Source organism: Muntiacus reevesi, chromosome 3 (assembly GCF_963930625.1).
Source record: "Muntiacus reevesi chromosome 3, mMunRee1.1, whole genome shotgun sequence".
NCBI classification, from domain to species: domain Eukaryota; kingdom Metazoa; phylum Chordata; class Mammalia; order Artiodactyla; family Cervidae; genus Muntiacus; species Muntiacus reevesi.
The window spans coordinates 106,712,720-106,977,277 of NC_089251.1; the positions used below are offsets into that span (position 1 = coordinate 106,712,720).

The 264,558-nt window shown below is 50.4% G+C and overlaps 3 protein-coding genes and 1 non-coding gene across 14 annotated transcripts; 1 reads left to right on the forward strand and 3 right to left on the reverse strand.

Moving 5' to 3' along the window:
• The first annotated feature begins 15,035 nt into the window (after positions 1–15,035).
• ALPL (alkaline phosphatase, biomineralization associated) lies at positions 15,036–78,198 on the forward strand. 3 transcript variants are annotated; one of them, XM_065929994.1, is made up of 12 exons: positions 15,036–15,178; positions 57,445–57,608; positions 62,734–62,853; positions 63,149–63,264; positions 64,708–64,882; positions 65,661–65,836; positions 69,225–69,368; positions 71,217–71,286; positions 73,183–73,317; positions 75,620–75,811; positions 76,226–76,345; positions 77,208–78,198. In XM_065929994.1, exons 2-12 carry the CDS (start codon positions 57,548–57,550, stop codon positions 77,471–77,473), a joined length of 1,575 nt encoding a protein of 524 aa, XP_065786066.1. In that variant the 5' UTR covers positions 15,036–15,178; positions 57,445–57,547; the 3' UTR covers positions 77,474–78,198. The 3 variants fall into 3 exon arrangements, with proteins under 3 accessions (XP_065786066.1, XP_065786065.1, XP_065786067.1); XM_065929993.1 differs by lacking the exon at positions 15,036–15,178 and adding an exon at positions 48,146–48,306; XM_065929995.1 differs by lacking the exon at positions 15,036–15,178 and adding an exon at positions 53,814–53,951.
• Positions 78,199–93,807: 15,609 nt separating this feature from the next.
• On the reverse strand, positions 93,808–160,885 carry RAP1GAP (RAP1 GTPase activating protein). Of its 7 annotated transcripts, none has more exons than XR_010662388.1 (26): positions 143,619–143,856; positions 141,910–141,945; positions 123,662–123,755; positions 116,785–116,820; positions 115,740–115,787; positions 114,514–114,552; positions 113,772–113,957; positions 110,334–110,437; positions 109,983–110,061; positions 109,548–109,601; positions 108,081–108,164; positions 107,774–107,874; positions 107,511–107,640; positions 106,343–106,498; positions 105,840–105,911; positions 105,178–105,264; positions 104,636–104,773; positions 102,501–102,632; positions 100,640–100,717; positions 99,579–99,688; positions 98,398–98,511; positions 96,163–96,286; positions 95,118–95,220; positions 94,631–94,765; positions 94,302–94,343; positions 93,808–93,904 (listed from the first exon to the last, which is right to left on the reverse strand). XR_010662388.1 is itself a non-coding variant. In XM_065929998.1 (25 exons), the coding sequence occupies exons 3-24, from the start codon at positions 116,800–116,802 to the stop codon at positions 94,335–94,337; spliced, it is 2,070 nt and encodes a 689-aa protein (XP_065786070.1). In that variant the 5' UTR covers positions 116,803–116,820; positions 123,662–123,755; positions 141,910–141,945; the 3' UTR covers positions 93,808–93,904; positions 94,302–94,334. The 7 variants fall into 7 exon arrangements, 2 of the variants coding, with proteins under 2 accessions (XP_065786070.1, XP_065786071.1); XR_010662391.1 differs by having other exon boundaries at positions 143,529–143,646; XR_010662392.1 differs by lacking the exons at positions 141,910–141,945; positions 143,619–143,856 and adding an exon at positions 160,842–160,885.
• A 9,700-nt stretch (positions 160,886–170,585) lies between these two features.
• Positions 170,586–241,189, reverse strand: USP48 (ubiquitin specific peptidase 48). 3 transcript variants are annotated; one of them, XM_065930001.1, is made up of 27 exons: positions 240,830–241,189; positions 221,204–221,324; positions 219,906–220,062; positions 216,476–216,603; positions 216,005–216,129; positions 215,409–215,517; positions 212,873–213,006; positions 212,173–212,255; positions 207,320–207,499; positions 204,298–204,423; positions 203,204–203,353; positions 199,637–199,834; positions 198,742–198,856; positions 198,025–198,155; positions 194,643–194,714; positions 188,364–188,488; positions 188,076–188,198; positions 187,718–187,779; positions 187,335–187,445; positions 186,592–186,722; positions 186,127–186,233; positions 182,496–182,600; positions 179,311–179,466; positions 175,731–175,856; positions 174,264–174,312; positions 172,144–172,170; positions 170,586–171,137 (listed from the first exon to the last, which is right to left on the reverse strand). In XM_065930001.1, exons 1-27 carry the CDS (start codon positions 240,961–240,963, stop codon positions 171,115–171,117), a joined length of 3,108 nt encoding a protein of 1,035 aa, XP_065786073.1. In that variant the 5' UTR covers positions 240,964–241,189; the 3' UTR covers positions 170,586–171,114. The 3 variants fall into 3 exon arrangements, with proteins under 3 accessions (XP_065786073.1, XP_065786072.1, XP_065786074.1); XM_065930000.1 differs by having other exon boundaries at positions 204,298–204,426; positions 240,830–241,188; XM_065930002.1 differs by lacking the exon at positions 207,320–207,499 and having other exon boundaries at positions 204,298–204,426; positions 240,830–241,188.
• On the reverse strand, positions 207,030–207,134 carry LOC136165884 (small nucleolar RNA U13). The gene has a single exon (XR_010662847.1). It is a non-coding gene; the product is annotated as a small nucleolar RNA U13 (small nucleolar RNA).
• Positions 241,190–264,558: the final 23,369 nt, after the last annotated feature.

Here is a 264,558-nt window from a genome sequence, read left to right on the forward strand (position 1 = left end):
ATTAAAAAAAAGAAAAAGCTGGCTTAAAACTCAACATTCAAAAAAAGAAGATCATGGCATCCAATCCCATCACTTCATGGCAAATAGATGGGGAAAAAGCAGGAACAGTGTTGGATTTCATTTTCTTGAGCTCCAAAATCACTGCAGATGGTGACTGTAGCTATGAAATTGAAAGATGCTTGCTCCTTGGAAGAAAAGCTATGACAAACCTAGATAGCGTATTAGAAAGCAGAGACATTACTTTGCTGACAAAGCTCCATATAGTAGAAGTTATGGTTTTTCTAGTAGTCATGTACAGATGTGAGAGTTGGACCATCAAGAAGGATGAATGCCGAATTGTTGCTTTCAAACTGCGGCGCTGGAGAAGACTCTTGAGAGTCCCTTGGACAGCTAGGAGATCAAACCAGTCAATCCTAAAGGAAATAAACCCTGGATATTCATTGGAAGGACTGATGCGGAAGCTCCAATACTTTGGCCACCTGAAGGGAAGAGCTGACTCATTGGAAAAGACTCTGATGCTGGGAAAGATTGAAGGCAGAAGGAGAAGGGGACGACAGAAGATGACATGGTTGGATGGCATCGCCGACTCAATGGACATGAGTTTGAGCAAACTCAAGGAGATAGTGAAGGAGTGGGAAGCCTGGCATACTGCAGTTCAAGGAGCTGCAAAGAATCGGACACAACTTGGCGACTGAACAACAAATCTCACAAGATAAAAGAAACAGCATTGTAAGAGTGTTAAAGTAAACCCAGAGCTGCATCTTTGCACACAGACTGATGCTGATCTCAGTTTACAGCCTGGGGTGTTAAGTGGGAACCCCCAAAACTGCGATCTGAAGTCTTACCTGTGGAGTGGACGCACTGCCTGGGACCTTTTCCCAACCGGGACTCCAAATCGCTGTGACTCGGGACTTCCCATCACTCTCTTTAATTCTGGATGTTGGTCGACCCACTTTGGTGATGTATGTGCTGTTCCTCTTCTCTACGGTTTCTATTTCCCTTTTCTTTTCATGACTGTATGTTGAAATTAAGCTAAATAATTCTTTATTAAATATTAAAGTTGTTTATCTGTGTGTAACGAGTGTTCTTTTGTTAACAAATCCTTTGAACCTGAAATGAAAGTGAAACTTTCAGCAAAACAGATACAAGCACCTAATGTTTATAGCAGCATTGTTTACAATAGCCAGGACATGGAAGGAACCTAAGTGTCCATCAACAGATGACTGGATAAAGATGTGGTGTGTATGTACAATGGAATACCACTCAGCCATAAAAAAATAATGATATTTTACCCCTTGCAACAACGTGGGTGGATTTGGAGGGTATTAAGCTTAGAGAAACAAGTCAGACAGAGAAATAAAAATACTGTTTGATATCTCTTAGGTGTAGAAACTTAAAAATAAATTAGTGAATATAACAAAAGAGAAACTGACTCACAGATATATAGAGAAAACTAGTGGTTCCCAGAGGGGAGAGGGAAGCAGGAAGGAGCAAGATAGGGGAGTGAATTAAAAGGTGCAAACAACTATATATAAAACATAAGGATATATTGTGCAGCACAAGGACTATAACCAATATTTTACAATAACTATAAATGTAGTAAAACCTTTAAAAACTGTGACTCACTTTATTGTACATCTGAGGCTTATATTGTGCAGCAGCTCTATTTCTATTTCGGTAGGAATACAAAGGCTTTTGAACATCTTCCCCGGGGGGAAGAAAAATTCTCTCCTTCCAGTCGCTTCTGGAACACTGACTGCCTCCCTGCCCTTGGCTGTCATGGACAAACTTCCCTTTAATAAATGCCTCTTTTCTGTTTGTCCAGCAGGAGTGGTTTTCTATTACCAGCAAGTAGAACACTCATTAATACATGTATAATAAAACAATAATTATAGCTGATACTTATTGAGTGCCACTCTCCCCAGGGCTTTATATGAATTTTAAACCCCTCAACAGCTCTGTGTGTGGGGGGGATAAGTATTATTATTCCCATTTCACAGTCAAAGAAACTGAGGCACAGATAGGTTCACTTGCTCAAGGTTGAACACAGCTAGTGGAGCAAGATTTTTTTTTTTTTATCACTTGATATTTATTTTTACATTATTTTGAGAATCTATACCTGGGACCACTTAAAAATTTTTTATTGGAGTACAGTTGATTTACAATACTTTCAGTACGGCAAAGTGAATCAGTCATACATATATCCACTCTTTTTTTTTAGATTATTTCCCCATATAGGCCATTATAGTGTATTAAGTAGAGTTCCCTATTCTATACAGTAGGTCATTATTAGTTATCTATTTTATATATAGGCTTGGCCAGAAGGTTCATTTGGATTTCTCTATAATATCTAATGGAAACTCCCAAATGAATGTTTTGGCCAAGCCAATATAAAGTACTGTGTATATGTCAATCCCAGTCTCCCAATTTATCCCTCCCCCCACCTTACCTCCTGGAAATCATAAGTCTGTTTTCTTTTATTTTTAAAAAATTAATTAGTTTATTTTAATCGGAGGCTAATTACTCTAATATTGTAGTGCGTTTTGCCATGCACTGACATGAATCAGCCTGGAGCAAGATTTTGTTTTGGCTGTTGTTGGTCTTCATTGCTTCGTGGGTTTCTCTCTGGTTGCAGCGAGCGGGGCTGCTCTCCAGGTGCGGGGCCCAGGCTCCTCCTCTGGGCCTGCGGCAGGGGCCCGAGGACACGGGCTCCCGGGCTTTAGAGCGCGGGCTCAACAGATGCGAGGCAGGGGGCTCGTTGCTCCCAGATCGGGGGTCAAGCCCGAGTCTCCTGCCTTGGCAGGCGGATTCTTTACCACGGAGCCAACCAGGCAAGCCCGTGGAGCGGCTTCAGAGCCTCGGCCACTGTGCATTACAACAGAGTTTTCAGCTGAGGCCGCTGGAAGGTGGGAGCTTGTCTGGGCGCCTTCTGAGCACACCCCTCCAATCGCATGCTCACTCCAGCCCTGCATCCGCACAGAAAACTCGGGCGGGAGGAGCTGGCATCTGAGGTGGAGGCGCTGCCCTCTGACCCCTTGCCCTGCCCACCCCCACGCCCAGAAGTAGAGGGAAAGTCCGGAGTCCCCGGGTTTCCATGACACCGCACTTCGGGGCGGGTAAACATTAAACCCACTGGTCTTCCTTCCTCCGAGTGCTCAGAGGTCTCTGGAACCTCGGAAGAGGCTGGAAAGGGGACAAGACTGCTGGGGAGGTGCAGCATGTGGTCACTTCCCTTCCAGAATCGCTTTGGGGCGCTTCCTTAAGGCCCAGCGGCGCATCCCGTCTCCCACTCGGAGGCTGTGAGCCGCCGGCGAGGGGCCTGGGCTGGGAGCTGCACACTGGCCACCTGCTCCGGACGTGGCCGCCAAGCCTCTGATTTTCTTTCTGTAAAGTGGGGCTCATAATAACGCCACCCAGAGGAGAAAATGGGACGATACATCCAGAGGGCTGCAAAACCTGGACGGGATTGTGAAAATGTGAATGTATTAAGCCAGAAAAGCAGGGTCTCTGTTTTTCTCCATAAGGGAGAGAAACCATGCCCTGAATACATCATTGAAAGTGAAGTCGCTCAGTCGTGTCCGACTCTTTGCGACCCCGTGGACTGTAGCCCATCAGGCTCCTCTGTCCATGGGATTCTCCAGGCAAGAATACTGGAGTGGGCTGCCATTTCCTTCTCCAGGGCATCTTCCCGACCCAGGGATCAAATTCAGGTCTCCTGCATTGGAGGCAGACGCTTTGAGCCACTGGGAAAAATCTTACCTGAATGTAGGCTGTTTCATGCATCTCCTGTGATCCTCTTCTTTGAGTTTTTATTTTGTTTTGCTATTTTTTTAAAAAATAGTGGTTTATTGAGTCTATTTATTTTTGGTTGCACGGGGTCTTTGTTGCTGCCACGGGCTTTCTCTAGCTGCAGAGGGTGGAGGCTGCTCTTCCTCGTGGCTCGAGGCTTTCTCACTGCGGCGGCTCCTCTTGCTGTGGAGTACGGGTCTGGCTGCCCTGCGGCAGGTGGGATCTTCCCAGACCAGGGATCAAACGTGTCCCCTGCCTTGGCAGGTGGATTCTTACCACTGGACCACCAGGGAAGCCCTGTTTTGCTGTTAAGTTGGGGAGGATAGTCTCCTGGTAGCCTAGCGGTTAGGATTCTGGACTTTCACTGCCAGGACCTAGTATATTTCTTATTTGGTACAAATTTGGCCCAGGTTCGCCCCCTGGTTAGGGAGCTGGGACCCCCACATGCCTCAACTAAAGATCTTATGTGCCAACACTAAGACCTGGAGAAGTCAACTAAAACAAATAATTTTTTAAAAAATAAGTAAATTGTGAAAGAGAAATACCAAGGTATTAAATGGATTCACTCTGTGTGATGAGACTACAGGTTATTTTAATTTACTTTTTCTTTTTTGGATTCAGACTTTCTAACGTGAACCGAGATGATTTATATCTTTAAAAACATACCTTACTATACCCATATAAAATATTTTTATTATTATTTATTTCAAAGTGCTTTGGCAAGTATAGAGCCCATAAAGGTGAGCGTGTGAGTACTTGCCTAAGTCCTAGAGCCACGTGGGGAGACATCTGTGACTTACCTCCCCGTCACCCACCCCCCTCCTGGCCTTTCCAAACAGGGTGGGTAGGCTGGGACCTTATCCTGTCTCTACGGGTGGGCCTGGACTCTCTTATATCAACCACTGGGGTGGTTGGTTTAGGGAGCCCATGAAGGAGGTTTGCCTTTTCAAACTATACAAGGGTTTCTCCATGCAAAAATATTGTAGTACATTGCCACTTCCTTCTCCAGCGGACCTCATCTTGTCAGACCTCTTCACTATGACCCATCCATCTTGGGTGGACCAGCACTGCATCGCTCTCCCTGCATTGAGTTACGCAAACCTCTTTGCCATGACATGGAGAAGGGGGTGGCAGAGGATGAGATGGTCAGATAGCATCACCGGCTCAAGGGACATGAAATTGGGCAAACTCTGGGAGATGGTGGAGGATGGAGGAGCCTGACGAACTCTGTCCATGGGGTCACAAAGAGTCAGACATGACTTAGGGACTCAACAACAACAATGGAGGTTTGGCCCATGAGATAATTCCAAGACTTTTGTTTGTTTGGGGAAACAGATTTCCACATTTTTGATATATTACAGGTGATATGTCATCTGGGAACCTCCACCTGGATGCAAACAGGGCCAAAAGGAGCTGAGAAATGAAGAGAGAGAGAAATCAGGTCCTAGTACATCACTGAGCCACTGAGGAAAAAAGCTTCTCCCATGTGTAGACTTGCCTGTTTCATGAGCCAATAAATTTCCTTTAGTTTCAAAACCGGTTTGAGGACTTCCCTGGCAGTCCAGTGGTTAAGAATCCACCTGCCAGTGCAGAGGACAGGGGTTTGATCCCTGGTCCAGAAAGATTTCACGTGCCGCGGGGCAACTAAGCCGGTATGCCAGAACTACTGAAGCCCACAGCTCTAGAGAAGCCACTACAAAGAGAAGTCGTATCACAACTAGATACATCATAACTACAGAGTATCGCAACCATGCATTGCAACTCAAGAGTAGCCCCTGCTAGACACAGCTAGAAGAGAAGCCTGCAAACAGCAGTGAAGACCCAGTACAGTCAAAAATAGTTATAAATAAATTAAAAATATGTTTTTTAAGTTTGACAAATTAGATTTTGTTATTTGTGTGTGTGTATATGCTAAGTCACTACAGTCATGTCTGATTCTGTGCAACCCTATGGACTGTAGCCCACCAGGCTCCTCTGTCCATGGGATTCTCTAGGCAAGAACACTGAAGTGGGTTGCCATGCCCTCCTTCAGGGGAGTCTTCCTGACCCAGGGATCGAACCCATGCCTCTTAGGTCTCCTGCATTGGCAGGCAGGTTCTTTACCATTAACACCACTTGGAAAGCCCAGATTTCGATATTTACAACCTCTTAACTGATGAGCAAACGGGAACCTGAAGTAGGATACTGCAAATCACAGACCCTGCAGTGCAGAACTTGTGGGGCAGAGGGGGGCAATACAGTACAGGTGGAACAGGGATTTTTGGCTGGGAGGTTGGCTATTCTAAAATAGCTGGTGGTGAAGGAGTCAGTGTGGTCGGAGTCTGTTGAAACTTGGAATTCAAACCAGGGACCTCCAAGGCTGCTCTTTTATAAAACTCGTGGGAAAATCTCAGGATTTTGGAGGCTGCTCATTTCTTGCAGTCATTAATAAATTCCTACAAGAAAGAGACATGCGTGACTCCTTTGAAATTGGACAGGTTGAAAGGAGAGAAAGAAAAACTAGGCAATTTAGACCTGAGGCCTGTGGTCCAAGTTGAGAGTAAGCCCAGGATTCCAGCCAAAAACTGGAATTCTCCACGCTCAGCTATACTTAGGGTAAGCAGAGGCCAGCAGGTGGGGGACTTAGCAGGAGATGAAACTGAGGCCTCCTCAGGTCCCTCCTAAGCACATTCCACAAAGCAATCTTTGTCTGAGATGATTTTGGGGGGAACTATGCCACATGACTTGCAGAGTCTTAGTTCCCCGACCAGAGATTTAACCCAGGCCATGGTTGAAAGCACCAAGTCCTAACCACTGGACCACCAGGGAAATCCTGAGCATTCTTTGTCTGACAATGACAGCCAACTCCTCCTCTTTTTTTTTTTTGCATTTTTTTATAACTTTTTTTTTCATTTGTTTTTATTAGTTGGAGGCTAATTACTTTACAATATTGTAGTGGTTTTTGCCATCCATTGACATGAATCAGCCATGAATTTACATGTGCTCCCCATCCCGATCCCCCCTCCCACCTCCCTCCCCATCCCATCCCTCTGGGTCTTCCCAGTGCACCAGCCCTGAGCACCCGTCTCATGCATCCAACCTGGGTTGGTGATCTGTTTCACCCTTGATAGTATACTTGTTTCAATGCTGTTCTCTCTGAACATCCCACCCTCGCCTTCTCCCACAAAGTCCAAAAGTCTGTTCTGTATATCTGTGTCTCTTTTTTTGTTTTGCATATAGGGTTATCGTTACCATCTTTCTAAAATCCATATATATGCGTTAGTATACTGTATTGGTCTTTATCTTTCTGGCTTACTTCACTCTGTATAATGGGCTCCAGTTTTATCCATCTCATTAGAACCGATTCAAATGAATTCTTTTTAACGACTGAGTAATATTCCATGGTATATATGTACCACAGCTTCCTTATCCATTCGTCTGCTGATGGGCATCTAGGTTGCTTCCATGTCCTGGCTATTATAAACAGTGCTGCGATGAACATTGGGGTGCACGTGTCTCTCTCAGTTCTGGTTTCCTCGGTGTGTATGCCCAGGAGTGGGATTGCTGGGGTGTATGGCAGTTCTATTTCCAGTTTTTTAAGGAATCTCCACACCGTTCTCCATAGTGGCTGTACTAGTTTGCATTCCCACCAACAGTGTAAGAGGGTTCCCTTTTCTGCACACCCTCTCCAGCATTTATTGCTTGTAGACTTTTGGATAGCAGCCATCCTGACTGGTGTGTAATGGTGCCTCGTTGTGATTTTGATATGCATTTCTCTGATAATGAGTGATGTTGCCAACTCCTCCTCTTATGCTTCTGCAAACTGTAGACACGAGGCCAGCTAGAAATATCTCTCCATACTGGCGATGACACGAAAAGGAAGAAGCCATCCGATAAAGGGAAGCCAGGAGGCTGCACTGAGCCCAAGGCCAGTTGTCAAGAGACGAATAGCCACAGGACGCTGTAAACACAAAAGTGTGGCAAAGTTGCCATGCATTTGTTGTTGTTCAGTCGCTCAGTCATGTCTGACTCTTTGGCACTCCATGGACTGCAGCACCCCAGGCTTCCCTGTCCTTCACCATCTCCTGGAGCTTGCTCAAACTCATGTCCATTGAGTCAGTGATGTCATCCAACCATCTCATCCTCTGTCGTCCCCTTCTCCTCCTGCCTTCAATCTTTCCCAGCATCAGGGTCTTCTCTAATGAGGTGGCTCCTCGCATCAGGTAGCCAAAATATTGGAGCTTCAGCTTCAGCATCAGTCCTTCTAATGAATATTCAGGAGTGATTTCCTTTAGGATTGACTGGTTGGATCTCCTTGCAGTCCAAGGGAGTCTCAAGAGTCTTCTCCAACATCACAGTTCAAAAGCATCAATTCTTTGGCACTCAGCTCTCTTTATAGTCCAACTCTTACAACCATACATGACTGATGGAAAAAATCGTAGCTTTGACTAGATGGACCTTTGTTGGAAAAGTATTGTCTCTGCTTTTTTAATACACTGTCTAGGTTTGTCATAGTTTTTCTTCCAAGGATCAAGTGTCTTTTAATTTCATGGCTGCAGTCGCCATCTGCAGTGATTTTGGAGCCCAAGAAGAGAAAGTCTGTCACTGTTTCCACTGTTTCCCCATCTATTTGCCATGAAGTGATGGGACCAGATGCCACGCTCTTCATTTTTCGAATGTTGAGTTTTAAGTCAGCTTTTTCACTCTCCTCTTTCACTTTCATCAAGAGGCTCTTTAATTCTTCACTTTTGCCATAAGGGTGGTGTCATCTGCATATCTGAGGTTATTGATATTTCTCCTGGCAATCTTGATTCCAGCTGAGCTTCATTCAGCTTGGCATTTCACATGATGTACTGTGCATATAAGTTAAATAAGCAGAGTGACAATATACAGCCTTGACTACTCCTTTCCCAGTTTGGAACCAGTCCGTTGTTCCATGTCCAGTTCTAACTGTTGCTTCTTGACCTGCATACAGGTTTCAGAGGAGGCGGGTGAGATGATCTTGTATTTCCAACTCTTGAAGAATTTTCCACAGTTTGTTGTGGTCTACACAGTCAAAGGCTTTAACGTAGTTAATGAAGCAGAAGTATATGTTTTTCTGGAATTCTCTAGCTTTTTCTATGGTTCAATGGATGTTGGCAATTTGGTCTCCGGTTCCTCTGCCTTTTCTAAATTCAGCTTGTACATCTGGAAGTTCTCAGTTCACATACTGCTGAAGCCTAGCTTGAAGGATTTTGAGCATTACTTTGCTAGCATGTGAGATGAGTGCAATTGTGCGGTAGTTTGAACATTCTTTGGCATTGCCCTTCTTTGGGATTGGAATGAAAACTGACCTTTTCCAGTTCTGTGGCCACTGCTGAGTTTTCCAAATTTGCTGGCATGCTGAGTGCACCATTTTAACAGCATCATCTTTTAGGATTTGAAATAGCTCAGTTGGAATTCCATCACCTCCGCTAACTGTTTATAGTGAAGTTTCCTAAGGCCCACTTGACTTTGCACTCTAGGATGTCTGGCTCTAGGTGAGTGATCACACCATCGTGGTTATCTGGGTCATTAAGATCTTTTTTGTATAGCTTTTCTATGTATTCTAGCCACCTCTTCTTAATATCTTCTGCTTCCGTTAGGTCCCTATCATTTCTGTCCTTTATTGAGCCCATCTTTGCATGAGATTTTCCCTTAGTATCTCCAATTTTCTTGAAGAGATCTCTAATTTTTTCCATTCTATTGTTTTCCTCTACTTGTTTGTATTGTTCACTTAGGAAGGCTTTCTTATCTCTCCTTGCTATTCTTTGGAACTCTGCATTCAGATGGATATATCTTTCCTTTTCTCCTTTGCCTTTAGCTTCTCTTCTTTTCTCAGCTATTTGGAAGGTCTCCTCAAACAGCCATTTTGCCTTTTTGCATTTCTTTTTCTTGGGGATGGTTTTGTAGGCTTAGTAGGTATCTGACCTATTTGCCATAAGAGCCATAAATCTTTCAGAACATTGCTAAAGAAATCCCCACGCTGCCAAATATCAGCCTACCATCGTCCAAGCCCTAAAGTATTCTTGGGCCCTCAAGTTTGCATCTAACAGGAAGTAGAAGGCAAAAGTGATACAGCCCCCCGGGGAGGCATCTCCAAGGCCCATCTCAGACGTGTCTATTGAAAACAGGGAGGTGGATGGACAGCCAGGAGGACGGATGAATCTTCAGGAAGACTTTATCAGAGATGATCAAAGTCCTGTAAGTATGTGGTCAGGGGAGGCGGGGGAGGGAGGAGATCTCTCCGCCACCCTGGGTACAAACTCTCTTCCTACTTATTTGGGATGCCTTCCTTCCTGTCTCCATTCTGGAAATGCCGCGGGACTGCTATGGCTGGGCCTGCCGGAATCCGCTCTGATCTCTGGAATCCAGCCCCCAGCGGACAGCCTTGACCCTTCCTTTTGGCCTGCAGCCTTCTCCAGGGCTGAGAATAGGAAGCAACACTCTCCCTCTAGGAGCTTGGAGCCGGCTCACAAGTCCCTTTAGAAATAGAGGACAAAATAGAGACATTGTTCCTCAGACAATGGGGTTTTCTCACAGGGCAGGCGGGGCCTTTGTGAGGAAGGCTTCCTTAAGTCCAGCGGGGGCTGGGAGACACTCTGGTCATTTCTTAGGGTACTGAGCACAGGGCTGACTGCGGGGGTGGCCGCGGGGCTGGGCCTGCAGGCGAGCTGGAAGCTGGGGTTAGCACTGCCTAGGAGACCTGCCTGAGACCCAGACGAGGAGGGCTGAGCCAGGATGAGGCTCAAGGTGGGATGGCGGGCGGCAGGCAGAACTGGGGAGGGGGAAGCCTGGGACCAGGGCTGAAGCTAGCGCTGGCCCTGGGAAGGGCTGTCGAGCCCTGCGCAGAAGCTCAGGTGAGGGCTCCTTGGTGGCTTAGTGGTAAGAATCTGCCTGCCTGCCGATACTGGAGATTCGGGGTCAATCCTAAACCAGCAAGATCCCACACGCTGCGGAGCAACTAAGCCCATGAAGCCACAGCTATGGAGCCGGGGCTCTGGAACTCGGGAGCCGCAAGGAGAGAAGCCGGCGCAGAGAGAGCACACACGGCAACAAAGAGAAGGCCCCACTTGCCGCCACGGGAGAAAAGTTCTCGCAGCAACAAGAGACCCAGCAAGCCAAGAATAAATACTTGCATAAAATTATTTTTTAAAAAACCCAGCAACTGTAGCAGCAAATGATTTAAAAAAACAAAAAGCTCAGGCCTTCCTTACAGCTGAAACAGTAAAGAACCTGCCTGCAACGCAGGAGCCCCAGGTTCGATCCCTGGGTCGGGAAGATGCCCTGGAGAAGGGCATGGTGACCCACTCCAATGTTCTTGCCTAGAGAATTCCACGGACAGAGGAGCCTAGCGGGCTGCCGTCCACGGGGTCACAGAGAGTCGGGCACGAGTGAGCGGCTAACACTTCTACTCACCACAGGCAGCCTGGCTTCGCCCTGCCTGCCTGGGCGGCCTCAAGAAGGCTTTCTCCTGGCTTCCGTCTTCTCTATCTGGCCTTGGGCTCAGAGCACGCCCCTGCCCTCGGTTTAATGGTTGGCTTCTTCCTTGACGTGTCACAGCAGGGACAGAGCGTGTGCGCGTGCTAAGTCGTTTCAAGTCGCCTCCGACTCTTTGCGACCGCATGGACTGTATCCCGCCAGGCTCCTCTGTCCACGGGATTCTCCGGGGAAGTATAGTGGAGTGGGTCACCAGGCTCTTCTTCAGGGGATCTTCCCGACTCAGGGATGGAAGCTTCGTCTCTTGTGTCTCCTGCATTGGCAGGTGGTTTTTTTTTTTTTTTTTTTTTTAACCACTAGCACCACCTGGGAAGCCCAGCAGACAGAGAGAGATATTGCTAGCTGGCCTCTTGTCCACAATCCGCTTCCCAGCAGACGCACCCCAGAGAGGAGTTGGGTCTCCTTGTCAAAGAATGCTTGGGAATTTCCTCGTCTTCTCTCCCCTGAACACTCTTATGCACAATCTGCCGCCCTCCCAGCACGCCTCCTCTCCCTAATCTCTGCTCTAGCTCTTTCTTCTTTCCCTTATCCTCTTCTAATATACTATATAACTTACTTAATTATAATACTGACTGTTTATTATCTGTCTTCCTTAACTGGAATGTCAGTTCCAGGAGGCCAGAAATCTGTCTCGTTCACTTGTGTCGCCAGATCCTAGCACAGTGCCTGTGCTGAGCAGGCACCCAATAAATATTCTTGAAAGAATAAGTTGTTAAGCCTCTCTGAGCCAAGGGCTTCCTCATTTGAAAAGCGAGGGTGACATTAATGACCCTGCTTCGGTCTTACAGAGAAAAGCCAACGAGATGTCAACTGTAAAGAGCTTTACACTAGCCTGCTGGGCACTTCTGCAAGTGACAGCTCGTATATGCCTCAGTTTTCTCATCTGTAAAGTGGAAATAAAAGTCCCTACTTAGTATGGTTGTTGTGAGCATTAGGTGGGTTAATAGGTGCAAAGCCTCATATCAGACCAGAGCCTCACACGAAGTCAGCATCGGGTAATGCTGGGCGGTACCACCTTTGGTTTAATGATACTGCCTCAGTTTTCTATTTGTTTTTGACTGTGCTGGGTCCTCGTTGCTGTGAGTGGGCTTTCTCTAGTTGCGATGAGCGGGGGTTCCTCTCTAGTTGCAGTGCAAGGGCTTCTCATTTCGGTGGCTTCTCTTGTGGGGCACAGGCTCTAGGGTGTGCAGGCTTCGGGAGCTGCCGCCCGTGGGCTCTCGAGCACAGGCTCAGGAGTTGCGGTGCGCAGGTTCAGCTGCTCTGAGGCACGTGGGCTCTTCCTGGCTCAGGGATCGAACCTGTGTCCCTTGCATTGGCAGGTGGATTACTAACCACTGGACCCACCAGGCAAGCTCCTGTTTCCGTTTTCTTAGTTCCTTCCCTCTCAGCGCGCCAGGCTCCTCTGTCCTCTCCTGTCTCCCAATTTGCTCAAATTCATGTCCATTGAGTCGGTGATGCTGTCTAACCATCTCATTCTCGGCCGTCCCCTTCTCCTTTTGCCTTCAATCTTTCCCAGCATCAGGGTCTTTTCCAATGAGTCGGCTATTTGCATTAGGTGGAGCTTCAGTTTCCGCGTCGGGTCTTCCATCGAATATTCAGGGTTGATTTCCTTTAGGATGGACTGGTGTGATCTCCTTGCTGTCCAAGAGACTCTCAAGAGTCTTCTCCAGCACAGATTCGAAGGCATCAATTCTTAGGCGCTCAGCCAGTGGTACCTGGGGAAAAATCACCCAGACACAGGGGGCCCAATGCTGGCCATGTAATGCAACTAGAAGTGTCCATCCCCAAAAGTTTTGGGGAGATCAGAAGTCAAGGGCAGGCATGGGGGCCCATAATTGGTGAAACGGGGTCCATTCAAGTCGCTATTGCCTCAGCCCCCAGCCTCTGCTCAGGCTGGGACAGGCAGACTTCTCATTCCTGGGAAGATGCCCCTGGCTCACTGACAGTGACATTGTCTCAAGCCTCTTTGGATCCCTAACCCCTTCCCTGGGGTTACTGAGCAATTACAGAACCTCCAAGGTTTGAGACTCCGTTCTGGATGCCTTCACTCACAATTTCTTATGCAAGAGTGTTGTTTCCCAAACGTGATTCATCTATCACCTCCATGATTTTTGCCATAATAATCTAACTCATTGAATACATAAATAAAATATTTAATCAATGCTTTGATTCACTTTCTAAAAACAAACTTATGTCAGGAAGGACACTCCATACCACTCATAAATAAAGAAGCAATATCAGTTGCTAAAAATACAAGAAAAAAGAAAAATAAATACAAAGACACTCTGTTTTTGGTGCTAGTTCCAAGTTCTGGTTCCAGTCATACTGACAAGCTGTCCTCATACTGTGTCTGGGCCTCTGGTTTCTCGTCTCTAAAATGGAGTTGTTGGGAGATAATGTATGCAAATGCCTGGTCCAAGGTCAGCATCCTAGGTAAGACAGAGAATTCTGGGCCGGGACTTTCCTGGTGCCTCAGATGGTAAAGAATCCGCCTGCCAATGCAAGAGACATGGGTTCGATTCCTGGGTCAGGAAGATCCCCTGGAGAAGAAAGGGCAATTCACTCCAGTATTCCTGCCTGGAAAATCCCATGGACAGAGGAGCCTGGTGTGCTGCAGACCATGGGGTCTCAGTGACTCCAGCACGACTCAGCCACTAAACAACAACCGGTCCTGCTGGTACTGACAGCTTCTCTGCTCAGGCCTCAGTCTCCTCCAGCCCTGCACCGCCTCCTTTTATCCTTTAGAACTTTTAGCGCTTTTAGAGTTTCCTGTGCACTTCTCAACCACTGTCTCACATTAATCTGCCTCTCAGCAGAGGACAGAGGAGCCTGGTGTCCCACAGCCCACCGGCTCCCAAAGAGTTGGACACTGCTTAGCAACTGAACAGCAACAACAAGGGCCTGTGATAAGGGCAGCTGGGGGAGCTGACCCCTGCGGGTTCAGGGGACCCCCCGCCACAGGGCTCAAGTGATCTGTTATCAGGGTGGAGTCTTGAACCTGGGCTGTCTGATTCCACCAGGTGGAAAGTGTGGGCTTCCTCCTCTGGTTACCAGGGAGGCAAGTCCTCACCTCTGGATGGGATGCAGTCAGCAGGAACCCTGGCTGGCTCTAAGGAGAAAGAGGGAACAGTCCCCGTCCAGGAGAGGAGGATCCCCTCCCTAAGCCACCCTCTCCGGGGTATCCCTCGGCTTCCTCGGCCCGAGCAGAGGAGAGAACCCAAGACCAGTGGAGAGGGGGCCGAGCCAGTGGGCTGGTTGGAGGGGGAAGCCGGGAAGGGACAGGGAGGAGAGTCACACACACGGGTGGACTGCGGCGGAGAGACACGTGCACAGAGATGGGGAGAGACAGAGGTCCCAACAGAGACAGGTGGGTTGTCAGACAGAGAGGCAGACAAGTTGGAGGGCGCGAGAAACACAGCCACAAAGAGACACAGCAGGAAGTTGGAGCCAAGGATAAGTTCAACCCCAAAGAGACGGAATCAGAGCCGGCGCTCTCGGAGAAAAAGGACAGAGCGTGGCCTCGCTGGGAAGCGCCCGCCCCAACCCCGCGCAAGGGCGGGAGCCGAGCCAGAGCTCAGGAAGACGGAGGGCGCCCGGCTCCCCGGCAGGCGGCGCGCTGGCCGCGCGGCCGGACCCGCCAGCAGGGCCCGGGCCGGGGGCGGGCCGGGGGCGGGGAGGGCCGGGGCCCGGGCCGGGGGCGGAGGCGGGGGCGGGGGCGGGGGCCCGGGAGGGCTGCCCAGGCCGCGCGCGAGCCCCGCGATCGCCTTTATAAGCCCGCGGGGGACTTGGCCGGGGCAGCGTCGCGCGCCCGCCCCTCCGCGTCCGAGCTCCCAGCGCACCGACCCCGCGTCCCTTGCGCCAGGACAGACCTTCGCCCACGAACTCCGCGCAGGTAAAGACTCGACGCTGGTTCCTGGCTCTCCGGGACCCCTGGGATGTGGAGCGTCCCAGGCCCCCTTTCCGCATCCTCCCCTCGCCGGGAGAGGGCGGCGAGGCTGGACATCAGGGGTCGGGCCGGGACCTCCGCGCCCCCCACACCGCTCAAGGCAGCCCATTCGGAACCTCCAGCCACCTGTCCCGCTCCCGCGCTCGCGCGCATCTGCGGCTCCCTGCGGGCGCGCTGGGCCGCCCCAGAAAGTGGATGTGGCCCCAGTGGAGCCGGCGAGGCGGGCTGACTGCGCTCGAGTCGGCCGCTGCAGCCCTGGGGTCTCCCGGCGGCTGCCTGAGACCCCCGTCTTCGGCCCCTGCACCGTCTCCGGGTGCCCGGTGGCTGAGCGGCTTCTACGGCGCCCCCTTGGTCCGCGATCAAGAGACTCGGGTTGCCTACCCCAGAACTGCCAGCCATCTAGCAGCCTCTAGATCTTGGCACAGTCGCCAGGGGAGGGGGCTGGCCTGCCTGGGTGGGCTCCAAAAGTAGTTTGGACCGGAGCTGGGAACAGTAGAGAGAGGGAGGCACTTGGGTCCGGGAGCCGCAGGGGGGCGGGGAGGGGGGCGGACATCCGGCGTGTTGGAGTCTGTTTGGAAGTCGTGGGGGTAGGGGGGCGCACAGCGGCCTGGGGCCGAGCTCTGGAGCCCCCCGAAGCTGGGGAAGTTTGCTGCGATCCATCTCAGGGCGTAGGCAGGTGAGCGGATGGCCCGGGGTGGGTTCCGGCGCCTGGTCTTGATAAGAAAGGGTTAAAAGACTGGTCACAATGGGCGGGCGGGTAGCTGAGCGGAGCTCCAACCTTCCCCCGCACTGTCTCTTCAGACCCTTTTTCAATGCAAAATGGGGCTGGGGGAGGGGTCTTTACAGCGGCCAGTGGGTGGAGGAGGTCTCTGGAGGGTGCAGTTCTCTGGCCGGAAAGGGCCTCTGGGCTCTGGGGAAAAAAAAAAGACTTCCAGGTGGGCCCGAGTTCCCTGGTAGGCAAGCGGTGGGCTTCCACACCAGCAAAGTTGACAGCAGCCGTTTGTTGAACACCTGCTCGTGCCAGGCTCCAGCGCTTGACATGCATCATCTCCTTTACAAACAGGGAAACTGAGGCCTGAAGAAGTTAAGCAAGTCTGAGGCCCAGATTTGAAGCCAGACTCTAAACCCTACAGCCTTATCCCCCTGCTAAGATGAGGGGCTGATCTTGGTTCCTCCTTCTGGCTCTTCTGGTGTTCAGTCTTGCCTCCCCCCACGCCCCAGACCTGTCCTTTTCAAATCTTCCGACCTCCCCAGGGTGTCCTCCCCACCCTACCCTCCACTCCCTGCCCCTGCCTTTCTTGTCTCTGTCTCCTTGTCTCTTCCTGGACTTCATACATCCAACCTCCATAAGCAGAACAGGTTCTTGGACACGGCTTCCCAACTTCCCAGCCCCTGGAGTCAGATATAGGCTTCAGGGATGGCCCCTGTCTGTATCCGTGACCCCACCTGAAGATAAGGGAGTGTACCTCTCTCATAAGACTGCTGTGAGCAATAAAACTGAACTGAGGGCAGAAACAAAACGCCGTCTCCATTCAAAAAACATTTTAATACCCCAAACCCTGTCCTAGGTGCTGGGAAGGCAGCGATAAATTACACAGACATCTGCACACTTGTATAACAAAACTTTTTCAGGCGCTGAAACTGACACTTTAGAAAAAGAGTCAAGCAATTCACAAGGAAGGAGATTAACACACAGTAACATGGGTAAAAGGGGTCAGCCAACCTTTGGTTTTCACTAACAGAAAAAGGCAACCTAGCCGTGTGACCTGGGACAAATTCTGTTGCTTGTCATGCCCCAGTCTCCTCCTTTTAGCTGAGATTAGTAAATAGTGTGATTAACCTATGCAAAGTGTTGAGCTGGTGCCTGTGCTTAAGAAAATTTTGGCTCTCATCAGCTCTAATCTCAGCGGAGAATGCAAACTTGAGATGGGGTGTAGGGTCTTTGTCTCGGCCGCGAACCCTGGAAACCTGTCACCCACCGCCTAGGCCCTGCCCATTCCCCGATGGGTTGTGTTGTTGAGTGGCACGGTGTCCTCCTTGCTCACAGTCAAGTGCCGCCTCCCATCATCCTAGACTCAGCCTTGGCCAGGAGCCTGGAGCTCGGTGCTGGGAACAGGCCTGGGACTGTTAACCTCCACCGTCCCTTCTGCCTGGATGTGTCCCAGCTTTGAAATGAGGTGAAATCAAACTCAAGCCCTACCGGTCCTTACATACCCGACCTGCCCTGCAAACTGGATGCAGTCCTACAGATGAAGAAGCTGGTCCTGGAGAAGGGAGGTGACTTGTTCAACAACAAGAGATGCTCCCTGGGGAGCTGGACTTGGAGCCCTGGTGACCAGCTCCAGTGATCTTGGTATTGTACCCACCTTTGGGGATGAGGCCTCCGAATCCAGGGGGAGGATCCAGTGGCATAGCTCAGACTGCTCACTTTGAATAGGTCCAGCTGGAGTTACTAATACAAAACTCAGAGTTGAAGAGAACATTACGGGGAGAGTGAGCAAGCTGGGCTGAGGACCAGCACTCAGAATCTCCGCGTGGCCACAGGAATGCAAACTCAGCTTTCCAGTGCTACGTCGTGGTCCTCGTCCTCTGCAGGCTGGAGCTAGGCTGTGCAGTGTGTATTTTTGGTGTGTTTTTTTTTTTTTAGAGATGTCCTTCCTTTTTTGAGAGCTTCCCAGGTGGCGCTAGTGGTAAAGAACCCGCCTGCCAATGCAGGAGACATCAGAAACGTGGGCTCCATCCCTGGGCCAAGAAGATCCCCTGGAGGAGGGCATGGCAACCCACTCCAGTATTCTTGCCTGGAGAATCCCATGGACAGAGGAGCCTGGCAGGCTACAGTCCACAGGATTGCTTTTAGAGGGCAGCTGTGGGCAGTAGATTGGAGGTTTATTTCCAGCACTGCCGTATGACTCTAGACAAGTTTCTTTCCCTCTTTGAGCCTCAGGTGAGGAAATCATCCGTCATATGGGTTAATAATATATAGTTTGCAGAGTTGTGAAGGGTTGGCAAGATTATAATGGTTTTTCACCATTGAATGGCTCAGCTGAAAATGACCACTGTTGGGAATTGTTGTTGAGAAGTTAATATTCTCTGTGAGACATTTTTTGGCCACTACCAGGTGATCCATGAGGGCCAGAGGGAAGGCCCTGTGTAGGTTACAAAGGCCTCGACAGGAGGGAAGAGAATGGCTTTGGGATCAGCACCTTGGGTTCCAACCCTAGCTGTGTGACCTGCAGCAACTCGCTTGGCCTCTCTCAGTGCTGGGTTCCTGGTAGGCATCTGGCAACTCTGCTTTGATGCTCAGTGTCCAGAGAACAGTCAAGAATAGCCTTCCTATTTTTCCACCCCCTCATGCCATCCCCCAACATTTCCTAATTGCTCCCAGAAAAACATCATGCTTAAAGTTTTCCATGCTGAAATTCTCAACCTCACTGTGGCATGAAATCAATTGTTTGCATTTAATTTGACTTCTCAAATTGAGGGGTAAAATTTGAGATGAGGGTAGGGGGTGCAGGGGCGGGGGAGGAGTTGAGGAAAATGAAGTTAAACCAGATGTGTTTTTGTTTAACTGTCGGATGGTGGTTAAACTGCCTGGGTATTTACATCGTTCTTTCTGAATTCCAGTAACTAAGAGTCAAGTTTCACTAAAAATTGTAGTGTTCCTTCCTGGCTACCGTGGACTTGTCCTCCCCATTATTATTATTATTACTATTTTATGTTCATCTGAGGCCACAAAGTACTGGGTGCAGAAGAGACCTCATGGATGCCTAGAATTTCAGAGTCGGAAGGCATTTAAAGACTGCTTCTGTCAACTGGCTACTTTGCAGACCAGGGAGACTGACATTCAGAGAGAGTAAACGCTTACCCAGGGGCTCCCGTGACCTTTCTGAAAAGTATCCACTGTCTGGATTTTGGTGTGTATCATTTCCATGGCATATCTTCAATATACATCTATTTTTTTAAAGAAAGAATTGCTGGTAAAATGAGGGGCAGCGAGACAGTTTAGAGGAAAGCAATGAATATGATTGATGGGTAGATGGTAGGTGATACAGAAAAGATACTAAAAAATATTACCACTAAAAATGTCTCTGGTCTGGGAGACAAAAAATAAGGGGATCTTAAGAGTCTTCAAGTATATAAAATTTTTAAGCAAATTTTGTTAATACGGTTTTACATTTTAATAATGGATTAAATATGTGGAATTTCAACATAAAGAATCTTCAAAAAATATGACAGATATTTGGAATATAAAATCATTGAAATATTAAAAAACAAAAAAAGAATTGTTGAGGAAGGATACAGATGGTGTGAGTTGGTGGGAAAAGTCTGCAACTCAGGACAGAGGTTAAGCCCTTGAACTGGTACCCTCCCTGTGTGACCTTGGGCAAGTCACTTCCCCTCTCTGAGCCTCAGTGTCCGTATCTGTATCCAAGGATGCCTGAAGGGCATGAGCTTGGGATTTGGGACACCCCTAAGACTTGGCGTGGGTCTGATTTAGTTTGAGTTGTTCCTCAGACATCTGTGGCTGAAGTTACAGTAGGTCAGTCGCAAACTGCCCTCCTGAGGCAGCAGGGGATGGGGGCAGGGGAATTGTTGACTCCTGTAGTGATTTAAAACTTGGATTTAGTTGTTGGTGTTGTGAAAACAGGCAATTTCGTTTTACATAAAAATAAGGGTTCTGGTTTCTCTGGGAAGATCAAAAGATGTGGCCACACTGGGCTGCATCCCGGCCTGGCCGCCGTGGCTGGAGCCCATCAGCAGCCGGTCCATCCTCTTGACCACAGTCCCCTCTGCGCCCTGCTCTCACACCCAGCCCGTTCGTCTCGTTGCCATTCCCGGCCTGCCTTCTGAGTCTGCAGTTTCTGAGCTAGGTGCATGTGGCTCGGGCTGGCCGTCACGAGGCTCGGGGGCGGAATGTGGGGCATAACGGACCCCAGCCCCTCTTCCGGGGCCTGGCAGCATCTCTGGAACATGTCAGCCAGGACGAGGATGCTCTCTTCCTGCTTTGCTGGTCCCGGGAAGGGGCTAAGGGCTCGGGAATTTGGGGGCTGACCCAGCATCAGCCTGTCAGTCCTTAGGGAGCTGGGCTTGGGGTCCACCCCCTTGGGGACAGGCAACCCTGGGTGCTTCAGACTAGAGATTGCGCAGCCCCCTCAGGGAAGGGACTCCCTTGACATCTACCACCTTACCTGGTCTCCCGACAGGCCTGTTCACAGACAGGAAGCACCATCCTGCACTCTGAACCCACAGCGGTCTGTTTTTTCCCCTTTTCTGGGGGCCTAAAGTGAAGGGAAGTTGCTCAGTTGTATCTGACTCCTTGCGACCCCATGGACTATCGCCTACCAGCCTCCTCTGTCCATGGGATTTTCTAGGCAAGAGTACTGCATCGGGTTGCCATTCCCTTCTCCAGGGGTCTAGGCCCACGGGGAACAGGCAGCATAACAGCTGCAGCACAAATCTCCAAATCGCCGTATCTGAGCTTGAGGACAGTGAGGAAAGCCATGAAGCCTCGTGGTTAAAGCTCGTGGTAAACGCTCTGGAGGGCTTCCCTGGTGGCTCAGTGATAAAGAACCCGCCTGCCAATGCAGGAGATGTGGGTTCGATCCCTGGGTCGGGAAGATCCCCTGGAGAAGGAGATGGCAATCCATGCCAGTATTCTTGCCTGGGAAAATCCCATGGACAGAGGAGCCTGGGGTAGCAAGGAGTTGGACACAGCTTAGCGACTGAGCATCAAAGACTCTGGAGGCAGCTGCCAGCGTGAGATTCTAGAAGGTCTCCGCAAGCAAACTGCTCTGGGGTGAACTGGGAGAGCCCTGATTCCCGATAGCAGCCACTGGTCCTTGCACCCGCAGAGGAGTTCAGGAATGAGCTTGTGTGGGAAGTAGCGTTTTTGTGAGCGCCCGCTGGGTACCAGGCAATTTCCACATCATCCTTGAACCTCCCCGTCCCTCACACCCTGCTGTTTTGCAGTTGAGGCTCCAAAAGGATATCTTGGGTCCAGATCGCTCCCCTTGGCGCCTCGGTCACCCTGCCCTGACCTGGGAAGGGAGAGAGGGGAGGGGCGGCTGAGGCTGTTTCCTTAGCGACCCTGTGGTGAGGTACTGACCCCAGGCTCGTTCCAGAGAAGCATTCTCATCCTTCCGGATCTCAGTCTGTGATTCAAGCGGATGCATTTCACCTAGCCAGGTCTGCAAGCTGCCAGGCACAGCCCAGGAAACATTTGATGTTCTTTTAAAAAAAGTGTTTAGATGGCTTTTATCTGAAAAAAGCATAAATCCCACCTTTAGAAGGATCTGCGATGTGACTTTCTGTTACGTTCTTGCCTCCTCTGAGTGACCTTTTACTTTACAGAACAGCAGTGTGGCCACTCTGGCAGATGTCAGGTCACCGTCCTGGAGTCCTCTAGGCTGGCTGTCACTCACTGTGTCAGGCGTGGCCTCTCCGAGTCACCGGTCTCTTAACATACAGGAGTTAATAACTTTCTCATCTGCCACCATTTTGGCTAGAAAGTGTGTCGCCTGACTCTGAGGGCCCGCTCCCTTCACTCCTTCTTAGCACCACTATAGTTGCCCTGTCTTTTCTGCCTAGTTAAGCCAGCTCCCCTCTTGCCACCCATATAGGCAGATGTGCTCAGCGCCTCTCCTGGAACTGCTCTTTTAGTCTCAACAGCACCCCTGTGTGGCAGGTGCAATTATTCCCACTTTACAGATGAGGAAGCTGAGGCACAGAATTACCCCGCGGGGAAGTGGGAAATACACATATTCATCCCCTGCCATTGCCAGTCCACCCACTCAAGGCTGCTTCCTTCTTTGTGGTATGAACGACACAATCTATCTTCCTAGAAGAGTTTGGTTCCTTATTTTGAAATCATCAAATCGAGTAATTCATATTTCAGCTTTAGTCAGCCTATCAAGATAATCAGCGATAAATAGATTCCTCTTAACAGCTTATCTGAGCTCTCGCCTTCATCATTTGAGTTCACTTTTGTGAAAATGCTGTGTGTTTTAATTTTTCCCCTTGACCTCATCCTTCCAACTAACATTTAAGGCAGTGGTTCCCAACATTTTTGGCACCAGGGACTGGTTTCGTGGAAGACAATTTTTCCACGGATGGCAGGGTGGGAGGGGTGGTGGTGATCGTTTCCAGATGATTCATGTGCATTACATATATTGTGCACTTTATTTCTATTATTGTTACATCAGCTGCCTCTCAGATCATCAGGCATTAGATCCTGGAGGTTGAGGACCTCCTATTTAAGGTCTTAACTCTGTCAGGAACTGAGCAAATCACTTTTAGTGACCTTATTTAACTTGTTATCCTCTCTGTTTTATAGAGGCAAAAACTTAAGCTCAGACAAGCCAAGTAACTTTCTCAAGGTCATACAGCTAGAAAGTGGGGATGAGATCCAAATTTAGGTCTCATACCTTCCATCAGATTAGTGTCTGGATTCAGATTTTTGTCTGGATACAAGCCCTTGCTGTGTATATGTGTTTTCAGTAGAACCATCTGTCTCTGGGGTTTGCAGTCATTTGGGGTGGGCAGTGTCAGGGAGGGGACCAAGCGTAGGCACCCTCCTGGTTGGACAGTGGCTTCTGCTCTCCCAGACAATGGGCTTTGGCCTGGACACCCCCTCTTGTAGTCAACAGGAAGGAAACGATGATTGTAGTAGGCAGCATCCTCAGAGAACCAGAGGGGCCTGGGTTCGAATCCCAGTCCTGCCATTTCAAGCTATGTGACCTTGGGCAAGTCCTTTCCCCCTTGGCTTTTGGTTGTCCTGCCTGACAACTGTGGCTTGATCCAGGGAGTCAGTGTTAGGACATTTCTAGTTCATGTGTGGCCTAAGTTGGCCTGCATACTCCCCTCTCCTGTGTTATACATGTCAGACATCACTAATCAACCGCTGTTCTCTTGCCTCTCTGGGCCTGTACATGTCAGACATGACTAATCAAGCACTGCACTCTTTCCTTCTAAACCTCAGGTCCCTTCTAACCGCAGTCCTCCACGCAGCCATCATTCACTCAATAGAGTTGGCACGCAGCTAATGGAAAGACGTCCTGAACCAAATTCGACTTAGGCATTGTGTGAACAGCAACGAGAAGGGACAGGCCCAGGGTGGCGCCCTGGTCGCTATGCTCTTTAATCTTTATTTCCTGGTCTGGGGAAGCTGGAGGAACCCTGAGCTAGACCGCCCCAGAGCTCACCTCGGGTGTGGGGCGGAGGCCTGCCAAGGAGCACCCAGCTGCGTCCCTGTCCACTCCTCAGAGGAGGGTGGGGAGGCGGGGTGGGCTTCTGGGGCTGGTCACAACCCAGGCTTGTGAAGACTGAGAAGAAAGAGGCTGGTTTCGGATCCCTCTTGGAAAGAGTTCCACTCACCCCTTCCCCCACCCTCCAGAATAATATCCGTTTTAGTAGTAATAGTAATGGTGAGTTATTAACATTTCCTGAGTATCGGTTAGGCACCAAGCCACTCAGCTAAATGCTTTCTATCCATTCGTGCTTTTAATCCTTCTAACAGCCCACTTTTCAAGTGAGGGAAGTGACTCAAAGGTGAAACAATGTGCCCGTGTTTCCTCAGCTGCTGAACCAGCGGAGGTGCTGAGATTGGGGTTCGCCCATGCGTGCAGCCCTGCGGCGGTCTCCCCTCCCTGCTAGGTCTCCTGCTGACTCCTCCTTGCTCACCACCACCATCTGTCCTTTGTGACTGTGACATTCCTTCACCTGTGGAAAGGGCTCTTCTACCTGCAGGGCCATCCACGTCCACAAGGATGGGTGTACACACGAAGAGCGCGGCAAGCGGCATCTCCATGTTTGGGTTAGAAAATTGGGTCTGGGGTCACATGGTGCGGAAACGGTAATCGCTGGGTCCTGGGGTGGCCCAGAGGAGCCTGGGGTGGGAGGGTGGGAACATGGGCGTGTTGCAGCTGAGGTGGGGCTGAGTTACCCACTCTGTATCCTAGATGGACCAAAATGAGTTCCTGTTTTAATTCGCCTTCGGACCATGAATGAGTCACTTTGATTCTCCCCCACCTCAGGATCCAGGCTCTTAGACGTTTTCATTTTTTAAAACTCTTTCTTATTCATGAAACCAGTGAATCCTGGAAACAGCCCGATAAAGTATTATCTTCATCTGCAGAAGGGAAACAGGCTGAGGTCAAGCGGATGGCAGAACCAGCCCTCAGACTCAGGTCGGGATCCCAGGCTCGTGATGTCTCCCCAGGTGTGTCCCCCGACCTGTCACGTCTTCGCTTTTAACCCTGCTGTCCCCGCCTCTGTGGTGTCTTCCCTGCCTGCATCACCAGTTGGCATCATCACTGCTTTTCTAGATCTTGCTTAGTAATCTTCAGCCCTTTGTCATCTGATCATCCTCGTAGTGTCTGGCCCTGCGTGAGTTCCTGGAGGTCAGGAACCCCATCTGAGTCATTCGTGAATCCCAGTGTCTCACAAGGTGCCTGCCTCCAGCAAGTGTCCGGGGACGTTCCCTTAGTGAAAGGCTGCCCCGCCTGGCAGGGTTCCCACAGCCCAGGCGGGCTTGGTTCCCCCGGGGCAAGGGGGAAAGCCAGGAGCGCTGTCCTGCTGGGCGTGACGCCTGAGCTACTCCAGGCTGAGCCTGGCTGCCCTTCCCATATCTGCATCTTCTATTTTTACCAATGACATCAGCTCATAATCGTCACTGATTGGTCAGTGATTGGCAGCAGGACGGGCCAGTTTCCCTATTGGTGGCTCAGACCTTAGTCAGGTGTGAGTTTCCCCAGCGTCATACCTCTGACCAATCAATCCTCTTGTCCAACTTGTTCGCAGATGTACCCTCAGTGCCAAATAACCTCAAGCCAGGAACAGCCATCATTTGCTGAATCTATTATATGTACACAATGTACTATAATATATGTACCAAGCATCCTGTATGCACTTAATACATATATGGTGAATGAATGAGTGAATTCTTACAGAGAATAACATCCCTTAGGAGCAAAGACCTTATAATGCCTCTGTGCCTCAGTTTTCCCACATGTCCATGAGAGGTATTTGGAGGAGTGATTGACACATATATCAATAGATGTTTGCTTTAAACAAGGCATGAATCAGGCTCTGTTTTAAGTGCTTTACTTATATATATTCACTTATCCTCACAGCCGAGCTCCAAAAAATGTAACTAATGTCTCCTAGGTCCCATAGTCGGTACCAAGTGCAAATATTTTCATACCTTCCGGGACACATGTATTCCGATTTATGGAACACGGTGACCACTTTCCCCAAAGCTCTTTCCATAGCACAGAATGCCCTGCCCCAGAGCCAATGGTCTGTGAGTCCAGGGGTCATTCTGCCCCCTGATTAAGAAACATCTCCATGAATATAAAATGCTTAACATGGGACTTCCCTGGTGGCGCAGTGGATAAGAATCCACCTGCCAATGCAGGGACACAGGTTCGATCCCTGGTCCGGGAAGATTCCACTTGTGGCAGAACAGCAAAGCCCATGCACCACAACTGCTGAAGCCCGCTTGCCTCGAGTCCTGTGTTCTGCGGCAGGAGAAGCCTCGGCAACGAGAAGGCCACGCACTGCAACAAACAGTAGCCCTCGCTCACCACAGCCCGAGAAAGCCCGTGGGCAGCAATGAAGACCCAGCACAGTTGAAATAAAAAAACTAAAAAAAACAAACAAAAAACTGCTTAATCGGGTGCCGAGCACATGGTAGGTCTTGTGATCCTCATCTGTGTAACAGGAGCGGATCCTGCCCTGTGCTGAAGCCCCCAGGAGGAGCCTGAGTCTGCTGGGGAGGCTGAGAAAGCCTTCCTGGAAGAAAGGAATGCAGTCATGAATGACTGTAACAGCAGCAGTTCGTGCTTCCTGAGGGGCAGACTCTGCCTCAAGTGCGTTAGGTGTAGGAACGCCTTTAATCCTCCCAGCAGGTGAGTATTGTGATGACCCCCACCCCACGGAAGAGGAAGCAGAGAAATGAGCTCGTTTGTCCGGGTGATGGCAGCTGGGTGTGTGGATCCTGGCCGCCTCTTCTCGTAAGGAAGGGCTCATGGAAGCTTCCTGCTGGTCAGTACGCTTCCGCCTGTGTTCAGAGCTGCCTGTTGGCCGGCAGGCCTGTGTCAGGGTCCGCGCTGGTATTACATGGCCCCCGGAGCAGGCTATTTCCTGGGGAGGCTTCCCCACATCACATCTGAAAGCTGGGCCCGGACGGAAGTTTCCAGAAAAGGAAGCCAGTCGATGACCTCACCCCTGCCTGGGGCAGCCCGGGCACGTGCCAGCTCCGTGATTCCCCGGGCACTGCTCACAGTGGACAGCAGCAGGGCCTAGCATCCTTCCTGATGGGGAAGGTTCGTGACAGTTCTGAGGGAGGTGCTGCTCTGGTTTACAGTACATAGATCCAGAAACCACGTTCAGTGTGGTTAAGTAACTTGCCCAGGGTTGCAGAGCTGATGAGTGGTGGGGCTGGGGTTTCGAGCCAGAGCCGGGGGCCTTTCCCCTCTGCCTGTCAGTCTGCTCTGGGCCGACTGGTTTTGGCTCTGGTGAGGGAAGAAGGGTCAGTCCTGAGGATGTGTGCTGCAGAGACTCAGGCCAGCCTCCAAACAATCTTAATTTGTTTAGTAATACTAAGAGCTGTCATTTGCCGAATGCCCCGTGTATAGCCTGCTAAGTAAGTATTTTACATACCCTTTTTCATTTGGTCCTCTTAAAAAAAAAAAAGACAATATTTATTTATTTGATTGCAGCTTGTGGGGTCTTTGTTATGTGGCATGTGAACTCTTAGTTGTAGCATGTGGGATCTAGTTCCCTGACTAGGAATCGAACTTGCACCTCCTGCGTTGGGAGCATGGGGTCTTAGCCTCTGGACTGCCAGGGAAGTTTCTTACTTGATCCTCTTAAACTTCTCACAGAGTAGGCACTCCGATCCCTGTTTTTACAGGTGAAAAAGCATGGGAGAGGAAAGGGACTTGCCCACGGTCAGGCAGCTCAGACATGGTTAAGCCAAAATTTGAACCTGGGCAGCTTGGCTCTGGAGTGTGGGCGCCTAATCACATAATAAATGTTAGATAAAACTCTGCAGGCCAGATGCATAAACTCTTCTTGAACCTGATGGTTCTTCCGGAGCCCAACTCAGGGAAGGGGGTGCAAGGCAAGAAGTGAGCAAAAACCAGGAATAGACCGCAGGATACTCGCCGGCCCCCTGAGCTGAGGATATGGAGTTTATCTACCCTTGTGTGATTCCTGGGTGAAGGCAGGAACAAATAGGGGTGGGGGGACACCGCAGGGCGGTCCTGCTGTCTCCAGAACCAGGGTCAGGAGGAGGGCAGGCAATCAGCCTGGCCAAAGCTACTGCTAATTGCGAATCCTCAGTGGGGGACTGGCCCCAGCCTCTGCCCAGGGCTCAGGCCTGACCCTCCTGAGTCTCCATCTCGGGTTTCCAGAGTCTGCCTGGGGTGGGAAATCTCAGCGCGCTGGTTTGTGCAAGAACTTTGCAATTTCCCCCTTCGGCACCCAAGTCCCTGGGCTGGTCTGCCTGCCCCACTTCGTGCTTTTGGAGGAAGCAGATCGTTTCCTCTTGAGTGGCTACATGATTTGAATAATCAAGTATTTCCCCGCTGGCCCACGGCCAGTCGGAGCTCGATGTGCAAGGCCTCCCGTTCGGGCTCCGGGGCAGGCCTGCCAGGCTCCTGGTCCCACGGCTTGCTGTCCTTTGTGAGGCTGAGATGGACAGAAAGCCCCCGTCCGTTGGCTTTGCTGGGCAGGCCCCAGACGGTTTCTGTGCAGAGGCAGGGCTGCGCTCGCGCTTTGTCACCTCGCTTTCTGGAGCGACTCCTTTTGGAGGAAGGGGGGACTGTCCTCCAGGAAATTCACGCTGGGGTGGCCTTTATTGTCAGCTGGGTGTGACTTCTTGGCGCCTGTCGGTCTGTACAAAGGAGGAAGCAGAGTCAGGAAGCGGGAAGATGGGTGCAGAACATTCGTTCATTCACTCAATGACTATTTCCTTAGCCCACCTGCCTGCTCAGCCCAAGACTGGATGCTGGAATTCACTCATGTGTCTGGTCTAGCCTTTCCTTCAAAGATCACCCAGTGTGAGGAGATGGTCATGTAAACAAGAGTCCCGAGTGGCACAGGATGAAGGAAAGTTTAAGAGCTGTGGGACCAGGGGAGTCTACCTAACCAATCCCTGGGCGGAATGACCACAAATTCCGCAGGAGACGGCATCATTCTTTTTTTTCCTCCTTCCAGCAAATACTGAGCATCTTTTTTTTTTTTTAAGCATCTTCTGTAGGCATGCAGAGTTCTAGGAGGAGATACAGGAGTGAACCACACTCTCCTCCCTCCTGGAGCTTTAAAGACAGACAGTGAAACTAGGTTTTATATACAGCAGTATGTATATGCCAATCCCAGCCTTCCAATTTATCCCTCACCCCCCTTACCCTCTGGTAACCATAAATTTGTTCTACATCTGTGACTTCATTTCTGTTTTATAAAGAAGTTCATCTGTGCCATTTTTTTTAGACTTCACATATAAATGAATGATATATGATATTTATCTTTCTTTGACTTCACTCAGTATGATAATCTCTAGGTCCATCCATGTACACACTATTATATATAAAATAGATGACTAATAAAGACCTACTATATAGTACAGGAAACTATTCAATATTCTGTAATGACCTATGTGGGAAAGGAATCTAAAAAAGAGTAGATACATGTGTCTGTATGACTGATATTTGTATATGCATATGTGGGAAAAGAATCTAAAAGAGTAGATATCCGTGTGTGTATAACTGACGTGTAAGTGTTGTGTTGCTGTACGTCTGAAACTAACACAACATTGTAAATCAACTGTGTGTGTGTGTGGTCAATCGCTAAGTCACGTCCGACTCCGACTGTGTGCCACGGATTGGAGCCCGCCAGGGTCCTCTGTCCAGGGGATTTTCTAGGTAAGAATATTGGAATGGATTGCCATTTCCTCCTCCAGGGGATCTTCCTGAGCCAGGGATTAAACCCACATCTCCTGCATCGGCGGGCAGATTCTTTAGCACTTAGCCACCTGAGACTCTACTCCAATAAAAATTTAAATGAAATAAAAATTCAAAAGTAAATAATAAATAAATATTAGGTTAATTTCAGCCAACGACGAGCACTGTGAAGAGAAGAAATAGGATTGTGAAATAGCGAGGGACTGGGTTCAGAGGTGGTGACCTTTGACCTGAAGAAGGAGGCGCGAGCCAGCCGAAGACCTGGGGGTCGGGGGGATGCAGGAGGTGCAAAATCCCTGGGGGAAGAGAGCAGAGCACAGAAGGTCAGAGTGGTGAGGGGAGGGGGCCAGGAGATGACCTCAGAAGCTGGGCTTAGACCCAGAGCTTGCAGACCTCTGACCCTACTCTGGGAGAGTCAGCAGCGCCTGGCAGGGCGCGTAGGTGGTGGGTGACCTGTTTATTGGATGGCCCCTTGAAAACTTTTAAAGCAGGAACCTTTGGTGTTCGCCCGTATCAGTCCTCTCCAGGCACAGAGCGGGCAGCTGAGGCCCAGAGAGGGAAGGGGACCCTCCCAGATCTCAGAGGGAGATGGTGGGATTCTATCTGGGTCCCCTAGCTTCCCACCAGTTTCCCTCCAACATGCCCACGCAGCCCCTCTCAATTAAGGCAAACACTTATTAAACACTTCCTCTTTGCCAAGGAAGTCATCTATCTTGCCTCCTTTGACAGGAGGAAGGCGAGGCTCAGGGAAGTGACCTGGGTCCCATGTGATTGACCCTGGGCAAGTGACCGAACCTCGGTTCACTCATAAGATGGGGACAGTAGTGATCTCCCACTCACAAAACTGTTGAGCAGTCAGTGAGATACAACAGGTGTTGAGCTCTCTGTAGTGCTTGTCAAAATGTGAATATTTACCTAGCATTCTTCTTTTAAGTTATTTTACGGACTCTGGGATCTCTCAGTGGCGTCATCATGACCCTTGTTCAAGCACATGTGTCACTGGTTTGTAATGGCGCTCTTGTCTGTTTTTTAAAATTAATTATTTTTGGCTGCTCTGGGTCTTCGTTGCTACTCATGGTCTTTATTTAGTTGCAGCAAGCGGGGGCTGCTCCTTGTTGAAGTACGCGGGCTTCTCCTTTCAGTGGCTTCTCTTGTTGCAGAGCGTGGGCTCTAGGGTGTGCGGTCTCAATAGTTGTGATTTATGGGCTCAGTTGGGCTTCTGAGGTGGCGCAGTGGTAAAGATCTGCCTGCCAGTGAGTGCAGGAGACACAGGAGACTTAGGGTTCGATCCCTGGGTGGGGAAGATCCTTTGGAGAAGGAAATGGCCATCCACTCCAATATTCTTGCCTGGAAAGTTCCATGGACAGAGGAGCCTGGAGGGCTGCAGTTCATGGGGTCACAGAGTCGGACAAAAATAAGTACGTGTATGGGACACACACACACACACACACACACACACACACACGCGCGCGCGTGCGGGTTCAGTTGCCCAGTGGCATGTGGAATCTTCCCAGACCAGGAATCAAACCAGTTTCCCTTGCCTTGGCAGGCAGGTTAGCAACTACTGAACCACCAGGTATGTCCCCTCTAGTCTATTTTATTATTAAAAATAGATTTAAAATGTCTATCAGCCATCATCCAATACCTTACATCTTCCTCTGGGCTCTTCCATCCTTCTCCAACCCTCCTTTCTTCAAGTGGAATAACCACTCTCCTGAGTCTGGGCTTTCTCATTCTTTTGCTTTTTACAAGTATTATTTTAAAATTTTGATTAATACCTTATTAGTAATTTTATTAGTATTGTCACATTTAGATATATGTATCATATATAAAGTTTCTCATTCTCTTTGTCTTTTTTTATTAGTATTTAAAATCATAGATGTATATGTTATATATGCCATATAAAAATATATTTTTTACTTTATGAAAGTGTATCATGCTTTACATAATCTCCTTGGACTTGCTTTTCTCACTCAGTCTTATTGCCAAGGTTGATCCAATGTTGCATATAGCTATAATTCTTTTTTTTTTTAAACTACTATGTAACATTCTACTGGGTAACTATTCCACAATTTTTAAAAGTTTTTATTTTATTGTTGGCTCCACCTTGCTGCTTGCAGCTCTTAGTTTCCCACTAGGAATTGAACCCAGGGCCTTGGCAGTAAAAGTGCCAAGTCCTAACCACTGGATTGCCTGGGAATTCCTGCCACAATTTTCTTTTTAGTCAATTTCCTGTTGATCACATGTGGGTCGTTTTCAGGTTTTGCTAGTGTAGGAAAAGCACCGACTATTGGTATACCTGCTTTCCTTTTATGTATGTATTGTAGGCGGGGTCTCCGATGCTCCGCCCGACCTCGGGCTCTATGGGCAGGCGCTTCAGTCGCTGCAGCGCTCGGGCTCAGCAGCTGGGCCTTGAGGACTCCAGAGCCGGGACTCTAGCTGCTCTATGATGTGTGGGATCTTCCAGGGCCAGGGATCGAACCAGTGTCCCTTGACCTGCAAGGCGATTCCTTTTTTTTTTTTTTTTTTTGTTTAATCAAACTAATGCATGTCTACTTATTTGTTTTTCCGACACTTTATGGTAAAAAATTTCAAACATGCACAACAGTTGAGAGAACTCTGCAGTGAAAGTCCTGGGCGCTGAGGGGCTTCACTCTGCTGAGCCGGCTTCTGTTCTCCACGGAGCTGTGTGTCTGTCAGCGATGCTTGGAGCTCGGGCAAACGAGAAAGGGTGTGTAAGAGCTGGTAGCTGCTGTAGTTCCTCACGTCTGTGCTTCGAAGCCTTAGCTTTTATCTCCCTGCTCCGTTTTGTGGTGATGTGTGTCACTGTGCGGCGAGGCATCTTCTTAACCACTGGACCACCGGGGAAGCCCTGCTGTTGCCATTTTTAAATGTAGTCTTCTTATTTCTTGAGTCAGTTTTGGTATGTTATAAATATATGGACTTCTCTGGTGGCTCAGACAGTAAAGAATCTGCCTACAATGTGGGAGACCTGGGTTTGATCCCTGACTTGGGAAGATCCCCTGGAGGAAGGCTTGGCAACCCACTCCAGTATTCTTGCCTGGAGAGTCCCATGGACAGAGGAGCCTGGCAGGCTGTAGTCCACGGGGTTGCACATATTTATATATTTTTAGAAACGTATGCATTTAATCTACATTTTTATACTTATTGGCAAAGGTTGCTTATAGCATTTTCTTTTTTTTTTTTTTTTTAATTTTTATTTTTTTTTATTTTTTATTTTTTTAGCATTTTCTTAATTGTATTTCTCTTTTCTGTAATAGCTATGTATTATCTCTTTCTCCCTCTCTTTATTTTTTAAAATTAATCTTGCCTCAAGTTTATCATCTTTTTTAAAGGACCAATTTGTGGCTTTGTTCTTCTCAACTTAATCTTTTTTTTTTCCTGTTTTGTTGATTTTGCTCTTTATAATCTCCTTTCATTTTGTTTGAGTTTCTGTTTTTTCTAATTTCCTTAATTGGAAACTTAGTTTATTAATCTTTAGCCTTTCTTCTCTGCGTTGCACAATTTTTGATTTATCGTGTTTTATCATCAATTGGTGCTAAGTGGTGTTTAATTTCTGCTGTGGCATTTCTCTGATGTATGAGTTACTTAGGAATTCTTTTTTAAATCTCCAAATATAGGGGGAATTGTTTGTTCTTTTAAAAACTGACCTCTAAGTTAATGGAGAATGTGGACTGTGTGAAGACCTGCTGTTTAAGATGTGAGACTTGTTTTGTGGCCTGGTGTGTGATGAATTTTTTGTTTGCGTGTTCCTGAAAAGAATGTGTGTGTACTTTGTTTCTGCTACCCTACTTTTTCATTGCAACTTATTTTTCTTTTAATAGCTTATTACTTTAAAAAATTATTAGCTGTAGCTTTGCCTACATAGACAAGATGAGCATTTTCTCATATCCCTTGGTCTCTCTCTTCCCTCTCAGCCCTTAAGCTCTTCAGCAACTTGCCTTTGAGCGCCCATGACAGCACTTTAAAGTTGTCTAGACTTTTCAGTTCTGAGGTGTGTGTGTGTGTGTCTATGCACGTGCTAAGTCACTTCAGTCATGTCTGACTCTGTGATCCTGTGGACTGTAGCTATATATATATATATCTTACTCTTTTCTTTGATCTGGGATTTTTTTTTAAACACCAAACTTTACTAAGTTATTTGCTCAGCTTTCATATACCTTTAGTATCATCTGAGGAATTTGTTTCTATTACTGAAGTATTAATAATTACTTCAGAAAAATTTGGGGGGGTGTACAAACCTTTAACATTTGAATGCCAATTTAGCTGGATATGAAATTCTCAGTTCAGATTCTTTTTCTTTGGTGCTTTGGTCAATTCAATTTGACACTTACTCCTTTGTAAGTGATCTGTTTTTCTCTGGACTTTGAGAATGTTTTTAAATTCTGATATTCACTGTAATATTTCTTAGTGTGCATGTTTCATTATTCATCCTGTTTGCTATATTTGGGGCCCTTTCTAATTGAGATCTATCATCTTTCTTCAGTTCCAAGGTTATCTTCATTATTTCTTCCAATATCTCCTCCTTTGATTTATTTTCCTCTCCTGAGACTCTTAATATCTAGATGTTGTCAATTATATTTCATCTCTCTTTTTTTGTTGTTGATATATAATTTCATTCAATAAAATGTACAGATCTTAAGTGTTCAGTGTAGTGGGGTTTTTTTTAACTTTATATTTTGTATTGGAGTATAGCATAATAACTATAAAACTCACAGAACTGGACATGACTGAGTGACTGAACTGAACTGATAGCCAAATAGCAATGTTGTGGTCATTCCAGGTAAGCAGCAAAGGGACTCAGCCATATGTATGCAGGTATCCGTTATTGTTGTGAGTTGCTCAGTTATGTCCAATTCTTTGCAATCCCATGGACAGCACCATGCCAACATCTCCTGTCCTTCACCGTCTCCCAGAGTTTGCTCAAACTCACATCCACTGAGTCAGTGATGCCATTCAACCGTCTCATTCTCTGTCATCCCCTTCTCCTGCCTTCAATCTTTCCCAGCATCAGGGTCTTTTCCAATGACTTCGTTCTTCTCCTCTGGCGGCCAAGTATTGGAGCTTTAGCTTCAGCATCAGTCCTTCTAATTTTAGTATATGTGCTGCCAAAGCGAGCACATGCATCAACCCTTCTAATGAATATTCAGGACTGATTTCCTTTAGGATGAACTGATTTGATCTCCTTGCAAACCAATGAACTCTCAAGAGTCTTCTCCAGCACCACAGTTCAAAATCATCAATTCTTTGGTGCTCAGCTTTCTTTATGGTCCAACTCTCACATCCATACATGACTACTGGAAAAACCATAGCTTTGACTGTACAGACCTTTCTTGGCAAAGTAATGTCTCTGCTTTTTAATATGCTGTCTAGGTTTATCGTTGCTTTTCTTCTAAGGAGCAAGCATCTTTTAATTTCATGGCTGCAGTCACCATCTGCATTGATTTTGGAGCCCAAGAAAATAAAGTCTGTCACTGTTTCCATTGTTTCCCCATCTATTTTGCCATGAACTCATGGGACAGGATGCCATGATCTTCATTTTCTGAATGTTGAGTCTTAAGCTAGCTTTTTCACTCTCTTTCACCTTCATCAAGAGGCTCGTTAGTTCCTCCTTGCTTTCTGCCATAAGGGTGGTGTCATCTGCATATCTGAAGTTACTGATAATTCTCCCTGAAATTTTGATTCCAGTTTGTGCTTTATCCAGCCTGGCATTTTGCATGGTGTACTCTGCATATAAGTTAAATAAGCAGGGTGACAATATGTAGCCTTGATGAACTCCTTTCCCAATTTAGAACCAGTAGTCCATTGTTCCATGTCCGGCTCTAACTGTTGCTTCTTGACCTGCATGCAGATTTCACAGAATGTAGGTCAGGTGGTCTGGTATTCCCATGTCTTTAAGAATTTTCCACAGTTTGTTGTGGTCTACACAGTCAAAGGCTTTAGCGTAGTCAATGAAGCAGAAGTAGATGTTTTTCCAGAATTCTCTAGCTTTTTTTTATGATCAGTGGATGTTGGCGATTTGATCTCTGGTTCTTCTGCCTTTTTCTAAATCCAGCTTGTACATCTGGAAGTTCTTGGTTCAAATACTGTTGAAGCCTAGCTTGAAGGATTTTGAGCGTTTCTTTGCTAGCGTGTGAAATGAGTGCAATAGTGTGGTAGTTTGAACATTCTTTGGCATTGCCCGTCTTTGGAATTGGAATGAAAATGGACTTTCCCCCCCAAGTCAATGTAGTATTTTGACCCATCACATTACCTTATAAACAGAACCCCAAAATAAGATTTAAAAAAATTTTCTATCGAGTTCCCTCATACCCCTTTACAGTCTATTTTTCCTCCCAAATTGCAATCATTTTTCCCATTCCTTTTACCATAGATAAGATTGGTCCTCTTCTAGAATTTCACATAAATGAAATCATACAGCAGGTACTCTCTATGTCCAGCTTCTATCACTTAGCATAATGCTTTTGATATTTATCTGTGTTTGTTGCCTTGGTAGCTCTCTTTTTTTTAATCAAGTGATTTTCCATTGTATTGCTATACCATACCGCCATTGTTTATTCATTCTTCAGTTACTCAATATTTGAACTATTTCCATTTTGGGGATATTATGAATAAAGTTCCTTTGAATGCTTTATAATCTTTGAGTGTAAATACTTAGGAGTGAAATTGCTGGATCATGTTATAAGTATATGTTTGTTTGACAAACTGTTTTTCAAAAGATTATTACACAATCATGAGTTTTTCTACGTTTTTGTCATGTTGACTTGGTGTTAGTCATTCTGGTGGATGTGAGAGGTGTTTTTTTCATTTTTACTTACCTGATAATGATGTGAAGTACCTAGAGCTATTGGTCACTTGTATGTTTTCTTTTTTTTGCAATGGTTAATTCTCTGGCCCTTTGCGTGGCGTGGAGAGGAAGAGTTAATCATTTTCTTGTGAGCTTCGTGTGCGTGTGCTCATTCATGTCTGACTCTTTGTCACTCCATGGACTGTCGCCTGCTAGGCTCCTCTGTCCATGGGATTCTCCAAGCAAGGATACTGAAGCGGGCTGCCATTTCCTCCTCCAGAGAATCTTCCCGACCCAGGGATCGAACCTGCGTCTCCTGCATTGGGAAGTGGATTCTTTACCACTGAGCCACCTGGGAAGCCCTGTCAACTTCAGGAGTTCTTTATTTCCTGGGTGCAAGTCTTTTGTAAGCTATGTGTATTGTACAGATTCTTTTCTAGAATATGTCTTATCTGTTCAGTTTCTTAATGATGTCTTTTTTTTTTAAGATTTATTTGTTTTTTGGCCGTGGTGGGTCTCTGTTGCTGCACTCGGGGGCCATTCTTTGTTATGGAGCACAGCCTCTGGGCACGGAGGCTTCAATAATTACGGCTGTGGGCTTAGTTGCCCTGTGGCATGTGGGATCTTCCTGAACCAGGGATGGAACTGGTGTCCCTTGCATTGCAAATTGGATTATTAACCACTGGACTACCAGGGCAGCCCAATGCTATCTTCTGATGAGTAGAAATTTTAAATGTTGAATGAAGTCCAACTTATCAATTTTTTAAATGAAGTTAAGACTCCTTGTCTTACCCAGAGTCACAGAGATCTCTGCTTATATTATCTTCTAGAAGCTTTATGGTTCTGGCTTTACTTATTTTTTTTAATTGAAGGATAATTGCTTTATAGTTCTGACTTTTATAATTAGGTTTATGATCCATTTCAAATTGATAGAGTAAGATGGGGGTTGGTGTTTAACTTTTAACCAATCTTTTACCATTTCTTTCATATTTTCTATTTCTTCATCCTTCCTGGCTTCTTCCTAGAGATAGTCCTCCATCTGATATCCCAGTTCCGTATTTCATTGCTCAGATGCTGTATCTGTTCTATAATTCATTCTACCTATTATATTTGTTGTTTCAACTGGTTTTTCATACGGAATATTTCCACCTGGATCCTTTAACAATTTCTTATTCTCTTTTATTTCACTAATATTGTATTTCTTTCACATGTTTCTAATGCTTGTTTTAGAATTCTTGCTTTAAAATCCGTCTGTTGAACCTGGCCAGCTCCAGTGGTATCTCTAATCAGTTTGTTTTTCTTTGGAAGGCAGTGTGCTCCCCGGATTCCCTGTTCTTTAACCCGTGATCTCATTCCTCAGGGGAAGGGAACGTTCAGCTCGCCTGTCTGGTGCTGCATATTGGGATAAAAATCCAAGCCTGACCCTGGTCTCTGTCAGCATGGTTGAGCCCAAGGAGAGGCCGGTCCCAGAGTGGAGACCCCCAGGTGCCAGAATTGCATAGTTCCTCCTCGGGTTTAGCATCACAACTTCCCCCACCCCCACCAAGTAACTAACTCTACGGGACTGAGCCTCACTTTCTTCTTTTTTTTAAAACTTTGTTTATTTCTGGCTGTGCTGAGTCTTCATCGCTGTGCACAGGTTTTTTCCTAGTTGTGGCGCGTGGGGGCTCGGTAGTCGTGGCACATGGGTTTAGCTGCGCCCTGGTGTGTGGAATCTTCCCAGACCAGGAGCCGAACCCACGTCCCTTGCATTGGCAGGCAGATTTTTACCCAGTGGGTTACCAGGGAAGTCCTGAGCCTCACTTTCTGAGTGCTAGGAAGGGGAGGGGCCTGTCTGCCTAGGTCAGAGTCCACCAACCTCCAGGTCTGGAAGAGAAGGGCTGGCGGAGTGGCTCTCAGCCTGTTAGTTCGCTCTTGGTTTCTGCAGTTCCTTAGTGCCTGCTCCGTGGCCCTGATGTTACTCTAGCAGACAGACACTTGGGCTGTCTGCCTGGGCCCTGCCTGTTCCAGTGAGAACGCTGGCCTTCATTTCTCGAGGGCAAGTGGGCATGTTTTGGGGCCGGGGGCCGGGGTGGGGGATGGAGGAGTTGTGCTGGGGAAGTCTTGATGCAAAGAGGCAAGAGCAGAGCCCACACTCTGTTTTCTGTTCCATGGCGTTCTCCACGCCGGCTCCAGGCCCTACCCCTTCTCCTGGCGGCGGCGGCCCCACCCCCCACCCCCTTCCACCTCCCCAGGAGGCTCCGCTTCCCTCCACAAGTTCCTAGGCATAGTGACGTTTTGCTCTATTGTTACTCTGGTGTTGATTTGCGGGAAAGGGGCCCAGAGCCATATGTCTTCCCTCACTGTTTCAAGGGAACGTACGTGCAGCACCCCCAACTGCATCGCCAGCCGGAGCACAAAACTTCAAAAGAAAAACAGCGAACTGACTCAGGATAGCACTGGAGTCAGCCACATTGGGACAGAAAGACCCAGAATTTTTAATTAGCATCAGAAGCATACAAAATAGATAAGGAAAGATATTGGCAATGTAAAACAGTGTAAGAAACTGCATTAGAAAAGCATTACACAGTAGAAGGACCATGTGGAAATATAAAATTTGGTTTAATATGAAAAGTCAGCTTTATCATCTGTTCCTGCCCCAACGTTTGCATGCAGCTAGCAACTCACTGTTCCCTAAAAAAAGGACTTTGACCTCCAGACCTTCACTCTAATTAGTCTGTCTTCCCTGCACTTCTGCTGGAAAAAGTCTGGTACATCCTCAAGATTCTTTCCCTGAAGGCCTCTCGTGGGCAGTGTGATATTCATTAGGAGCATGGGGTTCTAGCGTTAGGAAACCAGGTACCCATCCTATTCAAGTAACTAACGGTGTGACTTTGGGAAAGTCTCACTACCTCTCTGGACCTTTAGGCCCCTGCTGGGAAAAAATGAGAGTATTGAGTTAGATTATTTTAGAGCCCCTTTTAGCTCTGACAAGCTGGTACAGTTGTTCCAGGAAGCGGGGGACCCCATTCAGGGTCTGGAAGTGGGCTCTTGTCTAACACTCAGAAATGAATTGAGGAGACACACGGGCTGAGCAGGCAAGAGGCTTTGTTGGGAACCCAGGAGGCCTGCTCCGCTCCATGGCTTGCAGTCTTGGGTTTATGGTGGTGGGATGCGTTTCCAGGTTGTCTCTGACCAACCATTTTGACTCAGTCTTTCCTGATGGTACTCGCATTGCTCAGGCCACGATGGACTCCAACACGGAGGGCTCTGGTGGGCTAGTAGGGCACGTGACATCTCCTCTCGACCTTTCCCAAATTCTTCCGGGTGGTAGTAGCTTGTTAGTTCCGTGTTCCTTACCAGGACCTCCTGTCATAAAGTAGCTTTTGCAAATGGTCACTATGGTGCCTGGCCAGGGTGGGCAGTTCTTGTGTTTCCCCTCACAATCCCTGCTGAGAGACTTCAGCTCCTACTCAGGATACTTCTTGGGAACCGGAGCAGCGATCTCTTTCTTCTGTAACTGCTTCCAGCTGAGATGGCTGTTGTCCTGCCTCGTAGATAGAAGTCTCTCTCCACATGATCTGCATATAGGTATTCTGTGTCCCAAACCAACACTCAACCTCGTGGTGACAATTTAGCCTGAAACTATTTGACCCTGTCGGAGATGAAAGGAGATGAAACGGAGAACATAACAGGAGGCCTAACAGGATGGTCATCACCGGGCCCCAGGAAGGGAAGGCAAAAGGGGCTTCAGGGTGTGATTTTCTTCTGATTTGTTGATGGTGAAGTAACAGGGCAGTGCTCCAGGCGTCTAACATTCATCTGGGTGGGGGCCCCAGTTCTCAAAGATGTTGTTATGCGTGTTTGTTGAGGGGGCACTGGGATGCTGCCCCAAGGTCTGCCGCCACTTGAATGCTCTTCCCCTGTTTCTGTATCTCCTCCCTTCCCTTATCAGCAGCTGTTTGCATCTGAGTTCCAGAGAACTCAGGAAAGGTCAAGGAGGCCGAAGGAAGCCTATATCCTACAAGGATATAAAGAAATAGAGGACCCAGAAGGGATCTGTACTGCAAAGGCCCACAGAGTCCTGCTCAGTTTTAATTCAGGGACCTGGGTCACTACGGCTCTGGCAATTTCCTGTCAAAATTTGGCATGGTGCTGCCTCAAATTGAAGAATCGACTCTGAACTGTAAGTTTTTCTGAGTTGCAAGTCTTGGATCTGTGTCTTATATGATTAAAACCTCAATCCCTTGGTCTGCCATGTTGGTGTAACTGACCCAATTAAAGGTAGTTGGAGGAGTGACAAGTGGAATTTTAATAGAGTAAATCTCATTTCTTTTCAGGAGAGTAAGCCTGAAACCCAGTCTGGACCTGGTATTTTGGGGAAACTCATCTACGTAGGTTTTAACTTTAAATGTAATATTAACATATAGATAAAAGGTGCTATTGGTCATCATATATGTCTCTTTTTTTTGTTACTATATGATCTAAAGCAATTTCCTTGTCTCAAAATGTAATAGTTACAAGAGAAGACCTTTAAAAAGTAAGATTGCAGTTACTAGCGGCCAGAAGACATTGTTTTGAGAACATCTGGTGGCATCCAAGTCTGACACAGCTCAGCAGACAGTTTCTTAGCAACACAAGGACTAGCCTTAACTTACAACCATAACGTCATCTAGTTATTTCTTTGGATGTCTGAGTCACAATTACTCCATTTTTACTTTTAATTGTAATAGTCTCCTTAATAGCCAAAGCAAATACCACCATTAATGATGTTAGTATTTCTCTAGGTATTAGAAGATGCCAGAATTGGGATGCATAAAGTCTTCTCCTGGAAATAACTATTTGAAGGCCTCTTCTTACAGTTTTTCCCAGAGTACCAAGTGCCTCATTCCTGATCTCCACCCTGAACTGCTTTCAAGAGGGTGTTGAAGGTCAGCAGCTGCAGTAATTTAATCTTTGCAGAGGTAGATGACAAGTGCCGATTTCCAGTCAGCAGACTCCATTCATGGTCATAAATTTGACCATGGCTTGGGGGCACATTTCATGACCATTTATATCCCACGGTGCCAGGAATGCTTATTCCTAGGTCTGGCAAAGATTTTGTTGACAGGCTACTCAATGTACTATTGGACTAGGCCTCATTAACAGTGCCCAAGAGCTCCAGACCACCTGTCTTTACTAGCCTCTTATGATACAGGAAGATATTCCCTCTTGTCGCTTCTTCTCATATCTAGAGTTAGACACTGTTACAGTCATTGATCTCATATGGATCTACATGTCATCATTTTATCAGAGGCTCAGTCAAACATTTGATTATGTAGGAAATAGCAATTTTGTAAAAGATAAAGTACAAATAACGTAGCTAGCAGTATTAGTAAAGTCATAAGTAAAAATTGAGCCAAAACTTCCATTAGGTGCAGCCCAATATATTCCAGGTCATCTAATTTAGTCTATTCTGTACCAGTCCTTATCTTTCAAGGAAATTATGTATTGGCATTGTCCATAAGGAAGATCCCCTGGAGGAGGGCATGGCAACCCACTCTAGTATTCTTGCCTGGAGAATCCCCATGGACAGAGGAGCCTGGTGGGTTACAGTCCATGGGGCCCCAAAGAGCTGGACATGACTGAAGTGACTGAGTGTGCATTGTCCATAAGGAACACAGTCCAGTTCCTAGTGTTACTAGACTGATTATCCTTAGGATGATTTAATTGTTCCCAACATAGAGGCAACTTTAAACTTAAATTACCATTGCCTGGTGTTTTCTACATAAATCCATCCCATAATTGGGGGAGATCTTATTCCTTGGCTGAAACTTCGCTTGTTGGTCTGATTGAGCTTGAATCACAGAAGAAAACTCGTATTTATGGCCAGAGTCAGAGTAGGCATTATTAGCTGACCCGGTGAGGGCATTCTACCTGGTAATATCAGTAATGACCTGAACCTGACGGGTGGTGCACACACTGCCCAGCCAAAACGGATTCCAACGAGGAGGATTCTGAGAGGTGGGTAGGACACGTGGCGTCTCCTCTTGACCTTTCCCGAATGCTTCTGGTTGGTGGTGACTTGTTAGTTCCGTGCTGCTTACCAGGACGTGTTGTAATATAGCTCAGGTAAGCGGTTACTGCGGTGCCTGGCTGGGGTGAGCAGTTTCAGCCAGCGTTTCCCCTAATACAGTGGTTAAGAATGAAGGTTCTGGACTTTCTTAATCTCTGTGTTTCAATGAGTAGCTAGTTCAGCTCATGGAACCTCATTTGCTAACCTAGCATAGTGGTTAAGAGCTTACACTTCGGGCTTGGGCGATTTGGGTTCATAATCCCAACTCTGCCACTTGTCCGCTCTGTGACCATAGGCAAGTTACTTGGTCTCTATGCTTCCCCCCCCAACTTCTGTCTAATAAGGTTGATCCTAAGGGTACCTCCCTCAGGGTATAGGAGCCGAATGAATGCAGCTGTCACTGTGCTAATGGTGGTGGTTCACCATCACACGGACCTTTCTTCATTCCAGTCCATGAAATCTTGATGTTTGTCTGCCAGGCTCTATCTAAATTTTTAAAAAATACTACCCAATATTATTGTCTAACAGATAACTCTCCATTGCATTTCATCTTTAAAACAGCCTTGCAAAATCAGGATGTTTTAACAACCTTGCAAAATGAGAATATGTAACCCTGTCTTACAGATAAGGAAACTGCAGCCTCAGACATAAACTCACTTTCAAAGCCGTACCGCAGGATTTAACCTTGTATCCAGCTTCTCCAAGGCCAAGGCCTTTCCCACTCTGCCTCATATTCAGAAAGATTAGTCTGAGGTTTGGGAGATTACTGAACAAATCCAGATGGGAAAACTCGGTGAGAATGCCCCCTCCCCGTTCCACACGTATGCCAGCTGTCTGCCTGCCCTAGGCCTTCCACAAGATGTTTTTTGTAGGTTTCATGCAAATACAGGTTTCGTGATGGGCCAGAAGTTAATTGAGGAGACAGAACGAGGGTGGGTTGGACAATTAGTGGCTCAAGTGACCTGAGAGAGAGAGCCAGAGGGTCTCTGGGAAGGAGAGCAATAGTCTTAGAGGACACGGAGTCAGCAAAGAGGAGAACTGAGAGTCAACAAGCCTGGAGCTGACGCTGGAGAGCGAGGCCTGCGGAAGCAGTTGTAGGTCTTGCTAAAAGGCGGTTCCAGACTGTGGCACTGGGGCTGACCCCAGCCCTGCCGTTTACTCTTGCAGGTTTGAACATGTGGCTGCAAAAGGGCTGCTAGTAACCTTTGGTGAGGGAGAAGTATCAGTGCACCAGAATCTCAGCTCCACGGCTGCTTAGATCGGCGTATGTGGACTTTTTAGTCCTGAAGTCTCAGTTTCCTTATTTGCAGTTCTCAACTGTGTGGGATTATTGCAAAGTTCCAGTGAGATGTTTTCCTGGTGAGACCTTCTCTGATCTCTCTATTTAAAACTGCAAAAAAAAAAAAAAACCCACCAAAAACCCACCCCAAAACAACAACAAAAACTCCCCTGCAAACACCACCTCTCCTCCCTGCCTTCTGTTTCTCCATCTTGCTTACCATTACCTACTGATTTTACTTATTTTCCTGCATTATCCTACTGATTTTACTTATTTTCTTGCTGTCTGCTCACCCCCCCAGCAGGGATTTGCCCCTGGTATATAATAGGTGCTCAGTAAGCAGTGGTCAAATGACGAATGTTGAGGCCGTGTTAGTTGGATCTTAAAGATACTGGACAGAGGCAATAGGACAGCTCACTTGGGATGCCACGGGCTGCCCATGAAAGCATTTGGAGCCTGGATTTTAGGGTGGTGGCTGAACCCTCTCTGGCCACAGCCTGCAGGAAGTGAGCCCTGTAGGAGAGCCCTGTAAAGCCGGATGGGCCTGAGTACTGGGGCTTCTCACGGAGCCAAGGCCCTCAGGACAAACAGGAAGCCCATGATACTAGGCTTCCCTGCTTTCTTTAGCTTTTTAAACCACTCTGATTGCCCTGTGCAGGCATGCTCAGTTGCACAGTCATGATCTTCTCTTTGTGGCCCCATGTACTGCATCCTGCCAGTCACTCTGTCCATGGAATTTTCTAGGCAAGAATACTGGAGTGGATTGCCATTGCCTCCTCCAGGGGATCCTCCCAACTCAGGGATCAAGCCTGCATCTCCTGCATCTTTGCCACTGGGCCACCAGCGAAGCCCTCTGATTGCCCCTAAGTGGAACAAGCTACCTCAAAGAAATGTCAGTCCCAGCACCATCCTTACCATCCAAAAGGCTGGGAGAAAAGGCACTGGGTTTGGGGTCAGATAGATCCAGCGGCTTGGCCTTGCCCTGCCCCTCTTTAGCAGTTGGGCAAGTCCCTACACCCCTCTGAGTCTCTATTTCCTTCTCTGTGAAATGGGTGCAGCAGTTTCCCCCTTGTAGGCCAGCCTCCTAGGGCTTTGTGTAAAATATAGTGAAAATGTGTTTGGTGACCTAGCATCATTAGACCGAAGGGCCTGGAAGGCTGATTGTACCTGTGGCCCTCAGCATAGGACCAGGCACATAGCAGACACTTGGGACCAGGTGGTCAAAGAGTTGTCAAACTCAACTGACAACAACCTGTTGGAAGCGGACGGTCTGAGTCTTGCATGTAGTAGGGTTTTTAGGCAAATCCTCCCCATGGACTTTCTAGGATTCTACAAGTTAATAGATTCCACAAAGACCTAACTTGTATCAGTTGGCCTCATTTTATCATCCACTTGAAACTTACTGATCCATCCTTAACTCATTTGCAAGATTTTTTCCTTTGATAGAGACAACTAGCTGAGTGACATGATGTGGTTGTTTACAATGTAAGCAGCTGAGAAAAATGGGCTAAACTGGAGTTCTGAGCTCAGGTTCTATGTTCCAAATAACAGAAAATCCAAGGTAAGCAATACAGGGAGGTAATTAGCTCATGTAACTTGGATGTTCAGAGGTAGGCTTCAGGCATGGCTGTTTCCAGGGGCTCAAGCAGTGTCATCAAAGAGTCAGATTCTCTGCATCTCTCTATTCCACCTGCTGAGAGCTTGCTTTATCTTCTGGCTCCACACAGCACACCTCCCCATTGCCCCCCACCCTCATGTCACACCATCCAGGTGGTTCTCAGTTCTCAGAAGGGGAAACAGCAGAAAGCCATAGAAACAGAAACCTGCATAGCTCTTGACAGTCTGTAGAGCGCCTTCCCTCTCAAGAAGCCATTACTGGAAGTGGAGAGGCATTTATTGTCCCTGCTTGACAGGTGCGAGAACAGCCCTTGAGTAACCGGCCAGGACTCTGACTTGTAACTCTGAGCAATCACCACGCGTCTCAGCCCCTTTGTGTAAACTTACAAACCCAAGGGGCTGACCCCGGAGGGAGGGGACCGGTGTGGCTGAAAGCCCCCCCTTAAGTGCCTCTTCCAGGCGGGAGAGGTCCTGAGGAGGCTGCAGTCACGTGGAGGCCCAGGAGGAGCCGGTCTGGGGACAGAGGCAGCAGCCTGACGTGAGGAGCGGTCACGGGGCTGGACGCACGCACAATGGGAGCCCTGCTTTGCGCGCTTTCAGGACGCTGCTGCACGCACGTGTGCACACACACACACACACACACACACACGTCACAGGACACGCTGACGCAGGGCCCCCTGTCCTGGGGGTGGCTGAGGCCTCGGGATCTGCTGTCCGTGATGGTGGCTCTGGTGGAAGTTGTCCTGCATGTGACTGAGCTGGGAGGGCCAGTGCCCTGGATTCGGAGCCAGACATGCCTGGCCTGCATCCCAGCTCTCCCACGTGGTTGTGGTATGACCCTGCACCCCCTGCCTTAGTTCTCTGAGCCTTAGTTTTCTCTTCTGACCCGAGCTGGTAATTCCCACCTGGCCGGGTTCTTGGAAGGCTGAGCAAAAAGCCCCTGGCACGTGCTTCATGCACTGAGCTTCCCTTCCCTCTTCAGAGTGGCCCTCCTGTTGACAGCTGGGTGACCCTGGCCGAGCCACTGAACTTCTCCGTGCAGCGGGAGCGACAATCACCCGTAGTGTGTGGTGTCGGGAGGGTTAGACGAGGGGAGGCCCGGGAAGCACTCAGTGCCCGGCACGCTTGTTCTTGCTTCTCCTACTAGCTAACATTTACTTTGAGTGTTTAATGTGGGCCAAGCCCTGGGTCTTTGTCTTACTGTTTGTTGTGAAATTCGTTCTGATGATTAACCCAGTGATACAGGTACGCACTGTGATGGTTGCCTTTGGACCTGTGAGAAAACTGAGGCCCAGAAACGGCAAGTGACGTGCCCAAGGTCACAAAGCCAGCAGGCGATGGGGGCTCTGCTCCGCCGTGCTCACCTTGGTTGGGACCCTCACCTCTGCAGGCCCATATTTTCTGCCCAGGTGCAGGGTGCATTCCCGCCCTCCCAGAGTCAGCAGGGATATCAAGTGCAGGAGTGCCCGGAGCCACCAGCCGCTGGAAGGTTCCCTGGGAATGTGAGGAGCGCTGTTACTGTGGGCCCGGGGCAGTGAGACCTGTCTCTGGAACATCCGTGCCCTTCCTGTTCCGATGGGAGCCGGGCATTGGAGAAACCAGACACCGGCCACCCGGGGATACTGCTTGTGTTGGCTGCCACCCAGAAGGTTACAAGTTCACGGTCCATTTCTCTGAAGTTCAGAGCCGCCTCAGCGCCCCCACTTTCAGGGCCTGTGTGGGGCCGTCTGTGGAATGGAGGTTTCTTCTCCTTGGGGAAGGCTGCCAGGGCATGTGGGGCGGCGGGGGGCAGGCAGGGAGAGCAGCCACGGTGGTGCAGGGTCCTGCAGGAGGGCCAGCCGAGGTGGGGGAGGAGGGGTGTGTCCAGGGGTGGAGCCAGGCTTCCAACCGAGGTCCACCCCTCCCCCCCCACCCCGCACGCCCTGGGTGGTCCCCTCTGCCTGACAGGCCTCCTGTGATCAAAGACGTGGACTCAGTGTGACCTGGGGCAAGTCATCTCACCTGTCTTTCATGAAGTCCAGGTAAGAAGCCCTCCCGCAGGGGCTGAGGTGCACATTCAGGAAGAGCGTATCGTGAATATGAGTCAGGTGGTAGCTGTGTGTCTTCCATTCACCCACACACGTATCACGTACACATTGCAGGTAGAAAAGACGCGGTTTGTTTCTAACCTCCCTGATTGCTTCAGGAGTTTACACTTGGCCCTGGGAGGCAGGAACATCCACAAGCGATGCTGAGTTCTTGACTTGTTCGCCTTCTGGCTGTGTGATCTTGGATCAAGTGCTTAAGCTCTCTGTGCTTCCGTTTTGTTACCTGGAAGTTGGGGTGTATGGCGTCAATGCACGTGAGTTTGAGTAAACTCCGGGAGTTAGTGATGGCGTGCTGCAGTCCATGGGGTCACAAAGTGTTGGACACGACTGAGCGACTGAACTGAACAAGCTGGGTGTAATCATAGTGCCTACCTATTAAGCTATTGTGGAGACTGAATGAATTAATATAGGTGAAGTGTTTAGAACAATGTCTGGCACACAGTAAGAGCTATGAAAAGATATGCTATTTTTATCACAAATGTAATGACCAAGTATGTAAAATAAAGATTTTTCTAGAATAGGCTCAATTTGAAATGTTCTTTTCAGTTGACAGGAATCACTAATGTTTGGAATTCCAAGACACTGGCATCCATGCTGTGCATCACAGACTGCCCTTTGCTTCCCATAATAGCCCCAGAAATCTTAGCTGGTTGGTGGGGAGACCTGTTCCTTCTGTTGATCGCTGTGTGACCCTCGGGAGGTTGAACACCTTCTCTGTGGCTTTCGTTTCTTGTCCGCTGTTAGAGTAAGCGTGGCCAGCTCATCTTCTGGTACCAGAGGCGCTCCCGCTGTGAGTGCTGAGTGGGGTGCCCGAGGGCAAGAGACGGTGGACACCTCGGGTATAAAACACATCTCCCATCCCCATGCCGCTCAGCTCCCAGGCTTGGCCCTGAGCAAGGTGGCCTGGGAACACGTCCTTCCCGTGGGAGGGTGGGAGCCCGTGTGGGAGCGTCCCGGACCCTCCTCTGCCCAGGTGCTCTGGCCTCCCTGGGCACGGCGTCCCCAGGCCTCCTCCTCTGGGCCCTGCCCTCTCCCTCCCCCACCTCCCTGCTGCCAGCTCTCCTCCCTCTGGTTGAACCTTGACTGGCTTCAGTCCTTTGCCCACGGAGCCAGTGTGTGGCACCCAGACTCGACCAGGCGCCCCAGAGAGCCGCAGAAAAACCGACAGCTCTAGAACTCAGACCCTTGAGGCTTTCGGTTCCAGCTCTGCTGTGTGGCCTTGGGCGAGCGGCGGACCATCTGAGCTTCAGAGTCCTCATCTGTGAAATGGGTCAACAAGAGGCATGTAAGTCAGGTGGGGCCTGCTGAGCGCCTGCCCTTGACCCCGCCGACCTCGGGGAGCAAAGCGCTCTGTGGTCTGTCCTGGCTGACTCTGTCCTCTGTCACCAATGGTCCCCTGCCTTCCGCCCCCAGCCCGACCTCTAGATGCCACATTGCTGCCTCCTTGCCTTTGCGTTTTCGGGTTCCCTGTATGGAGCGCTCGCTCTCTCTGTTCATTTTAACCCTGCCATCCTTCCAGCCTGGCTCTCCTCCTCCCCGCTCCATGGAAGCTTCCCCGCTGACCCAGAGTGGCCTCTTTCTTCTTCAAGAGGGAAAGAAAGCGGCAGGTCCCCAGCTGGGTGGTTTGTCTGTGAGAGAGAGACGGACAGGCGGATCTGGTCCTCAGGACACGCGGCACCCCTTGACTCTAGGAACTGGAACCTCCACGTCTTAACTAACCCCTCCCCCGGCTGGAGGTGCCCAGTAGCCAGACAGGCTTTTCGGTTTCTGGAGTCTTAGAGCGAGAAAGAGCTCCCGGACCTCCCGGGTGGGCAGGTCTGTGGTGCGCCCGGGGGGAAGTGGCTGAGTGGGCAGGGGAGGGTCTGTGTTCTCAGCGCCAGCCTCTCGCCTGCCCACTCGCCTCCGAGTCCGTCCCCACGCTGCCCAGCGGCCGTGGCTGCCAGGCGACACTCACTGCCTGCTTGCCACGTCCTGTGTATCAACTCATACAATCCTTACAACGACCCTGTGGCTTCAGTCTCCCACTTTGCCGATGAGACGCCTGAGGCTCCAGGGGTAGGCTCACTGGCCCTGAGCCCACCCCCCTTCCCTGGGCTTGAGGGGCGGAGCGGGCTCTGAACCTGGAGCCCTGGCTCCAGGGCTTGCTTCCTGCTGCCGAGCCGCCTCCTCAGTCCTCAGCATTGACCTGCCACCCTTCCACCGGCCTACCCACATTCCTGCCCGGCCGGCCAGCTGTGCACTGGGGCTCTGCCAGCCGCGGGGCGGCTGCCATCCACAGAGCAAGATCACTGCTCGCTAGGAGCTCACCCCGTGGTGAGGAGCGATCACCCGTGGATCTCTAAGACTCTGATAAACGTGCTCCAGGTCTTGAGCACCCAGCTTCTAGGGGAGGAGCTGTAACTCCCGCCAGGTCCCAGGCGGGGGGTGCTGGGCGGCTCAGCAGAGCTGAGGTCAAGGGGGAAGGGTGATGGGAGGACTTCATCGGGTGGACAGCAGGGAACATTCAAGACCTGTTCCACGCCAGGGAACGCAGTGTGCAGAGGGGCTGAGGCTGGAGGTGCCTGGGCGTGGGGGTGGGGGGTGGAGGTGGTGGTGGAGAGAAAGCTGGCATCTTATTACAGCTCTGAAGATGCCACGGCTTGGCAGCAGGCAGGGCTGACACCACGCCTCCCCAGGCACTCCCGTGTCTTTTTCTGCCAAGATGGGGTGCTGTCAGCAGTGGCTAGAGGTCTCACTCTATCCCAGCACCTGGCCCGCCGCCCTCCCAAGGAAGTCTGTCCTTGGGTCTGACCTGCAGCCCACTCTGACCACCACACATTCCTTCCAGAGCCCTTCACCCAGAGGCTGCTTTATGGCAGCAACCGTAAATAACTTCCGTCCTGAATGAATAAACTCCCAGCCAGCAAGGCTTGCCAGGGACGCTGGGCTTGGCTGCGAGAGCGATTCCGTGTCCCCTCTCTCTGACCCTGCAGCTGAAGTGTTCCTGGGCTGATCTTCGGCGGCTCCCTCTCCCCAGGCAGCTGCTGCAGCCCGGTCTGGTGGTGCCGGACCCCCTCCAGCTCCCATCCCATTCCCCACGCCCCCCATCGGAAGCACTGGGAACATTTAGCCCTTCTGTTCAGTCACAGTTCCTTGAAAAAGCCAAGCGGGCCCAGCTCACAGCCCAGAGGCACTGGCTCCGGGCTGGTTCTGATTATTCTGGTGCACGTCTATGGGGAGGAGCAGCCGGGAGACCCGGGGTAAGTCTGTCCTCTTCTTTAGGCCTTAATCTTCCCATCTGGGCAATGGGATCATCTCCAAGGCAGTGTTTCTCAAACTAATCTGCTCGTGGGATGACTTGCCAGGCCCTGCCCTGGGAGATTCTGAGTAGGTTTGAGGTGGGGGTGGGGGCTAAGAATTAATTAGGCGGGTGGAGGTTGTTATGTCTCTTTAATTTCTTTTAAAATTTGAATGCAGCCATCCCCAGGACACGTTTTCTTTCCCAAAGTTTCCTAAACTCAAATATCGGCAGACCTTTCTCACCTAACAATTCACAATTCCGGCAAAGTGAAGTCAAAGTCACTCAGTCGCGTCTGATTCTTTGCGACCCCATGGACTATAGTCCATGGAATTCTCCAGGCCAGGATACTGGAGTGGGTAGCCCTTCCCTTCTCCAGGGGATCTTCCCGACCCCGGGACTGAACCCAGGTCCCCCACACTGCAGGCGGATTCTTTACCAGCTGAGCCACAAGGGAAGCCCACAATTCAGGCAAGGTGGGGGTTATTAGCCCCTGGATGAATTTTTACGTATTTATACACTTTACCTCCCAGATCATTGTAAAGAATGCTTCCATCACCCCATAACGTTCCCTCATACACTTGCCAGGCTCTACACCTCCTTGGGTACCCTTTGGGAACAGGACTTTTCTGCAATCACCCAAAGTGATTTTTGTGGTCTGGGACATTTGGGAAGAGCTGGTCAAAGAACCCTTCCCAGCCCAGACATTGTTGAACTGTGACCTCTAGACTGGGGGCTCCCGGAGGACGAATAAATGCTCCCACGGTGTACTGCTCGGGAGTCCAAGGCAACACTGCTGCGGCCTCGTATCGATTCGTTAGGTCGGTGAGTAGGGAGCTATAGAGGGCATCTCGGGCCTGAGAGCTGAGTGGGGGCGGGGAGGGCTCCTGGGTGAGCTGTGGTGGGGAGAGTCTGGAATGGGGGTGACCCCCGGGTAGGCCCCACGTGGAGCCCTGTGAGGGCCTGGCTCTGCATCTCCCATCGGTGTAACCCTGGATCATCGTCACCGCGGCCCCCTGGGCCTTTTCCCCTCACCTGGAAAGGGGGAGAATTGTATCTAGCTCTCAGTTGGTTAATAAGGATGAAAGTAAGACCAGGTACGGGCTTCCCAGGTGGCACAGAGGTAAAGAATCCTCCTGCCAATGCAGGAGACAGAAGAGATGCGGGTTCATTCCCTGAGTTGGGAAGCTAACCTGGACTAGGAAACGGCAAGCTACTCCAGTATTCTTGGCTTCCCTGGTGGCTCAGATGGTGAGGAATCTGCCTGCCATGCAGGAGACCTAGGTTTGATTCCTGGGTTGGAAAGATGCCCTGGAGAAGGAAATGGCAACCCACTCCAACATTCTTGCCTGGAGAATTCCATGGACAGAGGAGCCTGGCGGGCTACAGTCCGTGTGGTCATTAAGAGTCGGACACGACTGCATATGCACATGCAAGAGGAGGGACGTCACATTTCAGTGCCTGGCCTGCCTCTGGGGTCTCCTAAATGGGAGAGAGATGTTAGGAGGAGAAGGCAGCAGGCTCTCTGATGCAGGGACTGAGCAGCATCACAGAGCCGGGAAGTGATGAAGCTGGGACTTGGACCAGACTTGCTGGCTGTGACAGCTCAGGACGGCTCTCCTGATAAGCCTTGTTCCCCCCCATCTACCCTGCCTATGTCATTAGGATGTGGTGAGGATCTGATGCAAAGAGAGAAGGAAAAATTTTAAGGGAGTAATGCGATGAGTTTCCTGTTTTCTTTCTTAGCTCAGTGGGCTTTCTGGTGCCAGGAACAAGGTCCTCCCTTGGCACCAAGAGGGTAAAAGCATCTCCGCCTACAGAGCCCATGGTGCTCTGTACCATGGGATCCGAGGTGTCCCAGGAGGCTGGACATATAATCGGAAAAGGCCTGGTGTCTTTGGCACCCAGGCCCCGTGGGTACCCAGTGGCTTCCCCTCTCTGAACCTCAGCTTCTGAATCTATAAGCTGGGAACTATAATCACCATCCTGACTTGAGAGGTTGTTGGAAGTCAAAGAAAAATGAAGGGCTTCCATTGTAGCTTAGTTGGTAAAGAATCTGCCTACAATGCAGGAGACCAGGGTTCGATTCCTGGGTTGAGAAGAAGATCCCCTGGAGAAGGAAATAGCAACCTACTCCATTGCCTGGAGAATCCCATGGACTGTAGCCTGCCAGCCTCCTCTGTCCATGGGATCACAAGAGTCAGACATGACTTAACAACTAAACCATTACCACCAAAGAAAAATGGAAAGGGGGTTGGGGACACTTCGGAAGCAGGAAGGGCCCCTCTAGGCAGCGGGCGGTTCAGCTCCCTCCAGCCTGTGTGGGCTGCCTCTCTGGTGATGGCTGGGTTTGCACACCTGCCTGAGACTTGACTGAAGCCTCCTTGCCGCCCTGCAGGGCTGGTACAGTCCCAGACCTGAAGCAGTGCTGGGGTTGGGGTTACAGCTGTGATGGCCAGCAGATCCGGGTTCAAATTCCAACTCCATCACTGCACCTCTGAGCATCTGTTTTTCCTTCATCTGGAAGTGGGGCCTGGCACACCGTTGGTGCTAAGTAAGAACAGTTGCTCTTATGCTGGACAAGGGTTCACCTCTCTGGCTGATTCAGTGCAGACACAGGTTCCTGGGCGTGGAAATGGTTGGAGCAGCTCCTGGTGCTGGGAAAAAAACAATTGTGCAATTTGTCCCTCCCCCGTGGCCTGGAAAAGGCGTCATTGGGTTTGCTTTCTGGGTCAATGAATCTGTCTCTCTTTTGTGGGCGGGTTCATTTGGATCATTGTTTTTGGATTTCATGTGTAGGCAGTGTGGTTTGATGTTCGTCTTTATCTGACTTGCTTCACTTGGTATGATGGTCTCTGGGTCCATCTGTGTTGTTGTGAATGGCATGGTTTCATTTTTATGGCTGAGTAATATTCCTCTGTGTGTGTGTGTGTGTGTGTGTGTGTGTGTACCACATTTTCTTTATCCATTCATCTGTTGATGGACATTTGGGTTGCTTCCATGTCTTGGCTATACCTTTTTTTTTAAGCTTCTAGGAATTCTCTTTTGGCAAAGCAGCATCATCCGTTAGTGTTGTAAAGAAAATAAAAAGACGATGACCCTGGGTAGGGGTTCCTTTCCTTCTGTGCTTTTTTCCCACAAGGTGCCCAGCACGATGCCTGACACGTAGTAGGTGCTTTTTCCTCTCCGGGCTGGTCAAGAATCTCCAGGAAAACAGAAACTGTGTCTGTCCTGTTCCCCACTGAGTCCTTAGTCCATTGAGCGGAGTCGGGTACATAGGATGTGCTCAGTAAATGTTTGGGCAGGCAGGGGGAACGGCCAAGCCTCCAGTGGGGATGGACCGGCCTGGAGGAGGAGAACCTCAGGGATTGTCCCCCCTCCCATTTCACGCCTCCTGGGCTAATCCCCAAAGATTAACCCCAAGGAACAAAGCCAGGTCAGGGCCACTGACCCAGGGCTTTGGAGCAGGCATCCAGGGCGCGTGTGACCGAGTGTTCCGGGGTGTGCTGGCGGCTCCTTGGGGCCTTCTTGGCTCCAATGGCCCTCCTGTCCCCCACCCTGGACCTGGTCCTCACAGCAGCTCTCAGCCTCCTCCTCCTGGTGCTGACCTTGGCCTTGGTCTGCTTCTTCACCCGTCTGGCCCAGCCCCTCAGGTAGGGCTCGCCCCAGGCTGACTCCTGCCCAGCCAGAGATCCTGCCCTAGATTCATGTGGCTTCTGTTTGCTCTTGTGGGAGGGGGAAGTGTGGACGCTGGTCTTTCTCCCTCTCCGTGGTGGGGAAACTGAGGCCCCAAGAGGTTGAGTCCGCTGGAGATTGAATCGCGCTTGGTCGCGGACTAGCTGAGAGCCTTTGCTCAGTTTCCTGACCGTGAACCGGGATCTGAAGTGGGATCACAGATACTCACTGTCGTTAGCACAGGGCTGGATCTGAGTGCCCGAGAAGTGGCAGTGATTTCTATCAGTCATGTTACTCTGTCGTGTGTCCTGGACCTTCTGAGGCCCAATCCAGGGCTGGCTTTCTGCCCAGTTTCAAGGGGCTCCTGGGCCCTCTGTCCCAGGATGCTGAGTCAGTCCTCAGGGCCAAAGCCCAGCCTCCGCTTCCTCCGCTAACCTACCAAGTAGCCGTTCCTCCTGCAGGGCCGGAGCCCAGCCAGAACTTCTGCACGCTTGCTGTGCATAATCAGGGCCCGGAGCTGTGAGCCTGGCAGAGACGGTCTGGCTGGGAGGTGGGGGTGGTGGTGGTGGGGAGGCTGGCACACACCCGGAGGCTCCCTTCTGAACTGGTTGAGTGCTGGCAGAGTGGTGGGCAGCCGGGGTCCCTGCAGCCCCAGACGGAACCCCACGAGCCCATCGTCCAGGGCCACCCACCCAGAAGCGGACTTGGAGCCTCCGAGTCCGGGTGGGGGCTGAGAGGAGGAGCCAATGAGGGCAACTGGCCCCGGAGTTTCCTAGGAGACCCTGGTTTCCTAGATTCTTGCCTCCTCTCCTTTCCAGGCAGAGGCAATGGGGAAAAGGCACCTATTTGTCTTCAGAACAGACGTTTCTCAAAGCCACAGCCCTGGGGCCAAAATTCAGAGCATTCCATCCTGAATCATGGGACTTTTCACTGTTAACTTTTACGGAGCCAATTCTGCGTGCCCTGGGTTGGGAGTCAGTGATGGGGAAGAGATGGTCTTCACTCTCACGGAGCGTCAGGCTAGCAGAGGAGGGAGACAAGAATAGCCAGGCAGGGCCGGGAGGGCCTTGGAGGGCTCCTGGGGCCAGCTTCACTTTCATTTTTCCTTATTGATGTGTCTGTCGTGGATCTGTGGTGCAGACAGTTGAGTAAGTCCTATTCCTCAATGTATGGGCTTGTATCATGAGCCCCCCAGCACCAGTCCCAACCGTTCTCCAAATGTCTTCCTGCCCATATGCTTTAAACTTTAGAGTTGGACTTGACTTATCGACTAAACAGCAACAACCATCGTTAGAGTCACGATATATCCTCCCGGGTCGGCTTCCTTCACTCAAGCTCACCTTTACAGGAGGCATCCTTGTTGATGTATATTCTCCTCAATTATTCATTCTCATTGTTGTGTAGATTTCCTTCTCGTGAACCCATACAATGCGTTTGTCCATCTTGCCGAAGATGGACAGTTTTGAGGCCATTATGAACAGGGCTGATGTGAATATTCTTACCTACGTCTTTTGGTGAACACACGTGCATTTTTGTTGCAGCTAATGGGTCAGAGGGCATATGCATGGTGTCCCCTTGATAGATACCACTGGTTTACCACAGTGGTTGCACCACTCTCTGCCTACCAGCAGTGAACAGATCCTCTGGTAATCCCAATTCCTCGCCAACGCTTGGACTTTTCCGCACACAAAAACGGAGGATTTGGGGGTGACTCCTCCCGACCTCCAGCTCTTGGACCACTGACTTTCAACTGATGTAAATGTATACTATACCAAGCACTGGCGTACAAACAAATAGGCAAGGTCCCCGCTTTTAGAAGCGCTCCGTGTGCTGGGTGAAATAGACCAGGAAGGAATTGCTTTCAAAGCAGAAAGTACATCTAACGCAGCTTTGTAAAGCGACTATACTCCTATAAAAATTAAAAACAAAACAGAAAAAAGCAGAGAAGCACGTGCAATGATTGTCTTCATTTTGTATATCAATTTAATAACTTTTTTTTTTCTGATGTTAGAATAGACAGTAGTAATGTTTGGAAACTAAAGTAGACTTAAAGCATTAAAAGTCATCCGAAATCCCACCACTCAGAGTGAAGTGCTGTTAGATGGAGGCCACTTCCATTCAACTCCTGAGCTTCCCTTCCTGCACGGCCGCCCCCTGCTCCGCCCCAGCACGGGGCTATCCAGCTGGGCGCCGTGTTTGATGCACGCTGGGTGTTCTGTGGGATGGAGTGCTGGCGAGCCCTGTCTGTGGGTACCGGAATGCCCCAGGCATCTTTTATTGATTCATTTAATTTGGCCGCATTGAGGGATGTGGGATTGAGATCAAACCCATGCCCCCTGTAGTGGAAGCGCAGAGTCCTGACCCCTGGACTGTCAGGGAATTACCCCCGGGCACCGTTTTAGGGTTGAATCAAGAATCAAGGCCCTTTTCCAGGTGTAGACTGGTTTCTTATCTCACATGCCACTGTTGTGGGTAGAATGTTGTGTCATTTCCCATAACAAATGAAATAATCATTCTTATCTTGGTTTTGGTGAAAATACTAACAGTGCAACTCTTGCCGTTTTAAATTCCTCATCTTCCAGTAACATTTGTACGCAACAGGGTCAGTACATTTCTCAACAGAGTTAGTACACTGCTCAGAAATAGTCATTCACAGTCCTACTACCCATGGGAAACCACAGTGAACATTCTGGTGTGTTTCCTTTCAGTCCTTTTTAAGAAATAACATTTAAAAAAATTATAAAGGTAACATCTCAACACAGAAGGAAAATTTGGAAAAACAGCAATGAAAACGTAATCAGTCATCTAAAATGTCACTATTCAGAAATGGTCACACTTGTAAGAAAATCTTGTCCTGTATGTTGCCTGTATGGTTTTTATATCTCTTGCCATAAATGACAAGCTGTAGAAGAGATCATAGCAAATACCACTGTCCTATAAGAGCACATGTAGGTGTGCCCTACGAGAAAAGGTGGACTCTTTGTTTTGTAATTCAAGGCTGAAGACGAATGTTCCAGAGCAGAGCTTCTCACAGTAGGGCCTGTAAACCAACAGCAGCAGAAGCACCTGGGAGCTTGTTAGAAATGCAAACGGGGTCTCTGGGCCAGGGTTGGGGGTACTGGAATCTGTTTCAACAAGCCCTCTGGAAAATTCTGATGCACCCTGCAGTTTGAGAATCACTACACAGAAAAGCTGAACTCTGATGGGCTCTGGGCTTCAGGTGGGTGGAAAGTGGGCCTTCAGTTGAGGAATGAGAAGGAGTCAGTTGGCAGCATAGAACTCATTTATGCCTCCACAGCTCTTTGTGTGGTTAAGCTTCCTGAGGGAGGGACCACTTAGATTTGGCATCCTAATGCCTAGCCTCCTGTAATAAGTGGAAAATGAATGAATCAACAAACAAATAAGTGAATGAACAGATGACCTCTGGAGTTGTGACTTTCATGTCTTTTTTTTTTTTTTTTAAATTTCTAGGATTGGGACATCAATTAACTGCTGACCACAGGCAGCCCACCTCTCCCACCCACATCCATCACACCTCTGGGCTCCAGAGAGAAAGCAGGTCTTGGAGTACGCCATGATCTCACCGTTCTTAGTGCTGGCCGTTGGTACCTGTCTTACCAGCTGCTTAGTGCCAGGTAGGACTGGGGGCAAGGGTGGATGGAGGGGGAGACCTGGGATGGGTGGGATAGGATGAAGGCAGTGTCTGTGGCCAGGGTCATAGACTCATCCGCAGGATTTAAGAGCTGGAAACAAACGTTCAGAGCAGGAAATCCCAGCTACTACATGTGCTTGTGTTGGAAAAGTCAGTCTTTTTCCTTTTATATTATTCTTTAATTGCTGTTTCTAGTCTCTCTTATCGCTAGGAATCTGAAATAGAACTTACTCTATAAACGCTTCTATAAACCGCTGATAGAACATTTCTTTATATTTGGTAATTCTTGCTTTAAAATTCACCTTCAAGGAGTTTTATTTATTTTTTTCTTTTTGTAATTTATGTTTCCTATCAGAAAGTGTTTTTACAGTGTTTGATTCTGCAATCAGTTCTGTAAGAGTGTTTATGTTAGTTTCTCAGTTTGGGGCTCTTACACTTTCAATTCAGGCTCAGATTTGGAGTATTTTATAATCTGATTTATTTTTGACTGTGCTGGGTCTTCGTTGCTTTGCACGGGATTCTCTAGTTGTAGAGTTGTGACCCACGGGCTTAGTTGCCCCACAGCACGTGGAACTTTCCTGGACCAGGGATCGAACACGTGTCCCCTGCACTGGCAGATGGATTCTTATCCACTGCGGCACCAGGAAAGTCCTTCAGGTTTGGAATTGAGTTCACATTTTATGCCTGGCTTTCTCTCCCCAACCCTTCCATAGCTCCCAGGCAAAACATGTACCTGAAAACAGTCTCAACTCTTCTGTATCTGATTGGGGACCCCAAGGGTCCCTCAACATCAACTCCTATTTGCCTTCATGGTTTTGAATTCCGACTTAATTTCTGCCTCCTGGGAATTTCCCTTCTGCCCCCCTTTTCTGCCTTCTGCTTTTTCTGCCTTTCCCCCTTCTGCCTTCCTTTTCCAAGCTATATACTCTTCTCAGTTGCTTTTTTCTTGAGCATTTCAGTGTCTGTTGTAGAAGGGGAGTCTTCCTTGGCTTTCTTCATGTGACTAGGAGTCCCCCAACTTGCCCTCCCTGAGCCTTAATTTCTCCATCTGCTCAGAGGAGATACTGGTCTCTCCTCCTTAGGGCTGTTGTGGGAATTACAGGGGACAGTCACAGTGTCAGGCAGGGAGCAGGTGCTCATGGGCAGAATATATTTCAATGGATGAGGAAACTGGGGTGCAGAGCAGGGACTGGCCTCCCAGGTCACACAGCGCATCCGCAGCCGGCCTGGGGCCTGAACCTGGCTGCCCGGCTCCCAGCACTGCTCCGGCCGTGCTCACGTGATGCCGCTCAGCGTGACTCCCTGCGGGCCTGAGGTCGCTCTGGGACTGCGTTCCTGCTTGCTCAGCACTCACAGCCTTTTTGGGTGAAAGATGGATGAAATGAGAGAAGATGAAAAAGTGACAAAATGAGAAATCTTCAAATATTCAGCTCTTTAATTTTTCGTGTCTGTTTCATTTTAGCCACTTTGATGGGTGTGTAGTAGTGTTACATCGTGGCCTTTTCCTTTTTTAAAAAAATAGGGGACTTGCCTGGTGTTCCAGTGGTTAAAATTTCACCTTCCAGTGCAAAAGGGGTATGAGTTTGATCCCTGGTCAGGGAGCTAAGATGGCCAAGAACTCCAAGCTTTAAAACAAATGATAAATTGTAACAAATTCAATAAGGAAGTTAAAAATGGCCCACATCAAAAAAATCTTTTAAAAAGTAATTAGATATATAACTTGAAGCAAAGTGCACAGATCTTAAATATACAGCTTGATGAGTTTTGACATATTTTGGGACCCATGTAACCATCACCCAGATCAAGAAAGGATATTTCCAGTCATGAGACGCCAAGAACTTTCCTGTGCCGCCCCCCGCCCGGCCCCAAGCGGGGACAAGGAAGTGTCTAGGCTTCCTCTTGCTATCTTAGACGAGTTTTGCCTGTTTGAGGGCCTCGTATAGATGGACTCACACGTACGTACTGGTAAGTACTCTTCGTGTAGCGTTCGTTACGGCACAAGGATTTCCGAGTGTCTTTTAATGGTCTCCAAAAACAATAGCTTCCCGATGCTCAATAGCTTCCTGAGCATCAAAGCCACCATTGCCTAAACCACTCCTCAGACCATGAAGTCCGTTTGACACCCACCAGACCCTTCTTGGACCCTGGCATGGCGCTGGTGAGAGAGACAAGGCTGCACCTTCACCAGACTCCCGGCTGCCCACGGAGCAGGCAGAGCAGGCAACCGGCAAACAGGTACAGGGCTCACCCGGAGAAGAGGCAACGGGAACAGGGAGGCTGACGGCAGCCTGGCCCCCGGGCGTGTGCCAGCTGCCGGGGGAGGGCAGGAGAGGCAGAAGGTCATCACCGCCCAGACGGCACCCAAATGGCCAGAGAAGCTCCTTGACCAAAGCCTCGGCACTGTGTTCATTGAAACCTGCCCACAGCTAGTAGGTCCCTGATCAAAACCACTCGCCCGTGGAGCTGGGAGTCAGTAGATGGAGACTCTCACATATAAAATGGATAAACAGCAAGGTCCTACTGTACGGCACAGGGAACTATATTCAAAATCCTGGAATAAACCGTAATGGAGAAGAATATGGGGGAAAGAGATTTGTGAATAACTGAGGTCCATCTAGTCAAAGCTGTGGTTTGTCCAGTGGTCATGTATGGATGTGAGAGTTGGACTATAAAGAAAACTGAGCACTGAAGAATTGATACTTTTGAACTGTGGTGTTGGAGAAGAGTCTTAAGAGTCCCTTGGACTGCAAGCAGATCCAACCAGTGCATCCTAAAGGAAATCAGCCCTGAATATTCATTGGAAGGACTGATGTTGAAGCTGAAACTCCAATCCTCTGGCCACCTGATGCGAAGAGCTGACTCATTGGAAAAGACCCTGATGCTGGGAAAGATTGAGGGCAGGAGGAGAAGGGGACGCCAGAGGATGAGATGGCTGGATGGCATCACTGACTCAATGGACATGAGTTTGAGTAAACTCCGGGAGCTGGCGATGGACAGGGAGGCCTGGCGTGCTGCAGTCCACGGGGTTGCAAAGAGTCAGACACGGCTGAGCGCCTGGACTGGGCTGAACTGGGTCACTTTACTGTACAGCAGAAATGGACACAACGTGGTAAATCAGCTGTACTTCAATTTAAAAAAAGCTTCTATTTGAAAACCCAAGTTTAAAAAAACAAAACCACTGGCCAAGGGCACTTGCTCAGGCTTTACGTCTTTCAATCCTAGAGCTGCTTGTGAGTAGCTCCGTCCCCTCGTTTTCCTGGAACAGAAACTCGAGTGGCAGGAACTTGCATAAAGGCGTTCAGCTGGATGGAAGGACCACGGTTCTCTGGGCTCCAGCAGGAGCCTCTGGCCGGGAGGTCTAAACTTGGGGAGCTTTGGAAGAGAGGGGTTTTGCTGGGGGCTGCCGGCATGAAGGTGGTGGGCTGAGGGGTCGGGGTGAGGATGGGGCCGCTGCGGGCTGGGTGGGGCACGGACGGCTCCCAGGCTTGAGCTGAGAACGGCCTCCTTTCGTGTCCTTGCCCGCACTGCCTGCCCCACGCAAGAGGAGCGTGCGTTTCCTGGTTCCTCTGCGGCTCAAATCTCAGGGTGTTCAGTTTCCCCATTCCGTAATGTGGAGGAAGCCACTCCGTCAGGCTGCCGGGGAGGGGAAGGCTCTTGGCACAGCCTGGGCACCGTGCCTAAGAAGGGAGCGCTGTGGGGACGTCCCTGGTGGTCCAGTGGTTGAGAACCCTGCCAGTGCGGGGGTCGTGGGTTCGGTCCCATGCAGGAGGATTCCACATGCTTCCCTTCCAACGAGAAGCGCTCTGCAACTAGAGGAAGCCCGCGTGCAGCAGCAGAGACCCAGCACGGCCGTACAACAGGAAAGCTGCGCTCCTCACCCGCCCTGCGGGCCTGGGCCTGGGCCGGGCCACGGGATGAGGCCTGTGTCTTCAGTCGTGAATGTGTAACATGACCTTGGACACGACCCTCCCACCTCTCCTGGCCTCCGCCGTCCTTCCGGGCAATGGGGGCCATTGAGAGAGAGTGTCCCGAGGAGGGCCCTTCTCGAGGCTTCTGTGCCGTGATGGGCAGGTTTGGAGGGGCCTGAGCACAGAGGAGAAAGCAGCAGGTGGTGGGAGGGCCCTGACCCCCGTGGACGGGGATCTGGGGCCTCTGCTTGGAGGGAAAGGGGAATCCGGGTCTGGCGTGGAGATGTTGGGAGTGGGGTGTTGGTCCTCTCCTGTAGGGCCGTGTGCTGCCTTATCTAATCCTGTCCTCGTGAGACCCTGAAGGTGCAAACACCCGCATCTGACGGGGAGGAGAGTGAGGACCCGGGAGCTCAGCTGCTCCTCACAGCAGCTGTTCTGCGAGGACTGTCAAGCCCTAGAGTGTTCTTTCCACTGGGAAATTGGTGACTCAAGCCATGGACATGGTGGGGGTGGTGGGGGTGGAGAGAGACAGACAGAGAAGCAGGCATTCCTGGTTTTCCCAGGAATTAGGGACACAGAGCACCTTCTTGGCCAATTTGCACTCACAGGAGTGAGGTACGTGACTCCTTTAAGTTTGAAACGGTAAACAAAAAGGCAAGCCTTGCTTTCCAGCCCTGCTAAATAGCTGTTGCTGAGTCAGGGTCCTGCTGAGCCTGCTTTAATGAATAAGCCAAGCAGAGTTTATAATTGATGGCCGGGATACATCTGGGGGTTCCTGCCGTTGGAAGTAGCTTGTTCTCTTGTTAAACATTGCCCTCCTGATTGTGCTCGCACTGTTCATTTGCTGCCTGAGCACAGCGTCTCTCCACTGGGTGGAAGGAAAGAGCAGGAGCTTTGGAGTGAAGCCCAGCTCTGCCAGTGTCTGCCAGAGCTGTGTGGCCTTGGGCGAGTCGCTTGGTGTCTCTGAGCCTTGGTTCCTCCGCTCTCGGGTGTGGGGAGAAGACCCAGAGTCCTCAGGCTGGTTTGGCCTGGCAGAGGCGGGCAGACCTCAGGATGGCTGTCCGGGATAGGGCAACGACTGCTTGCTCTGCTGACTGCAGGCAGCCTTGCCATCATGATGAGAAGTTGAGGTCTGTGTTGGCTGGGGCTGGGGGAGCTGCCCCGCTCCTGCTGAGTAGCTCTGCCTCTCTGTCTCTGCAGAGAAAGAGAAAGATCCCAAGTACTGGCGAGAACAAGCTCAGCAGACCCTGAAAAATGCCCTGAGGCTTCAGACTCTCAACACCAACGTGGCTAAGAATGTCATCATGTTCCTGGGAGATGGTGAGGCCTGGGGTGGGGGCCCAGGGGGCCAGGCAGAGGTAAAGGGGGCTGTGTTATAGAGGCTTGGCCTCTGGGGGCATGTTGCCGAGGATGGGGGTGGGGCCAGGCTGTGGACCCTGAGGGTCTAGGGAGGGAAGGAGGAAGTGCCCCCTGCCCAACCAGGGAAGGTCTTGTGCCCCCTGCTGAACCTGCCTCGGCCCCAGGCTGGGGAGCTGTGGGGGCCTGAGAGGCCTGATTGAAGAGGCTGGGAGCCCAAAAACCTGAGCTCCCCACCGCCCCCCGACCTCCACCACAGGCATGGGTGTCTCCACGGTGACAGCCGCCCGCATCCTCAAGGGTCAGCTCCACCACAACCCCGGAGAGGAGACCAGGCTGGAGATGGACAAGTTTCCCTATGTGGCCCTCTCCAAGGTAAGCTCCCGCCCCGAGCCTCCCCCTCCCAGGAGGAAGTGAAGGGAAGTCGCCCAGTCGTGTCCGACTCTTTGCAACCCCGTGGACTGTAGCCCACTAGGCTCCTCGGTCCATGGGATTCTCCAGGCAAGAGTACTGGAGTGGGTTGCCCTTTCCTTCTCCAGGGGATCTTACCCACCCAGGGATCGAACCCTGATCTCCCACATTGGAGGCAGACGCTTTAACCTCTGAGCCACCAGGGAGGAAAGGGCAGGGTCGTGGCTCCCGCTGGACCCCTCAAGCCCACTGATAAGGCGGTCAGCCCTCCCGGGGACTCCGGGCCCCACCATGAAGAAAGGACAGTGGTAGCTGCTTCCTAAGATTTTGAGGATTTCAGCTCACTGGTTTTAAAATCTACTGATGCACAACAAGCGTAGAGAGAAGGGCACACATGTGCGGGGTGAATTTTTCACCAACTTTCCACGTGTCTGTGTGGCTGGCACTGGGGTTGAGAAACTGAACGTGATGGCAGCCGGGGCTCCCGCCCCGCAGTCCCCTCCAGTTCTTGCTTCCTGACTTTTGATGCCATAAATTAGCTGTTCCTGCTTTTGTACTTGATGAGAATGGAATCAGGCAGTGTGTACTCTTTGCACGGGGCTCTGTGATATTCATTTCTCCCAAGGTGGCTCAGAAGGAAGCTGGTAGCTCTGTCACGGGGGTTGTTGTTGGTAGTGGTGGTGGTCCTCAAGACGCTGTGGGCAGGTAGTTTCAGGGTCCCCACCAGTGGTCTGAATAAAAGGAAAGGAAAGTGAAGTCGCTCAGTCATGTCTGACTCCTTGCGGCCCCGTGGACTGTAGCCTTCCAGGCTCCTCCGTCCATGGGATTCTCCTGGCAAGAACACTGGAGTGGGTTGCCATTTCCTTCTCCAGGAGATCTTCCCGACCCCGGGGTTGAACCCGGGTCTCCTGCATTGCAGGCAGATGCTTTACCGTCTGAGCCACCAGGGAAGTCTGAATAAGGGGGTCCCCATTTCCTCCTCATAGATCCTGCCCTGCTCTCATTTTCCCTCCCCTTCCCCAGCCTCCCTGCCTCCCTCAAGAACCCACTCCCTTCTCCACACTCACCTGCCTCCTCCACCCTTTGCTGGCTCCCGGAACTCCAGACCTAGGGAGAGCTGACCCAGGTCTCACCCCTCTGCCCGACGAGTCTCCAGGTGCTGGAACACTGCGTTCCTGCCCCTTCCTGCTACCCTGGCTGCCAGGGCACGGGGGTGGGCAGGAGGCAGGCAGCTAGGGGATCCGGAGGCTCTAGGGGCGGGGGACCTCGGTGGGCAGCAGGGCTCAGCCAAGACCGCAGGAGGCCTCTGTCTCCCTCATGTCCAGGCCCCGGGCTGTGAGTGGGGGTGGGGGGCAGCAGGGTGGGCCAAGGCCGGGCCGTCTCCTGACCCTCCTTTTCCACCCGCAGACGTACAACACCAACGCCCAGGTTCCCGATAGCGCAGGCACCGCCACCGCCTACTTGTGCGGGGTGAAGGCCAATGAGGGCACCGTGGGGGTGAGCGCAGCGACCCAGCGCTCCCAGTGCAACACCACGCAGGGCAACGAGGTCACCTCCATCCTGCGCTGGGCCAAGGACGCAGGTGAGCGGGGCGAGCCGTGCGGAACGGGGCCCGGCTCTGTGGCCTGTCTGGGCCTCAGTCTTCCCAACTGTACAATGGGGAGAGAGCAGAAAAAGAGGCTTGCCAGGGCCCTTCCAGCTCTGATGTTCCGGGACTCTGTGAACTCTTCCTTTCCTCCTTGGAACTGGGAGGCACCGGGATGTTTCCCCGACATCCCTGGAGTCATGGTGTGAGTCCGGCTGATGTTGGTGACAGAGCCACACTCCATCTGAGAGCCCTTCGGAGGGACCCCTGAGTTCTTGCAGGGCAGCCGTGGACTTCCTCCGGGGTGGGGCGTGGTGGGGTCCTCAGTGGAGAGCAGGGCTCCCGCCTAGGTGCTTATGTTTCCAGGGCCCTCGGGAGTGGGGAGGGTCACAGAGGCAGAGGGTCTGAGCTGTCTGGCTCTTTGGAAGCCACCTACCCTGCCTTTCCAGGTGGCTCAGCGCAGAACATGCAGGAGACTTGGGTTCGATCCTTGGGTCGGGAAGATCGCCTGGAGGAGGGCACGGCAACCTGCTCCAGTATTCTTCCCTGGGAAGTCCCATGGACAGAGGGGCCTGGTGGGCTACAGTCCATGAGGTCAGAAAGAGTCGAGTGACTGAGCACACACATAAGCCTGCCTTTGGTACCGATGGGGAGCCTGGGGCCCAGGCTGGCAGTGGAACTGGCCCGTCTTTAGCTGAGAGAGGGAAAGAGAAGAGAGCTGGCTTGGACAGCCCGAAGTCCAGATGAACCCGACCCCTCCTCCCCCACTCCTCAGGGAAATCCGTGGGCATCGTGACCACCACGAGAGTGAACCACGCCACCCCCAGCGCCTCCTACGCCCACTCCGCTGACCGGGACTGGTACTCGGACAACGAGATGCCCCCAGAGGCCCTGAGCCAGGGCTGCAAGGACATCGCCTACCAGCTCATGCACAACGTCAAGGACATCGAGGCAAGTGCAGGGCAGGGTACGGCCGGGGCCGGGCAGGCGAGGCGGGGCCCCTGGTGGCCTGAGGCCTCAGGCCCGGACTGGCCCGGAAGAAGCGGCCTGAGCGGGCTCTGCACTCACCTGGGAGGGCTCCCGGCCCATTAGGGGATTTGCGGTTGGGGCAGGGAGGCACTGTGGGATTTCACCGCGGTGGGCCTGAGGGATGAACCCTGATGTGGCCGCCACCGCGCCCCGAGAGTCAGGCGCCCAGGGATTATTCTGTCCATTGGGAACTGGCGCTGCCCTGGAGCGTGGGGGTGACCCGGTACCCGCCCCGTACGTTCCCACATGCAAGGACAGCCGTGAGTCCCGTGCACTCAGGCAGCGTGCCCAGAGAAAAGGCGATGTGCAAGCCGTGGTTGGCACAGGCTCTTACTTTAGAACCTGGGGTCACGTTCTTGGCCTGCTGTTTGCTAGCTGTGTGACCTTAGGTCAGTTACTTAACCTCTCTGACCTTCCCTTCTACAGCCCTTTTGTGAAATGTACCTACCTTATAAGCCCATTGCCAGATCTAGATAAAATAATCCCTGTAAGAGTTTAGCACCGGGCCTGATGCCTCGTGAGTGTTCAGAAGGGGGTAGCATTTACGCAGGAGCGGTTAGGTGTCCCTGTCCTGAAACACAAGCTCTGACGTACGGAGCACTTCGCACACACGCGCCCCAGTATCATCCGCCTGACACTGAGATGGGTCCCCACCTTCTGTTTCTTAAATGAGACCCTCTGGCTTGTTCCCTTTTCAAGGTCTTATTACCTCCCGTAGGGGTGCTGGTGAGGAGGCGAGGGGGCCGAGGCCCCTGAGCTTAGAATGGGGATTCAGGGAGGCTCAGAGAGAGCCCCCAGGCCCCTCCCACTCCGTCTGATTCTACCCCCACCAGACTAACTCCCTGGCTCCCAGACCCCCCATGCCATGCCCCCAGTTTCCAAGTTCCACCTGCCCCTCTTCCAACCTCTCGTTTCTCTTTTCCGAGCCGTGGATTAAGCTGCCCTTCTCGGGACGTGTAGTCCTGGTGACCAGCTCCTAGCTGGCTAGTATCTCAGGCAAAGCGCCCTTCCGACTTGGCGGGTACCCGACAGGTTGCTTCCCCCCCGCCCCGAGCCTCAGTGTCCCCACCTGTGCAGCAAGAGCAGAGTGCCCCGTCCCCTCCCCGCCTCCCCGGGGCTGCTGGAGGCCGAGATGAGGTCATGGATGTGAGAACATTTGTTGTACAAGTGCAGGGTGTAATTACGGGACTGCCCTTGAGAGAGATTTGGCGGCAACTGCCTGAGAAGGGGACAGGAGCTTAAAGGAAGGCTTTGCTGGTAGAGGAGGGGGGGATTGCAGGGGCGGGGGGTTGCACCCCAGCCTGAGTGAGGGGGTGTGGCCGCTGGGAGGCCTGCCCTGCCCCCCATCTCCTCCCTCAGCCCCCCTGTCCTTCTCTGCTCCTCAATCGCCACCCCACCGCAGAGCACCCCACCACAAAGCCCCCCAGGCTGCACATGAAACAAAAATGCTGGTGTCCGCCCTGAAAATAAATATCTTTTACTAAAAAAAAAAAAAAAAAAGAAAGAAAAAGAAAAATGAAAGACACAAACCCAAACCCCAAAGCCAAACAGCAAGTCTGTTATTTGGGAGTTTAATGAGTGTGTGAAGTCCCTGTTGGGGCTGGAAATGACGAGGCTCCAGGCAAGAAGATTGGGGGCTTCATTTTCCATTCTGAAAATGCTAAGGGGTCAGGTTCTGTGGGAATGGTTTGGAGGGGGGCAGGGAGCCAGTGACCCGGGGTCCCCTTCTCCTTTCTGTCACAAGCCTGCCCCGCCCCGCAGAGCACCCGGCTGGAGCTGGCTGTGAGGAGCTTGCCTTCACGGAGCCACGCTGAGCTCCACTGCTGATGGCCGTGAGAACGCCTTGCAGGGGAAGCCAGCCCCCGGGGGGCGGCCCGGACTGGACTGCTCCTCACTGCGTTTCCTCCTGGGACAGTCCTGTGCGTGGGCTGTCCATTCCATTTAATAGATGGACACCCGGAGCCACAGAGAGCTTAAGCGCCTGGACCTTGGTCAAGATACAGCAGAGTCAGGATTCCAACCCCAGTCTGACTTCAGAGGCCTTTCTCGTTCCCCGGGGTCCGGGATGGCCCTGTATCCACCACCTGTACCACCAGCCGGGACTCCTAGCTCCCTGTCCACCCGGCAGAACCTGGGTTCTGAGGAGGGCGCCTGTGAAATGCCATCCCCAGGGACGGCGAGTCTAAGGCCGGCTGTCACTGGACTCTGCACTCCCGAGGTGTCAGCCAGGGGCAGTGGCCTGGGCTGACGCCCGCGGTAACAGGAGGACACCAGGGTGGTGGTCACTGCGGGCGGCGGCTGTTATGCCCTTGGCCCCCATTTTAAAAATAGTCAGGACTTCAAACATGGTCTCCCAAGGAAAACAAACAGCCCCGCGTCCGTCTGCCCGCGTGGGTCAGCGCGGTGGGTAAAATTAGCCTGGCGGTGACTACACAGACGTGGGCGCTGGCCCGCTCTTTGCCAGGCTCCCAGCTGGGCTGCCCCAAGACCTCCCTGGCAGAGCCCTCTTGCCTCCGGGGGGAGCGGGTGGGGGGCGAGGAGGCAGCTCTCGGTCGGAGTCCCCATCCTCTGCTCCATGGACACAGCAGGAGCTGGAGGCACCTTGGGTTCACATCCCGGCTCTGTACCCTCGCTGGCTGTGTGGTCTTAGGGGAAAGAAATCATATTTCTGCACCCATTTGTTTGGAAAAGAGGTGACGTGGGTAGCCTTGCAGCCTTGTATGACGATGAACAAGATCAGGTATCTCGAGTCCTTTAGGGCTTCCCAGGTGGCTCAGGGGTAAAGAATCCGCCTGCCAATGCCGCAGACTCAAGTTCGATCCCTGGGTAGGGAAGATCCCCTGGAGAAGGAAATGAGCAACCCACTCCAGTATTCTTACCTGGAGAATCCCATGGACAGAGGAGCCTGGCGGGCTACAGTCCATGGGGTCACACGTGTGGGACACGACTAAGCGACTAAACAACAGCAGTCTCAAGGCCTTAGTCCCCAACACACACGCTGTAAGATGCTGCTGCTCTCACACCAGCGGAAGTTGGTATTGGGCTTCTGGAAAGCCAGGTAAGGGAGGTTAGCGCCAGTATTGCACTCCGAAGCCCAAACCACAATCCCAGTAGACTCGTGATTTCATTCCTGGCCGAGCCGATGGAGCAGAGGCTCAGGGAAGGTGGCGCGCACTGGAGCCAGGACTCACCACGCTGGAGTGGCGTCCACTCCATCTGTCCCCCGCGGAGCCCGGCTCTCCAGCTGGGCCTCTGGGAACCTCCAGACGGCATGGCGCCCCTGGGGTACTGATGGCTGTGTCCCCTTTAGGTGATCATGGGGGGCGGCCGGAAGTACATGTTCCCCAAGAACAGAACCGACGTGGAGTATGAGCTGGACGAGAAGGCCAGAGGCACGAGGCTGGACGGCCTGAACCTCATTGACATCTGGAAGAGCTTCAAACCGAAACACAAGGTAGCCTGTCCAGATGCCTAACGACGGGGCGGGGAGGTGCTGGGGGAACCCTTTTCTGCATCTGTTCATTTCTGTAGAATGGGTTTGTAATTCTTAGCTCAGGCCCAAAGGATCTTACCAAAGGACCTCAGAGTCAAAGGTATCTGAACGTCACATGAAAAAGTGAAAGTGAAGTCGCTCAGTCGTGTCTGACTCTTTGCGACCCCATGGATTGTAGCCTACCAGGTTCCTCCATCCATGGGATTTTCCAGGCAAGATTACTGGAGTGGGTTGCCATTTCCTTCTCCAGGGGATCTTTCTGACCCAGGGATCGAACCTGGGTCTCCAGCACTGCAGGCAGACACTTTACTGTCTGAGCAGGGAACTTCACATAGTAGGTGCCCATTGATTCCTTCCGTCAGGCAGTGAGGAAGAGGGTGGGCCAAGGAGTGACCTGCATGGCCATGCAGCCCACCGTACCCCTACTGCGTGCGGGGCCCCTGGCGAGGCCTGAGGTCCAAAGGATGAATCAGATGGTCAAGGAAACGTGGAACACTGCTTGGATGGCGAGATGCCCAGCACCTACGGGAACCCAGAGGGGCAAGACCACAGGGAGGGGCTGAGAAGCCCCGAAAGGGGGGGAGGAGGAGGAGGCCATGGCTGGGGGAATCTCACAGGCCGCGGTGGCAGGGAGGGGCCGGGGTCAGGGCACGTGCTGGCCGGGGAAGGGAGGCCGAAGCGTGGGAAGACCTGGGCGCTGGCTCCCGGGAGCAGCTCCGGCCCGTGAAATCCGTCTGCCGGCCCCGGGGCCTGGGGCAGCTGGGGTCTGGAAATGACTGTGGTCGGAGCTGAAGACAGTGGGGAGCAGCCTGGCAGCCGCTTTGATGTCACTCTGGGGTTGGGTTTCGGAGGCTTCCAGGCCTGGCCCCTGGGGAGGCCTTGTGGGATGGGGCTAGGCCAAGACTGAGGTGGGGGCAGGGACGGGGAACGGCCCCCCGGGGCGGGTGGGGGCAGGGCCTAGCTGCTTTGAACTCTTCCCGTGCCTTCTGAGTCAGCTCTGGCTAGACCAGAGCCCCTCCCCGGCCCAAGCCGGAGAGGCACCGCCATTCCCAGCCTCGGCTTCTCTACCTGGAACATGGGACCAGAGCTTGGCCCCCCAGGCATGAAGTGAGGGATAGCAGGGGAACCCTACTTTCTTAGCCTTCCCACCTTCCTCCCCAGAGCAGCCCCGGAGGTTTGAGAAACCTCTGATCCCAACGCCATCACCCAGAGAAGGTGAGGAGCTCTCCTAAGAACAAACAGATGGTTCCTGGTAGTTCAGGGCCCCACCCCCCAGTCCAGGCCTGAAAGGCACCCTCTCCAGGCAAGCTGGCCAGTCCCTTCCCGTGGCCTCTGCCCTGGGAAAGCTGTCCTTCCTTCATTTCCCCCCTTAGCTGGGGTCCCCAGGGCAGACTTCCTTCCTTCCTGACTCTGAGAACACACATAGCCCATACCTCTCAGTGAGTGCTCAAGGCCCTTGGTGATCTGTGCCTTCCTCTTCTTTGCCCCACAGCACCTCCCCCTGCTCGGAACGCTGTTCCCTGACTCCAGGTTGTTCAGTTCTTGCTTTGTCTTCCAAGTCCCCATGAGGACCTCACCTCCACCAGGAAGCCCTCCCTGATGTCGTCTCTAGGTTCACAGTGCCCCTGGTCTCAGAATTCTCATCACCTTGCATTAAACTTACCTGTTTACTTACCATTTCTGGAAGGCAGGGATGGTAGGTCCTCAGAGAGGGACTGTTAAGTGACTGAAGGACACACACGTGCCCCAGACGCTGAGGCCAGCTGACTCCCCCGTCCCAGCGTGACTGACCCTGGCCCTTCCTTCTAGCACTCTCACTACGTCTGGAACCGCACTGATCTCCTGGCCCTTGACCCCCACGCCGTGGACTACCTCTTGGGTAAGTGGAGGGGGTGGAGCGCATATCCCGCTGGGCGCCCTGGGGCCAGGGCTGGTGACCCAGTGCTGGGAGACGAGGCCCAGGCCGCCCCCACCCCAACTTAGGGACCTTTGTCCCCAGGCTCCAGGACCTGGGAGGGGAGAGGGAGGGGTTCTGGTTCATAGAACTAGACCTGAAACTTGCTGGCCGTGCGGGGCGAACAGCTCCATTGAGCACAAAGGGAAACAAAGCTCAGAGAAGGGAGACGACCTCTGGCGGGTCACATGGCCCAGGTGAATCTGAACCCTGGCTGGTGCTGGGACTTAAACACATCCATGGCTGTGGAGCCAGGGGACCCAGAGCCAGCCCTGCGGAGCTGCCAGGGCAGAAGCCAGCTAGATTGTCTCCACTGATCTTGACTGGGGGGGGAGGGGTTGCCCCCACCTCCCCAGGGACTGGGTAACAGGTGTGGGACCCAAGGCGGCTCCAGGTGAGGTGGAATGAGACCTTGAGTACCACTGCAGACATCTGAGTCCCCTTTCCCTCCTGGCTGTTGGGCCAAGCAGGTGGTGGCAAAGCCCCCTGCAAGCCTTTCTCAAGGAACACAGCCCCTGGGTCCTGGGCATGGCCTCGGAGATTCTGGGCTTACAGCAGGGCACCTGGAGGATCGCTCAGACGCACACAGCTCTCTGCTTGCCTGGGCCACGCAGCGCACACCCCATGCCCCACACTGCCTGTAGAGAATCATGCCTATACCCATGTAGCATGAACATTCCATTTACGGGTCTAGAGCCAGGTTGCTGGGTTCAAATCCAGCTCCTACCACTCATGAGCTGTGCAATCCTGGGCAAGTGATTTCTCTTTTCTGTGCCTCCATTTTCTATAAAATGAGGATAATGAATCCTCTATACAGTGGGTACAGTGATCGGGCCTGCCTCAGGTGACATGAGGATTAAATGAGCTAATGTATAAGTTATCTCTGTGGCTGCATAACAGATGATCCCAAAACTTTACAGTTTAAAACGAGAGCGAACATTTACTCTTCCACAGTTTTTTTGGGTCAGGAATCCGGGAGTGGTTTAGCTGGGTCTCTCAGGAGGTTGCGGTCCTCTGAAGGCTTGACTGGGGCTGGGACTTCCAGGGAGGCTCATTCACATGGCTAAGGAGTCAGTGCGGGCTGTTGGCCGGAGGCCTCAGTGAGCGTGAATTCCAGGAGGAAGGGCTGCTAGGCGACACCTCAGAGGCTGGGCCCAGCTGCTTCCAAAGCACACAGGACAACATGTGGCCCAGAGTAAGCAGTCTGTTCCTTGGAGCTCCTGTTAGGCTGCGCCCACTCATAGAAGGGCAAGGAGGTGTTCTGGGAGCACATCCAGGACTGGAAAACAGCAATCCAGGACATGTGGAATCTTGTGATATGAGCAAGGAATGGATCTCTCTCCTTGTTTCACGAGGGAAAAAACCACACTCAGGGAACAGCAGAGACAGTGACCCCAAACCGTCTTTTGTTTCACTGTATAAGCACTGAGCCCTTCAAACCTGACATGTAAACACACACCCAGGCTGTCTCGTTGAGGCTGGGACACAGTCCTCTGGCTTGTCCAGGGCCCTCTGGGCTAGGAGTGGGCTGTTGGAGTGGAATCCCAGGTCTCCCATTAGCAGCTGAAAGTAGCGAGTTATAGAACACCTGGCCTCAGTCTCCTGCTCTGTGAAATGGACACAGTGCCCCCCCCCCCCCCCCACCAAGACGAGGCTGAGAAGATGAACGGAGGCAGCCCTCCCGGAGCACCTGGCACAAGTCAGCCTGCAAGAGACCCCCAGAGCTGCTTCCGCCCCCCCCCCCACTGCCCTTTACCCCCAAGTTGTGCGTGAGAAGCCTCTGCTCCCCGAGACACACACACCCCCCTGGCTCCTTCTCAGGTCTCTTTGAGCCGGGGGACATGCAGTATGAACTCAACAGAAACAACGTGACTGACCCTTCACTCTCCGAGATGGTAGAGATGGCCATCAAGATCCTGAACAAGAACCCCAGAGGCTTCTTCCTGCTGGTGGAAGGTAAGGGGCCCAAGCCTAGCTGCAAGGCCGCTTCCCTGGGAGCTTCTAGGTGGGCTTAGGGGTCGGGTGGTCAGCTCTCAGAGAGGACTGTCCCATTTGGGGATGATCAGAGAGATTCCTCTGGGGAGGATGGATCATAAATGAGAGAGTTGGAGAGAAAGGGCGGTGCTAAAGCTCCCAGCCCAACAAGTTCTTCTTTGGATGTGGAGATGGCTCATCTGGCTTACCAGTCCAGGAAGGCTTCCTGAGAGAGGAGGCAGTTTTCTTCCTTTTGGAAATGCCTCCCCAAAGCCTGTCTCTGGAGGGGTGTGCAGCCCCCACAGCTTCGCTCCTCCCCAAAGACAAGTCTGCAAGCCCCCGTCGTCAGAGGTGCCCTGACCAGCTGCCTGGCTGGGCCCAAGGACACCGGCCCAGGGTCGACCAGATGCCCACTGGTCTGTGGATGCCCACGCAGCTGGACAGTGGGCCTCTGCTGTTATTAGGCCCATAAGGCCAGAGAGGAGAAGGCCCAGGGCAGCCCCTGGGTACATCCTGGGGTCCCTAGGCCTGGGAGAGCCAGACCCTTCGGGAGGCAGCTGTGCTGTCTGCCGAGACTCCTGGGGTTTCCCAGCGCTGTCGTGAGGCCCGGGACTCATTGTCCGAGTCCTGCCACCCATTGACTCTTGTGACTTTTACCTGTGCATTGCTGTAAAAATGAGGCTCAAAATAGTCCTCTTCTCCAAGAAGGACTATTAGCATCCATTGTGTTCAGAGACATAATGTACTTGGAAGGGGGCCCAGCAGAGAATAAAACCTCAATGCATCTATTATTATCATTATTATGATTGCCCAATAGCTAAGGCGATCACAATAGAAAGTAAGAGGAAATGATAAAGTCTCTGGAATCCTCCAAAGTTCTAACAACTGTTCATGTTCTGCCTGGACACACACATGCACACACGGACATACTTGCACACGTCCTCCCACCGCACATACACACACGCTCGCGCCCGTCCCCCCTCCAGAGGCCAGCGGCCGCCAGCCCAGCTCGGCTGCTTTCCTGCCAAACCCCGGGGTTCCCACTCAAGCACGGCGGCCTCGGCCTGGCCCCGGACGGGCCTCTGACGCTGAGGAAGCAGCCAGGAACCAGTGGTGGCTAGCACGGGCTCCCCCGGGAGCGGTCCTCCTTGTGAGCAGGGCCAGGACCGGGCCGGCCAGGCCAGCTGCTCCCAGAGCCACAACAAAGGAAGGACCCGCCCTGCCAGCCGGCCAGGCCTGCGTGGTGAGGCCCAGGCCAGCAGGAAGGCAGGGTGGCCCGGCGCCCAGGCTCCGACCCTCAGAGTTGGGAGAGTCCACCCAGGCATCGTCGTCCTCTTAGAGACGGGAGGCGCTCCCTACAGTCACACCATCTCAGCTGCAATCTTCAAGCCAGGCTTAACCGAGCCAGGCCTGCTCTGCTCACCTGGGGGGAGGTGGCATGGGGTGCAGGCTTCTCCAGGCCTTTATGGAAGCCTGCTGTGGGCACCGCCCAGGCCCCGAGGGCTTCTCCCCTCTAAGAGTGTGCTTCACACTCGGTCATTTGGAGTAATTTCCTGAGAGCTCAGTTGGTGAAGAATCCACCTGCAATGCAGGAGACCCTGGTTCAAATCCTGGGTCGGGAAGATCCCCTGGAGAAGGGAAAGGCTAGCCACGCCAGTATTCTGGCCTGGAGAATTCCATGGACTGTATAGTCCACGGGGTTGCAAAGAGTCAGACACGACCGAGAGACTTTCACTTCCACTTTATACTCAGAGGGGACGTATTCAAAGATGGAAAAACGGCTTTAGAGTGGGTCATGTGAATTCAAAGCCCAGTAGATCTCACCTTGGACATGTCAGTTCCCCAGTCTCGGCCTCAGTTGCTCCATCTGTAAACTGGGCTGATTGTACCCATCTCTGCCCAGTTGTTGGGAATGGGGAACAAGACGTCGGCTTGTTCTGTCTGGCACCTAGTAGGTATTCAGGCATGTTAGGTCTTCTCCCTAACTCTCCGAGGTCTTCAGGGACTCTGAGCAGCTAAAGAAGCAGCTCAGAGAGCAGCGTGGGGTGGTGGATCTGCCTTAAACCTGACTTTGCACTGTCCACACGTAGGCCTGTGGCCCAGCGACTCACCGTCTGAGCTGCTGGGAAGTTGGACAGCTGTATTAAATGCCCAGCATGGTGCCCGGCCCAGGGGAGCTCCCATCGAGGAGGTTAACCTGGCGGTTAACCCAGGGGGATGGGAATCGGGGATTACACCTCGTTCCCCGCCCCCTGACCAGAGGCCTCTGCCTTGGTGTCCCAAGGGGGCAGGATTGACCACGGGCACCACGAGGGCAAAGCCAAGCAGGCGCTGCACGAGGCGGTGGAGATGGACCAGGCCATCGGCCAGGCGGGCGCTATGACCTCCGTAGAAGACACGCTGACCGTTGTCACCGCTGACCACTCCCACGTCTTTACCTTTGGCGGGTACACCCCCCGTGGCAACTCTATCTTTGGTAGGTAGGCTTCCGCTGGGGAGCGGGGGTAGGGTAGGAGAGCTGGCAAGCCCAGTGCCTGGCACATGTGGGACTCGGAATTGGGGAGGGAAGAGAAGTTACTGGCAGGTGGGGGAATAGAGGGTGGGGGGCGTGGAGGGAAATGATGCCTGGGTGGCCACCGGGATGATGGATAGGTAGAAGAATGAGAGGCAGGCTGGATTAATGGACAGGGGAGAGAAGAGGATGGAGGGATGGACGGAAGGATGGACCAACAGGTGGGAGGACACAGGCACAATGAAAACTGAGGGATGGTTGGTTGGAAATAAACTGGGCTTGGAAGGTGGCTTCCTTGGGCAGGGACCCAGGGACCCTAGCTGAGGGTTAGGGACTGGTGCTCCAGCATGACCCCTGGACCAATGCCTTCTTGTGCAGGTCTGGCCCCCATGGTGAGCGACACAGACAAGAAGCCTTTCACCGCCATTCTGTATGGCAATGGGCCTGGCTACAAGGTGGTGGGTGGTGAGCGAGAGAATGTCTCCATGGTGGACTACGGTGAGGACGCAAGGCCCAGGGCTGGGAGGGGACAGGGCACCCCCTCGGGGACGAGCTCGGAAACAGTGTGGCCCTCTGGTTAAGGCTGGGAGCGAGGTGTTCCGGAATAGACAGGACTTGAGTCAGAACAATGTCAGTTTGAATCCCCTCCTCAAATCTAGTAACTCTGTGACCTTGGGCACATAACTTCACTTTCCTCATTTTCAGTTTCCTTCAGAAGAATGGTCTACCTCCCAAGGTTGTCTGAAGGGCTAGCTGGATCTGATGAGCTTAGCGTGGTACCTAGTACGTGCAGGTGCTTGCTGTTTTGTACTGTCATTTTTACTGGCTGTATAGTATTCCAGTGTGTGCGCGCCTTCCCAGTTTGCTTATCTGATTCCATATTGTTGAATATTTGTTCATGATGTCCCCAGCACCCCCTTGGGGGTCTAATGGCACAGCCAAGGATCAGAGGCTTTTCCTGGGTTGGCTCTTCCCTTCTAATCCAGACAGCCCAGATGAGATCTGCAGGTTGAGAGAGCAGACTTCTGTGACAGAACAGACTCAGGCTTGAGTCCTGTGGCCTAGAGTAGGAAATGACTTTCCCTCACTGAGCCTCAGCTTCCTCTTCTATAAAATGGGAGCATTCGGGACTTCCCGAGTGGTCCAGTGGTTAAAGACTCCACGCTCCCAATGCAGGCGGCACGGGTTTGATCCCTGGTTGGGGAACTAGGATCCCATGTGCTGCACAGAGTGGCCCCCCACCTCGAAAAAAAATGGGGGAGGAGGGCACTCGAGCCAGTCCGGAAGTGGGCGCGGAAAAGCTGCTGCGCCGCGCCATGCCCCCGGCAGGCGCTCAGTAAGCGCTTCTTCTGGCCCACAGCTCACAACAACTATCAGGCGCAGTCCGCTGTGCCCCTGCGCCACGAGACCCACGGCGGGGAGGACGTAGCCGTCTTTGCCAAGGGCCCCATGGCGCACCTGCTGCACGGCGTCCACGAGCAGAACTACATCCCCCACGTGATGGCCTACGCAGCCTGCATTGGTGCCAACCGCGACCACTGTGTCTCAGCCAGCTCGTCCAGCAGCCCCTCCCCCGGCCCCCTGCTGCTCCTGCTGGCCCTGCTGCCCCTGGGCAGCCTGTTCTGAGGGCCCGGGGCCCGGGCACCCACCAGCCCGTGACCGATGGCCGGTGCTGCCCACGGCCTGGCAGCCCACACCTCAAAGAGGCGGGAGGCAGAGACCCCCACCGCCTCTGCCGCTGCCGGCAAGGGGACCCAGGAAACCAAAGTCTGCCTGCCGCCCGCCTGGCTCCCCTCTGGAATCCTCCACTGCGGCCAGATCAGTTGCTGGCCTCCAGCCTCCCCCGCCACCCGCAGCCCCCTTTTGGCCGACAGGGTAGGTTTCTCTTGGGCAGGCAGAGAGCATAGACTGCAGAGCTTCTCAAAGCCTCTTATTTTTCTAGCAACTCTATTTCTCCAGACCCAGAGGCCCTAGAGCTTCTACGGAACATTCTGGATCTGACCCTCCCCCACCCCCTTCCCCATCCCTCTGGAACCCACCAGTCTCATGGGCCCGTTCCCCAAGTCCGTCCCTAACTGCAGGGGAGACCAGGTCCTCCTCAGGAGGGAGGTTTGCTCACTCACTCCAAGGTCGCCCCAGGGCTCCCAGGAAGTCGGCTCCGAGGACTGGCCGTCCAGCCCCGGGTGACCCAGGCTGGGAAGAGGAGTCTGGCAAAGCGGATGCTTCCCGGCTCTAAACACACACGCCAGCTCCTCTCTGAAGGGACGCTCCTGTTCCAAACAGCCAAAAAATTTTCTCTTTTTGGTGTTGGTTAAAAGGGAACACAAAACATTTAAATAAAACTTTCCAAATATTTCTGAGGACAGGACTGAGTCTTTGTGGTCACTGAGGAAGAGACTGAAATAAGCTCACTTCTCTGGGGAGAGCTGGACTCGGGGCCCAGGGCCTCCTCCTCCTGGGGAGGAGGAGGGGTCGGCCGCTGACCTGGGGTCTTCACCACTCATTACCCGGGTGACTGTGGACAAAGTCCTTTGCGTCTCTGCCTCTCCGGGAGGCAGCCCACTGCGGGACTGCCGTGAGGATTAAAGAAGAGTGCCTCTGGGCCCCGAAGCCCACAGCAGGAAGGCTTTCAAGTGCCCCGGGATACCCTGGCTGTGGGTACCCTCAAAGAGCTGCCCGCCACGGCCGATCGTAGCCACTCCCTTATCCGCTCCCTTATCCGTGCGTTCAGCAAGTATTGAGTGTGCGCCAGGCACCATACCCTGTCCTGAGAGGCTAGTGGTTGCCCTCACAGAGCCTCGGCCTAGACAGTAATGGTTATCTTTCCATTCCTGATTGTCAAGGCCGGGTACAGACTCAAGGTTATACCTGATATTGGGGGTAGAGTCCCCCAGGTACCAGAATGAAAAACTCAATCATGATGATAATGATGACAGTCCTAACAGTTAACGCTGATTATTTACTATCTGCCAGTCTCTGAGCTTGGTGCTTATGTGGATTCATTTCATTTAATCTTTGAGAGGCAGGCCTCCTTCATCCATCCACATTTATAGATGATGAAACCAAGGGTATACGAAGTGACATGAGTACCCAAGTTCCCCCCAAGCTGTGGAGCTGGGGTCTGATTCCAAAGTTCCCACACTTAATGACATCCTTTATTTATAATGCATTTCCAACCTCCTGCCAACCAGGTCTGAGGCAGCTGGTACTAATGACTCATAACACACACTAGTTAAAAATGAACTCGGCAAGAAATTGTATGTTAGAAGCAAGGCATCCTTCAAGAATGAAAATACCAGAAAAAAGAAACTAAAAATGCAGCTGAAAAAGAGTTCTCTTTAAGTTTCCCAGCAGTCCTGGCAGAAAGGGCACAGCCAAGCTGATGCTGGGATAGTAAACTACATGCCTACATTCTGGCCAGGACGGACACCTCACCTTTAACTCTACAGTGCAGCATTGTCATTTGTTGTTATCATACCGTCTTCATAATTTTTGCCGTATCTCTACTGTCATTTTGTAAACACTTCTTTAAATTCACATTTAAGCAGTCTGTCTTTAAAAGTTCACCAGTACCACCCAAAGTCAATGTACAAGCCTCACTGGGGTGTGCAAACCACACTTTGTGTCTTAGGTTGGGTTCTCCAGAGGCAAGGATTTGAGTACAGTTTGTGAAGGGGCTTTCCGGGTGGCGCAGTGGTAAAGAAACCGCCTGCCAATGCAGGAGACGCAAGAGATGCGGGTTCAATCCCTGGGTTAGGAAAAGGAACCCAGGACGCACCAGACAGAGTGGGGAAGTGAGCCGGGAAAGGAAGCATGTGTGTTAAGCAGGTCACCATCATGGGCAACCAGGGCTCAGTCCCACTGTGGGCCTCCAGGATGCAAGGGAGATGCATCTCAGGGTTATCTCACTGTGGAGTGAGGGAGCTGGGGTATTTATTCTTTAATTCTCCTTTCTCACTGGCTAAGAGCTGTTCCTGAAAAAATGAACACCCTGGCCCTTCCTACACACCCCAGGAAGGGCTGAGAGCAAGCCCCAAAGCCTGAGCAGGGACAGTAAATGCTCAAAGGATACAAGCAAAGCACCAACATCGTTGATTAAACTTTGGGATGGGATTCAAAAGCATGGGCTGCCGCTGGTCTGGGAGGTAGGGGTTCCCATCTCTGTTTCATCGCTTTCTCGTTTCCATGCACTCAGGAGAGTTCTTTAACCTCGCCGATGTTCCATTCCTGACATCTGAATGTACTGTCCCGGCACTGAGCTGAACGCGTTGAGCTCTCAGGATCCCACGAGGGACCAGGAGCTCCTGCACCAGTCCAGGCTGTGGCTCATGCGTGTGTGCTTCGAGAAGACTCAAGGGTGCTCAGGCTGCTCCAGGGCCTCCCTTACCCAGGCTGGACCCCGCACACACCGTCAGGTCACTCATCGCCCCAATAGTCTAACTGTTGGTGGCTCTGAGTCCTAATCCAGGCCAGGGGTCCAGGCAGAAGTCCCAGCTCCACCCATCCCCCCGTGGAATTAGAGGCTAAGGGTGACGGTAAGACATTTTCTCAGCGAGGCAGAACAAATCTAAGCTGACAAATCCTCTTCTAGTCATCCAGATAACCCTGTCTTCTGTTAAAGAGAAATCCGGAATTTAACACAATGAGTTCATTTCTATCTCAAACACCTGGGGGTGCCTCTGGTCAGGTGCCTGGGACCCAGGCTCTTTCCACCATGTGGCTCTGCCCTCCTCTAAATTCAAGAGGTTCTATCTTAACCAGAATGTCTATCTAAATTCCATCTGGCCACCACACTGAGGGACGAAGTGGAGGGGGAGGGGGGCTCATGGCTCACGTTTTAACCTCTTCTTTCTGGAAGTGACACTCATCACTCCTACTCACAGTCCATTGGTGAGAACTAGTCACATGATTCTACCTGGATGCAAAGGAGGCTGGGAAATGTAGTCTTTGAGCAGACCCTTCCCTCCAACAGTTCTTCAGTTCAGTTAAGTAGCTCAGTCATGTCCGACTCTTTGCGACCCCATGGACTGCAGCACACCAGGCCTCCTTGTCCATCAACAACTCCCGGAGTTTACTCAAACTCACATCCATCCAGTCAGTGATGATGCCATCCAACCATCTCATCCTCTGTCGTCCACTTCTCCTCCCGCCTTCAATCTTTTCCAGCATCAGGGTCTTTTCAAATGAGTCAGTTCTTCACATCAGGTGGCGTAAGTATTGGCATTTCAGCTTCAGCATCAGTCCTTCCAATGAACACCCAGGACTGATCTCCTTCAGGATGGACTGGTTGGATCTGCTTGCAGTCCAAGGGACTCTCAAGAGTCTTTTCCAACACCACAGTTCAAAAGCATCAATTCTTCAGCTCTCAGCTTTCTTTACAGTTCAACTCTCACATCCATACATGACCACTGGAAAAACCATAGCTTTGACTAGACGGACCTTTGTTTGCAAAGTAATGTCTCTGCTTTTTAATCTGCTGTCTATGTTGGTCATAACTTTTCTTCCAAGGAGCAAGCATCTTTTAATTTAATGGCTGCAATCACCATCTGCAGTGATTTTGGAGCCCCCCCAAATAAAAATCTGTCACTATTTCCATTATTTCCCCATCTATTTGCCATGAAGTGATGGGACCGGATGCCACGGTCTTAGTTTTCTGGTTCTCAGCCTGGGCACTCTTGGCACTTGGGGCCGGATGTCTCTCTGTTGTAGGAGGGTTAGCAGCATCCCCAGAACCTCCTCCCAAGATGTCTATCGCTGCCCCTCCCCCCACCGTTGAGACCTTTCCTCCACAGTAAGGAAGGGGTGTGAAAGTCTGGGTTGTCTTGTCTTAGCTTCACGTGTGTTCAGGGCACCTTCCACTCATGTGCTCCCCAGATGTCACTGATTATCCTCACAGTGTTTTAAAACACTGGGAACTTGCACAAAAGATTTGGAGTTCTGGCTTGGTTGAACAATTGGAAGGTCTGCTCGCCTTGCCCCACATTTCTGCAGGGCCGAGGTCAGTCAGAGCTGAGAGACGGCTGCCCGTCACGGGTGTACGGCTCCTGCCCGCCACAGTCCCCAGCATTCCTGTCTGCCCTCCTACAAGAAGCCCCTGTGGACTGATGTCCCCTGTCTGGCCATGGTGGAAACTGGGCTTGTGGCCTCTGCCTTATTCTGGGCCACACCTGGGAGATGACTGTGAACGGGCTTCCTGTCCTCAGGAAGCTCATGTCTCACGGAAGATAATGCCAGAGGGAATCCCAGCGCAACGGGGAGGCAGGAAATGTGGGGGAACAGTTGTCATTTGTTGTTCAGTCGCTCAGTCGTGTCTGATTCTTTGCAACCCCATGGACTGCAGCACGCCAGGCCTCCCTGTCCACTGTCTCCCAGAGTTTACTCAAACTCATGTCCATTGAGTCAGTGATGCCATCCAACTGTCTCCTCCTCTGTCGTCCCCTTCTCCTCCCGCCTTCAATCTTCCCCAGCATCAGGGTCTTTTCCAATGAGTCAGTTCTTTGTATCAAGTGGCCAAAGTAGTGGAACTTCAGCTTCAACATCAGTCCTTCCAATGAATATTCAGGGTTGATTTCCTTTAGGATGGACTGGTTGGATCTCCTTGCTGTCCAAGGGAATCTCAACAGGCTTCTCCAGGACTTCTCCACTGGGGGCATAGAGGGGCACCTCTCCAGCTGGGGGCACAGGTGGGATGGGTACAGAGATAAGGCAATGAACAAGCTGGGGCTTGACGAGGAGAGGACTGGGGCAGGGCTTGAGGCCACAGAGGGGAACTTCGAGGGAACCCTGTGGGGAGACCCGAGCGGGAGGACCTACGACTCCATTCCAAGAAGCGAGGGGTGACCTTGGAGCCCCTGGGGAGCCACGGAAGGTTCTGGAACTGGACGTGTGCATCGCTTTCGAAAGACCATCTTGGCTGCCAGCTTGGAGGGCAGCTTTGAGCAGAGCTAGAGGCTGAGAGGTCAGCAAGAAATCTGCTACAGGAGGCCAGGCAGGGGATGCTGGGGCCATGGAGACAGGCAGGGAGAAGCAGGCCCCAAATCTGCGCCTGCGAGTCTCAGTCCTGCTTATGAAGAAGGAAACCAGACCAGCGTGTGAGTGGGTGGGTGGTTAGCAGACCAACTGAGAGGCACGTCAAGAGGGAGCAGGAGACCTACAATGCACCTCACACCTACTAAGCATCCAAGACACGCAGTGAAGTTGCTGCCTCGGGGCAGGGAGTGGGGGTGTACATTGGACACATCCACACACCCCACCACCATCCCATGACCATCCTGTGACCCGGGCACTGTCATCCCCATTTTACAGATGAGAAAGCTGAGGCTTCGCAGGGCGCAGTGACCTGTTCCGTGTTTCTTAAGTGACAGCTGCAAGTTGAACCCTTGACCCCCGTGTCCACCTCCCCCAACCCGCTCCGAGGCACTCATCTCTCAAAGGAAAACAACCCAGACCCCATTGGCCGCAGAAGCCCTTCGATGGGGTGGTGAGAGCCCCAAACCAGCGGCGTTTATAATTAGCCCTGGTGGCTCACCCCCAAGACCTCCCACCAAGATCTAGCCCCAGCCGATCCGGGGGTGGGGTGAGGGGATTAAGTTCTCAGAAGAGGATTTGGGCTCCTGTGTGGCTTCCCAGGGTCTCCTTGTGAGGCTGCCTTGGTCACGGCGCCAGGCTCCTTTCTGACCCCTCAGTCATCTGCCCCAACCTCAGGATGGGGGGCACACACGTGACCCACCAGCCCAGCAAGGGCAGGCCGGGCCAGTTGGCCAGTACCTCGTCCCCCTCCCTGCCCACGAGAACCAAGGTTTAGAGTCGCTGAGGCGGTGGAAACACGCTGCAAGCAGAGTCCAGACCTTTCCACGGGGCTCCCTGAGTGCCCGGGACCCTTCCGAGTGCCTCACAGGGTACCTAACCCGTTCACCCTCCCAACCACTCTCAGAGGGCAGGGACCGCTGCTGTCTCTGGTCTACGGATGAGGAGATGGATGCAGAGAGAAATCTGATGACTTGTGTGAAGCCGCACAACTCACAGGATATGGAGGAGGACATAAAGGCAAAATTGGGCTTCCCTGCTGGCTCAGGCGGTGAAGCATCTGCCTGCAATGCAGGAGACCTGGGTTCAGTCCCTGGGTTGAGAAGATCCCCTGGAGAAGGAAACGGCAACCCACTCCAGTACTCTTGCCTAGAAAACCCCATGAACGGAGGAGCCTCATAGGCTACAGTCCACGGGGTCGCAAAGAGTCGGACACGACTGAGTGACTTCACGGTAAAGGCAAACGGTGCGGCTGCAGGGTGTGAGGTTTAACCATGCGCCGGGCAGGGTGAGGGGCAAAATCGGGGTCAGGATTGTAACCCTGCAAAGATTCAAGGCGGTGGGCTGCCGGCATCAGTCAGGAGATCCTGACCCCCTGGTCCTGGGCCCTTGTCCTGGCGGGAAGCCCCCAGCAGCCTTGGGCAGAACCGTTGCCTCCCCCTGCCCAGGCCAGGCCAAGTGGCCCCAGGCTCTCCGAGGTCAGCCTGGGCTTGACCACTGGCTGAAGGGCCCTGTCATCAGGCCTCCTGGCCCTCAGGTGACCTGGTTGGGGAACAGCGGCAGCTAAGAGGCTGTGTCCTGATGCCACGGGACTGGGCTGGGATGAGAAAGGGCTCTGGGGCAGGGTGTGGACAGGTTTTTGGTTTCGTTTTTTCCTGTTTGTTTATTTGGCGGCCCTGAGCCTTAGCTGCGGCATGCGGGGTCGCGTGGAGTCTTAGCCACTGGACCCCCAGGGAAGTCCCTGGCCAGGGACTTGGAGGTGTGGTCATTCCCTCTTCTCCCAGAGCCCTTGCAGGGCCTGGGCCTGAGTAGCTGCTGTCTGTTCTCAAGGCATGAGGGTACCGTCCCCACCCTCGGGGCAGGAGTCAGTGCTGGAGGGGTCTTCGGCCCTGAGCCCTCTACTCCTGGGGGTCTCCTGGGGGCAGACCTCCTCCTACCATCCCCAGACAAACTCAGGGCTGGAGTCGGCTTTTGCACCAGAGAGGAAGGCAACCAAGAGAGGGTCAGACACCAGGCTGAAGTCACACAGTAAAATGGGCAGAAGACCCCAGCCAAGGGCAAACCCCCGGCAAAGGGTCCTCACCATCCCCTGACCCCTGGACATTGCGGGTGCCAGGGAGAGCGGAGGGAGGACTCACAGGGGCCCAGCGCCTTCCTCAGGCTGGCGTTTCAGTACCCACCCCCCTCCCTGACCACCTCTTCCCGCTCTCTTAAGTAGGGCACATTCATTGACTCTCCTTTTCAGTTCAGTTCAGTTCAGTCGCTCAGTCGTGTCCGACTCTTTGCGACCCCATGAATCGCAGCACACCAGGCCTCCCTGTCCATCACCAACTCCCGGAGTTTACTCAAACTCATGTCCATCAAGTCGGCGATGCCATCCACCCATCTCATCCTCTGTCGTCCCCTTCTCCTCCTGCCCTCAATCTTTCCCAGCAGCAGGGTCTTTTCTAACGAGTCAGCTCTTAAATGAAGGTCCAGAGAGTGACTGGGGCCCTGCTGCGGCTGGTGGTCAGCGAAGACCAGAGGAGGTTGGGCTGTGACCGAATCGGTAAGATGATAGCTTTGCAAGGAGCTGGAGGAAAGATTATTCCAAGTGGGGTAAAGCAAGTGCAAAGGCCCAGGGACAGGAATAAGCTTCACATGCTTGAGCGACAGACATAACCAAAGTGGCTGGAGCCCAGAGAAGGGGGAGACAGTAGGTGGGTTAAGGTGGGAGGGGTGGACGGAACTGTGTCCCACGGGGAACGACAGGAAGTGCCTGCATCTTCTGTCTCAGGGAAAGTCAGACGCGCGAGTGACACGATCCAGCTTATGCTTTGGAAAGATCGCTCTGGCTGCCAGGTAGCGACCAAGAATGCCAGGAGCTGATGCCGGAGGGCAGTCCAGAGGCCTTTCCGTTGCCGCGGCTGGAGGTGGTGGTGGCTTGGGCCAGCTAAGGATGGTGGTGGCGGGAAGGAGCTGGATCTCAGACACGTTTGGGAATTGAAGCCAGCCAGGTTTGCTTATGGACTGAACCCTGGGGGGCAGAGGAAACAGCGGAAGCAGGGATGCGCCTGGAGTTTAGCATCTGAGCACCTAGGCGAAATGTCATTTGAGCATATGATGGAGCAGATTTGGGGAGAAAATAGTTGGTTTGGATCACGTTAGCTTGGAGATGCCCGTTGGACTTTAGACACGCTGGTAGGAAGTCAGAAAAATTCTGGAGTTCAGGCAAGGAGCCCAGGAGCTGGAGGCAGAAGGACAAGGACCACCATGGCACTTAAAGCGACGGGGCAGGGAGAGGGGGAACGTGCCCAAGGTCACGGGGAGCCGGTGGCCAGGATTGGAGCTGGGATCTGTCAGACTCCACAACCCATGGGGGCTCTTTCCACTCCATCAGGCAGTCACCGCTGTGAACAGAGGTGTAGGGGTAGAGGGGGGTGGGCTACAAGATTCCGTGGGGGCAAGAAGGAGCCCCTGGAAATGAATTTGGGAACAGTTGAAATCCTTCCAGCCTGGGCTGCCCACCCCACCACTACAGCCTGGTGGAGCTCCTGCCGAGCATGGAGTCCTGACCTCTGCCCATTGTACAGATGGAGAAACTGAGGCTCACAGGAAAACAGGACTGAATGCGAGGTCTTCTGCCTGGCAACCCTGGCGTCTCCACCCACCACTAAGGAGGGTTCCTGTCTGAATCAACTCAATGGTTGAGTTGAAACCACCCAAAAATGATAATCCTGAAGGGGGTGGATGTTTCTCTTGAGCCCTCAGGGGGACCCAGGGCCTGGGGCCTTTCCCTCCTGGGCTCCCCCCAAGGCCGTGTCTCTACCCTGCCCTACCCAGGCCTGTGTCTACGCAGTCCAGCCACCTCCGGCCTTTAGGATCCCTCCAGTCCCTCGCAGGGCAGCCTCAAGTCTAGCACCAGGCATGGCTCCTGCCCCATGGCCAGGATTGAGGGCCCCCCTGGCCCCTGCCCAGACCACCCAGCGCCAGGGCCTGGCGGAGCCCAGCGGGGCCAGTGGGCAGTCTTCCCAGGCTGGCCAGTCGCGGTCTGGCTCCGCCCGAGGGGGGCTGCGGCCTGGGAACCACTAGCTGTCTCCTTGGGGAAGCAGCTGGGATCTCCAGAACAAACAGGGAAACCACAGGCCCGCGCCCCACCCGAGGAGGGGAGCTGCCTCTGGCTTCATCTGCAAACGCCAGTGGGAAGGAGCATGTGGACAGGGAAGGCTGGGGGGCCAGGAGCTCAAAGCCCCTGGGAGTGGGGTGGGCTGGGGGGCGTTGCTTGGCTGAGCTGGGGTGGGGCGTCTCCTGGGCCTCAGGCCAGGAACCAAGCCTGGGAATCAGACTGTTCTAGGTTCGCATCTGGACTTGGCCGGTGATTTCGCGGTTCTGTGCCTCAGTTTCCCCTTCTGCAACAACGGCCGTGGTCGCCCCGGTCTCCCAGAGCCGTGGTGACGTGACCTGGAGTTGGCTCCGTGCAAAGTGCCCAGGCTCAGCGCCTCAGGCACAGTAGGCCTGGAAGGACTTCAGTCCCTGAAACCATCTGGTTCACCAGGAGCCAGAACAATCCTGGGGGATTCCTACGTCTGGCAGGGCAGGCCGGGACAACCTCGCTGATTCAGAGCTGCGGGGAGGGGGGCCGGGGGAGCAGCTGACTCCACCGAAAGCCGCAATTAGAGCTCAATTTACAGGGACGCTGTTAGTTCTTCCCAGGCCCGGAGTGATTACAGGCTCAGAGCTAACCCGTTACTGATGGGGTGAGGATGCAGAGGGTCCCGTCCAGGCCAAGGCGGGGTGTCCAGCCCCTCCCCCTCACTGTACGCCTGGGGAAACCGAGGCCCGAGCAGGTGGGACCAGCTCCAGGTCACACCGCAGGCTGGGGGGGCGGGGGGCCTCGCTGTTGGCCAACGGCCAATCTAAGCTCCAGCCCCAACTCTCACTTCTGTCCGAAGGATGGATGCCTTGCTGATCTGGAAGCCAGAGGCACCTTGCGGGAGCTGAACTTCCTTGAAAAGGAGAGATGGGGCCAAGAGGGCTGAAGCCCCGAGAGGAGATGGGGGCTGTCGGGATGGCTCAGGGAGGCTCGGGTCCCGGGGCCTGGACTTTGGGGCCAGCCACTCCCCGCCCAGCCCACAGGGGCCTCAACATGCTACCAATAATAACAGCAGTAATCATGACAGTTCCCCCTTCTGAAGCTCTCATCGAAGGCTGGCCTCATCTCACACCTTCATCGTGGCATAGGAGGGAGCTGCTAGCCTTATCCCCATTGTAGAGATGGGGAAACTGAGGTCCCAGCTGGTCAGTGACTGGCCCAGGCTCACACGGGGAGCCAGCAGCAGCGCTAGCCCTGGAACAGGTATGTTCCGACTGAGGTTGGGTGAGATGCCACAGTCCTTTTTCCCTGGGCACAGAGCCAGGCTGTCCTAGTGAATGGTAACAGTGAGGGGGGAATTAGCAAGTGAAAAAACGAATGAATGAGCAAAAAGGCTGTTCAAGGGACTCCCCCGTGGGGGAGGTGTGGGAGAACCACAAGCCTCTCCTTTGTTGCCCACTCCAGGAAGACCCCTGAGATTACTGGGTTAAAGGAAAAGGCCCAAATCTTACCTCCCCAGAAACAAGTGTCCTCAAGTTTCTGGGTCCCAGGAATCCCCCAACTTATTCAAACGTCCCCCTAAGGAGCCCTGAGCAGCCACCTCTTTGGGCTGCCCTCTGCCTTAGTCCCCACCAGTCCCTGGGGCCAGAGGTCACCCTCCCCCAGTTCCCACACCTGACCTGTACCCTTGCCCAGGCTGGACTCTGAGTAGGGGTTGGGGTCTACGGGGAGAGCGGGGTAGGCAAAAAGCTGGCATCATCTCTCCATGCCTTCTCCGCACTTTCTCCTCCTCTGCAGCTCACTTTGGGCATCCCCTGGGGTGGGGGCAGAACACACTCCAGGTGGATCCAAGCAGCTTGGGAGGTCGGCGTTGCAGCCTCTGCTGGCCAGGCACCCTCCCACTCCCGTGGGCATGGGCTGGGAGAATTCTTCACTCATTTGACAAATAATTATGAAGCCCCTACTATGTGCCAGGCCCTGGGTGAGGCTCAGGGGCTCAGGAGAGACCCTCCCTTCTGCTGGTTCCACTGAAGAGGTAGCTGGTGTCGTGTGAGCTCCATCCACCAAGGCCCCGAGGACTGCCCCCACCCCATGCCTGGAAGACTGAAAGCTGCCCCCATCAGACCGGGATTTCCCCGGGGTCTTGCTACCACATCCTTGCCAGGCGGGGGCGCCCTCAGTCTCTAAAACCTGCTGTTGCTAAAAAATTTCCCACTCTTAAAGCCTCCCAGGAGAGGGCTGCCAGATAAAATATAGGATGCCTAGTCAAACTCAAATTTCAGATAAACAAGGGAGGATTTTTAGTCTGTGTCCCAAACATTGCATGAGGTATACTTAAACTAAAAAATCCTCCCTTGTTTATCTGAAATGCAACTTTACCTGGGCTCGTGGGTTTCTACTTGCTAAATCTGGCAACCTTACCCCCGGAGTTCATTCCTTCTGCTCGTGCCCGGCCGGGCCGGGCCAGATGGCCCAGGTCATGCCTGGACACGGCCCCTGCCTGCCCGGGGACAGCTCCTGCTGGCTCCCGGGACGGCGCTCCTTCCCTCGGCGGGCCCCACCTGCAGCCCCAGCTCCCAGGGGGACACCTGCCCCCTACCTTGCACGCACAGTCCAGCCGACAGGCTGTCAGGAAGGCTGCCGGGGCCTCTTGCGTGAGGGACCCAGAGAGAGGGGAACAGAGGCATTGCCGCAGAGACTCCAGCGTCAGAGACAGAGAGGCAGAGACCCAGAGAGGAAGGAGCAGGGCGAGGAGGCAGAAGGAGACGTGGAAGGTGGCTAAGACAGACCGACAGAGAGCTTCCGGTCCAGGAAGCTGCAGCAGGCGGAGGGTCCGGAGAGCCCACCAGGGTTCCTTCGGAGTGGCTCAGGGCAGAGGCTGGGCCCCTGCAGCCCAGTTTGGGGCCAGGGCTCTGGGCTCTGGATGGGCCGGCCTTGGGCCGCAGCCTGGGGTCTCCGGCGCCGGCTGTCAGGGGTGGGGGTCCTCGGGGCCCCTCTGCCCTCTCTGCCCTTGCCCTGCCTCCCAGGCGCCAAACACAGGGACATTGACAGCTTCCCAGAAGGGCCTCTGGGGCAGCCAGAGTGGCGTTTAAAATTAGCCTTGCTAACCAGATCTGGTTATTTCAGGAGGCTCCGTCCCTGGCTGTCCCCTCGGCAGGGCGGGACCTCCACATTCCAGGGTCCCTGGTTAAGTACCCCCTGTGGCCTGAACAGCAGAGAACGTCCAGGTCGCAGTCCCCTGGCGCTGGGCGGGCCTGGGCCTGTGGCCGGCTCTTTGGCAAAGCTGCCCCAGGGCAAGACATGGGCGTCCAAGGACACCCCAGCGGCTGGGAGATGGGGGGAGGACCCCTCCTACTGGGCATGGGGTCCAGACCAGGTCCCTTAGAGGCTACAGAGCCTCTTCATGGTGACAGGTAGGACTCTGCCCCCATTTTACAGGTGGGGAGGCTGACGCCTGGGGAGACAGGTCCCCACTCTGAGGCAGGGAGATGAGGCTGCGGGTCAGCCGGGCAGCCAAGCCCCTCCGCAGGGGTCTCTTGCCTCCTGTGTCTGGAGCAACCTCTGACAGCTGTTCGCAGCACCAGAGTCATCTCTAAGCCAAGCCCAGGGCTTCCCGAGGCCCGGAGCCTCTCACCCAGGCCCTAATTCCAGCCTCGGGTCCGTGTCCCAGCTCGCCCTGCCCACCTCCAAACCCAGGACGAGCACGGAGCTGGCGCGGGCACAAGAGAAACAGCACTGGACACTTTGATCACAGAGGCCGGTCTGGTACTTGGCCTCCCCGGGCCCCACCCTGGAGCCTGGAAGGGTGGGGTGGGGTGGGGGCCCCGGCTGGAGCCCAGCCCTAAAGCTGGTCGTTTCCACTGATGGGGGCGCAGGCACACCCAGGCAGGCCAAGGGGGCCAAAGCGGGCGCTGCTCGCCCAGCTGGGCTCCAGCTTCTGCGCTAGGTCGCCAGGGGTCCAGAGCGGGGGTGGGTGGGGGGGCGGCGGGCACCCAGTAACGGGACACAGCGGGATACACCCAGTTCTTTTCTGGAAGGATCATCAAGCCCAGGGGAGCCCTGGAGGCTGGGGTTCAGGGATGCAATTGATCATCGCACATTCCTGACACCCGTCCCGGGCCAGCCACCTCATCGCCCATGCAGAGAGCTGGCCCCATGGCCTGCGATGTGGGTGACGGAGATGTCCTCATTCGTGGCTAAGTGCAAGCCCCCCACAACGCACCGCATGCTGGGGCTGCACCGAGAACTTCATGAGGCATCACCTCACTGAATCCTCCCACCCGGACACTGAAGGCGGGGCTGTTAGCATTGCCCGAGGTCCATGCGCCCAAAGTTACTGAGCTTATAGGAGGTAAATAAACTCAGAGCTAGGCTCTTGATCTTGGGGCTGGACTGTGGCTACTGGCCCTTGGTGGGATGGGAGGAGGCAGGGCCCAAGGGGGTGGGAGGGGGGTTAGAGAAGAGTGGTTAGGCAGAGGAGGGAGTTGGGGGGTGAGCTGGGGACCCGTTGAGTCTACCCTGGTGGATGGAGCTGGAGAGTCAGTCACCACCCCTGGGGGGGCCCCAGACATCCGAGGGTCACAGCAGGGCCCCGTCAGGAAGGCCCTAGGGTGCCCCCAGCATCCTCCGGGGAGGGCGTGGGGGCTGGTGGTGGGGAGGGCGTGAGGCCAAGGCATCGTGAGCCCCCCGGGGGCCCACTTCCAGGCCCCAAATGCCCCAACCTGCCCTGCTCCCTGCGTTCCTACCTCAGAGCAGAACCCCCCACACCCCGTTCACCAACCTTCGGGCGGACCCCTGAGCGCCTCCCAGCTCCTCCCTCAGCCCCTTCCTCCAGACGCTGGACTCCCAGCACCTTGCAGACGCCCCGTGTCCTTGGCAAAGGGCTCCTGGACCGACGCTGCCCGGCCGGCCGCTGCCAGCCACCCCCTGCTCCCGGTGTTGCGTGCTCCACGGCTTCCCCACTGACCTCGGCACATCCAAGGCCATGGGGCCTCTGGCCTGGTCCCTGCCCTTGCCTGCCCCCTCCACCATCACCATCACCTTCCCTTCTAGCTGCAAGCGGTACACTCAGGCCTGCCTGCGCACCGGCGGCTCCCTCCCCACGGACACTACGCTAAGCCTTTCCGGGGGTGCTCAGGCACCACAGGGTCTTCCCCAATCCCCCCTCAGCCAGACTGGATCCCCGGGCTCCTCCCACGTCTCCCCCACCCCACCCTCCCCCGAGGCCCTCATCGCCCCTTTATCGCCCCAATTGCTCTGCACCGGGGGAGCGCTTTCCGGCCGCTGGGCAGGTTCAGCCTGTCCCCGCCCCCCATCAGAGCAGGTACGCGATCCCTTGGCGCCCCCTGGTGGCCACACAGGGAACACACGTGACCTTCGCCCACCGGGCGCCCGACTCTCTGCTGGGTGTTCCACCTGCACCCGCTGGAGGAATCCTCCGGACGGACCCCCGGGAGAAGTACTACCACTCCCGCGTTACAGAAGTGGAAGCAGGCTCGGAGAAGCTTCTAAGTTTCCAGCACCACCAGCGAGTAGCAGGACTCCAGCTGGTGGGCGTGAGTTTGAGCAGGCTCCGGGAGTTGGTGACGGACAGGGAGGCCTGGCGTGCTGCAGTCCATGGGGTCGCCAAGAGTCGGACACGACTGAGCGACTGAACTGAACTGAGCTGACTTCAAAGCCAGGTTCTCCCCGCTGGGGAGAGGGAACAAGGTGGGAAACGGGCAGAGGGGAAAGCCACAGCTGGTGATCAAAGAGCCCATCGCTTGGCCTCGGAGGTGTCTGCAGACCCAGCAGCTCTGCTTTGGTGGGGATGGCGGGGTGGGGAGGTTGGGGGGTGGGGAGTGGTGGGGGTTCGTGAATAGGCTCTTGGTCTTGACCACAGCACCCCTAAGATCTGTCTGGGGTTGATCTGAGAGGAGGGAGAGGGTCACACGAAGTCAGGTCCACCTCGGGGTACAATAGCGATAAATAGAATTTATTTTGTACAACTGTTACCGACACACACACGCGGCCACAGGGGCTTCCGAAACGGGTGTTGGGGCCGGAAGGCTGCCCTTTGGCGTGGTGCCTAAAAAGTGTGGACACACACAAGGATGTGGACTCACAGCAGCTGTGCCTGACTGCCCGCTCTGTGCGGGGTGGGGTGGTGCAAAGGTGAGCCAGCTGAGACCCCTCGGCCTGGAGTGCCAGGAGCAGGAGGTGCTGGGGGTGGAGCCGGGGGCTGGCGGAAGAGCCACGTGGGCCCCCCGACACCCACAATGGGGTCACTCGTCTGTCACGTAGAGGCGGTGGGCAGGGCCTCCGCAGGTCTGCGGCACACCGCCTGAGGGTCTAGGAGGTGCCATGGGCACAGCCAGCCCCCTGCCCCTCAGCCGACCTGGGGCCCCAGGAACCCCAAGGAGCAGGAGAGGGTGACGGGAGGCCCCCGGGAGGGCAATCCTCCATTCTGGGGCACTGCACGGAGTCTTCAGTGATCTCTGAAAGGATCTCGTCCATTTAGAGCCGAGGCACCCAGAGAGGGAGCGTGAGGGGCCGAGAGTTGCACAGCGGATCCCAAATCACAGGCCAGGACTCAGGACTCCCAGCCCAGGGCTCCTCCTCGCCACCGCCTCCATGGCAGGCTCTGTGTGCACTGAGATGTCTCAGTTCTCCTTTCCAGCTCACTCCCTCGAATCCAGAGCGGCACCCAAGGGTGATGGATGAGCCAGGCCTGGAGTCCCGTTCCAGCTGACCTCTCCCCGCCCCAGCCAGCCCCCCAGCCCAGGGGGTGGGGACGGTGCCAGCAGCTTCCCCGCTCCCAGGGCTGGACGGCTCCGCTCTGCAGAGACAGCCCGGACATGGGCCAGGAGGAGGGCTGGGGAGGCGAGGGGCGGGCCCCAGGCTGGTGCCGGCCTCGGGGGCAGAGGTCCCGTCCGCCTGGATCTGCCGGAGCATCTCGCCTCGTGCTTCTGCAGCCTTGTCTGCAGGGTGAAGGGAGACGGACGCGCCATGAAACAGGGAGACAGCAGTGGAGGGGTCCCACCCTTGGGACGGCAGGCTCTGGATCTTTCCATCCCAAGGGGAACCCCCGAGACCCCTCCCTCCCAATGATTCCCAAGTCCCTTTTAGGCTCTCGTCAGATCCTCTTAGCAACTCACAGGCAGAGGTGAGGCAGAATTTATTGACCCACTGTACAGATAAGGAAACTGAAGCCCAGGGTCACCTAGCATCTGAGCGGCAGAGGATTCAAACCTAAATATGTAACTCTCACCCCGCAGAGGTGATGGAGAAAGAAACAAATCGGCCCAGCCCTGCCTTCCTCTGCCCTTTCTCCCCCGCCGGCCCCCAACCAAACAGGAGCTGAGGGCTGGTACTGACCTGCTCGGGGTCACCTTCAGAGCGGCAGAGTGGCTAACAGCCCTGTGGTCAGAACAGCGGCAATACAGGCGCCGGGACAGGGGACATGGCAGACACGGGCGAGCAGAAGTCAGCGGTTGTGCCCAGACTGGACAAGCCCAACCCCTCCAGGCTTGGGGCAGGGGGGGTGCAGTGCGCCTTGGTCCAGCGCCATCCCTGGGGACCCCTGGCCTCCTGAGGCCTCTCCCCAACAGCCGATCCCCCTCCCGGGGGCAGGGGGTGCTCTCCACAGGCCCAGCCCCCAGGCCATCCATTCCACCCCCACCCAGGCCCCTGGCAGCTGCGCGTACCAGCTGGGGCGTGTGCTGTTCAGATGCTTCCAGCTGGATCTTGATCTCGGGACACGCAGGGTCCCCCAACTTGCCGGCGTCGGGGTGGGGTGACCGAGAGGGGCCTGGGGAGGGAGGCAGGAGGGAGCCACCTCACTGGCCGCGGGGAGGCACCAGGGAGATGGGGGCATGGATGGGCGGTCGGCAGCAGCGGCCCCCAACCCCAGCAAGCCCCTCCCTTGGGGACCCCCACGCTTAACTCCCATCTTTACCCCCTTTAAAGCCCCATCAACCTCCAAGGCCCTTCTAGAAGCCACCAGTCCTCCGAGCCACTAACTACCATAATAGATGGGATAAGGACCAGCCCACGGAGCCCAGGTCAGCGGCAGGCCCATCACACCCACCACCTGAGGCCTGAAAACGGGTCTCCGTGCCCTCCGTGCCCAGCCCTGGGCCCCGCCCATCACAGGAGTGGCCGCGCCCGCTGGGGGGCTGGCCCTGCTGGTACCTGGGGAGCTGCCTCCGCTCGTGGTACTGATGCTGTCCTCCAGCCACGTGCTGTAGATGAAGGAGTCCCGCTTGTGGGGCGTCCCGGAGGAGGAAACGCTCTCCTGGGACGGGGAGGAGAGCAGGAGGGAAGTTAAGTCCTTGCCCGTGGCACTGGCTGGCTCCCCCTCCCCTCCTCACCCCTCCTCTGCTATAATCCACAACCCCCCCCCCCGACCCTGGCCCCTCTACAGAGAGGGTGAGGGCCCAGCCATGTCTGCCCCAGGGGACCCCAGGAGGGCAGAGTGGGAAGAGAAGCGGACACAGACACACACACACTCTCCACTCATCCGTGCGTCCAAACCCTGATGTTCTCATAAGCCAAGCCACCGAGAAAAATCGAGAGGGGTCCTGGCCCTCCAAGAGCTCCAGGTCAAGAGGAGAGACAGGCTGGGAAGAGACCAGCGCAGTTCCAGATCCCAAGCCCCACGGGGTGGGGGCTCGGCGGTCTGCACGTGCAGCATCTGACATGGAGCCTGGCAGGGAACTGAAGGGTTGCGGGACGACACGTGATGGAGCGAAGGACAGAGCCCAGGGTGAGAGTGTACAGGGGCTCCTAACCCACCCTGGGACCGGAGAGGCAGGCTTCCCAGAGGAGGCGCTGTGAGGCTGAGCTGAGGAGGAATAGGAGCCAGTCGGACAATGGGGGAAGGGGGAAGCAGGTAGTGTTCCAGACAGCGGGCCGGCATGTGCAAAGGCCCAGGGGTAGAGTAGTAAGCCTGACTGGTTCGGGGGACTGGCTGAAGGAGCAGGGCAGACTGGCCAAAGGGTAAGAGGCGGGGCTGGGGAGGGAAGGGCTAGACCTTCAGTGGCCTCACAGACTGGGGAACTGGGGAGCCATGGGAGGCTTCGGAGTAAGGGAAGGTCAGCCTGCACTACTCCTTGGGACTGGGTCTCCTGGTCACAACTCAGTCACAGTCGGGCTCACGCTTCACCCCTGGGCATCATCTCCAGAGAGCACCCCTTTCATGCCGCCATGGGGCACCTCTCCCCCCTGGGCCTCTCACCAGGCCTGTGTCGTCCGCGTCCACGCCCTCTGCTTCCTCCACGACGCTGGCGAAGCTGCTGGCACTGGACGAGGAGCGGGAGAAGTCCTTCAGCACTTCTGCTCTCTGGGCCGCTGTCTCCGCTCTGCCACAGAACACGTCCCATCAGCCAGCATCCGCGCTGGGCACCTCCTGAGCCAAGACCCCCGGTCCCTGCCCTCTCTGCCCAGGCAGGCCCAGCCTGCAGCCAGCCAAGCTCCTCCGTGGCCTCTGAGCCTCCCTGATGCCACCATCCTTCCTAACACAGAGATCCTGTCGGGCCCCAGTCCTGCTCCTACCCTGGCTCCCCACTGCCCCCGATGAAGCCCAGTTCTCTTGGCTGTATGTTCAGTCAGAACTATTTATTTATACACCATTGGTTAATAGTTACACCATCGGTTAATAGTTACACCATCGGCACCATCATTGAGTGCAGATTTGCTCTGTGCCAGACACTGATCTAAGTGTGTTGACCCCAGTTATCTCATTGCTATCATTATTTGACCCATTTTACAGATGAGACACCCAGGCGCAGAGAAGGTGGGCACCCAGCCTGAGGTCACACAGCCCGAGGCCACCCAGCCAGAGGTGGGAGAACAGGCAGGATCCAGGCCTTCCACCTCCACAGTCTGCTCCCTTAGCTCTCTCTCAGTTTGGTCCCATGTCCAAGGTCATTTCTCCCCACGATCTCCACCGTATCACATTGATTATCCCAATGTCACCGGTACAGCCGGAGGAGCTCACGTCACACTGCACAGGATCTCCTGCCTTCTTGCTCCTGCTCAGAGAGAAACATCTACCCTTGTTCCTTCCTCCCCCCTTTTGGAGGAAAATCCACTGCGGGCCAAACCGTGTCTCCTGCCTGGCGCTCCACGCCTTCCCTCAAGTCCTAAAAAGTAAATTCACTTTTCAAACACCGGCCAGGGTGAGGGGGGACACCGCCTCAAGGAGGCCCTCCCTGATTCCTCCGCGCGGGGTGGGGAACGACCCTCTCTGCTCGGCTGTCTCGTCCTGTCCCTGCCGCATTTTCCTGCTTCCCTGTTCACCTGCCTGACTCTTCAGCCCAGGACGTGCCCTCTCCCCAGCCCTCTCACCCCGGGGCTCAGCTGACCAGCAATGAATGGAGGGCGGCCTCCAGGCTGGCCCCTCTGCTCCTGGGCCTACCCTCACATGGTGACCACGGTCAGCTTGTGAAAGCATCACTCCTCTTACACAAAACCCTCCAGAGCCTCCCTGCTACACCTGGGATAAAATCCAAAGTAAGTTCTCAGGCTTCCCTGGGGGCTCCGTGGGAAAGAGTCCGCCTGCCGAAGCAGAGAAGATACAGGTGTGATCCCCGATCCGGGAAGATCCCACGGGCTGTCGGGAAACTAAGCCCGAGCACCACGAGTACTGAGCCCGTGCTGGGAGCCCGGGAGCCGCAACCCCTGAGCGCTGCAACCACTGAGCCTGCGTGCCCAAACTACTGAAGCCCCTACGGCCCAGGCCCCACGACGTGAGAGGCCTGCGCCCCACCGCTGGAGAGGAGCCCCCACTCTCCACAGCTAGAGAAAAGCCCGCGCAGCAGTGAAGACCCAGCACGACCAAAAATAAATACATTTTTTAAAAAAATTCAAAGTTCTCACATAGCCTTCAAAGCCATGATCCAGCCCCTGCCCAACTCTTCAATTCCTCCCATCTACCGTCAAGGACCACCCAGGCTCAGCCTCACTCACTCAGCTCCAACGATACCACCCTTCTGCCGAGCCTTCAGGCATGCCTCAGGGCCTTTGCACGGCACCCTCCTCCCGCTGCCACGTTGCTGCCAGTCCGTCCTAACAGGGCCGACTCCTCACTCAGCTCTCAATTCCAACCTTACTCCTTACAACCTTACTCCTTACAACCTTCCCTGAGACCCCATCTAAGCCCCTGCCCCCACCCGGCCACTCTTCATTGCAACCTCTGCTTTATTTTCCTTCCGTCCTCGCTACCTGGAAGTAGCTTGCTAGATTCTGTTACTCCGGGCTGTCAGCCCCTGACTGCCGTCTTGCAGAGCGCGGCATGCACAAAGCGCTCAGCGGGTGTGTCAGAGGAGGACCCAGGAGAGCGCCCGGGCCCCCTGCTGCCCTGGGGTGGCCGTGTCCACGTTCCCAGGCAGCCCGGGACCCAGACAGAGGGGGAGAAAGAATGGGCCCGCCACTCCCAAGCCCCCCGGCTCAGCATGCCCCGAGCCCCAACCTGTTTTTGGTCGTGGGCATCTCTGGGGAGCTCTGAGTGGATGAGTTCTCCGACTTGGGCTCCTGGGAGACGTGCCCGCTGTCTGGGGTCTTCTGGCCGGCTGGGGGGCTCTCCCTACGGGGCACATGGGGGCAGCGGAGGGGATTCAGCACCAGGCCTGGTCTCAGGAGTAGAAGGAGCCCCAGGTGGGGAGAGGAGGTCCCGGGCGCTCCTGCCTCGTACCCACACCCCGCATCCTCAGGGGCCAGCCCCGGAGCGGTCCCCGCGGCCCCTGGGCTGACCAGGAGGGAGCAGGCACTGCGGGAGCACCTACGCAGAACATCCTTGGGAATTCCCCTGCGGTCCAGGGGTTAGGCCTTGGCATTTTCAGTGCCACGGACTCAGGCTCAATCTCTGATCTCAGAACTAAGATCCCACAAGCCTCACAAAGAGGCTAAAAAAAAAAAAAGTAAAAAAAGAGACAGGACATCCCCCATGGGTGGGGGTATAAGTGTCCCCTGGTATGGATAAGGAGACTGGAGTCCAGAGATGGGAAGGGGTCTGCCCGGGGATGTGCAGCCAGGACGTGGCAAAGCCAAGGCTTGAACCCTGGATTCGTGGGATTCCGGGCCCTCCTGCCCGTGAAGGGAGGGCCAGCTCACTCCTGAGACCTCAGGGCCCCTGGCGCCCGGCTTCACACGCACGGCGCCAGCGCCGTGCCGCTGCTTGTGTCCTCATCCCCGTTTTTTCTCAGCTTAGGACAATGAAGCTCAGAGAGGTACAGTGACTTTCCCGAGATCACACAGCCGCAGCGTGGTGAAGACCGGATTCACAGCCCAGGAACTATGCTCTGCTTCCCCGAGGGCTCCCTGCTTCTCATGCGGCGGGTGCGGGGCACACCCCACTCACACTGGTGTGCTTAGAGAGCTCCGCAGACCCCAGCTGTGCCCCTCACCCGCCGCGTGACCCGGGCCAGGCCCTCCCCTGACCTACGGCTCCCGGGAGCCAGCGGAGCCGGGACTGAGATGACGAGCTGGCGCACAGCAGGTCCTCGAGGGTGCGGGGGGGTGTCACCGGTGGGGACAGAAGGGGAGAAGGCTGGGAGTGCCCTGTTGTCCGCTTTCCTTCGCCGCTGAATGGGGGTCGGTGCAGGGGTGCGAGGCGGGGAGAAGGATGCCATCCCGCCCCGCCGCTCCACCCACCTCTTCTCCTGCACCTCCTGGATGTTCTCGATGCCGATGGCGCTGCTGCGGCGCGAGCCGAACGGACCCGACTTCTTCCTCGTGGGGCTCTTGCCAGGGACGATCAGCGACTGCGGGCAGAGGCCCAACTCAGTGCCCACCTGCCCCCGGAGTCCAGGGACCCCCACCCACCCACCCCACAGGCCACCCCTAAGGGCCCCTGCTGCCCAGGCCCCAAAGCAGAGGACCGTCCACTTCCCAAGAGAGCCAACCTAGTTTACAGATAAAGGAAAACAGGCCCAGAGACGGCAAAGGGCTCCCCTGAGGTCACACAGCAGGTCTGGACCCGGGACCTTAGGCAAAGGGGGCAGAGGCCTGAGCAGGGGGCTGGACAGCCCCTCCGGGCTGGGGCCGGTGGGGAGGCCAGGTCCTCAGAGTGGCAGCCCCCCGGGCATTACAGGACCTGCAGCCGGAGGGCAGCGGGGAGAAAGCAGGCACAGCCACCCAGGCCCTGCCCCACTCCAGCCCTGCCGGGGGAGGCTCTAGCCCGGCAGATGAAATACCCCCGCTTCAGTTTCCACGCACGCTACTGTGGGTCACCCCAGGCGCCAGAAGCAGGCCCCCCGCCCCCCGCTTCTCTGGGGCAGGCAGGCAGGACGGGGGGCCCCAGGGAGGCACAGTGGGGCAGGAGCCCCCAGGCCAGTTCACAGCCGGGACCGGGAGGTGGGCAGAGGAGGGTAAGGCGCTCCATGCAGGCCCGGCGATATTGGGGGACGTGCAGCTGGGGGCGGGGTCTTCAGGTAGCAGATCCCGGGGGGGTCTGAGCCAGAGCCCCAGGGGCCAGGGCAGGGCCAGAGCCCCTGGTGGGGGTTGGGAAGGGCTGGCTCTGGCAGAGGTGCCAGGCCCCAAAGCAGGTCGCTGAGTGCCGTCAGAGCTGCTGGCCCTCGGGCCTGTCCTGGGGGCTGGGGGGACGGGGGCGGGGGGCGGGGGGCAACGTCCCCAATATGGCCTCCATCCTGAGAGCGAGCAGAGAACAGCGCGTGCAGACAGCCTCCAGAGCCGGCGGCCCCGCGGACGACAACCTCTTCCACGGTTCCTATGCCTATGGCACTGCCTCGGCGTCCGAATCTACTGGCACTTTTCCCGGGAATAAGCAATGACTGGCAAGCGGCAGAGGGCGGGGGGCAGAGAGAGACAGACAGACAGACAGAGAATCAGAGAAGTAGGGATGGCAGGTCAGGGAGAGAGAAGTGAGACAAGGAGAGGAGGGAAAGACAGACAGACAAGGACAGGGAAGAAGAGTTGGGCAGGGGGCGAAGAGAGACAGGCCCGGGAAGGAAGCAGGATGAAACAGACAGACAGACAGAGACGGACCCGGGGATGGGACGGGCAAGAAGAGATGGAGAGGGGAGGCACAAAGGGAAGAGTCAGGGAGAAAAGCGGAGGAAAAGGAGCAAGAAAGGTGCAAGAGGGGAGAATGCACAGAGCAAGAAAGTTGGGGGTGGCGGGAGAGGGGGAGAGGAGAGAAAGGGAAGGAAAAGGAGGCCACGTGAAGAGAGGGGAGAGTTGTGCAAAAACAAAAACAGAAATGGCTCTGGTTACTGCCGTGGCGGGCCCGCTGGCCTGGCCCTGTCCCCGGGGCCCCTGTGCAGCCGCCCGCGGGAGGCCGGGCCCCACTGTGGGGAGGAAGAGAGTGGCCGGGGCATCGGGCTTGGAGGAGGGCGGGCTGCGGCTCCCGTGGCGGTGGGCTTGCTGACGGCTGGGAAACGAAGACTCGCCTTGCTCCCCCGGCCAGGCCAGACCCCGGGGCCAGGGTGGGGGTGGAGATGGGGGGGGTCCCTCCTGCCACAGGACACAGCCTCACAGCACTGAGCACAGGGCTTGCGTGGCATGCAGCTGACAGTCAATAAATAATGGATGGGAGGATGGGAGGACGGATGGATGGAAGGACGGATGGATGGAAGGATGGAAGGATGGATGGAAGGATGGATGGATGGGTGACAGAAGGAAAGACGGATGGGGAGGGGACAGCAAAGCAGCAGGCGCAGAGCTCAGGGCTGGCCGCTGGGCAGTAGCAAGCAGATAGGCCCCCCGCTGAAGGCCTTTTTCATCCTGCGCCCAGCACACCCTCTGTGTGTTAGTGGCAGAGTCCCACAGAGCCTGGCAGACAGGAAGTAATCACTCAGGAGAGGTCCACACGGAAGCCCAGTCCCTGACACACGCAGGCAGCCACAACCACAAAGGCCTCCGGGAGCACACGGCGGGCACTCCCAGAGCTCGTTCCCCGATAGGTAACGGGTGACCACTGATACCCAGGGCTCATCACAGCAGGCGGTTTCCTGACACATAGTAGGTCCTCATACAGCAGCTCAGGGCCTGGGCACACGGCAGACACTTACAGACGCAGGTCCACACGGGAGCCCAGGGTCTGACACACAACAGGGGCTCGCAGACACGCAGGGCTGGGCCCACGGGAGACGCTCACATGTCCACACAGCGACCGGGTCCTAATACACAGCTCACACGGCAGCCCAGGTCTGGACACACAGTGGGGCCCATCAGCATCTCAGAGCCAGACACGCAGCAGATGCTCACGCAGAGACCCAGGTCCTGACACACAGTGCGTGCCCACAGCCTGACACACAGTAGGTGCTCCCGGAAACTCGAGGCGCGGGAAGGGGTGTCTGCACAGCAGCCCCACTCCCAGCAAACGACAAGACAGGAGGTGCTCCCCAAGGAACGTGCGAGGGGGCTGACACGCTGCAGAAAGTCCCGGCTGGATAAGGGGTCCAGAGGAGGGGGGGGGTGCGCCAAAGGGCTGGAGAGGGGGCCGCAGGATCTCAGGGTCACAGCCTGGGCGCCTGACCCCCTGGACAGCAGTGGCGGGTCCTAGCCTAGAGTCCAGGGTGGGCCCTGGGACGGCAGGGCTGGGGGGACACTCACTATTCCAGCCGCCTTGGCCAGGTCGGGGTTGCTGGGCGCGAAGCTCCCGCTGTGGCTCGTGGACACGGTGTGGGGCTTCTTGTTGCTCAGGCCCATGGCGTCCATGGACTGGCTGCGGCTCCGGATGACCCGCTGCGGAGGTGGGGCAGGGGTTTCGTAAGGCCCCCCGCTCCCTTGGGGAAACCCAGGAGCCACCCACCGGTGTGACCCTCGGTGACCCCGGTAAGGCCCCTCCCGTGAGCCCACAGAGGAGTCAGCTCCACGTGTGCAGAGGGCTGTGTAGGCCCCAGCTCTGCCCCTAGCTTGCTGGGTGACCTTAGGAAAATCACTCCACCGCTGAGCCTTGGAGCCTCCCGACCTGTCGTGCGGCTGTGGTAAGGACCACAGGAGACGCGGAGTGACCCAAAGCGTGTGCAGAGAACGCCCCAGAAACGCCCGTTTCCTCCTTTTAAGGGTCTCTTTGAGCTTGCTTTCCTGCATGCTTTTCTTTCCTCCTCCCTCCCCTCCTTGCTTTTTTCAGACAACCTGCGCGGAAAGCTCATGCCGGGCCGGGGTTCTCTACCTTTGCTCTCACTCAACCCGCCCCAGGAGGCAGGCGCTGCTACCAGGCCCACTCTCCATGAGATGAAACCAAAGCAGAGGTGAGTCTGGGACCCAGATGCCAAACCCAAAGCCTAGGCCGTGGGCTCTGCTGTCCGAGAAAGGCTGTGACTTAATCCAGCGCCCACCAGACGCGGGCCCTGGGCCCTCCCTCAGAGAAGACAGCCCGGGCCCACGTCCACCGCGTGCACTTGCTGTCCCCTCGGCTCCCCTCAAGCCTCTTTCTCAAAGGCGGTCTGTTCACCTCAGCCCAGGGCAGAACTTGGGCGGCTTGGGCTAATCCTCTTATGCAAACCCACGTCTCCAGCTCTGTAGCCTGCCCTGGGGTAAAGGTGAGGCCCCGCCAGCCTGGCTGGGCACGTGGAGGATGGGCAGTCCGCCTCCTGTGGGTGGAGGGCACAGTGGCCAAGAGGTCACTGCCTGGGGACCTGCAGCCTGGGGGTTCCAGGCCCTGCGGGGGTCGGAGGGTGGGGAGGGAACTTTCTTTCTCCTCTGTCTCTCAGGCTGATGGTAGTCGCCGAGGTAAATGGGCACAGCTTTGCATTTTGTTTCTTAACTTACATTACACTGATCAAATTGCTTTACAAATAATTCTCAACAGCTGTATGAGGTAAGAAGCCATTACCCTAAACAACAGCTTAAAAAAAACCTGAGGCTCAGAGAATGCTCAAGGGGGTAAGCGGAAAGGCTGCAACCTGAATCCAGGGTGTCTGTCCTTTCAACACTAAGCTGATCATTCATCGGAAGGACTGATGCTGAAGCTGAAACTCCAATACTTTGGCCACCTCATGTGAGGAACTGACTCACTGGAAAAGACCCTGATGCTGGGAAAGACTGAAGGTGGGAGGAGAAGGGGACGTTACAGAGGATGAGATGGCTGGACATGATTTTGAGTAAACTCCGGGAGTTGGTGATGGACAGGGAGGCCTGGCATGCTGCAGACCATGGGGTGGTAAAGAGTCAGACACTAACTGAACTGAACCAGAGGCAGCCTAAGCGGGCCACACGGCCTAAGGCCATGCAGACCAGTCCCTCTCCTATGGCCCCTTGTTCACGTTCCTTCCTGGACCTCTGGTTTCTTTCCCTGGGTCAGGACTCGGGGGTCCTCGCTTCTCTGCCCTGACCTGGCAGACACCACCATTGGCACGGGAGCGCTCCAACTTTCTACCCTCCAGGCAGACTCCGCCCCCAGGCTTAGGCCCCGCCTCCAGTCATCAGCTCCTCCCCCAGCCAGAGCGCATCTGACAGCTCCCAACCGCGGCTCTGCCCGGGGCCCACGCTACGCGAAAGCCTGGGTCCACCCCGAGGCTCACCGTCCTCCCGGCTCTACCCGAAGTACGCGCCCACCTGGCCCGAGCTCGCGCCTATTCGCTCCACCCCGGCCCCACCCCCCGAGCCACGCCCCCCACGCGACCGCGCCTCTAGCCACACCCCCACCTGGTCCCGCCCCGCATCCCGGCACCTCATCCCCACGCATCCCCGCTCCATCCCCACCGCGTCCCCGCCCCATCCCCACCCTGACCCCCGCCCTTCACCTTAAAGGACTCGAAGAAGCCGCCGCCCCCACCGCCGTTCTCCATCCTGTCCTCGTCGCCCCCCAGACCCATCATGGACTGGCTGTGGATGTGCAGCTCCTCATAGAGCGTCTCCAGGAGGGCGGCCCGCGTCCGCTCCTGTCTCAGGACAGACCCCAGGGATCAGCCCTTCTTCCCGCACGTGGAATCCCGGCCGCCTTCTCTGAGCGGGAAGCGGGCCTGGGCCCCGGAAGCCTATGCCGGTTTCTCTCTGCGCAGCTCGCCCCACCCCGGGGGGCTCACCACGCCTCCTCTGAGCTCTTGCTTCCCCACGCGCCCCCTTCACTGCGCCAAGTGTGCCTCAGCCTACCTCCGAGCCCCTCCTGGGCATTCCTTAGGGACCCCTGCTTCCTCTCCCTGGATTCTGGCCCTGCTCACCTGTCGGTCCTTCCCCCAGGCAGCCCTCCCTAAGGCCGAGGTCTGAACATGGCTTTCCCCTTCCCAGGAGGCTCGGCTGAAATTCTAGGGGGTGGTGGGACCCAGCCGCAAGAGCCCATCCTCACCTCCAGTTTGGCAAACTTCTCTGCCTTGTAGCAAGCATATTCGGCATTGATCAGCTTTGTCAGCAGAAATTCCTGGAACTCAGGCCCCTGGGAGCCCCCAGCGTGGAGAAGAGAAAGGCGGGAGGTCAGGGGCACACAAGAGACCAGGGGCTGGGACCCAACGAGTCAGGGGCTGGGGCTCTGCTGGGTTCTGTCCTCTTCACTCCCGGTGCCCCAGCCCAGGCGCCTGTGAGAGCCCCCCTATGCCCTTCACGGCTGCCCACCCCTCAGGACAGCTGCACTGGGAGTCTCCCACCGCCTCGGTCTGGGGGATCTGTTGGGGGACTGGAGCCAAGGCTCCTTCTGAGAGGTGAGAGACGTGTGCCCCCATCCCCAAACACTGTAGAAGACTGAAATCGTCAAAAAGACAAGACTGGAGGGAAGGCCAGAGTCTGCTATGCGGAATGGAAAGCCATGATACAGTCTGCTCCGTGACTTTGTGAAACAGTCACAGTTCTTACCAAGATGGACAGAAAAGCTGGGCCCCAGCCCGTCGGTTAGGGGGGCCTGGCTGCCCTGGCACACAGGGGTTCCACGACCTAGTACAGCGCACTGTGCACCCCCAAGGCCCCCACCCACTCAGTCCTGCTCCGCCCGTGGTGGGGCTGGGGGCTGCCCCTCACCTTCCGAAACACAGCGGGGTCCGGGAGGGGTGGTCCAAAGAAGGGGACGTCATCTCTCGCCGTGACGGACACCTGGAAGGGAGGGCGGGTGTCCCTGGGGGGTGCCGACACCAGCCAGAGGCCCCTGATTCGTCTCCCTAGTCCGGTGCTGGGACATTGGGTGACTGCAGATGGGGTGGGCGGGCCCCAGGTTTTCAGCGGCTCCATCCTTAGTCCTGAATTTGAGTGATGAGGAGGGGTGGAGGGTCTCCGGCTCAAGAGGGCCGAGAGAAGGAGAAGACTAAAGGGCGGAGGAGGGTAAGCAGCCTCTTTGAGGGGACGGACTTCAGGCAGCAGAGAGGGCGGGATGGGAATCCTCCGCCATCATCCGGGCAGCAGCCGGGCTCAGAGCCCTCCGGAGAGCGCCCCTATTTAAACCTGGGAAAACCGAGGCCCAGAGAGGCCTTGCAGCGAGTGAGGAGGGGGCTAGGAGGGTGCCCTCGGGAAGCTCCGAGATCACCCACCTTGTAGAGGGGCCCGTCGGGGCCCCCGCCCTCGGCCTGCACCACCACGTATGCGTGCAGGAAGTTGGACGCAATCATGTCCGGCACAAAAGGCGTGTTCTCATCTTGGAAGACCACAGCCACGATGTCGTTGCCAATGTGTCGCTTCCGCTGCAACTGAACACAGGGCCACAGCCTTTCAGCGCCTGGCAGGGGGCCCAGGGGGCTGGGGAGGGTGCCTGCTGGGGTGGAGGGGGGCTGGGGGTAGGCAGAGGGCACATCTAGGGAGCTTCCCCCCAGAAAAATGTGGCGAGAAACTGGTCTTAAAATTTTGTTTTCTTGGAATTCCGTGACAGAGGAGAACGCTGAGGCTGAGAGAGCAGGGTCTTCCAGTGACCTAGGGGACTTGAACCCAGGGCCACCTCTCTGCCCTCCTCCTGTCTAAACACCCCACACATGGCCCCTCCTGAACAAGTTAAGTTCCGCTCGGTATATATGACTTGCTAAAATGAACAGAGAATCTTATTCAAAGAAAATGAAAAGACATTAAGGGTAAGGAAGAAACGCTTCCATTTTTCTCCCATGACGCCCTCATCCGCCTGGGGTGGAGGCGTGGGGGTCACAGTAAGAAGGGAGGCAGCTCCCAGGAAGCTTAGGGAAAGGTGACAGATCTCTGAGTTCAGCTCGGGGAACGTGCCTTGGGCTTCCTCATCACCAGGCCTCTGCAGAAGGTGGGAGCCATTATTCTCCCCAGGAACATTCTGCCTCCCTCTCCCACCTCCTCTGCAGCCTAAAAGTCACTTGCTCTTGAACGCTTTGCCTGACTCCCACCTCTGCCAAGTCTAAGTGCCCCCACGTGACCTGACAAAACCCTTCACTCCCGGTAAAAATCCTCACACTTACTGATCTCCTGCTCCATCAGTATCAGATACTGTGCTAGCCACTCTGTGCATCCTCTCACTTGGGCTCACCTGTGAGGTAGGTGCCATTATCATCCCCATTTCACAGATGTGGAAACTGAGGCTTCCACGGCATCATAGCCACTTTTCACCCTGCCCCTAACCAGAGGAGGCCACAAGTCGGGGGACTGGATCGCTTCCCTCTCCCTATACCAGGCCCCCCTGTGTCTGGTGTGGCGGATGCTGAAGGGGCAGGTAGATGGGGCACAGGAGGACAGGCGGGAGGCTACCTGCTGGGCGTCCCCTTCTGTGTAGGGCAGCTTGGTGGACACGTGAAACATGATCTCCTTGTTGCGGAAGTTGCAGTACACAGACTCGGTCCCCGTCTGCCCGTGGGTCACGTCCAGGCCTCCTCGGAACCTGCCCCAGGCACCGCCCCCAGGCCACGGCTCAGTCTCCAGCCCCAGCCCCAGGCGGAGCCAGGATGGGGGCTCTGTCCCTGCCCAGAGGCATGGGTCAGCTTCTCCTCTGCTTATCCCAACCCGGGGCTCACCCCTTGAAGTCCTGCAGTTTGACCTTCTGGCCCAGAAACTCGAGGAACTCCACAAAGGCGGGGCTCTCCTCATTGGTGCTGAAGAGTTCTTCCTCGGAGGTCTGGGGGAGGGGCAGCACGCAGAGGGCAGAGGTCATCGAGCTCGGGTGCCATCCCCCACTCACCCAGGAAGGCTGGAAGGGGGACCTGTGGCAGCCCCGGGGTTCCTGGGCTCGAGTCCCCAGGTAGGTGCTCTCCATGGCCAAGGTCTGAGGCCCCGGGTACGCGGGCAGATGGGCGGGGGGCGGGGAGGAGGAGGCCAGCACACCTGCCCGAGCTTCTGATAAATGACTCCGAACTTGAAGTTATTGCTGATAACATGCTCGTCGAAGGTGACAATGAGGCGGGAGGCCTGCAGGGAAAGGGTGATGCATGAAACACACTGCTTTTATTTTTCTTCCTTTTTTTACTTTGTTATTTATATGGGCATACAGCCGATTAACAATGTTGTGATGGTTTCGGGTACGCAGCGAAGCACCTCAGCCGTACATATCCATGTATCCGTTCTCCCCCAGACTCCCCTCCCATCCCGGCTGCCACGTAACACGTGCAGGGTTCCCTATGCCGTACAGTAGGCCCTTGTCGTTTATCCATTTTAGATATAGCAGTGTGTACATGTCCTTCCCAGACTCCCTAACTATCCCTTCCCTCCATCCTTCCCCACTGGGAACCATAAGTTCATTCCCTTAAAGTCTGACACAGTGCTTTTTCAAGTTGCTGTTTATGGCTCTATGGGCCAAGCACTGTGCCAGGCCCTCCACACGCATCATCCCATCTTCTTGGAAGGGGTCCATGAGGGACTCCTGCTACCCTCATTTCACAGATGAAGATGCTGAGGTTCCAAGAGCTCAAGGAACCAACTTAAGGTCAACAGTTGGCAGATGGCAGAGCTGGGGCTTGAACTCAGTTGGATTCCAAAGCCTAAGCTCATTGCTCCTGAGTTTTGCCCACGAGCTCCCGCCCCAACTCTGCTCTAACACCGGCCTGAAGTCCGGCTTTCTGTGAAGCCATCTCATCGTTCTGGAACAGACCGAGTCCCTCCACTGTGCTGTGGAGCCTTGGGCAAGTTCCCCTCCTCACCTTGTCCTCTTCTGTACCTGGGAGGTGGGACCTGATCACTGAGACCCCTTCCTTCAGGGGACCTTTCCTGGACCACTCACTTCTCAGGGACCTCACCTTGCTGGGGAATTCAGTCAGAGCCACAGGCTGTACCTGTCTTTCAGGGTCCAGCTCTTTTGAGAAGCCCCCTGGCTTACTGAAGATGAAGCCCCTCTCCTTCATCCCACACTTTCACTGTGTCTTCAGCACCCAGCAACAGAGCCGCAAGCGCAGCTGCCATCTGCTGGCTGGTACCTACGGAGCCGCCTGTGTTATCCTCTCCCCAGGTCCCCTCCGGAGTCAGAAGGCAAGGCCAGTGGAGCCTTGGCTCGGGAGCACAGATGACCCTTAGAAGGGTCCCCAAATGGCACTTGTGAGTTTCCAGAGGTAACTGGAAGGCAGTTAGCTTCCAGGCAGACAGCACTGGGTTCAAATGTGGACTTCCTTATCTGCTGGGCATCCCTAGATAAGGCACCAAGCCTTTCTGGGCCTCTAGTTCCTCTTCTACAAACTGCGGACTCTGCAGGCTTGTTGTGAGGATTAAATGAGAGAACTTAGGAAAAGTGCCCTGCACACTGCAGATGCCCAATCCATGCCTGACCCCCTTGTTACCCGCCCGCCCCAGGTCCAGCCATACCTTGGGGTACAGCACAGGATAGAATCGATCCACATTCACGTCTTCACACACCAACTGCAGGAGGAGAGAAGGGGAGGTCTGAGGATGGGCCCTCTGGACCTCCCGGGCCAAAGTCGGGTGGCGGGGGACAGCCGGACAACAGAGAGGCGTGCAGTCAAGGCTGAAGCCGGCCTCGGGGCTCACTGTCACTCAGAATAGGCTAGGGAGAACTGGGGGCCCCTGTCTCCAAAAGGTGCCCTAAAGAGTGCCCCAAACACACAGCTAGCGTGCGGGCATCAGGGGAACACGGAAGGGGCAGGACTCCAGAGACAGGTCGCAGCACCCAGGCCAGAATCTGGGGCTAAAGCCGAGGGTCTGCAGGGGCCAGGGCGCAGCCCAGCTCTGGGCCCGCTGGGGTTGCCCGCAGGGCTCCACCTGATGGAGCAGAGGCCTCACCTTTGCCATCTGGACCACGTTGGGGAACTCAGTGAGACAGGAGATGGGGATGACGTCATGGTATGTCCGGCACTTGGTCCTGGGAGAAGAAAACCCACACTGAGGGGTGAGGAAGGGGGAAAGGGAGACGGGAGCCCCGCCCCAGCCAGTAAGACCAGGAGGGGCAGACCTCCGGGAGGTCCAGGGGGGAGGAGGGGCCAGGCCTGTCTCAGGCGCAGACTTGCTGTGCAGCTTCAGGAAAATCACTGGCCCTCTCTGGGCCTCCGTGAGGGGGGCAGGTAAACTGAGGCGGGCTCGCAGACCCCGAGTCCGCGGCCCTCAGCTGCCGCAGGCCCCCCGCCGCGCCCTCACCTGAGCAGCAGCCGCAGATGTTCCTGGTCCCCGATGACGTCGTACTTGAGCGAGAAGACAAGGTGGCCCAGGGCGCTGTCCAGCGAGTAGTAGTTAAAGTGCTCCTGGGAGGACGGGGGCCAAGGGGGCGAGCGGGGCTGAGCCTGAGGCTTCCAAACCCGGCCAGAAGGCCAGCTCACCCCCGGGCGGGCGCCCCTCCCCAGGCAGCAGGTGCCGGGCTGATGGCACACGCTGCCTCAGACAGTGCGTGTGCGTGTCGCTCAGCGTGTCCGACTCTGCAAACCCCGTGGACTGTAGCCCGCCAGGCTCCTCTGTCCATGGGATTCTCCAGGCAAGAGTACTGGAGTGGGTTATCATTCCCTTCTCCAAGGGATCTTCCCGACCCCAGGATCAAACCTGGGTCTCCTGCATTGCACGCAGACTCTTTACCTTCTCAGCCACCAGAGAAGCTCTCAAAGAGACCTGCATTTAAATCCCAGCTTTGCTGCTGGCCAGCAGGGCAACCTGAGAAGGTCACCGTCCCTTCTGTGCCTCCGTTTCCTAGTCTATAAAATGGGAGTGAGGCCAGCTATCTTGTGGGAAGGCGGCAGGGGCTGGAAGAGACAGGGCCCGAAGCAGAGAAGGGGTTCCTGAATGTCTGGAGTCAGCTCGGCTCTCTGAGTCCTCAGCAAAGTCAGGACCACGTCTGCACACACAGGGCATCTCCCAGCCCCTGCCCTTCTCCGAGGTGGGCACACAGTGTCTGTGTGTGCGTGTGTCTGTGTGCCTGTGTGTGTGCACACACATGCGCTCAGGCGTGTCTGACTCTTTTGCGACCCCTGGACTGTAGGCTGCCAGTCTCCACTGTCCCTGGGATTTCCCAGGCAAGAATACTGGAGTGGGTTGCCATTTCCTACGCCATGGGATCTTCCAGACCCAGGGATCGAACCCGTGTCTCTTTCGTCTCCTGCACTAGCAGGTGGGTTCTTTACCACGGCACCATCTGGGAAGCCCACACAGTAGGTGCTCAATAAAAACATGCTGACTAACTGACTGTTCAACCCGTGGCTCTGTGGCCCCGAAGCCAGGACCCATCAGAATCAGGAAATGAAACATCATGAACACACTGGGTGGCTGACCCGGCCGGTTCCTACCCTCCCGCCGCCGTACCTGGGAAGCCAGGAGGTCGGGAAGAAATACTCCCCAGGGCCCAGGGGAAACTGCGGCAGGGCTGGCACCCCCGGAGTGCAGGGCAGGGCTGGCACCTCCAGGTTGGGAGGCCCCAAGGCCACGGGCCGGGGTGCCAGATTTTACCCCACGTGACCCTGAGTTCTCCTGCCAGCTTGGCTCCTCAGCCACGCCCGCCCCAGGAGTCATCATTGAGGAAGGAAGTCCTATTTAAATATAAACAGCTGCACTCAAAGGGCAGGAGGAAAAACATGCAAGGGCCAGGGGATGGACCCTACACATCCACAGCTCAGGGGCAGTCTGTGGGGACCTGGGGCAGAGACCTCCCAGTCCTGCTGGGGCACAGAGTAATGGAGACCCCCCAATGCATGGCACCATCTGCAAAAAGGGAGAGGCAGGCACTTGGCAAGGAGGGCTACATCGAAGTCCTCAGGATGGGGAGAATCCCCCAGATCGCCCCTCCCCCGGCCAGGGCCCGAGAAGCCCAAGGAGAGTGGGCTCAGGGTCCCAGGGGGTCAAGGCCAAAGTCACCCTAACCTCTGCCAGGACGGGGCCCACCTGTCATCATAGCTCCTCCAGGAACCCCCAACCTGTACCCCTTCCAATCCTCTGGTGCTCACGACTCCACCTTCATGGTGAGTGGTCACTCACTGCTGTCACTCATCACTCCGTCAGCAAACTCCTCTGAGTGCCAACTGTATGCTCGGTCCACACAGCCCCCCAGGTCCCACCAGCTAAGAGCCTCTGGACAGTGGGCTCCTGGAGTGCAGGTCGCCCTCCACTCATGGGTGGAATCCCCTGCCCGGTTCTGGGTTTGTCCCCAGAATAGCCTGCTGGTTTGGTTCCGGTCACCCTTTCCCCCCACTTTAGCACCCATACCCACCACATCAGGCCAACGCCCTGGACCCAGACTCAGTACACGCAGCCCCTCAGCACCTCAGAGAGTTGTGCCTCCTTCCCGCATGTGCACAAACACACACACACACACACACGCATGTATGCGAGTGCTAGGAACATGCCGGTGTGTGTGCTAAGTCGCTTTAATTGTGTCTGACTCTTTGCAAAGCTATAGACTGTGGCCTGCCAGGCTCCTCTGTCCATGGGATTCTCCAGGCAAGAATACTGGAGTGGGTTGCCATGCCCTTCTCCAGGGATCTTCCCGACCCAGGGATCGAACCTGCGTCTCTAGTGTCTCCTATATCGGCAGGCAGGCTCTTTACCACTAGCGCCACCTGGGAAGCCAGACTCTTCCCACAGCACGGCTTAATGGAAGGTCAGCCAGAGCTAGGTCCAGCTCCGAGCTCAGTAATTGTGTGACCTGAACCGATTCACTTTACCTCTGAGCCTCTTGTTTCCTCTTCTGGAAAAATCAGGACAGTCCTGATATCACAGAGTTAATCATGAAGACGTAATAACAGTTAACATTTTACCAAGTACCTACTATGGGCCAAGCATGGTTCTCGATGTTTCCCATGTGCTTTTATCATCCTTATTTTTATAGATGAGAAAACAGGCTCAGGAAGGATAAACAACTTGCCCAAGGTCACGCCATGAGTCGAGAAGCGCCCCCGGGATCACGAGACTGCAGAGCCCACGCAACATTCCGCCACCTCACTTGTAACTGATGGGACCTGGAATGTGGTCCCGGCCTGTGACCTCCTCCCCAGCTCCCGCTGCCTCATCCAGCAGCGTCCCCTAGGAGCTGGGCGATACTAGCATAGCACACACTGTCCGGGGCAGCGTCCCGGATCTGGGGAGGGTGGTGGCGTAGAGGTTGCCCCCGTCTGGGTCACCCCACGGCATTACCATCTCCCCACCTCAAGCTGCCTGAGCGCACGGCCTGGGTCTGCTTTGCCCACTGCTGTATCGCTGGTGCCCAGAACCGGACCGGGCACCCAGCTGGTGCTCATCACTTGCTCACGGAGCACTTGCTTGGCGCCAGAGGCCTTTCTATACGCCTCACAAATATCATCGCGTTGAAGGCATGAGGTGGGAATCACCACCCTCTCTGTTTGTACAGATGAAGAAACCAAGGCACACAGAGGGGAAAGCGCCTTGCCCAGGGCCCCACGTACTTAGAGGCAGACTCTGCTAACCAGACGCCATCACACTGCCTTGGTGACATCCGTGTTTGCTGACTGAATGAGTGAATCCATGACGCATGCTCCCTGGACTCCTGGGATGGCTGGCCGGCCCAGCCTCCACCCCCAGGGCTGGGCTCTGACCCCTCCCCACCCAGCCCAGCACCCCCAGGCCAGCGGGCCACCCCACCTTGCCGAGAAAGTGCTTCCGGTAGAGGCGGGCGGTGTGGTTGCACTCCAGCTTCACCTTGGTCGTGGGCGACTGCAGCGGCTCCGTCTCTGGGATGCTGGTGATTTCGTGATTGGTGCCTTCAATCCAGTAGCCCCCAAACTGGGGCAGCAGGATCAGGGGGAAGGGCCCTTCTCGGCCCAGGACCTGAAGGAGCACTCAGCTGAGGGCCACTCACCCGGCACCTCGGTGGAGGCCCTTAGGACACCCCCCCAACTCGGACCCGGAGCCACTTCTGCCACGGCTGAGGGATACCAGGGGACAGCCCGGAGCCTCCGAGGGTCCCAGGGCTCACACCCAGGGCCCCCTCCCACCTATCTGGATGGCTAGAAAGTTTGTTCAGGTTTTTACAGACAATGGGATGGAAAAAACCCAAAGGAACTTTTTGGCCAAACCAAACCAATTTTTTCCTGCAACCCTTTTCCTCCCCCTGCAGGCCCAGACCCAGACACACACAGCCTCGGAGGATGGGGGCATGGGGACAGGTAGAGCTGGGGGCCGAGAGGCTGGCGTGTGGGCTCAGACGCCTAAGGGTTCGAATGGGCTCTGAAGTCTTGGGCCTGTAAACAGAGGCTCCGGCACCCACAGCAAGGCCTGCGGTCAGGCTCGTGACGAGGAGGAGGACCCGGGTGTCCGGACTCCTTGCGAGAGCGTCTCCCAGGCTGAGGGTGGAGGCGGGCCTGTGGGGTCCCTGGCTGCTTACCTCGTGGACGCTCGGGTACGGAATGTAATCCTCCTCCGTCTGCAAAACAGGGCAGGGCAGAGGTCACCCTTTTCCTCCAGCCTCCCCAGGACGCCCGTGGTTCCGCCAGCACCACCCACCCCGGCCCCCAGGCGGGAGGAGTGGATGGGGCTGTATTCCTACCTCCGCATCCCACGGTGCGGGGCTGGGGGGTGGCCCCACGAGGCAGGGGCTGGGGCAGATTGAGCTCACTCAGTGCTGGCAGGAGCTTCTGGGCCCCCCTCTGCCTGGGGAAAAGGAGGCTCACTGCCTCCCCAGAAGACACACCTCTGGGCCGGTGGGCCTTAGTGCATGGGAATGGCTTGGAGGGCTGGTTACACAGACCGCTGTGCCCCACCCCCAGAGTTTCCAAGGCTGTGGGTCTGGGTGGAGCCCAAGAATTTACATGCCAACCTGCCCTCCTGGTGACGCTGATACTGCTGGTCTGAGGACCACACCTTGAGCAGCCTGGCTCTGGACAAAGCATGAGCCTTGTGCCCAGGAAAGCCCTCATCCCGGAAGCCCCGGGCCCACTCCTGCAGGAGCCACCGGTCTTCTTGGAGGGCAGGGGTCCCCAGTCACCCACCACAGAGCTCGACACCTACCAGGAGGCCTGCAGCCCCCACGCCAAGAAACTTCTGAGTCTAAAGAAACTCCACACGTGCCTTTCAGTCCTGAGTGTCCTGGCAGTCTCCTCTGGAGGGGCCACCCCCTCCCCATCTCTTGCCCCCCACTCCCCCAGCCTGGGCGTGCATCTTCCTGCAACTGCTCATCGTAGCTGGCTTCAAGGAAAACCTCTTACAGCAGGCTGCCGTGAGGGATGGGGCTTCAGTTCTGGGAAGGGGGAAGCCTGGAGAGGCAGGGTGAGTTTACAGCGGAGTAGAGGGGGTGAGGAGGAGTGGAATCAGGGCCCCAGGTCTATAGCAAGCAAGGATTTCTCTGCATCTCGGCCTCCCAGAGCACAGGGACTAGGTGTGCCCGGCTTCCCCCTTGGCCTTAGCACCTGGCCAGCAGTGAGACCGCTCCAGGAAAGGATGCTGGGTTCTCTTGGGCTGGCTGCTCCACTGGGCCATCACTTCTCCCACTCCTAGAAAGGGGGCCTGCCTCCCCCGTCCCCATCCCCTTCCATCCCCAAGCCCTTGGGAGCGCGCTGCTCAGGAAGCCGACCGCCCCCAGAAAGGTGGAGTGGGACCAGCATCCAGACCTACTTTGAGGGGTGGTGGGAAGGAGCATCGCTGTTCATCCATCCTGCTTCCCTGCAAAGAGAAGGCAGCACAGCCCATCACGGCCCTGCTGTGCCCAGCGCAGGGCCGCTCCCCGCTGCAGGCAGCACCCCCTCCAGGTAGATGGTGATGTGGGGGCGGGGTAGGGGTGGGTGCTCCCAGGGCAGGGTGCTGGGTACCCAGGCTTCCGGCTGGCCTCGGAAGAGCAGGCCCTCCTAGAAGGCCCTGGGGCTGAGGGAGGCGGGCAGCAGCTGGGGGCGCTGGCCGCTGCTGGGAGTGGGGGCAGGGCTGATGCAGGAGCTGGGGAGGGAGGCGCCGTGTCTACACAGATGCATGCTGAGAAGGAGCAAAAGAGGAAGGAGAGCAGGGAGGGAGGGAGAGGAGGAGGGGGAGAGGTGGGAACGGAAAGACGAGAAAACTCAGAGGCAGAGAAACGGAAAGATGGCGGGGGACAGGGTCTGAAGGGCGAACCAAGCTCAGGCAAGCTCCCGAGCTTTGTTCAAGTCCCCTGCCCACACCTCCCAACACCGACCCGAGCCAAACAGCAGGCAAGGGGCCTGGAAGACCAGAGCGGAGGAGCGGAGAGGGCAGGCAGAGGGGGTGGGGGCTGCCCTCCCCGGAACCTGCAGCCCAGCCTCTGGTTGGCCCGTGCCCTCTTCCCGCTCCACATGGGGGTCCTACAGAGCCTGCGATGCTCTTGGGAGACAGGCGATGCTCTATGTAGGTGGGGGTGGGTTGAGGGGCTGACTCCAGCCGCCTCCACAGGAATAGGAGCTGGGGAGACCCAAGTGGGGCCTGGGCCCGGGGTCAGCCAGGAAGCCGGGCGTTATCAGTGCCTGGCCTCTCTTCTGACCCCGACGGGGAGCTCTGGACGCCGCACTGTCACCGTCTCCCTCCAGCACAGTCAGCAAGAGCTCCCAGGCCAGTCCTCAGAGAGATGTCGGGCTGAAGATATAGCAAGGACCGACCCCCCAGCCCCAGCCCAGCCCCCTCTGTGGCTCCCCAGAACAGGCTTCAGAGCCCACCTCACCTGCATCTTTTCAATCATCTCAAACAGATCTGTGTTCTGCAAGAGATGGGGAGAGCAGGTCAGGGCTGGGGTGGCCCGGCAGACCCCGCAAGTCCCCAAGGCGTCTCCACCCACGCCAGCCCTCCTGGTCCTCCAACTCTGACCAATCCTGGGGACCTGTCCGAGCAGCAAGAGGGACCCAAAGGGACACGGTTTAGGCTGGGGCTCTGCGCCACGGACTGGCGGAGTCTGACCAGCTGCCCAGGGTCATCCACCCAGAGCCCAGGACCCTCACCAGGCAGCCCCCCAACTGATGCTCTGCCCCAAAGGAGGGCCTCAGACAAGAGTGTTGTGACCTTTAGGGAGAGACACACTGCAAGAGTGGCAGTGCTAGGATCGGCCCACGAGCCGCTCAGAGGAGCCCCAGGTTGCAGCTCCAGAGATGAACCCAGCTGGGATCCTGGGGAGGGCTGGCGGTTCCACCCACCTCTGGAAGGAGGACCCCACTCTCCCCACGAAGCAGTGTGGGCCTGGGGGCTGTCGGGGGGCAGGGGGCCGAAAGAGGATGCTGAGCAGTCCGACTGGCCCGATACCTGCGTGTGAGTGCACACATACCCTCCCCTACCTGTGTGTGAGTGCACACACACTCTCCCCTACCTGCATGTGCGTGCACACACACCCCCTCCTCCCTCTCACACGGCCGCCGGGCTCTCTCGAGGCCAGTCTGGGCACACACGGGGTTAATCCAGCCATCTGCCAGCTGTGCTTGGCAGCTTCGGCCTCTCCAGCGCCAACTCCCTACGAGCCTTCCTGGAAGGCGGCATCCTTGCTGGCTGGTGGGGCTGGGGGCTGGGCCTGGGAAGCCCCCGGAGTCTCTAGGAGGGCGCCCCTCCCCCAGCACCTTCAAGGCCTCAATTCAGTCGGCTCCTGCTGCCCAGTGGGGGCACCCGGGAGCTCACACACACGTGTGCCGTGGGGTTGTGCACCAGGAAGCACATACGCCCTCTTTCTCTCTCTCTCCGGATCAAACACACACAGGCCTGCACACCAATATTTAAACACAGTCTCACTGTACCAAAGAAAGCAAACACACAGAAACCCACATGCACAAATCCACCAGGTCTGTGTACAGTGCTTCTCAGACTCAGAGCACACATGAACATACACACACGCATATCAGTGTCCTATGTTGCACAACGGCACGCTCCCTCACACACAGAGGCCCATGTCCCCCAGGAGCCACACGCACAGAGGCAAACCCACTCCTGTGATTTGCTGTGCTTGCTTTTAGTCACTCGGTCCTGTCCAACTCTTTGCAGACCCATGGACTATAGCCCACCAGGCTCCTCTGTCCATGGGATTTCTCAGGCAAGAATACTGGAGCGGGTTGGGTTGCCATGTCTGTCTCCAGGGGATCTTCCCGACCCAGGGATCGAACTCGAGTGGCCTCCTGCAGTGGCAGGTGGGTTCTTTACCACTGAGCCCCCTGGGAAGCCCTACCCACATGAAAATCTGTGCAACGGCACCAGTAATTGACATAAAACTACACAGACACCACACGACCGCTCTCAAGACTGTGTGTTTGTTGAGAGACACATAACACGCACTTGCAGACACAGGCAGGTATGTTCATGGACGTGGAGCCACAGAGCCCCACCCCCACCCACAAGCTCGCCCTGCCAAACAGTCACACACCCCGTGTAACAGACACGACAGACTTGATGCCACAGCACTCTGAGAAAAAGGAAAAAAAAGCATGCAAAAACTAGGGGAGTGCTTAATTGCCAAGGATGAGGGGCTTGGGTCTGAACCCCCCTCCCACCCACACATAGAGCTCTGTGAAAGATCATGAAACACGGACACCCCACGTGCACCCCACTGTGAGGCCTGCCCACAGAAATGCCCACCCTGGAAAATGCACAATAGGTGTCCCTAGGAGATGGGTGACCCACGGCCCTCGAGGCCACACCCGACACTTGGGAGCTTGGGAGAGACAACTGCACAGGCAGTGACGGAGGAGACCACAGACACACAGTCCCGGCAGACAAACACGCCTGTCGACCGTCAGACAAACACGCCTGTCGACCGTCAGACAAACACGCCTGTCGACCAACACCTTGTACAACAAGCAGCATGTGCTGCACCTTGGAAAACAACAGCAGTTGTGTGCCCGAACGAGCCACACAGCCTCAACACACAGCCTCAACCCAGCGCTGGCCATTCCGGGGCACCTGTGTCCTCCAGGACACCCCACTTGGGGTGACCTCACCAGGAGCAGGCGCCGGGAGTCTCACCACCTAACACCTAACACATGTCACCTGTCACCCAGAGCGAGTAGCAACAAGTGACACCACGGATACAGCCTCACTCATGGACCAGGCGCCCTGACACCGGGAAGGCTGGGAGCCAAGCGGCCTAGGGACAGCAAGCAGTTACACGGGGACATTCAGACCCCTCGCTAAGGCGGGGAGGGGACGGATGAAGTGGTCCCAGGGCTAGCGCGTGCACACACACACACACACACACACACACACACACGGAGGGCCCCTCCTGCCCAGAGCCACGGCACCACCACGGGCACTCTGTTGCTTAGGCAGCTGCAGAAAGAGCCCAGGGCCTGGGACCCCAGGGCAGGGGTGTGCCCCGTGGCCGCGGTGGCCGGGTGTCAGCCCAGAAGCGAACACACCCTCCATGACGGAGCCTCGCACACCCGCCCTGCCCGGGACAGAGCCCGCCGGGCTCCGAAGAAGTTGGGCCGAACCGTCTCTCGAGGGACACCCCTCGGCCTTCGCCCCGGTCCTCACCTGCCAGCCGGCCCCTGCAGGCAACGATCCCCTCCGGGGACGGCCGGGGGGCGCCAGGGGCCGCGGCTGCGCCATCCCGAGCCCGGCCCGGCCCCGGCCCCCCGACCCCGGCGTCGCTCCCCCTGGCCCGGCCGGCTCCGGCCCGCGCGAGCCGCGCCTGAGTCCCCGCAGCGCCGAGCTCCGCGCTCGCGGCTTCGGGCTCCGGCGGCGCGCTGCCTGCGCTGGGCTCGCTCGGCGGCCCGGCCCTGAGGGGGCGGGGCGCCAGGTACGGGCGGCGCGGGGACGGGGCGGGGCTTCGGGCATCCGGGGCGGGGACACGGGAGGCCCCGCCCCGCACGGGCCCGGGACACTGCGCCTGCGCGCTCTTGCCGGCGCCAGAGCGGACACCGGAGCACCCGGTCTGTCCGGTGCGTCCCTACTTGGCCTCCTCTAACGTCCTTCTTCTAACCCCTCTTAACCCAGTCCATCCTAAAGGAAATCAGTCCTGAATATTCATTGGAAGGACTCATGCTGAAGCTGAAACTCCAATACTTTGGCCACCTCATGCAAAGAACTGAGTCACTAGAAAAGACCCTGATGCAGGGAAGGATTGAAGGCGGGAGGAGAAGGGGACGACAGGGGATGAGATGGTTGGATGGCATCACCGACTCCATGGACACGACTTTGAGTAAATTCTGGGAGGTGGTGATGGACAGGGAGGCCTGGCGTGCTGCAGTCCATGGGGTTGCAAAGAGTCGGACACGACTGAGCGACTGAACTGAACCTCCTCTGGGTACTGTGCCTCGGGGCCTCAGAGATGGGCTTCTTGGGCTGGGCTTTGGAGTCGGGAAGGAAGCGGTGGGGATGGGAGGCTTCGCTTGGAGACAGAGGGGTTTTCTTGAGCATCTGCTTAATGTTGGACCCTTTGCAAGTCTGATCCTCTCCCCACAACCAAGAGGTAGGAGTGTCACCCCCATTTTATAGAAGAGAGAACTGATTCCATGAGATAACGTTTGCTTAAGGTCACACAGCTAGGAAAAGGCAGAACTAGGAATCTACCTCCCTCCCCACCAATACCTGACAGAGGCAAACTGGTACTGTGGCTTCCCCAGGCCCCAGGCCCATACCTGTCCTTTAGTGCCCCTGACCCTGGGAGAGGGCAGGAACAGGAGCTGCCAAGGCCCCATGCATGGAGGGGACTTCAGGATCTGTGGGCTCTAGCTCTTCCCTTGCTACAACTTGCCAGGTTGCCTTGAGTGAGTCCCTGCCACCTCTGTAGGCCTCAGCTTCCCCATCTGCAAAATACAAGGCCTCCGCAGGCCGTTCCAGCTGACCCTGCACTGTGTCTGCCACCCTGAGTGGGGGCAGGGCCGCAGCACCCCCTCCCCACGCAGATGCCGGGAAAGCAGTAATTGCTTCCTGAGTTGTGGCCAAGTCAACACCAGCTGCTTCGGATCCTACAGGGCAGGGCTGCCCACCAGCTCAGTACCCCACCTCTCTTCAGCTTCCTGAAGGAGTTGTTGGCAGCTACCCACCACTCTCCATCTCAGGGCCCAGGGCTCCTGGAAGGAAGGTGCTGCACCTTCCTTTCCCCTAGACCTGGCTATGGGTCAGGCTGGAGCCCAGGAAGCCGGCGGGAACCCTGGAGATGTGTGCTCCAGACACGCTGTAGCTTTGTTTTTAATAATTAACAGCAGCAAATATTGATTTATGCAGGCACTTTCAGGCCTGAGCACTTCCGGGCACCCATCAAAATGCAGCCAGAGAAACATTCATTCCCACGCGGGGAGGAGGCAAGAGCTACCTGCATCAGTGGAGATGTGTGTGTGCCAGGAGTGGGGACTGCGTATGTGTGTGCCTGCAACTGTGTGTGTATGTGACTCTGAGAGCAGATGTGACTGTGTGTTCGTGGACATCCTAGGTGTGTCTGTACACGTGTGTCTGTATATACATGCATGTGCACACGTGCAAGTCTGAATGCATCTGCAGACGTGCGGATGTGCCCATGTATGCAGCGTGGGTAGGCTGTATATGTAAACAGGTGCAGAGTTCTAAATCCTTGAGCAGAAAAACCCCTACAAGGAAACAGGGTAGGGGTGCCTTGGGTAGCTCTGTGTCTATACCAATGCGGCTTCCCAGTGAGAGAGAGGTGTCCCTTCTGGGTGTTTTCTCCTGCCCTGGGAACATAATGAGGCTCGTCATCACTCAACTTCCTGATTGCGACTTTCCAAGATTACTTTCCCAGTCATCACCCTTTTGCAAGCAGGCCTGGTGGGTAGAGAAGAAAGTGTCCCCTCTATTTTATAGACGAGAACCTGAGGCCCAGGGCGGGGCAGGGCTTGGCCCATTGATGCACAGAGGTCACCTGCTCCTCGGACTGGGTCCGCCATCAACATTATTAATGTGAGCAGCGCCGGGAGAGGGGGACGGAGAACGTGTCACAGACCTGGGACCCTGCACCCCTCCCTGGTTTGCTGGGGACCCAGAAGGATCACTCAGTCTCTCTGGGCCTCAGCTTCCTTTCCTGTCAAAGGAGAACAATCCATCAACTGTGTCTTGATCCTGTGGTGGCCGTGGGCTGTGGGACGGGGCGGTCTGGAGCCTGCAGCCATCTGAGCCTGTGTTGGCACAAATGGAGGCTTCCAGCCGAATTGGGCAAGAGGCCAGAGCTAACCTGAGCAGGCAGGACTCAGGGAGACGGGCCCCACTGACCCTCATGTTTCTGATGGGGACACTGAGGCGCAGGGAGGGGAAGTGAACCCAGGCCTCCTGCCGGATGCTTAGGGAGACAGGCACTGGGAACCTCACTTCTGAACCCAGCTGCCATGGAGTCGCTCCCTTCCAAGTCCCAGGATCCACTCGGCCCAGTCATGGGCTGTTGCCCAGGCATAGACAGCAGGAGAGGATCTCAAGGACCCCCTGATATAGTCCCTAGGACCTACACTTGGACTCCCTTGGAGGTGGTGATCCCCCAAAGGTACACTATTCCTTGGCCATATACCCCTCCTGGCCCTTGTTCCAGGTCAGAGTTCTGGGCGAGAAGCTTGGCATATCCTGCGTCTGCTCTTTATTGGCTGTGTGACCTTGGGAAAACCACTTTACCTCTCAGGGCATCTGGATCCTTATCTCGAGAATGCCTACCACCCACAGTTTGATGACAAGACTGAGAAGCATGATATCTATGGACATGCTTTAGGATCTCAAAAGTGTACTGCAAAAGTGAGAGCTTATTACCCTCTGCATTAGAAATGCCACCAGACCAGGCACTCTGATTAGATAACATGAGTTCTGGTCCTGGACCCATCACATCCTACCTGTGTGTCTTTGAGCAAGTAACTTAACCTCTCTGAGTCTCGATTTTCTCATCTGCAAAATGGGACTAAGAAGAGTACTAATATAAGTCCACAGTAGTTATAGTTTGAGGACAAAATGAGATCCTGCATGCAAAACATTAAGAACCCACTTAGCCCGTAGTAAATCTCAGTAAATGCTAGCAGTTATTACTGGTATTGGACACCCTGCAGAAGTTGTTTAGTTATCTATCTCCTAACCAGACCACAGCTCCTTGAGGGCAGGGTCTGTGTCAGATCGATTTCTGGCACCTCAGCACCCAGCAGAAAGTTGACACAGGTCATGTGCCAGGCAAACATTTGATTTCGACGATAACAACAAGAATAGCCTCATTTACAGGACTTTTACTCTGTGCCAGATATTATGCACAGTGCTTTATCATCCGTTTTTCACACTTTCCCCCACTCCACAGGGCCACTCACTCTGAGAAGCAGCCCTGTGAAGTGGGATACTCTCATTACACCCGAGTTACAGATGAGAAAATGGATGGTGATGTTGATAACGAAGATAAGGAAGAAGAGCTGTTTGGCCAGTTTATTCCCAGCTGTTTGTCCCCCCAACCTTGCTACAGATCCTGGTTCAACCTCTGAGACTGTGTTAGCTCCACCAGGGGTGAGGGGTGGTATCCCCTTGGGGGGCTAAACTCCAAGCCGCATCGACCCAAACATTTTACCTCTGCACAGCAGTCACTGTTAGATATCTCCTGGCCCTGGGGGGGGGGGGCGGTCCTCCAGACCGGGGGCCCTTGGGAGGCGAGCACCTACCTTTGGGTGGAATGAAGCAGTCTGGGAGGGAACTGAGTCCACTCTTGGCAGGTCTAGTGCCTGAGGGAAGCGCTGGTTCTGCCCATCACTCCTCCTGGAAGAGAAGAAGAGTCTGAGGTCAGGGAGGGCCCCAGGTTGGGAGATCTGTGAACTTTGGGAGGAAGAGTCAGTCTCAGAACTGGGGGATGTCAGGAGGACAGATTTCAAGAAAGAGGGGAACCTGGGTTCCCCAGCAGGCAGGAGGTGACCAGGGCTTCCAACCTTCCCCAGAGATCAGCGGTATGGACAAAGTGTCCCTGTAAACTCTCCATTAGGCCTCCCTAGCCCATACTCCAGCCAAGAGGATGTCCACAGCCCATTCTAAAGATGGGAAGACTGAGGCAGGGGTTGGGGGTTACTGAAAAGGGCTGAGCCCTGACCTCTGGACTAAGCAAGGTATACCCATCCCTGAGCCTTTAGGGAGACAGTAGCCTTCAGGCTGAAAGGCCACCTGGGCCATTGCTATTATCAACGACAATAACAACAACAGACACTCACTGGGCTGACAATGTGCCAGGCCCCCTGCCAAGGCCCTCTTTCAGGCCCGAGGGCACAAGACTTGTCATCACACTGGTATTCCCAGTTTACAGGGGAGGACACAGAGGTGTGCAGAGGTCACACGGCGGGTCAGTGGCCGAACCAGCATCTGTGTGATGCTTAACCGACTCCAAGCCCAGACTCTCTGCCCACACCCGCACCCTCCCGAGGAACGGGAGCAGGTCTGGTGAGGGTGAAGTCAGCTCCTGTTACCTGAGAGAGCCTGCCGACGAGGCCACCTCTGGGGTCAAGGGGAGGAAGTGGCCAGTGGTTGCCGGGACGCAGGTGGCTCAGGGCTGGGCAAGAAGGCCCGGCTCCCACCCACCGCCAAGGGCCGCCCTGACGTGGCGGCTGCCCCACCCCAGTCCTGAACCAAGGCTGGTTCCTGGGAGGGTGAGTCATTCAGCCCACGGCCCGCTTGAGTCAGGGCTGGGACCGCCACGCCCAAGAGGGGAAGGGACTGTGGAAACTGGGCCCAGGAAGGAGACCCTGAGAAAGCTCTGAGTCCCCTCCCGGCTCACCTGGGCCCAGCTACGCAGGTGGAAAGGCTCAGAGGGACTGTCCATAGCCCCGGTGGGCTAGCGTCTTACCCAGGGGGCCCACATGGGCAGTCTTGACGCAGAGGACAGATGTGGTGGCAGTGACATTTGAGGCCCGTGACATCGTTGTAGGGGAGACAGTCCCAGGCACTTACCTGCTGTGTGACCTTAAAACAATGACGTACTCCTCTCAGCCTTGGTTTCCAGAAAAAAAAAAATTGCATCCCCCAGCCTGGGCAGCTAGAAGGTGTTCACTCAATGAATTCTTTCTTTGGCATTCATTCATTCGTGGTAAACTCTGCCTTCCCACATCAGGGTCTCATTAAGTATTTGTTAAACGGATGAGTGGGTGAATGAGTGAATGTTGGCAGTGGGAAGGCATTAAAGGTTTGTGAGAAAGAATGGCCTCCGCACGGGTTTCTGTAGATCACAAGGCCCGGTGACGTGGGGAGTGACTGGGAAGCGGGGGTGGGTGGAGAGAGGCCCGCAGAAATGATCCAGACACATTCCACTGAGGCTGCCACGGGGACCCTGCAGACAGACTGAGTGCCTGGAACTGTGTCAGGCATATTACATCCTCGATGCTCTGCAGGGAGGTCGACACTATTTATCCCTCCCTTTTTTATATATACTTTTTTTTGGCTGCGTTGGGTCTGAGTGGCAGCGCACAGGATCCTCGATCTTCCTTGCAGCATGCGGTATCTTTAGGGTGTCATGCAAACTCTTATTTGCGGCATGTGGGATCTAGCTCCCTGACCAAGGATTGAACCCCTCCTCTGCATTGGGAGCGTGAAGCCTTAGCCACTAAACCACCAGGGGTTTGTAAACCAAAAGGGGTTTGTAAAAAAAAAAAAAAAAAAAACAACACTTTTTTACAGATGGAAGAACTAAAGCTCAGAGAAATGAAGCCACATTGCTGAGCAGGTGACAGAGCCAGAATTTAAAGCCCATGCCCTAGACCGATCAGGGCCAGTGCCAGCAGGATGGAGAGCAGAACCTGGAAGTCTGAGAGTTGAAGCCAGGGGATGCTGGGTCCCCTTGACCGTGAGGACCACTGTGCTGGGAGCTCTGGCTGCCGAGGGGAGGTGTCTGCCATGACTGAGCTAGTCCGATGTGCTCCTTCTGTCTGATGCTTCCCACACTCCAAGGCTCCGGCTGTGGCCACTGCCAGTCAGCCCGGCAGCAGCTCCCTAACACGATCCTCTTCTAGCGCCGGCCTCAGTTTCCCCATGTCCCGCTGCCTCTCTCGCTCAGGACTGCTCACGCTGGCACAATCCTCGGTAGATCTCTCAAGGCAGGTGGGCGCTGGCTTCTGCCCGAGCCCCTCAGCTCTCCGCTTCCTGGCAGGCCTGAGTCTCCCCCTCACCGGCAACTCCTTCACCTACAAGGTCACTGCCGAGGCCCTAAGACGCCGGGCCCGGGAGGGCCTCCGGGATGAGGACAGAGCAGGAGGTCTGAGGCTCTCAGCCCTGCCTGCCCCGACCCGTCCCAGCCCTGCAGGGATTCAAAGACCATAAAAACCAAAGTCATAGCCTCCCCGTGTCTTCCGTGATTTTTCTTAATCCTCATAGCTCCCTGAAGAGGCAGGTACTCAAAAACTACCTGCTTTTTTATTATTTTTTTTAATATTTATATTATTTACGTGGCTGCTCCATGTCTCAGTTGCAGCACACGGGACCTTTAGTTGCGGCCTGTGGGATCTAGTCCCCTGACCCAGAGATCGAACCCCGGCCCCCTGCACTGGGACTGTGGAGTCGTAACCACTGGATCACCAGGAAAGTCCCTCAAACTACCTGCTTTGCACCACAAGGAAACTGAGGTTCACAAAGGATATACTAGTGTGCCCAAGGTCATACAGTTAATGAGGCAGAACAGGCGTTTGAACCCAGGCTTGTCACTCCAGAGCCAAGGATGTGGACTTCGGCGCATGGGCGACCAGGCCTGTGGACCCAGCAGGTCGTATCAGTGAAGGAAGAGTAACAGTAGCAACGGCAGCCAGTGGTGATACGGGACAAACGGTGTGCAGACCCTGCTGAAGCGGCTTCACTTGTATCCCCTCATTTAACCCTCATCTTTCAGAGGAGGCACCTAAGACACGGAGGTTAAGCAGCAGGCCCAAGGTCAGGCTGACGCTAAGTGAAATACAGAGGATCCGAACCCCTGAACCTCGGATTGAGATGCTGCCCTCATGCTCCACTATACTATCAACCCACCCCAGTGCTCTTGCCTGGAGAATTCCAGGGACAGAGGAGCCCGGTGAGCTGCAGTCCATGGCGCTGCAACAGTCAGACACGGTTGAGCGACTAGCACAGTTGCTCATAGTAAACAGCCTTTGCTTAATAAATACCTTTGGAGAAATGAATAAACCCAGTCGCTTGCCTCCCGTCTGCCGGCCTGATGCTTCCTCCTCCTCCTCCTCTCATCCTTCCTCACCTCTCACACACTCCTTCCCCACCTTCCCGGCCCAGCCTTCCCTCTCCTCTGCCTGTGATCTCTGCATTCCTCCTTCTGTTTGGTCGTTCTCCTCCCTCTCATGAACCTGAATCTCTCTGTCCCTCCCCTCTCCCTCCCATCGCACCCTTGTCTCCTCCTGGTGTCCATCATTTTGTTCACATGCAGCCCCCAGTCTCTGCCCCTCCCTACTTCTCTGGAAGCCTTCCTGACCCTATGGCCTGGCTCAGTTTATTTTTTATTTATTCTTTAATTTTTTGACCATCCCACATGGCATTTGGGATCTTAGTTCCCCAGCCGGGGACTGAACCTGTGCCCCTCGCAGCGGGAGCACAGCGTCTTAACCACTGAGCTGCCAGGGAAGTCCCCCTGGCTCAGCTTAAAAATGCTTTACCTTCCTCCCACACACGCAGCAGCTGGGGGGCCCCCCAGGGCAGACGGGGGACACGGGCTACTCGCCCCACTTCTCCTTTCTCCCGGCCAGGACCGCAGTCATATCTGCACAGCGCTCTGCAGTTTGCACAGGCGCTGTCTCAATCCCCACGGCAGCTTTGTGAGGTTGCATTACTATCAGCCTTCTTCCAGATAAGAAAACTGAGGCTCGGAGAGGTTAAGGGGCAAGCCCAAGGTCACACCGGGGAAAGGGCAGCGCCAGGGTTTCCTCTAGCTCAGGCTTCTGCTGCTGCTCTCAAGGCAGGTTGTCCCCAGGGACTGGGCAAGTCACCAGCCCCCAGTGGCCCCCCGGTCGCAGCCCCTGGTTCCAGCCGCCACCAAGCATCTTCCCGCTCCAATCCTGGCCTATCTGGCCTGGACACCTGCCTGCAGGGACAGGACATTCCTGGACACGGTAACAGGCGGGAGCCAGAAAGGAGGTGACTTGCCCAAGGTCACACAGAGAGCCGGAGCCAGCCTGGAGTCCGGGCCAGGTACCTTCCGGGGTCACCTTCAGGCCCTACAGGTGTGTGGCCTGCAGCCAGCTGGCTCCGGCTCCCCTCCCCCTCGGCGTGCCCGTCTCCCCCTTCGAAAGGGTGCGGCGGGCTCCCAGGCGGGATGGGCCCGGCCGGAAGCCTGCCGACAGCTCCCGGGTTTCTTGGCAACTGTCACTGCACCGCCTCCCCCTCCCTTATCTCCACGTCGAGGTAACAATAATAATTGCGGTGTCGTGAGTGCAGCTCTCTGTACTTTTCAAAAGCCCTCTTTATCTGCTCACGCCTGGGAGTCTCAAGCGGAACTGGAGCGGGAGATAAGGCAGTCACTAGGATCCTCCACTCCCAGAAGGGTAAACTGAGGCTCAGAGAGGTTAAACAACCATTTGGAAGTCACCCAGCAAGGCGGGAGGAGTTGGGGAGCCAGAACCAGGCTGCCCCCAGTCCAGGGCCCCAGATGCTGCACTGGGCTGGGGCGGGGGTGCGTTTTAGGGCGGAATCCACACACTGCAAAACTCGGGTCAGACCCAGAGTGGCCGGGGAGATGGGGGAGGCGGAGGACAGGGGACTAGACGCTGCCCTGGTCGCTTCCCACCTGTTAACCAGCTGGAGAGCTGGGGTGGGGGGCAGGGGGTCCTGTCTTTTTCTTTGACCTATAAAATGAGAGAGGATGTAGCCACCTCCTAAGCCATGGATTAGAGTAAGCCCGGCAGAAGTAGTGGTATTATTACTATTATTATTAGACACTGTCGCAGACAGCCCCGCCCTACAGGGCACCAGAGAGGTGGCTGGGGTATGCGGTGAGGAGGACTTGGCCCTTTGGGCATCCAGCAAGAACTGCCCCAAATGGAGCCCCCGCACCCCCCATGGTGGGCCTGGCCCCTGCGGACTCGCCCAGCCTCATCCCCACACACCCCCGCTTCCTGCCCTCACCTGGCTGGGCTGCAGGCAGCTTTTAAAGACAAGCCACACCGCTCCCCGCTTCCCGCTTCCCACCACCGAGCCTCTGCACAGGCTTCACCCTTTGCCGGGAGCTCCTTTTTCCTTCTTTTCCGCCTGATAAACTATCCAGGCTTTAAAATTCAGTTGATGATACAGATGAACCTATTTGTAGGTTCAGGGCAAGAGTAGAAACACAGATGCAGAGAACGGACGCCCGTGGACACACGGGTCCCACATGGGAGGGGGACAGGTTGGGAGAACGCACTGACATGCACATCCACCACGTGTAAGATGGAGCGCTGGTGGAAAGCTGCTGAAGGCAACGTGGAGCCCAACCCGGGCTGCGAAGACCTGGGGATGGGGGGTGGCTTGTGAAGGGTGGGAGGGAGGTTCAAAGGGACACACCTACCCGACTGAGGCCGCTGTACTGTAGAAACACAACATTGCAATTAGACTCCAATGCAAAATAATAATCATAAATGGAAAAAATAACTCAAGGGACAGTTTGGTGGTCAGAGCAGGTGACACATGACCCCCCAGACGGGAGGCCTGTGACGGGGCACCACGCAGGGGCTGGACAGCACGCAGAGAAGCTGGGAAGCTGCACTTGGGGGGCTTCGCAGGGGCGGAAGAGGGGCTCAGCCAGCCAAGAACATTCAGCCAAGATGGGTTTGCGGGGGGGCTAGGGGCTGGGGCCTAAGGAGCCCAGGACAGCCCATCACTGATGACCGGAGTTCAGGGTTCTCTGGGTCCCCCTGTGTCCATGAGACCCGCTGGTTCCACCAACCTGGCGACACACGTGGGGGGCGAGGGGACGGGGAAAGGGGCAGACATCACAGTGAGGACAGGTGCAGAGGGCTCCCCCTGCAGACTCCCAGTCCTCTGAGACGGGGCCCTCGGGAGGGGGCCCGCCAGGCGGCCTGTCCCCCAGTCACAGAATCAGGTCTGAGGGACTCTAATCTCTCAAAACCGGAGATTAGAGGCCACCCTGGAACTGCCCCCGCCCCCGGGGGCCACAGAGGCCCATTGTCTGCAGAGCTCAACCATCCTGCACTGCTTGCCCCTGGCCCTGCCAAAAGTGCCAGGGAAGGTGGCTGGGGCAGCCGTGGGCGAGTTTCTGAGAGGCTGGCCCACTCCTCCGGAAGCCCCTGGGGGGGCGTGGTGGAGGAGGTGGGGGACACAGACGTGGCTGCTCCTAGATCACCTCTCCCCAGGCACCTCTGACCTCAGCCGGGCCTCAGGAGGGCGCGTCCAGGGCAGGGGGAACGGGGCGGGGCGGAGGGTGGGGGAGCCAAGCTCTTTGATGCCCGATTATCCTTACAACAACCCGGATAGAGGCTGGTATCGTCACACCAAGTCAGAGACGAGAAAGCGCAGGCTCGGGGAGGTTGACAGATGGGCTGGGGTCTCACGGCCGCCCGGGGGCAGGAGGAGAGGACCTGAGGCTCCAGGCAGAGCCCTGGGGGAGCAGGAAGGTGGCACGGGGGGCCCCCACCCCGGCTCCAAGCTGGCTGAGTGCCGAGACACCCGGATCCCGGAGCTGCGCCAAGCAGTGGCCTCCCAAGCAAACAACAGGTTGGCAGCCTTGAGAGGAGAGGAGGTCACAGGACGGGCCCCCACGCGGGGGCACAGCACCTGGGAGCCAGGCCTCCCATCCGCCAGCTGCCCGCCAGCGCCGCCCAGGTGGCCCGAGGCCCGCCGTGGCCCAAAGCCTGACCCTCCGCCTGCCCAGACTGGCTCCTCCCTCGAGCCAGGGGGCCTCCTCCTGCTCCAGAATAACAACATCTGCTCGACCAGCGCTTTACAGTTTACAGGCTTCCTTTCCTCCCGACCCTCTCCACAGCCTCACAGGGGACCGGAGGCAGGGAACGTTACCTCCATTCTGCACGGGGCAGAGGCGATGACTTGCCCGAGGTGTCACCCCTGAAGCTCCAACCCAGCTGCTCGCCTCCTTGCCCACGGGGGCACAGGACAGCTGAGTGGTGGGCCCCCCTTAGCTGCCAGGGGAAGAGTGCCCGTGCCCGCCTCCCTCCATGCCCTGGGCCAGCCTCTGCTTCCCCCCGGGGCGGGACACCCGCAGCTCCAGGCGTCCCTTCGCCCACTCGCTCCGTCACCCTCCACCCCCTCGGTGCTCTGCATTCCGGTGCTTAGTCACTCCCTCGGGACTCCTGTCCTGACGCCCGCTCCGGGCCAGACAATGGTGCCGGGCGTGGGGATCAGAGCGGGGCTGGGCCGGCCTCCCCCACCTCAAAGCAAAGCCGGGTGACACCGCCCAGAGCTGTTCTCTGCTCTGCGGCCTCGGCCTCCCTGCTCGGACGCTGCACCCTGCAGAGGGGAGGCCCTGTCAAATCCCACCCTCTTCCTCCTAGCCAACAGGTTTAGCCGCCTCATGGGCTCCAGGCCGCTGGGGGGTGGAAGCTGAGTATACAGCAGGGGTCAATACATCACCAATAAGCTCCTGGCAGAGAGACAGCATCACCTCAGAGGTGTGGGCTCTGGAGTCAGACTGCCTGGGTTTGTATCCTAGCTCTGCCAGTTAACAACTTGTGTGTGGGGGCTTCCCTGGTGGTCCAGGAGCCAGGACTCCGTGCTCTCAGCACAGGGGGGCCCAGGTTTGATCCCTGGTCGGGGAACTGGATCCCACACGCCGCACCTAAGAACAGGTGCAGCCAAATAAATAAATAAAACAGCAACAGCTATGGGACTTGGGCAAGTTACTGAACCTCTCTGAGCCTCAGTTTCCTCATCTATAATATGGGGATAACAGCAGTGTCTGCCCCCAAGCACTGACGTGAGGGTTACATGAGATCATACGTGTAAAGTATGTAGACGTTCACCACAAGCACCTTCTGACCTTCCCGTCTCTCTTCCTTTTATCCCTTCCTCTGTAGGCTGCTGAGGGCTGAGACAGGGCTCCTGGGTGAAAGTTGGGAGATGGGAGACGAGGGTCCAACGCGAGAACTAACGCAGTGTAAGTTAATGAGCGCCCTGTCAAGCAAAGGCAGGCAGGAATGTAGGGGGAGATTCCAAAGTACGGGAACCGGAGGAGTAAGGGGGGCACAGGGCTTCACAGAGGACCTGCCAGGCGCCTGCCACGTGCGGAATGGAGTCCTCTTGACTCTCCGGCCTGTGGTCAAGGGCAGAGGTGGTGGATACATTCTTTCAAGGAAATGGACTTCCCTGGGTCTCCCGGGGCACATGGATTGCCTGCCACTCCCATTAAAGATAAAAATGTGCACCCACTCCACTTCTAGGCATTTATCCTCCAGAAATGCTCACAAAAAAAAAGACACGGACAGAGACCATTCACTGCCGCAGGGCTTGCCATGGCTGAAATCTGGAAGCTGGTTAAATACACACGGCGCGTGCAAACCACGGAAGACCATGCAGTGATGACAAAGGAGGTCTCGAGTCCTGACGGAAAAGGGGATTTGAGGCCTATCGTCAAGTGAAAAAAGCAAGTAGCACCACAGAAATCTCCCTTGTAAACATGTTCAGCTACAGGTAAAAGCTCACGAGTTATCTCTAAGAAACAGGACGACTGGGAGCTTTCTGCCTTCACAGGACACATTTCTCTGCACTGTTTGAATTTTTACAGTGAGCACGTATTATTTTTGCCATCAGAAAAAAAACACATATTAAAAACACTGAGCCCTATATGTCAGCTCACTGAGAACCTGACTCTTTCCGCAGTCACCCTGAGAAGGAGCTATTCCTCACTCCAAGGAGAGGCTAACCCCAAGGGAGGTTAAATACCACGATGGCCAAGGTCACCCCTGGCAGGAGTGACAGAGCCGGGCTGTAGCCCTGGTTCTGGCTGACTCTGAAGCTCACGCTCTTCCCCCTACACCCGGCAGGGAGGAGAGAAGGCAGGAGAGAGGCCGCCCAGGATGTTCCCTCGGACTCGGCCGTCAGGTCAGGGGAGCGTGGCCTGCCAGGGTCAGCCTGTGTGGGGACCAGGCTGTCTGCCTCACTTGCAAATGCAAACAAATGGACGCTCTGCTGCCAGATTCAGGTCCCTGCCCTGAGCTGCCCCCGGCTAGCAGCCTGGCAGGAGCCCACCCCACCCCTGGAACCACTCCCCGAGGCCTCAGCATCACCAGGCCGGTGGGCATGCACCGCAGCTCTAAATAACCTTCCAAGTTGATCAAGGTGTTGCTGGAAAAATCTGGGGTTGAAGGTCCCTTGCCACCTTCTTGGCGAGCGCCTAGAGAGGAGAAGACAGGTGCGTGCTACTGAGTCTGCGTAGACAGTGGATAGACCTAGAAGTCGGATGGACTTGAGTTCGAGTCCTGCCCAGGTCAAGCTCTAGCTGTGTGGCCTGGGACCAGTCGCTTTACCTCTCTGAGCCTCAGCTGTAAAATGGTGTTGATAAATCCCCCACGCAGAGCTGGCTGCTGGGAGAATTCAGTGAGATAACGTCTCTGAAAGTACTCCTAAGTTAGAAGTCACTTTCCACCTGCCGGGATGATGGGTTACGACCCTGCACGTGGCGGGGGAGGGGGCCACGTGCATGTCTGCGAACATGCGGAGCGCGTCAAGGGCCCTGCCCCGCCCCGCCAGCAAGCAGGTGGGGCGCACGGCGGCCACCTTGGCCGGGAGCTGGCACGGGCCTCCCTGCAGCGCTGCCTGGCGGTGCGACAGGGTGTGTGCTGCGAGGATGTGGGCGGGAGGCCTGGCAGGAACGTGAAGCGTGGGCGGGAGAGACAGCGCTCGTGTCTGGGGCGGGCGTGGGCGGCCGGCGGGCATGTTTGTACCGATCACGCCATCCCCCTGCCGAAAGGGCCCTCGTGGCTTCACGCCACGTGCAGGCTGGAGATTCGACTGCCTCACGCGGCCCACGAGGCCCCGAGCGTCTGTCCCCCCTCCCGGCCTCTGCACACACCCTGCGTGCGTGCTAAGTCGCTTCAGTCCTGTTCAACTCTTTGCAACCCTATGGACTGTAGCCCACCAGCCTCCTCTGTCCATGGGATTTCTCCAGGCAAGAATGCTGGAGGGGGTTTGCCGTGTCCTCCTCCAGGGGAATCTTCCTGACCCAGGGATGGAGCCCACGTCTCTTATGTCTCCTGCACTGGCAGGAGGGTTCTTTACCACTGGGGCCACCCGGAAGCCCCCTTGCACACACCGTATACCCTCCACCCGTTCCGCCCTGCCCGCTCCTCCCCCACCGCACCTACATGCTACACTCTCATCCTGTCTTTCTGGAGCCCCCTCCCCAGGCTGGGTTGGCCTGTCCCCCAACCCTGACCAGCTTTCTCAGAAGCCGGTCCCCGGCTGTCCAGGTCGGGCAGTCTGGTTTGCAGTTGTCACGGTGTGATTATCAGACGCTCCCAGTCTCTCCCACCAGAAACCAAGCTTGGACCGGATCTGTCCAGGGGCCAGGCGCACCGTCGATGCCTGACGCTGGTCTGCCGCGTGAGTGAATGTGCCCATAACCGTGTGCTCGTGACGAAGCTGCCGGGACTGAGGTCGGGTGTAGGAGTGTGCACAGGGGATATGAGTCGGCGGGGGGAGGGTGGCATCTCAAAGAACCTCTGGCCCACAGGAGGCCGGGTCTAGGACTTCTGGCTGGGGCACTCCGACTGGCACTCAGGGCCACGCGGGCTGCAGTGAGAGAGAAAGCCCGCCCAAGTTCCCCTGCGAAACCCCTCCTGAAACAGTCAGGCCCAGGGTCTCTGGACCCCACCCTCAACACTTGCAGGTGGAGAGGCCAGGCTGCCCCCTGCCTATGCCCTGCGCGGGGCCCCACCTTTCTGCCCACACCCCTCACCTCCCCCAAGGCTCACTCCCAGCCTGGCCTTGCATGGCTGGCCACAGTGCCCACGTGCCCCCCTCCCCGCCTGCCTCGTGAGCAGCAGTTCCTGATCTGAGAGGAGATGGGCCTCCCAACCCCACTGCCGGCTCGGCCACCTTACCCCCAGCTGCCAAGAAATGATCTGGAATGTTCCAGATTTGGAGAGGGGAAGCAATCTTGTTCCTGCCTCAGGGCCTGGACACATACTCTGCCCTCTGCCTGGACCGCCCTTCCCACGGTCAGCTCCTTCCCATTCAGGCCTTGCGAGGCCCTCCCTGGTAACCTGAGCAGAGTGGGTGCCTCCCCACCCTGCCCGTCACTACCCACTGCCCATCTGAAATCATTTGTCTATTAGCTTGTCTCCTGCCCTGGAAGGCGAGCTGCATGAGGCCAGACACCAGGTCTATCAGGGCCGCTGTTGTATCCCCAATTCTGAGATGTTACCTGACACATGCTAGGGCCTTGATAAGTATCTGCTCAATGAACAAGTGGCTAGTGGACACCTTGAAAGGTGAGGTGAATCCTGCTCCTGTTTACAGGTGTGGAAATTGAGGTTCAGAGAGGTTACGCCTCTAGCCCAAGGTCACACAGCAGACTGGGTCCAGGTTAGGAACTATCTGACTCCACTAGAACCCCTGCACATCAGAGGGTTTTGTAGCTAACCTTCCCATTGTACAGACTAGGAAAGTGAGCGTCAGAGAGCGAGAGCTGCTTCTCCAGGTCACCAGGGCGTCCCGTGGTCCGACAGAGCTGCACTCTCAGGCTGGGCTGGGCTTTAAAGCACCTCCTCCCTCCTGTCCCTCACCCTGAGGCGGGGACAACGAACAACCCCTCTGCACACAGGAAGAAACCATGGCTCGGCAAGGGAGGCACCGCCCAAGGTCACCCCAGCCAGGACTCCGTGCAGACCCGGCTGGCTGCAGAGCCGGCATTCTCAGGGTCAGTGTCAAGGTCAGAGCCCGGGGCTGACAGCGTGCTCACGCGTGAGCAGGTCTCGCTTCCCGGCAGGTGGGGAACTTCCAAAGAGCAGAGTCCACACCCTGAGCAATTCTGCCCCCACTGCCAGGACCAGCTAGCTTGTGGGGACGACACGGCAGTGCCCATGATTGCTGGCATCACTCTGGTTTTTGACCTTGGCACGCTGCATCTCATTCAACCCCCATGGTGATCTTCAGGGTAGGTGCTTGCATTGTCTTTATTTTACGAGAACCGGAGAAGTTAGCCTCTGCTGCACACAGCCCGGGACTCACAGCACAGCACAGGTGCTTTCTGCCGTGGGGAGGGCAGTGGATGATGGGTGGCCCTGGTGGGCCTCTGCCCCACGCTGGCTTGGGGGTTCAGACCCTCCGGGGCACCCACAGGAAGTCCCAACAGGGCTGGCAGGAACAGCCTCTCCCGCCTTCTGCCACCAGCTCCAGTTCAGTTCTGTACCCAGCACATGCCACTGAACACTTTTCTCCTTCATGTTGTTGACCTGACTCTTATTGGAACATCCTCTTGCCAGTGGCCCTCCCTCCCCTACCACGCACACGACATACTGCCACTCAACCCACTTCTGGGTGACCTCCTCCAGGAAGCCTTCCCTGATTCCCAGGTGTCGGGGAGGAGCTCTTCTCCGAGCTATCAAAACTCCCCACATCTGCCCTGTCAACATGTATCACCCCTCCCCACCTTCAGAACTGTCCCTCTCCTTATTCTCTGCCCTGCCCTTGAATTCCATGAGGACGGTGGCCTTGTCTGTCACCTCCATCACTATGTCCTCAGGGTGCAGCACAGGGCCGGGCTGGCCCTTAGAGGGTATTCCCACATTAAATATTTGTTGAATTAATTTGCTAATGAATGAGTGACTGTCTTGGGAGAGACCCTGAGCAGAGGAAAGCCTTTGTGAGATTTGGGGACATCAAAAAGGTCTCTTCCTTAACCCCTTCTCAAATGAGCCACCTCCACAGTGCCAAAAATTCGAGTATTAAAAATTTTAATGAGTCTTTCTTTGGTTTAACGAGTCTTTTCTCTCAAAATGCAAACGCTCACAGAGAGGAAAAACATCCACTGAGTCCGCACAATGAACTGATTTCATTCTAAGTCCTCCGTTGGGGTAAGCAGCCTGGTTCTCACTATCGTGGACAATCCAAGGTTCAGAGAAGCAAAGTAGTTTGGGCAAGGCCACACAGCGAGGAAGAAAAGATCAAGTTGGTATCTCAACTCAGATCTGCCTGAAAACAAGTCCTATGTTTCCATGCACCTCCCGAACAAAAGGACTGAGCCTGAGCATCGCTGGGATGTAGCGGCAAGCAGGGCCACCCAGACTGGGAACCTTGGCTGGGGGATCCCTGCCCAGAGGCGTGGTGGCAGCTGTGGGCACAGAAGAAGCAACTAGCTCCCCCGTCCTGTGCTCTGCGAGCTGCCCACCAGGGGCCTGCCCACCAGATACATAATAGATGAGGAGGCCCAGCAGGCTGGGCCCACCTGGCATTTCAGAGCCACTAATGAGGCCAGCCTCGTGCTTCCTGCAGCAGCACACAGGTCCCCGGGAGCCTCTGGCTCAGAGATGATGGCAAGGAGCCCCCTGAGGACAGGGGCCGCCCATTCAAGCCCCCCACTCTGCAGCCGCCAGGAGAACTGGGGCTAAATGTATGGGCTCAGACTCTGTGCTGCCACTCTTGGTTCACCCCTCACTCACTGTGCCCGGGGCCAGCCAGGTCCCCTCTTGGAGCCTCAGTTTCCTCATCTGTAAAATGGAACATGGACAGCAACAGTCTCTAGGTTGTAAAGCTGGTGTGAGGACAGAATGAAATAATTCAAACGAAGTTCTCAGCCCAGGGCCTGGGACCCAGAAAATGCTTTATATATGGGAGTAGATGGTACCGTTACTGCCATGGGATCTCAGTAACCAGATGGGCCTTCCTGGGGGGGATAAGCGAGGCCAGGCAGTGACCCCTGTTTCAGAAGTCCTCAGGACCACCTCACTCTCCGTCCCCCCTCCTCACCCCATAACCAGGATTTCTCTCATTTCTGTGGCTTTCATGTCTCTGGCCAACATACTTCCTTGGCAGGAGGAAAAGCTGGCCTCAAATCCAGCCTTTGCCAGCTGTGTGACTTTGGACCAGTCTTCAGCATCCTCAGTCTCGGCTTTGACCTTCAAAATGAGGACGCTAAGGCAACTTTCAGGATCATCATCATGACTTAATGAGACCACCAGAGCAAAATGTCCAGCACACACGGGCACTTAATCCTTGCCAGGTCCTGCCTCCTCCTCCCAGGGTCCCAGCTTTTAGGTTAAAGCTGACGCCCCTCTTCTCAGGGTATTTCCAGAACCTTCCTTCCCTCTTCACCCATGCTCAGATATTCCCCAACTCTGACACTGCTCTGCCCCACCCCATCATCTGAAAGTGCAAAGTGAAAAAGGGCAAGTAACTCAGTCGTGTCCAACTCTTTGCAACCCCATGGACTATAGAGTCCATGGAATTCTCCGGGCCAGATTACTGGAGTGGGTCTCCCGCATTAAGGTGGATTCCTTACCAGCTGAGCCACCAGGGAAGCCCAAGAATATTGGAGTGGGTAGCCTATTCCTTCTCTAGCAGATCTTCCCAACCCAGGAATCGAACCGGGGTCTCCTGCATTGCAGGCAGATTCTTTACCAACTGAGCTATCAGAGAAGCCTCCATATTTAATGTCCATTACGGCTGCAGAGCCAGATTAATCCACTACTCTTGCTGGATGTCAGAGCCACTACATGGACTCCTAATCCTCCCACTGGGCCTCATGCCTCCAACATTTGCACACTTGTGTGTTCTTCCACTGCAGATTGCTAATGAGGGGCAGAGGGTAGGGGAATCCAGCCATGATCACACCTGGCCTCTACCAGGCTTCGCTTCTCACTTGATCCAAGCTCTTAACTCTTAACCTTTAAAAAAAAAAAGGTGGTGAAAACCTCACCTCCTCCAGGAAGCCCTCCTAGCCTACTTGACAAGTTTTCACCTGCTCCATTCTCTGGACACATTCAGTTCAATCCCACATTAATTAAGCGTTTCCTGCATTCAGGTAGCTGGGCAAGACTGTGTGGAGGACAGAGAGATGAGAAGAGTACAGCCCAGCTCTCATGGGATTCATGCCGAGAAGTGGGCCTAAGTCAAGAGTAACTCAAGCACCTTGCTTTCAAGGGCCTCAGAGCCTGCCTGTGGCACAGTGTTACATGCGTACTTTCAGCACAACTGAGGTCAACTCACTGAAAGACCCAAGTCAGCGAATACTGTTGGGCAGCAAGTGGGGCTCCGAGAGGGGAAGCGACCTGCTCAAGGTCTCACCACTGGTATGTGGCGGAGGCAGGTTCAAGCCCACGTCTGTCAGACTCCGAAGGCCAGGCTTTTTCCACTGCCCCAGGAGTAAGCGCGTGCTCTATAAGCATGATAAGCAGCAGAAAGGCGTTCAAGGAGAGAGAGGAGGGGTGTGGCGATCAGGAAGGAAACACTCAACAAACTGACACAGGTGAGCTGGGGACTTCTCCGGCGGTCCAGTGGCTAAAACTCTGCGCTCCCAGTGCAGGGGGTGAAGGTTCGATCGTTGGATCCCACATGCCACACACAACTAGGAGTTCGCAGCAAGAAGGAAGTCGCTCAGTCGTGTCTGACTTTTTGTGACCTCATGGACTGTAGCCTACTAGGCTCCTCCGTCCATGGAATTTTCCAGGCTAGAGTACTGGAGTGGGTTGCCATTTCCTTCTCCTGGGGATCTTCCCGACCCAGGGATTGAACTCTGGTCTCCCACATTGCAGGTGGATGCTTTACCGTCTGAGCCACTAAGGAGGCAGCCAAATAAATATTTTTTTTTAAAGGAGGCCTTGAGGAAATGCGAGAGGAAGGCAGGTCAAGGAGAGGGTACAATGTGAGCAGAAGCCTGGAGGTGGGGCTCACAGGGCCATATTCCCATTAATCAGAAACACAGCGCATAAGAGAAATGAATCCCAGGCTGGAAGGTGAGGCAGAGACAGGCCTTGAATGCCAGGAGATCACAATTAATAATCAAAATGACTGCCCATTTACAGAGCACAAACCCTATGCCCAGGCACAGACTGGAGGTGAAGCAACTGGCTTGGTGATGGGGGAAGGGACCTAGGACCTAGCACCATGGACAGCAGCTCCGGCAAGGCATGGGTGGGGCAAGGCATCGTGGACGATGGGTAAGTCCTGGTCCTCCCAGAATCCTACTTTGTACATGTGTCAGCTGAGGCCCAGAGAGGGGAAGGGACTCGCCCAAGGTCACACAGTGGTTAGTTACTCTCGCTCCTAGACCTTCATCTCTGACTCTTCATTCAGGCCTCCCTGGAATGAGTTTTCTGAATCACTCCTCCGGCTCCAAATCGCCCCTCGAGAGCATCTATCAGATCTGTCCTTTGGCCTGGAGGTCCTAGGGGCGGAGCGAGTGACACTCTGGATTCTGCACAGAGCTTGGAAGATGGAGAACTAAATCCCAGCTCTGCCACCGATTAGCCACGTGAACTCGGGCAAGTCCCTTGTCCCCTCTGTGCACCATGATCTCATCTGTAGTTAAGGCCAACAGTCCCTGACTCAGAGATACGGTAAAGATCGTGTGAGACGATGCGGGTCAAGCACCAAGCGGGACCTGGTGTACAGTGGGTGCTTGACAAACGCCAGTTGTTGGGACACGATTATTGAACTCCTTGAAGGAACAGGCATTTTCCTCACCTCCACCCATCTCTCTCCCCACCCTGTCCCTGCTCTGGGCTTGGCATATGGCCTGGCACATGGTGGAGGCTCCAACTGACTTTGCACATAGGAGATGCCCAGCAGCAGGAGAGAAAACCCAGAGAGGGAAAGGAACTGACTCCAGGCGGCAGAGAATGTCAAAAGAAAATGAAAGGGCAGGCCCTGACGCTCAGCCTGGGCGCCCCCTGTGCCTCCCACCCCAGGTGTGGCTCTCTAGGGGGTCTCTGGCAGCAGGTAAGGCAATGGGGTCATTGGGAGAGATCCAGCAGCTGGGGAGCGCTGCCGGGCCAGGGGACCCCTGGAAGCCCTCAGCAGGGGCGGAAAGCAGGAGCCAGAGCAGCTGGGGGCTCTCCTGCTGGAGCTGAAGCGGCGTCCTGGGGAGCCAGGAGGCACCCGCCTGCAGGGGCGCTGGGCGGGGGGCTGTGAATCCCGAGGTGCGGCTGCACCTCCACCTACTGCTCAGTGTTGGGGAAGCTGTGACGCACCCTCCTCCAGAGAGAGGCAGCCTCAGACACAGGAAATGGGTTGGAAGAGGGGGTCCTGAAGGCTCGGTATGGAGTGGGAGAGGGGAGAGGGTTTGAGGGTCAGTGGAAGGTTAAAGGCATCTCCAGCCCAGCCAGGAGTCACCATGAGACAGGAGGCACAGAGAAAAGGAAGGAAACCCTTTCACTGAGGGCCTAAACTATACCAGGCCCTGCTTTGACTTTTTTTTTTTTGGTACAACTGTATTCTCTATTAAATGGGCATGTTAATCCCCATTTCACAGATGAAAACACTGAGGTTCAGAGAGATGAGTGACTTGCTGACAGCTGCACAGGCAGCAGCAGGCTGAGATTTAACCTGACTAGTCTTATTTCAAGGCTGAGCTCTAGAAAGAACTGTAGGGGAAAATACACGGGGCAGAGCTGGTGAGAGGGTCTGCCCATCCAACGCTGGCAGAGGATGAGGGGAGGGTCGGTGGGGCCTGGTCTGGTATCAGAGGGGGTGGTGATGGCTTGGGAGGGCTTCCCAGGTGTCTCAGGGGTAAATCCAGGTAAGTGGCTCAAGAAAATCCAGCTGCCAATGCAGGAGACGGAGGTTCAATCTCTGGGTCGGGAAGACCCCTTGGAGAAGGAAATGGCAACCCGCCCCAGTATCACTGACTGAGAAATCCCATGGACAGAGAAGCCTGGCAGGCTCCAGTCCCTGGGGTTGCAAAGAGTCGGACATAATTTAGTGACTAAACAACAACAAATGGCTGGGGAGTGTACCGAAATCTCAGCCAAGCAGCCCAGTACTGAGGGCCCTCAGTACTCACCACGCACTCTGGCGAAGGGCGAAGGACTTGTCCACCCTGAAACACAACGAGAGCGGCGGCAGGTGAGCGGGCAGCCCCGTCTTACCAGGCCTTGCCCAGCACATCAGGCCAACCCCTACCCACCTGGTCCCAGGACCTCACAGGGGCCTGGCGGAGGCACTGATGCTCTGAGACCGCCCGCCGTAGGTTGCAGGGGCCCTGATGCCACATTAGGGACGTGGGGTGTGGGGTGAGGAGGAAGGGAGGCAGAGCCAGGGGGAGACAAGCCCCCGGGGTTCAGGGGTTACCCCAGGCTGTCTCCCCTCAGTGCCTCCAGGCCCCACACCAGAGGGTACAGCGGCAGCGCCCCTCCCTGGGGACCCCCCACCGCCCTCCGAGGGCACCCTGGGGTAGCGGACGGCTCAACCTTCCCACTCCGCTGGGGCAGAGGGGCTCAGCAGCTGCTGGGACAGCAAATAAGCCCTGCTTCCTGGCCAGAGGGCAAAGGAGAAGGGGAAAGGGGCCCCAGATAGGACCCGCCATCTCAGGAGACACGAACTGGGGATGCAGGGCTGCGGTCTCCCGGGGACCACCTCGTGTGGGTGGGGCCCGGGAGGCCAGCGGAGCCAGGACTTGCCCAAGATCACGTGACAGAGGGCAGCCCCACGCCCCGCTGCCTCTGGGCGTCAGCTGGAGCGGGAGGCTCTGTGCCGATCACGGGTGGCTGGCCTGATGGCGCACAGAGCCCCCAGCCTGGAAGGCAGCTCTCGGGTCTCCCACCGCACCCGGCCCCTCTGCGGCGTCCCCGGGGAGGACGGGCGCCCAGAGAGGGGACACCATCCCTGCAGCTCAGAGAGCCCATGGTCTGCAACGTCACACATGTGCGCAGCCCCGAGGGCTCTGCAGCCGGGAGGCGGGTCCCCGTGTCCCTCTGACCACAGGGAGGCAGGCCCTGCTGAAGGTCATGCAACTTTCTGGCCAGCCAGAAGAGGGATGCCAGCTGGTCTATCTTCCCAGTCCCCTTCCAAGGTCCCAGACCTCCGCATAAAACAGGGGTCCTCCTGGCCCAGCTCTGCACTCCTCTGGGGTGGACACTTGGGCTCAGGGGGGACAGTACCCCAAGATGGACCAGGCACTCCGACTCTCCAGGCCCCCCCACCCAGGTCTCCAGCCAGCAGTCCCGGGAGGAAGGGTTCCTGAGAGCCAGGCAGACTGAGACAGGGCAGCCAGCCGGGGTGCCCAGGGTTGGGGTGGGGGAGCTAATGGCTTCTAAGGTTTCCTCCTCCCAAAGCCTCACTGCAAGGACTGGGCAGCCTCAGGAGCCAAGTCAGGGGACCCTGCAGGGCCTCCCCTGGACCTGCCTTTTCCCACCCTCCACTACCTATATGCACACGCCCGGCGTGCACACACACAGGCCCGGTCCGCCGGTCCGGGCACACACAGTCAGACACCTACCACTGCCACGCTTAAGAGACACACACAGAAATGCCACGGGCACTTGCGTCCGCGCACGTGCACAGGGGTATCCAATCGGAGCACGCACACACACACACACACACACACACACACACACACACTCACACACACACTCGCAGACTTACCAACACCGCAAGTTACGGCCCTGACACCAAGCCGCTCACCTCACACATCCACACAGGTTCACAGCTCCAGGCGCCCCCAGCCCCGAGGCGGACGCCGGCGGCGCGCGCGCTCCCCCCCAGCGCACCTACCCCCCGTAGGCCCCGAAGGTGAAGCTGCGCTTCCGGCCGCTCATGGTGCCGCCCGCGCCGAGCCGAGCCGAGCCGCTGCCAGCGCCCGGGTCACCTTGGCAACCCCCGGCGCCCCGCCCCCGGCCACAAGCCCCGGGATTGTCCGCGCCCCCGCGGGCTGCGGGCCAGCTGTCCCGGGCAGCCGCGCGCAGAAAGGGCCGCTTGTTCGCGCCGCCCTCGGGCTGGGTGGGGGGACAGCGCGGGGGATTCGCTGGACTTTCCGAGCGGGGACCTCTGGGCGGGGAGGCGGGGAGGCGGGAGGGCCGGGCGGGGCCTCGGCGCTGGCGGAGGGGCGGGGAGCGGGGAGGACAAGGCCCGTCCTCCGCACCCCCAGACCCGGGGCGAACCGGGTTGCACACTCTCTTCTGCAGGCGACACCCTCGTCCACCACCCACTCCCACCAAGAGCGGAGCTGTCCCCCTTGTCATCACGAGGTGAGGGTGGGGGGAGCCCCCAGCGACCTGGGTCCAGAATTTGGAATCCAGGGTCAAAATGCTTTGCACTCTACCTCGAATTTCTCACCTGTTTACAATAGGACTCAGTGGAAAAGTCCCTGATGCTGGGAAAGATGGAGGGTCAGAGGATGAGATCCAACCAGTCCATCCTAAAGGAAATCAGTCCTGAATATTCATTGGAAGGACTGATGCTGAAGTTGAAACTCCAATACTTTGGCCACCTCATGCAAAGAACTGACTGATTGGAAAAGACCCTGATGCTGGGAAACATTGAAGGAGGGAGGAGAAGGAGGTGACAGAGGATGAGATGGTTGGATGGCATCACAGACTCAGTGGACATGAGTCTGAGCAAGCTCCAGGAATTGGTGGTGGACAGGGAGGCCTGGTGTGCTGCAGTCCATGGGGTTGCAAAGAGTCGGACACGACTGAGCAACTGAACAGAGAGGATGAGATGGCTGGGTGGCATCACCGATGCAACGAACATGAACTTGGGCGAATTCCTGGAGATGGTGAGGGACAGGGAGGCCTGGCGTGCTGCAGTCCACAGGGTCGCAAAGAGCCGGACGTGAGGGGGTGACTAAACAACAGTAACAACAAAACAGGACTAATTCCCTAGGGCCCTTGTGATGACGGAAGGAGTCCATGCGTGTGGAGCTGTAGGACCGGGCCTGCTACAGGAAATGCTCAGTAAACGCCAGCTGGGAAGTCCTGCCCTATGGGCCAGGCTGCTCTCAATGAATGGAGGAGGGAAGAGAGGCCCAGTGGCCCTGCTGTTACCCACTCTCGGCCCCCACTCCCAGGATCGCCCCTGTGCCCAGGTGAAGAGGAACAGAGCAGGAAGGGAGATGACCCACCCTCTGCTCGAAAATGCGTCCAGCCTGGGTTCCCTCCCTCAGCAGGCTTCGGAGAGAAACTGGGCCCCAAAACCTTGAGCCGGTCGTGCATTCAGTCAGCAGACACGGCGGGCCCCCCCTCTGCCCACAGCTCCCCCAAATCTCAGGGTCCCCGGCCCCACCCCACAGGAAGCTGTCTTTCCCGCCCTAAGAAAAGATGCGTCAGGAGGCAGGGGGCCTGCGCCTGCCCCAGGACTCGCCCACCCCTCCCGAAACACCCAGTCTGCCTCCTACCCCCCACCCTGCACCCAGGGAGGCCCCAGAACCTTTCTATGGGGGTTTCTGTTCAAAGGGCCTGCAGCGGGGGGAGATGGGAGAAAGGACATCCCAGGACACGACCGCAGGGCGGCCGGGATTCTTCAGAGGGCCTTTCACCAACCGTTCCGCTGGGCCCGGAGCCCCGGCTCGGGGAGCTGCATTTTCCGCTGAGAAATGGTGGCTCTGGAGAGAGGACTCCACAGCTTGCCTCGCCCCGGCAGGGGTGAGAGTGTGGCCATCTCCTCCTTTCAGACATGGATAAACGGAGACCCTGGCTCAGAGCAAATGCCCCTCTCTTGGAGAACTCCCCCTGCCCTAGCCCTCCTCTCTGCCCCACCCCAGACCCCCTCTCCTCTCCACACTGGTGGGCGGGAGAACCCTCCGGAGCCCCCTGGGAGTTCAGAGACTGGGCAGGGCCCGTGTGATTTTCCCAATCCGGGAACCATCCCCTTGGTTGGGTTCTCAGAGGAGGGTCCCCTTGGCGGGGTGCCCTAGAGCCGGGGCCGGGCCCCTCCTGCTCTGGGCAGGGCTGCAGGTTCCTGGGCAGGGTGGGAAGCCCACTCCTCACGGGGCAGCCTGGTTGGGCTCTGGGAGGGCAACCCTAGGCACACTGAGATTGCCCCGAAGAGGGAGGAAGTCTCCCTTTTCTCAGGAGTGGGAGCGGCGGGGCACCCCCAGAGCTGCAGGGGGTGGAGGAGGAAGCACTGGGCGCTGGGCCTGGGTCACAAGGGCACGCACAACCTCAGGGCCGGGACCCGGGACCCCAGCCCCATCCCAGGTGGGGCGCCCGCCTGGACGCAGCCCTCAGCCTTGCCGGTCTCTTTTCAGTGGGAAGGCGTCCGCAGTGGGCCCTGCATGTCCGCTGGGCAGGGTAGCCAGGAGGCCTGCGATCTGCCAAGTTTCCCAGTCGGGTCAGGCCCCCAGGAGGCCCTGCTGGTGCTGGGACAGTGGGCCCTTGAGCAGGGCCGTGGGGGCTGCAGGGTTCCCACGAAGACAAAGAGCCTTGTGTGGGTCCGGACTCTTGGGCGCTGACCAGCTGCAGCTGGCTTACTGGCAAGAGCTGGGCGGGGGGTGTCACGGTCCCTCGGCCGACGATGCACAGGCCACCCCCAGGCCAGCCCCGGTCCCTCTGGCCACGGCAGAACCTAACGCCTCTTCTGAACCTGCAAAACCACCTCCTAGAATTGACCCACTACATCTCAGGACGGAACGCCAAGGACAAGGGACAGGAAAGCAAGGGCTCATATCCTCATTCTCATGACCCTCCTCAGGGTTCAAATCCCAGCTCTCTCCTTTGTCAGCTGTGTGACCTCCGGCAAGTCACTTGATCTTTCTGTGCATCAGTTTCTTCATCTGCAAAATAGGGTTGATGATGAACATAAGGGTACCTACTTCAAGGGGTTTTGCCAAGGATTAACTAATACTTTTAAAGCATTGAGAACAGTATTTGAGTCAAATGTGTTTGTTAAATAAAACTCTCCAGCATCATTTGTATTAGGCTGGACTACATGAAATTACTATTTTCTTTTTTGAATTAGCAAAGATGCATATTAGAAAGCAGAGACATTACTTTGTCAACAAAGGTCCATCTGTCAAAGCTACGGTTTTTCCAGTAGTCACGTATGGATGTGAGAGTTGGACTGTAAAGAAAGCTGAGAGCTGAAGAATTGATGCTTTTGAGCTATGGTGTTGGAGAAGACCCTTAAGAGTCCCTTGGACTGCAAGGAGATCCAACCAATCCACCCTAAACGAAATCAGTCCTGAATAGTCATTGGAAGGACTGATACTGAAGCTGAAACTCCAATACTTTGGCCACCTGATATGAAGAACTGACTCATTGGAAAAGACCCTGATGCTGGGAAAGATTGAAGGCGGGAGGAGAAGGGGACGACAGAGGATGAGATGGTTGGATGGCATCACTGACTCCATGGACATGAGTTTGAGTAAGTTTTGGGAGTTGGTGATGAACAGGAAAGCCTGGCATGCTGCAGTCCATGGGATCACAAAGAGTCAGACACGACTGAGCGACTGAACTGAACTGAAAGATGTATTAGTAAGAGTTCCAGAACAAACGAATGGCCATCCAGAGAGAACCAGGTCGGTAAATTAAGGTCCACTGGCACCATGCAGTATGTGCAGCTGTTGGAAGGCAGGTGGGTGGGCGGATCCATGTGTGGGCACCTGCAACAGCCTCTCAGACAGACACACAGACACGGGGCAGTAAGGGCAGGGGCGCCAGGCGTGGCTCTGGCATTGCCTCCCTGTATCATGTTTAACACTCGCCTGTGACAGGGCGCTCAGCTCTCTGCCGGCAGCACAGAGCTGGGGCTCGCTGACTGGCTCGGGGAAGCCACTGCCATCTTTGGGAGAGGGGGTGCCTTCCTCCTTTTCCTCCAGCCTCTCTCCTAGAAACCAGAGCCAGACTGCCCTCCAGGGACCAGGCCCTCCTTCTCAGAAGAAGCCTCCTCTTCTGGGCCACCCTGATTTTGCACCTGAGTTGCTCAAACAAGTGCCAGACAGTGTGAAGGAGGGGGAGAGCGGGCAGGGGTGGCAGGACTCAGAGCTCCCTCTCCAAGTTCTCTGAGCTAAACTCTGAAAGTCTCACGCCCCTGCCTCCAGCGCTGCCTTCCCAACACTCCACCGGGACACGTGAGGGCCCGGGGAGGGGCAGCCTCCTGGGAAGAGAGGCTCTTGGGCCTGGGTTCCAGCTGGGGCTGGTGGGGCCGAATTTTGCCAGCTAGGCTTAGCTTTAGTCGCTCAGTCACGTCTGATCCTATGCGACCCTGTGGACTGTAGCCCACTGGGCTCCTCTGCCCCTGGGATTCTCCAGGCAAGAATACTGGAGTGGGTTGCCATGCCCTCTTCCAGGGCATCTTCCTAACCCATGGATCGAACTCAAGTCTCCTGCATTGCAGGCAGATTCCTTACCATCTAAGCCCCCAGGGAAACCCAGTGGATCCCCAGTGACCTTCCATGCTCTCCCTGCCCCCTGTCATTCCCTCTCAGGCAATCTGCCAGGGGGCATCCTGAGCAGGGGGCAGGGCAGTGCTGGGCTTCCTGCCTTGCCAGGCAGCCTCCTGTGTTAACCAGTTTTCTTCTCTGGGTCTCTGTTGACTCATCACTCTCACTTTGCTGGACTAGAGATATAATCACGGAAAAATAACATTTGCCTTGAGAGAATTTCATAGGTTCGAAGCATCCTTTGCTCATGGCCTTTCTAGCCAAGCCGCACCCACCCAATCCCAAGATGCTGCAAACCCTGAGCTCCTGGAAAAGGCGTCTCCTGGAGGGTCCCTCGGCCCTGGGAACATAGGGAGGACTGGGTGTGCCTTCCCACACCCTGTCACTAGGCACCTGCCTCGTGAGGTTACTGAACCAACCATCCTGACTCTGAACCTCCCGTCCCTTCAGGGAGCTCCTGAGACCTCTGGCTACTGAGATACCCACTGTGTGTCTGACTCTGTCCAGGAACTAGGGGCAGAGGATGAACAAGACATAGTTTGTGTGGACCGCCGTGTAAACCGGCACAGAAACCTCACCAGATCACATGTGCCACCTGTCCGTGTACTGGGCACGGAGACATCTAACTCGTGCCTGTAGAGGTCATATCAAGGTCAAAGGCACGCAGACATGCTCACATGGACATCAGCCCACACTCCAAACCCACATGCACACTCCAGATCCACATGCACACACATATGCAAAGGGCAAATCAAGTTCACACCCACAGGTCCCAAATCGGTGAGCGCTCACCTACTGACTAGGGCTGGGTTTGTACACACACATGAATACACACCAATGACAGCAGATTCATGCACAGAAATCACTAAGGCCCACACACTTAGATCACACAAAATATACACAGACATACACGCGCACGCAGGCACACACACACACACACACACACAATGTACACACACATACACACACGCACGCGCGCGCGCGCACACACACACACACACACACACACACACACCCAGTGCTCAACCAACTATTGGGAAGAAATAAAGGTAGAGATCGAGTGGTGTGAACTACTGTCTCCCTAAGGAGAGGGGAAGTCAAGACCCCCTCTCACACATTACAGGCTGGGATCCGGCCAGCCTGTCTGTCCCGCCTCCTGCTAAGAGCCTGGCCCTCCCCGCCCACGTTCAGAAGCAGGTGAGTTGAACTGGAAGGGAGATGGCTTGTGTCCAGAGCGCCCCCCAGGGCAGCTGGGCTGACTGAGCCCTGTTCGGGGCGGCCAGGAGGCCTGGGCGGGGGCCCCTGGCTCTGCTGGTCACTCGTGTTTTCCAGCACAGTCTCCTCCCTTGTCGGGCCTCCACTGGTCCATCTGTGTGATGGGGGATGGGACGCCCTGAAATCCCTTAAGGTTCCATGCTCCCACTGTGCCAGTCAGGGACTCTGTGAACCCCTCATCCTGCCAAGGCCCCCACGTCGGCAATGACTCTCAGTGGGGGTGGCTCTGCCCCCCGAGAGCATTCAGGAAATATGTGAGCGTGGTTTTCATTGTTGCCGTTCAGTGCTGTGTCCAACTCTTCTGCGACACCACGGACTGTAGCCCGCCAGGCTCCTCTGTCCGTGGGATTTCCCAGGCAAAAATATTGGATTGGGTCGCCATTTCCTTCCCCAGGGGATCTTCCCATGCCAGGGATTGAACCCACTCAACTGGGTCCTCCTGCACTGGCAAGTATATTTTTTTTATGACTGAACCACCATGGCCCTCAGCAATTACTGGGATCATCTCTGTCACTCAGTATGTGAGGGCCAGCAAAGTTATGTCAGCAAGAGCCCCACCCGAAGAGACCTGTTGTGAATCAGATTCCCCCAGACATTCACTTGGGAGAAAGACCCATCTATCCCATCCTGCAACTTTGGTTTACATATGAATAGTTTAGTGTGGCTTTAATACATACTGAGTCTCCCAGAGATGTAATTACTGGAGCCATTCTGAACTAAAAGTCAGGCACCACGGTGAGATTTTCTACCCTTAAATCTAAAGGCTTTTTTTTTTTTTTTTTTAATATATGAGCAGAAGCAAGCATTTGGTTAATGCATTAGGTCCTCTGCTGCGATCACACCAGAGTCTTTATCTATGGAAGTGAGGGCTTTTACTCCTCTGACGGCAGTCTGTCCTTTGGTTTTTTTAAACTGTGTGTGTGGGTAGGCTTATTATCTGGGAATACCGGTCCAGGAAAATAAAGCACGCGTCCGCCGCGGTCCCGGGCGCCCCCCACTGGCCAGCACGGCAACGGGCGGACTCCAGGACCAGGGACAGCGCCCCGGGCATCTCTTCCGGGGAGGGCGGGGGCCCGAGGGGGCCTAGAGGATGCGCCCTGCACCCCGCGCCGCTTGCCCGCGCCCTCCTCTGCGCCCCGTGAGCGGAGGCGGCCCCCGAACCCGCTTTCCCCCCTAATCTCCGGCTCGAACTGCCAGCGCCTTTTCCCGGCCCACAATAGCACACCTGGGAGCCTCAATGGCGGCACCTGTGCAGCCGCCCACCGTGTTCCCGCCGCCCCCTCGCCCCCCGGGAGCCGACCGCTGGGTGTGCAGATCATGCAGACGCACCTACGCGCCCCGGGGCCTCTGTGATCATAAGGGCCCCTCCTGAGGCTGGTTATGCAAGAGTTTTATGTCAGCCCTGGCTGATGGGGAAACTGAGGCCGGCCCATAGAACAGATCCAGCTCTCTCCTGCCACCCCCTGGAGACTGTAGCCCCCATCACACGGCGCATCCCAGCTCAGTAAGGGCCGCTGCTAGTCCCTGAGGCCGTGTGCTGGCCACTTTCACTAGTTCAGTCTGCATGACCACCCTGTAAATCACTCCCAGTTCACAGACCAGGAAACATACCTTTTGAGAGGCTAAGTGGCTTGCCTGCCCAAGGGCCAGGAAGTAGAAATGGCTGTGAAGATCCCCTAAGGTTGGGACTTCGCTGGTGGTCCAGCGGCTAAGACTGCAAGCTCCCAGTGCAGGGGGCCCAGGTTTGATCTCTGGTTAGGGAGCTAGGTCCCACATCCCACATGCCTTTCTTTGGGACCCTGTGGACTGTAGCCCACCAGGCTCCTCTGTCCATGGAATTCTCCAGGTAAGAGTACTGGAGTGGATTGCCATTTCCTTCTCCAGGGGATCTTCCCGACCCAGAGATTGAACTCGGGCCTCCCGCATTACAGGCAGGCACTTTACCATCTGAGCTATCAGGGAAGCCCCAATTAAGGCCCAAGTCAAATAGGAAAAAAAAAAAAGAAAAGACCTTCTCCGCACCCCCCCCCCCCCCCGCAAGGTGACTCAGCTCTGACTCAGTCTCAGGGACATTTCAGCCAGGAAGAAAGCCCTTCAAACAGCAAACACCGCTGGCCCTGACACCCCGGATGCCCGAAAGCCTCTTCTGCCTCAGGAGGCAGGTGGGGTGGTTCCATGGGACCCCACATCCCTCAAAGAAAAAAAATCCACTCTCTCCATCCTCATAAGCCTTAGCCCCACAACGCACTTCCCAAGGCACACTCAGCATGTATTTGGCCGAAGCTTGCCTTCTAGGAACCAGGCTTCTAAATGGACAACCACACAGCCTGGGCACAGAGCCTGGACCCAGAGCAGGGCAATGTGAGCCAGGCATAAGGACACAGGCCTGAGAGCCAGACAGAGTGGGGTTGCAGCCCAGGCCTGAGTAAGCCTCAGTTCCCACATCTGGATAGCGGGCGAGTACCAGCTCCTCGCTCACAGGGTGATGGTGGGCATCAAACAGGCGGTGCACACAGACGGAGGGGTCCCCATGGCGCCTCGTGCCCGTGAAGAGCTAGCTTGGTGGTGGGTGACCTTGCCGTTGCCCAGAGTCTTCCTGGAGGCGTACGGAATGCAGAAGCCCCTGCTGAGTCACACCTCCATTTCTCACGAGGGAAGATCAGGCTACAGCATACACCATGGGCAAGATGATGCGCAGAGAAACAGGTTACCAACATGTGGTCTGTGGCTGGTATGGGGGCAGATGGAGGGGGAGGGCGGCCATCCTTGGTTTAGAAGGGTCTGGAGACCCCTCTACTTTACTGCCTAACCTCTGACCCTCAACCCCCAGCCTCTGAGCCCAGATGAGCTCTCTGGTCTCCTCGGCATAGAAGGCGCTCCATCAATGTTCAGGGAATGAATGGGGTGCTAGGTTGGCGATGAACAAAAGGAAGGACAAAATAAATTTTATTCCTATTGTAATACATACAGGGGTTGACAACAGTGTGGGCTGGGAGTCAGGTGGACCGGACTTTGAATTCTTGCCTCTGACACTTCCTACTTTGTGACTTTGGGCCATTTTCATAACCTCTCAAAGCCTCTGCTTCTTCATCTATAAAAGGGGACGGTGATGAGAAGAATGAAGGGTTTGCAAAGAGTCAGACACGACTCAGTGACCGATCAACAATAACGAGAATGATAGTGTCATTCATGTCAATGTACAGCAAAAACCACTACAAGTAATTAGCCTCTAATTAAAATAAATAAATTTAAAAAAAATAAAGAAGAACCAAATATGAAAAATACAGTCTATTGAATGAATGCTTGGGAGACCATACTCTTTAAATAAATTTTAAAAAAGTAATGATAGTGTCAATACTTACCCCAGAGGGTTGTTCTGAGAAGTCAGTGCTCAACCCTGGCACACAGTAGGCGCCCAATAAGTGCGGGCTGTCCTTAGTCCTGCTCCTGGGACTTGCGTCAGCACAGCCACACAGGGACCATCAGGAGGACCCGGGTCCAGCTCTGCCACTGTCAGCGGGACCGCGGGCAGTTCCCACCCCTCCGGCCCCCAGCTTCCTTCTCCGTGAAAGGAGGACTCTCCAAGCAGCCTGCTCCGTTTGATTAAGGGGGGCCGCCTGGTGTGGCCCCTAGAGAACAGATCTGCCCTCAGCGTACACCCTCTGCCCGGAGAGAGGGTGTGTGTTCCCCTGCACAGGGAGGAGGGCGCGCAACACTCAGAGTCCCTGAGCCACACCTGATGCCTGCCTCGTGCCCACACTGACCTCTCAGAAGCTGACCCCCCAGAAAACCCACCCCCCACACACTGTCCCCAACGCAGGACGCAGTTGTGAACCCACTCCACATGGGCTGTGGGTCTCAGGGGACACAGGACAGTGCAGTGGGCTCACAGAAAGCCAGATCTGGGGGTGGAGTCCATCTCTTTCTCTCCCTGAACCCCAGTTTCCTCGGCCACACGGTGAGACGCTAACAAAGGCCACGCGCCCTGCCAGCCCCGAGGCTCCGGCGCACACACATGGGAGGCAGCCCAGATGTGAAAGCCCTTTGTGAATTGCCGCCATCGGCTGCAATCATCATCATTATTATCTGTAGAATGAGGGGGTTGGACCAGCGGATCTCCACGGGCTCCTCTCCAGCTCTGATGCTGAGGATTTCTCAGCTTCTGAGCTTGGAGTTGATGCAGACTAGTGCGGGGTGGAGGGGGGTGTGCAGGAGAATCCAGGGTCTGTGGGGTTGGATGTCCCTGGGAACCTCTGCAAACAAATCTCCCTGATGGTCCTCTTCTCCCAACCTAAACCGGGATGCTGAGCCCCACAGACAAAAGGGAAACGGCAGGGCATGGGAGGGAGCCAGGGGGTTCGGGCCTAGGTCCCGAAGGTGTGGGGCAGCCCCAGGGTTTGAGCCCCACCACACCCCCTGCCCAGAACTACGCCTCAAACCCCCTCCCCATTGAATTCTGCATGCAGTACACCAAAGAGGCTAAAAATGGAATTCAACAGCCCTTAATTCAAGTCTCAGCTCCAGCCGCACGCCAGCTGGGTGACCTTGGGCAGGCTGTTTAACCTCTCTGAGCCTCAGTGGGCCTAATGAGGGTGGCTCTGAGGAATGAATGAGACAGATCCATGGAAAGTGCTCGGCACAGGGCCCAGCAGACCGTGAGCACTCACTGAAGGCCCCCCACTGTCTGTCATCACTCACCCCCCCTCCCCGTTCTGCTTCTCTCCCGCCGGGAACGCTCCCGGAATCCCTCAGCCAGCCAGCTGCCCACCAGGCTAGCACAGGGCAGACCCCAATGGCGCAGTTGGGGACGGGGTGGGGGAAAGGTCCCAGGTTTCTCCGCCCCTCAGAGGACCACAGAGGGTCACACCTCTCCAGCCAGGGGGGTCTGGGGCCCTGGCCGCGATGGAGACAGGCCAGTGCTTTGTCCCAGGATGGCAGTCCTGTTTTGGGGGTGGTTTGAAGCCCTGGGGAAGGGGCCGCAAGGGCACCCTACGCCCCTGGAAATGCTCCCACACCGTAGGTGGGAGCAGGTGGTAAACTGGGCCAGGCTGGAGTCCGCTGACCCAGGCTTCAGCCCCCCGGCATCTGTAGCCCGCTACCTGGGCTATCATGAGGCTGCTGGGGCGGGTGGCCTTGCTCTGGACCCCAAGTTGGGGACGAGGCAGCAGCGTGGGAGGTGGGCCTGCCCACAGCCTGGGGCCCGACCGGCAGTCCCTCCCAAACAGAGGAGCTGCAGCGGCCCTCTGATTCTCTGGTGGCCCTCACATTCTCTGATGTGAGCAGAGAAAAGTCCCCAAGGTCGCCCTCCACCCAAGGCCCAAAGTCCCAGCTCAGAGGAATGGGGTCTAGGGAAGGGCTCGCCTCTGGGTGGGGATGGGGCATCGCTCCCTTCTAGACCACCTGCCTCACCTGCCCACTCCCCCAACAGCCTGGCTGCGGCAGGCATGTGGCCACGGGAAGGTCACGGCCTCCCTGGCCACGCAGGAGTCTGTCCTCGCCCACTGTCCCCCACGGATCCCAGCACTCCCAGATTCTCAGGGGAGCCCAGGGAACGTGTAGTGGCAAGAAAGAGCGTGATTTCCCCGAGCGACACAGCACACCCGAGGCTCACCCAGCGCGGCCACCAGCTCCGCCTCCCTCGAGCCTCGGTACCAAGGCAGAAACGCACCCACCCACTGCAGCGATGGAAAGGAAGGCTCACAGAGGCCGGCACTGCCCGGGATCACACCGCCAGTGGGGTGAGGTCAGAGGGGGGCACTAGTCTCCTGACTTTCAGCACAGATGATGGCCCCTGGTTGACTGACTGGTTGGTGCCTTGGTCCTCTCTGGTGTTGCTGGGATGGAAGAGGCTGGCGCTCTCTCCTTTGCATACGGGAGGGAAAGAGGGCCCAGGGAACTAGGCAAGGAAGCCACACTCACCCAGTAGGGGCAGGCGGAGAACCAGGCCGGGCGAGCTCCTACCCAAGGCCTGCCCGCAGAAGGCTCAGTCAGTCCCGCCAGTGGTTTTCCCATTGACTTGCAGAGAAAATTCCTCAGCTTGGTATTCAAGGCCCTTGAGAAGCTGTCTCCAACTCACCCCTACACACACCTCACAGTGAAGCCAAATCGGTGTCGTGATTGCCACTTCTCTTGCCGTAGCCGTCAGTAACTCCACCCACAGCCACCATGACCATTCATCGACCACCTACCAGGTACCAGGCACTCTCCCCAGCGGGGAGACCCTCTCATCTCACGTGACAAGGGCAAGGCCAATTGCCTGGGAAATGTGAGATTACGGAAACAATTCCCACTGCCCAGCACCCCTCCCCTCCAAACATTAAATAAAAGGCTTATTTTTTTTTTCTTGCTGCAATAAAATATTTGACGTTTCTTTTTTGGAATATTTTCCTCCATATGTTTCTGGGGCTTGTTTTTCCTTCTGTGCATTCATATCTCCTGAGTGCAGCTCTGCGCTTTTCAGAGCAGCTCCCAGCCATCATGTCTGATCTGTATAAACAACCCCCTCCCGCCCAGGTAGGCAGGCAAACCAGGCCTTATCACTCCTGTCCTTTGAAGACGGAAACGAGGGACTCATGCAGAGTCACACAGCAGAGGCTGAACTTGAACTCCTGGCCACCCCCAGTGCAGTTCCTCTGAGTCCCCCAAAAATGTCCACCACAAGCTGGGTACTGACGTGGGTGTTTGCCTACATGAATCTTAACCCTCGAAACAGCCCCATCAGATACATAAAATGGGTGATCCCCACTTTATAAAGAAGCAGAATCTCATGCACACACTGCTGTATGGATAATATTTAAGTGGATAATCAACAGGGACCTCCTGTATGGCCCACGGTATTCTGCTCAGTGTTATGTGACAGAGTGGATGGGAGGGGAGTTTAGGGGAGAATGGTCACATGGGTATGCATGCATGCGTGCTAAGTCGCATCTGCTGTGTCCGACTCTCTGCAACCCTGTGGACCATCACCCCCCAGCTCCCCTCTGCACAGGACTTCAGGCAAGGATGTTGGAGTAGGTTGCCATTTCCTTCTCCAGTATATGTATGACTGAGTCCCTTCGCTGTTTATATGAAACTATCACAACATTGTTAATTGGCTACACTCTAATGTAAAATCAAAAGTTAAATTAAAAAAAAAACAAAAACAAAAGAAGACAGCTTCCCGGTGGCTCAGTGGTAAAGAACCACCTGCCTGCCAATGCGGGAGACACGGGTTCAATCCCTGATCCAGGAAGATCCCACGTACTGCGGAGCCACTAAGCCCGCAAGCCACAGCTACCAAGCCTGCGTTCTAGAGCCTGCGAGCCACAACGACTGAAGCCCGCGCCTAGAGCCTGTCTCCGCAGCAAGAAAAGCCCCCTCCGTGAGCAGCCTGAGCTCCGCAACTAGAGAGAGTAGCCCCCGCTCGCTGCAACTCGAGAAAAGCCAAAGCAGCAATGGAGACCCAGCCCAGCCAAAACTAAATAAATATTAAAAAAAAAAAGGAAACAGGCTCAAAGAGATGGAGTAATGGGCCTCCATTGGGCGGTTAGCAGGCGGCAAATTCAGATTTTTAACTCAGGTTTTCTTCCCAAAGGGGACCCCAGGGCGGGTGGCCCCAGGCTGGCAGGGGTATTTACTAGAGGAGTGGGTGGGTGATTTCACCTCCTCAAGCCTCACCTCCTCAAGCCTCACCTGAGCTGTGGCCCCAGAAGCTCCACCCTGGGCTATGTCAGGGACCGAAGGATGCCACACCCAGCTCACGTCTGTTACCGACCCCGGGACACACTACACACTCAGCACACTCAATACACGCTTCACGAGTGTGCAAACAAGGGCCCAGCCCTTGTGCCAGCCAGCACACAGCGAGGGGATCACAGGTTGGACTCCTCTCTGCCCGTGGGGAAGGCTGGTGCCCCGGCAGAATCCCTCTGTTTTGGGGTGTCTCCCGACCGACACCCTTCTGCCTCCTCTCCCTTCCTCTCTGAGTCACTGCCTGTACGAGCCTGCAGCCCTAAAAATAGAGCACATAAGGGGGCAGAAAAACATCACAGACGGAAACACAGCAGAAGCCCCCTGCCCTCGGGTACCCCCTGCTGACCCCAGGGCGGCCGCCCCGGGAACTCCTTGGACTGCCAACCCCTGCCTGACCTAGAGTGGACCCAGAGTCTTCCATCTGCCGGAGGTCCTTAGCCAGGGGTCCCCGCCTGCCCCCCCACTTTACCCAGCAGAGTCAAACTTTCTTTCCTCACTGGCACAGGGCTGCCATCTCACACCTCACACTCCCTCGCCAGGCGGAGCTGCCTCTCGGAGCTGGAGATGGGCCCAGAGAGGGGAAGCGACTTCCCCGAGCCACACGGCCAGCCAGAGGCAGGACCAGGCCTGGACTCAGAGCCAGCTCCTGGCAAGCCCTGGGGTGAGCGCCCGAGTGAGCAGGGCAAAGCCTGGAGTCCCTTGCTGCCCTCTGCCTACATCAGCCTGCCCTGCAGACGTCCGAGCCCTAGAAGCACAGCTCAGCAGCTGCTGCCCAGGGATGCCAGGCTCCCAGAGGCCCAGTCAGGGAGCCAGGACCTGGGCAGGCAGAGGTGAGTACAGGACAAGTCGGAGGACTCCCCTCCCTCCACCCCAGCTGGCCCCCAGCCTCGCGGAGAGGGCGAAGCAGAAAGCAGGACTTGGCCAGGTCTCCTGGAAAACTGGCAAAGGAAAGGGAACCCCAGGGCTGCCTGGAGCCTGGGCTGCGGGGTGTCCTGCCTCGGGAGGGGCCCTGGGGAGCAGCACGTCCAGGGGCAGCTGGGGAGAGGCTCCTCTGGCCCCGGAGAATGGGTTTGAGGGGAAGGGGGGCAGGAGAGGAAGGCCCACCGCGGGGGCACACCAGCTGGTTTCTCAAGATTCTCAGGGTCGGCCGACCCGGGCTCATGTGACCCAGAAAAGAGGGAAGAAGACGGGGCTGAGGCCGGGCTGAGGCGTCTGCCCAGTGGGATGGTACCCAGTTCACATCCCCTGCGCCGGAAGCTGACGACGTGCACGCATGTGAACCCCCACGGGGGCCGCGGTGTGGCTATCTGCCAGGTTCCCTCCTAAGGGTGTGCCCGTTCCTGTGTGTGCACCGTGCGTGTGCCCTGGAGGAGATAACGGGGCCATTATCTGCCCAATGAGGCCTCCGGAGGAGGCTCTCCTGGCCGTCAACACCCTCCTCTGCACGTCTGGACGGCCTGGCTCTCTGGCTGCAGTGCGGGTCAGAATGAGAGGCGGGGATCTCGGCCCCCGTGTGCGGGGCCCGTCCGCCTGCGTCTGGCTCTCGGGTATTCGTGGATCGGAGCGTGTTGGCACCCGTGTCTGGCTGTGTGTGCAGCCGGGTGGCTGCCCGGCGGTGTCTGACGGCCAGGACAAAGGCCTCCGCGGACAGACAGGTGGTGTGTGAGGCAGACCTGCCCTGGGGGTTCTGCACAGGGCCTCGGATCTGCAACAGGACAGCGGACAGGGGTGGGGTGGGGGGAGAGCGAGGTGGGGCAGGATCTCGGGGTTCCCATACCCCAGGCTTGTACTGACCCTGCTGGGGAGTGGTGACGAGGCCCGAAGAGCAGAGACACCCCAGCCAAGACCAGAGGCCAGAGGAAGAATCGAGTCTCACACCAGGTAGAGGGTAGATAGAGGGAGGTCTCTGGAGACCCCTGCCAGGCAGGACCAGGCACAGGAGAAGGCTGGGAGCTGGGAAGGTCCCGGGAGGGGGACGCTCACCATCATGGCTGCAGCCGGGGGTGGCAGAGAGCTCTGGGAAGCGGGGAAGTTCTGGACCCTGAAGAAAGGTGAGGTCCTCCTGGACCTGACCCAGCTTCCCCTCCTCCATCCAGATGCACCTTCCCCCTCCCCCATGCAGCACAGGAGAACGGATCACCTCCCCACCCCGCCACCCTGCCTTGACCCCGCCACTGTGGCGCTCTGCCTGAACCGGGAGTCAGAGAGCTGATGCTAGGCCAGCCAGAGACGGCTCTGTGACCTTGGCTGGTTCAGTTAGCCTCTCGGAGCCTCAGTTTCCTCATCTGTGCAATGGAGACCCCAGTTTCCGCCTTAACAATATTGCTGTGGGTGGGGAAGACACTCTGCCACTTGAGAATTAATCGTGACCCTGAAATCTTTTCTGAGGCCATTAAGATTCCCCCTCTGCTTCCCCCAGACCCTCCGACTGCCAGGGGAGGGGGGCCTCGGGCTGAGGTCCCAGATGGAGGAATCGGGGGCGTCTTCCAGCATTTGGGCATGACCACCGACTCCCCCCTCAGGTGCTGCCGTTCCCCTGTTCAGGGGACCCTGTGGTGGGCTTCTGTCTCAGTAGCTTGGGAAACTCAGGGCCATCCCCCTGCTCCGGCTTCTTCTTCCCCGTCCCCTGGGCAAGGAGGGACCACAGCCCAGGGGGCAGGGTGGACTAGAAGCCTGGGGAGGAAATGCTACCCCTTCCTTCACCTCCCTGCTCCGTTCAGACCCGGCTTCTCCCAGGGCTCCCTCCTTCTGGCCTCTGACTTTGGAGGAGGGGGATACAGGACGGGTCAGAGGCCAATGTATGAAGGGTGGAGTGTCCTTCTGGGTCCCAATCCCTGGCTCGCAGAAGGACCCCCGACAAAAACTCGGGGTCATGCACAGGTCGGGGTCTCACTAGCCCAGAGGGCGGGCACGCACCCCCTGAGCTGGTGTCTGGATGCTTGCGTGCGTGTGTGAACACAGATCTTCCCCAAGCCCTGGCGCCCCACCGCTGGCACCAAAGCGTCTGCGGGGCGCGGGGACCGCCCTGTGGATTCCCACCCTGTGGATTCCCACCGAGTCCTTAGATGCTGCGGAGCCAGGGGAGGCGACGAGAGGGCGCCCGACTGCGTGACGCGGGTGCCCTGCTCCGCTGCGGGTCGGGGACGGGTTTGGGGTGGCGGGGGGGAGCAAGGACATCACTGCCCCCTCCGTTCGGGGTCGTCAGACCTCCAATTCCCTCCTCTGAGGACCGGCGTGCTTCCTCCTGGGGGTGTCGGGGCTGGGCGGGCCCTTCCTTAGGGATCGAGAGAACGCACCCACTTTTCCGCGCCCCCTCCCCAGGGTGAGCGGAACACGGACCCCCCACCTACGCAGGGGGGTGGGACCCGAGCGCCCCCCATCAGCCGCGGCCTGGACGCATCCCTGGAGGCAAGGGGCTGAGCCGGCTCACTCCAGGCCTGCCTCTCCGTCCCCTGCCTGCGCCCCCTCCCCGCCGGCCGCCCCCCACCCCGCCCCCCGGGTCCTCGCCGGTGGCCCCCATTCCCCTGCCCAGCCCGCCCGCGCCGGGGGCCCGGGCCACCTCCATCCCTTCCCCTTTCCAGGGCCGCGTCCGCCGGGCGCGGCGCACTCACCCGCGGGCCTGGGCCGGGGGCGTCCTGGGCTCGGCGCTCCGGTGCCCGTGGCTGCCGCTGCAGCTCTGCTCCGACGCGGCTCCGCGATCGCCGCCGCCGCCGCCGCCGCCGCAGTTCGGGTTGGGGGGGGAGCGTCACGTGACCGCGGAGCCTCCTTCCCGGCGCGCTCCCCCCTCACTGCGGAGCCGGGGCCGCGGGCGCGGCGGAGGTCCCCATCCGGCCTCCCTCCCACCCACTCCGACAACAGGTCCCGGAGGCGGGCGCTGTGCGCCCCACTTGACAGGTCGGGAAACTGAGAGCCCGAGACGGGGAGGCCTAGCCGTGGAACCGGCTCAAGGTTCCAGCGCTCGACTGGCAGGGCCAGGCGAGGACCCCGCGGTCCAGACGACAGTCCCTGCTCCCCCACTCCCCCAGGGAAGAGGGGCAACTTCTGGGGCAAGTGGGGTCGACGCAGACGCAGAGCCCACGCCTTAGGCCCGCGTCTGCAGGGGCGGGGAGGAAGGAGAAGGCAACCCGGGTTTAGCGGGGTGACGAAGCCTTGCCCGCGCGCGCATCCTCCGCACCCAGGCGCCTGGCCTGCGTCCTGCCCGCGGCCGCGCACTGGTCCCCCATCCTCCAGCCGCCCCCCACCACACCCTGACATCCTCCTTAAACCCGGCAACTTGCTTCCCACTCTCAACCTCACCGGGAAACGGAGCGGGGCGGGCAGATGGCGACCCTCAGGGCACGCTCTAAAGGAGAAGGAGACGGTAGGCAGGAGACAGGTGGCATCAGGGCTGGAGTGCAAACCCGGGCAGGAAGGGGCCCCCGAGATGACCTCACTTGACCCCCGGGGCGCAGAGAGACGAGGGTCCAAGGTCACCACCGCGGGAGCAGCAACGCTGAGGACAGCTGAAAAGCGCCGGGGACCACAACGCACTGGACTCGCCTCCAAGGGACAAGCCTTCTAGGTGAACAGAGGACGCGGGCCCTGTCTACAGGCTGGAGCGTGGGGGGACCATGCGTGGGGGCTGCTTGGCAGGCCCGCGTCCCGCAGAACGGTGACTTCAGAGGGGATCGTTGAGACCTCTGGACCTCACATGGTGCTCTAGTAAGTGAGGAAACTGAGGTTGCCGAAGACAGACCTCCAACGCCTCTACCCTCCAAGATCAACCGGTGCCCGAGGCCCGTTTCACAGAGACGATTTGGGGGGGGGGCGGGGGGGCGGGATTCAAGTCTTGCATTCATTTTTGTTGTTGTTGTTGCAACATTTTTATTTATTTTTGGCTCTGCTGGGTCCGGCCCCCCCACCGCCCGGGCTTTTCTCTAGCTGTGGTGCGCAGGCTTCTCTTGTGGAAACAGGCCCTGGGGCAGCGGGCTTCAGAAGCTGTGTGGGTGGCTCCCAGGCTGTGGAGTCAGGCTCAGTCGTAGCACAGGGGCTTAGCTGCTCCGAGGCATGTGGGATCTTCCCGGGTCAAGGATCCAACCGTGTCTCCTGGATTGGCAGATGGACTCTGTACCACTGAACCCTGAGGGAAGCCTCCAGGTCTTGTATTCACTTACTCAGCGTATTTATTGAGCACCTGCTGTGTGCTTAACAAATGACTTCCACCTCCATTTTCCCAGCTACGGGATTCATTTCATTAAAGACATGGGGCCTTCAGCCTCGCTTATATCCTCTGCTGGAAGATCTGAGATCTGCAGGCCTAAGTGTTGACAACCAACTGTGCTGGGACCCGTTTCCCTGCCAAGACTCTCACTCCAGTCAAGAGAGATCAGAATTAAGGGGGAACTGCAGGCCATGCCTCACCCTCATCCCCACCCCCCACCCCCAGAAAATTGAAAGGGCAGAGGGGACGTAGGAATGGGGTCCATGTTCTTTCCAGTCCTTTGGGGTCTCATCTGCAGGCTCACCCCAGCCATGGGTGGGAAAGAGTTCCCAGCTCAGGATGCCTTGAACTTCAAAGAGCACAGGTGTGGCCTGATCCAGATTCCCTGGGTCTGAATTTCTAATAAAGTGTTGCAGCACTGCTGGTGCTATAAGGCCACAGACGTTATTTTAATTTTTTTAAATAGTTTTGGCTGTGCTGGGTCTTCGCCGCTGCGCGCGGGCTTCTCGTTGCAGGGGCTTCTCTAGATGGGGAGCGCGGGCTCCAGTGCATGTGGACTCAGTAGGTGTGGTACCCAGACTTAGTTGCCCCGTGGCCTGAGGGATCTTCCCGGACCAGGGATCCAACCTGCATCACCCACAGCAGCAGGCAGATTCTTACCTAGTGGACCACCAGGGAGGGTCCCAGAGACATCATTTTGAATAGTGCTGGCAGAAGAAGGCTGTTGAGGAAGAAAGAAAACTGCAGGGGCTCTGAGAGCAGCCCTCTATAGCCCTCTCATAGAGCCTCAGTCTATGCCCACCCCAACACCTGGGGGGCATCTGACTTCCTGTCAAAGCTGCAGGCCTGAGCCTGGATCCTTCTCAGGACACGCCGGGCTTTATAGCTTGATTCAAAGCTCTAATAAGGGGGAAGGAGTCAAATGAGACTGGTCAAAGAGCTTCTGGGGATACTGAGGAGGGATTCTGTAGCGCAGCGATTGCCTCACACGGGAGTCTTGTGCAGGACACTGGTCCTGGGAGACGCTGGGTGAAATCAAACTGAGTCACATTTGGGAAATGATGGTTGAGATCCTAAAGCCCTTCCTGGGCAGCATGCACTGGACTGAGCTGCCTAGAGCAAAGCCGGGCTTCTCGGGGAGGGCACACAAACTCCAGGGTTCTCTGAAGCACCACACCTCCCCCATCTTTTTTCATACATGGTGCCAGGAAGGACCCTTGAATTCAATTCCCATCAAGATTCTGGTGCCTGTTCAGCTTCTCCAGCTGCTCTCCAAAAGAGCCCTCCTCCCCACCATGTGGTGAGACACAGGCCACGGGCTCCCAGCTGGAAAGGGCTGCTGAGGGTACCGCTTCGGGCCGGGCTCCAGGGTGAAGCGATCATGCATCACGTGAGCCGCAGCCAGGGGCCCCACGGAAGCGGAGGCAGCGTGGAAACAAACTGAGTGAGGAGCCGCAGCTGTGATCTGGACCAGCAAATGCCAAGCTCTCCAAGGGCCCACGGTCCCACGGGCTCCAAGGGGCTGAACAATACCCAACCCTGGCTGAGCAGTTCCTAAAACGGAGGCTCTGTTGTGCCAGGCTCCCTTTCTTCTTTATAACCAAGGAGCTCTTCAATTACAGCACTTTCCTCTTTACAGAAAAACCTCAGTGCAAGAGGCCTGTGATCTCTCCAGTGTCCTGGGGGGCCACGTGCGGAGACTGTTGGGGGCCCTGGGGAGCAGGCAGCAGGCACGTGCAGACTGGATGAAGGCCCCAGAGCTCTGCTTTCTCTGCCCTATTTCAATCCAAACCACTCAAGACTGACCACTCATGCATGGCTGCCTCTGGGCACAAGCCTTCTCTTTTCCAAACACTTAATACATTGCGACCCAGCCACCAAGCCTGCCCTCCCTCCCAACTGCTGAAAAATGAGAGCTGGTTTAAAAAAAAAAAAAATTAAAAAAATAAAAATCTGATGTCTAAGAAGGCTGGAGAGTGAAAACGTGGGTGGTACAACAGTAAACTTGGAATAATGCACAAGGGAGTCAAAAAAATGGGAATGGAAATAACTCTCCTCTCTGCCCTCTGCCCCTCCCTGGCCAGATCAGAAAGATGAGCATGGGGACAGAGGGAGAAAATTCCAGAGGATTGGCTCCCCGAAGTGTGCTGTCTGCAAAGCAGCAAGTCAGGCTGAGGGGCTGATGAAGAGGGTGGGCTGCAGGGGTGGCTGGAACAAAGTCCTGCTCCGGTGAGAGCAAGACTGGATGAGGACTGGGAGTCAGCTCCGGGGCATGTCAGTCAAGGAATGTCCTGAGGCCTGTGTTTCTTGGGGGGGCTGCCCTGCTAATGCCAGACACGAAGCAGAGAGGCCGCCACCCGGGAGGATTCACTCTTGGATCATAGTCGTGAACACAGTTAGGAAGTCCCTGTTTTGAGGACTAAAGAGTCAAGCCTAAAGGTGGGGACGGCACTGGTCACACGCAAGTAATGGAAAACTCTCCCCCAGGGACCCTGCTGTGGCTGGACAAGAGCTTCCGGGTCCGTTCTTCCTTGCTGGGAACGTCTGTGCCACGCTGTAACAGGATGAGGAAAACGACCAGACCCCTGCCCTCAGGGAGCTAGAACAGTCCAGCGCTGACGAGGTTGATTCATTTCCTGGGATTTGGAGACGGTTTTAGGTGCAGACTAGGATCCAGCAAAGCCCTAACTCTGGCTCCCAGTTAAGATAAAAATAAATAATTCACTCTAGTTCTAGACAGTCTAGCATGGCTTGAAGCCTCCTTCACCCAGAGCCAGTGCATGCTACAGGTGGGAGGTGAGCAAAAACCCCAAACACAAAGCAAAGACTCACATACAGAAGACAAGTCCTTTAGAGGTGGTCTACTGGGGCATTTTCTCAAACACACTCCCGGGACTTGGAGGCAGGGGGTGGGGCTGGGGGTGGAGGTGAAGAGGTGAGGCCCCACTATCTTCACAATTTCTACACCCAACTTCCTTTTACAGCCAACACTGAGGCACAAACGGGAACATACTTATCCAGGATCATAAAAAGGGACGGTAGCAGTCCACTGTTCCCTCGGTTACAAACAAATATGCCAGAGGATGGGGGAAGGGGAGACCAAGATCCAAGCCTGCAGAGGCCCGTGTGCCAGCCGGCAGCGTTTCAGCCCAGGCGGCCGCTGCCCAGGCCTTCTGGCTTCCTCGGGGTGTGGCCCCCCACTTCCTGTGGCCCAGGGCCTGCCTTGCCTGGCAGCGCTAATGCCGATATGGAAATCAAGCTGCCGTTCCAGCTGCTGTTACGAGGCTGGGTCCTTCCCTGACCAAGAGCACGCTCACGTCGAAGGCCCTGGCCTGTGCAATCTCAGCTAGATCCTTGAAAGCAGGGTTTTTATTTTCTTAAAGCATGTGAGGGGAGAACAGATGATGCCCTCTATTTGAGATCAATACAGTAATTATGTTGGACAAGCTCTCAGAACAAACTTCAGGGGAACTGAGACAGCTTCGGGGGATGGCAAGGTGTGAAAACGCAGTGAGAGGAGCTACCGCGTCTCTGGTGCCTGTGGATGGAGCCCATCTGGCAGCGGGATCCACTTCTTCAGGGAACGTGGTCTTATCTCTGCTGGGGTCGGGGTGGGGAGAGGGGGGAACACAGCCGAGGCTTAGTTCAGTAATGAGCTGGTGCAGCTCTCAAAGCTGGAGGCAGAACAGTGTCCCCTAGAAAAGGCCAGACAACTCCTGGCAAGTGACAGAGGTGACTGGATTCACAAGATCAATTCTATAACCTCTTCCCAAAATCTAACGAGCCTCAGAAAAGATACTTAACTCTTACCATATGAACAAATGTCACCAACTTGTCTGAAACATATGCATTTTTTAAAAGTGCTGAATGTAATATGGTAAGCAAGTAACTCTGCAATCATTTGATAAAACAGGTCCTGGGGCTTATCTGTTGGGAAAGTTCCCCCGGAAGCACAAGAAATACCTGTCCCCTGGACTCTACTCTTGACAAGTATTATTCCGAAGTCTCAAGAGGTTAAATAAAGAATGAAAAACATGATTCTCAGGTCAGAAAGGAGCCTGAAGCACTGGCCACAGCCTTCTGCTTGGCTTCCTGCCTGCGCAGCTCTGCCTCCAAGCTCATGGCACCTGCGACTGATGTTCTTGGCAATGACAGTCAAGACATCCGAAGCTGCTGCTCTGGGGCAGAACCTGCCTATCACAAAGGCATAAATCGTCAACACTCATTCTAAACGTGTTTTGAATTCCTTTCAGCGTGACTCCACAAATAAACAGAGTCAAGGTGCCTTGCTGTTTGTCTATTAGCTTCGTTTTCCTTATGAGCCAAGAGGAAATACTTATGTAACAGAGTGACCAAATACACCTGTCCAGCCATTATTTAAATTCCAACGGCTTCCAGCACAAAGAATGTCCTCACGTTCTCAGGCAGCTTGGCTCTGTGGTTACAAGACCTCCTTTTGAAGACTTGAGGAAGGTTCCACAGCATTTCCTCACAAAGGCTAAAGTCAACTTACAAAGAATGATACAAAGTAATTTACTCCAAGAAAAATGTATTATTGTGTGGTTCTCAGTGTGGAAGGGTAAACAAAGCTGCAAATACTGCTCTAAGAGATAATACAGAAAGGAAGACAAAGGAAAGCAAAGTAACTTTTCTTAATTACGAGGTAAATGCTGAGATTATCTGCAGCAGGGTGACCCAAATTCTCAAACGTGCCCTTCCAATGCTGGCCTACACATGCAGGTGCGATCTGAACAGCTAGCAGACTCCTCGGCCCAATTAGCTCAAACGCTAGACTTGGAAAAAACCCACAAATGTTGTGATGGAGGCGTTTTCTGTCTCCCTACTAGGTTCTTTGGCCCTCAGGACTCCACATGAAGCTGTTGCTCTGTGAAATGACAGACAAAGTGTTACCTTTTTACGAACGTCTGTGACTTGGATTTTAATGAATAAAGGACTCATTAATAATCAAATCCCCAGCCAAAATTGGTATCTACACATTGCCTGGGTTTTGGGGGTGGCAAATTGCCAGCCTTCACAACCAGAAGCAGGTGGTGATATCTACCCTGCGCCTGGGGTAGTAGGGTGGCAGGCACACAGGCCATTGGCAAAGGGGTGAGAATCTTCTTACAATGAAAATGCTGGTTGTTCTTGAGATTGAACTTTGGTCACAGTCCCCTGTAACACTGAATAAACTGAACATTCAAATGCCAGAGAGAAAGGATGTGACACTCCTTGGTGATTCTGAAACAGGAAAGGCAGGCTCCAATGCTTATTTCACCTCAGCAGTTTGTTTAGATAGACATAAATCACCTCTTGGGTATTTAAAATGGGTTATTCAATCCTAGCATTCACTTCAAATATTAACCAGGGTCTGGTCAGCAAGCCCATGACTACACAGACCAACCAACTGGACATTTAGAGTATTAACAGATTCCAAGGAATTCCCTGGCGGTCCACTCTCACCACTATGGGCCTGGAGTTCAATCTCTGGTCCAAGAACTAAGGTCTCAGCAGCTTTGTAGCAAGCTCCCTCACCCCCGAAAAAAGGAATTAAAAATGGAATAAAAAATTGGCCCTGGATTCTGACATCACAGAAACAAAGGGACGTTCACTTCTTTTTTAATTGGGCAAAAAGGTTAACTGTAATTCTAGCCAACAAAGTCCATTAATACGCGGAACTAATACACAGATACTTACTCCCCATAGGAATGAAGACATCCAAATGGTGACCCACACCCCAGGTAGGTCACAACTTTGTACCAGAATGGCATGTGGCACCGGTAAGGTTGGGATTGAGGCATGGAAAGAAATATAACAGGGGATGGGGGTGGCAGTGACCTCAAGCTTCGTTTTACCTTTCACAGAAGACTCTTAAAGCAATAATAAAAGAGAAACGAACACATACCAGACATAAGAAACCTGATGGAGGGTCTCTGCACCTTAGTGTGCTCATCAGCCGAGAAGACAGTTGATCTCCATCAGCGCAGACAAGGCAAGAACGGACTTTAGGTTCCACGCGGTGCCTGTTCTCCCTGTACTAGATGGTGAGGTGGTGATGCGGGCCACAAAACACATGTACGCAACACTGCGTCAACTCTGGGGACCGGGGCTGGGAGAGTCCAGCCCAAGGCTTCTCAGCAGGGGCGGCCTGTGCATGCTCTGGGGCCTAAGCATTTCTAATAAATATTCATAGTGCTGCTGGTCCTACAGGGGCGACAGACATCACTCTGAGTTGGGCGGGTAGAACACGGTTAGGCTGGGGGAGCCCACCCCACTCCCACCCATTCTGCAAAGTTAACAAAGGAGCCAGTACTGGCTTATCAACCTTAAAGACTTTTATCACAGGGTGTTATTTTGTACCAATGCATGAGGGAAAAAGACTCAAGTAACACATTGGAAACAGATTAACAGCAAACTGGGAAAGGGTATAAGATTTCCAGGGACTACTGACATGTTTATGTCAATCCTCAGAAAGAACCTTGTCTGGCCAAACAGCTTCTCAGTAGGGAGAAGGAGGCATTAGTAGGGAGGAGGAGGCAGCTGCCTCAAGCCCTAAGTGAACCACACACAGGTCTTCACCCTGGGAAAGGAGCAGTGCTTGGCATGTTATTTTATGTTCAGCTTCATGGGGTGGCGGTGGGGGTGGGGCGATCTAAAATCAGAAGAGTAGCTCCTGGCCTAAACCAGGAGTCCTTTTCCCTGTCGACCTCAGGGTGGGACCCACAGGTTCCAAGGATGCATGGCTTCTGAGGGTCCTGTGTGCAATACAGTCACACAGACTCGTTAAAACGCCCCCTGCCTCCTCAGGGGCGCAGACTACAGACTGCAGACACAGAGGGAAAACAGAGGCAAGGAGTTGTAACGTCACCAAACGGCCACAATTACTGATAAAAAAGAGCTGTTCAAAAGGGATGCTGACAAGGTTCAGTTCAGTCGCTCAGTCATGTCCAACTCTCTGCGATCCCACCAATCGCAGCACACCAAGCCTCCCTGTCCATCACCAACTCCTGGAGCTTACGCAAACTCATGTCCATCGAGTCGGCTGCCAAGGTTACGGGTTCTCAAATTGAAACCTGCCTCCCCCATCCAGGATTTCAGTTTAAATTTTCAGAAAAGGGAGGGGTTAAAAAAAAAAAGGCCAAGCAAAACCCCAGGCTAAATAAAGTGTTAGCAAGGGAGATGTCTGAGTCAGCATTTCGGCCCAAAACTCTACTCAGAGAAAACAGAGAAACAAGCTCCAGTCTTCAATTCCATTTGAAAATCTTAAGATTTCTCAAGAATACTGTTTTGCTTCTATGTTGCTAATCAACAATAATCCTGAATTGGAGGACAGGGCACACTCCATCCACACATTTTTTTCTCTGTTAAATAATGTGATATAGATCTTTTCTGGGTGTTTCAGAAGAATGCTTTGAAAAAGAGAGAAAGTGAGGGAATTCCCTGGCTGTCCAGTAGTTAAGACTCCGCGCTTCCAATGTAGAGGGCACGGTGGGTTCCATCCCTGCTCAGGGAATAAAGATCCCACATGCTATGCAGCACACAGCAAGAGAGGAGAGGGGAGTGTGATTCAGAGATGGGATCTGGAGGCTGGGAAGATGAAACTTTATATATAAAAATCTGTGTTATCATCCAAATGGACTTCAGGCCATTTTATGCTTCTGATAAGGTGGTCAGATTTCTCCAAAGGGCAAGGTGTTATTTGATTTCCCACTTCTGAATAATGGGTTTTTTTTTCATAGCTCAGTTGGTAAAGAATCCGCCTGCAGTGCATCCCGGTTCGATTCCTGGGTCAGGAAGATCCCCTGGAGAAGAGATAGGCTCCCCCACTCCAGTATTCTGGACTGGAGAATTCCATGGACTGTATAGTCAATGGGGTCGCAGAGTTGGACACGACTGAGCAACTTTCACTTTCCTCTGAATAATAGCAGCACTGGAGGATGCTATCACGTGCAATACATTCGCCACCCCTTCTGCAATGCATGAAAGTGAACAGCCTTGGGAGATAAAAATGACAGACGAGCCCCTGGCTCATTGCAGCAGAGACACAGGTGCCACCTCCTCTTCCCAACACCGAGCGAGACCAACCACAGGCAGCGTGTGAGGGGGGTGCCCTGGGGCCGACACAGGGGTCTGATCCGAAGACACTTTCCCACAGTTACAGCAAGTTCTCCACTTTCATGCTTTATTTAAAGTAAAATATGAATCAAAGACAGGTACTGGTAAGCAGGTTATGTCTCTAAAGAATCACTTTTAGTTCAGAGCAGAATGTTGTCCCATCTACTGTGATACAAATTCTTCATGGACCAATGCATCTGGTATGAAACTCGAGCAAGGAAATAGAACGGAACTTTATTCCCTCCCGTGACTATAAATCTCATATGTAAACATGATTTACTGATACTGCTACTAAACTTGCTCAGTCTTTTACTTGCCCCTTCCCTCCCACCACCCCCCTTAAATATAAAATTTGAAACATTTCCTTCAAGTCTGATGGCCTTCAGTGCAATCTGCTTTATTTGACATAAGGCATTTTGGGACAGTCACTTTTTTGAATGGTTTTCTGCCTTTTGGAAGAGTCATGTAATGGTTTAATTCTTAAATCCACCTTTTATTTAATGCCCTAACATGTCAAACTCCTCTTCCCTTCTGGTCATTTCTGAGCAGTCAGCAAGTGTTCAAAAAGATTAATGTCCAAGTAGACCAGTACCTGGGGAAAGAAACACATGTGGAGGCACAGTTGTGAACTGCAAGGTTAAGGGTTCAAGTATCCCATCTGCATCACCAACAGGGAATATTACAACTTAGTGAGTAAGCACAGAAACCCTCTGACACTGAAAATAAGGAAATGTATGGGCAGCCTCCCGGCTTTCGGCTAAAGCACATTTCCGTTGAAAGCCACGTGACTCCTGTGCACTATCTTCACACAAGGAAATCAAATTTTATTGAAGCTTTCATTTGGTGGCCGTTTTTCATTAAAAAAAAAAAAAAAAAGTTCTGCTTTGTTTGTTTTGTTTTAACCACTTTGGGAGTTTCTTTGTAGTAGGAATGTGTAGACAAAAAGCTGCACTGGGAGGGAGGCTTTATTGAGGCCAGTAGCTTGACTCACTTGTTTGCAAAGAACCCCTGGTATTTGATTCAAAAATCACAACCTGTCACGGACCTCTGGACTAGGCCACAAAGAATCAGAATGGCAACAGTTACATCTGTAAAAGTCAAAGGTCTGAATTCAACTGTGTGCACAACCCTAGGGGCCAGGATGCAGGAGAAGGCATCGCTGTTTACCCAGTTAAAGCAATAATCCAAGAGATGCCTTAATCCTACATAGAGAAATGAAACCTTTTCACTGAACCTTATGTTCAGCAGATTCTTCTCCTCTAATTCTTATCAGTTACAAACTGTTTTGCTCTAAGATGGGACTGATAAGAGGAACTGGAAAAAGGTTATAAGTGCCCAACTTCACCCTAAAACGAGATAGAAAAAGCACAGTGGACATCTGGCAGTAGATACATCTAACACACAGGCCCGATCTGAGGCTTGAGTGCTGATACAGATAATGAAGAAGCTTGAATAAAAAATGCATTTAACTAAAATTAATTTCAGCCATGAGACTCAGATTGAATTAAATTTTAAAATCAAATTATAGGCTTCACATTAATAGAAAATTACAGTATGACTGTGACACTCATGAACAAAACATGACAAATGTAACTTACCTTTAAACCCTTCTTCTGGCATACACACTGGAAGGAAAAAAAAAAAAAAAGAATTCCAAATTGAAAAGACTGTTGCTACAGACAGCAGTAAGTTCACTTCAATGCCTAAGGATGAAAAGTTTAAAATAGCTTTTAATAACCTTACTCACCTATAAAGGTTACCTTTGAAGTTACGGATAATATCAAATGACAATCTTTGTTTTCATTTTTATCAAAGCAATACATATGCATCATTGAAAAAGACAAACACTGGGAGAACCAGGGATGTGACTGGAGGCAACATTCTGCGTGTCTGGGGAGGGGTGGGGGCCCCTCCTCCTGTCCACACTCTACAGGGAACAACTTTTGGCCTCTGCAGCCACATCTTCTGGTACTTAACCTCTGCATTTCTAGATGCTTATGTCGCTAATTCATAATTTTTGGTAATACCTAATAGTTTCCTCAGTCAAAGACAGAACCACCTCTAACATAACACACGGCCCCTAACCATCCTCCGGAGACACTGACATTTTTTGTCATTAAGCCAATCTCCAGTGTTTACGCTGTTTTTTTACTCCTTAACAGTGTTCATGGTTGAACCCTCGAGGGCATCCTGGTGATCGTTCTTGTCTGGTGTGTCTCTGTCTTTCTGGGGTTGGTAACTGCTGCATTATTTGTCTTTCATTTTCTCTGTACCGTCTCAGATTCAAGGGTAAACTCCACAAGACAGTCGTCTGTCACTTCCACTTTTCCCAGGGAACATGCTCCAATCTGGGGCGGGCGTGCTCAACACCCACTGCAGCGCTTCACTCCTGGAACGGCCCCTTGCCATCTTCTAGGGCATCTCCTCCGGTGTTGGATCCCTGTTTTCAGGTTCCACTGTTGACTTCTTTCTTTTTACTCTCGTTTAACAGAGTACACCCTCCCAGAGTAAACAGTAGGTGAGAAAGAAATTTTTTGAGGCCTTATATTCACAGAGCCACCAAATGCGTGTAACAGAATAGTCTAGTCAGAGAATTCTGGACTGCAGCTCACACTTCCTCATTCTCTTGCGGGCACTGGCCCATTGGTTTGTCCTTGACTTCATCTCAGGAATATGACTGGTTTTTCCTTCCATACCTCTAGATGTTTTAGGATCTTAATCTCTAGATTTGCACTTAATTGTACCCGGGCCTTGGTGCTCCCGTTTTTAGTTTCATGAATTGTTTTCTGTTCTCTGAATGTTCCCAACATACAGACTCTTATTTGCTCTCTCTCTCATATTGTTTACAGTCACTTTTAAAGCCTTTTTGTCCTTCCTGCACTGTCTACTTCCTGTTCAGCCTGTTGACTGATGTCTTTCGCTTCCACGCTGCTCTCTGCCCCGCTGTCCAGAGTTCTCTGGCTGTCCACTTCCACCTACAGAAGTGTGAAGGACTAAAAAGATGTCTCAAAACTGTCTGGTGGGCAGTGGTGGGCATCACCCAAAGGTTACCTGGGAGATGAACTACTTTTGAGAAAATATCTGTAGGCTATTTTCTGGAATTGCTCTGGTTTCCCTAGAGGAGGATCTCTTGCCTCCACTGTGGGAGGTAAGAGGTGGGCCGCCAGTGTTTGAACAAAGGCCTGGTCTCCCTATTTGGTAGTAACACGTCTCATTCTCACCTTTCTCCTTTAATTTCTTCAAAGAAACACAAACTCTACAGGTCAAGAAGAGGCACTGAATGGACATAAAGGGGAGGGCTGTGAGAATCTATGAGGTGGTGAGTTGTCTAACGGCTTCTTACACAGCTTCCGACCTGCCTTTGGCTTCAGACCTCACTCCTGTGCTCAAAGGCACCTGCGGCATCTAATTCCTGTGTACCTCCAGAGGCCCCACAATTTGAATTAGCTCTGCTTTTCGTTGACCTCTTCCATCTGCAGGCTTATATCTGTTTCAGTTTCCTACAGTGAACTAAATAATACTACTCTTTCCTCCACTTTCTAAATTTTCATAGATACCATTCTTTAAATAGCAGTAGTGTTAAGATTCTACCTTAGTGTGGAGAAGCTTTATTCAAGCTTAAAAGTAAGAACACCGTAGACTAAAGATTCAATAACTAAAACCCCACCATCATTGAACAAATACCTCAACAAATTCCCCAAACAAACTGGTCTTTTACCTTGCATGACATCGTCCATTGCAGCATAATCTGCAATTGGTTCATCAGCCTAGAAAACAAATGAAGACAATTCAAAACCGCAAGGGAATGGAAGCCAGGATGAGAACGCCCAACCTCCTAACACAAAAGGCTGGCCCCGGAGCTGACCAGTATGTTGTTCCCGGACACAAACACTGTCCAGGGGAAAACAGGGTTCAAGCCAGAGCTGGCGGCGTCCAGGATGAACAAATGACGCCCGTGAGTGGTGGACTGAGACGCATAGCGCCGTAACTGCACAGACTGCACACTGGGTGTGGCATTGCTTTCTTGCCCCTCAAACACCTTTAGATGCAGAAGGGTTCAAACATCCTCATTTAATGGATATGATTTCAGGTGCCAATGATGACAGCCTGAGTTGGGAGAAGTAAAATCAGTATGGTCCTCGAAAAATGTCGATTAGGTTAAAAATACATTTTCATCCTTCCCCACCATCAAGAGTAAAATGGCCAAGTCCTTTTAAAGGCAGAAGCGAGTGCTGAGTTCGAGCTTATGGTAGGATTAGCTTCAAGGGCAAAGAGGACAATGACCAATGCAGACTCCAGTTGCCCACCTCAAGTGCAAACCCATTAGTGACACGGGCTGCTTCTAGGATTTTAGACCGGGCTCTTCTGATTCAGCAAACCAAACAGGTTTTCAGAGTTAATGCCACAGAACCTACAGTTCCAAGAAAAGCAAGCAGAGGGAAGGGGCGGGGAGCAGGATGCGGGGCGTGTGTGTGTGTGTGAAGGGCCAGATATGAACTCGCATCACCCCTTCCAGGGCCTAACTTTATCTGGCCAGAATTGAAGCTCTGCCTATGAACAACATACTCCCTAGTTCAAAAACCTGCAGAATATTCTAACACATCATGCAGGGGGGATGCTTCTAGCCACCCAGAAACAACAGTGACAGACAGGCCCTGCCTGAGGGAGAGTAGGACTGGGCTAACCAGGCTGGTTCAATGAATCTTCATCAGTGACAAAGTCTCAGAAGCCCCGGGTTTCTAAAAACACACCTACCTCTTTTAAACCTTTTCTCCCCAAGGTCAATTTTCATGCCCTGGATGAGAATCTCACTGAGCCAATCAAAAGTATTTTGATTACTGTGGCCAAGCCTTGAGTCTTATGTTTCTTTCCGAGCTTAACTGGCTGGTACTTCTGGGGGGGGAGGGGGGGGATGTTTTAATAGGTAGAAGCACAGTTAAGTAATCCACCGATCCAGAATTCAGGCAGGAGGGTAAATCTAGATTACTTTAAACAAGAATTATGAAAAGCCCGCAAGACCCAGTGACCGTCAGGACTAAGTCTCCTGAGGCTCATCCAGACAGGCAGCAGACTCACAGCAGCAGCTTCTTACCACACCCGCCGAGGACCTGGGACTTTAACCACCACTGCGCCAGTTTACACAGGAGAATCCCCTGAATCCCTCAGGTACAGAGCCGTTCCTTACCTTTAACAAAATCACAGATTCAGGAATGACGCCTAGGGTTCCGAGGGTGGCACAGTCATCGCTTAAAATCTTTCCATCAATTGACAGGTTCTGGTCAAAAGGAGCAACTGAAAACGCATGCATGATCTGTGCCAATATAAAAGAAACAAAGGTTTGTATAAAACAAAACACTGAGACTTAATACCCTGTGTGAATAAATAATTCTAAGGAAGAAATAGAAGACTTCAGAATACAAAAGATACTACGGTTTGCAATCAACCCGCTTGCTTCATTCCTATTGAAATTGCAATCCCAATATATCTGGGAACATCCTTAGGGGGCCTGTTAGAGAATCAGGAGACAGTTGTACCCCCAGGTCCTTTTGTTCTGCATCTTACAACCCCTTGGTGGGTGCGGGTGCGGAGAAATCAAAGAGGTGGAAGGTGGGGCTGGGCTGACAGTCACTCCGGTTGCAAGGCGTGGGCACAGCTGTTATGGTCGCTCCCACTGTGCCCAGGTCCCACATCCTTTTAATAATCAAATCAATTTTAAATTCTTTCATAAGACCATTTCTAAATTAACCAGCAGGCTGTCTGGACTTTTCTCTTTGATTCCCTTCTGTGAGCAGCCTGGAATACAAACTTGAGCTGTTAGGACTGCCACATATTCTTAGACTGAGTCTTGCCTCTAGGAGTCAAATATGAATTTCTTAAGGGTAGGGACCATATACTCCACCCCAGTTCTAGCCAACTGTTAAATACATTCAGAAAGACTATTGTGCCTAATAAACATTCTTTTCAAATGCAGAAAAATGAAAAAAAAATTTTTTTTAATCACATCCAGGTAGTAAATACCAGTGTGAAGTAAGGAGGAGTTGGGCTCAGGAAGGCACACATAGATACCTTCAGCGATACGTTCTAATTCTTCACTTGGGTGTGTTCCAGGGTATTCATTTTATTACGCTGAACACCTGAGTTACATAGTCACTGAATGCACTCCACCACACTTATCTTTTGTTATACCAATATCCACGATGCGATACAGAAATCATTCTACCCTTTTATGCACTGATTCTGCTCTTTGAAAAAAATCCAGAAAAACAAAACAAGCAGCCCTGACCCATGTCTGCATAGAATTGGGCCAAGAGCTGTATAAGCTGGGAAGACCCTGACCAGAAAAGTGATTTTAATAACAGCACACAAGTAAATAAGAAGAGGGATAACAACCCTGGCCTCCTCCCTGTTAGGCCAGATTCATAACTGAACTTCTCCAAAGGACCTCAGGCCCTGAGTGGGGAGCAGAGGTTGATTAAACAGGGATCATCACCGATCCTTCTATGAACAACTGAGCCTATTTCTGGTGAGAAAGGACAGTTCTGCTGAAGCCAGCCCAGCACATGGGCATCAGGCAGAGGCAACAGCTCCGGGTTCATAAACATGACCCAGGAAGAAGCAAGCACAGCGGTGGAGAGGGTGCTCTGCTATCAGCTAACGCAGGCAATGTCTGCGCGCCATCGCAGAGAACGGACACACAGCACGTACCTCTAGACACGAGCACCGTCACGGAGGGGTGGAGGCTCCTACTTTGTACTTTGAGCCCACAGACAAGGACATTTCAATTCATTCAATGCCTAATGAAGATTTAGTACACCGTGTGTTGAATATTGTGCTAGGTACGGGAACTATAACGGTGAGGAGTAATCCCACCCCAGAGAGGTCCAGAGGCAAAAAACCACGCGGTGGGGATGTGGCAGAAAGCACATCCAGGAGCCGGCAGAGCTCGCAAGGGAGAAGCACGCTGTGTAACTGAAGGTCAGACAGGTTCTTCGGAAGAGCTGTGTGAAAGATGAACAGTGCTTCCTAGTGAGGGGAAAGTGCTATTTCAGAGTGTGAGAACAGGCCAAGGGCCTGGAAGTCTATGGCCTGCAGGATGATAATTCATAAACCGTAAGTGCAAGGAGAATGCTTCAGGAGAATTAACATTCTACAGGTCTGTGTGAAGCCTAACAGGAACAAGGAAAGCTCTGTTCCTACGGCTTCATGCTGCCTGCTGTGACGTGCGTGTGTGCAGGGGTATTTATTGGCTGAAATGAGGAAATGCAATAAGCAAGTTAGGAAAATTTCCTCCTTCCTAAGGTGGGCAATACCACCCGTTCAAAATCCATCTTTGGAAAAACGGAATAAAACAATTAAATACTGAACATGTTTTGAGAAGAGATGAATTTGTACTTCATTTACATTATGGCCTCATAGGTGGATGAATTAAGAACTATACATGGGTATGGTCGCTATCCTATTAACCTGGAAATGGGGTCTACCCTAAGGAAGAGGCGCCGTGAAACAAAACATGCACTATGTGCTTGAAAACTCACCCACCACCACCAGCTGAGGCTCACACGCATGCCCACCACAGCTGGAACGGTGCTCAGGTGGCTGGGCAAAAAGGTCCCGTCTACTGGGAGGTTTTGAAAGCACCGCCATGGAGCGCTGAGGGGGAATTATGTTTCACTGCCCTGTGACTGTCTGGTCACAGTGGTCCTCCACGTGAGGGAGGGAGAGGAGAGGAAGGACGCGGCACAGGAGCCATCTGAGACGCACACTCAGGGGGTTTCCTGCGCAGAGCTGCTGCCTTCTGACAGCTCGTCTGTGCAGGTAACATGCCCCAAGATGGAGGCTCTTGCTGCTGACTTTTGATTTACTCTTTTAAAAGGGCAAGTCCACAATAAAGGCAGCACAGGCTCTGACAATGTCTTGATCCACAGGGGCTGTTTCTGTAATTTAAAGGTTTTGAATGTTTCGAGGTTTACCACTGGCAAGCAGAAAGCTGGTGACAGAAACAAGCTTTCTCAGATGTAAAAGCTACAATAACAGAATAAAGATATTACGCCAACACATTTATTTTCAGAGCCATGGGTTCAACCAAGGGAAATAATGTTCCCAGGACAATCTGGAACACAGAACACCCTCAAAGGAAGCCTATACTTTTGCCTCAATTACAATGATAAATATCAGCACAAGGAAAAATGCATAACCAGTAAACTATGCCACATGAAAGTAGCAAAGAGGGAAACTGGGTCAACTTTTGGGATCTGTATCAGGGACTAAAACAGATAAGGGGCCAGATTTTTTTTTTTTTCCACGGACATCTTGAATATATCAGCCTCTCTTTCCTGGGTTTTGGGATGTACCACTGGCATCCTCATTTACAGTACTTTCGTGGTGCTACCAGGAAACAATGCCATGAGGCATTTTCATCACTCATCCACTGCCTAGAGGGGTGGAGTGGGACGAGACTGGGAACAATCTAAAATGAACCATTAAATGGATGTCAATATTTCTCTTCATTATTGGAAAGCTACTCAGAACTGCTCAAGGCTTCACAATGCCCCAAACACTTTCCCTCTTCACAGATTCTTGGCTAATTTTGAAAACTTTGAAGCTCTTTCTAAAGGAAGAATTATTTGAATTTGGGGACCCGACAAGTATTATTCTAAACTCAAAAATGCCCCCTCCCAACAGCTCAATACTTAGGGGCAAAGCAGAAACTTGTGAAGGTCCTGTAAGTGCAGGGCATGATTAAAAAGATCTTGTACTTTCCTCACCTGAATCTTCAACTCTTTCAGTGTTTGATTAGCAGAAACAAGGAGTGCTTTCTCCCCACGAACTTTCCTGTGCCGCATGCTCCGCCGGATGACTTGCTTCTGATAGGCTGTATAATTCTGGTGGGAGATCTTTTGCCGTTTTGTTCCTCCATTGCTCTACAGAGATCCAGAAAAACGCAACGAAATTACCCACACCATGACCCTGCCCAAACTTCACAACACAAGCAAAAGCACTTTATCAGCATGTTAACCATTTGAAATTCGGTTTCATCTGTGAGTAGGAACTCACTGAAGGTTCTTAGAAGGCTCAGACCAAGATGGAAAAAATTAAACTCTTGAACTGCACAAAGCTCCAGGATGTAAAAATGTATGTATTATAAAAAGGACATTTAAAGTGGGGGTGGGGGGGTGGGGGGGAGCCGGCCAGAAAAAGAAAACAAAGCAGAAGGGAAAGTTTGACCTTAAGTTGGAAAAACACAGTTATGGTACACTGAATCCTAATCTGTGTATTAAACATTTTCTTCTTTTAGTGAATGACACAGATGCTAACTATAAACTGCTGAGAACTTTAAAAATCTTAGGTTTGCCTTTAAAAAATATAGGTTTGCCTTTGAAATTGCAAAAATGTTTGACTTGAAACTAATCAAATATTTAGATCCAGCTTGTAAATCACAGAAAATACAGGGGAGAGAAATAAGTTAAAATGAGTAACAAGAGGTAATCAGCTGAATCTAGAATGTGAGACAAGTACAAGAAAAGGAACTGGTCTCTAGTCACTGTCAAAATGGAAAAGAAAAGGGGGCAGAGGCAAGGTAACTGTTCTGGAAAAAAGTCTGAAGTGATACAAAACAATGTGTATCTTGGTTGCACGCTGGTTTGAGGAGGAAAAATTGTTTAAGGCACATATGGGATAGCTGAAGAAATCTGATTACAGGTAAACAGGATATTGCCGTTTTTGATAAGAACTGGTTTAAGAACTTAAGAGGTGAAATGCCATGATGGGCACAATTTAAGGATGGTTCAGCAAAAAGTACCGGCATATGTAATATATACTGTACTAGTTTTAAGAAAAAAATAATAGATCAAAACCAAATATTTCTCTAAAATACTCTAATAAATGCCTCATCAATAGGTTAACAACCAGACAAGATTCTTCTGCTAACCAAGCCATGGAATGAATGAAACAAGGTTTTTAAAATACTCTTTTGCCCCGGTTTAATTAAATCTGGATGAGGTAAACCCCCAGGCTCCGGCTCTGGTCTCCACAGTTCTCACTGAGAGTCAGCTGTGCATGATCAGAGCGGTTTCGGGGTCACTATGGACACAGATGCCACATATTCATTATCAATGGAGCGCCAGAGATTCACAAAGCAGAGAGGAGGAGGAAGTAAACAGAACAGCATTTGTTGAGGGTGACAGTCCACTGGCTAGGAGCTGCACAAGGCTAGATTCAGGTCTCGCCGTGAATCTAAAGGGGCACACAGGTGATTCAAACATAAGAAACACTGAATGTGGGAGTTGACACATTTTTCTCAATCTCAACAATTCAAAAAACGAAAAAATGTGGGAGCTGGTAACATTTTTCTCAATCTCAACTATTAAAAAAAAAAAACTCAAATATTTTTCGATTGTGAAACAGGACCTAAATTTCAGCTAGGAATATAAGGGAAAATATCTATAACCTAAAATTTTACTTTAGAAATATAAAACAACCAAATAACAGAGCCCTGAGCATTAAGCAAGATATATTTTAAAATGAGTCTAAAAGCCTTTCCAGAATTATATTTTTTAAAAAATCCATAGAATTTAAATCCAACTTATCTGACAAAAACCAGTCCACTGGTTTTTAGAAGGCTTTCAATTACCTAAGTAATATCCAATACTGGGTGCATTATTAACCTAAATGGTAGATAAGGTCAAAGTCAAAGGAACTGGGTTGATCTAGCTTAGAGAAAAGAGGAAAGGGGATTTGTTCATGTCCATTAAGGACAAACACAAATGCACCATTTTATAAACAGGATTTAAAACAGCAATTACGGAAGCTTTGTATCGAGGTACTGCAATGTGTTACAAAGGAAAGGTCTGAGGAGTCTGAAATTCTGAAAACACTTGACATTCTTCTGGGACCACCTATCTTTTCAAAAAGGAAGGTTACACTTTATTTTGCAAGATGAAATTTTTAAAACATTAACCAAGAGTATTACAATATCCAAAGAATGAGAGGAAAGACAGAAGAAAATTCAAAGTATAAAGATAACTATGGCATAAAAAACAATGTTCTCTGACAAATACTCTCTATCATATTTATAAAGGGGAGATCTGTTGCCATCTGCATTTGAGGTACAGAATAGCAATTTAAAAACTGCTATAGTTATGACAACAATGGATAAAACTAGCCATTCAAAAAAGTTAGTTTCCCAAAAATCTAATCACTTGAAAATGTTTTTAAAAGTTTTCTAAGCAACCCTTGGGCTGATAAGGAAAGCATGAAATGACAGAAATAAGAACATTATATATATATATATATATATATATACAGTATATTGTATTTATTATATATATATGTATATAAAACTTTACAAATTGATTTACAAAGTTCACTGGAAGAACAGATAGATTCTAAACTGATTATTAAACCATACTCCCAAACAAGAGGGGTAGAAATACCATAACAAAATCCGCAAAATACGTAATTTTAATAGAAGAATTTAAGGTCATCACAATGAAAAATCAAAGACTAATATTGCTTCTAGTCACCTGACTAACAACTTTATAGAGACCTGGAAGTCTCTTCTATAAACTCCAGTATTATAAATGCTATTATGTGTTTTGTTTGTAATGAGAGGAGTTGAGTTTAGTAATTTTTTCATACATAAATATTCCATGATTAAGCAGCAAACCAGGATAATAGTTAGTTTAAGTCTTTTTTCCAGGTAAAAATTTAATCATTGCAGTGTATTTTAGCACCGTTTCTTTAATAGCAATTAATTCTGGAGTATCATAGTCCATGACTTTTCATGAGAAATCAGGACAGCTATAGCATGCTACCCAACGAAGAAAAGAGGGGAAAAAGGGTCCTGAGGCCCAACATCGCATACAGGCTACAGAGAGATGTCCAAGAGCTTGAAGTGACTGCTTTCGGAGCAGTGGAAGGTGTAACAATGAAGAGCAGCTTCAACACATACTTGATTAAAGTCTGGATCTTTTTCTCCATCCAGTTTAGCTTCTTCCTTATCCTCCTCTGTTTCAGAACTACTCACATTTAGCTCTGGAGCTGAATCCTTCATCACCTGAATGCGCCAGAAAAGAGAGAAGTAGGTCAGACCCTAGGGAGGGGAGCTATGGAGACGGTGGAGCTTTGACAGCACAACTTTATCAATGGCGGGGTAATGGATCAGACAGAGGATCAAGACACGAGGGCACTCTTGTTTTCTGTGCTCTTTGAACATGTTAATTTTATCCTAACACAGGATAATGTCAAGTTTGGCGAAAATCATCAAATAAAATGCATCTATTTTGTCTTTAATTCCAAAAACCCTGGAATCAAATTAATGAGGTGTCCAGAGAACTGGGTCAGGATCTACCTAAGAGCCATACTTAATATAGTGAAATGCTCCAAAAACAGTCCACAGTAACACCCTGCTTCCAAAATATACCCAAATCTATGTTTCGCCTACCCTTCAGGTCAACCAATGCAAGAGTCGCTACAGAGGTCTTTCTTATTTCTGTTCTGTCCATACCAGCTCCAAATACAATGGCCAGGGTGACATTTTGAAAGCATAAATGAGGTCACACCATGACCGCCCTTGAAACTTCAATGGCTTACATCTAGACTTTGAACAAAGATCCCAAATCCCTGGTATGACATATAAAATCCAATTAAAATTTGATTCCTCCTCACACATCACCTTCCCTCCTTGGGAGAAACTTCTCTCTACATCAATGCCGCCCACTATGGGAGTGAGAGGTGACAGAGGTCTGTTGAAGTTAAAACCACAAAAAAACCCAGTTTCTCAAGTCACCCCAGTGGCGTTTCAGATGCTCCACAGTCAAGGGTGGCTGGTGGCTACAATGCAGATAAAGAACACCTCCGTCCCCGCAGAAGCTTCCACTAGGCAGTGCTGCTCTAGACAGGACGACTGACTCTACTGCTCGAGGACGCCAGGCTCACGCTCCCGCCTGGGCCCACATGTCACAGGCAGCGTCTCTGACAGCTTATGCTCAGGTAAAACAACTCCTCCAAGGCGTCTTTCCCACCCCTTCCCTCCCAATTTAACAGGGCACCTCCGCTTCTGTCAGTCAAATAATCTACTCTGCTAGATTTCCTTCAAAATGCTTGTTCTTGTATAAAATCATCTTATGCATCTATGGCTTATTCTTGATCTACCTCACTAGGTACAGATAGTCTCGACGGTAGATACACTGGTTTTCTGCACCATCTGTGTCCCAGGACAGCTCTTAGCACACAGCTGCATTCAATCAATACTGTGTATCGAAATCAACAACTGACTAGACCTGCATAAGGCTTCCCTTGTGTCTCAGCTGGTAAAGAATCCGCCCACAACGCAGGAGACCTGGGTTCGATCCCTGGGTCGGGAAAACCCCCTGGAGAAGGGAATGGCTACCCACTCCAGTATTCCGGCCTGGAGAATTCCAGACTGTGCTCACGGGGTCACAAAGAGTTGGACATGACTGACTTTCACCTCACTTCACTTCAAACCCACATAAGAAAAGTCTTCTTAAGTGAACAATGCAAACAAACAAATAGAAGAAAATAATAGAATGGGAAATACTAGAGATACCAAGGGAAGATTTGAAGCAAAGATGGGCACAGTAAGGGACACAAAAGGCCAAGCACTTAACAGAAGCAGAAGAGATTAAGAAGAGATGGCAAGAATACACAGAAGAACTTTACAAAAATTTTTAACGCCCTGGATAACCATGGTGGTGTGGTCACTCACCTAGAGCCAGATACCCTGGAGTGTGAAGTCAAGTGGACCTTAGGAAGCATTACTATGAACAAAGCTAGAGAAGGTGATGGAACTCCAGCCAAGCTATTTCAAATCCTAAAAGATGATGCTGTTAAAGTGCTGCACTCAATATGCCAGTAAACTTCTCTGGTGGCTCAGACGGTAAAGCATCTGCCTACAATGAGGGAGACCCAGGTTCGATCCCTGGGTTGGGAAGATCTCCTGGAGAAGGAAATGGCGACCCACTCCAGTATTCTTGCCTGGAAAATCCCATGGATGGACGAAACTGGTAGGCTACAGTCCACAGGACTGCAAAGAGTCAGACATGACTGAGAAACTTCACTTCATTTCACTTCAGCAGTGGCCACAGGACTGGAAAAGGTCAGTTTTCATTTCATTCCCAAAGAAAAGTAATGACAAAGAATGTCAAAACTACTGTACACTGCACTCATTTCACACATTAGCAAGGTAATGTTCAAAATCCTTCAAGCTAGGCTTCAAAGTATATGAACCAACAAGTTCCAGACGTATAAGCTGTATTTAGAAAAGACAGAGGAACCAGAGATCAAATTGCCAACATCTGCTGGATCAAATAAAAAGCAAGACTTCCAGAAAAAATCCACTTTCTGTTTTATTGATTACACCACACTGTTTTATTGACTACACCTTTGACTTTGTGGATTACAACAAACTGTGGACAATTCTTCAGGAGATGGGAATACCAGATCACCTTACCTACTTCTTGACAAACTTGTATGCAGGACAAGAAGCAACAGTTAGAACAGGATATGGAACAACAGAATGGTTCAGAATTGGGAAAGGAGTACATCAAAGCTGTATACTGTCACCCTGCTTATTTAACTTATATGCAGAGTACATCATGGAAATGCTGGGCTGGATGAATCACAAGCTGGAATCAAGACTGCCAGGAGAAACAACCACAACCTCAGATATGCAGATAATACCACTCTAAAGGCAGAAAGCAAAGAGGAACTAAAGAACCTCTTGAGCATCAAAGTGGAGAGTGAAAAAGCTGGCTTAAAACTCAACATTCAGAAAACTAAGATGATGGCATCTGGTCCCATCATTTCATGGTAAATACATGGGGAAAATGTGGAAACAGTGACAGATTTTATTTTCTTGGACTCCAGAATCACTGCAGATGGCGACTGCAGCCATGAAATTAAAAGACACTTGGTCCTTGGAAGGAAAGCTATGGCAAACCGAGACACTGTATTAAAAAGCAGAGACGTCACTTTGCCAACAAAGATCCATACAGTCAAACCTATGGTTTTTCCAGTAGTCACGTATAGATTTGAGAGTTGGACCATAAAGAAGAATTGATGTTTTTGAATTTTGCGTTGTAGTGCTAGAGAAGACTCTTGAGAGAGATCAAACCAGTCAACCCTAAAGGAAATCAATCCTGAATATTCACTGGAAGGATTGATGCTAAAGCTCCAATACTTTGCCCACCTGATGCTAAGAGCCGACTCATTGGAAGAGACCCTGATGCTGGGAAAGATTGAAGACGGGAGGAGAAGGGGATGACAGAGGATGAGATGGGTGGATGGCATCACTGACTCAGTGGATACAGGTCTGAGCAAACTCTGGGAGACAGCGAAGGGCAGGGAAGCCTGGCGTGCTGCAGTCTACGGGGCCACAAAGAGCTGAGCGTGACTTAGTGACCAAACAACAGACCCACATAAGCTGATGTAACTGTCCCTTCTCCGCTCCAGTCCGACGGCTCCACCCGTCAAAGGCAACTCCAGGCAGTGCTCAGTGGAATCAAACAAGTCCAAAAGCAAGCCTGATCGTCACTAGTCACGGCCACAAGACGAACCGGTACCTTCTTATTATCCACAACTTTATGGACGTAGATGGTGGCTTGAGTGTATTCACGCAGGTCCCTCTGCTGTTGACACAATAAGCCTTCTCGACATTCTGGACAGAGTTCTAAGAAGAAAAAAGGTGGTTTTTTTTTTTTTTAAAAAAAGGTAAAATAGCAGTGGCTGAGGAATTACTACCAAAGAATGAAAGATCTAAAGGAACATTTCAAAGTTACCAGAGAGTATTTATCAAACTACTACTCCTATTTTTTAACGGCTGTATTTTATTATATGCAAATAAGTAAATTCATTTACTGTCAACAAACATACAAATACGGTCATTATATGATACTCTCCAGCTAAGGAATATAGAATGGACCACCACAAGATCTTTAAGTAGAGAATACAATAGTGACATGCTCTTTCCCTCCCTGCTAAAATTGTAACTTTTAACTACATAAACCAAAAGTGATATGAATACTTACTAGGCTCAGAAATATACTGTGTTTCTGAAGGGTTTGCATCTCCTCCTTCAGTTCTCGTGATTTTAATTATATGATCCACGACAAAGAGCTTTTGTATCATTTGCCACTCACTGGGCCATATGAGAGCTATACTGTGCAAAAAAAACACAACATGCTTTAAGACAAAAGGACATAATCCATCTGTAAACCAAAACTATCAAAACCACTATTTAATACAAAGAAATTAAGAAGGAAAAGATATACCAACAGGAATGGTAGTTTTTCAAATAAAAGTACGCTATAACTTTCTTTTGTATGAAAAAAAAGCAGTGAAACTAAATGTACTGGAGTCACATGAATCACCACGGCTAAACCTCAAAAACCAAAGCTGAGCAAAGACGTTAGCTACAGAAGGTAATGACATAACCTAGAGACACTGTCCTGGGTACTAGCAATTTCTAAAGAGAAAGCACGGCTCCAGGAAGGAGAGGGGAGAAATAAGAGCAAGTAGCCTGAGGCAGCCTCCTGACTTTCATGGAGAAGCAGTCTTTTTCCCCAGTATATGTGCTGCCAAAGCGAACACAAGAAGCAGTCTTTAAAAAAAAAAAAAAAAAAAGACAAGTCACCCTCTAGTTACACCAGAGGAAATAATCCTACAATTCAAGAAAAGATCAGTTCTTAAAATAGACTGTCAGACAAGACATTTCCTAAACACATTCTATTAATCATCAGAAACAAACATCGCATGAAGAGAAGAAACTCACAGTTTAGAATCTTCTTTGGTCATGGAAGCAAATGTAAACATGAGGCCCCCGTGGGGACACAGGAGAGCGCTGTTTCCAACCGATGACACAGGACTGCACCTGGTGGGTTTCCTACTCAAAGGAAAAAAGGACGATCAATATACTTCACTATGGCATGACTGAAGAGAAGGTTTTTTATGATTATTTTAAAATTAGAGACATTTTTCAAGGATATTAATAATTAAATGTACTTTTCAGGGTTATTCATTTAAATTCTCAGAAAAAAAAGGTTTCAGTATAGGCTATTATAGTAAAAAGTAAGATACCATGATCACGAGTCATGAATTAAAAATACTGTATAATCAACAATAAAAAACGGGAAATGGGTAACCTTTGGTATCTACCTGACAAATTTTCGCCACTCTTCTACAAAGAACTGTGACACAATGTAGAGGACATCTGTTTCCTGGAACAGAAAAGTCAGACAAAAGTATCTATTAACTCACTGCATTCTTAAGCTAAATCCTATAGAGAAAATGTCTCCATATACTGTGGGTTTTCCCTTTCAAGTTTCATAAATAAAATGAAAATAGAGCCCTCTAACAAGCAACCCAAGGAAGAGTAGATTCCTCCAGATTAGAAAACTACACAAATGTAAGAAAAAGACGATCTCATTATTCTGAAAGCACTGTTCACTCAGGAACTTGGCAAGGGCCTTACAAAGGTGAGATGCACTCTACCCCTCTGTGGGAATCATTATACCTCTGGCCAGTTACTGAGACACGGTCTGTTTTTGTCCTGGAACAAATTTGGAAGAGAAGTTTTCTGCTCGTTTGCAATCATCTTATGTAAGGCTTCATTTTCTTCCCCTTCTCTTTCTAAAATCTGAAAGAGATTCAAGCAGGAAGCAATCAACCATCTCTAGCTGACAGCACAGGCCCTGCCGCCTCCCGACACCTCCACTCAAAGTGCATTGTCAGTTCTCCTGGAAAATCAATCCCGGGAGGAGACATGTGACCCCGCAGCTGGCAGGACGCGGGCGGCATGCACCTTGCACTGGGAACAGCACTCTCTGTAACTTGGAAACTCGGGAGCCTTTGGAAAGTACTGCTGCAGTTTGCTCCAAGCCTCCTTAGAAACAAGCCTTCTTTCGTTTTCTGATATGCACAACTCGCCTAGGTCAAAAAGAGAAAAAAAGGGGTGGGGGGAGATTGAAAAAAAGTTAATACATACCTCCGAAAATCTACTTAATACAAATTTGTAGGGCTTCTTATCCTTCTGTTCCAAAGTGCTATGATTTTCTCTAACTTCAAAATCTCTAAATTTTTCATTTCATCTAATTCTAAAGGAGCTAGCCATCCCTTTGTCCTTAATCTAGCTCTTTCTTCCTGCCAGTGAAGGAAGCAATAAAAGGGCTTCCAGAGGTCTTGGGTGCCACTGTGGAGGTTGTCCAATAGCATTTCATCTCCACCTGCATTCAAACAGCACAATTTCCATTTTCTCCCATTTTGTCTTACCACTTTACTAAATTCACCCTGAACCAAAATGCCATTTTAAATGTTGGGCGATCCTCACAGTTAAATAGTAAAGCAATCTACTGTTAAGTCGGAAGACCATCTCCAGTCAACACCCAATTGGTTTGCTATTACTACTGCAAACACCGGAACCCTGCGGATCTTTAGAAACCTGAGAAGAGAAGAAGCAAGCAGAGTACTAGTCACCACCACCCTTCCTTTCCTCAGGTCACAGGAATGTCCACATGTCAGTGACCCTGAACCTCATCAGCCCCTCCTCGATTAGCTGTTCACACGGATACTGCCAGCATTCCAGCGCCGTTCTCCCCACTCTACCCCTCATGCTGTTTGTGAGTCTAGTTCTACTGCTTCAGCTGTTCCCAACAGACAGCGAAGTGCATACATGGACCTATATGGTTCATTACCCAAAAAAACACCTTTAAGTTTCCAAAGGAAACTGCTTCTACTGCCACTGGCAAGATACCTACATGCTTTAATAAGAGTTAGAAAGCCAGAGGCTTTCTAAATGTACTATCTTCTTTGCTTTATGTATTTTACATAATAAATAAATCAAGAATCAGAGAAATTAATACACCAAGGGTCACAATAATTGGTGAATAACGAAGCTGGCATATAAAACCAGATCTGTCTCATCTAAACTCCATAGTTTCTAATGCCTCAAAATGCATCTTCTTAACTTTCATCCATCACTTCCTCTTAGTGAGCTTTGACTAATCCTAAGAAAAGATTACACTGCTTTAATATATTTACTACTAGAGAAAATAGGTCACAATGTAAAAATTAACTTTATTTCTGAAGAGGAGGTTAACAAATTTCCTCTGAGGTTATGAAAACTTACTTTAAAATGCTTACCCTCAGACACGATTATGGAATTTATCATTATTATTTTTTAATTAAAAAATTTTATTATTATTATTATTTTCTTTTATGAAATTTATTATTTTTTTAAGCACTAACTGGATAATCAGACTTCAATTTAGTACACCTTTATGGTGAAATATAATGCAGCTATAAAAAAGATTAAAGCAGACTTCCATAACTGATTTAAAAATAATTTCAAGGCAATTACACTTTTTAAAGTGGCTTCTTTTTAACTAAAAGGACCCTTCGTCTGCATATATGTGGTATAAACAAATCTGGTTCAGAAAGGGAGAGAGAATGAAGGAAACAATAATACAAACACATATTTTAAATAGGATTCCAAAGGCTCTGGAGTCTACACTGCCTCTCTTTTGGGTAAGGGTGCTTTTTACTTTATGACTGGCTATAATATTGGATGTGCATTTCTGAGGTAATTAAACAAAAAGAAAACTCAAGTTTATCTATAAAGTCAGCAAAGTGCTCTAACACACGACCGTCAGAAGCTGGTTGATAAAGTGCTTTGCTTACTCCTAGCTATGCGTCTAAATTTAGCTTCACGTCAACATATCATGATTTAATATATCTGGATATTGTTTAACCTAACAATGAACTTTTACTCAAGACATATGAATTTTTAGAAATCAGACTTGTATCCTGCAATATGTAACACTCTCTTAAATCTTAAGAGAAAGCCAATAAGTTAAATTCATTTTGTAAGCAACATCTCTGAATACACGGATCAAACGAGTCATGAGAGATTTAATTCACCAAACATATCAGGATAATGTAATCCCCAAAGACTCTTCTGGTAAAAATAGAAATCTTGTTAACAATGAGTTTAGATTCTGGATAAATCTCCTCCCTGACAAAATCTAGTTCAAATCCTAATATTCTGGGTCACAGAACAACCAAAGAATTTGTAAAAAAAAAAATAAAAATAAAAAAAAGAAGATAAATTAAAAAACTGCTCAGCTCCTTAGTAAACAAGTGTAGTAAACAACATAAGTTAACAAGGAAGGTTAACTGTTAAATAAATGTAGAATGAAATGGATAAGACAGCCTGATGGATTTGGAATATCCACAGTAAATACTAAACTCTGTGACAGCAGGAAACCACCTAACGGAATGTAATCCGTGATTAGTTCACATAAAATCCGTGATAAATATACACAAGCTTTAGAATATGAAAATTCAAACAAGGATTTCTAGATAAAAATGATGTTTTAAAATGGCATTAAAACCACAGTAATGGGATCTTTAGTGAAAGACATAAAATCATAATGAAGGATAAAAAAGAACAGAGGCAACAGCAACAGATATTATAGGAGGTTAGAAGGTGGATGGATGAGATGCAAGAAAAATGAACTCTAAATCGACAAGTCAAGAAGCAAAAAGATTTACTACACTACAGAACTGCCCCCACAAACCCAGGAAATGGGGGTACCCAGAAGGGAACAAATTACAGTCTGTTTAAGAGACAGCTAATATTCTGACTCCCTCTTCTATACATTCTAAAGATACCTGCCCCCCTCTATACACAGAAGAAGACACAAGCTGCTCTGATGACCAAAATCTCGGGCCTCTGACTGGGGACGCAAAGCAGAGATGTGAGGCAGCGTGCTGAGATGCACGCAGCAAAGTGAAGGTTTCCGTACAGAAGGCAGAGGTTCCAAGCCCTCTTCTCTATAACCCTGAAGTGACAGTCAGCTGTGCAGTTTCCAGGAGAAGAACAAAAGACGCTTATGGAGAAATCTGAGCAGCCTGAGAGGAGATAATGAAATGGAGAATCTGCAGTGAAACAGCCCCGTGGGGACACCCAACGAGGAAGCCTGCAGTCCCCCGCCCTCACGCTACACGTGCGAGGCGTCCACGGAGCACCTCACACGGTACCTGAGTTGGGACCCGCACAGGGTGAAGCGTCCCAGGGCTGTGGACAGAGATCTTAGTAGCTGCCAAAAGTGGAAGGGACAAAAACCGTCTCCAAAGGGCTTTGGACAAACAGTACACTGAAAGATCCGTTAAGTCCTTCAAATTCTCAAAGAAAAGCATTTCTGACAATTGCACAACGAGGGGGGGACTCACCATCCAGCACGGTGACCTTCAGCGAACGACTCGCCTCTCTATGTCTCAGTTCCCTTACTCAGCAGGAGAATCAGTACAGTGATAAAACAGCCTCTCAGAGGGGGTGTTACACAGATTAAGTGAGTTAACATCTACACACTTAGAAAACTACTGGGCACGACATTCAGCAGATGTCCAACCACCATCGTGTTGCTTGCAAGTACTGTGACGATCATCACCGCAGCTCAGCAACAGGCGTTAATGTGAGGCCCCACATCCTGCACCTGAGAAACCTGCTGCCATGGACATGGCACGCTGACAGGTGATATCCACAAAAGCAAGAATTGAGGCGATGCTTTTTACCTCTGAGATAACAAGGCGCAGCAACAAAGCGGCTCTGGGTGGCAGAGCAAGCTAGAAGATCTAAAAAAAACCAGCTCATGTACCATTTCTGACAAGTTGAGGGGCATGGCACAAGTCCTGAAATCACATTCAGCTCTGCCGTGCTTTCTAGTCAAAGCTGTAAAACTGAAATGACAAGATGAGCGAGGTGGGCTGAGAGCAAATGTCAGTGCGCGAGGGAGGAAGACAATCGGTGTTCTGGCACCATCGCCCTGCTAAGCAGCATCAACGCGAAAACTTAGTATTTAACTACAGATTCCTCAACACTCAAAATGGAAGCACTTAGGCTCTGTGCAAATCTACAGCAAAAGGTTAATAAAAAAGAGAGTTGATATGAAAGCATCAGGAGAAAAACTAATTTACTTCTGGCTGTCCACATCACCTTCCTCTAGGGCTCACTTAATCTGCCTACCATTCAGGGTTACACATCTGCTTTCAAACTTGTGTTCCTACTGTGCTCCAGTAACGCATCAACTGTGTCTGACTCTTTGCCACCCCATGCACTGTAGCCCGCCAGGCTCCTCTGTCCACGGAACTCCCCAGGCAAGAATACTGGAGTGGGTTGCCATTTCTTCCTCCAGGATCTTCCAGACCCAGGGAACGAACCTGCATCTCCTGCACAGGCAGGCGAGTTTGTGTCTAGAAAGACAGGCATGGAAGTATCACTCATGTGAAAACTACTATCCCTAGTATCACCAAGGACTCTTTATTAAAAAAAAAAAAAAAAAAATCACTGATTTAGGGACTTCCCTGCTGGTCCACTGATTAAGACTTTGTGAGTCCACTACAAGGGGCAAGGGTTTGATCCTTGGTCGGGGAACTAAGACTGTGCATGCTACGTAGTGCAATCAAAAAAGAAAAAATTAGGCGTGAATGAGGGCAAGGGTTAGGCATCAAGTACGGGTTCCTAATGAGGCAATGAAGAGCTAATATAAGGAACTGATTAGGACTGACAAGAATTCAGAGTATTAGTCCCAGTCATAAAAAAAGGAATGAAATAGGACTTCTCTCATGGCTCAGTGGCTCAGAATCCACTGCCAATGCAGGAGATGTGGACTCGGTCCCTGGTCCGGGAAGATTCCATCTGCCTTGGAGCAATGAAGCCCATTCGCCAAAACTACTGGGCCTGCGATCTAGAGCCTGAGAGTCACAACTACTGAAGCCTGTGTGCCCACAGCCTGTGCCACTGCAATGGGGACCCGAGAACCACAGTGAAGACCCAGACAGCCAAAAATAAAGAGTGAATAAGGCCATTGGTAGCAACATGGATGGACCCAGAGATTGTCCTATTAAGGAAAGTAAGTGAGACAAATATAATATGATACCACTCACATGTGGAATACAAAAAAAAAAAATTTATACAAACAAACTTACCTAACAAATAGACTCACAGACACAGGAAATAAAACTTATGGTTCCCAAAGGGGAGGGCAGAGGGAGGATGGATAAGGAGTTTGAGACCAGCAGATACATGATACCACATATAAACTGGACAAACAGTAAGCACAGGGAACTGTACTCAATACCTTATAATGACCTATAATGAAAAAGAATACAGATGTGCACACTCACATATGCAGAGTCAGGCTGCTGCACACACAAAAGTAACACAGCACAATCAATCAACTATACTTCAATTAAAAAAAAGAATTCTGCGTACTCGCAGTATGTGAGCACACAACCAGAGACGCAAACAGGGGTTAAGAGATCCACCACTGACATCCCAGTGTCTCTGTGGGCAGTTTTTCCCAGGGAAGGGAGGGACGGGCAGAGGAAAGAAGGAAGCAAGAGTCAGTGGGGAACTTACTCAGTAGAAGGCTCTGAGAAGGAGATACCTTTCTGGCTTTCAGAGTGCCGACAAGGGGAAACCGTACGGTATATATAATGAGTCCCTCTCCAAAGAGGTGGGAAAAGAAACCTCATCTATTACAAGTGAGCTCTCACTAAAACCAAATACATACATAAACAAATACACAGGATTAATAAAGATTTGGAAACTATTACTAAGAGCATGTAGTACATAGTAGCTAGTCAATCAATGTCTAAGAAACTAAATCAGAAACAGCCCTAAGGAGAATATAAAAATGCTGTCTTCAAAGTGCTCAAATTTGGACAATGACATAGACACAGAAATGGGAAATAACTGAAATTCTCCTTCAAGCTCAGAAAGCCCTTCAATGTGACAAGTGATAAATTCTCTCCTCTAAAATGTGGGGAAATTCTATCCTGTAGTGTTTACAGTTTTTCTTGTAGGAAAAGGTGTGAGAGGCAGTGCCATGAAAGCAGGCAGCAGAAGCTCGCCGCTGGAGAGAGGAAGAGAACAGAACCATGAGATCACCGACGGTTTAGAAAGCCGGTTGCTCCACCATGTCTGCCATGTTGGGCGTAATCCCTGGGTATAAAATACTTTTAACAAAATGTGTATGATATGCTAAACACTAACAAAGGAAGTCTTACGCTTCTGGCTTACCATGTGGGCACAGAATGTCTTCATTAAAATTCAGTTCCTCCTCCTCCTCCTTCCTTTCTTCCTTCGATTCATCTAATCAAAAGATACACACATAATAACTCCTCTAGCTGTTACATTTCAAGTTCAAAGGAGCAAAGACACTGCTCCACACAGCTTCAAACACAGAAAACTTTAAAACATTCTAAAAATTAGACCCAGGTGATTCTGACACAGTTGAGCTAAGAAGTGTTTCATCTTTCCCTTAAAAGGAAAGAACAATTTCTGAATGGCAGTTTTACTTTTTAAAGATTTGAGTTATGTAAGAAAATATGCATTTTTTTTTGCAAGCTGAAAAACAGTTCACCTATCTTTCCATTAATTCTAATCTAGGTACTCAGAATACTGTGTCATAGACCAGGATAATCATATATATGTCATGTTCCTTTCATCCATTGATCCTTTAGGGCAACAAAAGAGAGCTTTATAAGGCTAATGAAATAAAGATTCAAACTTTAATATTAAACACACATAATTAAAACACTCCTTTTCCTATTACCAGTTCTCTTACAATGGCTGCATTTCCTGCTTGTCTACACTGTGACAACTGTCAATTTGTAGTTGTATATACCAGGGAATAGGTTCACATAAAATAAGTCCTAAGCACCAACAGATTAGAATAGTGATCCATGGATTTTCCAGGTTAAGCACATAACACATTTTTAATATACTTAACATATATAAAGAACATTTACTTAAAATTAAATTAATAAATTTAACTTAAAATTTATTTGTTAATTAGAGTCATTAAAAAGCTCAAGTAGGAAAAAAAAAAGTTCAAGTGGAAAAATGGGCAAAAACACATGACCAGGTGTCTCTGTCTCCTGATCCTCAATCTGTGGCACACAATCTGAAAATTAGGCAAAGCACGTACTGCATCTGTGTTTACAAACTAAGTGCAAAAAGCTGAAATAAGTTAAATAAGTAAATATATACATTCAATATATACATACACATATTCAATGTATATTATATATACATTCAATATGACATTTATTCATTCATATATTCACGTTCAATATATATCATATATTAAATGTATATTATATATATTATATACATCCAATTTATATATATACACATCAATGTATATTTTATATATACACGTATATATTCAATGTATAAATATATGCACTCAATGAAATTTAGTCACTAGATTTTAAAACACTGAATGTCTTGGTAAAGGAAGATCCGCAACTGTGCCAATGGAAGCATCATTCTGAAAACCCACTATTTACAGGGACATCTGGTAGAAAGACTTCGTTACTTCTACCTAGCTTCAAGATTTTAAAATCTTTGAATGGAGGAAGAGGGAGATGAGAAGCATTTTATTATTCTGAAAGCAACATGAAAATGTTTTTAATCTAGGACATCAAGGCATTTTCTATTATGGCATCAAACTTTACTTAAAATGAAGGTTCACTGGAACCCAAAAGGTGACACAAATGTATGAGACAGAAAAAGAATTACGGACATAGAAAATAGATGGTGGTTGCCAAAGGGAAGAAAGGTGGGAGAGGAATGGGACTAGGAGTTTGGGATTATCAGACCAAACTTACATATGAAATGGATAAACAACTAGTTCCTACTGTTTACTACAGGACTATATTCAACATCCTGTGATAAACCACAATGGAAAATAATATGAAAAAGAATGTGCATGTGTGTATAACCTAATCACTTTGCTGTACCCAAGAAACTAACATAAGACAGTAAATCGGCTATAATGTAAAAAAAAGAGAAGAAGAAAAAAAAGGAAAGATCACTGATATACATATAAAAAGGCTTGAAAGAACATAAGATATTTAATACCCTGGGTCACATGACACATTAAAAGTAATGTTTTCAATCTTTGTTTTTAGTGAAGTAGTTGATGTACAGCATTATGGAAGTTTTAAGTATACAGCACAGTGATATACAATGCACAAGTCATATACCATATATAGTTGTATAATACATTGACTATATTTAAAACTATCTTTTTAAAAACAATACAAAATAAAATTGAAACTAATGTTAACTTCATGAAGTATACAGCACAATAAAATACATTAACCGAAATAAAAACACTCTTCAAATTTTTAAATATTTTTTTAAAAAATCACAGTTTAAAATTAATAGTGGCTTTCGGCTTCACTGATAGCTCAGTTGGTAAATAATCCGCCTGCAATACGGGAGATCCCGGTTTGATTCCTGGGTTGGGAAGATCAGCTGGAGAAGGGATAGGCTACCCACTCCAGTATTCCTGGACTTCCCTTGCGGCTCAGTTGGTGAAGAATCCACCTGCAATGTGGAAGACCTAGGTTTGATCCCTGGGTTGGGAAGATCCCCTGGAAAAGGGAAAGGCTACCCACTCCAGTATTCTGGCCTGGAGAATTCCATGGGCTATAGTCCATGGGGTCGCAAAGAGTCGGATACAACTGAGTCATTTTCACTTTCTAGTGTTTCTACATTCTTAAAAAGAAAAAGAATGACATGAGAAGTCCCATATCAAATAAAATGATACAATTATTCAAATGCAGTAAACACAGAATAATTCAGTAAAAGGTTAAGAATATTAAAATAATAATATATGTAGGTAAATACTAATATCTGGAGATAGTTAAATGAAATAATTTATGGATCACTAATTGTATCTCTCAATTAATAAACTGTTAAACAATTTCTGTTTTAAAGTTAAAAGGTTTTAATGCCTTAACTTCCCATGATCTTATAAAATACTGATTACAAAATTAAACTGAGTGGTTGACTAACATGAATATCTTTTCCTATTTACAAGCATACCTCCAGAAAACTCCAAAGAATTTATAAGTAAAATGCTATTCAAAACCTGCCTGTTTCCCCTGGATGAAAAATACACAAGTTCAAAGTCATTCACTTAACGAACTCAGTCTTTCAGTGTGGCTAATAAACTATACATTGGGCAATTTGCAATAGACTTTTCTTAAAAACTTTAGCTGGAACAAAATTTAAAATAATTTTTCTTGGGACTAATTATAGAGACCCAGAGCCCAAAGCAGGTCAGGTTGTAAGGAATGCCCCTTGCTCACTCACAAATCCTTTATTTGTTCTGAGACATTTTTGAGTGCTTTAGACATCAAAAAATTGTCTTAGAAATTACATGGAAGGAATTAAAACAATTTTAGAGTCCGCCAGGCTCCTCTGTCCATGCGATTCTCCAGGCAATCTTTCCGACCCAGGAATTGAACCCAGGTCTCCTGTATTGCAGGCATATTCTTTACTGTCATCAGGGAAGCCCCAAAACAATTTTACCACAAACAAGTGCTTACAATTTTGTGGTATAATTCACAGCCACCTACAAACAGGTTTTACTGATAAATATTACCTTTATTCAAAGTGTTGCCATTCATTTTCCCATTGCTTTGGTCTGCATCGCCATCTTGCTCATCAAGCTGTTCAAGAGCCAGCTGGCGCCAACTGCGTAAGGAAGACTTTCCCACCCAAAATCCATCATTGCTGTGGAATAAAGAGAGAATGCAAAATTATGCAAGCAACATTCCTGATATCCTTCTCCCTTCTTTCCTTATAAAGATCACAACAAAATTGAATCAAAAGTTCAATATTTGCTTCTGCGCATTCATATTTTTTAACCTATGTTGGCCATTTTTACTCCTTACTATTAAATTTCAGGTAGTCAGACACATACTTTGTTAACATTCTTACTTCAGCCTCTCTCAAGGGGACGCCCTACAGCCTGCTAGAATGGTTTTCCATTCCCTTCTCCAGGGGATCTTCCCCTTAGAATGGTTTTCCAAAATCAGCATTTCATGATTCCGTGACACAGGCGAGCACCAGGCCTTGGGCTGTTTAGGCCTCAGATCCATATCTCTGCTTCCACCTTTATGATGGATGGAATAGAGCCAGGAGGGCTGCCACTCGGCTCTCTTTATCTTTGCCTCAGTGGCGATCACTGCAAAATTTATCTGGGGTGGCTAATCACGCATCACCTCCTTTCTTCCAAAGATCCCAAGTCTCTATTATCCATAAATGATAAGCTACTTGGCTTTTTTGCTTATGAAACAACATACACCATGTAACATACCTCTTTACTGTTGCTTTAAGCAGATTATTTACAGTTTTATAATCTTCGTTTAGTTGGTTCTTCAGACGCAACACACGACAACGTTCTACTACACATTCCTTACACAGGGCTTTCACTGAGACAGAAAACGAGAGAAAAGACAGTGTATTCATAGACAGGTTTTCTGTGATGAAATTGTTTTCAGCACTTCATGAAGCAATGAAGAATTTTAACCCAAAGTCACTAATTCTGACAATTCAGCAAACTGGTATACGTCCTAAATTATTTTGGTGACAAAAATATCAAGACAGCCATAGGGCTATCCTGCATAGGGAACATTGGTTATAAAACGTTATAATGTGCTCTGACTGTCTGCGACACAAAGTAAAACCTTTTACAAGAGTTTGATGCAAGTTTTGCCAGACCGTCAAATAATGGAGGCTGTAAAAGAGGGGAGAGCAATCAATGTATCTGACAACTCTATATGTCATGTTAATTGTTTAAGACCTTCGTGTGGGTATCAACCAGATCAATACTGTGAAGGGTACTGAATAAAATAATAAAACACTACTAGATGGCTTTCTCAAATGTATCCTATTTTGTCTTCTTTCTCAGAAAACAAAACAGAACTGAATAAGCAGTATCAGTTTCTTTTCTAATGTCGTAAATATACCATATTTGATGCTTCTTAACTCTTACTTGAGGTAGCAGATCATTTTTGCAAAGTACACGGAAGATGAGGTCTAAGCACAGTTTGAGTCAAATGATTATGAAGACCATATGAGGAGCAGTGACGATCCCACATGCCACAACTGAGACTCGGCACCGAAAATAAACAAACACTTAAAAAAAAGATCATATGATGATGACTTAATGCAGCACTCCCTTTTTAAGCAGAGAAGACAGCTCGTATTACCAGTTAGTCTTGGTCCTCCTCCATATCTACTGTAGAAAATGTCAGCCGCATATTCAGATATTCTCTTCATAATCGATATTTTATCGGGATGAAGCTTGTCGTGGGAACACAGGCAAGCATGATTATCAATAGGCTTGGTAGGTGTTGACTCATCCAACCACTTCTGCAGCCACTCAAGAGAGACAAATTCATAGGGCTCTGAGGAAGAAAGCAAGGGAAAAGAGCCTATGTATTTTTACAGCCTTCAGACTGAATGGCACATTCATTTTCCTCAAAAGACAATGCAAACTCTTTCCAAAGTTAGCAGAATCAAGAAGACTCATTGTTCAGGGAAGATGTCTGTGAGTACAGCACAAAGCAGCATTTAACTACCACTCAGCTGAGTTCCAGGAGCTGTGCATGGGGCCCTGTAAGATCGGCTGGTATTATTAACCACATTCTACAAAAGAGGCTTCCACAGAGAGAAGTGTCTTGCTGGATAGCACAGCAGAGCTCTGATCGGGACACCCAAGCTTGGTGACAAGCCACACTCGAAGCTAGTTCGCAAATCACAGAGCCTCACTCCCACAGTGATTTTCATAAACACTTGTCATCCACGTGGGATACACAACTGAAAGTTAAAATGAGAAGTCTGACTAGGTCTTACGTTAAAAAGTAACCTCAATCAGCTACAACTGCACGAGTCCGTTTAAACAACGGAACTTTTCTTCATCCAAGATGATACCGACATTGATTAAAAGGTAGTTGATTTCCCCACACAAATCCATATTATGTATTTCAAGAAATTAAGCTATGTTAAGCAACTTCTAGGATGAAGTGCACCAGAGTCAAATGTATTGATTCCAAAGTTGGAAAAATTAAGATACAGCCAGACACCTCAAAATGAGTTTTAATTTGGGAAAACAGAGCCCCAGAGTTCCGTAAAAGCCAAAATTAAAGATAAAGGGCCAGCTTTGATTACTTACAAAGATCTCCAGTGAGTCCCAGCATAAAACATAGAAGAAAACATACAGAGGTTGAATTTATATATTTGTATTATGATACTATTTCTGATGAGATCTGAGGGATAGACAATTCAACTCAAAGCCCATTTTGACCAATTTCACACTTCCCTGAAATTTACAAGTCTGAAAACTAACTTCCATTTTAAGTTCAGTGTAAAACATTTCAATTTTTACAAAAACAAAATTCAGAACTGTTGGATTCCTTATTTGTGCTAAAACTGTATATCATAAACAGAGCCTCGCAACTGACTGGTCAGCTCTGACACAGCGGCAGAGGAAGAGCCCGCGGACCACAAGTTGAGTCCAAGTTCTGCCACCAAGAAACTGAACTTGAGCAAGTCACTTGAACTCTCTATGCTTCAGATCTTTTACTTGTAAAATGAAGGTAATAATACCTGCCTTCCACCTACCTCACAGGGATGTTGCTGAATGTAAAAGATAAGATATGTGAAGCATTTTGAGCTTTGTTGGAGGAAAAGAGATACAGAAAAGTTAATCGTATATTTGCACAATATATAAAAGTGGAGACCTTAAGGCTCAGCACAGGCAATGTGACTGGGGCATTTTACAAAACATAATGGTGTGGAATGGTCCCTATCCAAAAGAGCAAAAAGGAACTCTTAGCATAGCTGATCTTCTCCCAGGGAGAGTTCCCATAGGCTAAACTTTTAGCAATCTCAAGGCTATCAATACAAGATATGAAGATCAGAAAAACCTTGAAAGAGCTGTATCAATTTCTACCAAGAGTCTCCCTAACAACTGGGGTCTACACTAAACAAAGACTCCTGGCAGTTTCTCAAAGATGTTCTCTATTATTGTGATTCCAAAGCATGGATAATCAACTAACAGGAGGAAGAACTCTGTCAATTGGGATAACAAACTGTATAAAAATCTCAGCATCTGATGAAATAAGAAAACAGCTATTAAAATATTTACCAAAGGAAAATGTATACTATGGTTCAAAGTTACTTATATATAGTTTTAAATGCCTGGATTTTAAACAGGAACTTTCTTTTGAAAAGGAATGAAATCTAGAAAGACCATGGCATCAAAAATATCTGAAAGAACTTACCTAGAGATAATTTAGGATTATTAAAAAAGAATTTATTTCAATTTAAATAAAAAGGGCCAAAAGTGTTCTGGTTTCTGGTGAGGTTCATACTTTATAGTAAATGACCCTTCTTTTAATATGTTCACAAAGATTTAGGAAAAAACATAACAAGATTTGATTGGCAGCACAAAACCATGGTCATTAATTTTGAGATCGACAATATTTTAGGAAAATATGGACTTTCTACCACGTATGCTAACTGTAAATATGAAAAAGAATGCTCATAACTGGCAAGAGTATTGATAACATATATACATATTCGAAGAACATAAGTACAGGTTCTTATAGGTAGAATGAAAACAGCCAAGAGGAGTATAGTGTAAATTTGACACGTAACATCTTTGGACCATGAGGTTTTAAAGCATGACTCAAAAATAGCATTTTAGTTTATAGACCCAGTAAGTCCTTTCTCTTGTCCTGTGAATCCAGGAAACTATGAACAAAGTCCAGAATAGATTTTGAGGTACCAATTCCTTTGAATAAATTTAGCGATTTGAATTACATGTTCACTTCCAAGCTGTTTCCAGTAAAATTAAGGTCAGCCTAACTCTTTATGATAATCCCAACTCTTGAAACAGAGTGAGAATAACAAGTTACAAAGAAAGCTGAGAATCAAATTAAGGTACAGTTTAGACAGAACTTTTGAGATATTTTTACAGATGTAGCAATTGATATTCATTTTTTGCTAAAAGTTATACCAGTAATGGAAAACTGAGATATCAAAACAACAAAACCACAAGTACAATTATGCTTGAGTATTTATTCTCTAAAATTAGTAAAACTATCTCTTTTTTAAGTAGGAGTTGGGTATGGGGCATTGCCTATGAAATGACAGAAAATATATTATTAACAAATGGCATACCAGCCTTAAAAAGTTGAGGTTTCCTTTATGAGGCATTAGATAGACTTGAATAAACATACATAGTAAAAGAATGAGCTGGACTGTGTGGGATAATTCTTAAGAAATTAGGTGTCAGCAGAAAGTTTTCCTATTCTTAGTCTATTCGATATTCAATTTCAGAATAATCTAACAGTATCATAAAACGAGCACTCGTATAAAAGAATGCCTGTTAATACTGTTAGCGCACAAAGTATGCAAGGAAACAGACTAGGTGAGTTGCTTCCATTGTAGCCTGAACAGATTTTTTTCTTTTAAAAATAAGCTAATGTCTCACAAATTAGAAATACTTGTAAGAGTTATATATGCAGAGTGCTGACCTAAGCCTCATAATTTATTAAGAGCTTCCCATTTGTAAAAGCACATGATAAGAATTATTCGGAATGATGCACATTCCGTTAACGCTGATTTACACAGTAAGTGCACGGGGTGTAAGCTGGCATTAACGGGCTATAAGTAAGGGTGGGCGGGGCACGTTTGCTCATGTACATCTGTGGACATGAAGGAAACAAGGCACTCATGGCAACAGTGCTGTCCCAGAATATCTTACAGACCAGCGCCAGCAGGTAACCTTTGGTACAGCTCCTTCACTTCTTCGTGCTTTGCCTTTCCTTTATCCACACTCTGCTTACGCATCTCGGCCATCTCCACACACCACTCCTCAAACTTGGAATTATCTCGATCTACCAGCTCCTGAAGAAAGGCTATTCAGAACAGGAAAGACAGAAAAACCTTTATCCTGTTTTCCAAAGACCAAGAACCGTGCTGAACTCTAAAGTACAACAAATGCTGGCTGGGTGCCCTCCAACCTGCAGGCAGAAGTAAAGCTGAAGACAGCCCCTAATAATACCAGGGGGATCCTCGAGCTGGTTCTCCATAATATCAGCCAACTGGAAACATCCAATGGCTCAGAAACACCATTCAAAACAAATGGCGCCACAGAGCACGGCACAGTATCAGGTAGAATGACAACTAGACTGCCTTCAGGAGAGCAGCAGCTCTTCCTTTTTTTTTAAATTAAGCCGAGAAGATTTATATGGAGAAGGCAATGGCACCCCACTCCAGGACTCTTGCCTGGAAAATCCCATGGATGGAGGAGCCCGGTGGGTTGCAGTCCATGGGGTCACTATGAGTCAGACACAACTGAGCGACTTCACTTTCACACACTGGAGAAGGAAATGGCAAGCCACTCCAGTGTTCTTGCCTTGAGAATCCCAGGGACGGGGGAGCCTGGTGGGCTGCCGTCTATGGGGTTGCACAGAGTCGGACACGACTGAAGCGACTTAGTAGCAGTAGAAGATTTGTAAGTGGCTAAACCCACAACTGCTTTACAAGCTGAACAAAACAATGGAACTGCTCTTTAAATTCATCTTTATTATCCAAAGGAATTTCTTTTTTTAATTGCTCTTGTTTTTCTTTAGGGAGGCCAGTGGAATAGCTCTGTGAAAGTCTCCTTTATTTTAAAACTTCATCACTTAAAAAAAAAATTCATCACTTTAAATCAAATTTATGATTATATGCACTTTCACAATTTACCATATACACAGTCAACCTATCATAATAGACAAAAGTCACCTGTTCTAATCATTGATCTTGGAGCAAGGTATTCAAAAATCTTTGCCTTAAGTAATTCTGGAAGATTGCGTACCTGGTACCTGAATAGTCGTGCTGGGTCTTTCTTGAGTTTGCAGTCTATAAACCAACATGTATGCGTTTCGAGAGCAGTGAGTTCCTTTGCCACACTTAGGTTTACGTGTCTGGGACTTGGAAGGTTCTGCTGAGGTAAGAGAAATCAAAAGATGATTAAATTAGAATTCCTATAATTTGCTCATTCTTTTCTAGGGGAGGGAAAGCAGTGTGGGGGCGGTGGTGATCACAGATAACAATTACTAAAATACAAACTAAAGATATATTGAAAGGCAAGGCAAATTTTGCAGGCTGGATAAATTTTTGAATGTTTATTAACCCTCAATGTCTGCCATATTCCATTTTTAAAAGCTGCAAAGAAGATGCTATTTTTCACAATGACTAACCTGAACCAAATATATAGATTTTATTTTCCTGTCAGTCTTAAATTAAAAAAATAAATCTAGGCTTAATTGCACAAAGAAACAAAATGAAATGTTCCCCCCCTCCCCCAAAATGAAATGAAATGCTAAGATGAGCCACTAATCTCTATGAATTCAGAAGTAGAAAATGTTAGTGTTTTACATGGCATGTATATCGCATGAAGGTGACCTTCAAATTGAGCTTGGTTATCCCAGCATAACTTTCTAATGGGCATGAGGGCATGGGCAGTTCTGAGGAAATCAAGTACCAGATCCTCAACTGCCAATGTACCTTTCTAAAATTGCTGAGGTTCCACTGATGGTTTCCACTTCTTTCAGTCATCTGTCTCCTACTCTACAAAAGAAAGATATAACCTCCTATCCTGTGACAAGTCTTATCTCATCAAAAGATTTATTCACAGTAAAATTTTGCTGTGTTCAATTCTTTTAAATTTCAATTCCTTTAAAACCTGTATTGGTTTTATCAAATATATAGGGATATCTATTTAAAACAAAAAACAAATGAACAAAAAAAAACCTCAGAAGCACTTTCTAACTATTTGGAGCTTTACAGTTACAGAAAACTTATTATATTCCGTCAGAACAAAATTCTCTAGGGTCAGGGCGATGGAAACACTAGTACACAACAAAAAGGAAATATTAAAAAAAATACTGTCATTCAAAAAATATCAGTTCATGTAACTTTGAAAAGAATGATGTGGCTGTATGGAATCTCTATGTTATATAATTTCATTTGGATACAAGAGTAATAATGCTGCAGTTTGTTTCAATATTTATAATTTGTCAGAAGTTATATTATTGGGAGCTACTTAAATTTACAATGAAAAATGCTGGATTTTAAAGTGTGCAGTGAAATACGAAAGTTGTTCAATATTTCTCAGAGAATACAGGAGCAAAAAAGCTTGAAGACTACAGTAGCAGGGAACTAAAAATCTCAGCAAGTAAAAGGAAAAGCTGTTGGTCATTTCTAACTAAAAACTATTAAGATTTAAGATGTTCATTAATTTGTGTAAGATGTAATATAAAATGATTCATAAACGTTCACAAGAGAATAATAAATGACTAATGGAATTTAATAACGATTCTCTATTTTTGATAAAGCATAACAGTAGCAATGCACATGCTGCATATAATGAGGCATCAAAATACTGGAATGGGGTTCGTGTAGAGTGTCTTCCTCTTGAAATGCTCTAAAACTTAAGACTATCTATATGGAGAGCCTTAGCAATGCTCTTAGTGCTATGATTTTCTTACTAAAAATGAAACATCAAAAAACTCAAGTAAAGAACAGTTAAATAAAACTAAAGTTTAATTATTCACAATTTAAAGCTAAATGTTAATTTTGTTCCTATTAAGAATATCACAATAAGAAAAAATACAAGCAAATGTTAATTAAGAGCTTGAGTATTCTTATTCTTAGGTCAAGTGGGAGCAACATTGCTATGTATCTAAAATGTGACTTAAAATTAGAAAATACTTGTAGCATCACACCTAGGTGGAGCACTACTCACAACTGGTAAGTCCAACATACCTCCCACTTTCACTTTTCAAGCTCTAGGGAGGTACAACTGATGAAAAAAAAATGGTGCACATAAAAAAAAAAGAGAGAGAAAGAAAATATTCCTTCAAATTACAACATAGCCGCTACACGACTATCTGCAGCAAGATTCCCCATGCCCACCTTGAAAGCCAATGTCAACGGCCACGGTCCTCTGCCTGGGCAAGTGGTACTGGTCCTTAAGAAAGGACAGTGACGGGGGACAGCCAACCATTCCCATTCCTTTTCCCTATTTGCAACCCACAGTCCCAGCAACAAACAGTAAGTGATTAAAACTTCAGCCAAGACGGTTCCTATCAGAACTGTCTCTATGTTATACAATAAACAGGTATTTAGCCCACGAAAACCACGGTGATGAGAACTGTATACTAGAAGCTATTGCAGGAGGCACGCTTTATGGCACACCTCATTACCACGGAACAGTAAGCAGCTTACTCCCCACAGAGGCGTGGCTCCACACTCTAGGGTTGGGGTAAGTCGCTTAACAGGGAGGGGGAGATACTGTTCAGAGAACAAAGTTCCTCTACTATACTTACTTCTCAAAAATATATGTCCTGACCCAGAGAAATATATAGTCCTGATCCTACTATATTAAATCTGCTACTCATAGTTTGTATCTTAATACTTAACCACCCTTTTTCCTAGCTGCCCACAATTAACCTGTTAACTGAAAATGAAACATACAACTTCACACTGTACTAAAAACAGGACATTACGGAACCATCTCTGGGGCAAAATCACTTTTTTCTGTCACGTCTGATGGGCAATGTGCCAGTGTCGTAACAAGGTCTGGAGGGAGGCACGCAACACACAATAGCGTGAACACCCAATCGTCACGCTCATGAACTACAAAAGGGTCCAAAATCATTTTTGATAAAATCCAAACATTGCTATAAAAGTTCAGAGATTTCATGTGTTTAAGAAATGCAAATAGCCTTGATAGTCCATAACAATTTTGGGCCATAATAATTTCTCACAGACATTTTTGTTAAAAAAAAATAAAATTATATTTTAAAAGGGCACTCACAACTTAAAGGTTTTACCTAGATCTTCCTCAATCCCTAGTTGCAATTTCTTCCCCTCCATCTTTTCTATGTCTTCGTCATTAAACTTATACCATTCGCCAGACTGTGGGTCTTTCACGTGGGCAATGTAGTGGCCAGAATAAGCACTCACTCCTCTGTGTATGAGGACCGCGCTGAGTTCATACACATAGGACCCACCTAGGAAAGGAGAAGGGGAAAAAGTGAAAGAAATTTTAAATGACATTATTTCCTCAGCCTGCACTGTAACGCTTACAGTTCTTTATGAATCCAGTAGAATCCAAAACATGTCATCTTAGATTTTAAAACTTTAGTCTCATAAAATAACGTGGTAGTCATTGTTTTTATCACCTCTCTGTGTCAACTCTATATTCCCTCTGCAGATGCAAAGCTACAGCGTTCTGGGCACTTAAGGGTTACAAGGCTACTCTGCAGTATACTGCCCCTCAGGCACTAACAGACTGAGCCATGTGCTTGAATGAATCAGTTGTTCATATTTTCTAACTTCTTACAAAAATTAACTACACACAAACTAATAAGATTTGAATGCAAAATCAAAAAGCTATTATTTCTAGAAAAAAAAGAGAAATGTTTTCTTAAAAAAAATCAGATATAAGTCATTGGTCCCACAAGCCATGGGGCAGCTGAGCCCACCTGCGCCACAACGACAGAGCCCATGCACCACAAAAGACCCACTGCGACCCCCCAAAGTACTGAAATAACCCACGGAACTGGCTGTGATGCCTTCACTGAAAATAAACAAGTAAAAGGGGCCAGTTCTCACAGCATGCGTGAGCAAGGCAGCCTTAAGCACTGATACTTGATCTGCGATGATACCGCACTCATAGGGACCCCAAGGAGCCTGGCAGAAAGAAACCTAACGTCTCTCGAGGAGGTGGCTTCATCTCAGCCCTAAGTGAATCTCCACAAAAAACGTTCCAGGGACTTCCCTGTTGGTCCAATCGTTAAGACTCTGTGCTTCCACTGCGGGGGAGCTTGGATGGATTCAAAGATCCCACATGTCACACAGTGCAACAAAAAGTAAAAAATAAAAATAACATAAAAAACTTTCCAGAGATAACCAGGTACAGAAGACCCGGTAACATTAAAATAACCAAATGGGACAGCAAAAAGAAACTTACATAATATTCCAACAATGTCAGTCATGGATTATAAAATTAGGCTTGTATGTTTAGAGAAGTGGGAAACATGAAAATACAGGCAAGTGACAGGAAACCTTAATACAAGTGATGCAAATTTTAATTAGAGGAACTAAGAGTATAAATTAACAAGAGTGTAAATAGATGAACTGATCCAGTTAAAAGATCAAAACTGTTAAATTAGATCTCGTTCATATAAATTTGAAATTCTTCAAAATACAGAGACATATCAATGATTTTTTCTCCAGCCACCAATGGCCAAGATGAACAAGCAGAGGAGGGACACTGAGATTTAACAATGGGCTAGGCTTCACCTGGCAATATCCCAGGAAGCAGAAGGGCAAACTACACTATAATGTTTAGGGGTACAAGTTTATATAGTAAAATGCTAAAGCAAAAATATAAAAAAAGTAGTGATTGCCAGACAACTCAGACTATTTCAGGAGGAAGGAGACTGCAACCAGGCGGATCACACAGGAAGCTTTGGAGTGGGTGGTACTCAGGAAGATATTCACTTCGTGATAATTCTCTGAACCGTTTATTTTTGTATTTTAATTTTTATGGATGTCTTCTATTTTATCATTCTTACAAGAGGAGGAAAATAGAGTGGAACAAGATATACGATATTTGAACTATAGAAAGACAAGGTAGGCCATGGCCTTCAGAAGGGCTGAGGAAAGGTGGAAGACAAAATCACTGAAGCAGAGAAGTCGTTATCAGGTCAGGTGAAGACTCTGCAACAGCGGCACTCAGCAGCATTCCTCAAATTATTACACATCAAATCATTAAATGATTCCTCAAATTATTATTATTGAAGACAGTAAAGCACAGAAGTATTAGCAGTAACTATGACTATTACCAATAGACACCAGTTTTTATTATCATGTTATCACTGTTGCAGATAACCTGATTTTATAGTTATCAATTCATTAAAAAAAAAAAAAGTACAGAATTATAATTCCAACTTTATGAAAATCCTTAAGCTGTGGGCTTTTCAGGCAAACAATTTAAAAGATCATTTATTTCTTTTGAGTTTTTTGTATGGTATGAGAACAGAAAAGGAACTGATGTTTGTCTGGCATATCTATTTCCATTTAAAGGGCTTCTCTGGTAGCTCAGCTGGTAAAGAATTCACCTGCAACGCAGGAGACCCTGGTTCGATTCCTGGGTCAGGAAGATGTGCTGGAGAAGGGATAACCTACCACTCCAGTATTCTTGGGCTTCCCTTATGGCTCAGCTGGTAGAGAATCCGCCTGCATTGTGGGAGACCTGGGTTTGATCCCTGGGTTGGGAACATCCCCTGAAAAAGGGAAAGGCTACCCACTCTAGTATTCTGGCCTTGAGAGTTCCACAGACTATATAGTCCATGGGTCGCAAAGAGTCAGACATGACTGAGTGACTTTGACTTCACTTCTATTACTGTATTACAAATCTCAGTATTTTAATAACTACATTTATGTGGTTTCTTCCAAAAGTCAATGAACTTTATTCAGACTTAATGTTGTCTACAGGTATATTAAAATCCCCAAGTAATATGGCAGGAGTTAAGACAGTAAGCAGGTAAATATTCAACAAATGAGAATCCCTCAGTCTACACATCTGTGTATCTGTGGGTTCACTATTAAAGAAACAAATAAATTTTCCTTTTAAAAACAGATCACCTTTTTAGATCTATCTTTTCTGTTTTGTGTGGATATATACATGTGCAGACACATAGGCATAAGAATACAGGAAAAATAAAAAGAATATGAAAGTGGAAGTGTTATTCTTTACAGTATGAATTGGACAAATGTATAATAAATTGAATCATGATAAGCTGAATCATGATAAGAACTATTAGAAATCATACACTGGAGTCAAGGAAAGGAATAATTTGGGAATTCCCAGGCAGCCCAGTGGTTAGGATTTGGAGCGTGGCCCAGAGTTCAATTCCTGAATCCACTGTGAGGGAACTAGGGTCCTACAAACGGCAAGGAAAAAAAAAAGAAGGAATAATTTGTACATTTCCTACATTCCTAACCCCCAAGAAACCAGTAAGTAACCAGGCTTCTCTAACTTCGAATAACTGACTATGTAGAGGAGGCAGGACGCAGACTGCAGACAGGGAGCTCCTGCTAAGTTTACTCAGCCAGCCAAACAGCACGGCAACAGAGCGCCTGGGAGCAGCTGTCCCCCTCCACAGCTGTGGATGCGGCGGGGGGCGCGGGGCTGGGTCTCCGTCATGCACTCGCGCTTTCTCTAGCTGTGGCGAGTGGGGGCTGCTCTTAGCGTGCCAGCTTCTCACAGCAGTGGCCCTCTTGTTGTGGAGCGTGAGCTCTGGGCGCACAAGCTTCAGTGGTTGTGGCACACGGGCTTAGCTGCTCCACAGCATGCGGGATCTTCCCAGACCAGCGATCAAACTGATGTCCCTTGTATTGCAAGGTGGATTCTTAACCACCGGACCACCAGGGAAACCACACAGGCATAAATTTTAAACTCCAGTATACTGACTAGAGAGTATCACGCATTTTAAGGCTTAACTATCACTTCCCCACCTTCCCAATCATTTCTTTTGAAGGTTTTAGATTATGGCTTGCCACCAGAACCTTTTTATGGAGACAGAGGTTATGATGTAATTTCTGTATTAAAAATTTCACAAACATTAACGTCAATCTTAAAACAGAAGTAAAATGGTCCATCCAGTAAGGGCAGGAGAGAAACAAAGGGCAAGATGTTTCTTTTCTCTAACAAGAATCATCCTGTTTAGTAAGATAAGGACTACCAAAGAAGAAAGTAATTAAGTTACAGCATAAATATTGCAACTAGGCCATCTAATGTTTCTGATAAAATATTTTTTAAAACCATGAATGGAGGCAATGTGGAGACCCTTAATTTTATGAGGAATTAGAGATATAGTAGTGATGCTAGCAAAGCCTTACTTTGCCAACAAAGGTCCATCTAGTCAAGACTATGGTTTTTCCAGTGGTCATGTATGGATGTGAGAGTTGGACTATAAAGAAAGCTGAGCGCAGAATTGATGCTTTTGAACTGTGGTGTTAGAGAAGCCTCTTGAGAATCCCTTGGAGTGCAAGGAGATCCAACCAGTCCATCCTAAAGGAGATCAGTCCTGAATATTCATTGGAAGGACTGACACTGAAGCTGAAGCTCCAGTGTCAATACTGGTGGCTCCAATACTTTGGCCACCTGATAAGAAGAACTGACTCATTGGAAAAGACCCTGATGCTGGGAAAGATTGAGGGCGGGAGAAGAATGGGACGACAGAGGATGAGATGGCTGGATGGCATTACCGACTCAATGGACATGAGTTTGAGTAAACTCCAGGAGTTGGTGACGGACAAGGAGGCCTGGCGTGCTGCAGTCCATGGGGTTACAAAGAGTCAGACATGACTGAGTGAACTGAACTGAAATGAACTGTAAGTGAGGCTAAAGCAACAAGAGTGAGTTCAGGAATAGCAAAGTAGTTTATTCTTTTATATCCTTAATTATATAGATATTGATGAACCATCAATCTTTGTTAGTATGTACTCACTCATAGAAAATAAAAATAACCTCTCAGCTCACCTAAGACGCCTCTGTTCTCAGAGACTGGCAAATAAAATTTAGTGGTAAACTCCTATTCTGTACTCAACACAAGTGGATCACAAGTTACAGTGTCTGAGCATTATAATTATCACTGCTTGGTAAAAATATTACCTTTGTGTTCCACATACGGCTCCATATCCAAAATTTCTGAGAAGCCAATGTAGGTATTCAGCTTTTTCTTATGTCCAGTTTGCCTAACAAGAAGAAAGGTAATTATAATTATATTTAAAACAACCATAAAACAATGTGTAAATTCTATTGGCTTCTTTAAATAAAATAAACTGGGGAGTAGCTAGGTAGATTTCTTTTTGTAATCTTGCTCAAAATATGTCATTGAATTGGACAATAAACAATCAACAAGCTAAAAAGTATGAATTTAAAGCGCTAATTCCAAACAGCACATTTCCAGACATTTTGAAATGAAATAAAACACACATATTCCAGCTATACACAAGAAATGCATATGTTAAAAAAAACTGCCTGATTTTAATTATAGAAGATCTATTTCTATAGAATGGGGGTTGCACTGCTGTTGAGTAGAAAATTTACTCAACTTCTTATAAAATAATATAAAATATTAAGGTAATTGATACCTAAATGTCTGCTTTTCCTTTGCAGTTTTAAATAATTTTACAGAAAAATAAGGATTCTCTCCTTCTCTAGTTCTTAATTATGACAGGCTCCATCTATAACTTTCACCCCAAAATCTAAAGTTTCAAATTAAAAGCATTTTACTATATCTGTCTATGGTAAAATCTGTACACATTGGTCCCCAGTGACCAGCCAAACACTGCGCCTCGCACATGTTTACCTGTCAAAGACAAAACGCATCAGCTGCAAGTTCAGAGTGCAAGGAAGACTAAGGAGCCGGATCTTCCTTGTTGCGTTCTGTTTGCTTTGACAGTTTTCACAGAAGTATCGATTGTCTCCTTCTAATTTTTCTTCCTGAATAGGAATAAGGCACATTAGTTTTTAAAAAAAAAAAAAAAAGATTTTTTTAATGATCAAAACTCTGATGCAAATTATAATTTCACTTTAGCTAACAGTTTTTACTCAAGCTGTTAGGATCAAGTTATTATAAACAATGAAGGACACATAAGATTAAGTTAGATTAGCAGTGACATTATTAACTTGTATACTATGAAACTGATGTTTCTTTCTGAAATGTATGATTTCAAAAATGCTTGGGTTTTAGGTCTTTTTTTCCTGATAATCCCATCTCTGGGAATTGAAGGAAACAGGTTTAAAAAAGAACTCATATGTACTTTAATGCACCAAAATTAATTTTAAAACAGTGAAAATGGGTGGAAAATACCTACAGGCACCAAATATGAAATTGTGTATACAAATTTCATATGCACACACAGTTAAAATTACTAAACCGCATTCATGACACAAAACTAAGAGTGCAGAAAAACTCAATGTTAGAGCGAATGGTGGTTTCTTTTTAAACGTTTCATGTTTCTATATTAGCTTTTTGTTACCGATTACACTTCAGTACAGTAATACAACACTAGTACTACCACTTTATTCGTTTGCTCCAGGGTGACACCACCTGTTTTCTTCACTCACATCCCCCAGTGTTTCTGACTAGCTGCGCTCCTGTCCCCATCTCTTAATGCTTGAATGTCCCAGGGTTCAGTCTTGGTCTTCATCTCTCTCATGCCCCTGGTGATTTTACTACGCCCTGACGTTTTGACCCTGAACCCTATCAAATCGAACATGCCCCAGCGCAGACTCCTATTTCCTCTCCCAAATTTGCTCCTCCCATACTCCTTCACATCTCAGTCATGCCAACTCCATTCTTCTAGTTGTTGAAGACAAAACCTTAGTAATCCTTGACTCCTCTTTCCCTCCATATCCAGTCTGCAAATTTCTTCAGCTCTACTTTGAAAAATCCAAACCCTTCTTATCATTTCTTCAGTTAACCCTTGGTCCAAGTCACCATCAACTCCTTCCATCTGCCCTTGCCTCACTGTTAGCCTTTTCTCAAGACAGTACTCAAAGCTTTCCTGTTCAAACAGATTACACTGCTTATAGCCCTTGAGGGCATTGTATTTCACTCAAACTTCTGACAAAGGTCTGCCAGGTTCTCTCTCTGATATGGTCCTTAGTTATCTCTACTATGACATCCTCTATTATTTTCCCCTTGTCTATTTATTTCAACCACACTGATCTCCTTGCTGCTCCTCAAACCTGCAGACACATTCTTGTCTTATGCTCTTGTCAGGCGAGTGTATGCTCCTCGGTTCTTTGTCTCGTCACAACAAAGATTTGTAGTGACGCTCTGAACCTGTTATTTCATCTTCCCCCGAATTCTTGGACAACTCACTACTCTACTTTTTATCACCCTTCCACATTTTCCATGCCCTGCTTTAGTTTTCTTCATTGCACTTATTACAGTTGATATATTAGATATTTCTCTTCTATTTATTTTATTGTTCCTTGTTGCTCCCCATACCACACTACATTATAAGCTTTCTTAAAGGCAAAAATATTTGTCTGCCTCATTCACTATGGTTATTCCAAACAGCTGAAACACTGCCTCAGCACTGTAAACACTCAGTATTTAGCTGAATGAATCCAATAAATGAGTACTTCAAGCATGCTGATGGTTGTGCCAAAAAAAAGTAGGAAAAGTACAAAAATATTTTAAGAAAGGAAGCTATATAATAAGCTTATCTACTATTCCATGTGTCTGTTCCTACATGATTACAAAGGCTTCTGATTAGCAAACTTTTCCACTCTGAACAAAAGAGAATCATTTCTCTTGTCTCTACATAAATCTAAACATACAGAGAGAGAAATATGGGGTGGAGGGGCTAAAGAGTGGTTATATTTTGATGCAAAAAATTACATTCAACACTTTCTGGGATTTCCCTGGTGGCCCAGTGGCAAAGACTCCATGCTCTCAATTCAGGAGTCCTGGGTTCGATCCCTGGTCAAGGAACTAGTTCCCACATGCCACAGTTAAGACCTGGCAGAGCCAAATAAATAAATGTTTTAAAAAAAAAAAAAAGAAAAACACTTTCTATTTCTCATTAAGTGAAAAAGTAAATTAATCTTATGTTAACATAGCTTACAACTTTCTTATTCTACCATACCCCAATCACACAAGCTTTTATACATACATAATTCTACATATAAAATAACCTGAAATAGCCAAAAATTATGTTAAGGTGCTTCTGTACTTTTTAATTTACAAAGTTTCTTCTAAATCATTACATAAACAGTCCGTATGGAGAAAAAGTTAAAATAATGAATTTATCCATTAAATCAAAAAGACATTCAGAACAGTATTTAACTGTTAAGGAGCAGAAATGACATATATGCCAAAATCTGAATACCTTCAAAAATTCCGAGATACAATCTGTTAACTGTTTGTGGCCTTGGATATTTAACTCCAGTTCATAAAATTTTGACAAAAGCTTAGATTCTCTGCCACACTGGTTGCAGCTATAATAAAACAGAGTGAGAACATTAAGATCAGAGTGGGAAAAGCAGTAAGGTTTTACTGTACTACAACCTGAAGATACAGAAAGAAACATTACCTTAATTCTTTCACTGATTTTCTACACTATGTACACTCAAAAAATAAAACAAAGTGATTGATAAGGTCATGCATTTTATGATTAGGAAAATGTTTAAGAATTATTTTACTTTTGGTATTGAGTAGGCTCCAATTTTGCTCTCGGTGGCTCACACCACAGCCGTAAAATAAACAGCAAGAGCTCAACCAGACAGTTTCCAACACCTGGATAGGTTCAATTGCAATTATCAAGTCAGTTGTTTACATGTTCCCATAGAAACATATTACTATAAATACCTCAGGTCCCATGATAAGCCACTAAAGCCATAACATGGACCTGAACTCAAAATTAGAAAACACATAAGCAACCGCTTCAGAATAAAATGTATCATGAAAAAGTGGAAACACACTTACACAGTTACATAAGCATATTCCCCACAGAACTGCTGTTGGACAATGTTCCTCACATCGGGATTCTTTTGTTTAGACAAAGTATCTTCCAAAAGAGACATAAAGAGCTTTGAAAATTCTTGGGCATCCTACAATACAGGTTTGAGTTAATTAAAAAAAAAAAAACAAAACCACATATCTTGCTTTTCAATTTGTTACAAACAGTAGTAAGTAAAATAACCCAGAAGCTGTCTGTACTTAGAACTTAAAATTTCTGAAAAAGGACTGCAGCAATGTTGAATCCATTTTGTGCCCGTATAGGAATTTTCAGAAATGGAATCAAGGAAAATGTGTAATATGCTAAGCAGTAAATAAATGCTCTAATTCAAAATAGAGGAAAATTAATTTTAAAAAAATTCCTTCATTTCTTTCTATAATGATTGTAAGAAATGCTTTTTATATTAAAAGATAAATAATTAAAAGAAAGGTTCTTACCTGCTGTTGCCCTGTGTCCAAGCCCAAGGCTTTCACAAACCCCGAGGGATCGATGTATCGCCTATTACTGTTTTGTAACAAGGCAAATAAGTACTGGAGATGCTCACAAATCGTTTGAGGCTCATAATCTATTAAAGAAATGTTTGTTTTTGAAAAACTGCTACCTTAAAAAAACATGTACACCTCGTTACATGAGGACATAATTAAAAAACTTTATGTCCAAACTAAATTAGTGCTTTATTACATTTTTAAAACTTTCAAACAAATTAGTAATCATATCTTTTGGAAGTAATGCCTGCAACCTTGGCTGTCCATATACATCCCCTAAAAGCAAGGCCTACCCACATCACAACAACAATAATAATCATGACTACAGTTTCTAGAGTATCAAATCCCACCAAAACATCCAATCCAATAAAAAGCCATATACCATATTTACTATTTGCTAAATATTTTAATATAATCCCCATTAATGGGAACTTGCCACAGAGCAAATGACAGCAATCTTCAAGCACATTTATTCGAACCTGAATGAACAACAGAACAATTTACTGGTAAGAACCCTAAAGTTTAGTTTCACGTTTTAATGAGTTCGGGAAAGAAAGTGAAGTCGCTCAGTCGTGTCTGACTCTTTGTGACCCCATGGATTATAGCCTACCAGGCTCCTCTGTCCATGGGATTTTCTAGGCAACAGTACTGGAGTGGGTTGCCATTTCCTTTTCCAGGGGATCTTCTCGACCCAGAGATCAAACCCGGGTCTCCCACATTGTAGGCAGACACTTTTACCATGTGAACCACCAGGGAAGTCATGGTTGGGGGAAGATATGCAAATAGGAAGCATGGATCAAGAGCCCTAAAAGGTCTGAGTTTTCCTTTCTGTGCTGCTGTTATCCATTAATTGCCTTTCAGCTCCAAATCTGCCCTTCTTTTTCTGCTCTGTACCAAGGAAGAGGAGCTCTGCTCCTCACCAGCTAGTGCAAGGTTGACTCTTGTCAGTAGAGGGCGCTGGAGGGCTCCGCTGTGAGCCTTCCCAGGCTCTGTCCGCTCTCAGCAGGCAGTGGCCAGCAGACTCCCCGCTAACTCACTGAGCAGCAGCTACTTTTGCAGTTTCAGCGGGATGCCTCTGGTGCGGCACTTCCTCTTGAATGACTGCCCTGTGAAAGGCCTGGACACTCTGTGCAGGTGATGCCAAGGCCCAGTAACTCCCTGAGGACCATGTCCAGCAAGGAAACCCATAGGGGTATCTGTTTCTTTTTGGCCATCCAGTGACGCAAGAGCCGACTCATTGGAAAAGACTCTGATCCTGGGAAAGATTGAGGGCAGGAGGAGAAGGGGACGACAGAGGACGAGATGGCTGGATGGCATCATCAACTCAATGGACATGAGTTTGAACAAACTCTGGAAAATAGTGAAGGACAAGGAAGCCTGGTGTGCTGCAGTCCGTGAGGTTGCAGAGTCAAATAGCCTTAGCGACTGAACAACAAAAGTGAGCTTGGGCAGTGCTTTCTCCATGAGGTCTGGACCGCAAACCTGGTCAGCAGGCTCAACGGCTCCTCTTTGTGTGTTCTTTTTCAGCCTGAGGGTTGGTGGCTGCTCCCCTATCTGCTATGTCTCTGTTTTTCAAGTCACCTTGAATTCTTGCTAACCAATTCCCCTAGTACTCTAACTTCCTGTTAATAATTCTTTGTTCAAGTCTTTGTGTAGTTTCTGTCTCCTGATTGGTCTGAAGGGTCTTTTACTACGACTGTGACTCATCCATTGCGAAAAGGAAGCCAACATTTCATTTGTAAAATAAAGATAAAAATCTTACTTCCTGGGGGTGCAGAGACTTTACAGGATATTAAAAGCTACTCAAGTAAGTCTATATCAACTTCAAATGTCTTATTTTACAGGTTATATTCTACCTGAGATCTTAAATACTTATCCAGTGCTGGTTTTCCTATCTGTAAAATAAGGCAAGAGTGGGGCTGGGACTAGAATTCAGGTCCCATCATTTCCAACCCAAAGCCTTCTCACTACATTGCACTGAGTCTGTTAACAGTACCCGGAAATGCACACTCTTATCAGAGAACAAGGTTAAGGACTTTGATGGAATATTAAAATCTAAGTGTTTAGAAACTTAAAAGAAAAAACAAAACAGACAGTCCTAAAGGAAATCAACTCTGAATATTTATTGGAAGGACTGATGCTGAAGATCCAACCAACACTGTGGCCATCTGATGCGGAGAGCCAACTCACTGGAAAAAACCCTAATGCTGGGAAAGACTGAAGGCAGGAGGACAAGGGGAAGACAGAGGACAAGATGGCTGGATGGCATATCACTGACTCAGTGGACATGGGTTTGAGCAAACTCCGGGAGATGGTGAAGGACAGGGAAGCCTGGCGCGCTGCAGTCCATGGGTTGGTAAAGAGTCGAACACGACTGAAGCACTAAACAATAACAAGTGCTTAGAAATTAAAAAAAAAAAATCACATCTTTTGAAGACACCTATTAAAACCACAATTCCCAAAGGAGTCTGTGGTACATTATTTTACAAAATAGAAATTTAGTGTCCAATTGTTATTGGCAAATTTGTATTCACCAATATAAATTTCTCATTGGTAAATTTATATTTCAGCAAAAACAATGTTAAAAATTAAAAAGGATCCATTTTCCATTACTCATCCTTTACATACACTCATTCTTTATCTTCTGTACCATTAATCTAGATTTACATATTCAGAACTATAGCTTTAGGGAAACAAACTTAAGAATTTTTAAGCACTGTTTTGAAGCAAAGATTACTATTAACAAGGACCAAAACTAGTACCGTTGTCTAAAGAGCAGCAAGAAAGAAGATGTGGGGCTTAGGAATCCTATTTTTTCTCTTTCAGAGTCAAAGGCAAGGGCCACGAGCCCAAATCAGATCACATAAATGACAGCACTGGATTTACAGAGTCAAAAAAGTTCCCAACTTGGAGCTCTTACACTGTATCATCTCAGAGAAAAACCTCTAAATAGACATATTAATTAGGAATAACAACCCACATATTATGCAGGAAAAAAACAAAGTAATTCCACTAGCAACAGTTTGAAACTGGTTTCTAAATTTGCAACGAGTGTACTCACATTATTAGTGGCTTGCTTTGCCAAGATTGGTTAATTTAATCTTAATTTTAGAGGGTATTTTGTAAGTCAGCATATTTGGGAATCCAAACAAAAGGCTGTGGTTACACTAAAGTATTTATTAAGCCTCTCAAGCCAGGCAGAAGAGTAACCATGTCTGTTTAATTGACTGATTTCTATCAAGCACTAGAATTTAATGGACTGCAATCACAGTGTATTACAGCAAAAAACTGTAGCTCAGGTTTCCTCTCTATGGTTGGCTCAAAGCGGTCTAGCTGGCAATAAGCTCAGGAGTGAGCCCTCCCCACACCCATCCCCACTCACCTTTTTCTTCTTGGATGCTATCTCCCATCATATAGTCACTACAGGTGCTTGGACATAAGTAGAGCGCCTGTCGAAGCTCCAGGTTAAGAAACCACACTTGGAGAAAAGTGTTGACGTAACAAGTGGCTCCAAGGTTAGTGAGGCCCACAAACGAGTTCTACAGACAGGAAAAATTTACAGTTATAAAATGAACTTTCTCCTAAAATAAAAAAAGCTGCCAAATGCTTTTAAAATTTAATCTAAAATGTGTTAAACTGTCTCAATCCCACAAGCCCCTCTCGGGAAAGGTTAAGGGATAGTTGTCTTGGAAGCCCCATGACTACAGGAGTGGGAACAGATTCAGGACAGACCACAGCTCATCACCAGTCTCCTCCAGCCACTTAAACCTGTAACTCGGAGAACAGTGAGCTCTAGGAAACATCAGTGCGAAGATGTGTCACACAGGTTTCTCCTAAGAGGTCAGCATTCAAAAGAAGGACAAAGTGAAACTTTCAGATAAATTATTTTCTATCCTACAGATCTGAGAGAATGGGGACGGTGGGGTAAGAGGAAGTTTGGTTTAGCCACTGAGTTGTATCTGACTCTTTTGTGACCCCGTGGATTGTAGCCTGCCAGGCTCCTCTGTCCAAGGGATTTTTCCCGGGAAGAATACTGGAGTGAATTGCCACTTTTTTCTCCACGGAATCTTCCCAATCCATGATCAAACCATGTCTTTGGCATTGCAGGTGGATTCTTTACCACTGACCCACCTGGGAAGCCTTTAGAAGGTAGTTACAACTTTTTTCAAAGATAAGGCTGAGAATTCCAAAACTTACAAAGAATCATTCTTTTTAAGAGAGAAAATACCTATACAGGTGACTATATTGTAAATGCCAGGCTTTATGATTAATATTAATGTATATTACAAAAAAAAAAAAAAAGTAAAACTATCCATTGTATAACATGTAAAAATATAAGCCAAATAAGGCCAAATCATATCTTTATGGGAGCTTGTTCTCTGGACTTACCCCCTCCTTTAAAGAGACTAAAAAGAGCTCTAAGTAAAACATGCTACATTAAAGCAAACAGAATCAGCACCAAACTAAAACTCTTCTTAAAAGTTTACTGTGTTACATAGCTACCTTTTTTAAAGCACATCATTAAGAACTGTTCCAGTTCAAGTGATTCAGAGTCTGAAATTCCACTACTGATCTCAAAGCTGCATAGTTACCTGACATCAGTAACAGTTTCTGAACACAGGCATAGAACAAAGCACAGAGGAATACCATATGGAAATCTCTTAGAAAATGACGGCTTACCTTTTTTCTCCTCTCACAGTTGGGGTCATCAATGTTATGAAAACTATTTTCATCTATTTCTCCTAACCAAATGTGTTCACCAATCCCAACCAAGCAATTTGGATTTCCTTTGCAGTTTCGTCTATGAAAAAAAAAATTGTATAATTAAAAATACTACAGTTTCATGATATGAAACATGCAAATTACAACTATATAATTTAAAAATGGAAAAAAAACCTATAATGATACTATTTTTTAAAAATTCTATTTCTCATCTATTAGATTAGCAAAACGGAAAAAGCACAGTATCACATCTGGTTTGTGAGGCTCTGGGGAAAGAGAATCCATTTACTGCTGATGAGACTGCAAACTGGTAGGACTCTTACAGAAGGGAATTTCACAATTGCTAACAAATGTGCTACATACACAGCTACTCACTGTCCTATCCATTTCATTTCTAAGAACTCACCGTGAAGATGCATCTCCAACAGTGCAGAAACACAAGCACTAGGTTATTCGTCACAACATTGTTTTTAATCGCAAAATGCTGGAAACAAATGACCAAACACAGGCAACACGGTGCATCCACAGGGTGGAGCGCCACACGACCGTGACAGCACACACACGGCGACCTCGATGAAACGACACAGAGGCGTTTCTAGGACGTGGTGGTGAGTGAAGAGCGAGCCGCAAAAGAGCTACCTACACAGCGTGCTGCTCTTCACTGTGAGAAAGACGGAGAAATAAACCATGCATGGGTCTGCTCACTGGAACACAGACGAAAACACAAGTGTACATATATGCATGACTGAATCACTCTGCTGTACAGCAATAATCAACACAACATTTTACATCAACTACACCTCAATTTAAAAAATAATAGTATTAAAAAAAAACACAAAAAGGATAAATCAGATACTAGTGAAAGCGGTTACCTAAAAAGCATGAGTGGAATTAAGATTTAAAAAAAAGAAAAAAAAAAGGTGTGTGATCCTTTCCTGAACATACCGTTCCATACATTGCTGAATTTTGGGGGCCATGTGAATGTCATACACAAATCAGTAAGGGTGGACGGAACTCTAAGATCAGCACAAAGAGTAACGTACTTCAGTTGAGTAACATACGGTGAAAGGAAGAAGAGGGGGCGCTAACCCAAGTAACCTGAACTCAAGCCGTCAGCAAGTTCGCTTAGCAGGATCAGGATGAAGAGGAAGGGAGGCGACAACGGACAACCCTTTTCAGAGATACACAGCATAACAAATCTGAAACATCCTATGCACTCTGCAATTTATTGCACTGAGGATGAAGGGAATCAAGTTTCGGAGAGGAAAGTTACAAATGACAGGAATAAAATGAACCCTACAGCGTTTATTAGGAATAATAGGTTTAAATCTAAACCCATATGAGTCCTAATACTTATGAACAGGTAGATTAGTGTTGCAAGATGAAATACAAGACAGTAGTTATTTGAATTCAGATAAATTATATATTTATATTTTTAAAAGCATTTGTTGTTTATCAGAAATTTGGATTTAATTGGGCAGCCTAAACTAGACAGCCTTTTTGTCAGCCGAGGACCTAAAAGCAATAACATGAACACAGCCAGCAACCAGATCTTAACTTCTAAATGCTCCCCAGTGGAAGAACCCAGGGCTCCTGGGAGAAATGGTCAATTTGAAGGCTGGGCAGGGAAAGTACAAGATGTACATGGACATATTACGGTGCCCCCTAAGTAAAGATGTACTCAAAGAGTGAGGAAAGTGAAAGGAAAAGTGAAGTCGTTCCATCGACTCCTCGCAACCCCTGGGCTGTAGCCTACCAGGCTCCTCCATCCAAGGAATTTTCCAGGCCAGAGTACTGGAGTGGGTTGCCATTTCCTTCTCCAGAGGATCTTCTCAACCCAGGGATCGAACCCAGATCTCCCAAATTGCAGGCAGACGCTTTACCATCTGAGCCACCAGGGAAGCCCTCAAAGAGTGAGGAGGATGTGCTAAAAGGAAGAGCTTGGATGGCGCTCCCAGTGCCCAAATCTGGAACAACTTGAGCAATAAAATGACTGGATTACAATCTGCTCTATAATACAGGAATTCACTGCATCTCATTGCAGATGGTGACTGCAACCATGAAATTAAAAGACGCTTGCTCCTTGGAAGAAAACCTATGACCAACCTAGACAGCATATTAAAAAGCAGAGACATTACTTTGCCAACAAAGATCTGTCTGGTCAAGGCTATGGTTTTTCCAGTAGTCATGTATGGATGTGAGAGTTGGATTATGAAGAAAACTGAGTGCCAAAGAATTGATGCTTTTGAACTGTGGTGTTGGAGAAGACTCTTGAGAGTCCCTTGGACTGCAAGGATATCCAACCAGTACATCCTAAAGGAGATCAGTCCTGGGTGTTCATTGGAAGGACTGATGTTGAAGCTGAAACTGCAACACTTTGGCCACCTGATGTGAAGAGCTGACTCATTTGAAAAGACCCTGATGCTGGGAAAGATTGAGGGCAGGAGGAGAAGGGGACGACAGAGGATGAGATGGTTGGATGACATCACCAACTAATGGTAATGGTAATGGACATGAATTTGAGGAAGCTCCGGGAGTTGGTGATGGACAAGGAAGCCTGGCATGCTGCAGTCCATGGGGCAGCAAAAAGTCAGACACAACTGAGTGACTGAACTGAAACGAGCAGCACAGCAGATGCCAAGTACAGACCGCTAGATGAAGGCCCCTGTGGAAGAAAATCTCTCCCAGTCAGTCTCCAGTGTGCCCAAGCTCCTTTTACCCCCATCAGCTTCAGACTACAGGAATGCAGGCAGTTGTTGCTATTCAGTCACCAAGTCACATCCGACTCTTTCTGACACCATGGACTGCAGCATACCAGGTCTCTGTCCCTCATCATCTTTAGAAGTTTGCCCAAGTTCATGTCCATTACATCGGTGATGCCATCCAGACATCTCATCCTCTGATGTCCTGTTCTCCTTCTGCCCTCAATCTCCCCCAGCATCAGAGACTTTTCCAATGAGTCAGCTGTTCCCATCGGATGACCAAAACACTGGAGTTTCAGCTTCAGTATCAGTCCTTCAACCTGAGTATTCAGGTTGATTTCCCAAGATTGACTGGTTTGATCTCCTTGCTCTTCAAGGGACTCTCGGGAGTCTTCTCCAGCACCACAGTTTAAAAGTATCAATCTACCTTCTTTACGGTACAGCTCTCACAACCGTACATGACCACTGGGAAGACCATAGCCTCGAGTATACAGACCTTTGTCGGCAGGGTAATATCTCTGCTTTTCAACACACTATCTAAGTTTGTCATAGCTTTCCTGCCAAGAAGCAACATCTTCTGAGTTCATGGCTGCAATCACCATCCACAGTGATTTTAGAGCCCAAGAAGAAGAAATCTGTCACTACTTACACACTTCCCCCTCTATTTGCCATGAAGTAACAAGGCCAGATGCCATGATCTTAGTTTTTTTAATGTTTAGTTTTAAGCTGACTCTTTCACACTCTTCCTTCACCCTCATCAAGAGGTTCTTTAGTTCCTCTTCACTTCCTGCCATTAGAGTGGTATCATTCACATACCCGAGATTGTTGATGTTTCTCCCGCCTACCTTGATTCCAGCTTGTAATTCATCCAGCCCAGCATTTCTCATGATGTGCTCAGTGTACAGATTAAACAGGGTGACAGCAGACAGCCCTGTCATACTCCTTTTTCAACCTTAAACCAACCAGTTGTTCCATACAGGGTTCTGACTATTGCTTCTTGACCTGCATGTATACAGATTTCCTAGGAGATGGGTAAGTGGTCTGGTATTTCCATTTCTAAGAGCTTTACACAGTTTATTATGATCCACATAGTCAAAGGCTTTGGCGTAGTCAGTGAAACAGAGGTAGACGCTTTTCTGAAATTCCCTAGCTTTCTCTGTGATCCAGTGAATGTTGGGAATTTGACCTCTGGTTCCTCTTCCTTTTCTAAAGCCAGCTTGGACATCTGGAAGTTCTTGGTTTGCATAATGCTGAAACCTAGCATGCAACATTTTAAGCAAGATCTTACTAGCATGGGAGATGAGTGCAACTGTCTGATGGTCAGCACACCCCCTTCTCGGATCACGGCCTTGTTGTGGTGTAGGGGGGCTTGTGTAACTCGATGAAGCTATGAGCCATGTCACGTAGGACCACCCAAGATGGACGGGTAACAGCAGAGAGTTCTGACAAAACGTGATCCACTGGAGGAGGGAATGGCAAGCCACCCCAGTATACTTGCCGTTGAGAACCTCATCTACAAAAGGACAAAAAGACACGCAGGCAGACGCCAGTTCGATCCCCGGGTTGGGAAGATAACCTGGAGGAGGAAATTGCAACCCACTCCAGTATTCTTGCCTGAAACATCCCATGGACAGAGGAGCGTGGGAGGCTGCTGTTCACGGGGTCACAAGAGTTGGACACAACTAAGCATGTGCGCAGAAGCAGCACGGGGATCAAGTATCATCTATCATCCTGTTTGTACCAATTTTCTTATAGTAGGAAAATAGCTCGCTCTTCTTTTTATCGGAGTACAGGAGACAGATTAAGGAGCCTGAGACGCATGTGCGACACAGGCACACATGTTTACCTGTTTGATGTGTAAACACCCTGGCCGGTTGACTCAAATTTTTATAACTTACTAGGATCCTAGAAAGCATCTGGATTTGCTAACGCTGGCTTAAACATCAAATTTTTCAAGGTCACAAGTAGTTCTGATTTAACCTAGGTAGACTAATACCACTCATCTTCCCTGAAACAGTACATTCTTACAACTCTATAACTATACCCAGTTATTCTTCTTCCCAGAAATCCTTCATTTTGCTTACAGGGGCATCTGGGAAAACAGAATCACAAAAACAAAGCATGAAGAGCAGTCACTCTGGGTCTCCCGTGGCTCTTTCCCACTCTACTATCTCATTTACTTACACATTAGTTGGCTTCAAGGCTAGGTTTTTGTTTTGTGTGGTGCATGCCTATCACTCTATGTGCCTCGTTTCTTCAGCTCCCCCTACTTTCTCACTTTTTTTTTTTTAATTTGGAGCTAACTGTTCCTTCATTCTTCTGGTTCTAGCAAGAGTTGCTGAGACACAGCTCCCATCCAGAACCCAAAAACAATCTTACAACATATTTAAAAGAAGAATTGAGAGGAGGACAAAAACAAAACAATCCCTCTTCAGTGGCAGGCCTTATGGGATGCATGGGACTTTGGAAGCTTAGTTGTCCCAACATTAAGAAGGAAATCAACATGCTGATTTGCATGAGAAATAGGTGAAAAAGGTTCCCAAATCCCTCCTTAGCTCTTAAGCCCAAGTGTTTTCCTGCCCTTTACCGTTCTGTCGCTAAGTCATGTCAAACTCTTTGTGACCCCATGGACAGCAGCAAGTCAGGCTTCCCTGTCCTTCACCATCTCCTAGAGTTTGCGCAAGCTCATGAACATTGAGTCAGTGATGCCACCCAACCATCTCATCCTCTGCTGTCCCCTTCTCCTCCTGCCTTCAGTCTTTCCCAACATCAGGGTCTTTTCCAATGAGTCAGTTCTTTGCATCAGGTGGTCAAAGTATTGGAGCTTCAGCTTCAGCATCAGCCCTTCCAATGAATATTCAGCGTTGATTTCCTTCAGGATTGATCTCCATGCAGTCCAAGGGACTCTCAAGATGTCTCCTCCAGCTCCACAGTTCGAAAGCATCAGTTCTTCAGTGCTCAGCCTTCTTTACGCTCTAACTCTCACATGCATACATGACTACTGGAAAAACCATAGCTTTGACTAGACTGATCTTTGTCAGCAAAGTGATAGCTCTGTTTTTTAATACTGTCTAGGTTTGTCATAGCTTTTTCTCCAAGGGCCAAGTGTCTTTAAAGGCTACAGTCACCGTCTGCAGTGATTTTGGAATTCAAGAAAATAAAATCTGTCACTGTTTCCCTTTTTTCCCCACCTATTTGCCATGAAGTGATGGGACCAGATGCCATCATCTTGGTTTTTTGAATGCTGAGTTTTAAGCTAGCTTTTTCACTCTCCTCTTTCACTTTCATTAGGAGGCTCTTTACTTCTTCACTTTCTGCCATAAGGGTGGTGTCACCTGCAGGTTACTGATATTTCTCCCAGCAGCCTTGATTCCAGCTTGTGCTTTATCCAGCCCCACATTTCACATAACGTATTCTGCACATAAGTTAAACAAGCAGGGTGACAATATGCAACCATGACATACTCCTTTCCCAATCTGGAACCAGTCCGTTGTTCCATGTCTGATTCTAAGTGTTGCTTCTTGACCTGCATACAGATTTCTCAGGAGACAGGTAAGGTGGTCTGGTATTTCCATCTATTTAAAAATTTCCCAGTTTGTTGTGATCCACACAGTCAAAGGCTTTAGCATAGTCAATGAAGCAGAAATAAACGTTTTTCTTGCTTTTTCTATGATCCAGCAGATGTTGGCAATCTAAGCTCTGGTTCCTCTGCCTTTTCTAAATCCAGCTTGTACATCTGGCAGTTCTCGGTTCACGTACTGTTGAAGCCTGGCTTGAAGGACTTTGAGTAGTACCTTGCTAGCATGTGAAAGGAGAGCAGTTGTACTGTAGCTCTTTGGCGTTGCCTTTCTTTGGGACAGGAATAAAAGCTGACCCTTTCCAGTCCTGTGGCCACTGCTGAGTTTTCCCAATTTGCTGGCATACTGACTGCAACATTTAATATAATCTTTAAGGATGTAAAATAACTCAGCTGGAATTCTATCACCTCCATCAGCTTTATTCTGCACTAGCCTTGATTTATTTGTTTAAATCTTTCCTGAATTAAAACAAACATCTCCTTAGATTTAACTGAGGCACTTCCCTTACATGACGTAGTTAGTTTCAAGATTCCGTCACCTGTGTCTAGAAGCCCTAACAAACACAGACTGACTAAATAAAGCTTTTTCTGTTATTAACTCCACAAGCCAATGACCCATTTCAGTCTGATAGACCCCCTAGATCTTTTTTTTTAAGCAAGCACATCACGCAGCTTGCAGGATCTTAGTTCCCCCACCAGGGGTTGAACCTAGGGCCACAGCAATACAAATGAGTCCTAACCACTGGAACACCAGGGAACTCCCAAATCTCCCAATTCTTAAAAAGAGCTTCCTCTAAGGTTTCCTTTAAGAACAGTTAACAAACACAGGGGGAAACATCTCAGCTCTGGAAAAATGCAAACTTAAAACAGCCATGAAAAATGTTTTCACTTACTTACAGAATTGGCAAAAAAAAAAAAAAAAGAATATTGATGAATCAGGGTAAAGTGAGAGTCACTATCCATCCTGGTTAAACATGAGAAATCTTGAGAAAATATTGCAAAATGTTAAATGACACCAACATTTTGTTTCAATACTTCCAGGCACATGTCCACAGAATGTCTGAGACTGAGGCAATGAAACAAAATGAAGAATTGTAATGGCTACTTTCTTCCTGGGGCTATGGATAGAAGAACACGAAGTGGCTGCAGCAGTAGGCAGGCTCCCCAAATGTCTGGGCTGGTACCCCAAGCAACTGTGACATCCCTTGCTGCGGTTTTAGACCAGTAAACACTTTGGCAGCAACGTAAATGATGGACTGAAACTGAACAAAGAAACACAATTTTCCTGGGAGAGATGAAGCCCTAAATCTAGTTTTGGTGGCGACGCGAGCAAGGGAAGAAAGCTGAATCCAAGCATCAACGCAGGGTGACCAACAGGACTGGGGACAGACTAGACGGCGCAAGCAAGGAGGAGAAGGGGACATCTGTGGTGATGCCCAGAGCTGTAAAAAAGGAAACCACTTCTCACACGTCAAACTCTCTGTGGGGGGTAGGTAGGGAGTTTGGGATAGACATGTACAAACTGCGACAGTCAAAACGGATAACCAAGAATCTACTGTTCAGCACAGGGAACTCTCCTTAACGTTATGTGGAAAGCCTAGATGGGAGGGGAGTTAGGAGAATGGACACATGGATATGTATGACTGAACGTATACATGTATAATATACATGAGACTCCAATACTCTGGCCACCTGATGCGAAGAGTTGACTCATTTGAAAAGACCCCGATGCTGGGAAAGATTGAGGGCAGGAGGAGAAGGGACAACAGAGGATGAGATGGGTGGATGGCATCACCGACTCAATGGACATGGGTTTGAGTAAACTCCGGGAGCTGGCGTGCTGCGGTTCATGGGGTCGCAAAGAGTAGACCTGACTGAGCGAGTGATACAGACTGATACATGTATATGTATCCCTTTGCTGTCTACCTGAAACTATCACAGTATTTTTAACTGGCTATATCCCAATACAAAATAAAAAGTTTAAAAAATAAGTAAAGTTGAGTTATATAAACTGTAAAGTGGTTAAAAAAAAAAAGTAGGCTAAGAATCTAAGGGTACAAATGATTTAAGCTCCTTCCACACTCACCACAGGTTAAGAGTAGTAGTTTTGGTTCTGTTTCACAGATCTCCAACGATCTGTCATTTAGAAGTATACCTTCCAGCACAGTGGACAGAAATCAACAGTCAATGAACACACAGTTGCTGTGCAGTGCAAAGAAAATTTACTATCTGAATGGGAGTGGAGGGTGGAGATCTGCGTGATCACTTAAAGACTTAGTATTGCTTTGTTCTTCTCCCTCAACACCTTTTAGTTTCTTGGCTCTCTGGCTTCGTTTCACACCCAGCCCAGGAAGAAATCAATGAAGAATGGCAACAAGCCAACTCTGCTTTTGGGGAAGACCCCTGACCATACTAAAGCTTTGCCGAATGCAGCACCAGATTCTGGAAAGTGATTTGTGTGTGTGTGTAGATATACACACACAGGCAGAAAACAGGTTAGACGAACATTACTGAAATGGTTCCAATAATAACCACTGACTGACTGAACTGTCCTTGAAAATTTCAAATTGTCTCTAACTGTGAATATCATCACTCTTATCAGAATGGTGGTTGCTTAGGATTAGTTAGGTCCAGGAACTCAACTAGTACCCTCTAATTAAGAACATTCTTGTCCCTCTATCATTTTATTTCATAATCACAAACCAGTCTCTCGCCAGATGTCAACAAGGAAGGAGGAGTTCAGAAGCCTCCCCAACTTTTGACAGGTGGGCGAGGGGAGAGGCTGCAGCAGGTCACTGCCTACCTTCAAGTCCTTTCTAGAACTTTGGTGGCTGACTCAACATTCCCTGGCTCCTCTTGTCCTATGTACTAGTCAAAAGACGACAAAACCAACCCCCTGCCATGATTCTGCTCAGAGAAAAAGGTCAACATTTCCTCATTTATAAAACAAGGGGGATGGGATTAGGTGAACACTAGAATTTTCTGATCTTTTTAATTTGGATCCCTTTAGAAGCCCGTGTTTATAGAAACACCTAAGTACATGAGACAGTAAGACCATTCTGCCCTTTCTGCCTCTAGTCAGAAACAGAAGATGATGAAAACAAGGGCGGAAGTGGTGCTGGGTAAGAGGTAGTGGTTGTGATCAGTCTGGGTGATCTGTGCTCAGCGTGCTGCTGCGGGGACCGTTTCAAGCTGCTATCAATCAATATGACCAGCATCAGTTTTCCACAAGACATGTCACAGTGCATAGGGAAAGTCAACAGTGTCCCTTTGTAACCAAAACCTATCATCTTCTAAAGGAAACGAGACTCTACAGGTTCACACATTCTGTCAAGTTGATATGCTCAGGTAAGAATTACAGGACCTGAGGAGATACCAAAATAAAAGACAAAGTCCCAGGCACCAAAGAAGCGCTCACAAGTCATGATGCAACAGCGAGGTGAAAGGACAGCTTCAGAGAAGCAAGCGCCGTGCTGGCATTAAGCACAGGCCGCTCAGCGGGAACCTCACAGGAGGGGACTGCTGCCAAGCTGGAAGTCTCCAAGGGCACACAGGAACTCACTACACGTGAGAGGAGAACCAGAGAGCCCTCCAGGCCCAGGAGAGCCTACGGAGAGAGGCCAGAGAGGCAAAACCAGCGGAGGCTTACAAGGGTCTTCCTGTGGACGCAGTTCACCACAGCTGGAGGCTTCGGGGAGAGGGTCTTGGAAAGCCGTGAGGCTGCAGAGAAGCAGGGGCTAGATCAGATCACAGAAGCCCTCAAACACTATGCATGGCAAGAACTCGGACTTTATTCCGGAAGCAACGAGGAGCCAATACACAATTTTACGAAGAAAAAGAACTGGACTGGAACTTTAGAAAGATCCTCTAAGTGGATACATGTATATGTATGGCTAAGTCCCTTCGCTGTTCACCTGAAACTTATCAGAGCATTGTAAATTAGTTACACCCCAAAATAAAAAGCTCAACAGGAAAAGAAAAAAAGAAAGAAAATAAAAAGACCAAGGCATTACCAGGCATTTGACAAAAAAATAAAGAAGGCTCTCTAATTACGCTTCTCAAGCAAGGTGGCTTATCAGAATCATCTGAAGATTTCACAAGTTTTGCTTTCCCAATCATTGCCATTCTCACAAAGTTCCTCCGATTTTTACTAAGTCTTAAGCTTCTAATTTTTTGTTTTAAATGGGAAATTTTCAAAGTCTAAATCTTGGCTCTTGGTGGGGAGCAGCAGTGAAACAGAGAAACAACATGGATGCTGTAACTAAGAGATGAGAAACAAGACCTGACACGTAGGAGAGAGTGGCTGACGTAAGAGTCCAAGTCAACAGTCCCCGGCAATGGTTATTTTTGTGGCGAGGGGAAAGAAGGAACCGGGTTGGACATATGTGGCTTCCTTTAAAATTATCTGTTAAAGGAAGGATGGGAACCACGGATTGCTTTCAGAATATTCACATCTGGAAATTCATTAAGTCTAGTGACTCAGACGGTAAAGCGACTGCCTATAATGTGGGACACCCGAGTTCAATCCCTGCGTTGGGAAGATCTCTTGGAGAAGGCAACCCACTACAGTATTCTTGCCTGGAAAATGCCATGGACAGAGGAGGCTGGTAGGCTACAGTTCATGGGGTCACAAAGAGTCGACACAACTGAGCAACTTCACTTTCACATTCACCTAACAACCTGATTTTATTTGAAATTCTCAATTCTGACCAAAAGGACGTAAGAGAAAGTAAACACACAGCAGAGAGGACGCATGAGGCATCAGGATCCCAGTGAAGCCTCGTTCGTACATGCAGCCACTTCATGCATGGCTTACCAGCCCCGTGGCTGCTCTATTTCATAAGAAAGAGTCCCAAGGTTAGATCATTTGACACCAGAAAGGCTTCTCTTACCCTTCATCTAAACGTTTACAATTTTTCAAGGCTGGTGTTGGCTTTCCAGGTGGCGCTAGTGATAAAGGACCCACCGGCCAATGTAGGAGACGTAAGAGATACAGGTTCAATCCCTGGGTCGGGAAGAGCCCCAGGGAAGGGCATGGCACCCCACTCCAGCATTCTTGCCTGGGAATCCCATGGACAGAAGAGCCTGGTGGGCCACAATCCATAGGGACGCAAAGAGTCGGACAAGATGAAGCACACAGGAAGGTAAGTTTAAAAAACTCCCCAAAGCAAAGTAACTATTAAGACAATATTAGTAAGTCCTCTACTAGAAAAGAAAACAAAAAAAGAACACAGCTCAGTGCCCAAGCAGCCTTTCAAAGGTCACCATAGAGCACCCCACCAGACCCCTAAGGAGAGCCCCTCCTCTTTCCACCAGCACAATTTCAAAGAAAGAAACAAACAGACCAAACTTAATCTACTCACTCCTGCTTGGTTTACTTTCTTTCTTTTTTTAAAAGCATTTTATGACATACTTCTCAAACTCAGCCATGGAGTAAACATGAAGAGTAAACATCTTCATCTTCATGGATTATAAATTGTCCAAAAAAAAAAAAATTAGTAGAAGTTTTTTTTTCAATTAAGTTAAGCAGACAAATTATGGAACAGAACACAAATTTAAAAGCCAAAACAAAACAAGTCCTAAAAAAAAAACAGTCAGAAAGGATTAAGTCCTACAAGATACTGAATCAGGAAGACCCCCAAACTAAAACAATGTAATAAAATAAAAAGTTCAGAAACAGACCCAAATACACAAGGTAACTTAGCATGCAACAAAGGTATCCAAATCAGTGGAGTAAAGACATAACCTTTAATAAACAGGGATGGAGCAACCAGGCAGCTACCTGCAAAAAGATACAGTTGGATTCATTTCACAATATCACTTCAGTACAAATTCCAAGTGAATCAAAGATTTAAACATTAATTAAAACCACAATAACATTTAAAAAATCAGCAAATTTCTTTTAATCACTGGTATGAAAGAGAATTGAGTCGATGACTCATCGTTTAGAAGTCACAAAAGATCCATGAATGTAATCTCATAAAAACTTTGTGCATGGCAAACCAATCCATAAGTCAAAAGACAATGGTACAGGCACTTCTCTGGTGGTCCGGTGGTTAAGACCCTGCTTCCACTGCAGGAGGCATGGGTTCAACCGCAGAGTCCATCAGCTACCTCGATAAGGTCCTCAAAACACAATGCTTTATGATCCTGACAGCCACAGCTAAGATCTGAGGCACCTTTTTTTTAACTGGGAGGACTTGCCTGGTGGTCCAGTGGTTAAGAATCCATCTGCTAATGCAGGGGGCTGGGGCTCGACCCTTGGCCCAGGAAGATCCCACATGCCATGGGGCAACTCAAACCATGTGCCACAAGCCAGAAGTACTTAAGCCTGCAAGCCCTAGAGCTCCACAAGAAGCCACAGCAAGGAGAAGTCCCGCACTGCAAAAAGAGGAGCCTCCACTAACCACCAACTACAGAAAAGCCCATACAGCAACAAAGACCCAGTACAGCAAAGATAAATTAATAAAAATTTAAAAATTTCTAGTTGTAGTGCTAGCCATAACTGGAAAAAAAAACCAAAACGATCCAGGACTCTAAAAGGACATTGCTGGGGTTCATCTTCAATTGGAGGATGAGGAAATTAAAAGCTTTAGAAGAGGTTCTTGAGACCTGGAGTGGCAACTAGAGAAAACCCTTACAGCAACAGAGATCCAGCACAGCCAAAAATAAATGCGTCAATTAAAACTTTTAGAAAACAAGAGAACTGGTTAAATTATAACACATCCCTCTCTACACAGTGAAATAGCACACAGCTATTAAATACAATAAGGCAGATCTATACGGACCAATAAATACAGAAAAAGACAATCCATCAAATAAAAACTTGCAAAAGTATATTATGGGACACCTGTCTCCTTTTTTTTGAAAGTAACAATTATGTTGTTTATATCTTTCTTATCTCTAAAATAAATGGCAAATGAAGGAACTTTAACCTCTGTTGGCTTTATTTCAGAGCCACCCTCGACCACAGCAGATGCCAGGAAAAAAAAATTTTTTTTGAATAAAGAATGACTACTCTGCATGGCATATAATATTTGTTGAATTTAACAGATACACAGAAAGAAAATTTAAAAATTCAAATAACAGCTGAGCCTGAGATTAAGGAGAGGTTTCTCACTTTCCTTTAAACCTTGGCTATACTAAGTAATCCTGCAAGTGTCAGGGCAGAACAGCAGAAAGACACGTAATGAACAAAACCCCGCAAAGACACAGGTTTCACAGAACACAAAACCCTTACTAAACGAGGAGCATGCATCACATTGGAGATTTTTAAAGTTGGGTTAGGCAGTGAAAGCACATCATGCGATGAGAGTGTGACTGACACAGTGCAGGGCCCCGCTGGGCTCCTGGGGACAAGCTCTTTCTGTGCCCCCCATTTCGTTGACACCAGGAAACAGCCTTCCTTCGGTCTCCTTGACCTTCCCTGAATTGTGAAGGGCAGATTGGAGCGGTCGTTCATGAGGGAATGGCAACCCACTCCAGTATCCTTGCCTGTGAAATCTGCAGTCCTCGGGATGCAGAGTCGAGCACTGGGCGACTAGCGCTTACTAACTAGAGCAGGGCGGGGCTGCGAGAGAAACAGTCAGGAGCAGCCTTGGGGCAAGGCCCCGGGTATCAGTGGATACACACAGCAATACCTTTGAGTTATCTGGCAGAGCCCGAAAGCTCCTGGGGGGGGGGGGGGGGGGAAGCTACCAGGTAACTTTGATATACTGCCCACAAGGCTTCCCAGGTGGAGCAGTGGTAAACAATTCACCTGCCAGCACTGGAGAGAAAGAGATGAGAGGATTCCATCCTTGGGTGGGGAAGATCCCCTTGGAGTAGGAAATGGCAACCCACTCCAGTATTCTTGCCTGGAAAATTCCATGGACAGAGGAGACTGGTGGGCTACAGTTCATGGGGTCACAGAGTCAGACACAACTAAGCAGGCATGCATGCTCCCCACAAGCATGCAGACCCCAGATCATATGGACCTAAACAGTGACTCCTCCTTACCTCACCAATAACCTGTCAAAGACTCCACAAGGTGAGCACACCCTTTTTGAATAATTACTATAAAACTTCTCACTATCTTCCCCAAGAATCGGACTATAAAGACTTGACTGTATGAGTTCAATTATGTGAGAGTCAGGCTATAAAGAAAGTTGAGCGCCAAAGAATTGATGCTTTTGAACTGTGGTGTTGGAGAAGACTCTCGAGAGTCCCTTGGACTGCAAGGAGATCCAACCAGTCCATCCTAAAGGAGATCAGTCCTGAATATTCACTGGAAGGACTGATGCTGAAGCTGAAACTCCAATCCTAACCTGATGCGAAGAACTGACTCACTGGAAAGGCAGAAGGAGAAGGGGACAACAGAGGATGAGATCCTTAAGACACAATGCTTTAAGATCCCGAGAGCCACAACTAAGATTCAGCATCACTGACTCAGTGGACCTGAGTTGGAGCAAGCTCTGGGAGTTGGTGATGGACAGGGAAGCCTGGTGCGCTACAGTTCATGAGGTCGCCAAGAGTCGGGAGTGACTGAACTGGGCTGATCTTCCCCAAGTTGGGACACGAGGTTCTGAGGGCATTAGCCTGCTGTGGCCCCCTTTGCCTGGCAAAATAATAAAGTGATTCTTTTCTACTTCACCCAAAATTGCCTCCGAAATTCAATTTGGCACTGGTGTACAGACAGCTGAGCTTTTAGCAACAAAACAACTGATCATCTTGGGTCAATAACTGATAAAACTGTATGGGATCGCGGGGTGTCATTATACCATCCCTCTCTCTTTTTCCCCACATCACATGGCATAGGGATCTTAGTTCTCTGACCAGGGATTGAATCCATGCCCTCTACAGAGCAAAAATGGAGTCTTAACCACTGGAACACCAGGGAAATCCTACTTCAGTGTATGTTTAAATTTGCCATAATTTTTTAATTTAAAAAAAAATCTGTTCCCTGACCTCTTCTGAGGATCAGGGACAGGTTAGCAAGGCAAACGTGGTAAAGTGAGAGAGGAAGTGCACCAACAGAGAAAAGGTATCACTGGAACATCAAAGGGGAAAGGCTCAGAAGAAGCCTGAGCATTGGATCCAACAGTCCTCATGAAGGGGTTGAGCCTGGAGCCAGGGGAAGTCACTTCAGTGTCTGTAAACTGGCCTAACAAGGAATCCCTGCCCGTTAGTGGTTTGGACTCAGGACTTTCAGTGCAGGGACCCAGGTTCCATCCCTCCCGGACCGGGGAACTAAGATCCCACTAGCCATGAAGCACAGACAAATAAGGGGCCTAACACTGACTTTCTTGAATGCATTACATCTCTGAAATGTTTTGGTTTCTCTGATGAAAACAAAACAGATGTTACACTCCTATATACAACTATGAAGTGTAAGTTCCAATTTTAAAAATTCAAATCAAGATCTCTACTGTCACAAAAAGAAATTAACATGACACCATATTCCACCTATCAGATGAAAAAGTATGACTAACATATTGTGTTGATTATGGAAACAAGACATTCTTACACACTGGTAGTAGAAATGCAAAGTGAAACCAACACTCTAATGGGACATCTAGCAAAATGGGTCAAAATGAAAACTGCATATCCCTTACCGAACAGTTTTACTGCAAGGAACCTGAAAGTGAAAGCGTTAAGTCACTCAGTCCTCTCTGACTCTTTGAGATCCCGTGGACTGTAGCCCGCCAGGCTCCAGGCAAGAAAACTGGAGTGGGTTGCCATCTCCTACACCAAGGGATCTTCATTACCCAGGGATCGGACGCAGGTTTCCTGCACTGCAGGCAGATTCACTGTCTGAGCAACAGGGGAAACGACGGGAAAGGGACTTATCTGACTACAATTCTCACTGGTTTTAAAAAGATGTGCAGAATTCTTTGTACATAAGATTTAGTATAGATTGCTTTCATGCTGTGAATGTACTAAGTAGTTCCAGAAAGTAAATAGTTTTGAGTCATCTTGTCTTTGCCTGTGGCTACACACTTCTTCAGCTCTGGCATCTCATTAAAAATTTTTCTGTAAAGTATTTAAAAGATACTGATAATATCTTAAAATTAATTATTTAATCTCATCTTAAGAGTCAGAAGAAATGCTTAAACAAAAGGGTAAGAGAAATCTTTCTGATTTTTAAATAAAAACTGCTTGGACTTCAGATCAGGCTGGTTTCAAAAGTACTAGTGACCAAAACAAAAGATAAATAAAACTACTGTGTTGCTATTGTCGTTTAGGAGCTAAGTCGTGTCCGACTATTTGTGACCCCATGGACTGTAGCCCACCAGGCTTCTCTGTCCGTGGGATTCTCCAGACAAGAATCTGGAGTGGGTTGCCACTTCCTTCTCCAGTGGACCTTCCCGACCCAAGGACTGAACCCACCTCCTCCCTGGCAGGCCGATTCTTTAGCACTGAGCCACCAGGGAGCCCCAGAATTAATGGTTCATTAAAGCAAAAGCTTTTTTGTTGCAAAGGGAAATAGAGAACCTACAGAATGAGAAAATATTTGCAAATACATGGGACTTATATTGAGAATATATGAAGAACTCTAACTCAAAAGACAATCTAATTTTAAAACTGGGCAAGGGATGTGAAAAGAACTCTCCAAAGATCTACAAATGGTCATAGGCACATGAAAAGATGTTCAACCTTATTAGTCATCAAGAAAATGCAAATTAAAACCATTAATGAAATACCAAGTCAGATCCACTAGAATGGCTATAAGAAAAAAAGAAACAAGTGTGAGGATGAGAAGAAATTGAAACTGTCGTACATTATATGCAAACTACTGCAGCCGCTTTGGAAAACAATTAGTTCCTCAAAATGTTAAATACTCAAAGGAACAAAAAATAGGTGTTCCAACAAAAACTTGTACACAAATATTCATACCAAAGTTATGCACAACAGCCAAAAAGTGGAAACAACCAAAATACCCATCAATTTAACTATATTGTGAGGTGTCAGTTGCCTTGATTCTGGTAATCACTCCATAATGTCTATTAAATTATCACGTTGTACACTTTGTTTTTTAAATATTGATTTGGCTGCACCTTGTCTTAGTTGAGGCACATGGGATCTTTAGTCGGGGCACTAACCCCACCAGGGATCAAACCTGGACTCCCTGCATTGGAAGCATGGAATCTTAGCCACTGAACCACCAGGAAAGTCCCTCATGTTGTACACTTTAAATATGGACAACTGTATCTGTCAATTATCCCTCAATGAAGTTGCGGGAAACTCTTTCAAATCCATCAACTGATGAATAGACAAAATGCGTTATATCCAACAATGGAATACTATTCAACCACAAAAAGGAATAAAGTACTGACAGGTGTTATAACATGGATGACCTTTGAAAACATTATGCTAAGTGAATGCCAGACAAAAAAAGGCCACGCATTCTATGATTCCACTTACTATAAAATATCCATGGGGAGGGAGGTGGGAGGGGGGATCAGGATGGGGAACACATGTAAATCCATGGCTGATTCATGTCAATGTATGGCAAAAACCACTACAATATTGTAAAGTAATTAGCCTCTAACTAATAAAAACAAATGAAAAAATAAAAAAATAAAATATCCAGAATAAAGAAATCTATAGAGACAAAAAGATGAGTGCTTGCCAAGGGACGGAGGAAGGGAAAATGGGATGTGACTACTAATGGATATGGAGTTTCCTTTTAGGGTGATAGAAGAAGTCTGGAAGGAGACCATGGTGATGTTTGTACAATACTGTAAGGAAACTTTATGCAGTGGAATTGTATACTTTAAAAACGGTAAATTTCATTGTGCATTTTACATAACTTTTACAATTTTTTGAAATGAAATTAAAAACCGACATATGCTACCACATGGATGGATTCTTGAAAACATGCTGTCAAAGAAGTCACTAAAGTTAACACACTGTATGATTCCATTTACATGAAAAGTTCGGAAAAGGCCAATTTAGAGGCAGAAAGTAGATCAGTGATTACTTGCATACTTGGGGTGGGGAAGATGGTTTACAAGCGCCAAACTAATAGATACAGGGCTTTTTTCTGGGGGGGAGTTGCCGTCGGAACAACTTTGTGAATATACAAACAAAAAAACCACTGGATTGTACACTTTAAATGAGTTGACGTTATTTAAGAAAAAAATCGCTTGGATATAAACCTTGTTACTGTTGCAGCTTAAAACTCACCTCTGTGACATTCCCCTTAGTGATCTCAGCCAATTTCTACTCCTTTCTTTCTATTAAAATCAGAACTATTTTAGTGAAAGAATATCTATTTTTTGGTTACCCTGGAAACTAGGTGGAGAAACTGACTGAAGCGTATCTATTATACAGGCTATGTCATTGCAATACTGCCTGTCGCCCTCCTCGTGAGCTAGACGCCCAGAACTTGGAATTATTGGTTTGCCTTATGGAAGCTCCCTAACTCGTTTCACTTCCCACACTAGTCTTTAAAGCTTCAGATCTGAGACCTTGACTTCCATTCCTCCGGGGTCCTGCCTCGAAATGTAACAACTCCAGAAAGTCTTTACTGAATACTTGCTAAAAGGCCACTGGGCATGGCCGTCTTGGCTAAGTCAATTCGACAACACTCCGGAACACAAACTATAGTTCCCGCGTTAAAACGTGGAAAAAACAGCTAAGAATTCGATCTAAAAGGAAAGGCAAAAAAAGGTTCGAAAGCTAAGCAGAAGTGAAGGAGAACACCAACACAGCTCACACTGTGTACTTGGCAAAACGGTACTGGGTCAGAGACGACCCCTCCCCCCCGGGGGGGGGAGCTAAAAAAAAAAATACTAAATTAGTGAGAGAGGGGATGTCAACTGGTGATGAAGGGTACCGATGACGCAGACTAACTATATATGTTTTCCTAAAGCCGCCCTACCCCAAAAATATGACCCAGCCTTCAGCGCCGACACTAATAACAAGACAATGATGAAATGCACTTCCAAGTTCCCAGTTTTCTAAAACCAAACGCCGTGCCGCGGCCAGGATGGAACGACCACCAACGTTTGCGAAGCTCTCCAGTTCCTGATTTCAACCATCCCCACCGCCATCTTCGAGGTAAGAACTCAGAACCTTTTCTGAAGAGCTTCCAGCATCATCACCTCCGTGTACAGTCCTCCAAGGCTTTGCCTTTCCCGGGTCGCCCAGAAGGCGGAGAGGAGGAAGCCCTCCACCGCGTTCTCTCCAAGCCTGAGAGAGGCACGCAATGGGCCGCCGTCTTCCTCCCCACCCCAACCGGAGCCCCCACCCCCGCCCCACGGTCTGGTTTTCCAAGGTCCGGCGCGAGGAGGGGCGCGAGGGCCTTTGCGCGGGCCTCACCTGCACACGCCGCGGATGCAGGGCTCCAGCCAGATGCGGTAGGCGGTCTCGATGTGCTCCTGCGACACCTCCTCGGGCCGCACCGTCTCCGCCCAGCGCCAGGCCGCCTTCTCCAGCTGCAGCCGCGGTGCCATGGCCTTGGCCCGGGGAGTGCCTCCTGAGCCCGGCCACCGCTGCCGCCGCCGTCGCCTCCACCGCCGCCCAAATGGGTCCCGCCACCTGCCAGCAATGAGGACCAGGCGGTGCCTCAGCCAGCTGACCAGTCAATCACCTGTGCGCGCCTCAGCCGCCGAGCCTGCCCGCCCGCGCCCGACCCGCACGACCAGCCGCAAAGCGCCGCCGCCGCCGCCGCCGACACCCGACGCCCCCAGCGTCCGCAGACGTTGAGGGTGTACTCCCCGCCGCGGCGTGCGCATGCGCGCGCTCCCAGAAGCCTTTGCGCCGCCCGCGCCCCTCTCGCGCCCCTCTGTCACCCTTCTCTTTCTCGTCTGACGGGCGGAGGAAGGGGAAGCCGCTATTCGAGGCTCTCTCTGGCCACGTCCTCACCGGCGCCACGGGGGAAGCGACGTCTCAGCCCCTCTCCAGGACAGCGTCCTGCACACCACTAGTCTCACAAGCCGGCGCCTGGAGGCTTGAAGGCTGCCTGTTCTTGCCCCTCTGGTACTTCGCCTTTAACCGTGAGGGAGTTAGGCGAGAGGCCACTCAAGGCACACCACAGGTCCGCTGGATTATGGGCTGGGACCTGAAACTTGGGTCACCAAGGAAAACCAGGGTCAGCTCTCTGGAAGATTTAAAACTTGATCCTGGACCGATTTCTGACTCCCTTTTCCCGAGCCCTCCTGAAGTCATGGCACGTTCTGGCCTGCTCCTCAGCGAGAACTGGACTACGTATCCCAGCATACATTGCCTGCTGCCGCTCCCTTGGGTGCGAGGCATGCTGGGATTCGTAGTCTTCGGAGGAATGGGTTTTCTGTGCCTTGGACTGTGCTGGAGTGCACGCGGGGCCCTGGTCGACGGGGGGCGGGGTTTCTCTACCCTGGAAGGTCTTCCTCGCAGGTGGCCAACCCTCCTCACTGTTGTTATCTCCATATGCTGATTTTGCCCTTCTCTAGGAACATTCCTCTTTATTCCTTTTTAAACCTTCCCATTATTCCATCTCTGCCTCTGGATAAAAGAGGAACCTTATCAGAGTGTTTTGCAAACTGTACAGGATACTGCCTGAGTAAGGATTTTGAGGACTTTACATTTAAGTAAAGAACCCTGGGGCAGGCTAAGCGCTAATTTCTGACTCAATAGCTAGCCAGGTGGGTAACCTTGAACTGTATGATTTTTTTTATTTTTTTGCCACACTTTGCTGCTGCTGGGATTTTGGTTTCCCCACCAAGGATCCACCCTGTAGAGTGAGCGTGCTGAGTCCTAACCTGGTGGTGGTGGTGGTTGTTCAGTAGCTTAATTCTATCAACTCCACGACCCCATGGACTGCAGCACGCCAGGCCTCCCTGTCCATCACCAGCTCCAGGACTTCACTCAAACTCATGTTCGTTGAGTCGGTGATGCCATCCAACCATCTCTTCTTCTGTCATCCCCTTCTCCTGCCTTCATTCTTTACCAGCATCAGGGTCTTTCCAGTGAATCGACTCTTCCCATCAGGTGGCCAAAGTACTGCAGTTTAGTTTCAGCATCAGTCCTTCCAATGAATATTCAGGACTGATTTCGTTTAGGATTGACTGGTTGGATCTCCTTGTGGTCCAAGGGACTCTCAAGAGTCTTTTCCAACACCACGGTTCAAAAGCATCAATTCTTAAGCGCTCGCCCTTCTTTATGGTCCAGCTGTCAGATCTATACATGACTACTGGAAAAATCAGACCTTTGACTGTACGGCCCTTTATCAGCAAACTAATGTCTCTGCTTTTTAATATGCTGTCCAGATTGGTCATAGCTTTTCTCTTAAGGATCAAGCATCTTTTAATTTCATGGCTGCAGCTACCATCTGCAGTGATTTTGGAGCCCCCCAATATAAAGTCTGTCAGTTTCCATTGTATCCCCATCTATTTGCCATGAAGTGATTGGACCAGATGCCATGATTTTCATTTTTTGAATGTTGAGTTTTTAAGCCAGCTTTTTCAGTCTCCTCTTTCAGTTTCATCAAGAAAGTACTTATGCTTTCTGCCATAAGGATGGTATCATCTGCATATCTGAGGTTATTGATATTTCTACCAGCAATCTTGTGTCAGGAGAGTGTAATTTCCTTGCTTCTGTCTTACTGAAACAAAGATTTGAAACAGGAGACCAATGTCACAGCACAGTTACAGCTCAGAGTTTTATTTGGCAAACAAAGGATAGTACCCTGTGGAGGTATGAGGGTGGGCCGACCCCAAAAGAGAGGCCTCAACCCATCTTGGCTACCTTTTTAAATACATTTTTATCTTCCCCACCTCCCCAACCCCCCACCTAGCTTCCCCTATGCAAATTAGGGCTAGCCAGGAAGGGGGCATGTTTGTTTCACCTGAGGTTCTCACTCCAGTCCATGGACATTTCCTTTGTTCCCTTGTTGTGGGCTTCTCCCTTTCTTTGTCTTTTAGCACTTTACCCTGTGCTTCATCCAGCCCAGCATGTCACATGATGTACTCTGCATGAGGTACTTCATACTTACATGACAGAAAGCGAAGAAGAACTGAAGAGCCTCTTGATGAAAGTGAAAGAAGAGAGTGGAAAAATCGGCTTAAAACTCAACATTCAGAAAACTAAGATTATGGCATCTGGTCCCATCACTTCCTGGAAAACAGATGGGGAAATGGTGGAAACTGTAACAGATTTTATTTTTGGGGGCTCCAAAATCACTGCAGATGGTGACTGCAGCCATTAAATTAAAAGACACTTGGTCCTTGGGAGAAAAGCTATAACAAACCTAGACAGCATATTAAAAAGCAGAGACATTACTTTGCCAACAAAGTTCCATCTGGTCAAAGCTTTGGTTTTTCCAGTAGTCATGTATGGATGTGAGAGTTGGACTGTAAAGAAAGCTGAGTGCCAAAGAATTGATGCTTTGGAACTGTGGTGTTGGAGAAGACTCTCCCTTGGACAGCAAGGAAATCAAACCAGTCCATCCTAAAGGAAATCAGTCCTGAATATTCATTGGAAGGATTGATGTTGAAGCTGAAACTGCAATACTTTGGCCACCAGATGCAAAGAATTGACTCATTGGAAAAGACCCTGAAGCTGGGAAAGATTGAAGGCGGGAGGAGAAGGGGACGACAGAGGATGAGATGGTTGGATGGCATCACCGACTCAATGGACATGAGTTTGAGTAAGCTCCGGGAGTTGGTGATGGACAGGGAAGCCTGGCGTGCTGCACTCCATGGTGTCGCAAAGAGTCGGACACGACTGAGCGGCTGAACTGAACTGAACTGAGCTCTACGTAAAAGTTAAATAAGCAGGGTGACGATATACAGCCTTGAGGTACTCCTTTCCCAATTTGTACCAGTCCATTGTTCCATGTTTAGTTCTAACTATTGCTTCTTAACCTGCATACAGGTTTTTCAGAAGGCAAATATTGTGCTCTGGTATTCCCATCTCTTTAAGAAATTTCCCAGTTTGTTGTGATCCACACAGTCAAAGGCTTTAGTGTAGTTAGTGAAGCAGAAGTAGATGTTTTTCCAAATTCTCTTGCTTTTTCTATGATCCAGCAGATGTCAGCAATTTGATCGATGGCTCCTCTGCCTTTTCTAAATCCAGCTTGAACCTCTGGAAATTCTCAGTTCACATACTCTTGAAGCGTATCTTGGAGAATTTTGAGCATTACTTTGCTAGCGTGTGAAATGTAGTTTGAACATTCTTTGGCATTGCCTTTTTTTGGGATTAGAATGAAAACAGACTTTTTCCAGTCCTGTGGCCACTGCTGAGTTTGCCAAATTTACTGGCATATTGAGTGCAGCACTTTCACAGCATCATCTTTTAGGATTTGAAATAGCTCAACTGGAATTCCATCACCTCCTCTAGCTTTGTTCTTAGCGATGCTTCCTAAGGCCCACTTGACTTTACATTCCAGGATATCTGACTCTAGGTGAGTTATATGATATCACACTCTAGGTGTGATAATCACACCATCATGGTTATCTGGGTCATGATCTTTTTTGTATAGTTCTTCTCTGTATTCTTGCCACTTCTTAATATCTTCTGCTTCTGTTAGGTCCATACCATTCCTGTCCTTTATTGAGCCCATCTTTGCCTGAAATTTTCCCTTGGTATCTCTAAATTTCTTGAAGAGATCTCTAGTCTTTCCCATTCTGTTGTTTTCCTCTATTTCTTTGCATTGATTACCTAGGAAGACTTTCTTATGTCTCCTTGCTATTCTTTGGAACTCTGCATTCAAATGGGTATATCTTTCCTTTTCTACTTTGCTTTTCACTTGTCTTCTTTTCTTAGCTATTTGTAAGGCTTCCTCAGACAACCATTTTGCCCTTTTGCATTTCTTTTTCTTGAGGATGGTTTTGACCACCGCCTCCTGTACAGTGTCAGGAACCTCTGTCCACAGTTCTTCAGGCACTCTGTCTATCTGATCTAATCCCTTCAACCTGTTTATCACTTCCACTTTATAATTGTAAGGGATTTCATTTAGGTCATACCTGAATGGCTTAGTGGTTTTCCCTACTTTCTTCAATTTAAGTCTGAATTTTGCAATAAGGAGTTCATGATCTGAGCCAAAGTCAGCTCACAGTCTTGTTTTTGCTGACTGTATAGAGCTTCTCCATCTTTGGCTGCAAAGAATATGATTGATCTGATTTCAGTATTGACCCTCTGGTGATGTCCATGTGTAGAGTCTCTTGTGTTGTTGGAAGAGGGTGTTTGCTATGACCAGTGTGTTCTCTTGGCAAAACTCTGTTAGCCTTTGCCCTGCTTCATTTTATACTCCAAGACCAAACTTGCCTGTTATTCCAGGTATCTCTTGACTTCCTACTTTTGCTTTCCAGTCCCCTATGATGAAAAGGACAGCCTTTATTTTTGGTGTTAGCTCTAGAAGGTCTTGTAGGTTTTCTTTGAACTGTTCAACTTCATCTTCTTTGGCGTTATTGGTTGGGGCAAAGACTTGAATTACTGTGATATTGAATGGTTTGCCTTGGAAACGAGCAGAGATCATTCTGTTGTTTTTGAAATTGCACCCAAGTATTGCTTTTTGGACTCTCTTGTTGACTGTGAGGGCTACTCTATTTCTTCTAAGGGATTCTTGCTCACAGTAGTAGATACAACAGTCATCTGAATTAAATTCACCCATTCTGGTCTATTTTAGCTCACTGATTCCTGAAATATCGACGTTCACTATTGTCATCTCCTATTTAATCACTTCCAATTTACATTGATTCATGGACCGTAACATTCCATTTTCTTATGCAATATTTTTTTTACAGCATCGGAGTTTACTTTCACCACCAGACACATCCACAGCTGGGCGTTGTTTCCACTTTGGCTCAGGCTCTTCATTCCTTTGGAGCTATTTCTCCGCTCTTCTCCTGTAGAGTATTGGGCACCTGCTGACTTGGGGAGTTCATCTTTCAGTGTCATATCTTTTTCCTTTTCATACTGTTCATGAGATTCTTAAGGTAAGAATGGCCCATTGGAGTGCCAAGGAATTCTCCAGTCTGAATCCTTAATGTGTGCAGTTCTTTATAGACAAATGTTCACTGAAGGAATGATGAAAATAAGATATGGTCCTTGCACTTGGGCATGGGTGAGGGAAGAACAGTAGAAACTCAAAGTAAGGTCCCCTTCCTTGGAAGGTTTGGAGTACTTGGGCAACATCTTCCCAGGAGGGATAACTCCTAAACCTGCTCTTCATAGATGAATAGAACTTAGCCAGGTTAGAAGAAATGTACCATTCTAGACAAGGGGACTACAAGGCAGACAAGGGCAGAAGAGAGAAACGTCTAGGTATGAGGCTACAGCTCTGAGCAGGGGAGGTGAGCCTTTGAGAGATTAACCATGACCTTGCCTTTATCTGAGGGACTCACTGAAGTATTTAAAGCTGGTGCGTGATATAAGGGGGATTTGCATTTTTTGTAACTTCCTCAGTCTAAGTCAAGGACAGAGGCTGAGAAACTACTTGTAAAACTATAGAAGTAAAGAAGCCAGGGATAGTGAATGAATGGGGCAGGGTAATGTGCATGGAATGAGGAGATAATGAATGGGGCAGGGTAATGTGCATGGAATGAGGAGATAAACTTGAAAGATCATTTAGGACATGGAATCGCTCCACATGGTGGGTTGGTCTAAACAAAGCCTGTTGAGCTTTCTGTTATTTGACCTTCAGGTCTAAGTCATGGCCCTTCCCTAGGTGCTCACAGCTCCCTGCGTCATTGCCTCACTTAGCACATGATGAAACTGTGAAGACTGTTCACTACGCTGTCACTGCTATATGCCAGTTTTCTAACTGGGTAAACAAATAAGAGTTTCTACCAAGTGAGATTAAAAAGTACAGAAAAAGAAAGTTTAGAAGGGAGATGATTTCTGTTTTTAATACATTACATTTTAAGTGCATCAGGGACATCCAGGTAGAGATAGCAGACACGAGTCTGAATCTTACAGGACGTACTGCTCCTGTACTACTGAACTGGGTTTTTCAGTTTCCACTGGATGAGTCTCATCAGGATTCAAATATGCTGCAATTTCTCCCAAGTTTAACAAACCCTCCTCTTGACTTCACATCCACTGCCAGTTACCATCCCACTTCTTTGCTCTTCTTTATAGCAAAACTTCTGGAACTAGTGGTATAGAGTCTTCTCCAGTTCCATAATTCCCCATCGTCCTTAAATCTATTCTAAATCAGGCTCTTCCCCTCCAAACCAATCACATTAAAGTCATCAAAGTCCTCCACATTGTGAAATTCAGTGGTTAGCTCACACTCTATTTTACTTGACCTGTCTGCAGCATTTGACCTAGTTTTTCACTCTGTTCTCTTGGAATTTTTCTTTTTGACTGCACTGGGTCTTTGTTACTGCGCGGGCTGCCTGGTGGCTGCGAGAAGAGGCTACTCTCTGATTGCAGTGTGTGGGCTTCTTATTGCAATGGCATCTCTTTCTGCAGAAGCATCGACCCCGGGCACTCAGGCTTCGGTATTGGCAGCACATGGGCTCAGTAGTTGAGGCACATGGGCTCTAGAGCACAGGCTTAGTAGGGGTGGTGCACGGGCCTGGTTGCCCTGCCACCTGTGGGGTCTTCCCAGACCAGGGATCAAACCCATGTGCCCTGCATTGGCAGATGGATTCCCAACCACTGGACGACCAGCGAAGCCCTAACACTTTCTTAATTTGCAGTGTTCCTGAACACTAGTTCACGCGCCTGATGCACAGTGAGTGCAAACAAACTGAAATGTTGGCATTTGGAGCAGAGAACAGTTTATTGCAGGGCCAGGTGAGGAGACCTATGGCTCTTGTTCAAAAAACCTGAACTCCCTTATGGTTTGGGTAAATGTTTTATAGGTAAAATTTGGGGTGAGAGTTGCAGAGTGTGTGACTTTCTTTTGATTATTTGGTGGTGAGATAAGAGGGTGCCAGGAATCTCCTTGAAGTTATCATCCCCCACCCAAGTAGGGGCCTTAGTTCCAGCAGAAGAACTCAAGATATTGTTATGTATATCCCTTGAGGAGGAACCAGGACCCTGCCCAAGGCTGCACTATGGTTTCCTGACTGTACCTCCCCTGTTTCTGAACTCCCTGCCCTCTGCGATTAGTAACTCTTTGAACCAGCCATGAAATTAAAAGATGCATGCTCCTTGGAAGAAAAGTTATGACCAACCTAGACAGCATATTAAAAAGCAGAGACATTACTTTGCCAACACAGGTTCATCTAGTAAAAGCTTTGGTAGTCATGTATGGATGTGAGCGTTGGACTATAAAGAAAGCTGAGCGCAGAAGAATTGGTGCTTTTGAACTGTAGTGTTGGAGAAGACTCTTGAGAGTCCCTTGGACTGCAAGGAGCTCCAACCAGTCCATCCTAAAGGTGATCAGTCCTGGGTGTTCACTGGAAGGATTGATGTTGAAGCTGAAACTCCAATACTTTGGCCACCTGATGGAGAGCTGACTCATTTGAAAAGACCCTGATGCTGGAGAAGGGGACAACAGAGGAGGAGATGGTTGGATGGCATCACTGACTCAATGGACCTGGGTTTGAGTAAACTCTAGGAGTTGGTGATGGACAGGAAGGCCTGGCGTGCTGCAGTCCATGGGGTTGCAAAGAGTCAGACATGACCAAGCAACTGAACGGAAATGAACTATACTGAACCTGCCCTTTGGAACACAGGGAAAGGTCATGGAGGCTGAATGAAGCCTGTTTTCTACCAACAGGAAATGAGAGACAGAGAAAGGATTTATACCAGAGAGTTCCACAGGGCCCTCAGTTTCAGGAGGACACCACGCTCTCCTGGTTTTTCCGTCACTCGCTGGCCATTCTTTTTCAGGGCCCTTTGCTCATTCTTTCTTGTCTCTCTAACCTGTAATCCTGAGTGGCCTAGGGTTGTGCTTGGACCTCTTCTCAAACTACAGTTACTCGCTGGGTGATCTGATCTCATGGCCTTAAATACCAGCTGTTGCTGTTCAGTCGCTCAGTCGTGTCTGACTCTTTGTGACTTCGTGGACTGCAACACGGCAGGCCTCCTTGTCCATCACCAACTCTGGAGTTTACTCAAACTCATGTCCATCGACGGTGATGCCATCCAGCCATCTCATCCTCTGTCATCCCCTTCTCCTGCCCTCAGTCTTTCCCAGCATCTGGGTCTTTTCTAACGAGTCGGCTCTTCACATCAGGTGGCCATACAGAGTTGATTTCCTTTAGGATGGAGTGGTTTGATCTCCTTACAGTCCAAGGGACTCTCAAAAGTCTTCTCCAGCACCACAATTCAAAGGCATCAATTCTTTGGTGCTCAGCCTTCTTTATGGTCCAACTCTCACATCCATATATGACTACTGGGAAAAAACATAGCTTTACTATATATATATACTACTATATATATACTACTATAGCTTTACTTTGTCAGCAAAGTGATATCTCTGCTTATCACTTCTTTAATTTACTGCCCCAAGCCCAAACTGTTTGTTTATTTATTATTTTTTATTGTTAGCTGTACTGGGGCTTCCTCACTGTGCGTGGGCTTTCTCTGGTTGCTTCGAGGGGGCTTCTTGTGGTGGCTTCTCTTCTTTCAGAGCCCTGGCTCTAGGGTTTGTGGGCTCAGTAATTGTGGTGTGTTGACTTAGTTGCCCTGTGGTATGTTAAATCTTCCCAGACCGGGAGCAAACCTGTGTCCCCTGCGTTGCAAGGCAAACTGTTTACCACTGGGCCACCAAGGAAGTTCCCAAACTCTGTTTAGATTCTTCACTAATGGGACATCCAAACCCTTAGTTTCTTTATCCTGTCAGTTTCTTACAAATGTACTATTTCTTTGTCTAAAAACTAAAACCTGCCTGCTTTGGCCATTTCTTAGGTCCCATTTTAACTCCCATGTGCATAAGTTAAAATTTGTTTCTTTTTCTTTTTTTAAACTATCTTGTCTCAATTTTATTAGTAGTCCAGCCACAAGAACTCAAGATGGGGTTGCGGGGGCGGGGGGGGGGGGGGATTTTCCCCTCCCCAACACCTCTTTATAGCCTGATCTTGGCTTAGCATGGAAACCAGATGAACATTCCTCCGTTCAAAAACCTCCAAAAACTCACCACTTCATTCAGTGTCAGCGACAAAGGGCCTCCCGCCCCACATTGCCCAGAGCTCCTTTCCGACCGCTCTCCCTTCCTTGCAGCTTGGTTCCGACAACACTCTCTCCCAGTTCCAGAACTACACGAGCGGACTCCTGCCTCTTCTGTCTGGAGCTTTCTTCCCCTGCAGAGCCACGGGGCTTCTCTTTCACATGATGTTTTACAAACGGGGAGGACCCTAGGAAGAAGGTCCAGAAGAACAATTGTTAGAAATGAGGAGAATCAGAGGAACTAAATACCTCAGAAGCTTAGGGAGGAAAGTTTCAAGAAGATGGGAATGGTCAGCTATGTTAAATTCCTCTTAATTTTCCTTCTAGTTTCTTGGCTGCCTTCATAATAAAATTATTAAAATAATTATCTATCCCAACACTGTCAAATATGAATATGAGCCACATACATAGTTTTAAATTTCCTAGTAGCCACATCTAAAAAAGTAAAAGAAACAAGTGAAAATAATAATATATTTAACCCAATACAGCCATATGTTTACATTTCCACATGAAGTCAATCTTTTAAAAACTTTAATGTGATTTTTTTTCACACTACATTTTGGATATCTGGTATGCATTTTACACTTCTCATCTCATTTGAAACTTGCCACATTTACGTTCTCAAAAGCCACATGTGGTGAGTGGCTACCATAGCAGACAGCACAGATCTATATTCTCTCGACTTCATCTCCTGTTGTAAAGCAGAAAGGGTAGGGGGTTCCCAGAGAAAGAACCAGCGTGGCTTCCTTGGTATAAGAGAAGCCATTTTAGGCTAAGCCATTTTGTGATCCAAGCCTGACCACAATGCTTGCCCTTGAATGGGTCTCAGTAGTTAATAATCGTAAGGAAAGTGAGGGGATGCTGGAACACAGGAAAAGCAGTCAAGAAAGATCAACAGTTTAGCAATGAAGCGCAGTCCTAGTTCTTCCTCAAGGAGTGTATATAATCAGGTTTTTCGAGAGCTGAGGCCCCCGCCCAGGTGGAGGATAGTAGCTACATGCTGAGGTCCCAGAACCTAAGGAATGATGATGCTGACCTTTGCTGACCCTTGCAACTTGGATCAACCAAAGTTGGATTCTGTCAACCTGTGCCCCAGTTCTATGCTGAATTCTCTGCTCAAGCCCCTTCATTAATATGCATGTACACTTAGCTGAGAAAGAAGAGAAGTGAAAGGCAAAGGAGAAAAGGAAAGATATACCCATCTGAATGCAGATTTCCAAAGAACAGCAAGGAGAGATAAGAAAGCCTTCCTCAGTGATCAATGCAAAGAAATACAGGAAAACAATAGAATGGGAAAGACTAGAGATCTCTTCAGGAAAATCAGAGATACCAAGGGAACATTTCATGCAAAGACGGGCACAATAAAGGACAGAAATGGTATGGACCTAACTTAAGCAGAAGATACTAAGAAGAGATGACAAGAATACACAGAAGAACTATACAAAAAATATCTTCATGACTCAGATAACCATGATGGTGTGATTATCACACCTAGAGTGGGATATCATATAACTCACCTAGAGCCAGACATCCTGGAGGGCAAAGTCAAGTGGCTTTAGGAAGCATCACTACGAACAAAGCTAGTGGAGGTGATGGAATTCCAATTGAGCTATTTCAAATCCTGAAAGATGATGCTGTGAAAGTACTGCACTGAATATGCCAGCAAATTTGGAAAACTCAGCAGTGGCCACAGGACTGGAGAAGGTCAGTTTTCATTCCAATCCCAAAGAAAGGCAATGACAAAGAATGGTCAAACTACTGCACAGTTGCATTCATCTCACATGCTAGCAAAGTGATGCTCAAAATTCTCCAAGCCAGGCTTCAACAGTACGTGAACCATGAGCTTCCAGATGTTCCAGCTGGATTTAGAAAGGCAGAGGAACCAGAGATCAAATTGCCAACATCTGCTGGATCATCGAAAAAGGAAAAGAGTTGCAGAAAAACATCTATTTCTGCTTTATTGACTATGCCAAAGCCTTTGACTGTGTGGATCACAGCAAACTATGGAAAATTCTTCAAAAGATGGGAATACCAGACCACCTGTCCTGCCTCCTGAGAAATCTGTATGCAAGTCAAGAAGCAACAGTTAGAACCGGACATGGAACAACAGACTGGTTCCAAATAGAGAAAGGAGTATATCAAGGCTGTATATTGCCACCCTGCTTATTTAACTTATAAACAGAATACATCATGCAAAATGCCAGGCTGAATGAAGCACAAGCTGGAATCAAAATTGCCTGGAGAAATATCAATAACCTCAAATATGCAGATGACACCACTCTAATGGCAGAAAGCGAAGAGAAACTAAAGAGCCTCTTGATGAAAGCGAAAGAGGAGAGTGAAAAAGTTGGCCTAAAACTCAACATTCAAAAAGTGAAGATCCAGGCATCCAGTCCCATCACTTCATGGCAAATAGATGGGGAAGCAGTGGAAACAGTGGCTGACTTTATTATTATTATTATTATTATTGGACTCCAAAATCACTGCAGATGGTGACCGTAGCCATGAAATTAAAAGGCACTTGGTCCTTGGAAGAAAATCTATGACCAACCTAGATAGCATGCTAAAAAACAAAGACGTTGCCTTGCCAACAAAGGTCCATTTCCAATAGTCATGTATGAATGTGGGAGTTGGACTATAAAGAAAGTTGAATGCCGAAGAATTAATGCTTTTGAATTGTGATGTTGGAGAAGACTCTTGAGAGTCCCTTGGACTGCAAGGAGATCCAACCAGTCCATACTAAAGGAAATCAGCCCTAAATATTCATTGGAAGGACTGATGCTGAAGCTGAAACTGCAGTACTTTGGCCACTTGATGCGAAGAACTGACTCTTTGGAAAATACCCTGATGCTGGGAAAGATTGAAGGCAGGAGAGAAGGGGACAACAGAGGATGAGATGGCTGGATTGCATCACCGATTCAATGAGTTTGAGTAAACTCCGGGAGTTGATGATGGACAGGAAAGCCTGCGGTGCTGCAGTCCATGGGGTCACGAAGAGTTGGACACAACTAAGCGGCTGAACTGAACTTAGCTTAAAAATTCCCCAATTTTTCTGTTTAGGGAGACATGGCTTTGGGAAAGATCCCCAGTGTTCTCCTTACTTGCTGCAAGTAATAAATCCTCCCTTCTTCCATTCTTGGCCTTGGTTGTATCTTTTGAGTCCCCACATGAAAAGGGGAACCCAGTTTTCTGGTGACACTGTTCCCTCTTCAACCAACTCCAATCTGGCCTATGACCTTATCATTCCTCTGCAGCTGCTTGCTACCAACTCAAGAACAGTGCCTGGCACACAGTAAGTACTTAGGAAATGCTGGCAAAAATGAATGAATATATATCAGTCTGACTAAGGACTAATGTTCTCATTCCAAAGTTGTGGTTAGACATAGATTCTTTCTCCTACATGAAGGAGGCTTGAAACCTGTACAGTCTCACAAATTATATATAAAGCACAAGAAAATTTTTAATGTCATTGGTCATTCTTCCAAGACTCAGTGTGGGGAAGAACGGCAAAAATCCCAAGCCAAAAATGGAATTGAAGAGAATTCCCTGGTGGTCCAGCAGTTACGACTTGGTGCTTTCACTGCTAAGGGGAAGGTTCAATTCCTGGTTGGGAAACTAAGATCCTGTGAGCTGTGGCATCAGTTCCGTTCAGTCACTCAGCCGTGTCCAACTCTTTGCGACCCCGTGGACTGCAGCACACCAGGCCTTCCTGTCCATCACCAACTCCCGGAATTTACTCAAACTCATGTCCATCGAATCAGTGATGCCATCCAACCATCTCATCCTCTGTTGTCCACTTCTCCTCCTGCCTTCAATCTTTCCCAGAATCAGAGTTTTTTCCAATGAGTCAGTTCTTCTCATCAGGTGGCGAAAGTATCGCAGCTTCAGCTTCAACATCATTCCTTACAATGAATATTTAGGATTGACCGGTTTGATCTCCTTGCAGTCCAAGGGACTCTCAGGAATCTTCTCCAACAACGCAGTTCAAAAGCATCAATTCTTTGGTGCTCAGTCTTCTTTATGGTCCAACTCTCACATCCATACATGACTACTGAAAAAAACTGCCTTGACTATACAGACCTTTGTCGGTAAAGTCATGTCTCTGCTTTTTAATATGCTGTCTAGGTTGGTCATAACTTTTCTTCCAAGGACCAAGTGTCTTTTAATTTCATGGCTGCAGTCACCATCTGCAGTGATTTTGGAGCCCAAGAAAATAAAGTCTCACTGTTTCCCCATCTATTTGCCATGAAGTGATGGGACTGGATGCCATGGATCTTCACTTTTTGAATGCTGAGTTTTTAAGCCAGCTTTTTCACTCTCCTCTTTCACTCTCATCAAGAGGCTCTTTAGTTCCTCTTTGCTTTCTGCCATAAGGGTGGTGTCATCTGCATCCCTTAGGTTATTGATATTTCTGTTGAAGCCTAACTTGGAGAATTTTGAGCATTACTTTACTAGCATGTGAGATGAGTGCAATTGTGCAGTAGCTTGAGCATTCTTTGACATTTCCTTTCTTTGGGATTGGAATGAAAACTGACCCTTTTCAATACTGTGGCCACTGCTGAGTTTTCCAAATTTGCTGGCATATTCAGTGCACTACTTTCACAGCATCATCTTTCAGGATTTGAAATAGCTCAGTTGGAATTCCACAACCTCCACTAGCTTTGTTTGTAGTGATGCTTCCTAAGGCCCTCTTGACTTCACACTCCAGGATGTCTGGCTGTAGGTGAGTGATCACACCATCATGTGGTTTTGCCCCATGTACCATCTTCTTGGGGCTTCTTCTTTGCCCCTGGATGTGGGGTGTCATTTTTTGGTGGGATCCCACATTTTCCTGTTGTTGGTTGTTCAGCTGTGGCATGGCCTTAATTCATTAATTGATTGATTAAAACGAAACTGAAGGGTTGGAGTGTCTCAGCACCTGAGGAAGAGGAGGATGGGTACCTTACCCATGAAGTCCCATTCATGAGGACACTGTAGACACTATATCGACACTTTTCCCTACACCCCTATGGATCAGTGTGTGTATGATCATATCCTAAGAGCTGAGTCTCCCTTGACATCTACAGTGGGACTTGGTACACCAGGGAGTTATTCACTGGGGAGAGGAGCCAAACCCATGTTATATGTACCATGAATATAACATAAGTCATATTATGTTCACTCCACTGGCTTTATTATAATAATATGGGAACTGACCTAGGTAGCCTTTTGAAAATTACTTACATTAATTATAGAACTATTCAATATAATAAATGATTACCCAATAAAATAGTATCTTATCCACTTAAAATAAGCCTTTCTATCAATACACCAGCCACACACACACCTGTTCATTTTGTTGTTCTTACTTGGTCAGTCAGTCGTGTCTGGTTCTTTGTGACACCATGGACTGCAGCACACTAGTCTTCCCTGTCCTTCACTGTCTCCCAGAGTTGCCTCAAATTCATGCATATTGTGCCGATGCCATCCAACCATCTCATCCTCTGTCACCCCCTCCTCCTCCTGCGCTCAGTCTTTCCCAGCATCAGGGTCTCTTCCAGCAAGTCGGCTCTTTGCATTGTGTGGCCAAAGTTTTGGAGCTTCAGCATCAGTCCTTCCAATGAATATTCAGGGTTGATTTCCTTTAGGATTGACTTGTTTGATCTCCTTTCTGTCCAAGGGACTTTCAAGTGTCTTCTCCGGCACCACAGCCAGAAAGCGTCAATTCCTCGGCGATCAGCCTTCTTTATGGTCCAGCTCTCATATCTGAATGTGACTACTGGAAGAGCCACAGCTTTGACTATCAGAAACTTTGTCGACGAAGCGATGTCTCTGCTTTTCTAATACAGTCAAAATACTCCCTTTTATAATTATATGGTGGACAACTATTCATCCCATTAATTCTAAACATTTTATGATTTTTATCTGTTCAAGTTATTATGAACAAACTGTGTTTTCTCTCTGTCTTTTTCTCTGATGTGTATGCAGTCATGTTTAAGAGAGTTTAAGATTCTTGAGTCCTTGCATGTACTAGGCAATGTGTACATGCCTGGGACAGTTCCTGAGATGTCTGTTGTTTTCCTTGTCCAGTTAGTTCACGTTGGGCTCAGTGATCTCGTGATATGTAGATATTAGTATTACAAAAAAAAAAAAAGATATTGCTAGTATTTATGATAGACATAATTTTCTTGGATACATAGAGATCTTTTCTGGGCTTTCTAATGTGTTAGGAAGAACGCTATACTTTCTGTGCATTTTATTTACACATTATATTTTACTTTTGCCTTAATTTCTCTTGTCAGTCTTCATTTTTCATCTGGCTAGTCTAATGACTTGTAACAGCTACAGTTCATCCAATGATGCCTTCTTTCTCTAGTTCAGTAAAAATGCCTGTGATCTCATTATTTCATGTGATATCATTCATTTCATTTATTGACTTTTGTATTGTGGGGTATTAACAACCTTTGCCAACATACGGATAGTGGAAAGGGAAGAGCTATCTCGCCACGTGACTCACTGCTGACAAACCTTCCTTAAGATGGTTATCACGGAGAACTTCCCTGGTGGTCTAGCAGTTAAGACTCCTTGTTTCCAATGCAGGGGCACAGGTTTGATCCCTGGTCAGGGAAGCGCCACATGCCTCAAAAGGTGTGGCAAAAAGAAAAAAAAAAAAAGTTATCATGGAAAGAGTATGGATGTGGAATTCAGAAAGACCTGGAGTTCAAACTCTGGCTGTGGCCACTTCGGCTGTGAAATGAGCATTAACACCATGTTGGGCCTGTGTGGGAACAGGGTCCACTGCGACCAGCAGGGGGCACCGTCGCATAAAACTACAAAAGCGGCTCTCCAGGGCCGTCTCAGCTTTGGGCACGCTTCTTCTGCCTGGAACTTTGCAGACCCTCTCGTCGTCCAGCGAGGTCTGTGCTTCATCTTTCAGCTCAGACAATTCCCCCTCTGGGAAGCCAGACTGCTTCCCCACTTCCTAGTTATATTTAACACCCCTGTGCCTCAACTTCATCTGTAAAATGGGGATGATAACACTACCTACTTCGTGGCACTATTTTGAAGAGAAAATGTTCCAGTACATAACCACAGTCCATGCAAACAGAAAGCATTCAATAAATTCTTGATTGATTTATCATTAATTTTATATATATAAAATATGTATTTTGCTGCACAGTGCAACAGGTGGAATCTTAGTTCCCCAACCAGAGATTGAACCCTAATGCCTCCTGCATTAGCAGTATGGAATCTTAACCCCTGGACTGCAGCTGCTGCTGCTAAGTCGCTTCAGTTGTGTCCGACTCTGTGCAACCGCATAGATGGCAGCCCACCAGGCTCCCCCATCCATGGGATTCTCCAGGCAAGAGTATTGGAGTGGGTTGCCATTGCCTTCTCTGCCTGGACTGCTAGGGAAGTCCCAATAATAATGCTGTTAACAGTTACTATTATTTATTCATTTTATTAATGCTCGTTAATTTTAGTTTTCTCTGGCTTCTCTCCGGCAGAGAACGCTGTGGTCCCACTTCTATTTCCATGGCCTGGTCTCTTAAAATGTTGAGGTGTAGTTTTGTGTGTCTACTAGGCTTTGAGCTGCTTAAGGGCAGACGTGTGTCCTTTACCTCTTTAACTCAGCAACTAATGCAAGACCAGCTACTTTGGGACTCAAGGTCAAAGTGGAATGATATGTTAGGAAGAGAATGGGGTCTGGAACCCCTGGAAAATGAGCATTAACTTTGCCTCTCATTTCTGGGGCTACATTTTTCTTCCTATTCTTTTTCCCCCCCGGGTGGTTCCCCACCCAGGGATCAGACCCGTGCCCCCTGCAGTGGAAGCCAGAAGTCTTAACCACTGGAGCACCAGGGAAATTCTGGGGCTACTTTGAATAAGGCCTCTAATCTGGCTGGATTTGGTTTCTTCATCTATAAAAGATGATTATCCCTGCTTCAGGGCTTTTCTAGAGTAAAGATATTCAAAGCACCAGGCTTGGAATTTGCATCAAGGAATAGTTACTTACTAGTAGCTTCTCAAACTGTAACTTGCATAAAAATGTGACAGATGAGATGTGACTGCCTTAATGTAGGAATAACAGCCCATATCCAGGACTCAAAGTCTGAGGGGAGAGAGCCCTTGGGGATGATCCAGTCGGACTGACTCGCTGTACACAATAAAGGCAAGTTGATTGGGCGGGACAATGGCGCTTCTCTAGAGATACCAGTGTTCTTTGCCTGGAAATTTCCATGGGCAGAGGAGCCTGGCGGGCTATAGTCCACGGGGTCACAGTGAGTCAGACACAACAGAGCACACCCTTGCACGCACACAGGAGAGGCCTGAACATGCAGCGAAGGGACCAAAGCCTCAGTTTTAAGATGCTGAACATTTGGTTTCTTGGTGAGTTGCCACCATACCCAGACAGTAAGCTGAATAGTGTCCCGCAGCCTTCCAGGGGCCGTTCCTAGGGGGCACAAGTTTCTTCATCCTCGTCCTGGTGGTGACTGCCCTCTAGTGGGCATTTTCTCCAGCATCTTGGGTACCGCTGAATTCCCCAGAAGTAACCCTGTGGCTCTCATGCCTTCTTGCGGCTTTACCATTATCCAAGCGCTGACTCCTCCCCAAATTATGTCCGCCCTCCACTTTTCCTCTCCCCTGGAACATATAATCAATTTCAATGTGTCCAAAACTGAGCTCCTCCCCCACCCCACCCCTTACCCCTCATCCCACTTAACGGCCAACTCCCTCTTTCCAGGGTGTCCTCCTTGACTTATTTCTCTTCTTCATACCTCAAGTCCAATCTTCCCACAAATGCTACTGGCTGTGCCTTCAAAATATGTGCAGAATCTGACTATTTCTTGCTACCGCTATCCTAGTCCAGGGCACCATCATTTCTAGACTTATTAATAAAATAGCCTCGTATCTGGTCCTGTAGCATCTGGCCTTGACCAGTGGCTGTCATCTCAGAGAAAAGGCCAAAGGCCTTACAATGACCTCTCAGTTCAGTTCAGTTGCTCAGTCGTGTCCGACTCTTTGCGACCCCATGAATTGCAGCACGCCAGGCCTCCTTGTCCATCACCAACTCCTGGAGTCCACCCAAACCCATGTCCATCAAGTTGGTGATGCCATCCAGTTATCTCATACTCTGTCGTCCCCTTCTCCTCCTGCCCCCAATCCTTCCCAGCATTAGAGTATTTTTCAATGAGTCAACTCTTCACATCAGATGGCCAAAGTATTGGAGTTTCAGCTTCAACATTAGTCCCTCCAGTGAACACCCAGGACTGATTTCCTTTAGGATGGACTGGTTGGATCTCCTTGCAGTCCAAGGGACTCTCAAGAGTCTTCTCCAACACCGCAGTTCAAAAACATCAATTCTTTGGCGCTCAGCTTTCTTTATAGTCCAACTCTCACATCCATACATGACTACTGGAAAAACCATAGCCTTGACTAGATAGACCTTTGTTGGCAAAGTAATGTCTCTGCTTTTAAATATGCTATCCAGGTTGGTCATAACTTTCCTTCCAAGGAGTAAGTGTCTTTTAATTTCATGGCTGCAATCACCATCTGCAGTGATTTTGGAGCCCCCCAAAATAAAGTCAGCCTCTGTTTCCACTGTTTCCCCATCTATTTCCCGTGAAGTGATGGGACCAGATGCCATGATCTTAGTTTTCTGAATGTTGAGCTTTAAGTCAACTTTTTCACTCTCCTCCTTTACTTTCATCAAGAGGTTTTTTAGCTCCTCTTCACTTTCTGCCATAAGGGTAGTGTGGTCTGCATATCTGAGGTTATTGATATTTCTCCTGGCAATCTTGATTCCAGCTTGTGCTTCTTCCAGCCCAGCATTTCTCATGATGTACTCTGCATATAAGTTAAATAAGCAGGGTGACAATATACAGCCTTGACGTCCTCCTTTTCCAATTTGGAACCAGTCTGTTGGTCCATGTCCAGTTCTAACTATTGCTTCTTGACCTGCATACAGGTTTCTCAAGAGGCAGGTCAGATGTACTAGTATTCCCATCTCTTTCAGAATTTTCCACAGTTTATTGTGATCCACACAGTCAAAGGTTTTGGCATAGTCAATAAAGCAGAAATAGATGTTTTTCTGGAACTCTCTTGCTTTTTCCATGATCCAGCGGATGTTGGCAATTTGATCTCTGGTTCCTCTGCCTTTTCTAAAACCATCTTGAACATTTGGAAGTTCATGGTTCACGAATTGCTGAAGCCTGGCTTGAAGAATTTTGAGCATTACATTACTAGCGTGTGAGTTGAGTACAATTGTGCGGTAGTTCAAGCATTCTTTGGCATTGCCTTTCTTTGGGATTGGAATGAAAACTGACCTTTTCCAGTTCTGTGGCCACTGCTGAGTTTTCCAGATTTGCTGGCATATTGAGTGCAGCACTTTCACAGCATCATCTTTCAGGACTTGAAATAGCTCAACTGGAATTCCATCATCTCTACTAGCTTTGTTTGTAGTGATGCCTAGTGAATGACCTCTAGGTCCCTACATGTCTGACTTATTTCCTATCACTCCCCAATGATGCATTCACTCCACACTGTTGTTGCTTGTGCCAGGCAAGCTCCTGCCTCAGGGCCTTTGCACTTGCTATTTCCTCTACCTAGTGTACTCTTCAAAGAATTGCATGGCTGTACTTCCTTCAGATCTTAACAAACACTTCTCTGTGAGGACTTCCTGAATTATCTTATCAAAATTTCAGCATCTCTCTGACATCTCACATCACCCAGCCTTGCTTTATGTTTTTGCTTCTTAATATTTATCACTGTTCAAAACATCATACATTTTACTCCTCTGTCCTTCTCTAAGGGTAGAGTTTTTGTTTATTTTGTTCCCTAAAGCCTTTCACGGTCAGAGGCACTTGAAAATGAATTTACACTCTTCTTTTAATTTAAGCTTTCCAACAATCCAGTAGAATACTGTAGTATTGTCTCCATTTTGTAAATGAGAAAACCGAGGCACAGAGAGGTTAAGTCACTTGCTTAAGTGTCACACAGCTAGGAAATGGGACCTAGGGGAATACTTTACCCCCCTTACCTACAAACTTTATTTAATACCATTATCTATACTCAGATTTCTCAACATTTAAGTGAGGCTTATAAGAGTGCCCTCTTTATAGGTTCATTGTGACAGTTATGTGTGATAAAGCATGAAGCAATCTTACAGCCAGTGACTGAAGCGTTGCAAGCACTTAAGAAGTGATTGCTAGAAATATGAAAAAGTCTACATTAGTTCATGAAAGGTAGGGGTGTTTCAGGCACAGAGCCCAGTCACGGAACCAGGAAGTACTATTATTACATTTAATACAATTTCTGTATGGAAGCGCTTATGCATCCTTTAGGGCCCGACTCAGAAATGCCCTTCTCGGGGACTTCCCTGGTGGTCCAGGGGTTGACACTCCATTCTCCCAGTGCAAGGGCCCTGGGTTCCATCCTTGGCCAGAGAGCTAAGATCCCACACACTGCAAGGAAGGTCGTGTGTGCCACAACTAAGACCCAGCACAGCGGAATTAGAAAAATAAATGCCCTTCTCTAGGAAGTCTTTCCTGACTTCCCATAATACTTCATTTTCCTGTTAAGGTTGGAATTTCTTCAATTTTCTTTGTTTGTTTGATCTGAAGCCCCTAGAAGGCTATGAGCTCCATAAGGGCCAGGTTTTTTTGGTCTGGAAGCACAGACAGTTTGAGGGCCCTCTTTAAAAATATAAAATTATAAAACCAGTTTTGAAAATAAGTATTTATTTAGGATGAGAAAAAATTAATGTGTTGAATAATAGATGTGTATTATATTTTTTAAGGCAGATGGTAAACCTTCCTATATATCTTGTGAGCTTTCATCTTGTTGTGGGACAAACACTGTTTTACAAATGCTATTTTATTTGCTTCATTTTTTAAAGCTGAGGTTACGAACTTGAGTGACTAAATAGCAAACCTGCGTGCGCAGTGAAATGTAACTTCACGCTCTGATTATGCTTTCTGCCTTTCTACCTGCTACAGTGGAAAACAGGAACTGCCCTAATGCCTGAAAATAAAATGTTCTAAACTCAAATCCCAGAGCATTTTAGTGGGCTTAGCATTTTTGAGAAAGGTACTAACTCCCCAACTACTCAAAACCCTTGCAAGGAAAAGTTTTGCTTTTCCATAAGACTTGTTCCATTCACACCTTTTGCTAACTGGGGAGAAAGAGCTTTAGACTAAACCTCACTTTTATTAATACCATTTCTCCCAAAGAAAGTTCTTCATGCTGACATTTCCAGTGTCAGGAAGCACAAATACTCTTATATTCATAAGTTTTTATTTTTCTAAAATTTGCTTCATTGAAATATGGTTGATTTGCAGTGTTGCGTTAGTTCAGCAAAGTGATTCGGATATAAATACACCCATTCTTTCCCATTGAGGCTTATCACAGGGTGTTGAATGCAGTTCCTGTGCTGTACAGTAGGATCTCGTCTGCCCTTTCTACATGTAATAGCTTGCATCTGCTGACCCCACACTCCCAGTCCGTCCTCTCCTCTCCCCGTCCCCACTGGCGACCACAGGTTTGTTCTCTGTGTCTGTGAGTCTTTCTGTTTCCAAGATGAGTTCATTTGTGTCATATTTTGGACTCCACATGTAATTAATATCATATGATATTTGACTTTCTTTCTGACTTCACTTCGTATGATAATCTCTAGGTCCATCTGTGTTGCTGCAAACGGCATGATTTCATCCTTTTTTATGGCCGAGTAATATTCCATTCTATACATCTACCACATCTTCCTTATCCATCCATCTGTTCACGGACACTTAGGTGGTTTTCATGTCGTGGCTACTGTGAACAGAAGAAGCATAAATATGCTTAGTCATCTTCATTCTTCTCATTACCAATGAGGTCTTTCTCCATCTTGTTCTGAAGGATGAACGAAAGCTTGAGGGGCATATTTCAGAGGCTAAACCACAGCAAGAAGAAGACTCTCTACGTCCTCCAGACACTAGGCACCTTCTGCCATACATGTCCCGTTCTGGGTGACGTCTGAGTGACGTTACCAGGTGGGGCCTCCCAAGTGGCGCTAGTGGCAAAGCGGCTCTTGTCCTGAGCAGTACAGCTCAGCCTGCCCCCAGTCTGTAGACATAGCCCATGGACAAGTTCAGGAAAGGTGCCAGTTTCTCCTCTTGAAGCCCATCCTTCTCTCAGATGGCACGTCTGTTACAGTAACATCCACCGAGCCGGGTTTTCATGGAAGCTTGCAGCTCTCCCATCGAATGAGATTGATGGGCAAGCCCCAGCATTGCTGAACCAAGCTTGCCATCTGCTTGCCCTCGAGCAGTAGAGCTAATCTACTAACCCTAGATGGTAGTGAAGGAAAGTGCATTGTTGATTTGTTTATTTACTTTTGGCTGCTCCACATGGCCTGCAGGATTTTAGTTCCCCAACCAGGGGTTGAACCTGTGCCTCCTGCAGTGGAAGTGCAGAGTTTTAACCACTGGGGGAAGTCTCAGTACATTGCTGTGTAGGGTGCCAAGAAAGGAGTCCAGGCGGCCAGTACACAAAAAATCTGAATTCCCTAATGGCTTTTAAAGATGGGGGGGGGCAGGGGATATGTTGTGGGGTGAGTACTCAGCTCATGGACATTCTTCTGATTGGTTGGTGGTGAGGTAATCAGCTCATGGACATTCTTCTGACTGGTTGATGGTGAGGTAATCAGGAGTCAACTTTATCAGCCTTCTGGTTCCACGGTCTGCAGTCTATGAGCTTGTGGGCAGCATAGAGTTAACTTCTTCCACCTGGTGAGTGTTTCGGTGTCTGAAAACCAGCTCAAAGGACATGGCTTAGACTATTATCTATACCCCTTGGGTGGGAAATAAGTTTCTTGACTTTGTTTAATGACTAAACTTATTTTGTCTTGCTTGACTCCTTTCTTCTGGCATTTTCTCAGTTCTCTGATTAAACTTATTCTTTGGAACTCAGGGAAGGCCTAGGAGTGTTACTGAAAGCGGGGTCCAGATGCTTGCCACTCAAAAGCCAGTAAACAGGCCAGGGTG

What these genes read in the sequence shown, in the direction of transcription:
- ALPL (XM_065929994.1), top strand. Translation starts at nt 57,548, where the DNA reads ATGATCTCACCGTTCTTAGTGCTGGCCGTTGGTACCTGTCTTACCAGC. An exon ending in CATCATGTTCCTGGGAGATG is followed by an intron (nt 62,854 to 63,148) that starts GTGAGGCCTGGG and finishes CCTCCACCACAG; the next exon opens with GCATGGGTGTCTCCACGGTG. An exon ending in CGCCGTGGACTACCTCTTGG is followed by an intron (nt 71,287 to 73,182) that starts GTAAGTGGAGGG and finishes GCTCCTTCTCAG; the next exon opens with GTCTCTTTGAGCCGGGGGAC.
- RAP1GAP (XM_065929998.1), bottom strand. An exon ending in TGGCCAAGGCGGCTGGAATA is followed by an intron (nt 100,718 to 102,500) that starts GTGAGTGTCCCC and finishes GCCGCTTGCCAG; the next exon opens with TCATTGCTTATTCCCGGGAA. An exon ending in GAGCGGAGGCAGCTCCCCAG is followed by an intron (nt 94,735 to 95,117) that starts GTACCAGCAGGG and finishes CTCCCTCCCCAG; the next exon opens with GCCCCTCTCGGTCACCCCAC.
- USP48 (XM_065930000.1), bottom strand. Translation starts at nt 240,963, where the DNA reads ATGGCACCGCGGCTGCAGCTGGAGAAGGCGGCCTGGCGCTGGGCGGAG. An exon ending in TGGCAACACTTTGAATAAAG is followed by an intron (nt 194,715 to 198,024) that starts GTAATATTTATC and finishes TCTTTTGATTAG; the next exon opens with ATGAATCGAAGGAAGAAAGG. An exon ending in AGACATTCTGTGCCCACATG is followed by an intron (nt 188,489 to 194,642) that starts GTAAGCCAGAAG and finishes TTTTTGACCTAG; the next exon opens with GCGAGTTGTGCATATCAGAA.